Below are 240,018 nucleotides of genomic sequence, written 5' to 3' on the forward strand. Positions count from 1 at the left end.
AGCATTTGTTGTTTGTAGATTTTCTGATGATGCCCATTCTAACTGGTGTGAGGTGATACCTCATTGTAGTTTTGATTTGCATTTCTCTAATAATTAGTGATGTTCAGCAGCTTTTCATGTGCTTCGTGGCCATCTGTATGTCTTCTTTGGAGAAATGTCTATTTAGGTCTTCTGCCCATTTTTTGATTGGGTTGTTTGTTTCTTTAACATTGAGCTGCATGAGCTGTTTATATATTTTGGAGATTAATCCTTTGTCTGTTGATTCGTTTGCAAATATTTTTCCCATTCTGAGGGTTGTCTTTTCATCTTCTTATGGTTTCCTTTGCTGTACAAAAGCTTTGAAGTTTCATTAGGTCTCATTTGTTTATTTTTGTTCTTATTTCCATTACTCTAGGAGGTGGATCAAAAAAGATGTTGCTGTGATTGATGTCAAAGAGTGTTCTTCCTATGTTTTCCTCTAAGAGTTTTATAGTGTCCAGTCTTATATTTAGGTCTCAAACCCATTTTGAGATTATTTTTGTGTATGGTGTTAGGGAGTGTTCTAATTTCATTCTTTTACATGTAGCTGTCCAGTTTTCCCAGCCCCACTTATTGAACAGACTGTCTTTTCTCCATTGTATATCCTTGCCTCCTTTGTCATAGATTAGTTGACCATAGGTGCGTGGGTTTATCTCTGGGCTTTCTATCTTGTTCCATAGATCTATGTTTCTCTTTTTCTGCCAGTACCATATTGTCTTGATTACTGTAGCTTTGTAGTATAGTCTGAGGTCAGGGAGTCTGATTCCTCCAGCTCCGTTTTTCTCCCTCAAGACTGCTTTGGCTATTTGGGGTCTTTTGTGTCTCCATACAAATTTTAAGAATTTTTGTTCTAGTTCTGTAAAAAATGCCATTGGTAATTTGATAGGGATTGCATTGAATCTGTAGATTGCTTTGGGTAGTATAGTCATTTTCACAATACTGAATCTTCCAATCCAAGAACATGGTATATCTCTCTATCTGTTGGTATCATCTTTAATTTCTTTCATCAGTGTCATAGTTTTCTGCATACAGGTCTTTTGTCTCCCTAGGTAGGTTTATTCCTAGGTATTTTATTCTTTTTGTTGCAATGGTAAATGGGAGTGTTTCCTTAATTTCTCTTTCAGATTTTTCATCATTAGTGTATAGGAATGCAAGAGATTTCTGTGCATTAATTTTGTATCCTGCAACTTTACCATATTCATTAATTAGCTCTAGCAGTTTTCTGGTGGCAGTTTTAGGATTCTCTATGTATAGTATCATATCATCTGCAAACAGTGACAGTTTTACTTCTTCTTTTCCAATTTGTATTTCTTTTATTTCTTTTTCTTCTCTGATTGCTGTGGCTAGGACTTCCAAAACTATGTTGAATAATAGTGGTGAGAGTGGACATCCTTGTCTTGTTCCTGATCCTGGAGGAAATGCTTTCAGTTTTTCACCATTGAGAATGATGTTTCCTGTGGGTTTGTCATATATAGCCACTATTATGTTGAGGTAGGTTCCCTCTGTGCCAACTTTCTGGAGAGTTTTTATCATAAATGGGTGTTGAATTTTGTCTAAAGCTTTTGCTGCATCTATTGAGATGACCATATGGTTTTTATTCTTCAGTTTGTTAATATGGTGTATCATATTGATTGATTTGCGTATTTTGAAGAATCCTTGCATCCCTGGGATAAATCCCACTTGATCATGGTGTATGATCCTTTTAATGTGTTGTTGGATTCTGTTTGCTAGTATTTTGTTGAGGATTTTTGCGTCTATATTCATCAGTGATATTGGTCTGTAATTTCCTTTGTTTGTAGTATCTTTGTCTGGTTTTGGTGTCAGGGTGATGGTGGCCTCATAGAATGAGTTTGGGAGTGTTCCTTCCTCTGCAATTTTTTTGAAAGAGTTTGAGAAGGATGGGTGTTAGCTCTTCTCTAAATGTTTGATAGAATTCACCTGTGAAGCCATCTGGTCCTGGACTTTTGTTTGTTGGAAGATTTTTAATCACAGTTTCAATTTCATTACTTGTGATTGGTCTGTTCATATTTTCTATTTCTTCCTGGTTCAGCCTTGGAAGGTTATACCTTTCTAAGAATTTGTCCATTTCTTCCAGGTTGTCCATTTTGTTGGCATGGAGTTGCTTGTAGTAGTCTCTTAGGATGCTTTGTATTTCTGCAGTGTCTGTTGTAACTTCTCCTTTTTCATTTCGCATTTTATTGATTTGAGTCCTCTCCCTCTTTTTCTTGATGAGTCTGGCTAAGGGTTTAACAATTTTGTTTATCTTCTCAAAGAACCAGCTTTTAGTTTTATTGATCTTTGCTATTGTTTTCTTTGTTTCTATTTCATTCATTTCTGCTCTGATCTTTATGATTTCTTTCCTTCTGCTAACATTGGGTTTTGTTTGTTCTTCTTTCACTCGTTCCTTTAGGTGTAAGGTTAGATTGTTTATTTGAGATTTTTCTTGTTTCTTGAGGTAGGCTTGTATAGCTATAAACTTCCCTCTTAGAACTGCTTTTGCTGCATCCCATAGGTTTTGGATCATTGTGTTTTTGTTGTCATTTGTCTCTAGGTATTTTTTGATTTCCTCTTTGATTTCTTCAGTGATCTCTTGGTTATTTAGTAACGTATTGTTTAGCCTCCATGTGTTTGTGTTTTTACATTTTTTTCCCTGTAATTGATTTCTAATCTCATAGCGTTGTGGTCAGAAAAGATGCTTGATATGATTTCAATTTTCTTAAATTTACTGAGGCTTGATTTGTGACCCACGACATGATCTATCCTGGAGAATGTTCCGTGCGCACTTGAGAAGAAAGTGCAATCTGCTGTTTTTGGATGGAATGTCCTATAAATATCAATTAAATCTATCTGGTCTATTGTGTCATTTAAAGCTTCTGTTTCCTTATTTATTTTCATTTTGGATGATCTGTCCATTGGTGTAAGTGGGGTGTTAAAGTCCCCCACTATTATTGTGTTACTGTCGATTTCCTCTTTTAGGGCTGTTAGCAGTTGCCTTATGTATTGAAGTGCTCCTATGTTGGGTGCATATATATTTATAATTGTTATATCTTCTTCTTGGATTGATCCCTTGATCATTATGTAGTGTCCTTCCTTGTCTCTTGTAACATTCTTTATTTTAAAGTCTATTTTATCTGATATGAGTATGCTACTCCAGCTTTCTTTTGATTCCATTTGCATGGAATATCTTTTTCCATCCCCTCACGTTCAGTCTGTATGTGTCCCTAGGTCTGAAGTGGGTCTCTTGTAGACAGCATATAGATGGGTCTTGTTTTTGTATCCATTCAGCGAGCCTGTGTCTTTTGGTTGGCGCATTTAATCCATTCACATTTAAGGTAATTATCGATATGTATGTTCCTATGACCATTTTCTTAATTGTTTTGGGTTGGTTTTGTAGGTCCTTTTCTTCTCTTGTGTTTCCCACTTAGAGAAGTTCCTTTAGCATTTGTTGTAGAGCCGGTTCGGTGGTGCTGAATTCTCTTAGCTTTTGCTTGTCTGTAAAGCTTTTGATTTCTCCATCAAATCTAAATGAGATCCTTGCCAGGTTGAGTAATCTTGGTTGTAGCTTCCTCCCTTTCATCACTTTAAGTATATCATGCCACTCCCTTCTGGCTTGTAGAGTTTCTGCTGAGAAATCAGCTGTTAACCTATGGGAGTTCCCTTGTATGTTATTTGTCGTTTTTCCCTTGCTGCTTTCAATAATTTTTCTTTGTCTTTAATTTTTGCCAATTTGATTACTATGTGTCTCGGCGTGTTTCTCCTTGGGTTTATCCTGTATGGGACTCTCTGCGCTTCCTGGACTTGGGTGGCTATTTCCTTTCCCATGTTAGGGAAGTTTTCGACTATAATCTCTTCAAATATTTTCTCTCGCCCTTTCTCTCTCTCTTCTCCTTCTGGGACCCCTATAATGCGAATGTTGTTGCGTTTAATGTTGTCCCAGAGGTCTCTTAGGCTGTCTTCGTTTCTTTTCATTCTCTTTTCTTTATTCTGTTCCATAGCAGTGAATTCCACCATTTTGTCTTCCAGGTCACTTATCCGTTCTTCTGCCTCAGTTATTCTGCTATTGATTCCTTCTAGTGTAGTTTTCATTTAAGTTATTGTATTGTTCATCTCTGTTTGTTTGTTCTTTCATTCTTCTAGGTCTTTGTTAAACATTTCTTACATCTTCTCGATCTTTGCCTCCATTCTTTTTCTGAGGTCCTGAATCATCTTCATTATCATTATTCTGAATTCTTTTTCTGGAAGGTTGCCTATCTCCACTTCATTTAGTTGTTTTTCTGGGGTTTTATCTTGTTCCTTCATCTGGTACATAGCCCTCTCCCTTTTCATCTTGTCTATCGTTCTGTGAATGTGGTTTTTGTTCCACAGGCTGCAGGATTGTAGTTCTTACTTCTGCTGTCTGCCCTCTGGTGGATGAGGCTATCTAATCTAGTGCTGTTTATTGTCTTTTAAGACTTTTTCTTTTTTCCTACCTCTAAACTGGACTGGATCCTGAATTCTTCTAGCTTCCTCCACTATCTAGCTACAACTCTCGGAGCTAACATTTCTTAAATTTTCTCTCAACCTTCTGACGTGGAATCATAAAGGACTAAATCTGCCCTTTTTCTGAAGTCATGCAAGCTAAAGTTGGACAACTTGATATAAATTTCAGAGAAATCACAACAGCTCAAGTATAGACAATCTTCATGCCTGTTACTACATGGGCCACTCAAAAAGATCACCAGAGACATTCAAACTGCAAACTAGAAAAATCTATCAGATTGTCATTGCCTGCCCTCATTCCAAGTAAAATTACTTTGAGCTGGACATCTAAAAATCTTCTTGACTGGTTGCCTTTAGAACTCAGAAACTGGGATTATGGTCTGCTCCAATCATTAACCATTGTTTTTATTTTGTTTCTATAGAAATGCCTCTTTTTAAATACCTGATTACTTACACCATAGGCTTAACTTTGAGAAGCCCACCTGCATCACTGCCTTCTGAAATGAGTTTAACTGAACTGCCTTATTGTCAGGACTAAGACACTGGTTCAATGGGATGGAACAGTCTACCAACTCAACTTCTAGACTATGGAACTTCTTGGGGAAGTTTCAAAGTCAGGACTGTAGGGGAACAAACACTGCCACCCCAAAATGTGTCTCTTTAACTTGAGGATTATTTGGGGCTGATTATTTTTAAGAAACAGAAGACTCAGGATGTCTTTCTTTTTACTTCCCTCTTAACTGCCTAAAAGAATTTAGATAAAGCCTTGGTCCAGGAAAAGCACTATCACCAGAGATGTTTACAAAGAATATGGGCTAGGTGTGGTAGGGAAAAATCCTTGGCAGGGCCTAGAAATCAAAGTCTCTGTGTCCCATTGTCTCTGCATGGTATAACAAACAACTGTTTACCAAACATTTGTTTTTCTATCTCCCTGTGAATTGTGTTCCTCCCCTTTGAAGTCCCAAACCACTACCTACCCTCTCCTCTTTCTCTCAGATGGCATATAAGCCTCAATTGTCTATCTTGTCCTGGGGTCTCATTTTTCTCATGGGGCCCCCGTACATATGTAATTACATTTGATTTTCCCCTGTTAATCTGTCTCATTTCAATTTACTTGTTAGACCAGCCAGAAGAACCTAGAAAGGGTAGAGGGAAATTTTTTCCTCCCCCAACAGAATCAACAATACAGCATGTTCGATTTATCAGCACACTATTTTTTTTCTTTTTTTTCTTTTTTTTGATATCAGTTTCACGCCCCTGGCATTTTAAACTTCTTGTCATCTGATTGAGAAAGAGCTGTGCAGCTTTAAACATGCACTATATCCTTATGTGTATTTATTGGCATTAGTTGGTTTTTATATATTTTTATAAGCTTTTCCTTTCTTCTTCTTCAGGAATTTTGGAAAACTTTCATAGGAATGAAAAAGAGAACAGGATGTTTCTATTATCTGTACTTCTTCATGTAAGTCGGAGACAATACATGATGAAATTGATAAATGGAACTGATAAGACTAAAGGACTTTCCCTAGTCACTCTTGTACTATACCTATGGAAAAAATCAATTTAATTTAATGAATGCTTAACATTGTGTTAGATGCTGAGATATAAAGATGATTCAGATAATATATCAGTTCAGTCCCTGTCCTCAGGGAGTTCAGTAGGTTAGGTAGATGGGTATCAAACAACTATGATAAAAAGCCAGAACATAACTGCCAAATGGGTAAAAGCAAAATGCTTTGGCAAGAGGAGAGAAACTCTGACAAGAACAGGCAGGCTGTCAGAGGGAAAGTGGCATGTGATTGGGCCCTTAAGGGATCTTACTTCAACTGACTGAGAATCAGTAGACTTGTCACCCAAAACTGTTGGTGGTTTCAGTATGTAAAGGAAATGGGAAAGGACAGCATGTGTTCTGAAAACACTGGTGTGGCTGCAACTGCCAGCTGCAATTCTACCTGAGAGTTCCTTTTCACCTTTTGGAAATAAAATGTAAAAGCACAGAGGACAAAAATAAGCAAGCCAAATCAAAGTTAAAAGAATAATAGAACAGAGGATACAATAAGAACAGGATGGTTTCCCTATACTGCAGAATCAGTGTGTCAGGGGAAGGGGCTGTGTGCAACTCTAGAATGCAATTGTTGCCACTTGACAAATATTTAACACCCCCCCCCCCCCACCCTCCGGCCCCCTCCACTTGTGCTGGGCACGGTGATAGATGCTGGGGATAAAACAGTGAACAAGACAGCCATGGTCTCTGACTTCACTAAGCTTATATTCTGACTTGGGAGACAGTCATTAAACAACAACTAATTATATAATTGCAACTGAAATAAGCATTGTGAAAGAGAAGTGTGAGATGCTAGGGGAACTTCTGATGGGGGACCTGGCTTAGTCTGGCATATTAGGTAAGTTGGCCTTAAGTGATATTTGAGCTGAGTTCTGAAGGAAAAGTAGGGGTGCAGGGGCTGGGGTTAGGGTTGAAGGCAGAAGAAACAAGGCTGGTGGTAGCACCAGTGTGGGTGGCCTGCATAGAGTGAGAAGGCTAAGGATGAGTGAAAGCCTCTTTGTGCACGGCCTTGTAGGCCTCATTGGTGATTTGAGTCTGTACCCTTGCACACAGGGAAGCAACATATTTTTTGTTGTTGTTGTTGTTTTAACATCTTTATTGGAGTATAATTGCTTTACAATGTTGTGTTGGTTTCTGCTGTGCAACAAAGTGAATCAGCTATATGTATACATATATCTCTATATCCTCTCCGTCTTGCATCTCCCTCCCACCGTCCCTATCCCACCCCTCGAGGTGGTCACAAAGCACCCAGCTGATCTCCCTGTGCTATATAGCTGCTTCCCACTAGTTATCTATTTTACATTTGGTAGTGTAGATATGTCAATGTTATTCTCTCACTTCATCCCAGCTTACCCTTCCCACTCCCCATGTCAAGTCCATTCTCTACATCTGCATCTTTATTCCTGCCCTGTCTCTAGGTTCATCAGAACCATTTGTTTTTAGATTCCATATATATGTGTTAGCATACGGTATTTGTTTTTCTCTTTCTGACTTACATCACTCTGTATGACAGTCTCTAGGTCCAGCCACATCGCTACAAGTGACCCAATTTCATTACTTTTTATGGCTGAGTAATATTGCATTGTATATATGTACCACATCTTCTTTATCCATTCATCTGTCGATGGGCATTTAGATTGCTTCCATGACCTGCTTATTGTAAATAGTGCTGCAATGAACATTGGGGTGTATGTGTCTTTTTGAATTATGGTTTTCTCTGGGTATATGCCCAGTAGTGGGATTGCTGGGTCATATGGTAATTCTAGTTTTAGTTTTCTAAGGAACCTCCATATTGTTCTCCATAGTGGCTGTATCAACTTACATTCCCACCAACAGTGCAAGAGGGTTCCCTTTTCTCCACACCCTCTCCAGCATTTGTTGTTTGTAGATTTTCTGATGATGCCCATTCTAACTGGTGTGAGGTGATAACTCATTGTAGTTTTGATTTGCATTTCTCTAATGATTAGTGATATTAAGCAGCTTTTCATGTACATCTTGGCCATCTGTATGTCTTCTTTGGAGAAATGTCTATTTAGGTCTTCTGCCCATTTTTTGATTGGGTTGTTTGTTTTTTTAATTGAGCTGCATGAGCTGTTTATATATTTTGGAGATTAATCCTTTGTCCATTGATTCGTTTGCAAATTCTGAGGGTTGTCTTTTCATCTTGTTTGTACTTTCCTTTGCTTTGCAAAAACTTGTAAGTTTCATTAGGTCCCATTTGTTTATTTTTGTTTTTATTTCCATTACTCTAGGAGGTGGGTCAAAAAAGATCTTGCTGTGATTTATGTCAAAGAGTGTTCTTCCTATGTTTTCCTCTAAGAGTTTTATAGTGTCCAGTCTTACATTTAGGTCTCTAATCCATTTTGAGTTTATTTTTGTGTATCATGTTAGGGAGTGTTCTAATTTCATTCTTTTACATGTAGCTGTCCAGTTTTCCCAGACCATTATTGAAGAGACTGTCTTTTCTCCATTGTATATCCTTGTCTCCTTTGTCATAGATTAGTTGACCATGGGTGCGTGGGTGGGAAGCAACATATTTTTGAAGGGTCATTCTGAGGGCGGAATGGAGAAAGGATCAAAGTGAGACAAATATAGGTGTGGAAAGGCCAGTCAGCAGGTTATAGGCCTGCCTAGAGTTTGGGCAAAGAAATGAGGGTGACTTGCACTAGGGTAGAGACAGTGGGGCTGGAGAGAGTCCAGAAGAAAGGTTGGGAGGAGGAGGGCACAATCTGAAGAGAGAGCATGGGTTGACAAGATCACATGTGCGCCTGCATGCATGTGTTCCATAGCAGTGAGAGGGATCAGATTATTTCTGTAAGCAGGAACTAGACATTATCTTAACAATTCTGCACCGTTTTTAGTTATACTCTCTTTTCCTTCATGCCATAATCCCCACACTCCCAAGCCAGGCCCAAAGTCAGACCAGAACTTCAAGAATCATTCTTTTCCTTATCCCCATTTACAGAAACTGTGCAAGATTTGGCTTGTGGGGTCACACCCTCGGCTTTCTCACTCCCTTCCTAGAACCTTGTGCTCAACCTTAAACAGGGATAACAGTCAAGGATGCTAGGAAACTGTAAGGGGAAAGAGTAAACCTGTAATCAGCTAGAAAGAAAAGGAAGATGAGTAAATATGTGTTAATTGTACTGAGTCAGAAATATGTTTTGAAACAAGTCCCCCAGGCCTTCCTGTTTTGGGTGGAGATAAAGTCACTCTTTAGTTTGAGGCTCTTATCTGCTGGAAGAACACCTAGTACTAGGGTTTGGGCCTTGCAATCACTCAGTAAATATTTGTTGAATTGAATCATAATGAAGGGTAAGACAGGCTGTTCTAAGATCTGGAGGGCTCTATATTCTCAGCACAATTTAGTCTCCAACTTCTACCGTTTCGTTATGGAAAGGAGAAGGAAATAGGGAACAGATAGGGGCTTGGTTACTGCTGGAGAAACAGGAACTTTGTGGCATATGAAGTAAGTTCTGGGCCACGAGTTCTAGTAATAACTAGTTGACCCTTGACAAGTCTCTGTCTCTGTTTTCTGTTTTAAAATAGGGGGATTATTTAACATGGGCCCCAAGTGTAATTTTTAGTCTAGGGAAAGTAAAGTCTATGGAAAGTAAAGCCCAAAATCTTATATAGATTCAGGTGGAGAAAGAAAAGAAAGCAAGTCAATTACTGAAGGCAATTAGGGAGGCTTCTCTACTTCGTTTCAATCTTAAACTGAGACAGGATCCAAATGTGTATTCTTCTCTCTGGGCTTCTGACTAGGAAGTGATTCCTATCATGTTTTTATTCATACCAGCAGCTATTATTGTCTGAAACAAGTATTCTCCATTCACTAAAGTCCTCAGTTTCCCAGCAACTTTCTTCACAACATAGGAAGCCCAGCAGCCTTGCCAAGGACTTGGTTTCATCTAAGATTCTTCAACCCCAGCCTCCTAGGGTCCTTACCCAGGGTGGCCTCCTTTACAGGCCCCTTAATTTTTCATAGCTAAGGAAAAAGTTATTTTTTAAACCCTAGAAATAAATAAAATTTTATAACTTCTAATGAATTATATTCTCTGCATGTGGCAATGAGGGTAGGTATGGCGAGGCTAGCTGGGATCTCCATGCATATCTGCTCTTGCAAACAGTGATCTCTGAAGCTTGTCGAGCTCACTGGGCTTTGGGCTACAAGTCACAGGTAACTGAGACCCTGGCAAGCTTAACCATTCCAAAAGGGGTAGGGGCAATGGTTGGAATCCCTTAATGTTTTAATCAGGATAGAAATTAAAGACCAGTGGTAACATCTTATCATCTTAATTTACTTGAAACACTGATGCGCAAGCTTTTCCTTTATCTTTTCTTTTTTAAATAGAAACTCATATCAGAGGAGGGAGCAAGCATATTCTCAAAGAGGAATTTTTGACAAAGAGCCTTTAGATAAAAACATAATTATCAATAGACAAAATTTCAACAAAGGGCCTTTAGACACTGTATAAGTCTCCTTCCTTATAACAGATATTCAAGCTACTTCTTCAAATGGCCTCAAAGGTCTTGCTTATGAACAACAGACAATAGTCATAGTCTCCTAATTCCATTAGTTAAAAAAAATTGTGATTTGAGGGAATCTTCGGTCATAGGAGATCTTTTCAAGGTATCCTGTAACAAGGCTTAACATAGAAACATGAAAAACTTCCAGTAGACACAAATTTAAGGGAAAAAAAAGCATTGAGTTGGCATTATTTGGATCACTCTGAGGGACAGGCTCAGTTAAACTGCAATATGCTAGCTTGTCCTATGTTTCTCCAGTAGGGTTTCCATGGCAGTTCTGTAGATTTTCTGGTTTGTCAATAACAACTGTCTTTGCCTGGGCAACTAATATAATTACAATAGACCTGAAATTCTAAAGACATTCACCTTACTTGGATGAAGTTCCCTTGTCAGGTTCAGAATGGGGTATCTGGCACCCAACCAGCTTCCATAAAGAATCATCTAGAGCTGTTCTGCCTAAAATGATATCCGTTAGCCACATAAGGCTATTTAAATTTAAATTAATAAAAATTAAAAATTCAGTTTCTTAATCTCAAGTGCCATATTTCAAGCACTCAATAACCACATGGGGCTAGTGGCTACCTATTGGACAGTGCGATTATAGAGCATTTCCATCATCATAGAAGTTCTGTTGGAAAGCACTGATTTAGAAGAGTCATTTATTTATAAATATATCAATTACTAATTCAATTTCTAATTCATTTAAATTGAGACACCTCCCTAAATTCTTTCAGCCTCACTACAAAAAGCAGAAAAAAAGCAAGCAATCTTCTTTCTATTTCTTGAAATGATTCTTTGATATTACATTTCTTTTAAGGCTTGTCGTAATTGGGGTGGTCTTTCTGTAAGTTGTTAAAAAGTTAAAACTATGTTTAAATGTAGCTCCAAGTGGGGGGTGGGGGAAGAAAAGGTCCTTACTAGTGAATTTTGGGGACTGACCATATTAAAGACATAACCAACATTGTTCCTGAATTTGAAAGACTCTTGGACAAAGGCTCCCCATATCTGGTATGAATTTAGGGAACTGAAGAAAGTTCTTTTGTCTTACCTCTACATATACCTTCTCCACCTACTCAATGATATATGAAATTCCTTCAACAGGGAAAAAAACCCTTTTACTAAGCAATTACATACAAAAATTTAGTACAAATATCCCTGGAAGAAACACACTAAGCTGTAAATGACTCATATTTACCACTTTCCAATAAGTTTTCATAGGAAATGGAAGAGAAAATTCAAAGTTGCTGAATTCCTAGATTAAGGTGGAACTGGTTGAGGAGAGGATCAGAGGAAAAAGGTTTGGAGTAAGGGTAGATTTTTACTACCCTATTTTGTGAAAGCCTGGCCTTTGGTAATATTTAGGGAATATATAATAACAATTGAATTGACAGAATATTCACCTCTGGTTTCTGTTTGCTTTGAAAGTAGGGTTCTTCTAGACTCTCAATAAATTTACTGATTGTTCTTAGTGTGAGAATGGTCAGTATTGGTTCAGGGTGGTATCTTAAAGATGCACTTGACTTTTGGTGACACTATATTACAGAATTTTGGAGCTTGAGGAACTTTGAGTAGCATCTGGTCCATTCCACTAAACAAAGAATTAGAAAATTATCTTCCTTTAAATTTCAGGGGGCATCTCAGGGACATAACAAAATTTTACCTGAATTTCATTTTAAAGTTGCAAAACACACTAGATTACATTAGAAGCTTCCTGCCTGCCATCTCTGGCTTGCAGCACAGGGCAAAATACATTATAAAGTTTGCAGAACTGCTGAGCTGCAGGCCCCTATTTTAAAGATGAAGAAAATGAAGGCTAGAGAAGGAAAATGGTTTTCCCAAGGTCATGGAGTGAGGTAACAGTCAGACAGTACTAGGACAGAATCTTCTGTGCATTCTTTCCACTGCACTCTGCTGATTTCTCACAACAGCCTTCTTTCTTGGAATACTTAGTTCTGGAGGCTGGTACAGCTTCCCACAGTTCAACTGGATGCAATTATTGTTTCTCTTTTATTTTTGTGTTTTTTATTCATTTCTTGTCCACCTGTGCTGAAAGCATCAAATGACAGTATTTTTCTTGTACTAAGCAAAGACAGTCTAGCATTAAAGAAAAAAAAATACTAGGAAGAAATACAAGAAAATACTCTCAGCACATCTTTCTTGGTGTGGAATTAGAAACTATTTTTAATTTTTTTCCTTATCTTTTTTGGTACATTCCAACTTTTCTACAATGAACATTAATTTAATTTTTTTAATTAAATTTTTTCTCATGAATTACTTTATAATCAGGAAAGAACATTTTATACCCTTTTAAAAAATGAACTTATTTATAAAACAGAAGTAGAGTCACAGATGTAGAAAACAAACTTACGGTTGCCAGGGCATAAGAGGGGGGAGGGATAAATTGGGAGATTGGGATTGACATATATACACTACTATATATAAAATAGATAACTAACAAGAACCTGCTGTATAGCACAGGGAACTCTACTCAGTACCCTGTAATGGCCTATATGGGAAAAGAACCTAAAAGAAGAGTATATGTATATACGTATATGTATAACTGATTTACTTTGCTGTACACCTGAAACTAACACAACACTGTAAATCAACTATTCTCCAATAAAAATTAAAAAAAGAAAAGAACATTATATATATATATAAAACGTCCTTCTCCCCCTATTTCTAATGGTTGAAAGGATCCTGCCTTCATTTAAATAGAATGGAGCAGTGGGCTCCTGTGAATCAAGGTGAGGGGCACATTAATTATCCTGCAGATATTTGGGACAATCAAGGAGGACACTCACTTGTGCCACTCCATTTTCCACATTTTCAGCTGAAAGGGAAGACTGTTATCTGAAATGACTGCTGGTCTTTCAGCTGAAACAGCTCAGTCCCCTTTTTAATTTTTGGAAGGTGTCTTAGTTCTCTGTAAAGGGTAGCCTTGCTTCATTCTCACCCATCTATTTATTTTCATATATATATAATATATGGATAGTTTTTTTTTTTAAGGAAAAAACTCCCTCACTTACCCACATAATTCAAGCCAACAAGAAAGCGTAAACTATTAATCCTAGGGGTAGACTTTTTACTTCACTTGGCAGGTAAAAGGTTATTAATTTAAATTCCTTAATATTGCACCTAAACCTTCTTTCATAACACATAAGGAGGAGGAGTTATAATCCTAAGTTTCTGTACATGAGAAACAAAATAAATTAAAAACAAGGTTCAGAAACTATTGAATATTAATGATGTGAGTGTATGTGTGTGTGTGTGTGTGTGAGAGAGAGAGGGAGAGAGAGAGAGAGAGAGAGAGAGAAAAGGAATGGGTCTTGTTCCTCTATGAGTCAGCCTGGGTATATATGTTTTAAGGTGTTTTTCTGGATCCACCAACCGCCAACCAAAAAACAAAAAATCGATGAAATCTCACAAAAGTTAAACTCTGAGGTTCTTCCAAACAGAGGAAATATGGAAAAATTAAATCTTTCAATACCTATTTGATGCATTTGTCTCCTTCCCTCTTTTCCTTTTCTGAACCCCAGCCACCCTCACCATACCAGTTCACCTACGCTGCTAACCAGAATAAGAAATCCGACAATGGCATCTGCTTTGCTACTTTTCATTAGCAATTCAAGTCCCAAGAAGCTGTGCCAATTTGCTAATTGACATTTTAAAATTTAATAGATAGGGAATATATATTGTAAAATACACATTTTCCCTAAGTGACTTAATAAAACAAAGATATTTCATTTAGTTTGAAAAAAATGCAACCATAAATATTTTCCCCCAAGTTGGATCTCATTGAAAATAATGGCTCACCCTGAGTCAGATTATTTCCTTGCTCATTTAAATATTTTTTTATTTTTTGCCATCAAAACTGCCCTCTTTGGTATCTTTCTCCAGGGGCCATGTAGAAGACCAGAACCTATCCAAAACACAATGGATTAGTAGGTCATGATTTCGATGACCTCTTATGGAAAAAATCCCTTCTGAAAACCACCTCTTAGTAACTCTGATAAAGGGGGTTTCAGGAGGCCAAAGGAAGGCCTTCCTTCTCATCCTCCTTATTTCTCTGGATTCCCTTTGCCCCTTTCTCTCCATCTGCTCTGTCACCCTTCTTCCTTCTCTCTCTTCTTCCTCCTCATCTTTTCCCTACCCCCCTCCCTTTTTCTTTTTACTACATTTTTTTTCTCCTTGTCTCTCTCCCTGCCCTTTACTGAACTTAATGATGTACCAGATGGATGGGCCTTTTAATGCTCGCTAAGATCCTAGTACATAACCCTTGGGAATTATGCCATGAGACTGTGTGAAAATAAATTCCTCATATTTCCTACTGTTATTAATAATAATAACAATTATTACTATGACTAATAAAATTATTATAACTATAATGATACCTTATTTTTGTATCATGATAGTCACCTTATAAAATAATGTTCCCATCTAGTATCAATCTGGTTTGATTCAGTGCCACCATGTGAAGAAGGGCAGAAGGTATATTACTTCTATTTTTTAGATGAAGAAATAAGGCTCCAAGAGATTGACCTGTTTATGATAGCATAGGTAGCTAACAATGAGTTTGAGACTAGAATTTAAGAGTTCTGGTGGCTGTGTTCTCTTAGATGGAGTTGAAACTGGATTATGGTAGCTAATTTTAAGTTACAGCAAGTAGTGTCCAATAAAAAAGGTTTGTGCTCAGGGATAAGTGCAAATGTAGATAAAGTAAGTGGTGTCTAACCAGCAATTTGTTACGCACTTGGCAGATGTGATTGAGGTGGCTTTTGCCTAATCTGACTTCCAGGGGCTATTCCTAAAGCGTTCTTCTGTTGCTGCTGCACTTCTGAATTTTAAGATTCAAGCTCAGGATTTAACCAGACAGAAACATACACAGGGTTTGGAACTTATTACAAAACAGTAAAATAATTTTCTTTTACAAATTTGTTACTTTTGGGTTTCTTTACATTTAAAATAGATTTTAGGGTCAAGAGGGATATGTGAGACGACGTGAGTGAGACTGGGAGAGCATTGTACGCGAAGTTCAATGACGATAGCAGAGGACATCATGAAAAAAGTTAGAAGACAGCATTGGTGCCTTGGGGCCTTACCCAATCATCTTGGCCTAGCTATCGAACCCAGAATATTTTTGCTATAATTTCCTGTACGGCTGGATTCAGGCAAGCTTGTGAAAGAAGTTAACTTTGTTTTTGCGATTGCTCCAGGTGCCACTTCCCTCTGCATAATATTAAATCTTTCATATACCCCTTATGCAATCTCTCATTCACTTTAAAGGGCCATATCAGTGACTCTACCCACTCCATGCCCCACAAGTTACCAAGGTTTTTTTCTCCTCTTCCATCTTGGTCTCATTGCCGGAGAACTCTGCTCTGGTGCTTGGCAGTACCGTTATATTACTCTGATCATAGTCAGGTGGCCATAGTATCTTTCTGCCCTTTGTGATACTTTTTCACTCTCTCTGTGAGCCAGCAACTTGGTGTGTGAAATCTTGAACTATTATCTTTAGGTGATAACTTCCAAGTCCAAACATTTCCATGTGGTGAAACTGTAGGCATTTCAAAATCAACACATCTGAAAACTGAACTTACAGTTTTCCCCCAAGCTTGCTCTTCTTTTTGTGCTACGTCAGTTCATTTCTCAGGAAACCAGGCTTGAAATTTGCTCCGTTTTATACGGCAAGACCTAGTTTAAATTTCCCCCACACCCTCAGATTTCTCCAGTTCCCTCAATCAGAGCAAATCGCTCTGTACCCTGGCAGCCCTTTCTTATATCTATAGCAGAGAAAGCACCTTCAGTCTACGGGTGGTCACTTCTGAGGATGTGTGCGTCTCTTCTCAAAGAGCCTCCAAGTCTCAGCCTATCTTTTCCCTGTCTTCTTATCCAGGCTCCGGCATAGCAGGTGGGGGTGGGGTGGAGGTCACAAACCATAGGAACTGAAGCCTCTAATAGAGCACGCCCCTCAGCTTCGGCTATGCTCACTCACGTGCCCCTAGCTGGCTCTCTCCCATTCTTCTCCACAGCTACTCCAGTCGAGAGCGCCCCGTTCCTCAGCTCCCTTACCTTGCCACCACCCTGGCTCACTCTCAGGAAACAGCCGTACTGTCCACTTAATCCTGAACAATTGAGGACACTTAAAGAAGAACTTCCTCCCTAGAAAGTATTCATTAGGCAAGAGATCTTTTTTTTTTTTTTTTTACCTGACTCTGCATCCTGACTCCACTATGTGACAGGGTACTTACTCACTCCATACTGCAATTTCTTCCTCTGCAAAACTGGGATAATATTAGTGTGATGCTAAAGGGTTACTGTAAGGATTAAATGAGGCAACTTATATGTAAGCCACTTATGCCTGGCACAGAGTAGGTCCTCAATGAATATTCATGTTATTAATAACTTTCTCTCTCACCGCTTACAACTTTCTCTCTCCCTCAGCCTGTTTTGTCTTTTCTTTTTTTGCCCAGCAGAAAAGGTCACCCTTTTCCTGTCAGTGGCGAATTTCACCTCACCTGTGATTCGTCCCCTCCTCCCTGTTTCTCAGCTATCTAGCCTTAGGCTATCTAGCCTTATCTAGCCTCTATCAAGCACCTCTCACCCCTGATTCCCCATATCTTAACCTTTCCTACTTGGCTCTTTTCCCTTAGCATACGAAGAGGTTCATATCTTCTCATTGTAAAATAACACTCCTTCAACACTCTTACTCTCTTCTTATATTAATCCCAACCTTTCACAGCCAAATTTCTCAAAAGGCTAGTCTATACTTACTGTCTCTACTTCCTCACAGCCTCAGTCCACTGCAATCTCCCTTCCTTCCAATGTTCCCTTGATAACACTCTTGCCAATGTCCCTAATAACCACTTGATTGCTAAGTCTAGGGGACACTCTAATGTCTTCATGTGGGCTTTGACGTTTCTGGCCAACCCTTCCTTGAAATTCTCTCCTCTCCCTCTGCTCCTGGTATTCCACTGTGTTTTGGGATGTTTCCACATCCCTGGCCAGTTCATCTTAATCTCCCTGTGGGCTACTCTGTGCTTAAATGTTGGTATTCTCCTTGACCTTGGCCCCAGCCCACTGTTCTTTTCTGTCAGTCCCTCAGTGACCTTATTCAGAAGGTTTCAACCACCACTTTTCTCTCGATAACTGGGAAATCTCTATCTCACACCTGGGGTTTCCCACAGGTTTCTTTACAGAGTTAGTGTGCTAATGGGCTTTGTGATTGACTCTTTGGGAAAGGAAGTGAGAGTGTCCAGGGTTTCCCACATTTACTTGACCATAGTCTTGTATTTTCTTTTTCATGGAGAATTTTTCAGGACAAGTGCTCTGGGAAACACACTTTGGACAATAATGTTCCCTTCCTTACTACTCCCAGTCTGATTTAGTTGTGTTCCCTCCGGATGCCCATAAGCACCCACACATACTTCGATTCTAGTCCTCACCAAACTGGACTTGTCTGATTCTCCCACAAGCTCCTTCAAGACAAGGCTTACATCTCTTGTATCCATTGCACTGTGATTGGCATACAGAGTTTGCTTGAAAATGTCTGATGAGTGAATTAATACAGTAAGGTATGGTAACCTACCTCTTCCAAGCATAGCACAGAATATTCTATGGCACATTTAAAGTATTAATAACTGGGGACTTCCCTGGTGGTGCAGTGGTTAAGAATCCACCTGCCAATGCAGGGGACACGGGTTCGAGCCCTGGTCTGGGAAGATCCCACATGCCACGGAGCAACTAAGCCCGGGCACCACAACTACTGAGCCTGCGCTCTAGAGCCTGTGAGCCACAACTACTGAGACCGTGTGCCACAACTACTGAAGCCCTGTGCCTAGAGCCCGTGTTCTGCAACAAGAGAAGCCACCGCAATGAGAAGCCCGCGCACCGCAAGGAAGAGTAGTCCCTGCTCGCTGCAACTAGAGAAAGCCTGCACACAGCAACCAAGACCCAATGCAGCCAAAAATAAATAAAATAAAATAAATTAATTAAAAAAATAAAGGATTAATAATTGGGTAGGATTTGACCCTGAGGATTGATCTTGAATAAGTCTTATGTTACAGCTATAGTAGCTGAAAAGAAACATGAGACACACTCTCCTCAAGGAAGACAAAATGAATTCAAATGAAACCACCTGGGAATACTTAAGTGTTAAGATGTATGGGCCTGACTATAAGTACTATGGGTACTCTGAGGTTACCAAGGTGTGGAGTAGTCAGATTTACTACAGGGTTTTATAAATGGTACTTTACTAAGATTATTCTGGCAGGAATGTATATAAGAGTAATTCAAAAGTGGGAACCTGGAGAAAGTTAGATTGGCCAGGAGTGAGGAGATTTGGCCTGGCATAGGCTATGGTAGTGGGAATAGTCAGGAAAAGGTGATTCCTTTTCGGGTGTAACTTGGTGATGGTTGAAATAGAAGTGGAAGGTCAGGAGACAAGTCAGGGAGAGCTTTCGGGTTTCTTTAGAGACTGGGAGAACAGTGGCAGCACCAGCAAATTTGAAGAAATTTGTTACTAGAGGTGCCACCAATACAAGCTCTTGGAAGTTACAACTCTAGAATATATTGGGAAGACTGTAAAACTAATTACTATGTAAGTTATAGACTATACAGACACTTTGATTGGAAATTTAAAGAATATATCTAACAAGTGAGCTGACATCACTGACTTGAGGAGCCTTGTAGATAATAATGACTAAATAACTTGCATAAATTTCAGGCCAGGCTTGGTAAAAATGTTATGCCTGACAGACCATGAAAACAGTAATGAGAAGTTCGTGATTTCGCATGAGTGAGTAGTAATTCATTTTGTGATCCACTAATCCTGCTATGCTGTAGCAAGTCTTCTTTCTCCCCAGCCAAGGGAAAGGTAATAGAGCAAAACTTGGCTTTGACTGTACATGTCTTCAAAATATTTGGTCTTTCCACAATAATTCAGCACAATGAAACTTGCTGGCATTTCAAGTCAACACTTAACAGAGCTACTTGAGTAAATTACCTTAAGGAAACAAAATCAATATGCTTTAAAACCCAGTTTAAGAGTGATGTGAGAGCTGGTTTTGCAGGAATCTCAGGCATTAAGAATCCTGAATTGGACCTTATTAACTTTCTGACTTTGTGCTCTTCATCTAAGCTTCTTTATCATTATTTGCTGAACACCCCCAGGATGCTTACACCCACCCAGAACATGCCAAAGATGCAGTCCTAGAAGGTCACTTTCTAAACAAATGGACAAATGCACAAAGATGATTTTCTTCTTTTTCTGGACAAAAAAAGCTGAAAGAGGATAATGAGGATTATTCATGGAATTTAGGGTAGGAGATAATCTCTCCATTTTATACAAACATGACACTTTATCTGAACCCCATTCTGTCTATAATACTGTTGCTAATTCAAGTGGAATATCAAAGACAGAGCTGCTAATCTCATCCCCCACCATATACAACTGTCCTATCACAGCAAACATTATCCTCTCAAATAAGAACACAGGAATACATTTGGAAGTATCATGATACTTTCTGTGTGCTGAGATATTGTTAAATCCCTTCCTTTTCTTTTTACAACATTTTTCTAAATCTGCACCTCTTCCTTCATTGTAACTAAGAAATACTAGACTCTTTGTTTCTTCTACACCACTGTTTGTTGAATGTTTCAATATCGCTTGAATCCTTTTTCTTTCACCCAGGAAATTAGCAAACTCACAGACATTGGTCAACCATCTTGATTATGGCTTTAATGTATAAAAACATTGAATTTATATGTGTACATGTGAGGGTTTGTGTGTGCAATAAGCTTTCTAGGTTTGTCTAAAAGGCTCAATTCTGCACAATTGGCTGAACTTAACCTTATAGCTACGAAAAAAAGTTTTCATTACATAGATTTAGTCTTAGTATCATCTTCAAATGTTAAGAATATGCTCCCATGACCGTCATCCAGGATGTTAATAATTTAAATTTTGGACCGACAACTTTGGCCCACCATTCACAGAATGATTCATCAATGATCATAGTGCTTTGGGTGCTGGCTTTGGTTATTCATATCTTGAGCACTTGCTCTGTAGGACCTTATAATTTAAGCCAACGCATCCCAAAGGGATATAAATAGGTGTTAGGGGAAAAGCATTCTGTGGCTTTCTCTGTAAAGTGCACTGTTACAAAGAATTTTCAGAACCCTTAATACGCTAATAGGTACTGTGACTTCAAGGGGGCAGAGTTATAGTGAGAAGTGTTTTCCAAATTTATGACAGCAGAACCGCAGAAACATGCCCGGCCCCCAGAAGAACTAGCATCTTACAGAATTTATATTGGGGACTCTCGAACTAGCTAAATTTCCAAAGTGGCAGATTTCTGCAATCCATATTCTTCTTTTCTCTTCTCCTCAAGGGAAAACTGCAGAATATTCCATAGGTCTCTGGAAAGTGCCCAATTGAATTTTGGGGTTAGAACAACTCTTGGTAGAACATCAGAACCAGATGTGCAGCTACCAGACTAACGTGTGGTCACTTAATGAGTCCTAGGGTAGAATGTAAGAATCCTGATCCTTAATGTAAACAGTTCTTCCTATTACATTACATTTGTTTTTTTGGTGGGTGTGTGTGTGTGTGTGTGTGTTTGTATGTGTTTGTGTACATACTTTACAATTGTACTGAAACTTCAATTTTAAAAAATATTTTATATTTAATTTCCCATTTATCACCCTAGATACCCCAACACTCCAGCTCAAGGCTAAAGTCAAGTTTTGCCTACACTGATAAGCGATTATTAGTCATAGAGTAAGAAATAGAATGTGAAACAGAGTGAAAGCTTTATTAGTTTGTCTCCAATCATATTAAATATTTGTGAGCATTTGAACTGTGGCTTGAAGCAGACTTACCTGTTATTTTTTCCTTATGTGGATGGTCTGTTATTATGTTATAAAATAAACTTATTTAGCATCATTACTCTTTAAAAAACCATATTAATTGCTATCTGAGCTGGGGATTGGTACTTTCCTAAAGAATTAATAATATTACTTTATTGATTTGTTTTAGTATTTTTATGTATATGAAAACTAAAGTAAATTGGGGTTGTCCTCTCCCTTCTTTTTAGCATTAGGTATTCCATTTAGGCTTTTGCTATCTTTTAAGAGGTTTTATTTCTCTTCCAAGGTGTAAAATAGAATGACAGGGAATTCCCTGGCAGTCCAGTGGTTAGAACTCAGTGCTTCCACTGCCAGGGCCTAGGCTCAATCCCTGATCAGGGAACTAAGATCCCACAAGCCACACAGTGCGGCCAAAAAAAAAAAAAAAAAAAAAATTGAATGACAAATGACAACATGTATTTAGGAATACTGGTATTTTTACAGGACTCAACTTTGAAAAGTACATTTATATGCATTATTTCATTTGACCCTAACAATATCTCAATAGGTGAACCAGGAATGAGACCTCTCCAAAGGTAAATAGGTATTAAGACCTCTACCCAAAGGGTAAACTAGGTGAACAAAGTTAAGGAAATGAAGAAATAGAACAAAAGTTTGCCTAAGGTCATATACTTTTTAAGCAGCACAACCAGAACTTCAATCCAGGTCTTCTGACTCACGATTTTGAGTTATTTCTATAAGAGCAGGAGGTTTTTCTCTCTCTCTCTAGTACAGGGAGGTATATCCCATTCAGGTCCTCTTACTAAATATATTCAATAACTAAAAATATTTACCAGCCATTTCCATCCCTGACCCAATGTTTGGCTTTCTACTTTACTTCACCAAGACCAACTGTTTTGTTTTTTTTTTTTATTCTACAGGACTTTGTTTTTTTTAATTTTTTATTTTATTTTTGGCTGTGTTGGGTCTTCGTTTCTGTGTGAGGGCTTTCTCTAGTTGTGGCAAGTGGGGGCCACTCTTCATTGCGGTGTGCGGGCCTCTCACTATCGCGGCCTCTCTTGTTGCGGAGCACAGGCTCCAGACGCACAGGCTCAGTAGTTGTGGCTCACGAGCCCAGCTGCTCCATGGCATGTGGGATCTTCCCAGACCAGGGCTCGAACCCATGTCCCCTGCATTGGCAGGCAGACTCTCAAGCACTGCGCCACCAGGGAAGTCCCAAGACCAACTGTTTTACCAAATAAATTATCTTATAAAATATGGGGATAAAACAACCACAACCTAGAAGCCATTAAAAAAAAAAGGAAAACAAGAGAGGAACCAAGATGGCGGAGTAGAAGGACGTGCTCTCACTTCCTCTTGCGAGAACACCAGAATCACAACTAGCTGCTGGACAATCATTGACAGGAAGACACTGGAAGTCACCAAAAAAGATACCCCACATCCAAAGACAAAGGAGAAGCCACAATGAGACGGTAGGAGGGGCACAATCACAGTAAAATCAAATCCCATAACTGGTGGGTGGGTGACTCACAGACTGGCGAACACTTATACCACAGAAGTCCACCCACTGGAGTGAAGGTTCTGAGCCTCACGTCAGGCTTCCTAACCTGGGGGTCCGGCAACGGGAGGAAGAATTCAGAGAATCAGACTTTGAAGCCTAGTGGGAATTGATTGCAGGACTTTGACAGGACTGGGGGAAACAGAGACCCCACTCTTCGAGGGCGCACACAAAATAGTGTGTGCATCAGGACCCAGGGGAAGGAGCAGTGACCCCGGGGGAGACTGAACCAGACCTACCTGCTAGTGTTGGAAGGTCTCCTGCAGAGGCGGGGGTGGCTCTGTTTCACCGTGGGGACAAGGACACTGGCAGCAGAAGTTCTGGGAAGTACCCCCTGGCGTGAGCTCTCCCAGAGTCTGTCATTAGCCCCACCAAAGAACCCAGGTAGGCTCCAGTGTTGGGTTGCCTCAGGCAAAACTACCAACGGGGAGGGAACGCAGCCCCACCCATCAACAGTCAAGTGGATTAAAGTTTTACTGAGCTCTGACCACCACAGCAACAGTCAGTTCTACCCACCACCAGAGCCTCCCATCAAGCCTCTTAGATAGCCTCCACCACCAGAGGGCAGAGAGCAGAAGCAAGAAAAACTACAATGCTGCAGCCTGTGGAACAAAAACCACATTCACAGAAAGATAGACAAGATGAAACGGCAGAGGGCTATATACCAGATGAAGGAACCAGATAAAACCCCAGAAAAACAACTAAATGAAGTGGAGATAGGCAACCTTCCAGAAAAAGAATTCAGAATAATGATAGTGAAGATGATCCAGGACCTCGGAATAAGAATGGAGGCAAAGATCGAGAAGATGCAAGAAATGTTTAACAGAGACCTAGAAGAATTAAAGAACAAACAAACAGAGTTGAACAATACAATAACTTAAATGAAAACTACACTAGAAGGAATCAATAGCAGAATAACTGAGGCAGAAGAACGGATAAGTGACCTGGAAGACAGAATGGTGGAATTCACTGCTATGGAACAGAATAAAGAAAAAAGAAATGAAGACAGCCTAAGAGACCTCTGGGACAACATTAAACGCAACAACATTCACATTATAGGGGTCCCAGAAGGAGAAGAGAGAGAGAAAGGGCGAGAGAAAATATTTGAAGAGATTATAGTCGAAAACTTCCCTAACATGGGAAAGGAAATAGCCACCCAAGTCCAGGAAGCGCAGAGAGTCCCATACAGGATAAACCCAAGGAGAAACACGCCAAGACAAATAGTAATCAAATTGGCAAAAATTAAAGACAAAGAAAAATTATTGAAAGCAGCAAGGGAAAAATGACAAATAACGTACAAGGGAACTCCCATAAGGTTAACAGCTGATTTCTCAGCAGAAACTCTACAAGCCAGAAGGGAGTGGCATGATATACTTAAAGTGATGAAAGGGAAGAACCTACAACCAAGATTACTCTACCCAGCAAGGATCTCATTTAGATTTGATGGAGAAATCAAAAGCTTTACAGACAAGCAAAAGCTAAGAGAATTCAGCACCACCAAACCAGCTCTACAACAAATGCTAAAGGAACTTCTCTAAGTGGGAAACACAAGAGAAGAAAAGGACCTACAAAACCAACCCAAAACAATTAAGAAAATGGTCATAGGAACATACATATTGATAATTACCTTAAATGTGAATGGATTAAATGCGCCAACCAAAAGACACAGGCTCGCTGAATGGATACAAAAACAAGACCCATCTATATGCTGTCTACAAGAGACCCAGTTTAGACCTAGGGACACCTACAGACTGAAAGTGAGGGGATGGAAAAAGATATTCCATGCAAATGGAAATCAAAAGAAAGCTGGAGTAGCTATACTCATATCAGATAAAATAGACTTTAAAATATAGAATGTTACAAGAGACAAGGAAGGACACTACATAATGATCAAGGGATCAATCCAAGAAGAAGATATAACAATTATAAATATATATGCACCCAACATAGGAGCACCTCAATACATAAGGCAACTGCTAACAGCTATAAAAGAGGAAATCGACAGTAACACAATAATAGTGGGGGACTATAACAACACCTCACTTACACCAATGGACAGATCATCCAAAATGAAAATAAATAAGGAAACAGAAGCTTTAAATGACACAATAGACCAGGTAGATTTAATTGATATTTATAAGACATTCCATCCACAAACAGCAGATCACACTTTCTTCTCAAGTGCGCACGGAACATTCTCCAGGATAGATCACGTCGTGGGTCAAAAATCAAGCCTCAGTAAATTTAAGAAAATTGAAATCATATCAAGCATCTTTTCTGACCACAACGCTATGAGATTAGAAATCAATTACAGGGAAAAAAACGTAAAAAACACAAACACATGGAGGCTAAACAATACGTTACTAAATAACCAAGAGATCACTGAAGAAATCAAAGAGGAACTCAAAAAATACCTAGAGACAAATCACAGTGAAAACACGACGATCCAAAACCTATGGGATGCAGCAAAAGCAGTTCTAAGAGGGAAGTTTATAGCTATACAAGCCTACCTAAAGAAACAAGAAAAATCTCAAGCAAACAATCTAACCTTACACCTAAAGCAACTAGAGAAAGAAGAATAAACAAAACCCAAAGTTAGCAGAAGGAAAGAAATCATAAATATCAGAGCAGAAATAAATGAAATAGAAACAAAGAAAACAATAGCAAAGATCAATAAAACTAAAAGCTGGTTCTTTGAGAAGATAATCAAAATTGATAAGCCATTAGTCAGACTCATCAAGAAAAAGAGGGAGAGGACTCAAATCAATAAAATCAGAAATGAAAAGGGAGAAGCTACAACAGACACCACAGAAATACAAAGCATCCTAAGAGACAACTACAAGCAACTCTATGCCAATAAAATGGACAACCTGGAAGAAATGGAGAAATTCGTAGAGAGGTATAACCTTCCAAGACTGAACCAGGAAGAAACAGAAAATTTGAACACACCAATCACAAGTAATGAAATTGAAACTGTGATTAAAAATCTTCCAACAAACAAAAGTCCAGGACCAGATGGCTTCACAGGTGAATTCTATCCAACATTTAGAGAAGAGCTAACACTCATCCTTCTCAAACTGTTCCAAAAAATTGCAGAGGAAGGAACACTCCCAAACGCATTCTATGAGGCCACCATCACCCTAATACCGATACCAGACAAAGATACTACAAAAAAAGAAAATTACAGACCAATATCACTGATGAATATAGATGCAAAAATCCTCAACAAAATACTAGCAAACAGAATCCAACAACACATTAAAAGGATCATACACCACGATCAAGTGGGATTTATCCCAGGGATGCAAGGATTCTTCAATATACGCAAATCAATGAATGTGATACACCATATTAACAAATTGAAGAATAAAAACCATATGATCATCTCAATAGATGCAGAAAAAGCTTTTGACAAAATTCAACACCCATTTCTGATAAAAACTCTCCAGAAAGTGGGCATAGAGGAAACTTACCTCAACATAATAAAGGCCACATATGACAAACCCACAGCAAACATCATTCTCAACGGTGAAAAACTGAAAGCATTTCCTTTAAGATCAGGAACGAGACAAGGATGTCCACTCTCACCACTATTATTCAGCATAGTTTTGGAAGTCCTAGCCACGGCAATCAGAGAAGAAAAAGAAATAAAAGGAATCCAAATTGGAAAAGAAGAAGTAAAACCGTCACTGTTTGCAGATGATATGATACTATACATAGAGAATCCTAAAACTGCCACCAGAAAACTACTAGAGCTAATTAATGAATTTGGTAAAGTTGCAGGATACAAAATTAATGCACAGAAATCTCTTGCATTCCTATACACTAATGATGAAAAATCTGAAAGAGAAATTATGGAAACACTCCCATTTACCATTGCAACAAAAAGAATAAAATACCTAGGAATAAACCTACCTAGGGAGACAAAAGATCTGTATGCAGAAAACTATAAGACACTGATGAAAGAAATTAAAGATGATACCAACAGATGGAGAGATATACCATGTTCTTGGAGCAATCTACAAGCAATCTACAGATTCAATGCAATCCTTATCAAATTACTAATGGCATTTTTTACGGAACAAATCATCTTAAAATTTGTATGAAGACACAAAAGACCCCAAATAGCCAAAGCAGTCTTGAGGGAAAAAAACGGAGCTGGAGGAATCAGACTCCCTGACTTCAGACTATACTACAAAGCTACAGCAATCAAGACAACATGGTACTGGCACAAAAACAGAAACATAGATCAATGGAATAAGATAGAAAGCCCAGAGATAAACCCACGCACCTATGGTCAACTAATCTATGACAAAGGAGGAAAAGATATACAATGGAGAAAAGACAGTCTGTTCAATAAGTGGTGCTGGGAAAACTGGACAGCTACATGTAAAAGAATGAAATTAGAATACTCCCTAACACCATACACAAAAATAAACTCAAAATGGATTCGAGACCTAAATGTAAGACTGGACACTATAAAACTCTTAGAGGAAAACATAGGAAGAACACTCTTTGACATCAATCACAGCAAGATCTTTTTTGATCCACCTCCTAGAGTAATGGAAATGAAAACAAAAATAAACAAATGGGACCTAATGAAACTTCAAAGCTTTTGCACAGCAAAGGAAACCATAAACAAGACGAGAAGACAACCCTTAGAATGGGAGAAAATATTTGCAAACGAATCAACGGACAAAGGATTAATCTCCAAAATATATAAACAGCTCATGCAGCTCAATATTAAAAAAACAAACAACCCAATCCAAAAATGGGCAGAAGACCTAAATAGACATTTCTCCAAAGAAGACACACAGACGGCCACGAAGCACATGAAAAGCTGCTCAACATCACTAATCATTAGAGAAATACAAATCAAAACTACAATGAGGTATCACCTCACACCACTTAGAATGGGCATCATCAGAAAATCTACAAACAACAAATGCTGGAGAGGGTGTGGAGAAAAGGGAACCCTCTTGCACTGTTGGTGGGAATGTAAGTTGATACAGCCACTATGGAGAACAATATGGAGTTTCCTTAAAAAACTAAAAATAGAATTACCATATGATCCAGCAATCCCACTACTGGGCATATACCCAGAGAAAACCATTATTCAAAAAGACACATTCATCCCAATGTTCATTGCAGCACTATTTACAATAGCCAGGTCATGGAAGCAACCTAAATGCCCATCGACAGACGAATGGATAAAGAAGTTGTGGTACATATATACAATGGAATATTACTCAGCCATGAAAAGGAACGAAATTGAGTCATTTGTTGAGACGTGGATGGATCTAGAGACTGTCATACAGAGTGAAGTAAGTCAGAAAGAGAAAAACAAATATCGTATATTAACGTATGTATGTGGAACCTAGAAAAATGGTACAGATGAACTGGTTTGCAGAAGTTGAGAGACAGATGTAGAGAACAAACGTATGGACACCAAGGGGGGAAAACCATGGTGGGGTGGGGATGGTGGTGTGCTGAATTGGGCGATTGGGATTGACATGTATACACTGATGTGTATAAAATTGATGACTGATAAGAACCTGCAATACAAACAAACAAAAAAACAAACAAACAACTAATACTAAAAAAAAAAGGAATGAAATACTGACACACACTACAGCATGGCTGAACCTTGAAAGCATGGTCTCACTGAAAGAAGGCAGACATGACAGGCCACATATTGAATGATTCCATTTCTATGAAATGACTCAAAGAGGTAAATCCATGGAGACAGAAAGCAGAGCAGCGGTGACCAGGGACTGGGATGACAGGAATGAAGAATGACTGCTTATGGGGGGGTGGGATTATCTCTTGTGTTGATGAAAATGTTCTAAAATTAGTTCTGGTGTTGGTTGCACAAGTCTATGAATATACTAAAAACCATTGAATTGTGTACTTTAAATGGGAGAATTGTGTGATATATTATCTCAGTAAAGTGGTTTATAAAAATAAATAAATAAAAATAAAATGGCAAAAAAAAAAAAAAGGAAAACAATTATCTTTACATGGTCAATTGTAAGCACCTTCCTTTCCTGTTTGGGAGTATGTATAATATTTTCCTCTTTCTTTAACATGTATAATTGAAGAATGCTTTTCTGTTAAACTTTATATCCATTTTAGATTGCATCTCATTTCTTATTTATCTTTCTCTCATCTTTCCCTATAAAATGAAGACCATCCTTCATGTTACTCTTATGTAATTTAGCCTCAAGGAGTCTTGTCTGGATATCAGGGACAATTCCCTGAAACATGAGAGTAATTGTGAAATTAGTTTTTTTTAATGAAAAAATAAGGAAAAGAGTTTTACTGAGTAGACAATAGTTTTGAAGTCATAAGGTGAAGGAATATTTGCATATATTCATTTTAATTTCGAAGGAAAATTTTAAAAATTCCAAATATTTGGAAGTCATTGGGGAGGTGTGGCCAGAGGCAGAACTTGGAGAGAAGGACAGATGACTAATCTTGGCTGTAGCTCTGTTCTGCCTGACCTCTCCTAACCCTCTTTCAGGTGCCTGTTTTCTTGTGGTGTCTCTATTCTTGGACTATCAAAACTTGCTCTTAGGAAAGAATCTGACATTAATCATTTATTCTTTGGTGAGAAATTATCTAGAGTATTTGAGGGTTCTATTACATGTTTGCATAAAACAAGATTTGTTTCCTACACTACCCTTGTTGCCCCTTACTTCACACACACAGGCAAAGCCTACAGAATAAACGTCTATCTGTGGCTGAGGCCAAGTCAGTCTGTGGGAGTTCTTCAAAAATAAACATATGAGAAAGGAATTAGACCTACTGCTGTGATCAACAACACTGTTTTTCCTGAGGAGAAAGTGTCTGTTAAAGCAAACCTAAAAAGAAAACCTACATAATTTGGCTGTATAAATATAATAACTCATAGAGAATGAACCAGAGAGGAGAGCCTCTTCATCCTAAACTATTTTATTCTCTGTTAAAGAATAAAATATTTTATTTTAATTTTGGTGGGGGAGGGGATGTAGTATAGATGCTTTATGCTTTAGACTGGAACCCAAAAAAATCTCCTTTGAAAAGGTAGCAATGAATTATCTTGACAAGGAGAAAATACCTGACAACAATATAGTTCGACATGTTCTGATAACAAGAGAGGGCTCAAAAAGCAATCTGCACCTCAGAATTGCAGGGTATTGAGAGTACTATTGGGTTGGAAGGAGATAATGATTAATAGTGACTATTAGACTCAGAATGGATGGTCATTGCATCAAACTCTTTTCACTGAAGAGAGTTAATTTATTATTCAACTAATTGTAAAAATGATTAAATCTCATTTTTACCAAAGAGTAAAATTATTATAAAGCCTATTTCTTCCATGATAGCTATTATGAAAGTGAAAAGATATCACTCATCTTTCCCTTTCCCTTCTACTATATCTGTATAACACTCTTTAGTTTCCACAGTTTACCAAGTATAGAGCTACTTTGGAGTATGTTGTTAGTCTCTATTTTTGATGAGAAGATATCTGCTTGCCAGTAGATCACATGCCTTATTATAATCTGGTCAATATCACAGTTGGAAAAATATGATTCTCTGGATGGACTGCGGAATTTACTACTTCAATTGTTTACCCATATCGATTATTAAGTTATTGGGTCAAGTTATTTGCAATGCTGATTTGCATTCTGAAAGTACAGTAGGAAACCCTGAAATTACTATTTTTTAAAACTACTGGTGCTAGAAATCAATACATAGGTGTGGATTTAGAGAGGAATACAGAGAATGAGACTGAAGTATAACTTTTAATTTGGTATATATAAACTGAGGCCTAAGGATAGCTAGGGACTATCAGTTTATAAAGTTTCTCACGTTTTTTTCAAGGCCTCTAGTTGTGGGTATAGTGATTATTTTCTTCTTCTGTTGAGATTTTAAGTTGAAGGCAAAAATCATATGCTGCGTTTTCTTTCTCTTCTAACATGATTCTTTGGTTGGGATGGTTAAGACTAAGAATCAACAAGCAGCCAGGCTAGAACACTTATGCCAAGTCAGACTGAAGTCTGTCAGGAATGCAACCAGAAACTAGGGATTGAACTGTGGCAGAGGCATATGCATAACTGCATTTGGGAATAGTGGGGATAAAACAGACTTCAGCAGAAATTGCCACTGCTATTCTCTTCAGCTCTGAAGGCAGATAAAATTAGCACTCCTCTAGATTGTTTGATAGGGTACTCCGCTTTTGTACATGGAGATTTACAGCCTTAAGGTATTTTGAAAGTTTTAAATAACTGGAAGTTATTGTTTGGCTCCCTCTTTACTTCAGTAATATAACCATCCCAGATGGATTGGGGTCCAACTATACATCACTTCAAGACAACCCCTGCAAATCCATTTTTATATATCTTATCTCTAATATTTAAGGGTTATTTCTCTTCTTCTATCTTCCATGTAGTAGCCAACCTCCAAAATGGCCCCCAATGACTCCTGCCTCCTGGTACTCACATCCTTGTGTTTCCCCTCCCACGATATACTAGGGTTGGTCTGTATGACCAACAGAATAAGGCAGAAATGATGGTGTGTTACTTCTAGGACTAGATTATAAAAGACTGTGGCTTCTATCTTGGGCACTCTCACTTGGTGCTCTTTTCTTTCTCTTTCTTACTTTCTCTGATAACTTACTCTCTGGGAAACCAGTTGCCATGTCATGAGGACACTCAGGCAGCCTATGGAGAGACCCTTGTGGTGAGGAACTGAGGCTGGCTAATCTTGTGAGTAAACTTGGAAGTGGCTCTGAAGCTCTAGTTAAACCTTACGATGACTGCAGCTCTGGCCAACAACTTGATCGAAACTTGTTACAAGATCCTAAGCTAGAGCCACCTATGTAAGCCACTCCTGGATTCCTGACCCTCAGAAAAGGTGTGAGATGATAAATGTTTATTGTTTTAAGCTGCTAAATTTTGGCATGGTTTGTTAGCCAGCAAGAGATAACCAGTATATAACTGTATTGGAATATGAAATACTGGTTTTATGTTAGGTTGAAGAAATAACCTCTCTTGCTGTTTCTGCAGGTGGCAGTTAACTGCTCACCAGTGCGTTTTTCAAGGTACTTTGCAAAGCTATTGCAGACAGTAGTTGACCTGATGATGTCTTGGTTCCCTGGAAGAGTTCCTTCAAATCGTGGAGGATAAACACATTACTCTAAGATATTTGTTCACTCACATTGGTTCACCAGTGGTCCTGACCTTGTAATTATCACAACTGCTGTGTGGTTAAGTAACACAATGTATTTTACAGCTGCTTTTATCATCTCTCACTTTCAGAAATGTGGGAAATACCAATTTCAGTCAATACTGGAAAAATCACGGCATTAAAGTTAAGGACTAGTTGAGGCTACTAGGATCAGTGATCAGCTTACATTTATGGAATGATATTATTATCATATTTGATTTTTGAATGTTGGGAAAGGTCATGCACGCTAAAATTTTTTTCTCCTTCTTTACACTTTACTATTCCATCTAGATGTTTTGCAATCGGCATTGTTTTTGAAAGAGTAATAAAAAAGATAAAGTTAAAAAATTTCAATATAATTCTTAAAGTTTTTATTGTGGAAAATTTGAAACATATACAAAAGCAGAGAGTATATGAATCCCTGTGTAGCCTTTAACACGGCCAATTTTGTTTGATCTGTTCTCCAGACCTCTTACTGCCTCCCCTGCTTGCCACCTGCATTGGATTATTCGGATGCAAATCCAAAACATCATATTCCTCCATAAGACAAGGTAATTTTAATAATCTTATTTCAAATCTGCGAAGCAGAAGTTTACCTGTTGCTCTCACGGATTGGTTCTAAGGAAAATGTTATTTAGCAGAAATATGTTTTTATTCTAGGCAAGTTGCATAACTGGTCATCATCCTCTAGTGCATGATTTCTTCTAAGGTAAAACTGAATTTTCACACATTTTTGGGGTGATTTTATGTATTCATATGCTGAATTCTGAGTTTCTGCAATTTTTTCTTTGACATTTTAAGATCTGCTGGAGAGCTGGAAGATCTGTATATTAGTTATAATAAACAAGCTCTCTCAGTGATGGATTCTTAGAAAATTGTAGTTAGAACTTGGGATGGTGCTTCCCATGACTGCAAATGTACTTGTAGCTAAGGCACAAAAAAGGGCAGGTCGGTGCATAGCCACTGAAGGCTGATTTTCTTGACTCCTAGTGCTTTATAAGTAACACCCAGAACGAGCATGAAAAGTGGCTCATTCACTCAAATATCTTCCCCTCCCTTTTGTAGAACCCCTGGCTGCAGTAGGGCCTAGATCTCTTCATGATTATTATTGCATCTGGTGTCATGTTTTTCCAGCTGGTGCACTGCTTCCCTGTAGGAGGCTTCTTGATGTTCACCCCTCTACCAGCCTCCTGCCTGCTCTATGGGGGCTCATCCTATGACCCTACGCTACACAGACAACCTCTGCTTCTAACCTGAACTGTGATTAAATGGATGGGTTTAAAAGCTGCTTATGGATCATATGGCTCATCACAAAAATAGCGTTAGAACTGACTATAATTAAAATTCCAGTTATATGAATTTCAACTCTGTCCTCCTCCTACCACATACAAGCAAATCAGAATATTATCAATACTTTTGATCCAATAGCTTTGGCATTTTTTTTAAGAAATAAGCAATGAATGTGCTGATAGTACCTGATATTTGAATGCCTTCAAAACAGAAATGAAAAATTATCTAATACTTCAGACACATCATTATTTTGCATACAAGCTTAAAGTAAGCTGGATCAAGGATCTATTCTGAGGTCTATATTCAGAGGGTCAGACAATGTCCTTGAAGAGCATATTTCAAAAAGGACCCCCTTTAGCAGAATTAGTCAGCTTCCTAATGACCATCTTCACACTCCTGCTTTGTGGTCTGGCTATCAGTGGTTCTATGCAGGGGCTCTACTTTGAGGTGTTTCCTGCTTTGTCTTCTCCTAGGGGGACCTCTTGGTATTAGCCTTGGCTGTCTTCCTAAGATTTTGTCTCTTGGCTCATGGATCGATTTTATTGCTCATTTTACTGACCCTGAATACTTACTTTTCTCACCTTTCTCTAGTCTTGCACTATATTGATCCAAGTGGAAAAAAACAGAAGAGAAATAGATAGGTTTGAAAGAAAGAAAAAATAGGAAGGGGAGGGGCTGTTAAAAAAATAAGGAAAAAAAAGTAAGAAGAGCATGAAGTAGCTACCACATATCTTGCCTGAAAAATAGTCATTTAAGATGTCAACATTTAAAAAAGTAGATTGCAAAAGAAAAAATAATCAAGTGTATCACTTTTATCATTTCTCAAATAAAAACAGTATTTTGCAACACTTTGATTCCATTTATCCCTCTGCCTTTTGCATTGTTGTTGTCATGTGTTTTAATTATACAAATACTGTTTAACTCAAAAAAAATAAATAAAAAAGTAGATTGCAAAACCAGATATTGCTACTCTAAATGGTAGATGTAGGGCTGCAGTGGAAACACTGCATGGGTGGTTAATAGGTCATGCTAAACACCTAATTCAGGGACTTCCCTGGTGGTCCAGTGGTTAAGACTCCGTGCTTCCACTGCAGGGGATCCCGGGTTCAATCCCTGGTCTGGGAACTAAGATCCTGCATGCCGCATGGTGCAGCCAAAAAAAAACAACCCAAAACCCCCCACCTAATTCAAAGTAGCTTATATACCTCCTCAGGTTTCACGGAGATGTGATTGTTGGAGTAGTGGGAGGTAGTGCCATGGTTCAGTTAGACTGGAGAGAAAACTTCACTTTCTGTAAAAGCATAAGGATGGGATGACCATTAGAGGTGTGTATATACCCCAAATATACTCACAGTAGCTTCTTACACTATAACCCTCTAACCCAAATTAGTGGAGTCCCCTTTCAGAAATCAGTTTCTTATTTCAAAGAAAATAATGGGAAAGGTAGAGTAGAGATAATGCTGAGGGCCACTTGGTAGGGTTAAGCAGGTAAATTACTTCCTTAGTAAGTTCTCCTGAATATGGAGTAGGGATTTCTAAAAGAGTCTACCGTCCTGAAGCAGATTTAGCCAGATTTAGCATTTGGTATAGGCCCCTGGAGATCCCTGACTTATGCCACAATATCCTCAAACCTGGCTCTCTCTGGTGCTCTGGAGAAGTCCTAGTGCACTCAAAGATACTTCCTCTTCTTACCCCCAAAGCAAACTTCTGATCGATGGGAAGAAAACAATTCTGCTGGGAGATGTCCTGCATTAGCACAGAAGAGACTTGCCTCTGAGAATATCACTTGCTACTAGGAGCTCCACTGCTGCTGGCCCCACACATAAAGGGAATGACGAGTGGGGCTAAGGAACCTAGACGTATGAAAAGTCCAAATGCTAGGATTTGTGAATGAATAATTTCCAAACTCCCATCTCCAAAGCATTAAAAAAAATGACCTTGGGAACAACTGGCCCAGGACATCCTTCTAACTAATTTACCACTAATCTAAATGCAGTGATAAAAATAACATTGTAAGACTAACACTGGAGTGAGCCTGATTTTACAAAATAGCTTAAATCATGTTATGGCACAAAAGTCACAATAAATTCAGCTACCCCGTTTATAAGAATTAAGTTTCTGTTCATATATGAATTGGATTTGGAAATTTGATTTTTAAAGTGCAGGAATCAGGACTTCTCTGGTGGCGCAGTGGTTAAGAATCTGGCTGCCAATGCAGGGGACAAGGGTTCGAGCCCTGGTCTGGGAAGATCCCACATGCTGCGGAGCAACTAAGCCCGTGCGCCACAACTACTGAGCCTGCAGTCCGGAGCCCGCGAGCCACAACTACTGAGCCCACGTGCCACAACTACTGAAGCCCGTGCACCTAGAACCCATGCTTCGCAATAAGAGAAGCCACCGCAATAAGAAGCCCATGCACCACAATGAAGAGTAGCCCCCGCTCACCACAACTAGAGAAAGCCCGCATCATGCAGCAACAAAGACCCAGCAAGGCCAAAAACAAATAAATTAATTAATTTAAAAAAGTGCAGGAGTCACTTTCAAAATGTGATTGTACAAAATTTAAAAATATGTATTTCATATAGAATGTATCAAAATATGAAATTACACCTTAAATGTTTTTGACAACTTTGTTTTATCAATAGTGGCATTTCATACTACTTTGTGGCAAGAGCATTAGCTACTTTTAGCATTCAGTTGTCTAGAGCTTACCCAGCAAACGTTTTAGCAGACTTCTATAGAAATACTTTAGAGTAGCAGTTCTCAAGTTGTAGTATGGAAACCTTTGTTGAGTCCTCCAAACCCTTTCAGGGGGTCAGCAAGGTCAAAACTATTTTCATAATAAGACTAAGACATTATTTGTCTTTTTCACTCTGATTCTCTCATGAGCGTAACAGAGTTTTTCAGTAGTTACATGGCATGTAGTATCTCAACAGATTGAATTCAGAAGCAGATATGAGAATCCAACTGTCTTTTATTAAGCAAGACATTAAAGACTTTGCAAAAATGTAAATGAATGCCATTTTTCCCGTGTTTTCTTCCCCCCCCGGAAAATATAGTCATTTTTAGTAAAATATTTTATTTCTATAAATATGTATGTTTCTCATTATTATTTTAAAATAAATTGATAAAGAAATACCTTAAATATTTTTAAATTTTAATTTCTAATATGGTATATTTAGGCAGGTAGGTAGATAAAAACATAAACAAAAGCTCTGGGGCGGAGTCAAGATGGCAGAGTAGGAGGACAGGGAGTTCACATGTCCTCAAAACTAGGGCACTTCCAGGCACTGGTGGGGGACCTCGGACACCTAAGGGGATGGAAGGAACCCCCGAGCAACTGGGTAGGACGTGGGGGGTAGCAAGGGGGGAGGAGAAGTGGAGGTGGGGCAGGACCAGTGACTTTGAGGGGCGGCTGGGGGAGGGGAGGGGTTCCCACACTTGGGAGGGGCCCACCCACAGTGACGGGATCAGTGGGGATGGGGAGAGGCCCTCAGAGGACTGGAGGAGCAGAAGGGAACGCGGCCAGCATTTCCCCTGCCCTCTTGGGTCCCGGCAAGCCTACTGGGGTTCCAGGCCTAAACCTCCACACTCTGAGGCCCCCTCTGGCTGTGCTGAGCCTAAGCCCCACCCCCCACAGGGTCTTTTCCAGCTACACAGGTCCTGAGCCTAGGCCCCGCCCCTGCCTAAACCCCACCCTGCCTAAACCCCGCCCTGCCTAAGCCCCACTCCCACCTAAGCTCTGCCACCACAGCCAAGGCCTTTTATTTATTTATTTATTTTTGCTATTGTGGCTCTGTATTACCTTGCTGTTGTTTCATTTATATTTTTACTAATATATCTTTTATTTTTCTAATTTTATTTTATTTTGTATTCTTTGTTATTGTTCTGCTCTTTTTTTTTTTTTTGCCATGCTGTGCAGCTTGTGAGATCTTGGTTTACAGGCTGAGGGTCGGGCCTGAGCTCCTGTGGTGGAAGCACTGAGTCCGAACAACTGGACTAACAGAGAACCTCAGATCACAGGGAATATTAATCGGAGTGAGGTCTCCCAGAGGTCCTCATCTCAGCGCCAACACCTGGCTCTACCCAACTGCCTCCAAACTCCAGTGTTGGAAGCCTCAGGCCAAACAACCAGTAAGACAGGAACACAGCCCCACCCATCAAAAAAAATGAGACGACAAAAAAATATGTTACAAAGGAGCAAGGTAAAAACCTACAAGATCAAATAAATGAAGAGGAAATAGGCAACCTACCTGAGAAAGAATTCAGAGTAATGATAGTAAAGATGATCCAAAATCTCAGAAATAGGATGGAGGCATGGATCGAGAAAACACAAGAAATGTTTAACAAAGACCTAGAAGAACTAAAGAACAAACAAGCAGTGGTGAACAACACAATAACTGAAATGAAAAATACACTAGAAGGAGTCTATAGCAGAATAACTGAGGCAGAAGAATGAATAAGTGAGCCAGAAGATAGAATGGTGGAAATAACTGCCGAGGAGCAGAATAAAGAAAAAAGAGTGAAAAGAATTGAGGACAGTCTCAGAGACCTCTGGGACAACATCAAACACACCAACATTCGAATTATAGGGGTCCCAGAAGAAGAAGAGAAAAAGAAAGATTCTGAGAAAATACTTGAAGAGATTATACTCAAAAACTTCCTTAACATGGGAAAGGAAATAGCCACCCAAGTCCAGGAAGTGCAGAGAGTCCCATACAGGATAAACACTAGGAGAAACACACCAAGACACATATTAATCAAACTAACAAAAATTAAATTCAAAGAAAAAATATTAAAAGCAGCAAGGGACAAGCAACAAATAACATACAAGGGAATCCCCATAAGGTTATCAGCTGATTTTTCAGCAGAAACTCTGCAGGCCAGGAGGGAGTGGTAGGATAAACTTAAAGAGAGGAAAGGGAAAATCTTACAACCAAGATTACTCTACCCAGCAAGGATCTCATTCAAACTTGACAGAAATCAAAAGCTTTACAGACAAGCAAGAGCTAAGAGAATTCAGCACCACCAAAACAGCTTTACATCAAATGCTAAAGGAACTTCTCTAGGTGGGAAACAAAGAGAAGAAAAAGACCCACAAAAACAAACCCAAAACAATTAAGAAAATAGTAATAGGAACATACATATTGATAATTACCTTGAATGTAAATGGATTAAATGCTCCAACCAAAAGACACAGACTGGCTGAATGCATACAAAAACAAAACCCATATATATGTTGTCTACAAGAGACCCACTTCAGACCTAGGGACACATACAGAATGAAAGTGAGGGGATGGAAGAAGCTATTCCACGCAAATGGAAACCAAAAGAAAGCTGGAGTAGCAACACTCATATCAGACAAAATAGACTTTAAAATAAAGACTGTTATAAGAGATAAGGAAGGACCTACATAATAATCAAGGGAACAATCCAAGAAGAAGATATAACAATTATATATATTTATGCACCCAACATAGGAGCACCTCAATACATAAGGCAAATGCTAACAGCCATAAAAAGGGAAATTGACAGTAACACAATAATAGTGGGGGACTTTAACACCCCACTTACACCAATGGACAGATCATCCAGACAGAAAATAAATAAGGAAACACAAGCTTTAAATGACACAACAGACCAGATAGATTTAATTGGTATTTATAGGACATTCCACCCAAAAGTGGCAGAATACACTTTCTTCTCAAGTGCACACGGAACATTCTCCAGGATAGATAACATCTTGAGTCACAAATCAAGCCCCGGAAAACTTAAGAAAATTGAAATCATATCAAGCATCTTTTCCTATCACAATGCTATGAGATTAGAAATCAATTACAGGAAAAAAAACTATAAAAAACACAAACACATGGAGGCTAAACAGTGCACTGCTAAATAACCAAGAGATCACTGCAGAAATCAAAGAGGAAATTAAAAAAAATACATAGAAACAAATGACAACGAAAACATGACAACCCAAAACCTATGGGATGCAGCAAAAGCAGTTCTAAGATGGAAGTATACAGCAATTCAATCTAACCTCAAGAAACAAGGAAAATCTCAAATAAACAATCTAACCTTACAGCTAAAGCAACTAGAGAAAGAAGAACAAAGAGAACCCAAAGTTAGTAGAAGGAAAGAAATCATAAAGATCAGAGCAGAAATAAATGAAATAGAAACAAAGAAAATAATAGCAAAGATCAATATAACTAAAAGTTGGTTCTTTGAGAAGATAAAATTGATAAACCTTTAGCCAGACTCATCAAGAAAAAGAGGGAGAGGACTCAAATCAATAAAATTAGAAATGAAAAAAGGGAAATTATAACTGACACTGCAGAAATACAAAGGATCGTAAGAGACTACTACAAGCAACTTTATGCCAATAAAATGGACAACCTGGAAGAAATATACAAATTCTTGGAAAGGTACAACTTTCCAAGACTGAACCAGGAGGAATGAGAAAATATAAACAGACCAATCACAAGTAATGAAATTGAAACTGTAATTTAAAATTTTCGAAAAAACAAAAGCCCAGGACCAGATGGTTTCACAGGTGAATTCTATCAAACATTTAGAGAACAGCTAACACCTATCCTTTTTAAGCCCTTCCAAAAAATTGCAGAGGGAGGAACCCTCCCAAACTCATTCTATGAGGCCACCATCACCCTGATACCAAAACCAGACAAAGATATCACAGAAAAAGAAAATCACAGACCAATATCACTGATGAGGATAACAAAATACTAGCAAACAGAATCCAACAGCACATTAAAAGGATCATATTCCATGATCAAGTGGAATTTATCCCGGGAATGCAAGGATTCTTCCGTATACACAAATCAATCAATATGATACACAATATTAACAAATTAAAAAATAAAAACCATATGATCATCCTAATAGATGTAGAAAAAGCTTCTGACAAAATTCAACACCCATTTATGATAAAAAACTCTCCAGAAAGTGGGCATAGAGAGAACCTTCCTCAACATAATAAAGGCTATATATGACAAACCCACAGCAAACATCATTCTCAATGGTGAAAAACTGAAAGCATTTCCTCTAAGAACAGGAATAAGACAAAGATGTCTACTCTTGCCACTCTTATTCAACATAGTTTTGGAAGTCCTAGCCACGGCAATCAGAGAAGAAAAAGAAATAAAAGGAATCCAAACTGGAAAAGAAGAAGTAAACCTGTCACTGTTTGCAGATGACATGACACTATACATAGAAAATCCTAAAGATGCCACCAGAAAACTACTAGAGCTAATCAATGAATCTGTTAAAGTTGCAGGATACAAAATTAATGCACAGAAATCTCTTGCATTCCTATACACTAACAACAAAAGATCAGAAAGAGAGATTAAGGAAACAATCCCATTTACCATCACAACAAAAAGAATAAAATACCTAGGAATAAACCTACCTAAGGAGACAAAAGACCTGTACTCAGAAAACTATAAAACACTGATGAAAGAAATCAAAGATGACACAAACAGGTGGAGAAGTATACCATGTTCCTGGATTGGAAGAATCAATATTATGAAAATGACTATACTACCCAAAGTAATCTACAGATTCAATGCAATTCCTAACAAATTACCAATGGCATTCTTCACAGAATTAGAACAAGAAATTTTACAATTTGTATGGAAACACAAAAGACCCCGAATAGCCAAAACAATCTTGAGAAAGAAAAAACAGAGCTGGAGGAATCAGGCTCCCCAACTTCAGACTATACTTCAAAGCTCCAGTAATCAAGACAGTATGGTACTGGCACAAAAACAGAAATATAGATCAATAGTACAGGATAGAAACCCAGAGATAAACCAATGCACCTATGGTCACCTAATCTATGACAAAGGGGACAAGAATAAACAATGGAGGAAAAACAGCCTCTTCAATAAGTGGTGCTGGCAGGGAGATCAGCTCGGTGCTTTGTGACCACCTAGGGGGGGGATAGGGAGGGTGGGAGGGAGAAACAAGAGGGAGGAGATATGTGGATATATGTATATGTATAGCTGATTCACTTTGTTATAAAGCAGAAACTAACACACCATTGTAAAGCAATTATACTCCAATAAAGATGTTAAAAAAAAAAAAAGTGGTGCTGGGAAAACTGAACAGCTACATGTAAAAGGATGAAATTAGAACAGTCCCTAACACCATACACAAAAATAAACTCCAAATGGATTAAAGACCTAAATTAAGACCAGACACTATAAAACTCTTAGAGGAAAACATAGGAAAAACACTCTTTGATAAACCACAGCACGATCTTTTTTGACCCACTTCCTAGAGTAATGAAAAAAAAAACCAAAAATAAACAAATGGGACCTAATGAAACTTGAAAGTTTTGCACAGCAAAGGAAACCATAAACAAGATGAAAAGACAACCCTCAGAATGGGAGAAAATATTTGCAAACAAAGCAACGGACAAAGGATTAATCTCCAAAATATATAAACAGCTCATGGAGCTCAATATCAAAAAAACAGCCCAATCAAAAAATGGGCAGAAGACCTAAATAGACATTTCTCCAAAGAAGACATACAGATGGCCAGGAGGCACATGAAAATATGCTCAACATCACTAATTATTAGAGAAATGCAAATCGAAACTACAATGAGGTATCACCTCACACTGGTCAGAATGGTCACCATCAAAAAATCTACAAACAGTAAATGCTGGAGAGGGTGCGGAGAAAAGGGAACCCTCTTGTACTGTTGGTGGGAATGTAAATTGATATAGCCACTATGGAGAACAGTATGGAGGTTCCTTAAAAAACTAAACATAGAACTACCGTATGACCCAGCAATCCCACTACTGGGCATATACCCTGAGAAAACCATAATTCAAAATGACACATGTACCCCAATGTTCATTGCAACACTATTTACAATAGCTAGGACGTGGAAACAACCTAAATGTCCAATGACAGATGAATGGATAAAGAAGATGTGGTACATATATACAATGGAGTATTACTCAGGCATAAAAAGGAACGAAATTGGGTCATTTATAGAGATGTGGCTGGACCTAGAGTTTGTCACACAGAGTGAAGTAAGTCAGAAAGAGAAAAATATCATATATTAATGCACATATGTGGAATCTAGAAAAATGGTACAGATGAACCTATTTTCAGGGCAGGAATAGAGACACAGATGTAGAGAAAGGACATGTGGACATAGCGGGGGCAGGGGGGTGGCGGGGAAGGGGAGGGTGGGACGAATTGGGAGATTAGGATTGACATATATACACTACCATGTGTGAAACAGATAGCTAGTGGGAACCTGCTGTATAGCACAGGGAGCTCATCTTGGTGCTCTGTGGTGACCTACATGGGTGGGATGGGGGTGGGGGTGGAAGGGAGGTCCAAGAGGGAGGGGATATATGTATACATATAGCTGATTCCCTTCATTGTATAGCAGAAACTAACAGAACATTGTAAAGCAATTATACTCCAATTAAAAAAAAAAAGACACATGGGGGGAAAAAATAACTGAAAGCTCTTTAGGGGTTCTCAGTTTTTAAGATTATAAAGAAGTCCTAGAGATGAAAGAGTTTAAGTTTACCTAAAAGCAAAAGTTTAAAAGTTTACTGGTTTAGAGTATTAATTGATAAATAGCAAATCTTGATTTTATATGTTCTAAAGAAAATAATTATTTTAAAGTAACTTTTGACTTTGGTTTCCAAAGTCCTTGCACATTTATCATTTTGCAATAAATCTGAGAGGTAGGCAGGCCAGAAATTATTCTTACCTAAAGTACAAAGAAATGAAGAAACAGAGTTTTAGATTGCATAGCAAGTTAGTAGCAGAGCAGCAAAAAAACATAAAGTACTTTCAACTCCAGCCCAATAATTTTGCTAATTAATGCAGTTCCTCCTTACCCTACATAGGGTGATTGTGACATCCTGAAATAGAACGGTATTGCAATAGAATGCGTAACCACCTGTAGCCACTTTCACATTAAACATCTTCATTTCTTGAGCTAACTCAGTGCCCTTTACTGGAGCAGAGAGCCAAGCACAGTTCAATGCTTTCCGTTCATTCGAAAACATTACTAACTTCTTTCGTAGGAGTTCTTTTTTTTCCTGGCTGCACTGGGTCTTCGTTGCTGCGCGCAGGCTTTCTTTAGTTGCGGGTAGTGGGGGCTACTCTTTGTTGTGGTGCGCGGGCTTCTCATTGCCGTGGCTTCTCTTGTTGTGGCTTCTCTTGTTGTGGAGCATGGGCCCTAGAGCAAAGGCTCAGTAGTTGTGGCGCACAGGCTTAGTTGCTCCGTGGCATGTGGGATCTTCCTGGACCAGGGATCGAACCCCTGTCCCCTGCATTGGCAGGCAGATTCTTAACCACCGCGCCACCAGGGAAGTCCCCGTAGTTCTTTATGTCGTCATCATTTGCTGGTAGAGCTTCTTTTTACAACTGTGGACAGCTTCTCAGGTACACCTGATAGGCTGACTTCCACTTGAGAATGAATTCCAAAGTAGTGGTCTTTCCAGGATTGTCATGATAATTCCCTGCTCAAGAACTTAAAATAACTTCCACCAGATCAAGTGTTTACTCTTCTGCTAAGTTTTCAATGCTCCCCAGATTTGGTCTCACATTTCTTGTTCAACCTTACTTCTTTTCCCTCCAGCATGCATTATCTTATGCAGGAGGGCTGTCATCCTTATACTAGCCTCATTCCCACTTCCATAAGAGCAGTTAGAATTTACTATATTTTTGCTCATTAATCCTTTAATACCCCTGGGAATTAGCTATTGCTATCCTAATTTTACAGACAAGGAGCTGAGCCCAAAGATACTAATGCGACAACCTTAAGACAACACATCTGATCAATGGTGGAGCCAATATTCAAACCCAAGTCTGTCTGGCAATGAGGCTAGTGCTCTTAGCCATTACACCAAATATATTGGTAAGTGAATTAAATTTAAATAGGCTAAATGATCCAAGATTTTGTGCTAATACTTCCTAAAAGAAAACAACTAAATGCTGTTTACAAGAGACACATCTAAAATATATGAATACAAAAAGATTAAAAGTCATAGGCTAAGACCACCACTGCCCTGCACACACACATACAAGTTGGTGTAGCTAAATTTTAAGACAAAAATCAGTATTAGAAAAAAGAGAGGGATATCTGATAATTATAAAATGTTCAATTCATCAGGAAAATATAATAATTTTGACATATCTGATATATAGCTTCAAAGTACAGAAAACAAAGATTAGCTGTACAAGGAAAAAGATATAAATCCATAATGATAGTGGGAGATCTTAACATACTTCAATAATTGATAAAATAATTAAATATCAGTTAGGATATAAAAGACTTGAACAATACAGTCATTAGGTCAAATTTGTATTTGGGGAACACTGTACCCCTAAACAAGAAAGAATACAAATTATTCTTTTCAAATACAAATGGAAACTATTTGGAACTGAACAATAATGAAAATAATGTTGTCGAAACTTGAAGTTAATTGCTTATAGAGAAATTTATAGTCCTAAATGTATATATCAGAAAAGAAACACAACAAAAGGCTGAGAAACCAATGAGCTAAGCATTCCTTTCCAAAAATTAGAAAAAAAAGTGGAAGACAGGAAATGATAAGCAATATTAGCAGAAATTAATAAAAAATAAAGCATACATATAATAGGATCAACGAAGTCAAAGGTTGGTCCTTTAAAAAAGTAATAATATTGCTAAATGCCTGGCAAACTGATTAAAAAAAAAAAGCGAGAGATAGCAAAATAACCAATGTTGGGAATAAAAAAGTGGGACATTACCAAAGATCCTATAGACATTAAATGATAATAGAAGATACTATGAAAAACTCTGTCCATAAATTTGAAAATGTAAATGAAGTAGACAATGTGCTAGAAAAACACTGTTAAAAACTGAAACAAGCAGAAATACAAAATCTGAATAGCATTAAACTACTTAATCTTTTAATAAAAAACTTCCCATAAAGAAAACTTTAGGTTCAGATTGTTTCTTTGGTGAATTCTAGCAAACACTTAAGGAAGAAATAATGATCAATCTTACACAAACTCTTCCTGAGCCTAGAAAACAAAGAAGTACTCACTAGCGTGTTTCATGAGGCCAGCAAAACCTGACATGTTTCTATTAGAAGAAGGAAAATAATAGACCAACCTTACTTGTAAACATAGACACAAAATATTAAACAAAATTTTAATACTACTCTATATTCAGTAATACATAAAAAGGCCAATATGTCATGATTAGGTTGGGTTTATGCCAGCATTGCAAGATTGGCTGAACAGTGGAAAACCAATCCATGTAATTTACCATACTAACAGAATAAAAGAGAAAAATCCTATGATCATCTCAACCGGTGCAGAAAAAACATCTGATAAAACTCAATATCCAATCATGATAAAAACTCTCAGCAAACTAGGATTAGAAGGGGAATTCCTTAACCTGCTAAAACGTTTGTTAAAAAACAAAACAAAACAAAAACTCAGCAACCCACTTCAAACAATAGTGAAGTGTTGAGAGATTTCCCTTTGAAATCAGGAACAACATAAAGGTGCCACTACTACTTCTCTTCAACACTGTACTGGAGGTCCTAGCCAATTGGCTAAAGCAAGAAAAAGAAGTAACAAGGTATAAGGATGGAAAGGAAGAAATCAACTGTTATTATTCACAAATGATATAATTGTATGTAGAAGATCTAAAAGAATATACAGTAGCTAAGCCAGTGTGATACTGGCATAAGGTAGATAAATAGACCAATGGAATAGAATACAGAGCCCAGAAACAGACTAATGCTATATGGACACTTGATTTATGACAAAGGTGGCAATGTATTATAGAACAACATATTTTCAACAAGTGGTGCTGAAACAACTGGATACTCATATTGGAAAAAAAAAAAGAAACCTGATCTCTACACCATAAATAAAAATCAATTCCAGGTAAATTGTAGGTGTAAATATGAAAGGACAAACTGTAAGGCTTCTAGAAGGTAATACAGGAGATCTACCTTTATTACACATTCACAAACGATGATATCCAAATGGCCAATAAACACACACAAAAAGGCACTTGATCTCATTAGTAATTAGGGAAACACAAATTAAAACCATAACAAGATAATAGTATATAATAGCTAAAACTAAATAGACTGACAATAACATGTCAGAACTCTCATATGGGAACTCTCCCATGCTGCTGGAATCGATTTTGTACAACCCCTTTGGAAAAGTTTGGCATTTCATTATCTATTAAATATATGCATACTTGATGACCTAGAAATTCCACTCTTAGATGGGTATGTTACAGAAATTCATCTACATGTCCACCTAGAGACATATTCAAGAACGTTTATAGCAACCTTATTCACAGTAGTCCCAAACTGGAAACAACTCCATTAATTGTAAGTAATGAAAGTAGTAAGATAAGTAATGAAAGTCAGTGCAATAAAGAAATTTGGTGCATGTTTCAGGAGTTAATTTCACTTTTTTGTGTGCCTTATATTAGAAGAGATGTTGTAAATGCAAATAAAAGCCACTCCATTTAAATTCCACATGTTATGGGTTCACACTTTGAATCTGTACTTATGGTCTCCTCTCCATGGGGATCTAGGTTATTAAGGGCCAAGTGTTCCAGGACTCAGAAGGAATAAGTTTGCAGAGATGGCCCTCCTGAATGTGATATCACTGAGGTTTTGCCTTTGGTGGGAATCTCAATGGACCACGCTTCATGTGAAACATTTGTTTCTCTTAGGTAGCATGAAACAAGTATCAGGGCACTCTGCTTGGGCTTTGTTCTTGTAAGGAGAGGGGTTAGGAAATCCTTCACCACGGTCACCTACATCACACTTATTCCACCTGATAGTATCACACAGTTTGTTCCCCATATATATTCTAACTCCTAACTAGCTAATTCTACCATGTAGATGAAGCATAGGCTTAAATACTTTTGCATCTCATACCACATGAGTTAGTTACGTAATAGGCTCTCAACAAGTGTTTTTACTGCCTACATGTGTTTCATTACCGTACACATATTTGAAATATATATAATCAGCCGTTTTTCCACAGCTATAATGGTTTATACCAAAACTGTAATTTTGGTTTACATCAAGTTTTTCATCACGCAGGAGAAAAGGCTTTTTGTTATTCTGTTGATATCGGCAAAATTTATAAATTTTGTCTCCTGAGAGTTGGCAAGAAGCATGTTCAACCTCAATATGGAAAAGACGGTGGAAGTCAGTTAACTACATTTACATTTAAGGCATGCCAATAGTATTAGACTGAGCTCTCTGGGAGTCAGGCAAAAATGAATAGCTCTGTCTTATTCCAAAAAGATTCTGAGGAAGTTGTTGCTTATACAGCATTTTGGCTAGAAATCTATGAATTTTACATGATTGCAAGCAAATGTGCTAGCTGGTGTTTCAATGTTGTTCTAGAAACATCTAGATACGGTGTGAGAAGCTCAAAGACTAGAGTTGCTTAACTCTCAGACTTGTTTTTTTCCTTAGACACTCAGCAATTTACTGCCCCCTTTTTTTCACTCCTAGTCTATCTGAAATAGCCAATGGTTTGAAGCAGCAGCTAAATAGGAGTGGGGCTCAGTGATTCTGTAGTTAGACTGGACGTTTAACATTGAACTCTCTCTTAAGATCTGGAGATCAGGCATACAAACCAAGTCCTCTTCACTATTGCCTGAACTGTCTCAGAACTATTAAATAGTTCTTTTCTATCAGTCAAATAACTCCTGGAATATTTTAACTCTTTCACAGAGACTGTGTTAGCAAGAAGGTGGCTCTTCAGAAAGGAGGTGACTTCAATGGGCTTAGAATGCTTATGGCAACCCTTTCTCTTGCCATTCCCAAGACTTATCTTTTGCACATTATGCAAAAAGGAACTCTACTTCTGATGGCTGAGGTCTGCAAGGTGGCTTATAAAAGTGTATCTAGTCAACTGGCTGAAAACGATTGTGGAGCACTGTCCTATTGATATGCCCCTAATTTCACCAGGTGCCACTCTCCAAAAATGAAGTCAATTTGTAGATAAATGAGAAGTCTTAAGAGCACCTGTAGGGTAATTCTATCTCTAGCAACACAAAACTTTGGCGCCATTAGGGAAAGGAAGGGCGCAGCACCCAGTAACCACGGAAAGAGAACCTAGGTTGAAACTCAGCATTAGCATGTACTAGCTGCACGCCCTCGGGCAACTTAGTGTCTCGAAGTCTCAGTTTTTTCATCTGTAAAATGGAGATTACTTACTTGAGATCTAGCATTAAGCACAGTGCCAGGCACGAAGTAGGCGACGAGAAAATGATAGCTATTTGCTCTAATGGTTATAGGCACGAATCAGTTTTGAGTTAGTTTAGTGACTCCGCAGGAAGGGGGAGCAGAGGTGGAGCAGCAGGAAAGGATGGCGTTGGTTCGCTCGTCAGGTCCCCTGCACCGCCCATGTCTCCTGCTCCGAGGCGTTTACTCCCGAAAGCTACTCCAGAGGCTCAGGCCACACTCGAGGAGGCCACCCAGGGCACTAGGACACCTCGGGGGCGCTTGCGGTTTGGCTCCCGGTCTAGCCCATACCGGGCCGAACCAACCCCGGGACTGCTCGAACTCACCTGCTTGACAGGTGTCGGCGGTCTGGGGCGTGACCGAGGAGGCGGGCGGGTGCGGTGGGCGGGAGCTGAGTCTATGAAGCTCCAGGCGCATGGCACCCGCCGCCCAGTCGCCGCGGTGGCTGCCGGGATGCGCCGCAGCGAATGGTCGCGCCGGGCGCAGCTCTGAGTGACCTTTCACCCGCGCCCAGCGGTCCTGGGCGGCGGCACAAGGCGGAAGCCATGGCGGAGGCGGCGGCTGCGGCTGCGGCGGGCGGGACGGGCGCGGGCGCGGGCTCCGGCTCCGGTTCTGCAGCGGACAGGGAGCGGGACCGCGCCGGGCGGAGGCTGCGGGTTCTTTCGGGCCATCTGCTGGGCCGGCCCCAGGAGGCTTTGAGTACCAATGAGTGCAAAGCGCGGAGAGCGGCGGCGGCGGCCGCCACGGCGGCGCCCACTGCCACTCCCGCCGCGCAGGAGTCGGGCACCATCCCCAAGAAGCGGTGAGTAGCGGCTCTGTGGAGCCGGTGAGGGACCAGTCCGGGCCTGTGCTGCGGGTGGGCACCGGCGAGATGGGAAGGGAGGTGACACGGGTGGGCGGAAGGCATTCGGGTCCCTGAAAGTGCGGACCATCTCGCTTTTAAGAGAGCGTGGTTGAGACCTTGGATTCTGTCAGGAAGGGGGAAGGATGAAATGGTGGATTTTCGTCACTATTTGAGAGTAGTAGACCTGAAGAACTGTTATTGGGGAAGGCTTTCAGGGGACCCTTTTTCTTGGATTCATAATGCGAGAAATTCATTCTCTGTATTGAATTAATAGTTGGGAAGCCAAGGTCTTGGAATAAATAGAAGGGGTTTTATTGTGATCCTCTAAAGAAATTTAGGTTCGTACCAAATGATGGATCTCTTCTAATTCGCTCAAGCTTGGGTGCGGGGAGAAGTGGTTCCTGGAAGAAGGTGCTGCTGACTGGTTTCTGTGGGGTAGATTTCTGCTTGCTTAGGGACATTGTCTTTGACTTTGAGGGAGGAAATCGAGGGGTGGGTTAGAAGCAATAAACAGCAGACACTGGTTAGTGATTTAGGGTGTGGTGGTAGCTACTGAGCTCTGCTGTAACCAGAAGGTGAAAGATCCTTGTCTGTGGTTGAGGTTGTTTGTAAGACATCTTGACTACGACTTTTTGGCGAAATGTTAAGCTCTGATGGAAGCCACAAGGAAAAGCTAGTTTTTGAGATGTGGTTTTGTCAGCATGGATAAACTTTTAAAGTGGAAAAAAAAGTTGCTAATGTTTAATGTGTACTTTCAATGTGCCAGAGATTGTGCTAAATCTGTGATTTCTTTTACTCCTCTCCAAACTATGAGGTAGGTGCAGTTATCTCTCATTTTACAGATGAAGAAATAAACAAGATTTAGAAGCCTGCTGCAGGATTGGCTGGTACACTGTGTGGCCGGTTAGATTTCGAAAGTGCGTCAAGTTGACTTTAGGTCCAAATTCTTAAGCTGTACTGCTTCCAATGAATTCATTCATTAATTCAACATTCATGAGTCCTTCTTTCACTACATGCTCACTGTACTAAGAATAGAGAGATTTAAAAATGCAGTATTTACTCATAAGGAACTGATAGCCTAGTAAAGTAATGTTATAACACAGTGAGATAAGAAACTTAGCTGATAACCATAGCAAATAGTCACTTAACCCGGATTTGGGTATTTATTTGTTAGGGCAAAGGCTTTCCAGAGTAAGGATTGCCTGAGTAAATCTTGAAGGTTGTATTGGAAGGAGCCTGCCAAAGGAGAAAAGCTTTTTTTTTTTTGGCTGCGTTGGGTCTTTGTTGCTGCATGTGGGCTTTTCTCTAGTGGCGAGAGGGCTACTCTTCTTGCAGCGCCCGGGCTTCTCATTGCGGTGGCTTCCCTTGTTGCGGAGCATGGGCTCTAGGCACGCGGGCTCAGTAGTTGTGGTGCGCGGGCTTAGTTGCTCCGCGATATGTGGGATCTTCCTGTACCAGGGATTGAACCTGTGTCCTCTGCATTGGCAGGTGGATTCTTAACCACTGCACCACCAGGAAAGTCCAGAGAAAAGCATTCTTGGTGGAAAAACTGTGTTCACAGGTAAAGCAGTGAGAGGTTGAATTGCTAAGAGTTAAGTGTTGCAGGAGGAGGTGAGAATGACTTGGGATGAGGGTTGGAGATGTGGTCTTGTTTGAAGGATTTTATGTGGGGTAAAACATGATTACATTTACCTTTTAGAAAAGTCACATTGAGGATTGAGTTGAAGCTTTAAGCAGCTGAACATATAGTTTCTGGAAACATAGATCTGAGTTTGAATTTCTCCTTCACAATTCCAGCTGCATGACTTGGGCAAGTCACTTAACCTCTCTCAGAGCTTTAGACCCCTCATCTTTGAAAATGAGGACAATAATTCCTGCTTTGCATTGTTGCTGTGAGAATTGGAAAATATAAAGTGATCAAGCGCTTAGTGCAATGCCTGTTTCATAACCCCTCAACAAATGGGAGATGCAGTTTTGATTGAGTCCAGAAACAGGGAGACCGTTTAGAAGACTATTATCCTAGTGAGAAATGCTGTGATTCTGAACTAGGGCATAATGTTTGAAAAAGTATTAGGAGGTAAATTTTCCATAACTTGGTTACTGAGTGGTGGGGGAGGAAGGAATCAACGATTACATCTTGGCCTCTGGCTTCATTTGAAGTTATATTAGCTGTGACTGGATTTAAAACTTTTAATTTTTCTAATGGCTTAATGTACATTTATGTCCATTCATTTGTGTGCATCTGTGTGATTGTACATTTATATGCAGGTTCACACTCTCAGAACTAAGTAGGTAGGACAGGTGTTCCTTAAGGCTGGATTTAGGGGCCTTTGTCTACAGCATTTGGAGAAAAATAGTAATGTTTGGAAGGCACATTGGGGTAATGGATGAGGCTTCTCATGGCTGAAGGTGACTGGTCTGGGAGGCCTTCTGTGGCTGTTCCATGGACTGAAGGCCCAACTGTATGTAATCTATGCTATCAGTGGCTCTGGTCTTTAATTCAGGATTAGGTGTGGCTAGTGGTAAAATTTAATCCTGTACAACTGTTTTAAAGTTTGAATCAAAATATGAGGGAACACAAAAACTTGTATTCGATGGAACATCAAAAGCTTCTTCACAGAGTGATCTACTGCTTAGCTGGGGCTCAGTTTGCCAGCACCAGAGCTGAGCCTAAAGGGAAGGCAAGTGATGGAGCAGGAAGGAGCCAGTGTGTATATCTAGTAAAGAGTGAGTGTGACTGTATGTCATTATTTTGGAAGCATTTGGTGATGTGTGTTATTCATATAATTCCTTCTCTTTTATTACCTTGGATGATGTCATTGGTTGTAATTCTTTTATCTCATGGCTGATTATCATCATGGAATTGGAGGAGTAACTTCTTGAAACTCCATGCTTTCATTCCCCTTACAGAGTAGTCATGCATGTTAATTTACTCAACATTTATAGAGTAGTTGCTTTATGACGGATACTGTCTTAGGTTCTTAGGTATTGGAGGTAAAGAGATGATAATAGTCCTTGGCTTCAAAGAATTCAGTATAGCAAGGGAGATGCAAATGCCAGTACATTTTGAGTAGAGTCAATGTAGATACAGGTATAGATGCAGCACAAAGGAACGAAAGAGTAATATACTTTATCTAGGGGGTCAGGGGAAGCTTTCTGAAGATGGTTTAAAAATATGGATGATAGTGTGGTAGGTTGATTGGAAGGTGAGGGGAGTTTGTATTCCAGACAGAAGTTATAGCATATGGCAAAGCAGGGGGCCATGAAAGTGCATCTTGTATTTAGGTAACTAAATAATTCAGTGTTGGTAGAGGTGGGAGTAAAGTGAAAAGAGGAGGGCACAAGCAGGTCATGGAGGCCTTTGGCCTGTAGGTCATCAGTCCATTCATTCTTTCACTCGTTTATGTGTGAATGTTTGCTTACTATGCAACACGTAACTGAACAAAGACTGCCGTTATGGACTTACATTCTAATTGGAGTGGAGATAGTGAACAGACAAGTAACACAGTATGTCAGGTGATGGTAAGTATGATGAAGAAAAATGAAGCAATGTAGGAGGATAGATGATGGAGAGCCCTTGAAGGAATTAAGCCGGGAAGGGACATGATCAGATTGGGTTTGGGTTTGAGAGCAATCACTTTGGCTACAGTGTTCAGAATGGATTGGAGAAGGATGAGGATGGATATAGGAAGATCCATTCGGGGAAGCTGTTGTAGCAGAACAGGTGAGAAATAATGAAGGATTAAACCAAGATGATGGCAGTGAGAATAGAGAGGAAAGGATGGATTTGCATTTTGGAAGTTAGTGCATTAGGTGATATTTAAAACCTGTTACACTTGTCACATGGTCTCCTATGAGTTGGTTCTAATTACTTCTGTCCAGGAACATATATTCTCATTATTTGAAGTTGCAGAGTAGAGTTTTGAGGATGATGGTTTACCTTTGGACCTCTGTTTTCCTTTAAGTGCATGTTACTCCATGAACAATTTCTTTTTGCTCTTGCTTCTGAATGGAGTTTTAGATTCCTAAAAATCATAGTAAATGTCAACAATATATGTGACATTTTTATGCCTTGGTTTTAGATTTTTTCAGTTTTTTTTTTAAGTTACTGTAATGTTATGAAAAAGAGAAGGAAAAAAGCCCTTGTTCACATCTGTCCCTCTATACTGATAACCACTTCTCCAGTTGTAATTTTGGCTGCAAACTCTTTGTGGTTTGCGTTAGTCAAAACTGTTCTATGGCAGTTTTAACAGAGGTTATAAACTCTTATGGTTCAGATCAAAAGAATATCTGATTAAGGAAGCTATTAATTACTTAATTTACTTGCCCATACTGTTACTTATACACACCATTCTTTAAAAAATAATGTATTATTTAACACCTACCAGAAACCTTGGTAGATATTTTCCAGAAGGAAAAACCTGAGTTAACCTCTTGTAAATGTTTCCCAGGAGGACATCTGAAGCCTGTAAGAGCTGATGCATTTCTGCAACAAGGTTATTTGCACAAGTGACCTGACTTACGATTTAACGTCATTTGGCAAAATTAGAGCTTATTTTAGTAGTTATGCTGAATGAAATACTTAGCCTGCATTGAGTTCCTAGCTAGGAATTCTAGTAATAGTAGTAATAGGAGTTTTAATTTGATTAAGTCCTAATATACCAGGTACCCTGCTGAGGCTTTATGTACATTATCTCATTGAATTTTCAGAGTAGCTCTGAAAAGGAGATGACACTATATATATGTTATGGGTGAGGAAGTAGAGGCTTAGAGTAGTTAATTTGTCTAAAGTCATGCAGTTACGAAATAAAAGAGATAGCATTTCAACTTTGATCTGTCTTCCTCCAGAGGCTGCGTTTCTTCCCCTATGCAATATTACTGCACTTGATGTTGTTCTCTAGGGGAAATTACCTACTTGGTTGTCATCAAGCTATTTTCTTTGTCATCCAAGTTGCAAATCTTTTGTTATTGAATAGATCATGATCATATACAGTGTCATAATTAAGAGAACATTAGTTTATATTGTACTTATTATATGAATTATAAAATATATGATCCTGTCAAAATGAAATTCATAATATATACAATGGAATATTACTCAGCCATAAAAAGAAACAAAATTGAGTTATTTGTAATGAGGTGGATGGACCTAGAGTCTGTCATACAGAGTGAAGTAAGTCAGAAAGAGAAAAACAAATACCGGGTGCTAACACATATATATGGAATCTAAAAAAAAAAAATAGTTCTGAAGAACCTAGGGGCAGGACAGGAATAAAGACGCAGACATAGAGAATGGACTTGAGGACACAGGGCAGGGGAAGGGTAAGCTGGGATGAAGTGAGAGAGTGGCACGGACATATATACACTACCAAATGTAAAATAGATAGCTAGTGGGAAGCAGCCACATAGCACAAGGAGATCAGCTCAGTGCTTTGTGACCACCTAGAGGGGTGGGATCGGGAGGGTGGGAGGGAGGCTCAAGAGGGAGGAGTTATGGGGATATATGTATATGTATAGCTGATTCACTTTGTTATAAAGCAGAAACTAACACACCATTATAAAGCAATTATACTTCAATAAAGATGTTTAAAAAAGAAAGAAAATATAATGCATTGTTTAAAAAGATAGACCAACCTGTTTCCTTTTGTGAGTGAATTTTGCTGCTTGACTTGTGAGAGGAAATGGTGTTGAGAATAAAAGGGAAAGAGGAGGAGGAGGACTGTGGAAGACGCCAGATCAGAGGAGAAAGGAAGAGAGGAGAAGAAGTAATGGGGGATTTACTGCCTGGGTGTAAATTAACTATCTTTGGACTGTAAATGAATAAGAAACCCTAAAGACTTAATCTCCATGGTTATTTGGTATCATACTTCTCTTAGATTGGAAGTATCATTTTGAGATGGACCACATCTTCTGTAAATAGACTTCATTATGTCAGGAAGTTTCTACTATAGAGCCATCTACCTTCTGGTCACTTAATAAAAATATCTAGTAATAAATTAAGTGATCTTTTTTTAGGATGCAGAGAAATGGAGTGCTGTTGTAGTCAGATGAGATACTTTATGGAACCGTTTAAAAGCGAGTGCTGGGGCTTCCCTGGTGGTGCAGTGGTTAAGAATTCACCTGCTAATGCAGGGGACTCAGTTTCGATCCCTGGTCCAGGAAGATCCCACATGCCGCGGAGCAACTAAGCCCGTGCGCCACAGCTACTGAGCCTGTGCTCTAGAGCCCGTGAGCCACAACTACTGAAGCCCGTGCGCCTAGAGCCTGTGCTCCGCAACAACAGAAGCCACCACAATGAGAAGCCCGCGCGGTGCAATGAAGAGTAGCCCCTGCTCGCCCCAACTAGAGAAAGCCTGCGTGCAGCAAGGAAGACCCAACGCAGCCAAAAATAAAAAATAAAAAATAAATAAACAAATAAATAAAAAGCAAGTGCTAAGCAAGTATTACTCCTTTTGGTTTTATTTTCTTATTACTGAAATAAGATACTACTAATAAACTGATCTTCAACAGCTTATGTTAATTTCAAATCCAAACCAAATCAAGGGATTCTGAGTAGAGTTTACTCTCTTTATTTGTTGGGCTTTAGGGGTAATATTTAGTTATACCTCTGTCCCACATCTGAGTTCAGAATCGACTGGGAAGTAAGTGTCAGAATATAGACAGATGGAGTAAAAATGTCAGCTTTATTACCAATAAAGCTGGTTGGAGTATATGGCTTGGATCTGGGCTACCTAATATTTACCCTGAATTAGCTATGCTCAGTCACAGGTAGTGCTGGACCACAGATTTCCTCTGCAAGGGCAGAGTCAGCTCTGGGAAGCCTCATACATGGCACTGAGAGACTAGAGTATAACCTCTCCATAGCCGATAGATTGGAGAGAGAGAAAAACAGCTGACCGCAGGTGCTTAATGCCTCCTCTCAGAAGCCACTAACCAGGTAAGTCACTCTTCCCATGAGAAAGAGTGAATGTGTGAGGGCTGGGGAGAGGCCAGGACTGTTACCTTTCTGAAGTCCCTCCACATTGGAAACTGGAGGTTGGAGAATGGAGGTTTTGCTGGAATGTTTTTGGAGAAATTAAGGGAAAGGGCTGAAAACTTTTTGGTAAATAAACAGTCTTCCATCTATATCATTTGCATGTATTATCCCTGTTGCCTACTGAATATATTATAGTTTCCTTGGTAGGGCAGTTAGCGTCCTCCAGGAGGATCTGTCTAAATCAGCCTTTCCAGGCTGTCTCTTATTTCCTTGATACCTACTGTGTACTCTAGCTACATACCAGAATTATTGCTGTTCCCAGAACATGGTCTTCCCTTCCCCTTTTCTTTTTTTGATACGTTAGTGTGTCTCAAAGTATAGTACACATAGCACTGATGGTCCTGAGATAATTTGGGATGGTACAAACCTTATTTGGATAGTTATAAATGTTTGTATATATACTTATTTTTGTTAAACTTTATTGAATTCTTACAAATTTATTATAAAAGTAAATGCACAAATCTTAAGTTTACAGCTTACTTTTTAAAAAAAATTTATTTTTGGCTGCATTGGGTCTTCGTTGCTGCGCGTGGGCTTTCCCTAGTTGCGGCGAGCGGGGTCTACTCTTTGTTGCGGTGCGTGGGCTTTGCATTGCAGTGGCTTCTCTTGCCGCGGATCATGGGCTCTAGGTGCGCGGGCTTCAGTAGTTGCAGCACGTGGGCTCAGTAGTTGTGGCACGTGGGCCCTAGAGCACGCAGGCTTCAGTAGTTGTGTTATGTGGGCTCTAGGGTGCACAGGCTTCAGTAGTTGTGGCATGCGGGCTCAGTGGTTGTGGCTTGCAGGCTCTAGAGTGCAGGCTCAGTAGTTGTGGTGCATGGGCTTAGTTGCTCCGTGGCATGTGGAATCTTCTCGGACCAGGGATTGAACCTGTGTCCCCTGCGTTGGCAGGAGGATTCTTAACCACTGTGCCACCAGGGAAGTCCCTTTGCTTAGCTTTCTTAAAAGAAAAACATTAACGTCTGACTTTGATTCTCTTCTCTTAAGCAGTCATATGTTTAATTCTAGGTCTTTCTGTAGTTGAAATATGCTTACTCATTAAGGAAGGCTGTTACCATTCTAGGTAACTGCAGTTACTTTTGACAAGGGAGTTTTGCCTCTTGAGTGAGATCATCTTAACACTCACTAAGAAAAATACTGTGTTGTAAATAATATTTGGCCTTGCCAGCATATCTCAAGTTACTAACCAGAGATTTGGGCCAGGATGCTGACCAGATTCTTGTCAGTAACTTTACTGGGACTCTCCAAACTCTATTTATAGTTGCCATGTCAGCCACCTCATACCACCAAGTGGGGAGCGTTCATGTATCTCAGGACCTTGTAATCAAATAATACGAATTATTTAATTTTTATATTCACAGTTTGCAACTCCCACTCAGATTGATTATGTGGTTGGATTTTGCATTTCTTCTAAAGACGTTTGAACTTTATAGGAATCCAGCATCAGGGATATTAAAATGACACCCACTTGAATTCTATTCTGCTGTCAACTCATATTTTATAAATTACTGTCCACTAGAGCTTTCTGTGGTGATGGAAATGTTCTGTGGTCTGCACTGTCCAATACGGTAGCCACTAAGCACATGTGGCCATTAAGCACTTGAAATTAAGGGGCCATTAAGCGGCTAGTGTGACTGAGGAGCTGAGTTTTAAATTTTGCATACTTTTAATTAATTTAAATTTAAGTAGGCACATATGGCTAGTGACACTATGTTAGCACAGCTATAGTTTGAAACTTAACTCATTATCTATCTTTTCTTGTTCCCAAATGAAGTTACTGTTCTGAGTTTTCTTATTTCTCTAAGTATTAGCACCAATTCTATAGTCACATCCTTCAGCTCTTACTCTTGAACTTCTTTCCATTCTTTTTTTTTCTTTTTTCCAACTTTTAAAAATAGAAGGATAATTGACTTAACAATGCTATATTAGTTTCAGGTGTACAACGTAATGATTTGATATTTTTATGCATTACAAAATTATCACCACGTTAAGTCTACTTACCATCTGTTACCATACAAAATTATTACAATATTACTGACTTATAATCCTTAATTGTACATTACATCTCCATAACTTAATTTTTTTTAATAACTGGAAGTTTGTATTTCTTAATCTCCCTCACCTATTTCACTCATCCCCCGCAACCCCCTTCCCTCTGGCAACCACTATCAATTTGTTCTCTGTATTAATGAGTCTCATTTTTAAAATTTTATGTTTGTTGTTTGTTTTGTTTTTTAGATTCTACATATAAATGAAATCATACAGTATTTGTCTTTCTCAGTCTGACTTATTTCATTTAGCATAATACCCTTTAGGTCCATCCATGTCATCACAAATGGCAAGATTTCATTCTTTTTTTATGGCCAAGTAATATTCCATTGTGTGTGTGCCATATATTTTCTTTATCTGTTCACTTATTGATAGACACTTAGGTTGCTTCCATATCTTGGCTTTTGTAAATAATGCTGCAGTGAACATAGGGGTGCATATATCTTGGATCATATGGTGGTTCAATTTTTAGTGTTTTGAGGAACCTCCATACTGCTTTCCATAGTGCTGCCCAATTTACATTCCCACCAACAATGCACAAGGGTTCCCTTTTCTCTGCATCCTCACCAGTGCTTGTTCATTGTCCTTTTTTTTTTTAGGGAGCATTTTCATCTTTTTTTTTTTTTTTTTATGGCTGCATTGGGTCTTCGTTTCTGTGCGAGGGCTTTCTCTTGTTGCGGCAAGTGGGGGCCACTCTTCATCGCGGTGCGCGGGCCTCTCACTATCGTGGCCTCTCTTGTTGTGGAGCACAGGCTCCAGACGCGCAGGCTCAGTAATTGTGGCTCACGGGCCCAGTTGCTCCGCGGCACGTGGGATCTTCCCAGACCAGGGCTCGAACCCGTGTCCCCTGCATTGGCAGGCAGATTCTCAACCACTGCGCCACCAGGGAAGCCCTCATTGTCCTTTTGATAATAACCATTCTGACAGTTGTGATGTGATAACTCATTGTAGTTTTGATTTGCATTTCCCTCATGATTTGTGATGTTGAGCATCTTTTTATGTGTCTGTTGGACATCTGTATGTTTTCTTTGGAAAAATGTCTATTCAGGTTCTCTGCCAATTTTTAAATTGGGTTGTTTGGGGCTTTTTGATGTTGAATTGTGAATTCTTTGTGTAGTTTGGATGTTGACCCCTTATTGGATATATTGTTTGCAGATATTTTCTACCATTCAGTAGGCAGCTGTTGATAGTTTCCTTCACTGTGCAAAAGCTTTTTAGTTTGATGTAGTCTCATTTGTTTATTTTTGCTTGTTTCTCTTGCCTGAGGACATATCCAAAAAAGTATTAAGACTGATGTCAAAGAGTGTACTGCCTATGTTTTTTTCTAGGAGTTTCATGGTTTGAGGTCTTAAATTTAAGTCTTTAACCCTTTTTGAGTTTATTTTTGTATGTGGTGTGAGAATATAGTCCAGGCAGATTCTTTTGCAAGTTGCTATTCAGTTTTCCCAGCACTGTTTATTGAAGGGACTGTCTTTTCTCGCCTCCTCTGTCATGGATTAATTGAACATATAAGTGTGGGTTCATTTCTGGGCTCTCTGTTCTGTTCCATTGATCCATGTGTATGTTTTTGTACCAGTACCGTACTGTTTTGATTACTGCAGTTTGAAATCAAGGAGTGTAATATCTCTGGCTGTGTTCTTTCTCAAGTAGAGAAAGGTGCTTTTGGCTATTTGGGGTCTTTTGTGTTTCCATACAAATTTTAGAATTATTTGTTTTAGTGTGAAAAATGCAATTGGTATTTTGATAGGGATTGCATTGAATCTGTATATTGCATTGGGTAGTGTGATTGTTTTAACAGTATTACTTCTTTCAATCCATGAGCACAGTGTATCTTTCCATTTGTTTGAATCGTCTTCAATTTTTTTCATCATTGTCTTATAGTTTTAAAGTACAAGTCTATTACCTCTTTTGTTAGGTTTATTCCTAGGTATTTATTCTTTTTGATGTATTTTTAAATGGGATTGTTTTCTTAATTTCTCTGATAGTTCATTATTAGTGTTTAGAAATGCAGCATATTTCTGTATATTAATTTTGTATCTTGCAACTTTTCTGAATTTATTGATGATTTCTAGTAGTTTTTTGGTGGCATCTGTAGGATTTTCTATATGTAGTATCATGTTATCTGTAAACAGTGACAGTTTTACTTCTTCCTTTCCAATTTGGATTCTTTTTCTTGTCTGATTGCTGTGGCTAATACTTCCAATACTGTGTTGAATAAAAGTGGTGAGAGTGGGCATCCTTGTCCTGTTCCTGATCTTAGAGGATTGCTTTCAGCTTTTCACGGTTGAGTATGATGTTGGCTGTGGATTTGTCATTTGTGGCCTTTATTATGTTGAGGTATGTTCCCTCTATACCCACTTTTTGAGAATTTTTAATCATAAAAGGATATTGAATTTTGTCAGTAGCTTTTTATGAATCTACTGAGATGATTGTGTGATTTTTATTCTTCAGTTTGTTAGTGTGGTGTATGTGGATAATCAACCATCCTTGCATCCCTGGGATAAATCCTTCTTGATCATGCTGTGTGATCCTTTTAATGTATTCATGTATTTGGTTTGCTAATATTTTGTTGAGGATTTTTGCATCTATGTTCATCAGTGATATTGGCCTGTAATTTTTGTTTGTTTGTTTGTGGTGTCTTTGTTTGGTTTTCGTGTCAGGGTGATTTTTTTTTTTTTTTTAATTGTCAGGGTGATTTTGACCTTGTAGAATGAGTTCAAAAGTGTTCCTTCGGGCTTCCCTGGTGGCGCAGTGGTTGAGAATCTACCTGCCAATGCAGGGGGTACGGGTTCGAGCCCTGGTCTGGGAAGATCCCACATGCCGCGGAGCGACTAAGCCCGTGAGCCACAATTACTGAGCCTGCGCATCTGGAGCCTGTGCTCCACAACAAGAGAGGCCGCGATAAAGAGGGGCCCGTGCACCGCAATGAAGAGTGGCCCCCACTTGCTGCAACTAGAGAAAGCCCTCGCACAGAAACGAAGACCCAACACAGCCATAAATAAATAAATAAATAAATACATAAAAATTAAAAAAAAAAAAGTGTTCCTTCCTCTTCAATTTTTTGGAATAGCTTCAGAAGGATAGGTATTACTATTCTTTAAATGTTGGGTAGAATTCACCTGTGAAGCTGTCTGGTCTTGGACTTTTGTTTGTTGGGAGGTTTTGTTTTGTTTTAATTACTGGTTCAATTTCATTACTAGTAACCAGTCTGTTCATATTTTCTATTTCTTCCTTATTCAGTCCTGGGAGATTGTGTTTCTAGAAGTTCATCTGTTTCTTCTAGGTTGGTCAATTTGTTGGTGAATAGTTGTTTGTAGTAAACTCTTTTTATCCTTTGTACTTCTGTGGTATTGGTTGTACCCTCTTCTTTTTCATTTCTCATTTTATTTAATTGGGCCCTCTCTCTTTTTTTTTCTTGAGTCTGGCTAAAGGTTTATCAATTTTATCTTTTCAGAGAACCGGCTCTTAGTTTTATTGTTCTTTTCTATTGCTTTTTACTCTCTATTTCATTTACTTCCACTCTGATCTTTATTATTTCTTTTGTTCTACTAACTTTGGGTTTTGTTCTTTTTCTAGTTCCTTTAGGTGTAAGGTTAGATTGTTTATTTGAGATTTTTCTTGTTTCCTGAGGTAAGCATGTATTGCTATAAATTTCCCTTTTAGAAATGTTTTTGCTGCATTCCATAGATTTTGGATCATTGTGTTTCCATTTTCACTTATCTCCAGGTATTTTTTGATTTCCTCTTTGAGTTCTTCAGTGACTCATTGATTGTTTGGTAGCATGTTGTTTATACTCCACATGTTTGTGTTTTTTGCAGTTACTTTCTTGTAGCTGCTTTCTAGTCTCATAACATTGTGGTTGGAAAAGATGCTTCATATGATTTCAGTATTCTTAAATTTATTGAGACCTGTTTTGTGGCCTGGCATGTGATCTATCCTGGAAAATGTTCTGTGTGCACTTGAAAAGAATCTGTATTCTGCTGTTTTGGATGGAATGTTCTGTATAGGTATTAATTCAGTCTGGTCTAATGTGTTGTTTAAGGCCAGTGTTTCCTTATTGATTGTTGGATGATCTGTCCATTGATGTAAGTGAGGTGTTAAAGTCACCTACTGTTATTGTGTTGCTGTCAATTTCTCTTTTTATGTCTATTAATATTTGCTTTATGTATTTAGGTGCTCCTATGTTGGGTGTATATATATTTACAACTGTTATTTTTTTGGTTGGATTGATCCCTTTATCATTATGTAATATCCTTCTTTGTCTCTTGTTAGTTTTTGTTTTAAAGTCTATTTTGTCTGTTATAAGTATTGCTACCCTGGCTTTCTTTTCATATGCATTTTCATGGAATGCCTTTTTCATACCCTCACTTTCAGTCTGTGTGTGTCTTTAGATCTGAAGTGAGCCTCTTGTAGACAGCATATATATGGGTCTTGGCTTTTTTTCCACTCAGACATTCTACATCTTTTGAACGGAGTATTTAAAGTAATTATTGATAGGTATGTACTTATTGCCATTTTGTTCATTGTTTTGGGGGTGTTTTTGGTGGTTCTTTTTTTGTTTTTTTGTTTCTTCTTTTGCTCTTCTCCCTTGTGATCTGATGATTATCTTTAGTGTAATTTTGGATTCCTTTCTCTTTTTTGTGTGTGTATTTATTAAAGAGTTTTGGTTTGTGGTAACCATGAGGTTTATATATAGCAATCGTATATACTTGGTTATTTTAAGTTGTTGATCCCTGAAGTTCAAATGCATTTTAACAATCCTGCGTTTTTACAGCCTCCCCCATGTTCACTATTTGTGACATCATATATTACATTCTTTTGTGGATGCACGCTTATTGTGGATATAGATGATTTTTACTACTTTTGTTTTTTAACCTTCCTACTAGCTTTATAAGCGGTTGATCCATTACCTTTACTGTGTATTTTGCCTTTGCCAATGAGATTTTTCCTTTTGTACTTTTCTTTTTAAAAATGTATTTATTTATTTTTGGCTGTGTTGGGTTTTTGTTGCTGCTTGCTGGCTTTCTCTAGTTGCGGAGAGTGGGGGCTACTCTTTGTTGTGGTGCGCAGGCTTCTCATTGCAGTGGCTTCTCCTGTCTCAGAGCACGGGCATTAGGCGCACGGGCTTCAGTAGTTGCATCACGCGGGCTCAGTAGTTGTGGCTTGTGGGCTGTAGTGCACAGGCTTAGTAGTTGTGGCAAACAGGCTTAGTTGCTCTGCGGCATGTGGGATTTTCTCGGACCAGGGCTTGAACCCGTGTCCCCTGCATTGGCAGTTGGATTCTTAACCACTGCGCCACTAGGAAAGCCCCTCCTTTTGTACTTTTCATATTTTTTTTCGTTTTTTCTTTCCTTTTTTTTTTTCTGGCTATGCTGCATGGCATGCGGGATCTTAGTTCCCCAACCAGGGATTGAACCCATGCCCCCTGCAGTGGAAGCACAGAGTCTTAATCACTGCACCACCAGGGAAGTCCCAGTACTTTTCATATTTCTAGTTGTGGCCTTTTATTTTCTGCTTAGAGAAGTCCCTTTAATATTTCTTATAAAGGGGTTTCATGGTGCTGAACTCCTTTAGCTTTTGCTTGTTTGTGAAGTTTTTAGTCTCTCCTTCAAATCTGAATGAAATCCTTCCCAGGGAGGGTATTCTTGGTCTAGGTTTTTCCCTTTTATCTCTTTAAATATATCATGCCACTTCCTTCTGGCCTGCAGAGTTTCTGCTGAAAAGTCAGCTGATAGCTTTATGGGAGTTCCTTTGTCAGTAATTTGTTGCTTTCCCCTAGCTGTTTTTAATATTCTCTCTTAATCTTTAATTTTTGCCATTTTAATTACAGTGTGTCTTGGTGTGGTCCTCTTTGGGTTGATCCTGTTTGGGACTATCTGTGCTTCCTGAACCTGAATGTTTGTTTCCTTTCCCAGGTTAGGGAAGTTTTCAGCTATTATGTCTTCACCTATGTTCTCTGCCCCTTTCTCTCTTCTGGGACACCTATAATGAGATGTTAGCACACTTGATGTTATTCTAGAGGTCTCTTAAACTATACTCATTTTTTAAAAAATTATTTTTTCTTTTTTCTGTTAAGCTTGGGTGATTTCCACTGCTCTGTTTTCCAGTTTGCTGATCTGTTCCTCTGTATCATGTAATCTGCTGTGGATTTGAGTGTATTTTAAAATCTTGGTGATTGTGTTCTTCACCTCTGGTTCTTTATGTTTTCTATCTCTTTGTTAAACTTTTCACTGTGTTCATCCATTCAGATGGATGAGTGTTCATCCACTCAGAACTTCTCCTGAGTTCTTTGAGCATATATATGATCATTACCTTGGACTCTACTGGGGAGATTGCTTATTTCCACTTTGCTTAGTCCTTCTTCTGGGGTTTTGACTTGTTCCTTTGTTTGGAACATATTCCCTGTTTCCTTTTTCTGCCTCATTCCTGGTGTGGCTGGCTCTGTGGCCTGGGGAATCCTGGGGCTGGCGCCTGTCCACTGTGGGCGGGTCTGGGCCTGGTCTGGTGGTGGTAGTGGCCAGTTCCCTGGGCAGCTGACTGTGGGGCTGGGGGGGTCTTGGGTGCCTGCCCACTGGTGGGCGAATAATCCCCAAGTGCTAGTATGCTAGAGGGAGGACTCCAGAATGGCACTTTCCCATACCGTTGTTTTCATACTGTAGAATGAGCTCCCCAAAATGTCTGCACCAGTATCTGTCCCCCGGGGGAGTCCCAGTTGCCTCCTGCCTCTCCCAGGAGGCTTGCCAAGATCAACAAGCAGGTCTGACCCAGGCTCTTTTCAAATTACTGCCTGTGTGCTGGGACTAAGAGTGTGTGAGATTTTGCATGCACCCTTTGAGAGTGGAGTCTCTGTTTCCTCCAGCTCTCCCATATACAGGCCCCACTGGCTTTCAATGCCAGCCATTCTGGGGCGTCATCTTCCCAGTGCAGGACCCCAGGCTAGGAAGTCTGGTGTGGGCCTCAAACCCCTCACTCCTTGGGGAGAACTTCTCCATGGATTCTGTTATCGTTCTGTTTGTGGGTTGCCTATCTGAGGATGTGGGTTTTGAGTGTACCATGTCTCTGCCTCTTCTACCAATCATGTGGTTCCTTCTTTATATGTTTAGTTGTGGAAAACCTTTTCTGCATCTTCAGGTGATTCTCATAGATCGTCGCTCTGTAAATAGTTATAATCTTGGTGTGCCTGTGGGAGGAGGTGAGCTCAGGGTCTTCCTACTCTGCCATCTTGGCCATGCCCCTCTTTTCATTCTTTTAACATTGAACTCTCTTTTGAATTATTCAAATTAATAATTAATTCTATGGTCCCTCTGCTGCTTTTGTACATGTTTGTCTTCTGTGTCTTGTTTGTCTTGTGTGTCTTGTCTTGTGTGATCCTCACAATCACCCATTTTATAGATCAGTAACTGAAGTTCATAGACACTTGCCAGGTAATAGTCACTTGTTACCTAGTAAGAGTTGAGCTTAGATTTGAGTCCAGACCTTTTCTCTCAAGTCTAGAGCTTTTTCCTTTATACTATACTGATATAACCAAGTCGTATTCATTTTTTCTTCACAATCTTTCTCACATTCATTTTGTGCACTAAACAGGTATTTATCAGTCATTTGTGTTCTAGGTGCTTAGGCTGTATCAGTGAACAAAATGGACAAAGATTTTGCCCTCATGGAGCTTATGTTCTAATGAGTGAAATGGGTAATTACTTATTTATTATGTTCAGTTAAATTGTTAAGTCTCTTAGAAGGTGGTAAGTGCTGTGGAAAAAAGAAAAACTGGAGCAGAGTAAGGAGGTAGGTTCAGATTTTAAACAGGATGTTATTGGAGAAATGGCATTTGAACAAATATATGAAGATGACAGAATTTAGCTGTATTCATATCTAGTTAAAGTGAGTATTCCAGGCAGAAGAATAGTGTGTGCAGACCCCCTAAGGGGAGGCGTACATGTGTCATATTAGGAGAGTAACAATGAGACTAGTGTAGCTGGAGTGAAGTCATAACCTCCTACCCCCAACCACTGTTTAAAGTCTGTACCTTTAAAATCTCAGCTTCTAATTTACCTGTCTCTTCTGTTCTAGTCAAGGTCTCTTATTTACATCACATTTTCTAACTTTCTCACCTTTTCTTGTGCCATTCTCTAAAAATCCTTTGCTTATTTGACACCAGGCTTCAGGGTTTATTGTTTTGGGGATCTTTTCTTTTTGTTCTTGAGAATTGAGGGGAGGGCACTCTGGGTCTGTTACCTCTTCCCTGTAATTTCTCATATTATGAACAGTAACTCTTAAAAGAAAAATACTGTTAAGTATCATGCAATGTAACATCTAGACCTGGAGCCTTACTTCATTTAAATCAGTTGGATATTCTTTAGCCATCTCCTGACCCCTTTGAAACTTCACCTACCCAAGTTTGTTGGTGATTGATACAGTGTTTTCTATGTGCTAAGCACTGAGGAGGATTAGAACATAGTTTTTGCCTTCTGGGACTTGCAGTTCGACTAAGGAAGAGTGATGTGTATTTTATTACTGCAAGGTGCTAAGTGCTATAACAGATGTATGAGAGGGAAATGGTGACTGGTACAGCAATGGAAGGGCAGCTTCATTTCAAAGAAACATAGATTTGAAGAGTTGGAAGAGTATTATTCTATGTCACGATGGAAAAATTCTTATGTCTGAGGGTGAAAACATTGATGAGAAGATTTGGATGATCGTAGAATATATTCCCAGTTTTGCCCAATTTTAAAGAATGCTATGATAACCTTTTTACAGTTAAATCCTTAAGAATTTTTTTAAGGCACATTTTTAAAAAGGGCTTAGCATTGGAATACATGATTCATTTACTTTGTTGGCAGAGCCAGAGATAAAGGACAACTGCTTGTTTAGACTTAATTTTGACTAAAAATAAAGAATTGGACATGATTGGAATCCTAGGAGAAATACTGCTGTTGTATTTGAGCTGATTTCTATCGTATAATTTAAGAAAGCAGCTTTCTAGAAATTCAGATAAAAGGAAATTATATGTTTTGGCCTGAGTTGCTAATGGGAAACCAAATAATGACCATAGGAAGCCTAGGAAACTGTTCTTTACCCTGCCTGGGCCTCTGAGGTGATGAGAAGGAGAGAGAGCTGAGGCAACTGGCTTAGATACGCCAATTTAAACTGCTTATTGTTATCAGTAAATAATGTATACTCCACACTTACTCAGTTGGCTCATACTCACCGTTTGAACAAATCCCTCTATATGAGGTGATACACTTTAAGGATTATAGTCTTAGCAGTTTCCTTTTTCTCCCAACATATTATTTTGAAAACATTTAAGCATATTGCAAAATTGAAATCATAGCTTGATAGTTAAGGAGTGTTGGAGCCAGAAGACCAAGATTTAAATCCTAGTTGTATCGTGTGCCTGGACAAGTTACTGACTCTCAACCTGTTTTCTCATGATTTAATTAGAGATAATAACACATATATCACTGGATTGATGTGAGAAGTAAATGAGATAATGATTGGAAAATGCTTAGCTTTACAGCATTATGCAACACTGTTACTATTGCAGTAAACTGTGTAGAAAGGAGTAATAAGAATCCTGTGCTGAAATAGTTTCTGAAGGTGGAAGCACGGCAAGAAGTGAGAAGTCGTCAGTGGAAACCATGGCATTTTAATAGCAAGAACAAATTTCTAATAAATATCACCTTATGCATTAGAGAGGAAAGGAAGAACCGGAAGAGTAAAGAGCATCAGCAGTTTCATATGCTACATAGTAGGCTGCTGGTCAGTATCGTGCACATGTTGGTCACCCTTATGTTATTTCTCATTTTGCAACTCTTCTCAGTTGCTCTTAGGAGTCACGGCCCACTGCTGCCTCTACTTGGTATGTGGCCTTGGTGACCACATATATTGGAATGTGAATAAACATATTATTGTCCGAAAGACAAATTATTTGATAAGTCGTTCTCTTAATTTTTATGCTTTGTAAATGTATTAACTAGGAAATTTCCATAACAGGTCAACTTTCCAAAATTTGGATCAGAAAATATTGTCTCCGTGTAGCTCTTGTTCCCCCCTTCCAGGATAATCCTTTGTAAAATTTGGTTATAGATCTGTCCACCTCCTCTGTCATGTAACCAAATCTTCATTTCCTGTTATCCCTTTCCTCTGTCTTCCACAAGGTGAGTGCCCCCACTTTTTCTTCTTGCTGCCCTGTCCTGTTACAAAACTCTACTCAGGTCAGTCCTCTCCTATAGTGCAGTGAGTTTAAAATTTTAATTTTTTTCCCCTTCCTTCATTTCCAGTCCCTCCTGATTTTGATAGAGTTTGGGTGAGAGCAACTTGATTTTAAATCATTTACATTATTGTTGACTATATTCCCCACACTGTACGGTTCATACCTGTGACTCATTTATTTTGTAACTAGAAGTTTGTACCTCTTAATCTCCCTCATCTTTTTCTCTCATCCCTCCATCCACCTCCCCTCTGACAACCACCTGTTTGTTCTCTGTACCTGTGACTCTGTTGCTATGACTTTGTTCATTTGTTTTGTCTTTTAGATTCCCGCATGTAAGTGAAATCATACAGTATTTGTCTTTCTCTGTCTCACTTATTTCACTTAGTATAATACCCTCTAGGTCCGTACATGTTGTCGCAAATGACAAGATTTCATTCTTCTTTGTGGCTGAGTTATATTCCGTTATACATGTGTCAGTCACATCTTTGTAGGTTGCTTCCATATCTTGGCTATTGTAAATAATGGTGCAATAAACATAGGGGTGCATCTCTCTTTTCAAATTAGTGTTTTCATTTTCTTTGGATAAATACCCAGGAGTGGAATAGCTGGAGCATATGGTAGTTCTATTTTTAATTTTTTGAGGAACTTCCACACTGTTTTCCACCAACACTGCATGAGGGTTCCCTTTTCTCCACATCAGGACTCTGCTTTTAAAGTGAGCACCCAGGGCTTCCCTGGTGGCACATTGGTTAAGGATCCGCCTGCCAATGCAGGGGACACAGGTTTGAGCCCTGGTCCGGGAAGATCCCACATGCCACGGAGCAGCTAAGCCCTTGCACCACAACTACTGAGCCTGTGCTCTAGAGCCCATGAGCCACAACTATTGAGCCTGCATACCACAACTACTGAAGCCCATGCTCCGCAACAAGAGAAGCTACTGCGATGAGAAGCCTGCGCACCTCAACAAAGAGTAGACCCTGCTCGCCACAACTAGAGAAAGCTCGCCCGCAGCGATGAAGACCCAACATGACCAAAAATAAATTTTAAAAAATAAATTAAAGTGAGCACCCAAGGTGATATTTATACTCCCAAGAAGTTTGAGAACCTCTGTGGTTGTGATTGGGTCCTGATTTTAATATTTCCTTTTCTCTCCCCCCAAACTTTGTGGGGTTCATTTTTTTCTGTGAGTTTTCCAGGAGCAAAGGTAATAATCCCAACTACCTGTCATTTAAAGTAGAAGTGGCTGCTGCTTATTATTATTGTTATTATTTTAAGTAAAAAAACATTTGTTACAGCTGGAATGCTATGTATATCAAACAGACGTGGACTTCAGTCTTAGCCTTTTTAGGGTCTTGTCAAGAGTATTGAGTTGTCCCCTGGAGGACAACTCGTTCCCTAAGAAAGGGAACTCAGAGGCTTGGTTTTCATTGTAAAATGACATACAGATTTTTAGAGACATTCACATTCTCTTGTTCAGTTTTATAGTTTTTACAAAAATGGAAGACTGTATCAGAAATGGCCTTTGGTCGCTTACAGGTTGGTCAGTAGCTTGTGATAAAGTTCCTCTGCCAATTACTAGCAAGTAGGAGGGAGCAATGAAAGTTAAGTAACATTTTCACGGTTGTAGAGAAATTCTGGAATTGATTACCTAAATTGCCACATTGATTAGTTTACAGGTGGACAGTGGAGAAAACAAATTATGAAATTTAAAGTATAGTTCAGGGAGCACACATGGTCAAGGGAAGTATACATTCTTGTTCTTTGTCTTTTGCTAAGACAACTCCCTGATACTGATTTGGGCTGTTTTCCTTATTACATAGACCAACACATGAGGGTGAACAATAGAATGGTTGTGCCTTTCCAGGTCTTCAGAATGGCAGATACCAAGTTTGTGTGAGTGTGTGCGTGCGTACATGCCTACCGTAGCACAAAATACTTGGAATATGTATGACTATAAGTATGAATGACCAATAGTCTGTATTTCCATTTTCAAAGAGATTATTCAAACAATAATGAATTTCCAATTGGTAGAATTTGGTAGGGTGTAAGGCAAATTTGGGGGTCAGGGAACGTCCCCGAGGAGCCTGCAGTGAGTAGTGAGTGCCAGATTATTCTGCCAAGGGGTAAGGCTGGCCTTGCTTTATTTACCCCAGTCCTCCCTTCTTTTCCAACTCTTTGTGCCTCTGTCTATAAGATGTTTTCCCCCATACCTGTATATTTCTTTTTTTTCCATTCATTAATTCATTGTGAGTATAATAGGAATTGGACCTTGGGGGACGCAACTTTTGACCCTTGAATTCAGGTTTTAAAAAGTTTCTTCACAGTACTAGATTCTTGTAAACTATAAAGAGTTGACTGTAGGAAATTAAGTATGTGTTTGATTTGCTGTATGTTTGAAGCTGACTCATTTGTAATGGACTTCTATCATTTTAAAAAAACCCAACAACTTGTGGAGATTGCTAAGTAACCCAACAATGGGTTTTATAACGAACCATCGTGGAATTTCTGTATGTATGTGAAAGAAACAATTGTCCTCTTGGAACAGAGAGAAACTGCCCTGAGACTTAAGGTCTGAGCAGCGTATTTGCTTCAAGTTCAGAGTTGTGTTAATCACAGCCCTTTAGTTCATGGCATTTGCCTATGAACAGATGTGAGGCCTCTTTTATTTTTATTTCCTCAATCTCTGATTTCTAATCCCATCTCCCCCCCCCCCACCATGGGCACCCATGAATGTTCTTAAATATATGTGTATGTGTTTTATAAAATATGCAGTATTATTTAGTGTGTGTATTTTTATTTGCTTAAATTGTATTATGGCATATAGATCATGTTGTTTCTCCTTTTGTGTTCACTACTATTTAAAGAAGTCTCTTCATGTTTCTGTATATATATCTATCTCCCTCTCTGCTTCTGATTGCTGCATAGTATGTCAGGGAATTTACTTACCACTCATTCAATCCTTTAGTGATGCCTCCAGCTACTCTTACAAATAATTCTCCAGAGAATATATCACACATGTTTCCTTATGGAACTGTGTGTGAATTCCTCCCAAATGTATACCCAGGAGCTGTATAGTTGGGCCATAGAAATGCCATTACTTATGAAAAGTTAGCATACCATTGCTCTGTGGAGTGGTTTACCAGTAATGCTTTTCTGTTCCTCTTTTCCATGTTCTTGCTGACAACTTTCTGTGTCTAAAGTCTTATATTTTATCCATTTTACACTATCACATTGGATAAAATTAGAAAATTGATTGACTTATTACATGGAAGGGCCAAATTTTTATTATGGCAACTAGAGTTTTAATTTAGGGGATATTGAGGGAAGATTGAAATTCCTGTTGAAGTTCACAGGGTTGCATGATAATGTCCAGGTTTTGCAAGGAGAAGCACACTGTTGTCCTGTTGGGCACGGATGTTATCTTGTTGACCTGTCCAGAAACCTGATCTTGTTAGGGTCCCGGAATCAATCGTAGTTAAGTAGTTTGACTTGTGTTAGCTACCTTCACTAGTGACCAAAGTTAGAGTGCCAATAGACAAACTCATAATGAAAAAATAAAATTGTCAAGCCCCCTGGACATTTCAGTTGGCCAGTTTTTCTCTGTAGGAAATAAAGTATAGTTAGAAGAGTTAGTGAGTTTTATATCAGGGCAAGAGGAAATATTCTGATTCAGATGTTTGATAGTGTCAAGCTTTCAGAGCCTGATGGCATTTATCTTTTTTCTAAGTCAAATTTTTTAACAGTCTTAGAACTGCAAGATTTGTTGTAGCAGTGTAAATTAAGTGGTGATTATCTATCCATGTCTTCTGTTTGAGTTTTTATATTCTTTTTTTTGTAAAGGGGCTTTCTTTTATAGTATGCATAAATTATTACACTTATAACTAAGCTACTTGGATTAACTAACTATTTGAAAGGGGATTAGTTGCACTGTTAGATTGAGACAATAAGCATTGTAAATAGTTGTATGGGAGTTTTGCTATTTAGTTTTTAGAAATAATTTTGTAGGACCTGTAGACTAGATGTGACCATGGTTTTAAATGTATTTTAAAGCATATACATTTTAAATTAAATTTAGAATTAAACAGTATTCTGCAGATTTCTCTCCTCATTAGGCCTTTATATTGCTAATGGGAACTCAGCTTCAATTTATTTATTTATTTATTTATTTATTTATTTATTTATTTATTTGGCTGTGTTGGATCTTCGTTTCTATGGGAGGGCTTTCTCTAGTTGTGGCAAGTGGGGGCCACTCTTCATCGCACTGTGTGGGCCTTTCACTGTCGCGGCCTCTCTTATTGCGGGGCACAGGCTCCAGATGCGCAGGCTCAGTAGTTGTGGCTCACGGGCCTAGTTGCTCCACGGCATGTGGGATCTTCCCAGACCAGGGCTTGAACCCATGTACCCTGCATTGGCAGGCAGATTCTCAACCACTGCGCCACCAGGGAAGCCCCTCAATTTTTTAAAATAAAAGAAGCTAGTAGGAAGATTGTTTCATTTATAGGTATTTTTTGGTAGCATATCTTCTCAGGGAAATATTTATTTTATTTATCAGATCTTGGTGTCTTTCTCATCACTTTTATTTTTTACTTCACTTTTGTGATTTCCTTTGGATTATTTGGGTCTTAAAGTAATTAAACACATTACCAGATAATGAGGATTTTAATTAGCACCAAAAACTCTTTGAAAGATCAAAAAAAATTTTTTTTAACTTCTACAGATTATAATACATATGGAATTAATTTGAATTTAACTGATACTGAGCTTTGTTAGTAGAAATCCAGCATTGGGGCTTAAGTTTCATACTTCAGTTTTTATTTTTCAAAAGCTCTGAGATCATATGATCTCTTTCTCATTGTTTAAATTAGAAAATGTAGATAACAATTTGGTTTTTTATCTGAACTGAGCAGTGAAGTATCTTGTATTAGAATTTTGATTTTTGGAATTATATTGGAAAAATATATTTTTTTTAGTTATCAGCTAGCTGAACTTTTTTAATTGCTAACCTCAAATAAAAGTAGCTCAAAGCATATTTTCCTTTTCTTTATTTTCCAGTGAAAACTATCATGATTAGAAATAGTAATGATAGGAACTATGCATTTATATTGGGATGCTTGCAACCTGTAATAGTGCTTAGAAAAATATTGATGTGATGAAGAAGAGGTTCCTTTAAATCACTAGTAGAGGAATAGTAATCTGACTTAATCTATGTTTTAGTAATCTGACTTAATCTATGTTTGTACAGAGACATAAAAATGAAAATTTCCCATTTTAAGAATAAAGAAAGGAACGCTATGGTTTTGATAAAGATAATGTTAAATCTAAAATTTCAGTTAAAAATTGTGCAAAAATCAGCACTGGGAAATGCAGAATAGTGAGTATGTATAGCATGGGAGAATACTGCCACCTTGTGTACGTGTGGTGCTATTTTAATGTCTCCTTTTTCTTTTGTTATGCCAGCTAATACAATGTGCTTTTTCACTATTTGATACTGTGGTCAGATGTGTAAATGTGTAAAACATGGACTTGTGTGTGTGTGTGTGTAGTAAAATCAATCCAGCTTTTCTTGTTTCTTGGCGGGGGGGGAGGGGAGTCTTATATCTTGAAGACATTAAATTTGTAGTTAGCTCTAAGAAGTGGAAAGTGTGAGAGATCAGTCTGGTTAGTTGAGTTCTATGGTTAGTTGAGAATTGAATTCTTTTATTCGAATCTTATGGAAAGTTGGTGATTCTTTGATCATTCTTCATTTCGGGAGTGCTTTGGAATCATTATGCTGAATGGCAGAATTCATTATCCTATAGATAAAGGGAGTACAAGTCATTGGGTATCCTAATACAACCAGATTCCTTGATTCTTAAATGTTTTCCTTTAGGTCAAGTGCAGAATAATGATTATAATAATAACATGTAATAGTGCTTAGAAAAATACTAATGCGATGAAGAAGAGGTTCCTTTAAATCATTTTAGTTACCTGAGAGCATGACTTAGTGGGTTTCGAATATTACCTCTCTGAAGAGAAAGAATGACAAGATTGGGAGTTCACTTTCTGACGCTCACAACTAACTTAACTGTGTAATCATGAGTACATGAGTTCTCTGGGCACACATTTCTTCATCTGAAAAATGAGCAGTTGAACTGGATGGTTTCTAAGGACCTTTTTAGTTTTAGAATTCTATGACCGTGTAAAGTTTTACTCCTATTTTTAAAATGTTAATGCTATAAAATGTCCTTCAGTGTACTCATTACATTCTTCTATATAAGAAGTTATTTTAAAGTTTATAAAGTAATCACATAGTTAAGTTTAACTGTCATAGAAAATATTAGTAATTTGAAGGGATACGTGTATATAAAAGTTTAAAACCAGAAGCCTAGGAAATTTGCCTATGTTTTATTTAATGTGTGGGGTACTTTGAAAATAACAGAAAATTGGTTTGGGGGTAATCTAGATTTTAATTACATACTACTTAAGCAACATAACATTGTTTTTTTAAGGCACAAATGCATTACAAATGCCTGTATTTCAACTTCCGGGAAGCTTCCAAAAGTTGGTATAAGTATGGTAAGGCCTATATCATAGGCAGAATTTTCTGATTGAGATGACAAGAAAGAAAAAGGTACCTTAGCCTACAGTTAAAAACTTGGAGGTTCTTTAAGATAACTGAAAATTTAAGTTCCAGAGTCTTGAGTATGTAAATCTCTTCATTTTTCAGTGTACAGCAGCAGATATTTCCTGCTTATTTCCTTGATTCATTTTTCTCATGAAGTGTTAAGAGTGAGCACATGTAATCACGTTTACTTTGAGGCCATCTGGGAATAATTTTTTAAAATTCTAAGCATAATTTTAAGGAAAATGATTCTCATTGTTAAGCTATGTAAACCTGCCAAATTCAACATCTGTACTGAAATAATTTCCCGTGCTTAGTGATTGTAATACCAAGGCAAAATGACTATATTGGTATTTTTGCATTTATTTTGTATAATATGAAACTATTCTTTTATAGAGTACAGACTTCATGACAAATATTTAAATTCACTAATAAAATTCATTGCATATACAAAAATGTATGCACATATTATAAAATATTAAGTAAAGATGTTAACTAGAATGTACATATTCTCATGTAAATTATTATGGAAACATAATAAAAATAAAATATTAAGTAAATTATATTCAGAAAAGTTAAGAGAATATAATCATGAAAAAAGCAAAGTGGACAATAACCTAATCTGTTCTTACAAAGTGTAAACTTAAGAAAACAAGTGCAGGCCTCTATAAAAACCCAAAAGGACGGGGTTTGGAGAACTCCCAGGTCAGTGAACACGTGGAGATTTGGTCAGAGTTTTGGGCCTGGAGAGAGCACGGATGCTCCGTGCCCCTCCCCCCATGCCTTGCCTTATGCATCTCTTCCATTGGATGTTCACCTGTATCCTTTATCATAACTTGTAATAAACTGCTAAAAGAAAAAGAGGACAGCAATAATAACAACAACAGAGAAACATTCTGCATGATAAAAAGCCATCTCTTGGCTGGCAAAGACCCAAATAGTCTACCCCTGGGAAGCCTGTTTTGCATTTGCAGCAAGGGGGCATTGAGGTAAGAATACTATACAGGCCAGAGGGAGGGGGGGAAAGTTTAGGAGTTGAGCAAAGAAGATTAAAGAGCATGAGGAGATCTCAGAGACCAGTGGAATAAAGGCCTTTTGCATATGAAGATCAGGTGACAAGTTAACTGGCTACCAGCCTCCAAATCAATATGCTCTTTCATGCCGTGTGGCTCACAGGGTCTTGGTGCTCCGGCCGGGTGTCAGGCCTGAGCCTCTACGGTGGGAGAGCCAAGTTCAGGACAGTGGTCCACCAGAGACCTCCCAGCCCCCTGTAATATCAAACAGTGAAAACTCTCCCAGAGATCTCCATCTCAACACTAAGACCCAGCTCCACTCAACGACCAGCAAGCTACAGTGCTGGACACCCTATGCCAAACAACTAGCAAGACAGGAACACAACCCTACCCATTAGCAGAAAGGCTGCCTAAAACCATAATAAGTTTAGAGACACCCCAAAACACACCACCGGATGTGGTGCTGGCCACTAGAAGGACAAGATCCAGCCTCATCCACCAGAACACAGGCACCAGTCCCCTCCACCAGGAAGCCTACACAACCCACTGGACCAACCTTACCCACTGGGGACAGACACCAAAAACAACGGGAACTACGAACCTGCAGCCTGCGAAAAGGAGACCCCAAACACAGTAAGTTAAGCAAAATGAGAAGACAGAGAAATACACAGCAGATGAAGGAGCAAGCCCACCAGACCAAACAAATGAAGAGGAAATAGGCAGTCTACATGAAAAAGAATTCAGAGAAATGATAGTAAAGATGATCCAAGATCTTGGAAATAGAATGGAGAAAATACAAAAAACGTTTAACAAGGACCTCAAAGAACTAAAGAGCAAACAAACAATGATGAACAACACAATAAATGAAATTAAAAATTCTCTAGAAGGGATCAATAGCAGAATAACTGAGGCAGAAGAACGGAGAAGTGACCTGGAAGATAAAGTAGTGGAAATAACTACCACAGGGCAGCATAAAGAAAAAAGAATGAAAAGAATTGAGGACAGTCTCAGAGACCTCTGGGACAACATTAAATGCACCAACATTCGAATTATAGAGGTCCCAGAAGAAGAAGAGGAAAAAAAAGGGACTGAGAAAATATTTGAAAAGATTATAGTTGAAAACTTTCCTAATATGGGAAAGGAAATAGTCCATCAAGTCCAGGAAGTGCAGAGTCCCATACAGGATAAATTCAAGGAGAAACACGCCAAGACACATATTAATCAAACTATCAAAAATTAAACACAATGGAAAAATATTAAAAGCAGCAAGGGAAAAGCAGCAAATAACATACAAGGGAATCCCCAAGGTTAACAGCTGATCTTTCAGCAGAAACTCTGCAAGCCAGAAGGGAGTGGCAGGACATATTTAAAGTGATGAAAGGGAAAAACCTACAACCAAGATTACTCTACCCAGCAAGGATCTCATTCAGATTTGATGGAGAAATTAAAACCTTTACAGACAAGCAAAAGCTAAGAGAATTCAGCAGCACCAAACCAGCTTTACAACAAATGCTAAAGGAACTTCTCTAGGCAGGAAGCACAAGAGAAGGAAAAGACCTTCAATAACAAACTCAAAACAATTAAGAAAATGGTAATAGGAACATACATATGGATAATTACCTTAAATGTAAATGGATTAAATGCTCCAACCAAAAGACATAGACTGGCTGAATGGATACAAAAACAAGACCCGTATATATGCTGTCTACAAGAGACCCACTTCAGACCTAGGGACACATACAGACTGAAAGTGAGGGGACGGAAAAAGATATTCCATGCAAATGGAAATCAAAAGAAAGCTGGAGTAGCAATTCTCATATCAGACAAAATAGACTTTAAAATAAAGATTATTACAAGAGACAAAGAAGGACACTACATAATGATCAAGGGATCAATCCAAGAAGAAGATATAACAATTGTAAATATTTATGCACCCAACACAGGAGCACCTCAATACATAAGGCAAATACTAACAGCCATAAAAGGGGAAATTGACAGTAACACAATCATAGTGGGGGATTTTAACACCCCACTTTCACCAATGGACTGATCATCCAAAATGAAAATAAGGAAACACAAGCTTTAAATGACACATTAAACAAGATGGACTTAATTGATACTTACAGGACATTGCATCCAAAAACAACAGAATACACTTCCTTCTTGAGAGCTCATGGAACATTCTCCAGGATAGATCATATGTGGGTCACAAATCAAGCCTTGGTAAATTTAAGAAAATTGAAATCGTATCAAGTATCTTTTCTGACCACAATGCTATGAGACTAGATACCAATTACAGGAAAAAAATCTGTAAAAAATACAAACACATGGAGGCTAAACAGTACACTACTAAATAATCAAAAGATCACTGAAGAAACAAAAAAATACCTAGTAACAAATGACAATGAAAACACGACGACCCAAAACCTATGGGATGCAGCAAAAGCAGTTCTAAGAGGGAAGTTTACAGCAGTACAATCCTACCTCAAGAAACAAGAAACATCTAAAATAAACAACCTAACCTTACACCTAAAGCAATTAGAGAAAGAAGAACAAAAAAACCCCAAAGTTAGCAGAAGTAAAGAAATCATAAAGATCAGAGCAGAAACAAATGAAATAGAAATGAAGGCAATGATAGCAAAGATCAATAAAACTAAAGTCTGGTTCTTTGAGAAGATAAACAAAATTGATAAACCATTAGCCAGACTCATAAAGAAAAAAAGGGAAAAGACTCAAATCAATAGAATTAGAAATGAAAAAGGAGAAGTAACAACAGATACTGCAGAAATACAAAGGATCATGAGAGATTACTACAAGCAACCATGTGCCAATAAAATGGAGAATGTGGAAGAAATGGACAGATCTTTAGAAAAGCACAACCTTCTGAGACTGAACCAGGAAAAAATAGAAAAGATAAACAGACCAATCAGAAGCACTGAAATTGATACTGTGATTAAAAATCTTCCAAAAAATAAAGCCCCAGGACCAGATGGCTTCACAGGTGAATTCTATCAAACATTTAAACAAGAGCTAACACCTATCCTTCTTAAGCTCTTCTGAAATATAGCAGAGGGCGGAACATTCCGAAACTCATTCTATGAGGTCACCATCAACCTGATGCCAAAACCAGACAAAGATGTCACAAAAAAAAGAAAACTACAGGCCAGTATCACTGATGAACATAGATGCAAAAATCCTCAACAAAATACTAGCAAACAGAATCCAACAGCATATTAAAAGGATCATACATCATGATCAAGTGGGGTTTATCCCAGGAATGCAGGGATTGTTCAGTATATGCAAATCAGTCAATGTGATACACCATATTAACAAATTAAAGGAGAAAAACCATATGATCATCTCAATAGATGCAGAAAAAGCTTTTGACAAAATTCAACACCCATTTATGATAAAGACCCTCCAGAAAGTAGGCAGAGAGGGAACTTACCTCAACATAATAAAGGCCATATATGACAAACCAACAGCCAACGTCCTTCTCAGTGGTGAAAAACTGAAATCATTTCCACTAAGATCAGGAACAAGACAAAGTTGCCCACTCTCACCACTATTATTCAAAAACTATTATAGTTTTGGAAGTTTTAGCCACAGCAATCAGAGGAGAAAAAGATATAAAAGGAATCCAAATTGGAAAAGAAGAAGTAAAGTTGTCACTGTTTGCAGATGACATGATACTATACATAGAGAATCCCAAAGATGCTACCAGAAAACTACTAGAGCTAATCGTGAACTTGGTAAAGTAGCAGGATACAAAATTAATGCACAGAAATCTCTTGCATTCCTATGCACTAATGATGAAAAATCTGAAAGAGAAATTAAGGAAACACTCCCATTTACCACTGCAACAAAAAGAATAAAATACCTAGGAATAAACCTACCTAGGGAGACAAAAGACCTGTATGCAGAAAACTATAAAACATGGATGAAAGAAATTAATGACGATACCAACAGATGGAGAGATATACCATGTTCGTGTATTGGAAGAATCAACATTGTGAAAATGACTATACTACCCAAAACAATCTACAGATTCAGTGCAATCCCTATCAAACTACCAATGGCATTTTTCACAGAACTAGAACAAAACCTTTCACAGTTTGTATGAAAACACAAAAGACCCTGAGAAAGAAACACAAAGCTGGAGGAATCAGGCTCCCTGACTTCAGACTATACTGCAAAGCTACAGTAATCAAGGCAGTATGGTACTGGCACAAAAACAGAAATATAGATCAATGGAACAGGAGAGAAAGCCCAGAGATAAACCCACGCACATACAGTCACCTTATTTTTGATAAAGGAGGCAAGAGTATACAATGGGCACAGTGTATACTTTTTTTTGTTTTTTTAATTAATTGATTTATTTATGGCTGTGTTGGGTCTTTGTTGCTGTGCGTGGGCTTTTTCTAGTTGTGGCAAGTGGGGGCTACTCTTTGTTGTGGTGCACGGGCTTCTCATTGTGTTGGCTTCTCTTTGTTGTGGAGCATGGGCTCGAGGTGTGCGGGCTTAGTAGTTGTGGCTTGCAGGCTCTAGAGCACAGGCTCAGTAGTTGTGGCGCAGGGCTTAGTTGCTCCACGGCATGTGGGATCTTCCCGGACCAGGGCTCGAACCCATATCCCCTGCATTGGCAGGCGGATTCTTAACCACTGCGTCTCCAGTATACAATGGAGAAAAGACAGCCTCTTCAATAAGTGGTGCTGGGGAAACTGGACAGCTGCATGTAAAAGAATGAAATTAGAACACTGCCTAACACCACACACAAAAATAAACTCAAAATGGATTAAAGACCTAAATGTAAGGCCAGAGACTATAAAACTCTTAGAGGAAAACATAGGCAGAACGCTCTATGACATAAATCACAGCAAGATCCTTTTTGACCCACCTCCTCGAGAAATGGAAATAAAAACAAAAATAAACAAATGGGACTTAATGAAGCTTAAAAGCTTTTGCACAGCAAAGGAGACCATAAACAAGACCAAAAGAAAACCCTCAGAATGGGAGAAAATATTTGCAAATGAAGCAACTGACAAAGGATTAATCTCCAAAATACACAAGCAGCTCATGCAGCTCAATATCAAAAAAGCAAACAACTCAATCCAAAAATGGGCAGAAGACCTAAATAGACATTTTTCCAAAGAAGATATACAGATTGCCAATAAACACATGAAAGGATGCTCAACATCACTAATAATTAGAGAAATGGAAATCAAGAGTACAATGAGGTATCACCTCACACCAGTCATAATGGCCATCATCAAAAAATCTACAAACAGTAAATGCTGGAGAGGGTGTGGAGAAAAGGGAACCCTCTTGCGCTGTTGGTGGGAATGTAAATTGATACAACCACTATGGAGAGCTGTATGGAGGTTCCTTAAAAAACTAAAAATAGAGCTACCATACGACCCAGCAATCTCACTACTGGGCATATACCTTGAGAAAACCATAATTCAAAGAGTCATGTGCCACAATGTTCATTGCAGCTCCATTTACAGTAGCCAGGACATGGAAGCAACCTAAGTGTCCATCTACAGATGAATGGATAAAGAAGATGTGGCACATATATACAATGGAATATTACTCAGCTATGTAAAGAAGCGAAATTGAGTTATTTGTAGTGAGGTGGATGGACCTAGAGTTTGTCATACAGAGTGAAGTAAGTCAGAAAGAGAAAAGCATACCATATGCTAACACATATATATGGAATCTAAAAAAAAAAAAAGGTTCTGATGAACCTAGGGGCAGGACAGGAATAAAGACACAGACGTAGAGAGTGGACTTTAGGACATGGAGAGGGGGAAGGGTAAGCTGGGATGAAGTGAGAGAGTAGCATTGACATATATACACTACCAAATGTAAAATAGATAGCTAGTGGGAAGCAGCTGCATAGCAAAGGGAGATCAGCTTGGTGCTTTGTGTCCACCTAAAGGGGTGGGATAGGGAGTAGGGAGGGTGGGAAGGAGACACAAGAGGGAGGAGATATGGGGATATATGTATACATATAGCTGATTCACTTTGTTATGCAGCAGCAAGTAACACAGCATTGTAATGCAATTATACTCCAATAAAGATGTGGGAAAAAAAATAAAACAAGTGGATTAGTGACATGTCATTAGTCATGAGATTTTTCTGTAGAGAGTTTTTCCAGAAGCTCTCTTTTGAAACCTCCCTCTACAGTGAGGTAGAATTGTGAAATAAGAAAATATTAAATGATAGTTTATAACAGACTCATCTACAAATCTAATCTCTGGATTTGTTACTCTTTAAGATGTTTTTGAGGGCTTCCCTGGTGGCTCAGTTGTGAACAATCTGCCTGCCAATGCAGGGGATACAAGTTCAATCCCTGGTCCGGGAAGATCCTACATGTGGCAGAGCAACTAAGCCCGTGTGCCACATCTACTCAGCCCGTGCGTCACAAGTACTGAAGCCTGCACGCCCTAGAGCACGTGCTCCACAACAAGAGAAGCCACTGCAATGAGAAGCCCACGCACCGCAACGAAAAGTAGCCCCCGCTCACCGCAACTAGAGAGAGCCCGCATGCAGCAACAAAGACCCAGTGTGGCAATAAATAAATAAATAGATAGATAGTTGGATCGTGATGTTTTTGAACAGTATGTGTTTGTATAGGAAATTTAGTTTTTATTGTTAGTAAAGTCTCATTTTAAAGAGAGCATTCCTAGTTTCTTTTTTCTTAATTTTATGTATAGATGGGGATTTCATTACATAATTAATGACTGTATTTGGTTCATTTGTATCGTGTTAGTGTTCTACTTGTTTGAAAAGCCCTTGAACCGGAAGAAGAATTATGGTTGTAATAAAAAATTTGCTTGCTTGTCAGTAGTCATTTTCTTCCTGTTTTCTTCCTTGAGAATTATGGAGAATTAGAACACTTTTTATTTTTTATTTATTCAGTTGTTTTTTTGGCTGTGTTGGGTCTTCGTTGCTGCATGTGGGCTTTCTCTGGTTGAGGTGAGCAGGGGCTACTCTTCATTGTGGTGCACGGGCTTCTCACTGCGGTGGCTTCTCTTGTTGCCGAGCTCTGGCTCTAGGCATGCGGGCTTCAGTAGTTGTGGCACGTGGGCTCAGTAGTTGTGGCTCGCAGGCTCTAGAGCACAGGCTCAGTAGTTTTGGCGCACAGACTTAGTTGCTCTGCGGCATGTGGGATCTTCCCGGACCAGGGCTCCAACCTGTGTCCTCTGCATTGGCAGGCGGATTTTTAACCACTGTGCCACCAGGGAATCCCTAGAACACTTTTTAATAGTACGTCTTTGTTTATTTTGAAATTTCATTAAAAAATTGAGGTAAAATTGACGTGTAACATTATACTAGTTTTAGGTGTACAGCTTAGTGATTCGATATTTGTGTATATTGTGAATTTATCACTGTAATAAGTCTAGTTAACATTCATCACCACACATAGTTACAGAGTTCTTTCTTACGATGTATTTTCAAGTATTTTCATCATAAACTACATCATTGAATTTGCAGTAAGAAGATTCACCATCAGTTTATTTCAGTGGCCCAAGTGTACTAGGGCACCATGCTAAAATATGTATTAAATGCTGACACAGTAGTTCAGTGTGGTTGCTTTTTGTGTTCTGCATGGGTCCAAACCAATCTAATTCTTTTGTAATGTGTAAAATTGAATGAGTGAGTGATTGATTTTGATGAAAACAATTTTTTTTTTTTTGGCTGTGTTGGGTGTTCGTTTCTGTGCGAGGGCTTTCTCCAGTTGTGGCAAGCGGGGGCCACTCTTCATCGCAGTGCACGGGCCTCTCACTATCGTGGACTCTCTTGTTGCGGAGCACAGGCTCCAGACGTGCAGGCTCAGTAGTTGTGGCTCACAGGCCTAGTTGCTCCGCGGCATGTGGGATCTTCCCAGACCAGGGCTCGAACCCGTGTCCCCTGCATCGGCAGGCAGATTCTCAACCACTGCGCCACCAGGGAAGCCCCGAAAACGATTTTTAAAACTATGAAATACTGGCATTTTGGAAATTAAAGATAACATTGTTTTGGAACATTGAAAACTGGTATGGTCATTAACTGTTATGTTAATGTTAATATGTAGATTAAGGTAGATGTTGGCATTTACATAGAAGTTGAAGGATTTAGAATGTTTGTAAACCCAGTGTTCAGATTTTTAAGCTACTTTATTGAAAGTGCCTGCTACTGGTAGTGTCAGTGCTAGTGAACCTACTTTGTAAATTGGTCTTTTTCATTCTAGCAGAAGATTAATAATTGCAATTTTTCTAATATATGAAAAAACTTGTTTCCTGTTAAGTAAATTTTATTTTAGTTGCAAAATATTTTAGGCCGTTGTATAATATAAACTCAATAATGTGCAAAATGAAGCATATTTATACTCTAAGAATATTTTTCTCCTTCTCCTTCCTTTTTCCTTTGAATGCGTTAAATTTAGTGGTTGTAGCCCTTTGTGAAGCAGGTGCTGCTCATCAGAGTGATTCTATATTTAGAAATATTAATGTATAGACATTTTAATATATATTCATTTTATTTAAAGCAACATAATATTAGTGGAATAAGGTCTTTTGTTAAATGATTGTGAAAGTTAATAGTCAATGATGCAGTGTTCAGTTTTGAGATGTTTAGTATAGATCTCATTTATGTATATTTTTCTGATTATTAGGCAAGAAGTTATGAAATGGAATGGATGGGGATATAATGATTCCAGGTTCTTCTTCAATAAGAAAGGACAAGTTGAGTTGACTGGGAAAAGGTAACTGGTTTTTTCTTTGTTTTATTCCTTTTATTTCTCTTTCTCTGAAAAATTTTAAACATAAATAACAAATATAATGTGAAATAATAGACATACATAAAAAATAGGATAATAGAATGACTCCCCCCTTGTTTTAAAAGTTATTAACATTTTACCATAATTGCTTTTCTTTTTCTGTTATGTATCAAATTCTGACATTGTCATGTCACTTCTAAATATTTATATATGTATCCCTTTAAAAAATAAGGACCTGATATAACCAATCATATAATACTATTATCATACTCCCCCAAATAACAGAAATTTTTTAATATCTGGTTATTCACATTCACATTTCTCTGTCTAAAAAATATCATTCTGTAGGTAGTTTGAATCAGGATCCAAAAAGGTTTGCAGTTACCCACCATCTAATCTGCACGACATCAGCTTGTTCAAAGTAACTCTTTGTTTAAGACTGGAAATATAATTTTGGTTGGGTTATTATGGAAGGTGAACATTATGGAAGGTCCTTGTGAATATAGTATTTTTAAAATTAGTTTTCTGAGGTATATTAGGGAAGAAGTGATGAAGAAAGATCAGTCATTTGTGTGGTAACTTTCACATTCTGAAATATTTTTGGTAATAATGTTGATAAGAATTCTAAAGAATATTTGTATTGTTACTGTTACAGATGTAGACAGAATTGTAAAATGAGTTCTTAATTGATTTTAAGCAACATTGACCCTGCCGAAGCTGGTGTTTTGGGTTTGTCTATTGAATTTTGATATAACTTGGAAGGACAGTGAGTACAAATACAAAATATTTAAATGTGGCTCTGAAAATAATTAAAAATTGAGACTAGGTAAAAAATTGGATTAGGTATATCATGAATCTGTTCCAGTATTGCACTTTTACTTCATATCTATTGGGCATTAGTATACTTGTTTTTAGAACAATTATATGGTATATCAGTATATTGAAATATCAGCAAGAAAAGTTTTCTTTGGAGAAATTCTTTTTCTTTACAACATAACCATTCCATTTTTGTTTTTAACTTAAACGTACTTCGTACCTGAAACAAAACCTCAAGAATGGTAATTAGTAACTAATTTTAATGAAGGTGTGACGATGTACACTTTACATTTGCTTTTTAATAGGAAAAATAATTATCTGCGTTCTCATTCCCATTCTTTAGTGTGACTGGACAGCATGTTGGTGGAGGCTTAGTTGAGAAATTGTGTAATTCAGGTAGAAGGAATTTCTGGTTAAAATTAAATTTACCAGTGTTCTAAACATTGAGTGTTTTATGTTTTAAATAGAATAATGTCTAATACAGTAGAAACTTGTCATGTAGAGATTGGCTTTACAGAATCTTCAGGGGGGAAAAAGTGAATCTTCTGAACTTAGAAAACCAACTTCCTCTCTTCTTAGATACTGTCTTCATTTCTCTCTTTCTCTCTCTCTGGACCTTGAAGTTATAGCATCTTTGTTTTATGTGAGGGGGCAAATAGGCACTTGTGCACTGTGCCATTGAAAGCATAAGATACCTACTGTCTTCTGTAGTGTACTGTAGGCTATGCATTGGTTTATGTTAGCAGTGTATGTGTGTGAAGTGAATGATTAGTCATAGGAAGTGTCACAATTATTTATACCTTAGTGTATGAACGCTTATACCCATGGGTTTTGAATCTGGCTCTTATTTTGGGTGTTCTGGCACTTGGCTTGCCAGTTTTCCCAGAGAGGATCAGATTGTAGGTGGCTGATACATGTGCGACACTCATAAGATACTAAAAAAAAAAATTAGAACCCCAGTGTGTTCACTTATGATTAGATTATTTCTTTTTCAGGATGTAGAATACTTGTTAATGCCCTTCCTGATATTAAGATATGTAGAAAACAAAATTTGTAATTTATATATTGTTTGGAGAGCATAAATTCAGAGCAAAGGGAATTCAGTGGTCTTGAGAGAGATTTTTATCCAGGTTGTAGTAGAATTAGAGAATTTTTCCGTTGACTTCAGAAGATTACTGCTGCTGCCCCTCCAACCAGAATGGACTTCTTAAAGGCCTCATTTCTTTGCACTGTTGACTCCTGAGTCCAAGTCCAGTGGGGGAGAGGGGAAGAGAACAAGGGTACATCTGACTGGCAGAGCCTGCAAGGGTAACCTTTGCTTCCTACTGAATTATCCATTATCCAGAGGGTAATTCTGCCAACACAGAAATGGAATTTAAATGTTCTAGGATTAAATATGTTATACATAAACTATTTAATAACTGAAACCAAATAACTAAATAATATTCAGTTCTCATTTTGGTGCTTCCAGAAGCACCATTATCTTGCCACAGACAAGATAATAAACTGGATTGAATTGGATCATAGCTTTCTCTGTATCTAGTCTAGTTTCCTAGAGCTAATGATTGAACTAGTAGATTTCTCTGATTTTTTTTTATCAGAAAACATTTAGAAACATTATTTAAGATAATAATAGCTATTACTTATTGAGTGCCTACTGAGTTAACTTAAAATAACCCTAAGTGGGTAGTGATATGTTCTTAGAAATAATTAGGAGATTGAGTATGAGAGAGGTTAAATAGCTTACTTGAGGTCAGCTGCACAGTGGGAAATTGTGATTAAAAAACAAGTGTTTTAAGCTTCATTTTTGTGCTCGTTCTATTATACTGTGCTAATGAGGTACCATACTCATCCACTGTATTGATTTTATTCTCTTTCCAGTTTCTGGAAGCACTTTACAGGAGCCTCCTACACTCTATACACCAGTACAGTAGAGTTAGTCATATTGTAAAAAGTTATCCTATGACAAAAGTTCCTGTTGCTCCACAGGAGCGTGACGGACAGAAGCGTAAGAAGGTTGTGATATTCCTAAAAGAGAAAATGGAATTTGTGACTAGAAAGGATGAGTACAAGAAAACAATATCAATTCAACATTTTGTATTAATAATATTAGGTTTTAAGGCCAATTTTTGAAATTCTTTGTAAAGACTTTCTATTCCGGCATTGTAGTTGACTGAACAAATATAGACCCTTTGCCCTCTATAACCAGGTAGAAAACATGGATAAAATACCACAAGAAAGAAATAATAACAGAGCTGGAAAGAAAGAAAGGGAAATCCTTAGGTGCCAGAAACTAAGAATGACTCTCAGTGAAAATTTATGGGGGGTTGCCCTATTTCTGATCCACAGAACATTGAAAAGGTAGAAAATTTTTATGAGTATATGTGGTTGGTTGTCTGTATATATTTTGGGGAGGGTAACTTTGACATTTCAAACCCAACCATTAAATTAGAAGCAACTTTAAGCTATTACAGATGTCAGGGAAAAATCATAAGTTTTTCCCTGAGCACAGTCTGTTTTCTGAACAGACTTGTAATTTGTCAGTTTATAAATCCCTAGGTTTATAATCTTGCGATGCTTATTCCTCCTAGATATAGATGAATTGAGTCCTCCTAGGTTTAAGCAGCAGAAGGCAGTACTTCAGAGCTAATGCTATATAGATTTCTATAAACTAAAAATTTTGAAAAGTGTCATTATTCTTTGACTTTAAAAGCGTTACACATTAATTGGTGCTTTCAAGGCACAAGTTAATGATTAAGTAGAGAGAATTTGTTTGGGTTTGTTGTACTTTGTATTTTCAGTGGCATAATTTTTAAAGTTTTACCTCCTATAAAAAGCTATTAAATTGGTTAGCAGTTGTGGAACTCACTGAGAATAGATGGTTGCGTCTACTAATATTTTGCTGCCTCTGTGCACTACCCCAGAGTGAGAGTCACCTTATCTTCAGTCACCTTAAGTCCTGATGTGCACTTGCTTCTTGGATATTTATGTCCATAGAGTTTTCTTTCCATTATACAGTGATTTCATTGGTTTTGAAAGTTTGCTCTGGTTCTGTATCTTCTACGATGTAGTCTACTTTGATCTTAAGGAAAGGTGGTAAATTGACCTCACCTTATATTTTACAACAAAAACCATTTCTTAAAGTTCTTAAACCAGTCTTCAGTTGTGGTAAAGATCTATTCAGTGGTCACCTTGTTTCAACAGTTGGTATGGGCATTTGGCTTTCTGGTAGAAGTTGCATGTTTCCTGCCCATATGTTCACCATACAAATTAAATGTCTTTGCAGCTTTGACTAAACGAGGTTGTAAGTTTCTTAAGAACAGGAGTCATATTGTAATACCAATTCTGTGTGTCCTGCAATGCTTAGTACAGTCTTATGAGTGTTAAATAAATGCTTATTTATAGTTCTGGATGTAAATCCAAATTATTTTGCTGTAAGAATCAAGTCATTCCAAAGCTGTTTCTTATGTTAAATACCTCTAATTCCTTTAACTTTTCTTATGTTTCTTTTCCATTCATTTACTTTTTTGATTTCAGAGTTTTCTCCTTTACCTCATGATATTTTATGAGATTTTTGGGGCCCTTGGCAGTATGCTAGGCTTTATGATTATTAAGTCAAGCTTCTTTTACTGTTTTTCAAATTCCAGGGCATTAGGTGCAAGAAAAAGTACAATTGAAAAGCTTTCATTCTTACATGGAACTCTTTTTGAACTGTGTTAAGTTTTATGCGGGAATTATAGATAATGGAGCAAAGTCTTAAATCCAAGTTTCTGCCAAATAAGATATTTCTTCAGAGTCTGAAATATTGTGCATTCAGCTGTAGAAGTATATTCTGGTTATCTTAATAGTAGAATGTAGTTTTTTTGCACATGACAGTAATACCAACCTTGTATCTTTTGGTTCAAGTGTCTTGAAGGGGGTTACCTTTTTATTTTATGGGTAATGTTACTTGTGAATTAAGGGATTCACAAAGGTCCAAATATTATCCTGCCGTGAAGATCAAGAGTCTCCTATATATTACAGAGACCCAAAGTAATTGTATGGTTAAAATATAAGGGCCCAGGATTAAAACCTAATATTTCCAAATTGGCCTTTTTGTAGGACATTATAACACATAGTAGCATATGTGTTATAACCAATTTCCCAGAATTTATACTTTTACTCTCAGGTAAGATGAAGAAAATTTTATATGCTGAATGTCTTAAGTTGTTTTAGCTGTGAGTCTTATACTTTCTTTCATTCCAATTTCTTTAAATTTATGAAAAAGGTATTATTATATAATACTTTAAATATCCCATTTTAGTTTGAATGTTAGCACTTGTGATTTTTTAATATAAAAAAGGAACTTGTTGATTAAAACATATTTGTTTATTTTTTTCATTCTACTATTATTTTTGTTTTGCTAACCTTTATGTAAAGATTTATTTGAGAATTTTAGATGGTGTTTTTGTTATATAATATGAAGTCATCATAAGAGGTGACGTCCTCTCAGCCAATGCCGTGTAACTGTTAAAATTACATGACAAAATGAGTGCTTTTTGTCACTTCCAATTAAAAATTCCTTTGGATAGGGCCCACCACTGGCTCCTTTAATATTGAATTCTGTATTATAAACATATATTTCATTTCAGTACAGCATTTATATATTACACACCGATTCCCCACCCCCCCCACCCCTCCCCCTTTGGCTGTCTTTGTGAAGTCAAAGTAAACTTCTGAGGCTAGTTGCTAAAAGCTTTTGCAGTTATTCAAGCTCTGATGAAATGAGTGAGAAATAATCTTGAGCAAAAGTGTTACACTTTGAACATTTAATTTAATTTAATTTAATTTAATTTTGGCTGTGTTGGGTCTTTGTTACTGTGTGCGGGCTTTCTCTAGTTGTGGCGAGTGGGGACTACTCTTTGATGCAGTGCGCGGGCTTCTCATTGCAGTGGCTTCTCTTGTTATGGAGCATGGGCTCTAGGTGCGCAGGCTTCAGTACCTGTGGCACGTGGGCTCAGTAGTTGTGGCTCACGGGCTCCAGAGCACAGGCTCAATAGTTGTGGCGCACAGGCTTAGTTGCTCCGCAGCACGTGGGATCTTCCCGGACCAGGGCTCGAACCTGTGTCCCCTGCATTGGCAGGCAGATTCTTAACCACTGCGCTGCCAGGGAAGTCCCTTGAACATTTTAAATAGCTTGTACAACATAGATGTTAAGACCAATATATAGTCTATTCTGGTTTGTTTTCAGTATTGGTTTAATTGTTCTTTGATCTGGAATAGATAGTGACTACTAGAGTATCTCTTCTTTTCTTCATTTAAACACACACTTTTCTCCATTAAACACAAAAATAAAAATAGCTTTGAGGACTTAAATGGCCATCTTGGAAAAAAATAACTTCTGACCTTACTTCATACCAAATACAGAGATCAATTCCAGATAGGTTATAGACCTAAATACATAAGCTAAAACTATAAAATTGCTAAAAGAATATACAGAATGTCTTTCTGAATTTGAGGTAGGCAAAAAGCAGAGAACTAAAAGCATTAACATAAGGAAAAAATGAATCAGACAGCATTAAAATACAGAACTTCTTTTCATCAAAAGACTCCTTTAAGAGAGTGAAAAGACAAATCACAGAGTGAGAGAAAATATTTAATACATACATCCTTGATTTCAGAATATATAGAGAATTCTTATACATCAATAAAAACATAATAATAAATGAGTAAAAGATGAACTGGCATTGAAAACAGGATATCCAGATGGACAATAGATATATGAAAAGAAGTTCAGTTTCTTGAGTAATCAGTGAAATTCAAATTAATATTGTCAAGAGATTACCAATAGAATGTCTTATAATGAAAATAACTACAATACCAGGTGTGGAGAGGATGTGGAACAAGTAGAACTCTTTATACATTGCTGGCTGTTAACATCTTGGAAAGCTATCTGCCAGCACCTCCTAAAGCTAAACATATGCATAGACTGTGGCCTAGGAACTCCACCCTAGTTATATAGCTTTCTGAAACATGTGATATGTGATCTTAAGAAAACAAGTTTAAGAACGTCCCTGCACATACCAAAAACTGTAAACAACTCTATTTTCTGTCACCAATACAATGGATAAAGTAATTATGCTATACTCACACAGCGGAATTAAGCCATGGAAATGAATGGACTGCAACTACGTACACAAACATAGATGACTCTCACAAATATAATATTGAACAAAAGAAAGCAGATACAAAAAGTACATTTTATATGATTTCATTTATATAATGTTAACAAGATAGTTGTTCCTTTGGTGTGGGGAAAGGGGCAAGGAGAGGGATATTTCTGGGGTGCTGGTAATGTTCTATTTCTGGATCTGCATGCTGATTACATGGGAGGTTTACTTTGTAAAAATTCATTCAGCTGTACACTTACTTTTTGTATGCATGTTATACTTCAATATTTTGTAAATAAAATATTTATAAAATTAAACAAAGCTAAAACAGCCATAATATAGTATAGTTTTATTTGGCTGTTCTGTCATCATGGTGGGGAGAGGGAAGTAGAGAAGTTGCAAGAACATTATAGTGAAAAAAATTACCGAATATAGCTACTGTGATTTTATAAATATTCATTAATAAAGAATTTTAGAATAATGATCTCACTTGGAATGATGGTAAGGGAAGAATCAGACTAGAGGCAGCATCATATAGTATTTAAGAGCACAGACTTATTTATTACTTATTTTACCTTATTTATTACCTGGTTCATATCCTGGTTTTGTAACTTACTAGCTGTGTGACCTTGAGTAAGTTACTTAACATACCTAACATCTTAAGTTGTTTAACTTCTCTGTGCCTTAGCTTCCTCATTCATAAAATGGGGTAATAGTATCAACCTCATAACATTATTATAAGTTAATATACATAACAAACTTAGAACAATGCCTGACACATAATAACGCTTTATGTTTACTTAAATAAAAATTTGAGTACCATTTTAAAATATACATTTTGAAATTTGTTTTGGTCTTTTCTGAAAGTTATTTTATTACTGCTACAGTAACACATTGGAATATTATTGTTTGCATATCAGCCTTCACTACACTGATCTAGGGTAGGATATTTATTTTATCTCTTTATTTCTAGCACTTATTGCTATTTAATATCTTGCCATCTCTGACAAGTATTTCCAAAACTGAAAAGTTGCCTCTCTAAGCACTTGAGTTTTCTGCACCAATATTCTCATATATATACAATTTAGGATTTCTTGTATATATGAAATAATGTTTATGTTTCATATAAGCTCATTTAAATAGAGTTTGGGATAGAAGATATAGGAAACGAAATTTGAGTAGCAAATCTAGTTTTTTCATAGTATTCCTGCTCTATAGAGCTCTTTAGTGTGTTTTAAATTTATTGTAGCACTTCGTGTAAAATATAAGCACCTTGCAAATCTGGTTTATTTACCATTCCCTGTTCTTTTTCTAGTTGTCACATCATAAACTCCATGATACAGTATTATAATTTTTAAGTCATATATACTTTAAAGAAATTAAGAAAAATAGTCAATTATATTTACTCACATATTTACTCTTTCTGTCATTATTTATTCCGTTGTGAAGATTTCACTGTACATTTAGTGTTATATTTCCCTTCAGCTTATAGAAGTTCCTGTGGAATTTCTTGTAGTGTAGGTGTGCTGGCTCCAAGTTCTCTTAGTTTTCATCTGAAAATGTCTTTATTTTACTTTTGTTCTTGAAGGATATTTTCACCAGATACAAAATTCTAGGTTGGCATTCTTTTCCTTTCAGCACTTTAAAAATGTTGTTCTGTTGTTTTCTGGACTTCATTGTTTCTGATGAGAAGTCAGTCATAATTTTTGTTGTTATTACATTATAGGTAATGTGTCATTTTTCTCTAGATGCTTTTAAGATTTCTTTCTCTTCTTTCTCTCTTTCTTTTTTAAGTTGCAATTTGACTATGATGTGCCTAGTGTGAGTTTCTTTGCATTTATCTTCTTAGAGTTCTCTGACCTTCTTTAATTTGCGAACTTATGTCTTTCATCAAATTTGGAAACTTTCTGTTATTATTTCTTCAAATACTTTTTTTATTCCTTTCCCTCTTTCCTCTTCTTCTTAGGTCTCCATTTATATGTATGTTAGTATTTTTCTGTTGTTCCATAGGTCTCTGTAGCTCTTTATTTTTTCAATCTTCTTCTCTGTTCTTCAGATTAAAAATGATTTATTGCTCTATCTGTAAGTTACACTGATGTCTCCAGTCTGCTCTTGAGTTCCTCCAATGAATTTTTATTTCAATTTTAATTATAGAATTTCTATTTTGTTCTTTTTATAATTTCTATTTCTCTGCTGAGATTTATTTTCTGTTATTCACTGGGAACATATTTCCCCTTTTGTCCTTTAGTGTAGTTATAGCTGTTTTAAAATCCTTGTGTGCTATTTCCAGTATCTTGGATCATCTTGGGGTTCTTATTAATTGCCTTTTATCTTGATTATGGATCACACTTTCTTGTTTGTTTATGTCTGGTAATTTTGAAGTGTATCTTGGACATTGTTAATGATATGTTGTAGAAACTCTGGGTTCTGTTACATTCTTCTGAAGAGGCTTTTTGTTGTTGTTGTTGTTGTTTTTAAACCAAGCAATTAACTTGACTCATCTCAAGTTTCCTTCTTTGGTGGTGAGCAGCTGAATTATCTGTTCTGTTCTTTTAAGCTTAGCTGGGCTGCTTAGTGTCTGCTCCATACATGTATAATTCAAGATCAGCCAGACATTTGGACAGAGTTTATACATAGGTCCCTCTGACTGACTCCTGGATTTGTGTGATTTTTCTGTACTCTTCCCAGATGCTGTGTTCACTGTGAGCACTGTCCTCTCATTCTTTCAGCCAGGAAGACTGTAGGTTTTCTGCATTCTTCTTTCTTTCTGTGGTACTAGCTGGGGCTTTCCCTCAGGCTAAAGCCTGTTTAAAAAATAAAACAAAACTGGAAACTCATGTAGTGCTGTTTTCTTCTTACTCCCTTACCACCTATTTTTCCCTGGTTTGGGGCTATCTATACTGCCCTCAAATAGTTGGGTTTTGTTTGTTTTGTTTTTGTCCAGAGCTTATCATTATATGTGGGAGGGTTGGTTCAATAGGAACTACCTGACCATTACTAGAAACAGAATCTAAGATTTGAACTTAAATGAAGATACTTTACTCTAATGTTTTACCTTCTTTGTACCTTAGGTACCCTCTTAGTGGCATGATTTTGCCAACTTTTAAAGAGTGGATCCAAAATACACTTGGAGTAAGTCTGGAGCATAAAACTACCTCTAAAGTAAGCAAATAAGAATGATTAATAATATTGTTAACTGAGTGTGTGTGTGTTTAATCCCAAATTAATTAGACTTATCTTAGTAATTTGTTATAGTTATTTAATATATTTGTTATTTTTTTGTTAAGAAGTTTACTAGTCATATTGGCCTTGTTAGGCTTTCTAGGGGTGATTTTTTTTAAAAATTTTTTTTAGCATCACAGATATAGAGCCTAATCTCAGCATTTATCTGAGATTTATCTGGCAAATCTGTAATCCTCTCTGAGCCTCAGAGTTGTAACTGTCTGTCCTGTGTGTCACAAGTAGTAGTGAAGTTCAAATGAATGAATTCTGTGAGAGAACTTTGTTACAAAAATATAAGGTGCTGTTATTTTTAGGTTTTGTAATGAACTGACAGTAATCTAGGATTAATATAGAATAATTTAAAATAAAAATATAATGTTACATTTACTAACAAAACATTTAGAATATTTGAAGATTGAAAAAAGTAAAGTAAAAGTTTGATTAAGATATGAGTGATAGAGAATTTTAGTTTGCTCATGTGGTATCACTTTTCTGACGGGGGTGGTTAGAATCCTTTAAACTATATACGTATTAAGCTAATGAAATAGTTAACATTTCTTTGTATAATTATAATCTTTATTATTTATTAGTATTATTCGCTATGACATGGTATTCTGCGTCCCTCTAACTGAGTATAACTTCGATAAGTGCAGGGGCTATGGCTTACACTATATTATCCACTATATCCAACATATTATTAAGGACTGTAGGTATTCAGTGAGTGCTTGTTTGGTTTATTTATAAATCCACAGTTACATTTTATTCTAGTATTAAATTAGGCTAAACAGCTAATTCCTATCCCTCTCAAACCAAATTCTTTTAACTTTTCTTTAAAGATCTCTTCTATTTCCTTTTTTGACTATTTGTGATTACTTTTTTGACACTGATGCAATCTATATACCATATTCAGAAATTTCACCAGTTTTACATGCACTTCTTTTTTCTGTTTTGAGCCCTTTCAGTTTTCAATAACTTAACAAAATAGTAATCTGTATGATGGTATCTGTATGATGGTGATAATCTCATTTAACAGATGAAGAAGCCAAGGCTTGCAGAAGTTGGGTGACTTGCCCAATGTCACATAGCTTTAAAGTTGAAGATTTACTTTTCAAGTTACCTGTTAGTTGAAATTAAGTATCAAGTTTATGATTATGTTGTGAGTTTTAAAGCAGTCCTGTAAAAATGGGTTTATTACTTATTGGGAGGCTTTTTGCTGATCATTTAAAAGTAATAAAAGGAAATGATAAATTTTATCTACAGGTGAAAATGTAGTTAATGCAAAAGTTAACTATCTTTCCCCCAGTGTCCCTAGTCTAAAATCAAAGATTTGAGACTTTGCTATCTTCCTTGTTCTTAATTGTAATCTTTATTTTTATTTTAGTTTATTTATTTATTTTTTGACCACGCCACACAGCATGCGGGATCTTAGTTCCCTGACCAGGGATGGAACCCTGGCCGCCTGCGGTGGAAGCAGGGAGTCTTAACCACTGGACCGAAGTCCCCTTAACTGTAATCTTTAGAAATAATGAAAAGGTGGGCCATAGAAGCAAAAGAGAAAACATAGGCTTTTACAACTTATGTTACAGAATGTGATTAACCAGAGCATTTGTAATTGGTTACTGTCACAGAGTTGGTTTCCATATGTATTATTTGTTATTTTCCTATGCTTCTGTCTTAGTTTGGATGTAAAAAAATTTACATTTTGTAGTCACTCTCTGTAACATAGGTATTCAAATTTTATTTTCTAGAAATAAGTCAAAGAAAACCAATTTTATTTTCTAGGCATCCTTAAATCCTAGTGATACACCTCCTTCTATTGTAAATGAAGATTTTCTTCATGACCTTAAAGAAACTAATATTTCATATTCACAAGAAGCAGATGATCGAGTATTTAGAGCTCATGGTAAGCAACTTTATGTAAGTGCTATTTATTTTTAATTTGTAAATTTCCTATAATTTAAGATGTTTTTGCATTTTCTTTTTTAAACCTCAAAACAGGTCATTGTCTTCATGAGATATTTTTGCTCAGGGAAGGAATGTTTCAGCGAATTCCTGATATAGTTTTATGGCCAAGTAAGTTCTTGTTTTTCTTTGTATTATTAATTTAGTATTGTTAAATTTTAAGTAAATTTAGTATTGGAAATACGTACTTTTAAACATGAGCTATAAAAAATATAGATTGCTATATTTTTAGAGTTTACTAAAGGTCATATTCTTAATATGATCATCCTGAATGGTTGTTTTTAATGATTAATTTTGTTGATGATTAAATCTTCATTTAGTATGTACATATCCTTTTGTGAGGTCAGTAGAAAAATGTATTTTGGACTAATTTGACAGCTTAATGAAATTATTATCAATCAATGATATATTCAGATGTATAGAAACTCTTAACATAACTGATTACTGCAACTAATAATAGTAGTTTGTTGATGTTAACTTGTGGGCTAAAAAATATGGTATTCAAATGATGAAACAAGTTGTTTAATATGGATATTGTCTTTGATATAAATAATTAAATTTTGAGAAATTAATTTCATTTAGGGATTTGGCTTGAGGTGGAGGATGGATGAGCTTTCTGTTATTATTTTGCTCTTGCTGATGCTTAGGCACTATATTTATATATATGTTTTTTTTTTTTAAACATCTTTATTGAAGTATAATTGCTTCACAATGGTGTGTTAGTTTCTGCTTTATAACAAAGTGAATCAACTACACATATACACACGTTCCCATATCTCCTCCCTCCTGCATCTCCCTCCCTCCCACCCTCCCCATCCCACCCCCCAGGCGGTCACAAAGCACTGAGCTGATCTCCCTGTGCTATGCGGCTGCTTCCCACTAGCTATCTATTTTACATTTGGTAGTGTATATATATATGGTTTTTATATCCACGTCTTGTAGCAGAAACTTTAAGCAGAATAGGTATACTGCTCCTTACTGTCCATACTTACCTTTTAAGAAGTTCTGCTGATCTTCTGATCCTTTTTTCTCTTCAGACTCCATAAAAGGACTATATAGAATGTTTTATTTTTCAAAAAATTGCCTCATTCATGGACTCTCGGTTCTTAGATGTGATCCTTTTCCTTTTCAGGGAGTATCTGAGGGAAAAATCCTACTTTAATTTGGGGATAGGAAGGAGGGTGACATATATAGGGAGAAAAGAATCTATTTGAATAGTGTGTTGGTGCCCAAACCAAGTCTAAAATTTTGTTCTGTTGAATCTTCCAGTGTAAGAACTTCTTGGAAATAGTTTGTTTCCCAACAGGTTGTCAGTTAACTGTGGCCTTTATTTAACTTTAATGTAAATTTCCTTTTGGTAATAAAGTTCATGTTTTTCTTTGCATGAGGGTAAGTTTTGAGACAATATGGCAATTTGAGACAATGTGGTATTCCATAGAGTGGAGGTGGCTTTCTCATCTTGCAGTTTAAATATCTACACACCATATCTGTATATATACATATGTACACATACCTAGGAAGTCTGTCGTTGTGGATGTCTTTAAGTCTGTCTGTAATTGGAGTCTGAATTCTACATGTTGCTTTAATAGGATGTCTAGGGCTTATCTAAGAGTAAGAACTTGTAATATATGGAACTTTCCTGATTTGGAGTCATACTTAAACCAGGATTTGTCACCATTGTGACCTGTACACAGTGTAGCTATTTCTACCTTTCATTTAGTTTGGACAAGTAGTTAGTTACTTATACATTGTATGTTGTCTGTGGTAAGTATACTTATAAAAATAAAGTTTCCTTTAGCAATATTTATTCAATTTATGCATTATTTTCAGCAGTCTAAATATCGAAACTTTAGGCCTGTGAAAATATGTGCTAGGTACTGTTCTAGGTATTGAAGATAAGACACTGAACAAAACACAAATTCCTATTCTCAGGTGCTATACAATTAAGTGGGGGTGGGAGGAGACAGAACAATAAACAAATATTTAATGTAGTGAAGGGTGGTAAATGTTATAAAGAAAAACAAGGCACAGTAAAAAGATAGAGAATAAATCGGGTGGGCAGTGGGATGAGGGAGTGTTGTGTCAAATAACATTGTAAAGGAAAGCTTCCGATTTGGTGACAATCCTTGAAATCGTTTTGCCTTATTAAAGGTTTTTTAACAGACATCTTTGGGTATTTTATTAATTATTGATGAACTAGTATTCCATTTATTAAAAATTTTTACCACAGATAGTGAGCTTTATAGGCTTAATCTGAAAGCTTGAAAATAGATTTTTATTAAATTTGGAATGATGCAAATGACATATTCCTAGCTTTAAGAAAACCTGGGAAATGATAATCATAACTTTTATAGAACAGTATTTTTACTTTCATAAATGGATATTAATTTGTATATTTTCATTTGTATCCTTATTTCCCTTTCAGGTCCTAAGCAAGTGATACTCAATTTTTGCATGGTTTCCTTGCTTCAAATCTCTTTTTCCTCCATGCCATTACATAATTTATCAGGAGATTGATCTTTCTAAAACACTCTCTTTGCCATGTTGTTCCCCTCCTTAATTCCCTTTTGCTAGTCAAATTGAGTCTTAGCACCTCTTGTTTGGTGTTTAAAGTCTTCTGCCTTCAGGATTTTAATACTTAACTTTTACACTGAAAAGTACCCTTTGGTGTGTACAGTAGAAAGGAGTTCGTATGCAGTATATCATGTATAATGTTTAAAGTTTTGTTTAAAGAACAATAAAGAATCATCAATGGATGCAAAAATTAGTGGGCAAAAGTATGAAACATCTATGTAATCAAAGTATTTCCTCACGAGATATTTATTAATTATAATTTTTTAAAATAAATTTACTTATTTGTTTTTATTTTTGGCTGTATTGGGTCTTTGTTGCTGTGCGCGCGCTTCCTCTAGTTGCGGCACGCAGGGGCTACTCTTCGTTGTGGTGCACGGGCTTCTCATTGTCATGGCTTCTCTTGTTGCGGAGCACGGGCTCTAGGCGCGCGGGCTTCAGTAGTTGTGGCACGTGGGCTCAGTAGTTGTGACTTATGGTTTCTAGAGCGCAGGCTCAGTAGTTGTGGCAGGGGGGCTCAGTTGCTCTGCGGCATGTGGGATATTCCCAGACCAGGGCTCGAACCCCTGTCCCCTGCATTGGCAGGTGGATTCTTAACCACTGCGCCACCAGGGAAGCCCTATAGTGTTTTTATATGGAGAAACCTAACAGTTGGCCCTTCTGATCCAAGGGTTCCGCATCTGTAGGTTCAACCAATGCTGTTCAAAAGTATTTGGAAAAAAAATTACATAAAGGCAACATGCCAGCAACTATTTATATAGCGTTTACATTGTATTTACAACTATTTGCATAGCATTTACATTGTATTAGGTATTATAAGTAATCTAGAGATGATTTAAAGTATACAGAAGGATGTGCTGTAGGTTATGTGCAAATACTATGTCATTTTCTTTTTTTTTTAACATCTTTATTGGAGTATAATTGCTTACAATGGTGTGTTAATTTCTGCTTTATAACAAAGTGAATCAGTTATACATATACATATGTTCCCATATCTCTTCCCTCTTGCGTCTCCCTCCCTCCCACCCTCCCTATCCCACCCCTGTAGATGGTCACAGGGCACTGAGCTGATCTCCCTGTGCTATGCGGCTGCTTCCCACTAGCTAGCTATTTAACGTTTGGTAGTGTATATATGTCCATGCCACTCTCTCACTTTGTCCCAGCTTACCCTTCCCCCTCCCCATATCATCAAGTCCATTCTCTAGTAGGTCTGTGTCTTTATTCCCGTCTTGCCCCTAGGTTCTTCATGACCACTTTTTTTTTTTCTTAGATTCCATATATATGTGTTAGCGTACGGTATTGTTTTTCTCTTTCTGACTTACTTCACTCTGTATGTATGTCATTTTCTTTAAGGGACCTGAGCTTCCCAGATTTTGGTGTCTGTAGGGGTCCTGGAACCTATCCCCTATGGATACTGAGGGACTACTGTACTGTGTTACTAAATGATGAAAGTTAACATTACCAGCAATGAGACTTATCTACATCATGCGCCTCCAGTTATAATGCACTGAGAAAGGCACAGCATCACTTCTGTGGAATTCCTGCCAAAATGTATAAACTGAATTTAATCCTAAGGAAATAAGCAACCGAAATTGAGGGACATTCTATGAAATAACTGACCAGTGCTCTTCAAAACTGTCAAGGTCAAAGTAGATTGAGGAACTATTTCAGAGTAAAGAAGACTAAGATAGTCTTGGTTGCAACAGAGGCAGAGAATGAGGACTCGCGGGTGGAAGTTAGAGGGGCAAATGGGAAGAACTTTCTAACAGTCTGAGCTGTCCATCAATGGAACAGGCTTGAGAAATTTTGAGCTTCTGGTGCCTGGAAGTTTGGAGTCAGGGAGCTCAAAGGTCTTTAAAAAAAAAAAAAAAAGACTAAGGAGATGTGACAACTAAAATGCAGTATGTGATCCTGGTCCAGAAAAGAGGACATTAGTGGAACAGCTGGCAAATTTTGAATAAGGTCTCTTGATTAATTAATAGTATTGTATCAGTGTCAATTGCTTGGTTTTTATAGTTTTTATAGTTATATAAGATGTTAGTATTTGCAGCTACTGGGTGAAGGAAATCTTTGTACCATTTTTGCAACTTTTTTGTAAGTATAAAATTATTTAAAATGAAAAGTTAAAAAAGAAAAAACAGTTTTTTTTTAATGTAGTGATTTAATGTGTTAATGAGTGAATAAATGAAGGAAAAGTTTAGACACTGAAGAACTCTACAGACCCTTGTTTTGTAGGGTTACCCAGATTTTGTTCATGCCCTTGTGATTAATTTATTTTCCCTTTTTTCAACAGCGTGTCATGATGATGTAGTTAAGATTGTGAATCTAGCGTGCAAATATAACCTTTGTATCATACCAATTGGTGGTAGGTATTGTGTGTTTTGAATTTTAATGTGATGTAAATTTGTTCTATTTTAAATATTTGTGCCATCCCACTGAAAACATTCTTATAATTATGAAATGGTTATTTTGAAAAATTGGTTTATGGTGTTTATTGGTTATGCTGGTTTATTTCTGTTCTGAGTAAATCTACCTGAACTCTTTGAGACATGATTTACCCTTAGTTCATGGCTTCTTTCCCATATGGATCCTAATTGAAGCTGTGGCTTACTGCCTAAATAAGAAAATGTTCCTGCTTTAGTAGTTACTTCCTAACCTTTATCTTAATAGAGAGAATATTATTTTTCAAAGGCTAACTATACCCAACATAAATCTTTGAGAAGAAGGGATATGCAACCAGGACAGTGATAACCAAATCAGTAATATCTTTTAATACTGAAAACTAACATTATTTTACATTTTAAGACAAATTTAATCTCTCTTGATCATTCACCAACCACATCATTTTAACAGCTTACACAAGCCAAAGGAAATTGCCTTCACTGACTGAATTGTCATTGATGGAATGGAAATGGGACCTCTGCAAATCAGAAGTTCCAGATACCTTCTTCAGCTGATACTTTGCGTTGAATTCATGCAAAAAAGGCATTACACTGCCACTCTTAATGAAATATTTTTCTGATTTCAAATGACTTTGACAAGAAATAGTGGTTACTAATCACAGACATGTTCTTAACATTGTTTCACTGTGTAGATCAATACCCCCTGTACTTGCATCAATGTGACTTCCACTTATATTCTGTCCAAAAGATATGAAAGTACCAATTCAAACTTTATTCTGCTATATGATGGTACAGATCTGGTTAAGAACTGAGAACACCGTATTGTTCCGTATTGTTATCAAGAAAGCATTTTTCCTTTGACAACAAATGTTAAGTAGGAGTACATTGTTTAAATTCTTCTATGTATTAATTATTCTATATTAAAATCACTTTTTCACCAAAGAACATATAAATTTGTTTTTGAATATCATATAATCTGGGCAGTTTTAACTTTATATTCTAATTTATTAAGCCTTTTGCCTGGGTGTATAAGATAATATTTTAAGTGATAAGTGAATCTCATAAATATGGCAGAAAGGAGATAATGGTGTCTCTAGTTGTATAGGATGGTTATTTTTTCTTCTACGCTATCTCTCCACAGTAATCATTAGCTTAGAACTTTTCTAATCATGTTTTTGGAGTTCCACAAATTGCTAGGGGCTTCACTTGAGTGTGCCCAGGGGATGGAGCCATATCCCATTACTTTCAGCTCCATAATATTTCTTCATTTTGGCATGCACCATAAAATTAAGGTGAGTTTGCTTATAGTGTGTTAGCATTTGCAAATTACATTTTGCAAAGTAGAAATAGGTATTATTTCCTAGAGGGCCTATCTGTATACTTTGTCTTAGGGATTTACCCTAGAAATGTAGCTAAAAGTAAAATATTTAAGCATAGCTGTTGTTTCCTATTTTGGCAGGAGGAACAAGTGTTTCATATGGCCTGATGTGTCCTGCAGATGAGACAAGAACAATAATTTCTTTGGACACTTCACAAATGGTATATGATAATTCAAGATGTATTTGAAGATAGTGTTTGGTTTTAAAGTTGTCTTTATGGCTCAGTCTTAGTTATTTTTAGAAAGGTATATTGTCCATTTTGTTTAAAATTTTTTTCATCATTATATTTTACCTTTGTCTTCAGACCTCTAAAAGCTAAGTTCACTCTTACTCTAAGTCATATATCTTGATGGAGTCTACCAAATTGACATGTGAAATTGACAATTTGAGAAGCATGGATTGGAATAGTGATACAATAGATGACCTGATTTGTATTGTTAAAAAACAAATAATATTTGTTAATGTTAATTTGAATCATCAAAACTTAGTTGTTCCCCAAAGTTTTACTAATGCTATTGCATTTTTGCTTTTGGAAGAATAGAAGAGCTAATTAATTTTAAAATTAACTTAAAATTAATAAAGGTGCTAATAAACTTTAGGATTATTTTGTGAAATTTTGGTTCATTATGGTCCAAGAGTTGGCCATTGTGCTCTGTTAAAGTTTTAGTTTGCGTATGAACTTAATCTTTGTATAGTCAACAATATTCCTGTTTATATAATCTTTTATTATAATTAAAAATTTAATATTATTTTATTGAAGTTTTTCAAGCATCCAAGTAGAGAGAATAGTATTTCTAGTCTCTAGATTAAATAAGTATTTACATATATTGGCTTTATCTTTTTTCCTCTACTATTTTTAAAGCAAATCCTGATAATATGCTACTTTATACCAAATATTTCTGTGTATTTCTTTTAAAAAGGACATTTTCTCACTATATTATTATCACTTCTGGCAAAATTAAAAGTAATTCCTTATATCATTTAATATCCAGTCCACATTCATTTTCCAGTTGTCTCAAAATTGTCTTTATTTTATAGTTCATTTCATTGTTCGAATGGGGATTCAGACAAGGCCCGCATTAGCTTTTGGTGGTTTCTTTTAGTCTCATTTTATCTGAAACCCTCTTCCTCACTTTCTGAATGTCTATGTTTTAAACCAACTCCTGTGCAATATACTGCCTGTGTTACTATGTCTGTCATGTTGTATAGTCAGGAACAAGTGGAGCTTTCTAGTGTGGATAACCCTACTTGCTTAATTTCTATCTTGTCACTTGCTGCTTTCAGTTAGGAAGTTATATTTCCTGAGAAAAAGTGTCTGTTCCTGGAGATGAAACTTCTTTCTTCTTTTGCAACAGAATCGAATCCTCTGGGTTGATGAGAACAATCTGACAGCTCATGTAGAGGCTGGCATAACGGACAAGGAGTTGGAAAGACAGGTATGTTTTATTTAAAATTTCAAAACTGCTGTGTATCCCCTCTGAATAAAGTTACCTTTCACAATATATTCACTGAACAAGCTTTCTCTGTTTCTGTGTGGCTCAGATATTGAGCTAGATGCTATGAACACAGTAGTGAATAAGACACCCATCCCCTACCCTACGAAAGCTTACGTTATATTATGACAAGAAAGTTAGGTAAATAGACAATATGACTCAGTGAGAATTGCTAGGTGAAGGCTAAATGTGGGGTGTTAAGGCTTATCAAATGGGTTCGAAGAGAAGTTGACAAAGATGGTATCATCAGAGGACCTCGGCATTTAAATGAGGTTAAATTAGGATGAGTGAGAGTGAAAAGGAAATGGGGTTGGGGAGAACAATCCAGTCAGGGGAAGCAGCATGTGCGGAAGATTTACAGGCAGCTGTTGCTTTGGGGGATCTGCAGATAGCTGAATATGGCTGAGATCTAGCCTGTGTATATGGGAGAACACATATTCTTGGTGTTTGTATTTTGGGTGAGTGTACGTATAGTAGTGGTAAAGGGTGAAGCCAGGAAAACATGAAGAGGTCAGATCATAAAGCCGCAAAAGTTTGGACTTTACCTTTGTACTTAGTTTTCGTGAGCTACTGTGTGGAGGATGGATGGGCATGTAAAGGTGGATTAAGTGGCTGCTGCAATAATTTGGACAAGAGCTGATAGTGACTTGAGACAGAGTAGCAAGAATGGAGCGAAACAGAACAAGTTGGACACAGAAGTCTCAGAAATTAATGATAAATTTGATCAATTTGGGTAGATGTTGATATTTGCTATTCATTGAAATTTTCAAAGCATAATTTTATTGAAAACTGCTCATCTCATGAATAAGTGGAACTCCTGGAGTCCTTATAGCACTTTTTTGGGATCCTAATGAATTTTAGGAAACTTGAGGTTCTCTTCATGGATTCTAAGCCATTAATTATTAAAATTGATTGGTTTCTTCAGCCCTTTCAAATATGGTCAAGATGACTGTAACTCAGCTTTTGTAAACAAAAGTTAGAAAGTCCAGTTCGCTGGTGATGAACTGACCATTTTGTTCAATTTGGGTTACAGAGACCCCTCTTTCCTACCTTTTTTTTTTTTTTTTTTCTTCCTACCTTTTAACAACACAGAAATGTGACATGCTTGTTGATCTTTTTTTTATTATCTTTTTCCATATTTCATGGTAAAGAGTTGAATGAAGTTGGTATGCTGGTGACCAATTCTGGATGAAAGGCTTTGAAAAACATTATTAAACTTTTATCTTTATTTTTGAGTTAATGCACTAAGATACAGAGAACTAGAATAAAATTGAACATATTCATTGAGGCATTAAAGATCTTCAGTAAGTCAAGGTTTTATATAATTCAAGGTAATTAGGTTTGTTAATTATTATAGTTTATAATGAACTTTGTGGGTTGAATAATAGTATTTAATGAAAAAAACCTGTAAAAAGGCCTGTATTAGTCTTCTGTTATGCTGAGAGGCATTATCAACACAGTGATTTTTTTTTTTTTATAACAAAGGATGGCCTTTCATGTCTATAATTTTATATCCTTTATTATAGCATTTGATGTAGTATTTTAACCTTTCCAAGTTTTTTTTTTTTTTAAAGGTTAGAATTAAAATTCAAGGAACATATTTCCTTGAAATTTAAATGACATTTTCCTAGACTAGGAACTTGTGATATTTTAACTACTAGTTTATTTCCCTAAATGCCAATATAGAACATTTCTTTTTGCCTCTAGTAGACTCTAATATAGTTTCTACAGCTGTATTGATCCCAGTTCAAGTTCTTCCTCATTATGCTTCTGTATTCTTCAGTTTCTTCTTCAGCTGAGGTAACCAACTTAAAACTTCCTGCTTTTTCATTCTAGAAGTTTTAAAATGACACAAATATATTAGTTGGGTAGCACAAATTTTCATCTTTTTAACTTGTAGATTACATTTTTTAATATGTATGAAATTTAAGGGAGGTCATTAAATGTTAACTTTGGATTTTGGGAATCTGTTTCTAGGTGTATTAAATATTTGGCTACTTAATTTCATTAGTTAATAGTCTGGGGATATGTGACTTATGATTTCCCCCCACTAGGAATGCATTTCTCAATGCCTCAGTTTCTTTATCTATAAAATGGAGATAATACCTACTTCATAAAGTTTTTGTTAGGAGGAAATAAGTTAATAATGTAAAGTACTTAGAACTTTTATTCATTCCACTGATTTTTATTGAGTACTATCTGCTTCATTCAAACACAGCTGACTTTAAATATTTCTTCTATATGCCAAAGACTCCTAAATTTGTATCACCTCAGACTTCTTTCTTGAACTCTAAACTTGCATATCCACTTGCCTAGTTGACGTCTCCACTTGTATATCTAATACACATTTCAAACTTAACATTTAAAAAAATTGAATTTCAATTTTCCCTCCACAATTTGCTTATTCTGCAGCCTTCTCATTCCCAGTTGGTGGAAATTCAGTTCTTTGGGAAGCTTGAGCCAAAATCCTGAGTCTTTTTTTTTCTTTTTAGTATTTCTAAAAGGTCTTTTTATTTTTAAAAATATTTATTTATTTGACTGCATTGGGTCTTAGTTGCGGCATGTAGGCTGTTTGTTGCAGTGCATGGGCTTCTCTCCAGTTGTGATGCTCAGGCTCTAGAGCATGCGGGCTCAGTAGTTGTGGCATGCAAGCTCTCTAGTTGTGGGACGTGGGCTTCAGAGCACATGGGCTCAGTAGTTGTGGTGTGCAGGCTCTCTAGTTGTGGTGCATGGGCTCAGTAGTTGCAGCGCACGGGCTCAGTAGTTGCAGTGCAGGGGCTTAGTTGACCTGCAGCATGTGGGATCTTAGTTCCTCGACCAGGGATCAAATCCGCGTACCCTGCATTGGAAGGCGGATTCTTAACCACTGGACCACCAGGGAAGTCCCTGCTTTTGTTGCGTTTATAATAGTTTCATTGAGATATAATTGTCATACAATACTGTAAACTGCAGTCATTTAAAGTGCACAACTTGATACGGTTTGGTATATGAATACAACCATGAAACCATCACCACAATCAAGATATAGAACACATGCACCAATCCCAAAAGTTTCCTTTGGCCTCTTTATAGTTCTCTCCATCCCACCTTTTCCATGTCCCTGGCAATCACTGATATGCTTTCTGTCACTGTAGATTTGTTTGAATGTCCTACAGTTTTATTAAAATGAAATCACATACTCTTTTTTTACAAGGGTGGGGCGAGGGTTGGCTTCTTTCACTAGGCATAATTATTTTGAGATTCATCACTAGGCATAATTATTTTGAGATTCATGCATATTGTTGCATGTATCATTATTTTATTCCTTTTTGTTGCTCAGTAGTATTCAGTTGTATAGATATACCACTGTTTGTTTATCCATTCACTTGTTGAATGCTTGGATTACTTCCAATTTTGGGCTATTACAAATAAAGCTGCTTTGAACATTCATGTGTAAGTCTTTGTTTGGACATATACCTTCCTTTCTCTTGGGTAAGTATCTAGAAATGAAATGGCTAAATCATTTGGTAGATATATATTTACCTTTTTGAAAAACCACCAAACGTTTTCCCAGAGTGATTGCATCATTTGATATTCACACTAGCACTGTATGAGTTTCTCTACACCCTTGCCAATATTTGTTATTGTTAGTCTTTTAAAGTTTAGTTGTTCTAGTAGGTTTGTTATGGTATCTTATTGTGGTTTTAATTTGCATTTCTCTAATGACTAATGATGTTGGAGATCTTTTCAAGCGCTGTTTGCCATCCATATATCTTCTTTGGTGAAGTGTCTCTTCAAGTTGCTTGCCCAATTTTAAAATTGGATTGTTTTCTTTTTATTGGGTTTTGAGAATTTTTTTTAACATATTCTGGACATAAGTTCTTTTCTAGATATATACTTTGCAAATATTGTTCTCCCAGTCCTGCGGCTTGTCTTTTCATTCTCTTAACAGAGTCTGTTGAAGAGTAGATGGTTTTAATTTTGATGAAGTACAGCATACTTAATTTTTTACTTTATATATCATGCTTCTACTGTCATATCTAGAAACTTTTGCTTCACCTGAAGTGACAAAGATTTTCTCCCATTTAAGTTTCATAGTTTTAGTTTCTATTCAGTCTGATGAGTTTTGAAGATTTTGAGTTAATGTTTCATGTATGGCGTGAGGGATAGGTTGAAGTTTCATTTTTTTTGCATATGGATAATCAGTTGTTTCCAGCACCATTTGTTGAAAATACTATCCTTTTCTTCACTGAATTGACTTTGCACCATCATAAAAAATGTCTGTTGTCATTTTTATATAATATGTAATATATAATAATGTGCATCTAGTCTGGACTCTATTTTGTTCCATTGATCTATTGTATATCTTTATGCCAGTACCACACTATTTGGATTCTTGTGGCTTTATCATAAATCTTTTTCAAAGTTGTTTTGGTGATTCTGGGTTCTTTGTATTTCTATATGATATTTATAATCACCTTGTCAATTTCTATTAAAAAAAGTAGCCTGTTGGGGTTTTGATTGGGATTACATCAACTCTATACATCAATTTGGGGAGAACTGACATCTTAATGTTGAATCTTCTGACCCATGAACATGGTATAACTTTAGTTTTTTTAAGGTCTGTTAATTTCTCTCAGCTGTGTCTTGTGGTTTTTAGTGTACAAATATTTCATATTTTTAATAGATTTGTCCTTAAGTATTATATATTTTTATAAATGGTATTTTTAAAAGTTTTCAGTTTCTGAGTGTTCTTTATTAGTATATAGAAATAAAATTGATTTTTGTGTATAGCTCTTATATCTAGCAATCTTACTAAATTCACTAATTAGTTTTAAAAGTTTTAGCTCCCATTAGATCTACTACATTTATGATCAGGTCCTTTGTGAATAAAGACAATTTTACTTCTTCCTTTCCAATCAGTATGCCTTTATTTCTTTTTCTCACCTGATTGCACTGCCTAGAACCTCCAATGCACTGTTGAAAAGAAGTGAAAGTAGACACCCTTATCTTGTTCCTGATTTAAGAGAGATGCATTCAGTTCTTCACCATTAAGTATGATGTTAATACTTAATGTATAGGGGTTTTTTTTGTAGATGCCCTTAATCAAGTTGAGGAAGTTCCTTCTACCTTAGTTTGTAGAGTGTTTTTATTAGGAGTGGATTTTGGATTTTGTCAAATGCTTTGTGTCTTAAGGTGGAAGATGAGGTGATTTATTTGAGGCCTTTCTTCTTTTTTAATATAGGTTTTCAGTACTATAAATTTCCTCCAACTATTGCTTTAGTGGTATCCTACAAATTTTGATATGTCTGCTCAATTTCATTCATTTCAAAATATTTTCTACTTCCCTTTTGATTCTTTCTTTGACCTATAGGTACTTACAAGTTGTTATTTCATTTCCACTTACTGGGGGATTTTTCTAAACATCTTTCTGTTACTGATTTCTATGTTAATTCCGTTGTGTTCAGAAAACATTCTTTATATGACTTAAATCCTATCAAATTAATTGATACTTGTTTTATGGCCTACAGTATGGTCTGTCTTGTAAATGTTCCATGTACACTTGAAAAGAATTTGTCCTCTGCTGCTGTTGGTTGGAGTGGTCTATACATGTCTGTTAGGTCAAATTGATTTATAGTGTTGTTCAGGTCTTCTGTATTTAAAAAAAATTTCTATCTACTTGTTCTATCAATTATTGATGGAAGGGAATTACAGTCTCCAACTATTATAGATCTATTTTTTCTTGCAGTTCTATCAGTTTTCACTTCATATATTTAAAGCTCTGTTATTCGGGGAATAAATACTGAGGATTGTTATTGCTTCTTGACTAATGAACAGTTTTGTTACTGTGAAATGACCTTCCTTCTTCCTGATAGTATTTTTTGCTCTGAGATCTACTTCATCTGATGTTAAAACAGCCATTCCAGTTTATTTTGACTGTTTGTTAGCATGGTATATCTTTTTCTTTTTTCCATTTTAAATTTTTTCCTAATTTATATTTTTATATTTCAAGTGTTTTTTCTTATAGACAGCATACAATTGGGTCTTTCCTTTTTATCTAACATGACAGTCTCTACCTTTTTAATGGGGTGGTGGTTAGAACCTTTTACCTTCAATGTGGTTTATTGATGTGGTTCAGTTTTAAGTCTGTCATCTTGCAATTGTTTTCTATCTTTCCTATCTGTGTTTTTCCTTTTCCACTTTTACTGCCTTTTCTTAGATTGAATATTTTTTTAATGATACCATTTTATCTTTTTCTTTCTTCATTAGCTATAACTTTTTGTTTTGTTCTTTAAGGGTTTCAGAGTTCTATAGGGTATATCTTTAACTTAAATAGTCTGCTTTAAGGTGATAATGTATATAACACTTAGAGTTTAGCATAAGACCATAAAATATTATACTTCCCTTTCCCCTTGTCTCTCCTTTGTGCTGTTGTCAGTAAGCATTCTACTTTTACATATATTGGTAAAAACTAATAGTATATTGTTTATAATTTTTGTTGAAATAGTAAGTTATCTTTTAAAAGATATTTAAACAGTAAGAAAACATCTTTTATATTTACCCATCTAGTTACCCTTATGGTGCCTTTTAATTCAGTCTGATGAAATTTTCACTCTGCTTGAAGTACTTGTTTTAAATATCTTCTTTAGTGTGATGAGCTGCTGTTGATGGAATTTTTTTGCTTTTGTTTGTCTGGGAAAATATCTTTGTTTCATATTTTTTTTACACTTTATTTTTAGAGCAATGTTAGGTTTAAAACAAAATTGAGAGGGGGCTAGGGGTACAGAGATTTCCCACATGCCCCTGCCCCCATGCATGCAAGCCTCCCCCATTATCAACATCACTGGAAGTTTGTACCCCTTGACCACTATCTTCCCATTTCCCCCACCCCCTCATCCTCTGATAACCACCAATCTATGCTTCTATGAGTTCAACTTTTTTAGATTCCACATAAAGTGATATAATGACATTGAGATTTCTTTTACCAAGGGTGAACCTACATTGGCACATCATAATTACAAAAAGTCCATAGTTTATTTTAGGGTTCACTTGTGGTGGTGTATATTCTGTGGGTTTGGACAGATGTATAAATAATCACTGAGTAGCCTTCATTATAATATTAGAGTATTTTCACTGCTCTACATTCTCTGTGCTCTCCCTGTTCATTTTCTCACCCCCCAACCCCTGGCAACCACTGATCTTTTTATTGTTTCCATAGTTTTGTCTTTTCCAGAATGTCATATAGTTGGGATCACAGAATATGTGGCCTTTTCAGATTGGCTACTTTCATTTAGTAATATACGTTTAAGTTTCCTCCATGTCTTTTCATGGCTTGATAGCTTATTTCTTTTCAGCACTGAATAATATTCGATTGTCTGGATGTACCACAGTTTATTTATCCATTCACCAATCTTGGTTGCTTCCGAGTTTTGGCAATTATGAATAAAGCTGCTTTAAACATTTATGTGCAGGTTTTTATGTGGACATAAGTTTTCAACTCCTTTGAGTAAATACAAGGAGTATGATTACTGAATTGTATGGTAAGAGTATGTTTAGTTTTGTAAGAAATTGCCAGATAGTCTTCCAAATTACCATTTTGCATTCCCACCAGCACTGAGAGTTTCTGTTGCTGCACATCCTCTCTAGCATTTGGTGTTGTCAGTGTTCTGGATTTGGGCCATTCATATAGATGTGTAGTAGTATCTCATTGTTATTTTAATTTGTGTTTCCCTGATGACATATGATGTGGAACATCTTTTCATATGATCATTTGCTATCTTCAGTGAGGTATCTGTTAAGGTCTTTGGTCCATTTTTTAATTGGTTTTTTTCTTATTGTTGAGTTTTAAAAGTTTTAAGAGTTCTTTGTGTGTGTGTGTGCGTGCGCGCATGTGTGTGTATTACTTTCAGAAAAATTGAAAGGTATTAGTCTTTTGAGAGTAAATAATATGAATATAGATTGTTTGGGAATTAAGGAAGGAATATCATGGTCTGATAATCTTCATTTTAGCTTTCAGTCTTGTATTTAAGCTACTTATTTGTGAGTGGTTATTAACCTCTTAAAATTAAATAAATGTATTGAATGTTTAGTGAAAAAATTCTATTATGTAATAATTGATGTCTTTTAAAATCTTGTTTTCCTAGCAGCAAAATTAGACATGATAAATAATTTGCATTGCTTGTGTGCAAAAGCTAACAAATTGTATTCAACCTATAGGTTCTCAAGTTCTGGATTACAGCTTTCATACCGTACTTAAATACACAGATATAAACATAGCTGACATACTCTATATCTCTGCATGGCTTACTTGAAAAACAGAAACAGTTGCTTAAATGGATGACTATCAAAATGGTCAACACAGATTGATGGGCTTGAGTGCAGTAGACAGTGGGTATGCAGATGGTAGTGTCTGTACCATTTGACATGAGATGGCTGAGTCTTTAAAATTATTTTAGTGGAATGGCTTTGGTGTTGTTGCAGTAAAGGGCATCCATCCAACCTCAGGTGCTGTGCAGATGGCAAAGCCATGCTAATATAGAAAAATGAGAAACAAGTGACTATTTAATGTACAGGAATGCATGATCTGCGTCACAAATACATGATGGTATTACATGCAGGAAACCTAGCCAGATGGCTGTACATTAAAACACATGACTCCTTGAGAGAATTAAGTACAGGCAATTTGCTCAGATTTTCTGCAGGCCTGCTGCAGATTATATTAGGGTAGGGAGCATAAGAGATTAAGTGCTTTATTTATTGAAAGTGTTTAGATGAAGTTGGCAATTATTTAAGCATAATCTGATCTCCATAAGTAGTTAAATTGTCTCTGTGGAAAAAAAAAAAGAAGGGAGGGTAGTTGGCTTTAACATAAAAGAATGTAAGGAGTAAGATTGGCTGGTGAACCTGTGGAAAATACAACTGTCTTTTGGCCCATATTTTTCCACTAGGCAAAAGCTTGAAAATATTTTTAGACAAGTATGATAAACGTATTTCTTTTTCTATATAGGTTTTAATGAGTCCAAATAGCAATGACATGGAAATTTTAATGTGGAAAGAGTTAATGTGTTGAGTGCTGTGTTAAACAGGGCCACTTTCACTGGTAAAATATTACATTTTTGTTTTTCAGCTTAAAGAAAGTGGTTATTGTACAGGTCATGAACCAGATTCCCTGGAATTCAGCACTGTGGGAGGATGGGTATCTACTCGGGCATCAGGCATGAAGAAGAATATCTATGGCAATATTGAGGACTTGGTAAATTTTTTCCTATTTATTATACAATAATTAATTAGTCTATAGAGATTATTATAAAGTTGTTAAGCCTTTAAAAATTGAGTTGGAGAGTCCCCCACAAAAGTATACCCTTTTTAATTATAGTAACGTTGATTATGTGTAACACAAATGGTTAAAAGACACAACTGTGGTCATTATTTAAGAGTGCTTCTTTTCGAGTAACTGATATTTAAGTTTTGTAGATGTCTCATAGTATCTGACTTATAAATGTATCTAAATATTATTTTGCAAGCCTTGGAGTCTTGGTCTTCAACTCTACCAAGATTTTAGTCTTTATTTAGGTGATCTTGTCATTACTACTGTTTTGCCTTAGGAGATTTTATATTTATTTTTCTGAAAAAAATTTTCTGTATAGAATTAAAGAGCCCAATTAAAAATGTTCTAGTTAATGTAATGTTTTATGTGCACATCATTTTGTTTTAGCTGATCTGGTGTCATTGCTCTTAAGAGTTAGTGCAATAGTGTAACTATAGGCATCCTGGCTAGGAATTAGGTATCATTTGTTCCATTTGTAGCTTTTCCAGTGATTAATTGTGTGACCTTGTGCAAATTGGTTTACCTTTCTAAACTTCAATTTCCTACTGTATAAAATAGAATAGTGTTATTTGTTACATAGAATTATTATAAGGAATAAAGGACATAAAATGAAAACTCTTAGAGGAATCACTGGTATGTAATAGGTACTTCATACATGTTAGTTCCCTTTATCATCAATATTTTGATAACAATTTAAAAGAATAGTTTATGAGACTATTAAAGTGGTGTTCCTAACATTATTCCTAGAGCTATTTAGGTTTGTTTTTCAGATCTAGCGTTTCAACATTTTCATCAATGTCTTCGTTGATAAAAATATCAAATTGTTGATGAAATATATTGGTTTTTTATAGTTAACACCCAACAGTTTAAGACTTTAAGTGTCTATATTATGAACACTTTTTAAATGTTTGCATTATCTTTTTTTTTAATTGAAGATATTTTAGAAATCACATTTTTCTTTTTGCAATTAAGATAACATAAATTCAGTTTCAGAAAAGAGAATTTGATCCTTTTGCTATTGGATTATTAAAATATTTATCAGAGTTAAGCATATTTGATAGACTACCATATTTAGTACTGCTAAAGCATGTAATTTATTTTAATCCTTTTTGGGGTTACTTAAGGGCCACAAATTGTAAGTATACATTTTAATGTACTTATTTGCATGTGTATATCTAGTTTTTAATCTAAAAAAGCATCATACTGTGTTTAATCTGCTCTTTAAACTGTTACCAATATATTAACATGTCAATGAGCATAGGTTTGCACCATTATTTTTTAAAAGTGCATATAATTCTCTTTTATTGATAATTTGTGATTTAGTAATTCCCTATTAAAGAATATTTAAATTATTTTTATTTCAAAATTATAGAAGTAAATAAAGGGAAAAATATCCTCTGTAGTAATTTTTTAGCATACCTCTTTGATCATTTTCTTTGGGTAAGTTCCTAGAGCTTGGATTGTTGGGTCAAGCATGTTTTTAGGTCCTTGGACCCTTACAGCCAAATTGCTCTATAAAAATTTTGTGCCAGTTGACATTCTTACTAGCACTATGAGAATCTTTATTTTACTGGACCTTTTATTTATATTATGTTCCTAAAATTTTATATTTCTTTATTTGTTAGTGAATGTAAACTTTTAAAATGTCCTCATTAGCAATTTTTATCTTTTTATTTTGCGAATTCTTTATTTATGTCCTCTGCTCATTTCCTTCAACAATAGACTATTTTTATTTATCTGTCAAAAAATTATTCTGAAAATGTGTTGGGTTTTTACCTAACCATTTCTGAGTCAGATCTGAGGAATTTTTTTGATTGACCCTCTCCCTACAACGTACTTAATTTCTTACATGTGTGAGACATACCTCACACATATCTTTCTTCATCTTTTTAACTCAATCACCACATCTCCCTCTTCATCCCAATTTTGATGTGATCAAAATAAATACTTCATTCTTTTCACTCTTTTCTACTGAGTGGGCAAAGTAGATAAGTTGAAGGTGGGGATAAGGCAAGAATAATTTTTTTCTTAGAATTCTAAGCATCTAGAATAGTGCCTAACATGAATAATAGTGCTTCATAAATATTGTTAAATAAATGAAAGAATGAACCTATTAAAATGTGATCATTGCATATTTTTTCCATCCTTTAGTTCTTTACCACATGGACAACCCTAGACTAGCTTTGGTTTAAAGAAATGTGTTTTTCAGTTTTTAAAATGATGAATATACCTAGGCCAATAACAATCTTAGAATAATTTTTCCCTCTTTTATTTAAAGTTACATACAATTTATTTTTAGTCTAAGAACTACTAAAAGATATTAGAATTCTGAAGGGAATCACCATTTATCACTTAAACCAATATTTTAAAAATAGTGTTTTATATAAATATATATGGGTGTGTATATCTACACACACAACATTCACTGACAGATATCTAGAATTTACATCATGCATTGTATTAAACAGGTGGTTCATATAAAAATGGTAACACCTAGAGGTATAATAGAAAAAAGCTGTCAAGGACCTCGAATGTCAACAGGCCCTGATATCCATCACTTCATCATGGGATCTGAAGGTAAATATAACTGCAAATTTATTATGAAAAAATACAGGTTAGTGATTCAGTTTTGTGAAAATCTATGATATTGTGATACCAGATTTTTGAAAGAAAGACGTGTTTTATATATTTAAATAATTTTTTTTTAAGTTTTATGACTTTAGTACTTCATAAAGTTTTTATTATAAGAACATCTTATTAAACTTTCTCTTGAATTTTGCTTTTTTATGTTTTCAGAGCCAGCTTAGTCCTTTTGGTGTTATTTTATTTTTCTTTTAGAGTTTTTAATCAATTTCAGGAAGAGTAGCTGTTAGGGTTTAAAATGGTTTGCTTTTACATTTATTGGTGTGGTATTTTCTAATCTCTGAATTATCAGGAGGAAAGGACTAATAACGTATTATCTTATTGCCTTGTGTTTCTATAATTATATCTTTTGTTATTTGCTACTTGGCTTTTGAAGAAGTGGAATTTAAAATTCTATTGATTCACATATCTTTTAAAACTTATGTTGGTCTTTTATTTTTTCACTACTTGAGTCATCTCCTTTGCTTGGTTACTTAATGCTGGGTAGATTAGAATGTAGTTCTTCATCTTATGCAAAACATTTGATTTCTGTACCTATGAGGGGGAAAAAACCACTAACCTTCCTTCTAGTTTGCAAACTAACTGTTATGTAGGCACTGTGAATTTTATGGATAAGGTGAAGGTGGGCATATTTTTCAATTCTTAGCATGGTAGAGAGGGATAGTTATCCTTTAAATTCAGAGAAATGAAAGTGTTTCCAAGTTACCAGAGGAACTCATTACTAAGTCAGAAGGTGGTGCAAGCTGTGAAAAGATTTTCAAAACATCTAGCTATATTCATGGATAAAAGTGCACTTATGATAAACTAGGATGTTAGGGCATAAATTCTAACTTTTGATGGTAACATCAAGGAAAAAATAAATTATGTGTCTTAGTGATGTACTAGAGGTCAACTCTTAAATTGATGACCAGTGGTATAGCTTAGATATTTTTCATGATAATTAGTGACAAACCTCTGTCAAGGTGTTTCACCAATTTACTCTCTTATTCCTTTTCTGATCAGTGTACTCTTCTGTGGACAAACAGAACTATACTTTTAATGAGAAAAATAAAATGTTAAATTCCTTTAAAATAATATAGTTCTCTAAAAAATATTATTTTGGAACTTCTTGTATTAATGCATCATCCAAGAGTTAACTGAAAGAATACAACTTTTTCCAGTCAAATGTCAAATTGAATAACAAATAGGTATTAAAACTGATAATTATTGATTTTACTATTGGTATATACATAGTTGGAGTCGACTCTGTAAATTATCTTTTCAAGTAGCTACATCAGACATTTTTTTCTCCCATCAATTAGTGTTTAAAAAATTCTGGTTGCTAGGTACTGTGCTGGCCCACTCAAGGACACAGGTAATTATTGACCATTAAGATTGAATAAGATAAAGTCTATGATAGAAGTAAATGAAGGAGAAATACAGACAAAGGTCATGTTGATGGGTGCTTAGGAAGACTTCCGCAGAGGGGTTGTGCCTAAAGTGGTCCTTCAAGGATGATAATGAGAAAATAATTCTAGGCAGAGTTGAGGGAATAAGGTGGGGAGGGAGTTGCCCTACAGAGAGAACTAACTGCATATGAACAGACTTAGAAGTGAGAAAGAGCTGTGACTGCCTCGTGAAGGTGCCAGTTTTTCAGTGTGACTGAAACTTAAGATTTAATTGTAGAGTGGAATTGACAGCAGGTCAGGGTGTGGAGTAGTAAGGGTTACAGGATGGCTGGAGAGATAATTTGGTCTTTTATCCCTTTTATAATAGTTTGAACTTTATCCAAAAGACTGGAGTACCTCCTTCAATAGTAAATTATTGTACGAATTTAAGGAAGGCAAACTCATTATTACAATAAAGTAAGCAAAGAAATACAGGTTATTAGAAACATATGTACAAGGGTAAGTTACTATATTTAAATGAGATTTTATTATAAATATCCATGCAAAATGCCATACTGATTTAAGAGCATGAACCTTGAAATCTTTCAGATCTGGATTTCAATCCTGGTTTTACCACTTATATTTCTGTGACTGTGTAAATCAGGTAGTTCTCTATGCCCAATGTCCTCAGCTGTAAAATGGGGATAATAAAAGTATCTATATTCAAAAGCTTTTTGAGAGGGTCAAACGAAATTATGCTAAACAGTTTATAAGCACGTAGTAAGTACTCAACAAATGTTAAACTGTTGTGGCTGTGTATTATTTTGGCATCAGTGATCTTTATAAGTATATTTATGGTCCCTAATCCCCATTTCTGTATGTATGTGGATATAGAGTAATCTTAATATAGGCCAGGAGACAGCATGACTGAGAGAGTAAATTTATGTGAAATCATATTCTTTTATAATATGTATTTTCTCTTCTGTTTTGAACTATCTAAATAATAACCTCCTGCCTTAAATATGAATCATAAACTTTTCCTTGAGCTTTAGAACATACTTTCTTTTGTTATAGTTAAATCATTTGATGACAACCTTGAAAGCATCACCATTATTAAAAAACCTATTTTCCCCCATCCTGCTAAGTTCCACATGTGATTAACCAAGTTAAGTTTAATGTTTTTATCTTGTTTTGTGTTATGAATTTTTCATAATGGTTATTTTGACAAGCAGGTTCCTCCCATTTTAGATGTTATATAGTATCATGATCAATTAATGAAAACCGTAATAAATAAAGCATTTGAAATGTTTTATAACTTATTTGCTCTTTTATTTGAAAAATAGCTAAAAGTACATTTTTTTTTTAACTCGTTACCCACCCTTGTTTTAGCCTTTGCTCTAAAATGAAATAGATGAAAAGCTTACTATCAGTCCTTCTGTGTAGTTTTACTTCATCTTTTGGTTAAATAAAGCTCATCCTTTAGTAGATTCCTCAGGAAAGGCACATTCGTATATTCCATGAGTTCTGGAATGTTCTAAACTATTTTTCTATGACCTTGATACCTGCAGGACAGCTTGAGTGGCTGGCTTTAATATTCATGGGTCACACTTTTTTTCCTTGTTTTTTGAAAATACTATTCCACTGTTGCTTTGGTTTTGTATGTTGTTTTAAAGAAATCTAATGCCAATTCTCTTGACTTTTTGCCTGGAGGCAGTGAGGATTTTTTTTTCTTTATCATTAAAGTTTACTTTTACAACTCAGAGTTGATTGTTGTGGGTCATTTTGCTCTGGTACCCAGTGGACCCTTTCTCTGTGTATATGCTGGTCTTCTTTTATTTCTGTAAAGCTTTTCTTTGGATTGTAGTGTTAAATATTAGGGTTTTGGATTCCCTTCTCCCTGCTGTTTTGATTTTTCTTCTTCAGGGACACCAATTATACATTTGTCTGACTTTCTTTGCTTATTTTCCATTTCAACCATGATTTCTCTTTTTTTCTCAACTTCTTTATTTTATTTTCATTCTCTTGGTTATTTTCTTGCTTTTCTTCAATGCCCTGTATTAAATTTTCATTTGAATCTATTCTCTCTTCTCCTTTGGATACTTGTAACCCAGCCTTCATTTTTTTTATGTTCTGTTGTTCTATTTCTTCCCTGAGTTTGGTCATCTTTTATTTAATTTTATCTTGTTTTTTGTCCATTTATGTTTTTAGTGTTTCTATTTCTAATTCAGCTATTTTTTCATATCCCCAAATGCTTGTTTGACAGTATTTAATTGAGTTTGAAATGTTGTTTTTACAGTTTACTTCAGGATCATGGTTGGTTTTGTGGGGGATACTTTTCATCAGCAGAAAAGCTATTATTTCCATTTTCTGATGTTTTGCAGTAGTTTTATATGGATTTGGTCTGCTTTTTTCTGTTCCTGTTTATTACTTGGAAAGGGTTCCTAGTTTGAGAGTGTTCTTTTCTGTCACTTCTACCCTCTTTTGTGCTATTTGCTTTATAGATGGTGGTGTTTTTGGTGGGAGAAGCCATGGCATGTCCTGTTTCTCTTTCATTTCTATCAGATCTTTAATTTTCCTCCTAATTTTATTCTTCCCCTCCACTGCCTTGTCTCCAAGGAGTACCACACTCCTCTAATTTGATGCTTCTTTGAAGATACTTCCCTTACTTCTCCAAGGGTGTCATTTCTGGTTCCTTCCATTTTCAAACCCCTCCTCATAGCCAGGGTTATGGATTACCAAGTCTTACACAGTATTTGGAGTTTATTGTTGCACTTTTGCTTTCTGGGGTTGATTTTGTCTTTGCTTACTTTTAGTCCTCTGCTACCCTCTACTCTTTCCTAGGGAGTCTTTTAAACCCCGCCTTACTCACTTTCTGCCCTTATAAACTTGTAGCAGCTGGAAGGCTGTAGAAGGTCTGTTGGAGTTTTTTCTTTTTATCTGTACTTATGGGTAATTAGAAAGTCATAGTGTTTTCTTATCTCCTTTTAATACTAAAGTGTATGTCCTGTGTGGTTTTATTTGTTTTCCTTGTTGATTTTCATGTTTGGGGGGAGGGGGGTAGAGGGAGAGGGAGGATTCAGAATCAAATGATTACCTTTCTTCTCAGTCCTGAGGTCACCTGAACATATATTTTCAAATTATGAAAGATTTTATGTATGTCAAGGAAATACTTGCATTTTGTATTAGCTAGTAGTTGAAGCTTTCAGTTTTCTTAAGAACACTATATTTGAAATTATAAAACAGAAAATTCTAAAATTTACAGCAACATATTTTTAATGAAACGGAAAGAAAAGTGAATGACATATAAGCCTCTATGATGTCACATTGCCATGGAGTTGTTTACAAACAATTATATAAACTGGATATAAAATATTGGTATAATGTGCATATAATCAAGTGATAAGTAGTCTAAGTAGTTTTATATCACTCCACTGACAAAGTTCCCAGAGCAAAAGAATCAATAAATATAATAAAGCCCAACGGAAGTGAGCCTTTCAATGAAGTGAATTTAGATGTAAACATTTATGATTGGATGAATTTGAATATAAGTCTGGATGGAAGAACTGCCTTGTGCCAGACTGCATTTGGGACTTGGATGGAGTTTCCTTTTACAGTGCAGACACCCCCAACCCCTAACCCCTGCTGCAGAACTCATAGCTGGATAGTTGCACAGACTTGCCTTGGTCATTTCATTAACCTTGCAACAATGCAAAGTCTCATTTTACTAATTTTTATTTTTTAACCTTACTTATAGTGTTATGGTGGGTTTTACCACTTTAGAATGCCTGCTATATGTATGAGGCAATATGGGTGTACAGAAATTTAAGGCATGGTCACTTCTTACTAGTACCTTAGAATTTGGGTGTAGAATTAGAATTTTAAGGAAAGTTTGCCAATGTTTTATACACATATATTTTAAAATAAACTTTTTGAGTAAGTAATTACATGTACAAAGTTAAAATAGGTATATAAATGTACAAAATTCAAAAGGTACAAAAGATATATAGGGAAAAATCTGCCTTCTATCCCTGTCTTTTAGGCATCTCCCTTGCCCAGAGTAAACACTTTTGCTGGTTTATAAGCATATATGTATGTGTTTTTAAAAACACAAATGGGAGTTTACTACTCTTTGATTTATACTTAATTTTATAACACTCACTTCAAATCATCACATTTAGAACCACTTCATTCTTTTTTGGCAGCTACCTGATATTCCATTGGTATGTACTCTGTTCTATTTAAGCAGACCCTCATTGACTGGCTTTTAAATGGTTCTAATTTTTTCTTTGGATTATATTTAGGTTATATTATATGCGGTAATTTATAGAAATATTTTCAAATGGCTTTATTTCTGAGATGTAAAGAAATATTTCAGAAAAAGTCAGGAACTTGGAGTTTAATTTTATTTATTTTTTATTTTATTTTGTTTAAAGATTCATTTTTTTTTTTAATTTTTTCAAAATTTACTTATTTATTTTTGGCTGCATTGGTTCTTCCTTGCTGCGCGTGGGCTTTCTCTAGTTGCGATGAGTGGGGGCTACTCTTCGTTGTGGTGGGCGGGCTTCTCCTTGTGGTGGCTTCTCTTGTTGTGGAGCATGGGCTCTAGGCACACAGGCTTCAGTAGTTGTGGCACACGGGCTCAGTAGTTGTGGCTTGTGGGCTCTAGAGCACAGGCTCAGTATTTGGGGCGCACGGGCTTAGTTGCTCCGCGGCATGTGGGATCTTCCTGGACCAGGGCTCGAATCCTTGTCCCCTGCCTTGGCAGGCAGATTCTTAACCACTGCGCCACCAGGGAAGTCCCTGGAGTTTAATTTTAAATCGAGAAATTTTCCTGTCTAAAATCAAGGCTTATACTAACCTTCTTTTCTTTTCACAGTTTTCCCACTTGAGTTTATTTATTTATTTACTTTTTTATTGGAGAAAAATTGCTTTACAGTGTTGTGTTAGTTTCTGCTCTACAATGAAGTGAATCAGCTATATGTATACATGTATCCCCTCCCTCTTGGACCTCCCTCCCACCCCCACCCCCCAACTTTCTTTTCCTTAATGAATTTCAACCTGGTGACTTGAGTTTAAACAAGTATTTATTAAAGTTTTCTGTAATCTGCGGAGAGATTAGAATAAATAGAAAAGATGATTCATGCCTTTAGGAGCTTATGCCTGACAAATTTCAGTTTGTTTGTAGAAACAACTTTCAGCATGAGGTGTTAACTCTAAGACTACGAGGAGCTTCGAAAAATGTTGAAAAGAGAAGAAAAAAATTACAAATAAGCTTAGGGATGGTGTCAGTATAGTGGCAGAAGAATTAGCAACTTTAAAAATTAAAGTGATACTACTTGTCTTGGTAAGAAAGAATAGGTGCAATAGATAATTCTGTGTTGGTGGATGAGAAGGCAGCATAGTCTGTCAGCCTTATGCCTCTTTCTGGCAAAGGTTTAGAGTTCTTTTAGACTCTTTCTGTAGCCTAAGATACCTGTTTCTAACAATACCCCTATTTCTAAAATGTATGGCTCATAGCTCCTTGTTTAAGAAGATAACTCTGAAGTTTCCTTTGTTTTATTGAGATATAATTTACATATCCTAAAATTCACCTGTTTAAAATGTATCCCTTAGAAAGGATAGTTCCTAGGGTTATTGTTTGAGATTTTTTGTGAGCTTAAGAGGGGTCCTCCCCACTGTTCCCCCCTACCCTAGTTTTATTGAGCAATAATTGACATACATCCCTGTATAAGTTTAAGGTGTACAGCATGATGGTTTGATTTACATATATTGTGAAATGATTACCACAATGTGTTTAGTTAACATCCATCATCTCATATAGATACAATAAAAAAAAAAATGAAAAAAAATTTCTTCTTGTGATGAGAACTCTGAGGATCTACTCTCTTAACAACTTTCTTGTATATCATACAGCAGTGTTAACAGTAGTCATCATGTTGTACATCACATCCCTGATACTTATTTATCTTATCACTGAAAGTTTGTACCTTTTGACCACCTTCCTCCCCCTACCCTCTGCCTTTGGTAACCACAAATCTGATGTCTTTTTCTGTGAGTTTGGTGTATTTTTATTGCTTGTTTATTTTTATTAGATTCCACATAAAAGTGAAATCATGTAATACTTGTCTTCCTCTATCTGACTTATTTAACTTACATAATGCCTTCAAGGTCTATCCATCTTGTCACAAATGGTGGGTGACATTTTTTCCTCATTTTTTTTTATGCCTGAATAATACTCCATTGTATATATATACCACAACTTCTTTATCCATTCATTCATCGATGAACACTTAAGTTGTTTCTGTAGTTGGCTATTGTAAATAATGCTGCTATGAACATGGAGGGTGCAAATATCTTTTTGAGTTAGTGTTTTTGTTTCTTTCAGATGTATTCCCAGAAGTGGAATTGCTGGATCATATGGTAGTTCCATGTTTAATTTTTAGGAACCTTCATACTGTTTTCCATAGTGGCTGCACCGATTTATAATCCTACCAACAGTGCACAAGGGTTCCCTTTTCTCCATATCCATGCCAGCGTTTGTTATTTCTTATCTTTTTGATAAGGGCCATTCTGGAAGGTGTGAGGTGATATCTCTTTGTGGTTTCAATTTGCCTTCCCCGAATGACTAGTGATGTTGAACATCTTTCCATGTACCTGTTGGCCATTTGTATATCTTCTTTGGAAAAATGTCTATTCAGGTCCTTTGCCTGTTTTTTTAATTGAATTATTTGTTTTTTGCTATTGAGTTGTATGAGTTCTTTATATATTTTAGATATTAACTTCTTATCAGATAAATAGTTTGCATATATTTTTTCCAATTCTGTAGGTTGTCTTTTCACTTTGTTTATGGTTTCTTTTGCTGTGCAGAAAGAATCTTTTTAGTTTGATGTAGTCCCACTTATTTGTTTTTTATTTTGTTGCTTGTGCTTTAGGTGTGATTTCCAAAAAATCATTACCAATACATATGTCAGAGAACTTTTCCCCTATGTTTTCTTCGGGGAGCTTCATGGTTTCAGATATTACATACAAGCCTTTAAACATTTGAGTTAATTTTTTTGAGTGGTGTAAGATAGGGGTCAGGTTTCATTCTTTTGCATGTCAATGTCCAGTTTTCCCAGCACCATTTATTAAAGAGACTGTGTTTTCTCCTTTGAGTACTATCAGCTCCTTTGTCAAATATTATATGACTGTATATGCTTGGGTTTATTTCTGGGCTCTTGATTCTGTTCCATTGATCTGTTTGTTTTTATTCCAGTACCATACTCTTTTAACTACTATAGCTTTAGAGTATAGCTTGAAATCAGTAAGTGTGATGCCTCCTGCTTTGTTTTTCTTTCTCAGGATTTCTTTGGCTATTTGGAGTCTTTTGTGGTTCCATATAAGTTTTAGGAGTGTTTTTTTTTTTTTTCCTGTAAAATATGCCATTGGAATCTTGATGGGAATTGCATTGAGTCTATAGATGTCTTTTGGTAGTACTGACATTTTAACAATACTAAGTTTTTCAACCCATGAATGAACACAGGATACCTTTCCATTTACTTGTGCCTTCAATTTTTTTTTTTTTTTTTCATCAGTGTCTTAGTTTTCAGAGTAGAGATCTTTTACCTCCCTGGCTAAACTTATTCCTAAGTATTTTATTGCTTTTGATGTTCTTGTAAATGGGATCAGTTTCTTTATCTCTCTTTCAGAAAATTCACTGTTAATGTGTAGAAACGCTTCTGATTTTTGTATGTTAATTTTGTGTCCTGCAACTATACTGAATTTGCTGATTAGTTTGAATAGTTTTTTGGTTGACTCTAGGGTTTTCTCTATAGTTGTTCCTCAGTATCTGCAGGGGATTGCTTCCAGAAACCCCTACAGATACCAGAATTTGCAGATGTTTATCTCTTATATAAAATGGCATAGTATAGCCAACCGTATATAAAATCATGTCGTCTACAAATAGAGACAGTTTTACTTCTTCCTTTCCAGTTTTTATGCCTTTTATTTTTTTCTCTTGCCTGATCGCTGTACCTAGGACTTCCAGTATCCCCAGGTTTCTACCACGCAAACAGCTGGCCTGCAATTTTGCCTATATCTCCAGTAAATTTACCTGTGTCTTCCCAATTACCTTTTACCACATCCTCCACTGTTTTCAAGAGTATTCTTGAAACTTCTTGAACTTCTTGAACTTCTTCATGCTCTGTTGCAAATAATCTTCGAAAAAAAAGATTGGGAGCTGTTTGATGGCTTATTTCTTCCTCTGGCAAAATCTCTGAGCTAAGGCTGTGGAGGTGGGTGTGGGGGCAGTGGCATGTTTTTCTCTGAGGACACCCTTACTTTAGAAACTAAGTGCTGGGGAGAAGGAGGAAGGAAAGTAGATCTTGGTTTGCTTCTCCTGGCAAGATACCAGCCCTTTACAAGCCAGGGCAAAGGGTTGGGACCATAGACTTAGTGCATCACTCAAAGTAGAGCCTCTGTCTCACCAATTTAGGCTGGGTGCAAGAAGTGAGCCCCTCCTCAGCTCTTAGCTGCACTTGCCTAGAACTTAGTCTCAGGAAAGGTAGCTGAGGTAGAGTGTTACATAGAATAGGGTCAAAGGTTTTTCTGAAATTAAGAAAGTCTTCATGTATCTATCCAAGAGAAAGGAAAACATATATACAAACTTGTACACCTATATTTGTAGTAGCATTATTCATAGTAGCCAAAATATGGAAACCTGTGGAACTTTCAGCCTCACCCCCTGACCTCTAGGGAGGGGAGGGGAGAGGAAAGGAGAGGAGAGGAGCAGCTGGAAGTGGAATTAGTCGCCCATGATCAGTGGTTTAGTCATCATGGCTGTGTAATGAAGCCTACATAAAAATCCCTAAATTATGAGTTTCAGAGGACTACTGGGTTGGTAAACACATGGAGGTGCTGGGAGGGTGGTGTATCTGGAGAGGGCATGGGAACTCTGAACCATTTCCCCCGTACTTTGTTCTGTGCATCTCTTCTGTTTGATTGTTCCTGAGTTGTTTCCTTTTATAACAAACTGGTAATCGAGTTTAAAAAAAAAAAAAAAGTAGAAACCCAAATGTCCATACCATACAATAGAATAATATTCAGCAATTAAAAGGAATGAAGTACTTAGTACATGCTACAACATGGATGAACCTTGAAAACATTTAAGTGAAAGTAGTCAGTCACAAAAGGCCACATATTGTAAGATTCTATTTATACGAAATGCTCAATAGGCAAATTCCTAGAGACAAAGTATACTGGTGTTTGTCTAGGGCTGAGGTGTGTGTGGGGAAAATGGGTATGGGATTTATTTTTGGGGGGTGATGAAAATGTTGTAAACTTAGATTGTAGTGATAGTTGCATATATCTGTAAATAGTTTAAAACCATTGAATTTTACATTTTAAATGGGTGAATTTTATGGTCTGCAAATTGTATCTCAATAAAGATGCTAAAATAAAAGAGAAAGTCTAGTCACTCTTACTATCTTTTAAAATGTACAAGACATGTCTATCTTTTTATTCAAATATTAGTCAGGCCAACTTTGCAGAGCTTTTGTGATTTTACAAATCATAATAGGGTTGTATTTGCTATCTAAGTAGGAAATCATTTGTATATGTGACAAACATTGTGATATAATGTAGTTTACTCTTTGTGGACTCGTAGTTTTTAATCTTCTACAGTATTATGTATTAACATTTTATTTTAGGTATATTATAAATTTATTAGAAGCATTGATTTTTGTGATACTTTTAACTTATTTCTAGTGTTGTAATTAAGTTCTATAATTTCGGATTTCCCTTTTGTTCTTTTTTTCATGATTCTCAGAAAATTTACTTAATAGTATTAATAATAATTCATATCATTTGTACATTAGAAAGCACTGATTTTGAAAGCTTGGCTTTTTGAATACAATTATTTTTAACCATGTCTCTTCAAATATTTTAGCATAGCTATTTAGATCATGTAGTTATATTTAACTTGCATTTTTCCTCTGTGATTTGTCCTCCACTGCTCCTCCATGTAATAAAGAAAAGGATATTTGTTTCATTGATGGTCCTCTTCTGCTAGCTATTTGTAACTATTTTGTCTCTGAAATATCTGTTTTCTTTTTTCTTCTAAGGGCATCTTAATATTGCCTTTGTCTTTTCTTCATGTGAATTCTTAGGAAAAAAGACAAAGTGTAATAGTCTCTCTAATTTCTTCTGTCAACTTAAATTCTCAGAGAAAATTAGATTCTTTTTGCCCCAATAAATTGTTGTCATAGTAAAAATAGGTTCAACTATCAAAATATACTTTTGTTTGAATGCATATGAGATATAAAAACCTGTTGTTTTTCAGATTTAAATTTTAATAAGTTGTAATACTTTAAAAACTATTTAAAATTAACCTCTTTGGAGAAAGGTTACCTTAAAAATGTTTTAAAATATTTATACATAACTAAGAAAAATGTATTCCAAAAACTTTTTTTAGAAATTATAAAATTTGCTTAGATGTTTTTCTAGAAGGACTTGAGTAGCCATTATTCCCCACATAGAATAGATTAAATAGATTTAAATATGATTAATAGAATAAATTAGTAGAATAAAAAGATAAAGTAGATTTAAATATGATTTAGAAAATTGGCATGTGATATATTGGATTATTCCCCCTTCTTTTTCAGGAACTCTTGGTGTGATAACAGAAGCTACAATAAAAATCAGACCAATCCCTGAATACCAAAAGTATGGCTCAGTAGCTTTCCCTAATTTTGAACGAGGAGTAGCCTGTTTAAGAGAAATTGCAAAACAGGTAAAAACAAAAACAAAAACCCACCCATATATATTTTTAAAATTCTGCTGCATAATTGATTTTGATATGTCACATATAGTCTTCATATTTAGTTGTGTTATATTTGTGATTTTTACCCAGTTCTATATGAAAAGGTAATGTTGTAAAATCATCCCTTTAAGTTCAGTTGCTATTTCTTTGAGTAATTATACACCTATTTCTTGGTTTAAAGAATGCTGTACAATTTTAAGACAAGGTAAGGTATGTACCTGAGTTGATGGCTTCAAATGTCTCTGCCTTTTATTGAATGTTTTCTTAAGTTATTTTTGGGTAAGATATTTTGTGATTAATTGCAGTAATATTGCATTTTTCTTAAGATATTTATTGAAATTAAAATAATTGGCTGAATATCAGTGGCCCCAAAATACAGAAATTAAATATAAGTAATCAAACTTTATCAATTCTTAGAATGTGCTGCTACTAGGCCTTACTTGTTTTTTAATATTTCCTAAGCTATATGTTAAATTAAGTAATATAATATGGTATAACATAATACAAGATATTTAGATATAAGCTAAGAAGAATTCCTACTTTCCCCTTCTTTAAAAAAAGGGATATATTGTCAAGGGTTTTAAAAAGACTAAATAATGCCAAGTAATTTTATTTCTGCGTTAGTTATGTGTATCAGTGTGGGAATTCTTGGGTTTCTTTAGACATTTGGTTCATTGTTCGAATTATAATGGTTTGTGAAAAAATTCTTATTTCAACATTTCCCAGCAGGGAGGAAGTCAAGGGAATATACTCCAGTCTCTCTCTTCTTGCTTTCTCCAAACTCAGAGTTCTTTAATACTTCCCATCAGCTATACCCAATTTGAATCTTGAGTGCAAGGGAGCTTTCTGATGTGACCCATATAGATCAGCTTCTGGGTATTCAGAATAGGGTGGAGGGAGGATCTGATAAGGAAAAAGAGTGGTATCTAGCAAGTACTCCGTGTTCATTGTGGACTTTGTAAGGTACTGATGAGTCTTATCTTCATACCATTCCAAGAGAACCAAACCACTATTAATGTTTTAAAAAAATATAAAATGAGTAAAAAAAAATGTTATATTTACCCACATATTTACCACTTCCAGTGCCCTTTATTCCATACACTCAGTTTTGCCTTCTGAGACACTCATTCTTTCTTACAGTTTCTCACTTTTAAAAAGTCCAACTATATGATCACCTAATCTAACAGTTGAGGAGGGTAACTTTTATAATTTCCAAGTAGCTTCAGTTACTTATCATTAGATTGATTCTTCCCCCATCAAGGTTTAGCCATAGGCTCCTTAATCTTGGTTGTCTTACTCCTAGGTAAAGGGAGAGTTTTAAAAGACGTATAGTCCTGGAATGAACATTCTTGAACTTGTGGCAGGTTACTTTGGTGGTGTTAACGCAGAAGTGAATGTTGTTGAAATCCTTAAGAGCTCCTAATTCACTTGAACTTTGAGGATATTATGTTACGGTTAAGGAGCTAGTATTATGCTATGTTTGCTAATATAACGAGATGGCAGTAATATTTAAAAGTAGAATTATTGAGTAAAGGAGTGGAGATAAGTTTTAGATGTAAATATTTGAGCACCGAGCGGTAAAGTTCACGTGTGTTCTGATAACTTGTTGCTAAACCCTTCCATCACTTAAAGGCCAAGGAAGTAACTTCGAATTTAAGATACCTCAGGTATTAAAAAACAAAAGAAGTACTTGAAGAGCCTTATGGTTTTGCCTGTGAATTCATTCCTAGAAGAATGGGAAACTAGGTTTTTTTGTTCTTTTTAAGAAAATAACTGTAAATTCATCAATTAAAAATCAAAATAAAACCAAATATTTTCCATAAATAGATTATATTTTCTGATTAATTTCAAATCTTCCTTAATGATATTTTTTTTATTCTAGTGTTTTCACTTTGTATTGTAGTTCATTCTTTGTGTTAAGTATTTTATTTTTATTTACTTTTCATCTTTGTCAAGCTTGACTATATCCCCTCCAAGAAAAGCTTTATTATTAAAGATACAGTTTATATTGTCCCTCTTGTTCAAGTTTTGAATGACATGTTTTTAGTTGACCATGACTGCCTCCATTTTTTTATGGCAAAATAAACTTGAATGCCAAATTAGATTTTTTTTTAAAATTTATTTATTTATTTACTTTTGGCTGTGTTGGGTCTTCATTTCTGTGCAAGGGCTTTCTCTAGTTGCAGCAAGTGGGGGCCACTCTTCATTGCGGTGCGCAGGCCTCTCACTATCGCGGCCTCTCTTGTTGTGGAGCACAGGCTCCAGGCGCGCAGGCTCAGTAGTTGTGGCTCACGGGCCCAGTTGCTCCGCGGCATGTGGGATCTTCCCAAACCAGGGCTTGAACCCGTGTCCCCTGCATTGGCAGGCAGATTCTCAACCACTGCGCCACCAGGGAAGCCCCCAAATTAGATTTTTAAAATAATTATAGAATTTATAAAACTAGTCTGATTTGTATGTATTTTTAACAAAAGATCTCAATGAGTACACACTCAGTCTATGTTGGCCAAATCTGCCCCTTCACAATACCTCCACTCTGTTGAACACAGATTTAGTAGACTTGTTAAAAAGTGTTGTTATATGATCTTTGGAACAGAAGTAGACATATTTTATTCTTTTCTGAGTGCTCCATCTGCTTTTCCGCATTAAAAATACTCACATGTAAATCTCTTAGGTTTCATTAATGAGAAATGGTGTACAAATATGTCAAAATCCTAAATTTATAATTTCACTAAAATTGGAAATATTGAATTTAAACATAAATAGTTGGTGCAATTTGATGCAGTTTTTGTTACAATTTAATATGCTCCTGATAGAAAGTAACAGATAAGAGCTAATTGTATAATGAAAGGCAGGTGGTAACATTTTTCTTCATCTTTGCATAAGTCAATAAAAGTTTGTTTTTTTAAAATTATTTGGATATTTACAATATGACCATAATCTAAATTCACTACACAAAACTATATTGAATATATATATCTTGGGATAAATAAAGGTGATGATTGATAGAAAGTGCCACCCTGTGGTTAAAAACCAGGTCAAAAAGAAAGCTCCTTTCTAATCTATAGCTTTAATAATTTGGTTCTCTGTAATTAGTAATAGATAATTTTTAGAGACATAAATACCATGTAACTGGAAAGCTTGCCTTACTTGAAACTGATTGAAAAGTCTAGATAGATAATATTTCATTCTCAAATTTTGCTCTTACGAATGCAACAGTTGCTAAGAATAGTTACTGGGATTTGGAAATATTCCACTGTTTGGGGAACCTGCATTTTTTACTCTTGTTATACTTCACATATAGAGGGGCATTCCCTTTCCTGGAAATGGGTAAATGTATTATGTTTAGGGACATTTATATATTAGTTTATAGAGTATACAAATCTCATGTGTCAAGAATGGTACTGTATATGCTGCCCTGCTTTATAACAGTATTCTCAAGCAGAAAAATTGAGAAAATTATCAGGTTTTGGCACCAGTCATTGTTCAATTTGTGATTTGGAATTTCATTTGATAGCAAGAAAATTAAGATCCATTAAAATAGATGGTACATGGTTTACGATTATGCCAAATTCTTGATTGAGTAATGAGTTGGCTGCTTGTAATTCCTCACTGTCATTTCATAGCACTTCCATTTTTGCACTATTTTCAGACTCAAGTTGCTTTTGGATGAGTATCTTTTGGAAAGGAGCGGACATGATTGTTCACAGATAGCTAAGTGGGCTCTGTGTATATTTTTATCACTATTCTTACTGAAGGAAATAAATAAAGCAACTTATACTGGCAGCAGAAGGATTCTACTAAGGTCACTCATCTGATCTTTGTCCATGTGAGGAATTGTCCTCTTTCAGTACTTCACTGCCTTGTGAGGAGCTAGAAAGGAAGATTTAGTGGAAGATTAATGTGATTCTATCTCATAAGTGGCAGTCCAGTAGAATCTCCAGCTTTACTCAGTAGATGGGTAAGTGGCTTTTAAGATTTTCTCAGAGACTAGATTTCCTACTGTAGCCTCTCAAGAGGGGGGAAAATAGTGTTTTTTAATCAGAATATCAGTGTCAGATATAATATTTTATTTTTCTCTTTTATTGTTTGTTTTAAAATGGCAAGTATGTTTTTACAAGGGTTGAAGGGAACATGGAGTGTTGAAACAAGTTCAAAAGCAATTTTTAAAGTTTGGGATCTTCCCCCACCATTTGCCAATAAAAACTTAGGAGTTATGCCTTGTGGTATTGAGAGAGGACCAATTTGTTCCATTATGAGGAAACATTGACTGTCTGTATGTGTACTACAGACTGTCTGTATGTCTGTAGTACAAATTCCTCTGAAAACTGTATTTCTCAGTATCAGAACTAGGTTTTTAGAATTACAGATTAAAAGGCAGCTTTTTCTTTTGACAAGGGATGGCCCTTTCTACCTACCATCACTTTTATTTTAAACAATTTTAAACTGATAGGGTATTTTTTTCTTGTGAGTTTAGACCGTAATTTCGGAAGATATACATAGTTCATGTCTGACAATTCAGATTGTTATATCTCAATTCTGAATTGTTCTGTTTTCAACTTGATTTATCCTGTAGGGGTTCAAATAAATTGAAAGGAGTTAGGTATAGCACTTATATTGTAAAACATTTAAAGCTTATTTATATTAAGTGATAATTCTTGGAGATAATTTGTTATATATAGAAAATGGAATTGTTATTTTACATCATTTTTTGATGTCATGTTTTTCACACTCTGAAGCAGAGAGAATAACCTAGCCAAATGTTTGGTTAATTGGAATCTTTACTGTGTGATCCAGCAAAATGTATCAAGCTTGAGGACAGTTATGAGACATGCTCTAGTCATTACACCTTTACTAAACTGAAAATGTACAATTTTGACCAGGAAACTGTTTGGCATTAACTTTTGCCCCTTCCCTTAACATAAGCGGAGGGAAATATCTACCCTGTATTATGTATTTGTTTCATTCTTTAAAACCACGAGATAATTCTCTTGCTAAAAAAGTTCTTGTTTACAACATAGATTCCTGGCTGTAAGCCAGTATATCCTTTCTAATAGGATTAACCAGTTTACCAGTAGCCTTAAATATTGCATGATTTCATCTGTGGTGTCAATTCTGATTTATTATTAGAGGAAAAACTAATTCTGTCTACATTTTAAGCTTTTATACCTAGAAATTTGTATTTAACAGAATTCTCTTCTTTTACATATCCTTTTTTGAACTTTTAAAATTAATTTATTAATTAAATTAATATCAATTATTTTATTGTGCTTTTTATGTGGGAGAGTATGCTTTTAACTTTATATCCAACAAAGTGCAGTTGATATTATGTAAATTAAATAGACATGGTTTCTGTCTTCTAACAGTCACCAAAGATACTGCATATCATGATAAAATTTTCTGTGCTTAAATTTTTGTATAGCCGTGTACAAGGGGTTTGGTATTGAAGCATTAGCTTCTGATACAGTATGTTAGTAGACTATCTCCAGAATAGTTTTAAGGCTCAGGAACTAGGGCCATTCCAGAGTCTATACTGAAAGTTTGATTTACTCCTTGAAGAAACAAACCTTTTCAATTCAAAGGTTATTCATTTTTTAACCAAGATACCAGAGATATAAGACTGCCACTCAGTGCTTATATTTTATAGTTTATCCTTATGAAGCTAGAAGAAATCATGCAGACGTATGAAACATGTTAATATTGAATTTCTTTCGCCAGTAGCTAGTAAACTTAGATACCTCCCCGAACAAAGTGTCTCATCTGAAGTGCGAGTTCTGGTTTTCCCTGTGACAAGAAAGCAATATGACTTAGTTCTATAAAAACAAATTTTGCAGAAATCTTTTGATGTGTTTCGTATAGGGACTATTTTTTTTTGGAGAAAATGGTTAGATTGGGAAAGAGGTTGCTTTTTAAGTTAGTGCCGAGAATTCTACTAAGTAAATAAGACTAATTAGATTGGTGGTTTTTTATTTTTCAGGTTATGTATTCAAGTAAATTCCTGGTTGTAGCGTCATTAAAGGGAAGAAATTGGCAGCAATTTGACTTAGTCAATCTTATACCCATGCTTTGAGGTCACTGGTTTATTTATTTCTTCTTTGCTCAGATAAAACAAAGATACTGATATTTATTTATTAGTCCATAATGAGTTTCTCATATGATATTTTTAGACTATTTACTAAAGTATAAAGTACAAGCAGGTGACCTGAGCGATTTTAGTCAGAGTGCATTTATCATAATAAAAACAAAATCAGTTATTTCATTAACTCCACTTCAAGTAAGCAATTTTTGTTTGAGTGTTCCTTAAATACCCTGAATGTATCATTAACCCATTAAAATTTCTAGGTAAAAATATCCCCTCTCAGGTTAGTTCTGATCACCTACCACCAGGGGTCACTTTAACTCAAGGACCCTTTTCCCCCTTCCTCATCTATGGAATACTCTAGCAGAGCATAATTGTATAGCATGGGATTGAATTCAGTGCTCAAATTCTCAGAATTTGTGATGTCTTTAACTTTTAAAGGAGTTATTTTGAATTTTTTTAACTTACCAAGGTAGTTTTATAGCATTAAAATATAACCTAATCTTAACTGTAAGTATAGTAACCTAGTTTGAATGTTGTTTTTTAAGAATAGTAATATTATTTTGGTTTTTTGATTATAAGGACTCCTATTTAATTAAGTGTCATGACTTCTGATTTAAAATTCTAAGAAACTTTTCCTCCTTTGTATTTTTAGAATGATGCATAGTGATTTACAGATTATTTGCTGTAGAATCTAAAGCAATCTTGATGCTGTGCTTTGCTTATGAGAATTTACTTGTGACAATAACTGAAAAACTCCATTCACTGACTTTTTAAAAAATGTGGCACTATTAAAACATGAGACTTACTAAAGCTGTTGGTTTTATTTTGATAATTTTTAAAAGTCAGTGTTGAAAATGAATTTAATATTTATAATCTAGATACAAAAAGGTTTCTATAGCTTTTAACTCTTTTTCGATATATTAGTATGTAATCATCACCTCTGCCTCAGTATAAATAGGAACAGTGGATGACTGACTAGTTCATGTAACTCAGCTGTCAAGTTAAAATCATGTTCAATATAATTGAATATCAGTTGCTGTATGTAGCAAGTGCCCTGAAGCAAGTTTCTCACTTATTTTTTCAACTTTTATTTGAAAATTCTAAGCATACAGAAACTTTGAAAGAATAGTACAGTGGTCACCTGTATATTCATCTTGTATATGCAAAAATTACTAACTTTTTGCTGTTTGTTTTACATATTTGTGTATTTTTTCCTTGACCATTTGAAATTAAGTTGCATTATAACATTTGACTTCCAAATACTTCAGTATACATCCTCTGAAAATTAAGGTGTTCTTTTTTATAGCCACAATATCATTATCATGTCTAAGAAAATCAGTACTTTTTCCCCTGTATTTCTTTTTTTTATTAATTTTCAAATTTTTATACAATTTTTAAAGATTACTTTCCAATTATAATTACAAAATATTGGCTGTATTCCCTGTGTTGTACAATACATCCTTGAGCCTGTCTTACACCCAATAGTTTGTACCTCCCACTCCTCCATCCCTATATCCCCCCCCACTCCAGCTGATAACCACTAGTTTGTTCTCTATATCTGTCAGTCCAGCAGTAATTTCTTAATGCCATCTAGTATTCATTCTATAATCAATTATTCCAGTTGTCCCCAAAATGTATTTTGTGGATAGTCTTTCAAAATAAGATCTTATCAAGGCCTACATATTGTATTTTAGTTGTTTCAGAGATTGAATTCCACTAGAAATTAACTATAAATGTAATATACTTTTTTTCCATTTTCTGTTATATGTGTGCCTATGTAGGTTTTCATTAATAACACCTGCTATAGATACAGGTGAAGTAGAATCTGAGTGGCAGTAAGAGATGGAATTTACAAGTTGTTGGTAGGAATTTAAAAGTTTTTTTTCTAATAATGACAGAATGGCTCTGAATTCTTTCTCATATTTTACTGGTGTGCTTAAGCCCAAACATATAAATACATATGTTATATGATATTCTGTTTATTTTATGAAGAAAAGAAACTTGGTCTACTCAGGCTTTATTTGTTTTATTTGAAGTTGATGTGCCTGTTTTAATAAAAATGTTTCAGGAAAATTGATTTTCGTTTAGTATTTTGGAAACTGGTAATGTTTTTAGAAGCGTTAACCCAACTACAAAGATACCTTTATACCAAGATTTGAAAGTACTCAGGTTGTAGATTTTTTATTTTGTTTTATAAATATACTTTTAATAACACTGCAAAATAGCAAGTAAGAGGGTTTTCATGTAATTTTTGTTTCAAATGTGACTTGAAAGCTCTGTGTGTGTAAGTATGTGTGTGTCTTTTGTGATTTTTAATTTTTTAATTTTTTTTGAGGCTGTGTGGCGTATTTGAAATATCGTTCATCTAGCTGTCAGGATATCTTGGTCCTAGTTCTGTCTTTACTGTTTTACAGTCATCTGACCTCAGGCATGTCTTTTAGTCTCTCTGGTTCTTACATCCTCATCTGTAAAATGGGGATAATACCAGTTCTGCTACCCCGACAAAGTTGTTTCTTATATTAAATAAAGACATATGAAAACAGCTTGTACACAATAGGATTCTATAAAATGTAAGGCAATAGGTTATTGTTAAGTATATAAATTACCTAATATTGTTCTTCAGATTTGGCAATGGCTTTTTAAAAATATAGATTGTATTATCTCACCTTTAGTATCAAAGATGAGGAAATAAATTATACAGTGTTCAAAATAAGAATCTAACCAGTCATTTTGTTGGGTAAAATAAAGTATGTATTATGAGTGGTTTTATAAAATTAAGTATTTGTTCAATTAAAAGCACATAATAGCAAAAATGTTATAACACACAGTTAAGGTATATATTTATAAGTTTTGTTCTTTTGAGTGATTCTATTTTCATAAATCTCAACATTGTGTTGATAAAGATTTTATTGATAAATGTTATTCAGAAGATAAATGTTTAAAAAGTTTATGACAGTCAAAATTCTGTGGTCTGAAAGCAGCTTCTTGGTGGAAGTTTAACCATGTTAAAAAGTTGCATAGAATATAAAAATCCCATTTAGGGTAAAGCTCACTTAAATTCTTTGGAAAAACTGTAGCTAACTTAAACCTTGCTAGTGTTTGTATGGTAGTGTTGTAGCATCACAAAGTTAATTTGAATATTTGCTTTCTTCATTTTTCTTTCCTTGCAGCTTTTAGTGTGTGCCTAGATAAATATAACACAGGTGCAGTTTTAGATGTTTTAGATACATAATGTTATGCTTCAAGTTTTGTTGCTGTTTTCATACAAGTAACCTTGAAAGATCTTAGAATTCTGCACATCGTCTGATAGTTTTTCTATTTAAAATGGATTATGAGAAGGAATGAAAAGAAAGAACAAGTCCTTATCTATGAAGACATCTCAGTTAAATTTTTAAAGTGTTTTGGCCCACAAAAATGCCACCATCATCTTCCTCATTTTAAAAGAGTATGAGCCCAGTGACACATTATAGTTCATCAGTGGCATAATGCTCTAGGCATTGATTTTAGTTTATAAGTTTTCTACTTTGTTTTAAAATAATCTACTTTGAGGCCTAATATTTCCTTTAGGTATTTCCACAGGTCTTTGCTAGGCATTAAGCAGATCTTGTTGCAGATAAATTAAAGATCTGGCAACATGTGTATGTATATATGTATTATGTACATAGATTTCTCCTCTCCAGATACTTTATAGAAGCCACTGATGTTTTATTTGTTGTCATAAAACTGTATAAAAAGTTAAGATTTTTTTTTCCTGTATGTATCCTTAGGAACTAAGCTCTTAATCTCAAATACAGAAAGATGACATTCATTTTCTACCTGTCTAGCTTCTTTACCGTATTAAATTTGTATCACTTTTTTTTTTTTTCTTTTTAAAACAGAGATGTGCTCCTGCATCTATTCGCCTCATGGACAACCAGCAATTTCAGTTTGGTAAGTAAGGAATGGTACTTTAAAAATCTGCTCACTAAGCCACAAAAACTTATGAAACACCAGTTATCTGCCAGGAAGAGTACTGAGTACAGAGCTACAAAGATAAATGTCAGCTCCTGTCCTTCAGGAAGTTCTCAGTCTAATGAGGACAGACAATTGTATAAATGAATGAGTGCTGGAGTATTAGAGGTGATGTGAAAGAAGACTGCACTGGATACCCTCGTGCAGATGAAGGAGGGGTTGATCCTACTTGATTTTGCCTGAGATTGAGGCAGAGCGTGGGGAAAGGCTTCTTGAAGGAGTGATGCTTAGACAAAATCTTAAAAGGTGAATAGAAGTTTGCCTGAGACAGTCTCTTCTTTCCTACCAAATTTTTGTTCGCTTATCAGCAAAAAATATGAAATTGTAAAACCTTAATGGCGTGTTTGATCTTCTTCAGATAGTTCTGTGTGGCTCAAATAGACTGTAGGGTGAAAGTGGTAACAAGAGATAAAGCTGGATGGGTGGACTAGGGCTTTGCAGGATAGATTTGGGTTTTATCTTGTCAGCAGAGGGATATCTTTGTAGAGGGAATACAGTAAATCAGCTTTATAGAAAGCTCATTCTGCTAGCATTATGCAGGATGGATTAGGATGGTGCAAGCATGGAGGAGGAGTTGAAATGGTTAAAGAGGCAAATACTGGGGGCCTTGTTCAAGGCAGCAGCAGTGGAGATAGAGAGTAAAGAATAGATTTTCCAAAGAACAGTTTGCCAACTGGATGTGTAAGGTTAAATAAAGGGAAGAGTTTAGGGCAACTCCTGATGTCTGATTGATTGACTGGTGGATTGAATAACAGTCTAGAAGAAGAGATGATTTTGGGGAAAAGACATTACAAATGGGTTGTGTTTAAGTTGACCATGGAATATTCAGGTGGAGAATTCAGTAACAGTTAACCATGTTTCTTTTTCTTCCTATTTTGCTTAAAGTATTAAACTTTCTGACACGATTTATCATCTTATCAATTCTAGTTTTATTGCTTCTGAATTTTTCCATATGCTGAAATTTAGTTTGGGATTTAAGTTTATAGACTTTAAGTACCCTCAAAATAGTCCCAGAATGATTGCTCAATAATAAATACTGAAGGCCAAGTTAGGCAGGCTTTTCTTTGGTGTACGAGTAGCTTAGATTTTAATTTAGGGAAGAATGATTATCATAATTATATAGAAATTGAACTAAGGAACTCAGGTTGATAACATATCAAGGGTTCGTTTTAAAATTAGATTCTTCTAAGTCACAGCTTTTATTTCTTTAAGTAAATTACTTTCAGAATACTATACTACTGATAAAAGTTTAAGATAAATGTGTCCTATAAATGATGAAATAGTTAAATCAAATGAAAACCAAGCCTCCTGTGTGTTTTGGCCTGCATTCAGAGATCTAGGTCTGAAGAGAGCCATGTATCTATCTGATTAATAAGACTGTGTTATCCATTTATATGCTATAATGTAGTAAACTATGTTGGACATAGACACCTATGTAAAACTAATTATGATATGGCCAGATTTTATTTATAACTGGGATCTATAACAATTTAAATGGAGGTTCAAAGAAAGATCCTTTTGCTTATCTGTCATCCTTGTTCCACATTCTCATTACTGTACCTAGGAACATGCTCTAATGTTGGTTCTACTCTCGCTAGTCTTTAGTGTGTCTCCTCTCCTTCTGCCCTTTACTTGGCCACCAAAGTGATCCTTTAGGCGTACAGATCTGATCATGCTTCTTGGCTGTCTGTAACCTTTTTGATTTCTCAGTATTCACTGAAGCTTTCCCACGTATATATCCTGCCATGACTTCATGATCAACCAACTAAATAACTCTTAGCACAGCAAGTGGTGCCCGGGACCTTGTACCAACTGTATGGCTGATTGGTCAATGTTTGTACTGTATCGGTTGTTAACAAAGCACAAGCCTTATTATTAGTTGTTAATATTTTTATTATCACCCCTCCCCTTGACACAACTCTTAATATATTATATTGAAATGATACATTTTCAGTATATTGAAAAGTTATATATCATTGAGTACATTGAAATGATCTACATATTTTCCCTGTGAACTAACGTTTATCAGATTTGGGAGATGTTTCTTATTCATTTTTATGTGTCCTGCACCTGTCACATAACAGACACTTACATGTTGATTGACTTAATCGTCAAATTAGCAAAAGAGGGTAAACAAATCTTGAATAGCATATAGGGTAGTGCTAAGCACATTATCAGTAGCACACAACCATTCCTCAAGGTTGTATTTCCAATTTATAAACAATTCAAAGGTTAAATATTTTGGCCAAAGTCCACAAGTTATATGTGGAGCTGGGGTTGAACCCAAATCTGTCTGACCCCAAAACTCGACTTTTTCCAGTGCTTTGGAGCACTTCCTTGAAACATAAGAATTTATGGAATCCTTTAAAATTATTTAATTAACACTGTAACAATAACAAAATTCACTAATCAAACTGTCCAGCTAGTAAATTTAGGAACTAGTTCCTTTGTTTTCTATATAAAATAAAACACAATAGCTGGAATATATTTACAATGTAATTAGTTCAGTAGGCAACATTAATTTAAGAATAAGTAAAAGATAATAATATCCTCTTAATTAATACTAATACTTGACCCACTTAAAAGTTAGTATCACTTTTGCAGTAATTATGCTTGAAGCATATTCCATCAAGCTATCACGTCAACTCAGTATTAGGGATATATGTGACTAACTCACAGTAGTGTTAATAGAAGTTGTGCATTTAAATTTCAGTGTGATAAGATGAACATATACCCTTAAGGATTATTCCATATCAGAGTAGTAACGTTTGGAATCTTCATACATTGTGTAAAACTATGTGGACCAGAAGTCTTTTATGAGGATCAGATACACACACTCACACATTTATGTTTATATATTTGTTTCCAGTTGCTGTTAAAGTAGGATGAATTCCATTTGGGACAGCGAGTGAATATTTTGATGATGTGTTACCTTTAACTTTATACATGCTAGAAATGGAATCTTTTAAAAACACTGGTTATGCTAGAGAACATCTCTGACAGGTTACAATGAAAGAAAAAAAAAATCCCCAAACAAACCTCTTGTGATCCAGGATCTCAAAAAGATTGCTAGGTTCATCTCTATGTAATCTGCTCTTTATTTTTTGTTTGTTTTTTGCTTTGTTTGGTTATAGCATGGTTACCTAACTCTTAACTTCTGGTTAAGATTTATGTTACTTGGTCTTTTATGTAATATAGTTTCTTATTATAATCTGTAAGAATGTAATAAATATTACAGATTCAGATTCTCACTTTAAAAAAATAAATGAATGGGAAAAAAAGACTGCAAATGATCATTTTTCCTCCAGAAATATTTCTCTCCACCCCACCTTTTTTCCTTCACAAAAGCTAGTTTGAACCTATTTTAAAAGAAGGGATCTACACTTTAAAAATAAACAAAATCCCAAAACCTGAAAGCCTTTTTTAAAAATAAATGTTTTATTTGGAGATAATTTTAGATTTACTAGCGGCTTTAAAAGTCTTTATAAAAATTCTATATAAATGGTATGCCAGATTTTTCTGAATTGGACTCAGAGTACTAAGGCCAGATGCATGACTCTTAAATGTTGTAGTCATGGGAGTTAAGAAGTTGCTACTCTGAAAACAATGAGAAAACAGTAAGACTTTTACTCAATTAAACTTAATCTGCAGGCAACGATGTTAATTTAACAGACTCTGAGACACCATTTATGTTTTTTTGGCAATTTTAACTCTCTGGGTATAATTAAGGAAGCAATTACTAGTTTTATGCCAAGAATTCTGGGTGAATTAAGAATTAATTAAGAAACAATCTTAAACTTGGCATTGACTCCATATTTGGTTATAGTTCTCAATGGTTTCTGCATAATTAAAAAAAATAAAAGTAGAACTAGCCACCATTGGGTGTTCCTAATGAAATAAAAATTAATGAAGTGATTTTACTATGTATAAACTATACCATTGAAAGATAACCTAAACTATGTGTAGTAGTAATTACATATAGTAATTCGAGTTAAAAAAAAAACCCAAGAAGGAGTTTGGTAAACAAAAAGTTGTTTGTGACTTTTTAAAAGATGTAGATCTTAATACCAATATGTTATATATATATAACATAAGGAGATTTTAAAAACTAAAGTCATGGAAATATTCACTTTCTTTTAGGATACTAAATTAAAGTAGCCTCTTGCTCTTATGAAAAACATAGATAAATTAATTTGCTATTAACTTAAAATATGAACTTTTTTTTCTTCTTAGGTCATGCTCTTAAACCTCAGGTTTCCTCTATTTTTACATCATTTTTGGATGGGTTAAAAAAGTTTTATATTACAAAGGTAAGAATTTTTTTTAATGCTTAGGATATTAATTTTGTTTCCTGCCTTCTCTTCCTCACACACACCTATGTTCTTCCATGTTGCTGTGTACATTTCATAATTGTTATTTTTTATGTTGGAGTAAATATTTAATCAAGTAAATCAATTATACATTCAATTTCAGAAAATATAAAAGCTTTCCTGAATTTGAAGTTCCTAAAAATAACACTATATTGAACAGTTTTATGCATGTAACATTTTTTATAGTTTGAATTTTTTCCTTCGTAGTAGATATCTAGAAGTGGAATAAAAGTATTAGTTTTTTAAAACTTTTGACACATGACAATGCATATGTACCATTTTTGGATTTCATCCTTGCTATTACATATGGGATTTTTTGTTTTGTTTTGTCTTGTTTTAAATTTAGTAAATCCAGGGGGGAAATAGTATTTTATTTTAGTTGATATTTCTTGAAATTCTAATGAGACTGACCATTTCCCTGTATTTCCTAGATGTAATTTTTTGTGAATTAGTTGAATGTGGTCATTTTGCTAGGGGTAGCAACTTCATGGGTTTTTCTTTTTGTTTTTTTTTGGGGGGGGGCGGGGGGAATGGTTTAATGCCTTGCTGTGTGCCTTTTGAAAAGTGGAATTATTAGATGCCTTTTTCATAAATGTTGTAAATAATTTTTCCAGTCAGTTGACTCCTTTTTAATAAGGTTTTTTTTTTTTTTTTTTTTTTTTTTTTTTTTGGTGCAAAGGTTCTAATTTTTATATCTTTCCTGTGATTATTTAATTACTTTTAAGCTTAGAAAAGCCTATCTTCCTCCAGAACTATGATTAGGACCTTTTTCTTCTCTCTCTCACTTATTTGTTAGAAAGGAATTTTAAAACTTTTTGTCTTTATTACTGTTTGACTTTATTTCAATTTTATGATGTGAGATAAAAAACTAAGTTAATCTTCACCTCTTGCTCTCCTGATTGCTAACTAGTTGTGACAGCACCATTAACTAACCTGTCCTTGCTTTTCTTATATTGATTTGCCATGTCTAAGACATTTTCTCATATACTTATATAAGAAAAAGACATTTTTATGTAATAGCTTTTGTTCTTGAAAAGAGCTTTTGTTCTTGAAAAATTAAATGGATTTAATTGCTGTAGATCTAGTTCTTCCTCTTATTTTTCAGAATTTTCCTTGTTATCACCATTATCTACCTGTTCATTATCCTGGAAAATTTTTAGAAACTCTTCATCATTTTAGGAAGCTCATTGAGGTTTTTATTAAAATTGGAATAAACTAGTATATTAATTTGGGCAAAAGTCGACCGATTTATAATACTTAGTTTATGCATTTGGGAACATACGTTTCTCTCATCTTTTTTTAAGACATGTTTTCCTAATGAAGTTATATATTTCCTTTTAAGATTATTCTTAGATGTTTTATATTGTTTTATACATAAGGTCTCCTTTGAAAATATTACTTAATAAGAAGTTATTGGTGGTATGTAAGGGTGCTGCTGGTTTTTACTCCCCCCCAACATCCTGCTACTTTATTATGTTCTATCATTTTGGTAGTTTTATTTGATTGTTTGGTACAGTTATAATTCTTACTAGTTAATTTGTTGTATTTCCATACCAGTATGTCATTATAATTGATACCTTGACATACTTTAAAATGAAGTGTTTTTCCTGAGTGCTGTTCTATTGTAATGACCTAAATAGGTACATTAAGCATTCTTTTTGATTGACGTGTGAAGTTCCAAAGCTCAAATTTTGAAGAGCTGGTATGTTTGAGCTCAGATCAGAAGAAAAAAAGAGCAAAATGTATTTTGATTTACTATTTTGTAGGCTAAGACTTATCTGTAATAATAATATTCTTTTGTAGTTTAAAGGATTTGATCCAAATCAGCTAAGTGTCGCTACATTACTGTTTGAGGGGGACCGTGAGAAGGTTCTTCAACATGAAAAACAAGTGTATGACATTGCTGCAAAATTTGGGTATGGCTTTCAGTTCATAATGCCAAGAGAAAGTTAAGCTAAAATTCTGATATCTCCCAGCAGTTGTTAATGTACACTTTTCAGTATTAAATTTATGGTAATATATGGTAGTCAACTTGAAATATTATGTTGGTTTACTTCTAAAGTTTGTAGAAGGCTAGACTGGTATGTTGCTCTTACTTGTCTAATCGTATATGTGACATAGTGAATCTTTTTATTGTATTTTTTCATTAATGATAATTTTATAATATTTTGTTTGTTGTGCTAAGTGAAATGGAAAAAAATTCATAGTCATGTTGCTATTTAGTGGTAATAGTATATATAAAACATGCTATAAGTATGTTTTTAAAAGGAAATTGTGTTTAATCAAAAGTATTTGATAAATTATCTATACTCCACTTCCTGTCACTTACTGTTTTGTGCTGGTATAAAGAAACTGAAAACATTTCACATCTGTAACCAACTGAATAATGATTGGGTGGTTTCTGTCTGTCCACTTGATGGATTATAAGATTGATCGATGAGAAGAACTATAGTGAAAGCGCCATTTATCAGGACTACATTTTTTTCCTTTCCTTTTTAAGTACGTAATAAACAGTTTTCTGGATACCAGTCTTTTTTTTTTTTTAATTTCAGAGCTTAAAATATATCATACACATTATCCTTAATCTGGGTTCTTTGTAAATATTTACTTTTATTTCTTTTTTTCCCCTTTCTTGCTGTTCTTTATGAGAACAAATGCACGCTTAATTTGGAGCCATATGTCTTAGAATGCTCCACTTTTATGTGTTTTCCTCATATATAATGTTCAGCCCTTTGTTTTTAGGATTTTCTGAACTTAGTATTAAAGTGCAGTATTCTTAGAAAAAGATCTAATCTTGGGCTTAATTTTTACTTTACCTTTGTACTGTTTTTGAGCACTGCAAAATAATCTCTCAGTTTTATTTTTACCCTATTCTGAAATTGGCAAGTGGAATTATAATTTTTTTAGTAAAAGGTGAAATTCATTAATCTTTCACTTTTTCTTCTCCACAGTACGTTTTTGGGAATTATTGATGTTTTAGCTAAATTAGTTAAGAGTGCTGTAAGGATTCATTTAATGAGTGGATGGGTTGGATATAAGGTTATCTCTGAAATTTTTTGAAATGTTCATGTACATATTTTTTAGTTTCTAAGTTATGTGGAGTACATATATAATTTGATTTAAAAACTTTTTAAACCCATGATATTAGTGAGAAACAAACAGTAAAGGAGTTTTAAATGAAAACCTTTTACATCTAAATTAAGTCTTTTATATCTACTTAGCCTTAAATATTAGAGACTGAAACTTTTAAAAGTTATTTCTTTATATATTTAAATATTTATTTGGGATTTCAAAAATTTCCAGAGTCATTTGTAGGGAAATGGATGCTATAATATTTTAATCACTGTATGTAAGGTTAAATTTGCTTAATTTCACCTCACTACTCCCCACCCCCACCTCCAACACACACACACACATACACACACCCAGAGATTGCACTTTGTGGGATCTATAATTATAATTCCAATTCAGAGTAGCCAGCAAATCATTACTAGTTAGTAATGTGCCGCATTTCCTGTTAGACTGGGATAGGATGATGACAAAAGGCCTTTTTGTCCTAACGCACACATACTTTTTATAGGGCATGATCTGTCTCTTTTGGGGCATCACCATTGATGCCTGGTATATACTAGATGCTTGATTAAATATTTATTGAAAGGATTTATGAAACTGAATACTTTATTTTTCCCTGACATCTTTTATTCTACTTTATTTATGCCTAATTACTGTGCCACCCTTGAAACAGTATATTTTAATCTTTAGGTATTTATCGGAACCATGTTGTCAGTTTTATTTAATTTGAGCCACCAACTGTCGAGAACTGGCTTTTCATGTAATGCCAGTTTTGTTTTTCTCATGTAACACCAGCCATTTACAACTTGAAAGTAATAGTGAATCTTTCTTAAGGTGAATCCAGATCTCTTTGGATACTGATAACAAGGCCCCAGAATTATTGATTTAATTCCAGCAATTTGCTTAAACTAAACAACAAACTTATATCAAATTCATCCATTAAAAATAGGTTATATTAAATGAGGTATCTATTTAAAGCAAGGGTAAAGCATTAAAAACTTAGACCCTGATTGGAGTGTCATTTTTTTTGCTATTATTATTTGCTACTTCTTAGTTATGTTTATAATAAATTTCTTAATATACTTTCATCTGGCGCCCTTCATTTAGATGCAGAAATCTGTGTTGAACAACCCTAGGCTATCACTAGGCAGGTGACTTAGGGCTCTTTTGATTTTTTGATACTTGGAAGTATATCTTTGCGTGGTTTTCCAGCAGTAGTCCTGGTTTTTCCCCAGTTCTCTCTAGGCACTAGTTCTTTGTTCTAACCACTGAAAGATTCAAGGATATTTTTCATAAGATGCTACCCTGCCAACCCTCATTCCTCAATAATTTCTCCTGCATAACTAGCTGGAGGAAAGCATCACTAAGTTTCTTTCTAATAAAGTTTTCATAAGTTAATTTAGCTCATGTATTTTATTTCGAATTAGGGCATTGTTAATCTATTCTTTATTTTCTGTTCTTTTGTTTTATCCTGTTTCCACCACCTCACTGGCTTTATTTATTTATTTATTTATTTATTTTTTAGAATTTATTATTTATTTATTGGCTGCGTTGGGTCTTTGTTGCGGAGCACGGGCTTTCTCTAGTTGCGGCGAGCGGGGGCTACTCTTCATTGCGGTGCACGGGCTTCTCATTGCGGTGGCTTCTCTTGTTGCGGAGCACGGGCTCTAGGCGCAGGGGCTTCAGTAGCTGTGGCTCGCGGGGTCTAGAGCGCAGGCTCAGTAGTTGTGGCACATGGGCTTAGTTGCTCCATGGCATGTGGGATCTTCCCAGCCCAGGGCTCGAACCCGTGTCCCCTGCATTGGCAGGAGGATTCTTAACCACTGCACCACCAGGGAAGCCCACCTCATTGGCTTTAAATTGATTGTTTTTAATGAAGTACTCCCAACAGTTGAGAACATTTTTGTGAGTTATCTTAGCCATTTTTCCTTTTTGCCTTCCACTCCCACGCAAACACTGTTAAATACCTTTGAACACATATGATCCAATAGAATATAATAGCCAAATGTTGAATAATCATACTTTGGTTGTTTATCTGTGGTTGCTAGTAATGTACTTTAACTTCTCTAAGAGCTAAGCAGAGTAAACATTACCCGTCACCAATCATGACAGATGTGTTGACATTTACCATAGAGCTTAAGGTAATATGCTATTGTTATTTTTAAAGGGTTATATTTAAAGTATTAAAGTGCTTAAATTGTTTAATGTAATTCAACATGAGGGTGATTAGGTTCACCAGATGGTTCTTTTATATAAAAAGATTATCTCTCATTCCTCTTTCAGTAGTCTTCCCAGTCCTTCCTCATGTAACACCTTTAAGTTTCTTTAAGAACCTTGTTAATTGATATTTTAAGGAAGTAGGGGATGGATGTTGCTACTTTAACATAAGGCAGTTGAATTTAAGTATAGTTTTTTGGAGTGGCTGCAAAAGTGGCAAGTTAGAAGCATTTAATTTCTAAGCCCTACTATTGTTTACATATTGTATCTTAAAGTAATTTTGGCTAGAAGACTAGATAGTTCTGAAAGCTAAAAAAAGAGAGGTTCCAAGAAGCTAAATTTTCAGGGAAACCTGTGATTCAGAAAAGCGAACCCAGAATGACTTTTATTCTTTTGGGGGGTTTATGAATTTAGAATGGACATCCAGTTTCTTCCTGCTTTGGGTAAGAAAATGCATATTTCTGTGTGGTTTGTCACACTAGATTCCAAGTGGAACAGATCTTTTTTTTTCCCTTGGCCAGATATTAGAAGAGGGTCTAAAGAAAAATGGCTTGACCTGGGACTTCAGAGTTGGACTTTTTCTCATCCTGATATATTAGGATGCTATATCTTATATCAGTAGGCCTGATATAGGAGAGACAGGCCTACTTAACGTTCATACCTGTTACTTCTCACCAAGTACATACTCAGAATGCACCTGAGTGTGATTCCCAGCAATGGTCTCTTGCACCCTTTCCTAGTCTTCATGCTCCTTTCCTTTCCTTCTACCTGTAGGCCTAGCATGAACTGTGTCTTTCCTAGATCAGTAGGGTTTTTTCTCTCTTGGAGTTAGTGTCTGACTCAGATTCATATCTACCTGAGGTTTGGGTTCATCTATTTTCCTCCAGGCACCTGCCACAGCAATTTTCTGACTAGTTTACTTTTTGTTTTGGAACTTTGACTCCCTACCCCAACGTCACATCCATACACATCTAACCCAGAATTGTCTTCTGTTTCTTCTTACTTTTCAATCTTAGCTGCTTGACCTAAGTTGTTTTCTTTGCTCATTAACATTCTAGTAACAAATGCCCCCCTTCATTTCATTATACCCTTTCCCCATGTAGTTCTAGACTAGAGCTGCTCCTGTCAAGTCTTTGCCACTCCTTCTGGATGACACTAATTCGTGTATATCCAACTATAATACAAAGTCAGGAAATCTGATTTAGCCCATACGTCCTAGCTGAAAATTGCCTTACAGTATTTGTGTAGAGCAAGGGTACATCTACATTGTATTACTTACTGCCAAATTCAGGCAAAACATCGGGGAAAGAAAGGATTTAACTGTAAGGCGTTAACTGAATTCATAAGAGAAATGAGAAGAGGCTCAAATCACAGAGATTCAAAACCTGAGTCTTAAGCAACACCATGGTTAAGGGCTCAGCATCCTGAGACCAAGAAGGTGCAGTTAGGGTATTACGAAGAGAGACATAAAAATTAGCCATCAATCATGACTCAAGGAAGCCACAAGAAAAGATATTTTTCCTTTTATTTGTTTTTATTGAGGGATTTTTAGTGGGTACTTTGAGAATTTGGGATAAGTTTTATTTAGTTGACTAAGACTACTTAAAATTTAATTTCTGCCCAATGATGGAAAAAAGCAAAATTAAAAACTCTCTACTGAAGGTAGTGGAAATCAGTAATCATTCATAGTCTTTTAAAATTAGAATGACTTTAACAAAGCAGAGTACTTGGACTGAAATATATGTTATATGGGATTGATTCTAACTAGATCATCAAATACAGCTTCTGTACAAAGCTACTTTCCAATTGAAATGGATGTGTTCATGCTGTTGCTCTTGTACTTGCCTGTATGTTGCTTCATAAATTTTAATGTATCTGTGTAAGTATGTTTTGTCTGTCTTTTAAATCATAAATCCCATAAAGTAAACACCATGTCTAATACTCCAAATACTATGTGCTCAAGTATTCAAGAAACTTCTCGGTGTTTGGAAGATCCTAGTCAGTCATTGCAAATCTTTATATATGAATAAGACTATAATACATGAATATACAGGTAAAAATATAGTATGAGTATAAAATAAGAGTATTTTAAGTATCTTGTTATGCTTGTGACGATTATTTAAGCTTGTTTCTCGTGGCTAATTCTCTGTTCTTTTGACAGTATGAGTAGAAGTAGTTGAGTTCATATCAGTCAGTTTTACTAGTTTGGCAGATATAAAATTAATTACCAAACTGAATATTAAAAATATTTTTGTTATCCAAGACTAATCTCTTGACAGCTCATTGATACATTTATGATAAATGAGATTGAAATAAAAATGAGATGTAAAGTAACATATGTTAATCTGTTAAGCAGTTATCTTGAGGTATTGTATCAGTTTGGTTAGTTTTATATATTTTTAATAGTTCATTTGAAATGTATTGACAGTTTGTTCTTTAATTACAGTGGATTGGCAGCTGGAGAAGATAATGGACAGAGAGGTTATTTGCTGACCTATGTCATTGCATACATTCGAGTAAGTTATCTCACATTTCCTTTATCAGTTTATGTTGCAAACAATACTTTTTCTATAAGTGAATAAAATTATTTTCTTTATTTTCTTAAATTTTAACCTACTGTAATTTAGCACATCATTGTACTCATATGAGTCCAGGATTTTTCTACCTTATAAAATTGTCTTTCATACCTTTATACTTCTTTGGTGGCTTATGAATTGCTCTTTCCAGTTTTGATACTAAAACAGAATTGTACTGAGTAAAAAATTTAGTATTATAAGTTACTTATCATATAAGCATTATATCTTGTACGCTATAAAATATATTTTCCTAGCTGAAGTGGTTCCAGATAGTCTATCTATTTAGTCACTACAAAGAGAGACACTCTATTTTCTAATTTATTTTTAAAGAAAAGTTGACTTTAAAGGGTATCTTTTCCTTTCTCTAGTCCCTCCTCCCCCAACTTCCCTATCTCCCTGCTCCTTTGATCCTGATGATCACTTTTTGGTATTGGTTAATTTGCTCTTTAGGCCACTAAAAATCTGTCCTGCTAGTATTCTCTGCATGTACATAGACAGTTTCTGGATAGAGACTCCATTCATTAGAGAAATATTTGAGTTCCTTCTGTGTGTCAGACACTCTGCCTGGTGCCAAGGGCACAGAGGAAAACAAGACAAAGTTTCTGTCCTTCTGGAGATTATATCTCACACTTGGGGCCACTTTCCCATGCTCTTTTGAGGAAGATAGTAAAGAGCCCAGGAGGTTGAATTAGAAACATGAAATACTAATAATGAACATGAAATACTACTAATATTATGGACTCTTCTGCATCTGTTGTAATTTCTTAATTTTGTGTATATGTCTTAACAGGATTTGGGTTTGGAATACTATGTATTAGGGGAATCTTTTGAGACTTCTGCTCCTTGGGACAGGTAAAATGAAATAAAATGCCTGATATTATTAAAATATGCTATACAATTGCTGAAATAATTTATTGTGTGTGAATATGTAAACTTTTAAAATTTTGTAAGGAAACGTTGAAACAAGGTAATCACTTTTATTTAACTTAATATCTTCATCAGAATGTCATATTTGCAAACCATTTTTAAAATTTTAGACAGATTTGTCCATGTCCCATAGAAGGAAGTTATTACCGCAGTTTACATTTTAAAGAATTTTACTGAACACTAAATGTCACTATGTGGTTTTACTTAGCTTTGATTTAAATTCTTAAATGGTTAATATGCTTAAATGTTCTCTAAAAAGTCCCCCCAAAATATAACCTTCTTTTGTAGTATTTCATTTAGCTTTTGATATTTGTATGTACACTGTTAAGCAAGATCTTCACTTGAAATTAAGTGATTTCTGAAAGAAACCCAATTTAAGAAATTATGTATAATTTCTGTTTTTAAATTATACACATATATACATACAAATATTGGTTAGGGAATTAATAATAAAAACTGATTAGGAAATGTGAAGTGGTTTTATTAAAGATAGACTTGTGAGTTAACTCAGTAATAAAAAATTCTTGAGGTTGTTAGTACGTTTTTATTCTAGTATACCTTACATTTTACTTTTTCTTCATAAAATTTACTATTTTAAATCTATAATAAAGTATATAGGATATAACAAATCCCCCTGAATATACCTGTTAGATGTTACTTATCTTAACATTTTTGTTCTACCCTAACCTCTTTTTTTCCTCCCCCAGAAAACTTTTTACTTTTCTACATTGTCTTCATCTACTGTGGGTTTTGACTTTTGCTGTATTGATGCTCACAGTCCGTGCCTTGTAAGACAGCAATCAAATTTATAGTATCAATATTTTATTCACAGCATTCAATTTTTGATGCTAAATTTTAATAAGGGGAATAAATCTTATAAATAAAAAAAATTATCACTTCATCAACATCTGACATGTTTGAACAGCAGATATAGTTTGGGAGCTGTTCATAGATGTCTCAGAGACCATTTTAGTCTTTAATACCTTTTCTTGCTGGGGAAAGTGGGTTAGTGTAGTGTTACTTCTTCAGTAGTATGAATTTCCTTGTCATCAATTACTACTTACCTATGATCGCCATTTTGTCTTTAAATTCTTCCAACTGTGGAAGCTAGTCATGCACTATCTTTTCATTTTTCTTTATACTTTCCTTGTATATTCTTAAATACTTTTTTGACCCACTGACTATATCTGTTTTATACAGGGTTACGTACTTGGTTTTCATTTAAAACAACGTCTTCAACTGAAGTTTTAATAAATAAAATTAAGGGAAAGCAGCTGTATTCCTGACATAAAATTTACTTGTTACCATTTAGTAACTTGCTTTCTCTTACAAACCTTTAGCTAGGTAGAGACCTTGTTTAGCAGCAACCCATGGGATCAGGGTCTTCAACCCTCACACATTATTAGGTTGCTTGGCCTTTTCATGCATAAGTTTCTTAAGGGATTATTGGTCTTACTTATTTTTATGTATTCCTCTCTGGCCCTAGCACAATGACTGCACCTATTAGGTGCTCAGTGAATATTCTGCATAGAGTCCTGTGAATGAACTATGGAATAGTGTAAGAATGTAGCCTATAAAAATAGCTGCCTAAGAGGTCCGAGTTGGAGATTTGAAGATTTTAGAGACATCAGCTTGAGATTTGTGATTAAAACCAAAGGAGATATACAAACACTTAACAGGTAAATAGATGAAGAGAAAAGAAAGAAGGCCTGAGAAAGAAGTCCAAGGAGCCCCAACATTTAAGGGATACAAACAAAGGATTCATTTAAGTTGTACAAATAAGCGCTAGCAAAGGAGATTGGGGAATAAAATCTAGAATATTTGGAGGAAAACCAGTGCTGTGAGAGGAGCTGAGGGAAATTTTTTTCAAGGGGGAAATGGTCAATAGTGTTAAATTTGCTAATAGGTCAGGTAAGAATTTAAAAGTATACACAATATGGGACTTCCCTGGTGGTCCAGTGGTTAAGACTCCTTGCTTCCAGCGCGAGAGGCTCGGGTTCGAGCCCTGGTCAGGGAACTAAGATCCTGCATGCCACACGGCCAAAAGAAAAAAAGGTATACACAGTTTTGTTTACTTCCTATGTAGTGACTGGTCCAAATGGACTGCATTGACCTTTGCATGAGTTCTGTGAGAAAATACTTTCAGAACTCCATACAAATAATTTCTAGAAAGTACCTCATTCAAGTAGCACTTGAATTCTGTTTTCTAGAGTCATGATAAAGAACTTGTTACTTTTATAAATTTGTGATATTCATGAACTCCTGTAGATATTAAAGTTTAGTAGATTTTATTTATATTTAAAATTTTATTTATTTATCTGGTTGCGCCGGGTCCCAATTGCGGCATGCGGGCTCCTTAGTTGCAGCATGCGAACTCCCAGCTGCAGCATGCATGTGGGATCCAGTTCCCCGACCAGGGATCAAACCCCAGGCCCCCTGCACTGGGAGCACAGAGTCCCATCCACTGCACCACCAGGGAAGTCCCTTTATTTATATTTAAAGTATCTGTTTTGTAAGTTGGATTTTCAAATTAAAGACATTAAATTTCAATAATCTAAATACTTTATGAAAGATTTTTAAGAAACACATATCCTTACCATTCTATAAATAAGGCATAGATAACATTGATAAATTGTATCTGCCTGCAACTCTCGCAGAATAAAGCAGAACTTAACTTGAGTGCTGTTTTGTAAAGTCAGATTTTATAAAACTTTCAGACACTATAAAAGTAAAAATTGACGTGCTAATAAAACACTAAAACCTTTTTCAAATTTATATTTTAATCATTTATTCTTTGTTCTTATTGGAAATATAGATAACTTTAATGTGTTCAATAAAGCATAATCCATTTAAATGTTATTGTTTTTATCTAATTGGGCCAACCTTTTAAGTTTCTTTGGTATCTTTTCCTTTCTCATGATTCTAAACAGACCAAGGTTTAAAACGCAGAATCAGTGTCAATATGTAGCCAGGATATTTATTGGAGAATAAAATGGCTGATATATACTTTAAGAGTTTTATTTTCCAGATGAAACAGAATATATGGTTGTAACAATGTGTTACAGCTCACATTAAAAAACAGATTAATATTGTTAAATATTATCAATCTTCCCTCCCCTTTAAGAACTATGCCTCACTTGTCTGTTTTCATTGTTCATATTGAACATTTTAAACAGTCTAGCATAACTTTACACATAGTTCATGTCCAGTAAGTCTTTGTTGAGCTGGATTTTAGCTTAGTGCTTGAAAATAGGCTGTTGAACATTTGGTATAGCACTATGATTATTAATTAAATTATTTTTAAATTAAGGAAAACTTCTTAGATGGGATATAGATTGGTATTCCTATAACCCAGAATTGAATTTTCATTAACATTTTCTTTAGAGCTTTTTAAAAAGCTTTTTTTTTTTTTTAAAAGAAGCTTTTAGAATCTTGTAATTAAATTTATTTTGAAATTGGATTTTCCTTAGCTTAGGAAACTGCCTTCAGGAGACTTGAGTATGCTCCTCTGCCTTCTTTCTTTCCTGTGACAAAAAGGGAAAGGACTTTGCTCCCTTGAAGTTATGAATGGAAGGCCAGTTTGAATGATCAAAGCTCTTGTTCATTCTTGAAGGAATGAGTATGAAAGTTTTAGTTAAGAGAATTTCTGACTTGAATATGCTGATAAACCAGCAATAATTAGATTTTTTATAATTATGTGAAAACTTAATATTGTATTCAATTACTTTTTTCTAGGGTTGTAGATCTCTGTAGAAATGTAAAAGAAAGAATAACAAAGGAATGCAAAGAGAAAGGTGTTCAATTTGCTCCTCTTGCTACATGCAGGTGAGTTTTTTTTTGGTTGTTGTTCTTATACTACTTCTGAAAAAAAAAAAAAAAACAACTGTTTTTTTTAAATTAATGGAGAAGTGTAATTTGTGAGCTGAGGAAAAGCTTCAGTCTGTTCCACTTAGCAAGCTTTCCTAAACTTCACTTGCCACCTTGTTAGGACTGTGCCACTAGGATTTTTACAGTAGTCCTGAGCCTGATAGGAGTATAACACCCTTTCCTAGGAGTAGAACACCCTTCCATGAGTGAGCCTTCTACCCTGTCTGGACAGCATGATGGTAAAGAGCCAAATGTCTGAGCTGCTGGAGTAAGAGAAGGACTCCTTCATTCACTGAAACTATAAATTACATATGTGGTCAAGAAACTATAAATTACACACACATTCAATGTAGCTCTTTCTTTAACAGAGAAAAGGCACTTTAACCATTTTGTCAGTTGTTGATTAAATCAGTGGGTATGCAATATAGTAATGCGTGGAGCCAGAAGATCCAAATGAAGATTAACTTGTTGCTTTCTAATAGATCTTTCTGTGAAAATAGAAATGTTCTGTATCTGCCCTATCCAGTATGATAGCCACAGCCACACGTGGCTGTTTAGCTGTTGAAATGTGGCTAGTATGACTGTGGAACTGAATTTTAAATTGTATTAATTTCAAATGATTTAGATTTAAAATGCCACATGTGGCTAGTATCTTCCATATGGGACAGTCATGATCCATACTGGAGCACAGTTAACTGATGATCTTGTCGTCTCTTAGTTAAATAGCAGAAGCTCCAAAGGAGGTTTTCTTAAGAAGGGGCACTTTGTGTTCAATCTTTTGATATTAATTTTCTGTGTGAACACCGGAAGATTAAATGTATAAATATTGAATTGAGCATTTGACTTCTCTACAAAAGTTGACAAATTAATTAGAATAGAGAATAAAGGGAAATTAGGACAGATCATGAGAAGGGGAACCTTATAGTAAATGATACAGTACTAATCTAGCACTTTAAAATTTATTGAACATTCTGTATTATATAACTGCTTCTCTTTTTTTCACTGTGTGTGTGTGGTTTTCAGGAATATAACTCCAATATTTAGAAACAAACAAAAAACTTACAATATAAGCATGAATAAAAGTTAGGTAATTTTGGAATTAATGTAGTATCTTTATTGTTAAGTGCTGGACCCTGAAACAGCAGTTGTGCTTCAGCACAACAGCATTTCTGTATATTTCTATTCATGATGATTGTTCTTTTGATTAGCCTGGAACCACTTGATATCAGCCTAGGAAGGCAGACCTGGGCCTTCCTGCCTACTGCATCACCATGGCAACTTCTTAGTTTTTAAATTTCTTTGTTTTGTAACATTGCATGTGTCTAAAGAGTGAAAGCACTGTTCTGCTATTTATTAGGAATTTAATCTCTTGGAGCTCTAAGTTTATCATTAGTAAAGTAGTGGTAGTATATCTCCTTGAAAGGGACTGTTGTAAGAATGAAATGAGAAAGCATATAAAGGGCTATATAAATGCCATTGTATATATTATTGTGACATAGTTACATGAAGGTTGAGGTAGACAATCCATACTAGTATTAGTATGGAAAATTTGGATATTTGTTTTTCTTCCTTAATGACAAATTCTCATGAAGGCATCCAATTGTTAGGCCCTCTTGATATGTTGACAGAGCATGAAAATTTCTGTATATTTGCTTTGCAAGACTAGAAATACTTCTGTGCTCTTTAAACTGGAATCTCTTCTGTGATTTTTTTTTCCTTTTTTTACATTCTCCCATCTTCTACTTTCCTATTACCATATTATGTTTCTTAATTCTACTTGTTGCCCCATAGGGACAGATATCTTTTACAATTGGCTAGATGGTACTTTTTTTTTTTTTAATACTGAATTTTTTTTTTTAATTTTTAAATTTTATTTTATTTATTTTTTTATACAGCAGGTTCTTATTAGTCATCAGTTTTATACACATCAGTGTATGCATGTCAATCCCAATCGCCCATTTCATCACACCACCACCCCCACCCCCTGCCACTTTCCCCCCTTGGTGTCCATACGTTTGTTCTCTACATCTGTGTCTCAATTTCTGCCCTGCAAACTGGTTCATCTGTACCATTTTTCTAGGTTCCACATACATGCGTTAATATACGATATTTGTTTTTCTCTTTCTGACTTACTTCACTCTGTATGACAGTCTCTAGATCCATCCGCGTCTCAACAAATGACCCAATTTCGTTCCTTTTTATGGCTGAGTAATATTCCATTGTGTATATGTACCACATCTTCTTTATCCATTCGTCTGTCGATGGGCATTTAGGTTGCTTCCATGACCTAGCTATTGTAAATAGTGCTGCAGTGAACATTGGGGTGCATGTGTCTTTTTGAATTATGATTTTCTCTGGGTATATGCCCAGTATTAAGATTGCTGGATCATATGGTAATTTTATTTTTAGTTTTGGAAGGAACCTCCATACTGTTCTCCATAGTGGCTGTATCAATTTACATTCCCACCAACAGTGCAAGAGGGTTCCCTTTTCTCCACACCCTCTCCAGCATTTGTTGTTTGCAGATTTTGTGATGACGCCCATTCTAACTGGTGTGAGGTGGTACCTCATTGTAGTTTTGATTTGCATTTCTCTAATAATTAATGATGTTGAGCAGCTTCTCATGTGCTTCTTGGCCATCTGTATGTCTTCTTTGGAGAAATGTCTATTTAGGTCTTCTGCCCATTTTTGGATTGGGTTGTTTGTTTTTTTAATATTGAGCTGCATGAGCTGTTTATATATTTTGGAGATTAATCCTTTGTCCATTGATTCGTTTGCAAATATTTTCTCCCATTCTGAGGGTTGTCTTTTCGTCTTTATGGTTTCCTTTGCTGTGCAAAAGCCTTTACGTTTCATTAGGTCCCATTTGTTTATTTTTGTTTTTATTTCCATTACTCTAGGGGTGGATCAAGAAAGATCTTGCTGTGATTTATGTCAAAGAGTGTTCTTCCTATGTTTTCCTCTAAGAGTTTTATAGTGTCTGGTCTTACATTTAGGTCTCTAATCCATTTTGAGTTTATTTTTGTGTATGGTGTTAGGGAGTGTTCTAATTTCATTCTTTCACATGTAGCTGTCCAGTTTTCCCAGCCCCACTTATTGAAGAGACTGTCTTTTCTCCATTGTATATCCTTGCCTCCTTTGTCATAGATTAGTTGACCGTAGGTGCATAGGTTTATCTCTGGGCTTTCTATCTTGTTCCATTGATCTATGTTTCTGTTTTTCTGCCAGTACCATATTGTCTTGATGACTGTAGCTTTGTAGTATAGTCTGAAGTCAGGGAGTCTGATTCCTCCAGCTCCGTTTTTTTCCCTTAAGACTGCTTTGGCTATTCGGGGTCTTTTGTGTCTCCATACAGATTTTAAGATTTTTTTTTCTAGTTCCGTAAAAAATGCCATTCGTAATTTGATAGGGATTGCATTGAATCTGTAGATTGCTTTGGGTAGTGTAGTCATTTTCACAATATTGATTCTTCCAATCCAAGAACATGGTATATCTCTCCATCTGTTGGTATCATCTTTAATTTCTTTCATCAGTGTCTTATAGTTTTCTGCATACAGGTCTTTTGTCTCCCTAGGTAGGTTTATTCCTAGGTATTTTATTCTTTTTGTTGCAGTGGTAAATGGGAGTGTTTCCTTAATTTCTCTTTCAGATTTTTCATCATTGGTGTATAGGAATGCAAGAGATTTCTGTGCATTAATTTTGTATCCTGCAACTTAACCAAATTCATTGATTAGCTCTAGTAGTTTTCTGGTGGCATCTTTAGGATTCTCTATGTATAGTATCATGTCATCTGCAAACAGTGACAGTTTTACTTCTTCTTTTCCAATTTGTATTCCTTTTATTTCTTTTTCTTCTCTGATTGCCGTGGCTAGGACTTCCAAAACTTTGTTGAATAATAGTGGTGAGAGTGGACAACCTTGTCCTGTTCCTGATCTTAGAGGAAATGCTTTCAGTTTTTCACCATTGAGAATGATGTTTGCTGTGGCTTTGTCGTATATGGCCTTTATTATGTTGAGGTAGGTTCCCTCTATGCCCACTTTCTGGAGAGTTTTTATCATAAATGGGTGTTGAATTTTGTCAAAAGCTTTTTCTGCATCTACTGAGATGATCATATGGTTTTTATTCTTCAGTTTGTTAATATGGTGTATCATATTGATTGATTTGCATATATTGAAGAATCCTTGCATCCCTGGGATAAATCCCACTTAATCATGGTGTGTGATCCCTTTAATGTGTTGTTGGATTCTGTTTGCTAGTATTTTGTTGAGGATTTTTGCATCTGTATTCATCAGTGATATTGGTCTGTAATTTTCTTTTTTTGTAGTATCTTTGTCTTGTTTTGGTATCAGGGTGATGGTGGCCTCATAGAATGAGTTTGGGAGTGTTCCTTCCTCTGCAATTTTTTGGAAGAGTTTGAGAAGGATGGGTGTTAGCTCTTCTCTAAATGTTTGATAGAATTCACCTGTGAAGCCATCTGGTCCTGGACTTTTGTTTGTTGGAAGATTTTTAATCACAGTTTCAATTTCATTACTTGTGATTGGTCTGTTCATATTTTCTGTTTCTTCCTGGTTCAGCCTTGGAAGGTTATACCTTTCTAAGAATTTGTCCATTTCTTCCAGGTTGTCCATTTTGTTGGCATGGAGTTGCTTGTAGTAGTCTCTTAGGATGCTTTGTATTTCTGCAGTGTCTGTTTTAACTTCTCCTTTTTCATTTCTAATTTTATTGATTTGAGTCCTCTCCCTCTTTTTCTTGATGAGTCTGGCTAATGGTTTATCAATTTTGTTTATCTTCTCAAAGAACCAGCTTTTAGTTTTATTGATCTTTGCTATTGTTTTCTTTGTTTCTATTTCATTTATTTCCGCTCTGATCTTTATGATTTCTTTCCTTCTACTAACTTTGGGTTTTGTTTGTTCTTGTTTCTCTAGTTGCTTTAGGTGTAAGGTTAGATTGTTTATTTGAGATTTTTCTTTTTTCTTGAGGTAGGCTTGTATAGGTATAAATTGCCCTCTTAGAACTGCTTTTGCTGCATCCCATAGGTTTTGGATCGTCGTGTTTTCATTGTCATTTGTTTCTAGGTATTTTTTTATTTCCTCTTTGATTTCTTCAGTGATCTCTTGGTTATTTAGTAACGTATAGTTTAGCCTCCATGTGTTTGTGTTTTTTACATTTTTTTCCCTGTAATTCGTCTCTAATCTCACTGCGTTGTGGTCAGAAAAGATGCTTGATATGATTTCAATTTTCTTAAATTTACTGAGACTTGATTTGTGACCCAAGATTTGATCTATCCTGGAGAATGTTCCGTGCGCACTTGAGAAGAAAGTGTAATCTGCTGTTTTTGGATGGAATGTCCTATAAATATCAATTAAATCTATCTGGTCTATTGTGTCATTTAAAGCTTCTGTTTCCTTATTTATTTTCATTTTGGATGATCTGTCCATTGGTGTAAGTGGGGTGTTAAAGTCCCCCACTATTATTGTGTTACTGTCAACTTCCTCTTTTATAGCTGTTAGCAGTTGCCTTATGTATTGATGTGCTCCTATGGTGGGTGCATATATATTTATAATTGTTATATCTTCTTCTTGGATTGATCCCTTGATCATTATATAGTGTCCTTCCTTGTCCCTTGTAACATTCTATATTTTAAAGTCTATTTTATCTGATATGAGTATTGCTACTCCAGCTTTCTTTTAATTTCCATTTGCTTGGAATATATTTTTCCATCCCCTCACTTTCAGTCTGTATGTGTCCCTAGGTCTGAAGTGGGTCTCTTGTAGACAGTATATATATGGGTCTTGTTTTTGTATCCGTTCAGCAAGCCTGTGTCTTTTGGTTGGAGCATTTAATCCATTTACGTTTAAGGTAGTTATCGATATGTACGTTCCTGTGACCATATTCTTAATTGTTTTGGGTTTGTTTTTGTAGGTCTTTTTCTTCTCTTTTGTTTCCCACTTAGAGAAGTTCCTTTAGCATTTGTTGTAGAGCTGGTTTGGTGGTGCTGAATTCTCTTAGCTTTTGCTTGTCTGTAAAGCTTTGATTTCTCCATTGAATCTGAATGAGATCCTTGCCGGGTAAAGTAATATTGGTTGTAGGTTCTTCCCTTTCATCGCTTTAAGTATATCATGCTACCCTTCTGGCTTGTAGAGTTTCTGCTGAGAAATCAGCTGTTAACCTTACGGGAGTTCCCTTGTATGTTATTTGTCATTTTTCCCTTGCTGCTTTCAATAATTTTTCTTTGTCTTTAATTTTTGCCACTTTGATTACTATGTGTCTCGGCGTGTTTCTCCTTGGGTTTATCCTGTATGGGACTCTCTGCGCTTCCTGGACCTGGGTGGCTATTTCCTTTCCCATGTTAGGGATGTTTTCCACTATAATCTCTTCAAGTATTTTCTCTGGTCCTTTCTCTATTTCTTCTCCTTCTGGGACCCGTATAATGCAAATGTTGTTGTGTTTAATGTTGTCGCAGAGGTCTCTTAGGCTGTCTTCATTTCTTTTCATTCTTTTTTTTTTTTAATTTTTGTTTATTTATTTATTTATTTTTGGCTGCATTGGGTCTTCGTTGCTGCACGTGGGCTTTTCTCTAGTTGCGGCAAGTGGGGGCCACTCCTCGCTGCGGTGCACGGGCCTCTCATCGCGGCGGCTCCTGTTGTTGCGGAGCACAGGCTCCAGGCACACGGGCTTCAGCAGTTGTGGCACGTGGGCTCAGTAGTTGTGGCTCGAGGGCTCTAGAGTGCAGGCTTAGTAGTTGTGGCACGCGGGCCCAGTTGCTCCGCAGCATGTGGGATCCTCCTGGACCAGGGCCTGAACTCGCGTCCCCTGCATTGGCAGGCAGACTCCCAACCACTGTGCCACCAGGGAAGCCCCTCTTTTCATTCTTTTATCTTTATTCTGTTCCTCAGCAGTGAATTCCACCATTCTGTCTTCCAGGTCACTTATCCGTTCTTCTGCCTCAGTTATTCTGCTATTGATTCCTTCTAGTGTAGTTTTTTTTTTTTTTTTAATTTTATTTATTTATTTATGGCTGTGTTGGGTCTTCGTTTCTGTGCGAGGGCTTTCTCTAGTTGAGGCAAGTGGGGACCACTCTTCATCGCGGTGCACGGGCTTCTCACTATCGCGGCCTCTCTTGTTGCGGAGCACAGGCTCCAGACGCACAGGCTCAGCAATTGTGGCTCACGGGCCTAGTCGCTCCATGGCATGTGGGATCTTCCCAGACCAGGGCTCGAACCTGTGTCCCCTGCATTGCCAGGCAGATTCTCAACCACTGCGCCACCAGGGAAGCCCCCCTTCTAGTGTAGTTTTCATTTCACTTATTGTATTGTTCATCTCTGTTTGTTCTTTAATTCTTCTTGGTCTTTGTTAAACATTTCTTGCATCTTCTCTATCTTTGTCTCCATTCTTTTTCCGAGGTCCTGGTTCATCTTCACTATCATTATTTTGAAGTCTTTTTCTGGAAAGTTGCCTATCTCCACTTCATTTAGTTGTTTTTCTGGGGTTTTATCTTGTTCCTTCATCTGGTACATAGCCCTCTGCCTTTTCTTCTTGTCTATCTTTCTGTGAATGTTAGATTGTGCTTTTGCTGGGTACGACAATAAAATTCTTACATGAGATGTGAGTAAAACATCTTTCTTATACCGTAACTGTTCACGTCAGTCAGAAGAGTATCCTTGAAATAGTCTTTTATGCTTCTTTGTGGGAGAGACACGGTTTGAAGAACATTTCAGGAAGTACTAAGTCAAGTGTGTGTATTAACATCTGTTAGAACAAGTATATTTGGGGTGGAATGTAAAGGCTTAAAATGTGGATTTTAGAGATGTTTGGCTGGGCATTCGATATATCTGAGGGAGGGGAGAAAGGGGCCTTGTTCTGTTTAATAAAAAACTTATAACATGGTAACGCTACTGGTAGCTTAGTGACTGATCTTGGTGAGAACCTTTCCAAATTAAAGGAGTAAAAATGTACCTGTTCTTTTTTTTTTTTTTTTAATTTGGACGTATCTTTAAAAACCACGGTGGGGTGGGGATGGTGGTGTGCTGAATTGGGCGATTGGGATGGACATATATACACTGATGTGTATAAAATTGATGACTGATTAAAAAAAAAAATGAACCTTTTATCTTAAAGTTCTTAAACCGCAAGAAAAAAATGTGTATTTATTTATATTATCAACCTAAGTTGATACTTAGTTCTTCTCTTGACAATCTAGTCTGTCAAGCCTCTTATTATTATAAAACTGAAAACAAACAGGCCCAATAATCCGAAAGTCATTTGTTAACAGTAAAATCTGAAACATTTAAAATAATAGAATCTATTTCTGTGTAGTTGAGGATTTTTTATTCTTTTGCTTTGTCAGGTGGCAGCTTAACAGATACTCTCCTCTCTTCCTTCTTCTGCCTTACCTCTCTCTTCAGCATCCCTTGAGACTTCTCCCCCTTCATTATGAAAATACCATTGTGATATACCACTACTTACTGAAAATTATTGGGAAGTAAAATATTCTGCCTTAGGACACCTTCTGTAACAATACTTAAGTCTTGGTTCTTTAGAAGGTACTTACTTATAAGGCCTAAGGATCTTCATTATGTATTGTATTGCAGGTAGATAGAATTGGTATACATATTCTGAATTGATATGTCATTTATTACATAGCTGTTTTTTTTAAGAAGGATTTTCTGGTAAAAGCTGAACGCTCAGCTTCTGTGATCATCTTATAAAACCAAAGTTTCGAATGTGCAAAGTCTAAGTTAATTGAATGATTTTGCTAAATAGGAGTTTTAAATATAGTTTTTATAGCACATACTTGATTAACGCTTAACTATAGTTTGATTTTACTTTAGTTTGATTTGAGCTGATTAACAGTGGCTAAGGAGATTATTCTGTGTTGAGTGTAAATGTTGAATGTGTGAGATGTAATTTTTAAACCAGTTTTTTAAAAAGCTATTCTGAAATTAATTTAAAATAGTTATAGATCTCATTGAAATCAAAGATCCCAAGGAAAAGAATTCAGCTGTAGGATGCATTTATTAAGTTCATTTATTTCATTTCTGTCTTTTAAAAGGTACTTTGTATATTGGAATAGGAATTCTAACCCTAAATTTTCTGAGGAAGTTTTGTGGGAAGGACTTCCTAACCAGTGAGTCTAACACAAGTACAGTACTCCAAAAAGTATATAGCACAAAAATTTTTTAGAAATTAAAGAATAATATAATGACTTTGGCAGCCACACTTTCTCTTGTCCAGATGATTTTGGAAGACATTAGTGCTTACGTGTCTTAAATGATAGAATTGATCTATTAAAAGGTATTAGTTCTGTCACTTTCTGAAATGGCCCCAGATTAAGGTTTTCCCAAAAATGTTATTTTTACTTTGTTTGAGATACTGATCACTCAAGCTTTGTTGTAATTTTAGAAGCCTCCTTATCTACTGAAAACTGAATTGTGTAATATAGCTCTTGGATTTGTTGGAAGGTGGCAATGTTCTATTAATATTTAGTTATATTTTCTATTTATTGATATTAATGATTCTCATATGAGTGATGTATATTTTACTAATTGCTGTAAACTCATTTCATTCGTGTATCCTTTAAATTTATTTAGATTTGGTTATTCGTAGTGATAGTGCCCTTGCAGTTAACATGGTTTTCCAATTTTTCTTCAACTTTGTAAATCTGGTAGTTAAAATGTAAACATTCAAGGGATCTTTTTTATGGGTGAATTAACACTAGAAGAAAAACACAGCTGGCAAATTGACAGTAGCATTGTTAAACAGTTCATTTCTTCTGTTCTGAGGCACCTAACATTTGGCCTAAAAGGCCATTAAAATTTTAGATTAGATTCTGTTCGTATTGTGTAGTAAAAAAAGTATTTCCTCTGTATTTGCTCTTTCTGTTAAGTTAAATTCTTTGTGGGAACCTTTGTAAATTGCATTCAGAGATTTGGCTGTGATTACCTTAGCTCCCTTTTAAATGCTTCACCTAATTACATTTTGAAAGCCCAGATATATATCATGTATATGATTTATTAATCTAACATTCTTGATATCTTTTGCAAATACATATACAACATGCACACATATGGGACCTAGGGTGTAAAACCTTCAGAGATACTATCTTAAGGCCATGTCATTCAATTTGTTTTCAAAGTTGTTACTAATAATGTGAACTTGGTGAAGGTGCTGTGTTTTACCCAGTCTGATCATTTTTAGTATTTGAACATTTTTCTTGTTTTCTAGTTTTAAGTTCTCATATGTATTTCTGTTAACTTTGAGGAAGCTTAGAAGACTTATAATGGATTACCAAGTTCCATGTAGTCTGTTTTGGGGCTGTCTATAACTGCAGTATACTTTGTTAAAAAAGAAAAAAAACCCTTCTGAGGAATTGGAATTTTGTTTATTTCAGGCCAGTTGGAGAAATATTTACATTATCTTAAAATTAAAAAAATTTTTTGGGGTAATAGTCCAGACTTACCAAAAAAGTTATAAAAATAGTACAAGTAGTTCTTAGATATCCTTTATCCAGCAAATCTATTTTCCGTCCACGGAGTAAGAGGGTGGGTAGAGAATGAGATTATGGCTTAAGCAAATCATTCAGACAATCTTGTCTTTAAGTTTCTAGATGTTAAATCTGATTTCACTTAACTTAAAGCCTTGTGGGGGATTTTGTCTGTTTGTTTTTTAGGGTGACTCAGACTTATGATGCAGGTGCATGTATCTATTTCTACTTTGCCTTTAACTACAGGGGAATCAGTGACCCACTGACTGTGTTTGAACAAACTGAGGTAATTTTGCATACCTGAATATAGCTCTTACATTCTTTTATTAATTTAAGTAAACTTTACTATCAGTTTATGAATTTTAGTTTGACTGTCTTTAATAACTTGTGGTTTACCTGGTTGATAGCCCATAGAAATGAGAAACATAATTTTTACACTGGATTGAATATTGAATTAGAAGTCTAAAATTCATATTCCCTATACATATTACAATTAATATTCTAAAATTAATATTCTGTAGCCTGTGATTCTTTGGATGTTACTTATAGTATATAATACCTGATTAAATTAAATAACAGAAGACTATAGGGATCCTTGATATCACTTTGGCAGCCCGCGCAGCTCCATATGGTGACTGCTTCTGAGGTCAGCGGCTCTAAAGCTCTTGGTCTATGTTGCTGTAATTTCCTCATTCTAGGTTTATAATTTTTTTGTTTGCTTAAGTTATATGTAGGCCTTTGAGGTTCATTTGCCAGCAGTTTCTATTACATTTCTTAAATGACCTTAAGTGTCTAATTTTTATAACGTCTTCTGTTTGATAGTCAATATTTCTGATGACAAGTATGCCTAGAGTTGAAGAAACAGACTAGACTGTGGAGGAAGCAGGAGGAGACTGGGGTTTGTTAAAGCCTCAGGTGTCCTAGTGTTAACTCTGTTGCCTGCCAAAGGTAGTACCACAAGATGATTTTCACTGGCACAGTTTTAGACCCAAACCACAGGGTATGGTTGGCTCCCTCTTATGCCTCTTTTTTTTTTTTTTCTTTTTTAAAAAAAAAAACAGCTTTTCTGAAGTATAATTAAGATATAGTAAACTGCACATAATATGTACAGTTTCATGGGTTTTGACATATGTATGCACCTGTGAAATTGTAACCCCAATCAAAATAATGAACATATCCATCATCCTCAAAAGTTTGAGTCCTTTCCTGTCACCTTAGCCTTTTAGTGTTTTGGTATTGCCCTCTGGCTACCCAAAGGCCCCTTCCCCATAGTGCTACAAAAATGAAAGTGTTCCTTCTTTCCCTAGCCAAACTGCCATTCTCTAAGTGCTGCTGGTTTCAAGTAGTTATTGCTTTACTTAAAATAATTTGTTAGAAGACATAATCTCTTAGAGTAGAGCTAGCATATGTATGATTCATTTGAAAAACCCTAAATCCTCAGTGATGAGGGTTCTTATAAATTACTTTGCAATGAGATGTGGTCCATCTGTCCCTCCTGAAGGGAGGGCCTCTTCTACTGTGGCCTACCTCTGATGGTTTATACACACCCAAGTAATTCTGGGAGGTTCAGGCACTGTAGGGATTTTACCTCATATCTGTTATATACTCATGAATTGAATGTCATTCCAGTTTCTCTAACCCTTCTTTCACCCTGTACTTCAGTCATTCTATATATTGCTTTAAGTGTTTATCTTTCTAACCTTATTGCTCTATAAGGAGCCTAGTTGGAGCCTAACATGTTAAGAGGGTAAAACAAGGTTTTTTTTTTCACACTTAGATACCCAATAAGCCTGAGAAGTAATTTGTCCCAAGGCATTGACCTAAGAAATGTTCTCCATAAGGGTTTTTATCATTAATCCCTGATAGCTTTGTAAGTGATCTTGAGTCTTAATGCCCACTGTATGATATTAGGCGAGTAATTTAACCATCTAAGTAAGCCTCATTTTCTTTATCTGTGAAATAGGAGTAATTGAAATTATTCCATAAGGCTTTAGTGAAAATAACTGAGTTATTCCAGGTAAATTGCTTAGTACTTTTCTGGAATACCATATACAGTCAATTAATGTTTGTTGGTATAGTGAGATATTTACTACAGAGTAGGACCTGACTCCTCACAAAACTATTTTTTTATTGTTATTAATCATTTAGTGCTGATGAATTGATCATTTTTCCTTCTTTTTCTTTTCTAGAATCTTGATGTAACAATTGTAGACACTGTGACTATTCACTAGAAAAAAACTTATAAAGCTAGGCTGCATATTTTAATTGTTCTTTAAATACAGTTAACCTAAGAGAAAGGAAAATTAGGCTTCTCGTTTATTATTTAGCCCAGAAAGTATGTATCTCCTTTGGGAGTTGGGTCTTACTCTTTCACCTCAAAGTGATCTATTTGTTGTTTTGTTTCCAAATACAGGCAGCTGCTAGAGAAGAAATCCTCGCTAATGGAGGGAGCCTGTCGCATCACCACGGAGGTATTCTTTTTTGGGGGTAGAATTTCTAATATTCCTACTGTTTAAAATATTTGGTTTGATACAGTGCTGGGGGGGGGTCATAATATGAGTAATTTGAGAGCTCTAGGGCTTTCTTTGAAGTTGTTATGTCTGTCACTGAGGTTACCTGTGCTGTGGTAGTAACTGACAGAAGCTTGATTTGACAAGCCTGCCTAGATAACAGAAGCTAGACAGCCTTCTGAGTTCTCAGGAACTTCATGTCACCCAAGATAGCCCTGCAAGCCTGGGAGGTATTTGACCATTAGAGCAAAAATTTTTAAAGGGGGAAAAAGAACCTACTTAAATGTTTTTTGGTTTTTTAATAAATTTATTTATTTTATTTATTTTTATTTTTGGCTGCGCTGGGTCTTCGTTGCTGTGCGCGGGCTCTCTCCGGTTGCGGCGAGCAGGGGCCACTCTTCTTTGCGGTGCGCAGGCCTCCCATTGCAGCGGCCTCTCCTATTGCGGAGCACAGGCCCCAGGGGCGCAGGCTTCAGTAGTTGTGGCTCGCGGACTCCAGAGCGCAGGCTCAGCAGTTGTGGCGCACAGGCTTAGCTGCTCCGCAGCATGTGGGATCCTCCGAGGCCAGGGCCCGAACCCACGTCCCCTGCACTGGCAGGCAGACTCCCAACCACTGTGCCACCAGGGAAGCCCTACCTAGATGTTTTTCAGCCACTATTGGAATGTAGCTAAAGTCAGTTGTACTGTATATTGAATAGCTGTTTGTTCCGCCCACCCAAAATTCAGCAAATTAATCAAGGCGGGATATGACAAAATCTTTTTTCAAGATTTTAATGCTGTTTTAGTATTCCTTTTTGATCATTGTAGTATTTTTATTGGAGAGTTGATCACATCAGTAATAAAAATTATGATATATCTACCTATGTTATATCTACCTAGACATATCTACCAGTGTTTTTAATATATCCCTCAATATAAATTGGTGCCTAGAAGATAGATGTGTGTAGATTTTTTTAATTAAAAAAATTTTTTTAGGGAAGTGCGTGAAGATAAATGACCACTGAATTTAAAAATTTCAGCTTATACTCCTACTCTGGATTCTCTGTATCCCTGTTTCCCTGTTTGATTTTCCATCATAGCATTTAGCATTATCTAACATGCTATATATTTATACTTCTTGAGATTAGCTATCTCCTCCTACTGGTAAGTAGGATCCATAAGGACAGGGACTTCTGTTTCATTTCTGTGTACCAGCACCTAGAACAGTGCTTGGCCCCAGTCAGCCCTCCATACGTTTTGTAGGATGATTGAAAGAATTTTGGTAGAAAACAGAGTGGGCTGTGGAGGATCTGTGTTCATATGACATTATTGCAGCCAGGCCTGAAGAAGATTGCTAATGTGGATGAATGAAATAGAAAGACAATTCCCAGCATCATTGTATCAATTTAATCTTTTGCATTCCCTCTACTTTTTCTTAACCTCCACAAATAAATTTCTAACTTAGCTGACTGATCAGCATTAAAGTGAATGAATTTGTTCTTTTCCTCCTTTTCCTGTTTATTACCTTTTGATAGAGATTCTAATGAATGTTAGAACAACAGAAGTGAAGGGAAGAAACTGGATATTAGAAACCTCTCAAATGAAATTAAAAACTTTTGATTAATCTAAAAGTCTAAACCTAATTTTGGAACTATAAACATGAGGTATTTCATAAAGGTGCTTAGAATTTTAGCACCTTCCTTTAAAATGTTCAGAAAGCTATATACTTTATTTTAAATGTTTTTTGTATATTTTATTTTAGGATGCCACTATATTACTATGTTTTACATAGTAATTACATAATATCATTAAGTAATATGTCCTTCATTCTAAATTGATTGCATGGAGGGAGGAAACAGAATAATTTAGCTATAATTACTTATTTGAAGAAAAAAAGAATTTTCCTTTCCATAGCCAACAATTTTGCGTTTTGGTACATGTCAGGAGCCAACAAGTGCACTTTTTCCTTTAAGGTCAGGAACTATAGGAGCCATGTTTGTGATAGTAAATATGAGAGAGATGTGATTCTGCAAGAGGGTGAGAATAGCCAAATCTTGTACTAAATAGAAAGAAATAGAGGCTTAATTGTTATTTAGATAACTGGGTTAGGTGAACTTATTTCCTTAATTGTGAGAGGATGTTCTTCGTTTACTTAAGCTTTACAGTGCGATAAATTCTACAGAAGTTATGGAAGTGACCAAATGACCTGCAACATTGTGGAGGAAAGCCAAACCAACGCTTTTTTTTCTTGCCAATGACACTTTACTCCTTTAGGATCTATGAGGATATTCAGGTCCCGCCAATAGTGTCTATATGTGAGATGCTGAAAGTCTAGTATGGCAGAAGTGTTGACAATACTTATTCAGGTACACCCCAGACACTGAGAGCTTCTTAGCAGGCTCTAACAGAACCTACATAAACATACTTGAAATAATGTATGTGTGAAGCTGTCATTACAGGAAAAAAAAAAAATACACACAAATTTAAAATAATAAAGAGTTAAGTAATTCTAGGACAAATTTATTTGAGACTTAGACTTTATTTGTGAAAGCTATGGTTAATAATCTGTTTTATTATTCAATAAACACAAATAGAAATTAATTAAAAGAATAGTTGAAAAGATATAAACCTTAATTAACCAAAAGATCATGATTATTCAATTCTTGATTCCAAAGCAAAAAATATAAATAGCTCCTGGGATATTTTTGATACCAAGTATGCCTAATGCTTTTTAATATTGTTGTATAATATGTTTTCCACATTATAAATATTACTGGTCCACTAGGCAATAGGATTTCAAAGAATGGTAGTCCTTCCATTGAAGGATCTTACAGTCCAGTAAAGTAAAATATTATAGCATTTCAAAAGGCTGCTGATCAAAACTGGTAAGATTATGATATCATCATATTTTAACCAAGATAAGAGTCTCCCATTTTCTTTGAAAAGCACTCAAAAGGTGACTTTAATAAACATGTAAATGCTATAGATGTTAAAACATCAAAGAGAAGGAAGATAAAATAGGGAAAGGAATTAACATTTATAAAGCTGTAAATATTTGCTAGGTGCTCTGCATGACAGTCTCCTTTAATCCTGATCAAAATGCTGTGGAGTAGATATTGTTCCTGTCTTTCAGATGAAGATATATTAAGCCTCTGAGTGTACAGTAACTTACTCCAAAGTATCAGCAATAATTGTTAGTGCCAGAATTTGAGTTTGAACTCAGGTCATCCTGCTTCAGGGTCCTTGTCCTCTGACTTAAGAACATAAAATAGTGAAAATAGGCCAAAAGCTAAAAAGATTGAAACTGAAAGCCTTTGAAAAGAGGCACATGCATTTAAAAGTATATGAGAAGAAATACTAAACATTAGTCTTTCCCCTTTAAAATATAAAACCTCTGTTTCTTTAATTTTGACACTAAGTTAGTTGCTTTTCCTGCTTTAGATGTTAAAACAGAAATGAATGAACATTTTAATTTCCTCCTCATAGCTATTGCATTGTTTTCTCAGTTCTTGCATGTAAGTCAGTTTGACTTTCTGGTTGTTTTTATACTTCCTGATTATAGGTTTCTAACATGTCAGCAGTATCAGGTAATAAAACAAATGCAGGTCAGATCATGTTACAATAAAACTCCTTGTATAATTTATGTGCATTTTCAGGTTCTAGGCTTATAAGCCTTTTTTTGTTGAAGACTCCAAGGTTGATGAAATAATTTAATTTTAGAAATTATTAACTTGAACTTGAATGTAGCAAGGTTTGATTGCATATTAATTTATTGAGAGGTTCTGCCTCATTTAAATAGGAATCTTTTATTTCTATCACATTTCTCATATTTTTTATTTTCATGCAGTCAAAAATATGACTGTGGAAACAAATTCTAAACCACTTGGATTCCTCTATGGCTTAGAAAAAGAAACTAGGTAAGCCTGAACACAAAATATATTTCATATGTGCTGGTAAAATGAAGATGCTTTCCCTTTGCTAGGTTGTCTTCTAAACCGCTTTATAAACACTGGCGTGCTCCAGGGCTCAGCCCAGAGCCAGTTCGTTCCTCCGTGTTTCCTCACTCCCTCAATGATTACTTTAGTCCCAGGACTTAAAACACCATCCTTTTGCTCATGACTCCCAAATACCAGAAGGCATCACCACCACCACCCTAGTTCAAATCACTGATTTTTCCTGCTGAGACGATTGCAGCCTCTTAATTGGTCTGTCCACCTTCACTCCTGTTCCCCTGCTGTCATTTCTCTTGCTGCCCAAGTAATCTTTTTAAAACTCAGTATTTTCTCCTCACATTCAGAATAAAATCCAAAGTCCTTATCAGGTTCTTCAAGGATATACATTGTATGTATTTATCTCTCTGTCTTCATCTCTTACTACTTTTCCCCTCCAGCAATAGTGTCCTTCTTGCTATTTCTCAGGCATATCAACCCTCTTCCCCCTTCAAGGAGTTTGCTATTTATTCCATCTCTTCCTGATGTTCTTTCTCTTGTTTTTTTCCCCCCAGATATTTGCATGGCTCACTTTCCCATCATGAAGATCTCTGATAAAAATGTCACCTTCTTAGAGGCGTCTTCCCTATTCTCTTGTGTAGTTTATGGGTCCTCATTCGAATAAGTTCAGTGAGGTTACTGACTGTATCTTGTCCGTCACTGTGTTCCCCAGTCCCTAGAACAGTGACTGGCTGTTCCACATAGAAGTAGATGCTCAATGAATATGTTACGTGTGTAGTTAAGTGCCCAAGCGCTCACAGAACTTTGTGCAATTTTGCAAATTCTCAGACATCTCTGAATTTTTCATGTTAGAATGGCATTAGTCTCCTTGCTAATTTAGCTTCAAATGTTTAATAATCAGGCCTTGTTTGAATATAGGGTCATGTTTAATCATGAAAAGGCTCAGTTTATTCCATAATATTTCTGAGAATGTGTATCAGCTGAGTCAGTTATTCAGTGGAAAAGTAGGGTAAAATAATGTGCCTTTCTCTACAACTGCCCAACACCAGCCATTTTAGTGTTCTTCCGTAGATGCATTATATATGTAAGATTCCATTTAAGCTTTATCTTAAAACAAATGCAAGTTTGAGAGGCTTACAAACAGAGGGGAAAAAAACATAGGCTTTCGAATCAAATCTGTGTTTGACTCTTGGCTCTGTACTTAACTACCTGTGTGACCTTAGGGAAATAACTTTTCTGAGCTGCAGGTTTCTCATCTGCAAAATGGGAATAGTACCTACCTCAGATTATTGTAAGACTTAAGTGTGATAATGTATGTAAAGCATCAGAAGTGTCCGGCATATAGTAGGTGCTTAAGAAACAGTAGTCTTCTAAAAAAATAAAAGCAGTAGACAGCACCAAGTGAAACTCTGGTTTGTATTCTTAACCCCCTACTCTAACCATTGAAGAAAGGGTTATAGTTTATTTGAAAAAGACCCATATATTCAAGGAATATAATTCAACAATTGTCTTAACATTTTCATCTATAACCTGCAGTTAGTCTCACCCTATAGGAGGTTCTGTTACAATCTGTATGAAAGAGCAGCACAATTGGCAACAAAATTTGCTATAAAAAATGTCTATTTTCATACATGCTTCTCTGCTTAAAGTTAATCATCTAATTTGTAAATTTCAAATATCCTGTGCTATTTAGTACAGTTTCATAAAGCAGAAATCTTTCCATATAAATTTTAAATAGAATGGGTTTAATTATCCTTCTAAAGTTAATAATAGAGCTCTCAAAAGATTGCTTTTTATATGTGTAGAAAAGATTTTCCTTAATTTGCATCCTGAACTTAAAACTCAAGGCAACCTCACAGGAGCATCTTTAGTTACTGACCTTCAGGCAGTATCATGACGTTCTCAGTACCATTTTTGAGTTCAGATGTAGAAGGGCTGGGGGTTGGGAGAGTATTGATGCAGTTTCTCTTAGAGGGTTTGGCCTGTAATTGTGATTAATAACAGTTGCTTTCACTATCTGGAAACAGACAGGCTGGTTTGTCTGCCTACAATCATGCTGTGATAAATGAAGCTATTTTAACTCTGGTTTTGTGTATCAAAGAAAACAGATGTAGTCTGGAACTGGAGGCTATAGGAAATATAAAGCCTGCTTAACTTAATCTTCATAGTGCTTGTTTTTGTAACTGACGAGCTGGTCAGTTTAAACAGCAGTGTTTATGTCAGCCATATATTTAATTTCAATTTATGACTTAAGTTTTTAAGTTGTTCATTTGCTAAAATTATACCTAAGGCCTTGTCAGGAAGTAAAAAACCTTGATTAAATATAACCAGTCTTAGTTTAAATATTGATGTCTTTACCTAACCGAAATTATTTCCTATTGTTCAGAGAATAATTATGGGGTAGCTGCTCTTAACAGTTTTTGTGGTCTTAACATAATCCAATAGTATCAGGAACTTTAAAAGTAAAAAGAGACTACTCAAAATAATGAGCAAAAGATCAGCTTTGTTAAAAACCTATAGTGTGAAATAAAAGACACACAGATTGGAAAGGATGAATGAAACTATCACTGTTTATAGATGACATGATTGTCTTTGTAGAAAATCCCCCCCCCCCAAAAAATCTACTAGAACAAGATCAGCAAGATTGCAGAATACAAGAGCACACACCAAGATCAATTGCATTTCTGTATATTAACAACAAGCATATAGAAACTGAAATTTAAAATGCAAGTACCATTTACATATGCTCCAAATAAGACATTTAAATTAACAAAATATGTACATGCCTATGCATAAATCTAATAAGATATATACAGGATCTGTGTTCTGAAAATAACAAAATGCTGATGAAAAAAATCAAAGACCTAAATAAATGGAGAGATGTGTTCATGGATTGGTAGAAAACTGGACATGGTATAAAGATGTCAATTCTCCCTAGATTGATCTACCTATTTAATACAATTCCTTTCAAAATTTCAGAAAGATTTTTAGTAGATATAGAAAAGATTATTCTCAAATTTATACGGTAAGGCAAAGGAACTAGATGGCTAAAACAATTCTGAAAACAGAAGAAAAGAGTCATAGGAATCAATTTACCTGATTTCAAGACTTATACAGTCATCAAGACTGTGTGGTATTGGAGGAGTGACATATTGATCAATGGAACAGAATAGAGAGCTCAGAAATAGACCCACACGAATATGTCCAACCAATTTTGACAAAGGTATAAAGCAGTCCAGTGGAGGAAGTATATAGCTTTTTCACCAAATGGTGCTGGAACAATTGGACATTGATAGGTTAAAAAAAAAAAAAAAGAATCTTGATCTGAACCTCACACCTTACGCCAAAATTAACTCAACACAGATAATATACTTAAATGTAAAACATAAAATAATAAAACTTTCAGAACAAAAACAAGAGAAAAAATATTCAAGATCTAGAGTTGGGCAAAGAATTCTCAGACTGTTCCCCAAAAGTACAATCCATTACAGGAAAAACTGATAAATTGGATCTCATCAAAATTAAAAATGTTTGCTCTATGAAAGACTCTGTTAAGAGGATGAAAAGTTAGGCTACAGAGTAAGAGAAAATATGTGCAAACCACATATCCAATAAAAGACTTATATCTATAATATATAAAGAACTCTCAAAACTCAATAGTAAAATACAAACAATTCAATTAGAAAATGGGCAAAAGACATGAAGAATCATTTCACTGAAGAGGATATACAAATGACAAATAATTACATGAAAAGATGTTCAGCATCAATAACCATTAGGGAAATGCAAATTAAAACCGCAAGAGAAACCACTATACACCTATCAGAAAGCTAAAATAAAAAAATAGTGGCAGTGTCAAATGCTGGCAAGGATGTAGAGAAATTAGATCAATCATACATTACTGGTTGGAACATAACATGGTACAGTCATTCTGTAAAAACAGTTGGCAGTTTCTTATAAAATCAAACATGTAACTACCATTCAACCCAACAATTATACTCTTGGGCATTTATACCAGAGAATTGAAAACATGAACCTGTATATGTATATTCAGAGCAGATTTACTCATAGTAGTCCCAAACTGGAGTCAGCTCAGATGTCCTTCAACCATTAAATGGCTAAACAAACTGTGGTACGTCTATACCATGGAATACGACTCAGCAGTAAGGGGAAACGAACCATTAATGCATGTAACAACTTGGATGAATCTCCAGGAAATTATGCTGAGTGAAAAAAAACCAATTCTGAAAGGTTGCATTCTGTGTGATAGTATTTCTATAACATTTTTGAAATGACAAAATTAGAGAAACAGAGAACAGATTGGTGGTTTCCAGGAGTTGGGTGTGGGGTGGGGATGACTATAAATAGGCAACACAAGGATCCTTGGGGGATGGAAATGTTCTGTATCTTGACTATATCAGTGTCAATATGCTGGTTGTGATTTTGGTCTTTTGATAGCTACCAGATGAGTATAGCCTTTCCAATATTGAATCTTTATCAGATTACCATAAGATAGCAGAAAGTTTGTTTTACTCTTAACTTTTTTTCCTTCAGTTTCTTCTTTGTGATTGGCTTTTTCTCACAAAACTTAAAGTTGATTATGATATTTTTCCACTGAAGCAATGTTGTAAATAGTGAGATTCTAAGACCAGACTGTAAAATCCAATTTAATCCATGATGTAATTGAACATTTAACTATTTCAGCTATGTCATAGGATGAACAGACTTGAGAGCTGACAGAAAATCTGTTGTAAGAATGTATTGATCCCTGCGCCTTCCTACCCTTGCAATTACAGATGCCCAGTCCCAGACAAAGGGCAGGGACAACGTTGTGTTTGCCATCTCTTACCTTGTGCTATATATTCCTGTAGTAACTTCCAGCTTCAGGTGTATTTTCTCAGCCACTAGGAGAGAATAGGTGGCTTGGATAATACCACTTCTCTTTGGACCTCTAAAGAGAACTTTTTCTCCCTAGCAATTTTATGACCAAGATTCTTCTAAGTACTAGATGTTAGTCTCAGAATACCTCTATTACATTATTATATTGTTACAGAATAATTAACTTTTTATAGTCAGTTTCAGGTGATTAGCAGACAGTTAATCCTAATAGATATTTTCAAGTGTAAGATCTGTTAAAAGTAACTTTAGGTAAAGTTAATTTTTAATGTTCTGTCTTTGTTGTCTAACACAGAAACCACTAGGGTACTTGTGGCTATTTAAGTTTAAATTAATTAAAATGAAATAAAAATTTATTTCCTCATTTGCAGTAGCCACCTTTCAAGTGCTTGATATCCACATGTGGCTAGGGGCTACTGTGTTAAATACTGCAGATACAGAACATTTCTGTCGACACAGGAAGTTCTACCAGACAGTGCTGTGAAGCTTTATTTCATATATATTTTCACACATTGGCTGGGAAAATGGCCCAAAAATATGGCTTAAAAGTTTTTTTCAGTAGACATTAGATTCAAGTCTTTAGGAGTTACGTTCTGAAATAAACTAGCATTTGTCATTAATAGTACGTTTTCTCAGAGTATAACTTCTGTCTACCACTTTTTCCAGAATTTCTTTCAGTTTGGTCAGTAGCCTCAAATTTAGAACAAGGTCACCTTGCTATAGTAAAAGCCATTCACTGCTAATCTAGTTGGTTGTAGCAGTGAAGATATGTTGCTTTTATGGAAATTGTTTGGGCTCCTAGGAGACAGACCTTTGGAAGCATATAGCCCGAGATTTCTTGGTCTTGTCACTGTTGACATTTTTGACTAGATTCTTTGTGTGGGGGCCGTCCTGTGCATTCTAGTATGTTTAGCAGCATCCCTGGTCTCTGCCCACTAGATGCTGGTAACATAGCCCCAGTTATGACAACCAAAAACTTCTCTAGACATTGCTTAGTGTCCCTTAGGGTGCAGAATTGCCTCTGTTGAGAGCTATTGATATAGTCCAAAGACTCCTAGAGATTTGAAGGAAAAGAGAGTTAGGTTCTGTGACGTACCTTCTCCTATCTTAGCTAATATAGAATAGCTCTGAGTATATCCAAGAAATAATGTCAGAATATAGGGAATGCAAGGCAGATAAAACCAAAGGAAATTAAGGAAACCCAGATTGCCTTTCCCTGGATATTTGCATCCCTACATCTTATCTAAAATGGCTTATAGATAACTGGTTCAACATTTATTTTTTAACTAACATTTTTTGAATTCTTACTCTGTGGCATACACTATATTATGCAACAGGACTACAAAAATGAATAAAACATGGCCCTAGTCTTCAGGAGCATATGATGTTTACTGTCCTTTTCTGTCCTTATCTATTTCATGTTATTTGGCCTGTTTACTTGCTTTCAGCTCTGTCGTATAGGCATTAATTGCCACTTGGTTTAAACTTTGAGCGTGTCAAGCCATCTTTTGGGGATGTATAGCAGAATTAGCACTTGATTGTGTTCTGAAGACAGATTGAATCCAGCTCTTGCGATCTGTTATTATCTTGATAATTCAGGCTTTTTTTTCTGTTTCATAATCTCTAAAGACCTATTCAAGGATCTGTAAGATCTTAGAGCTGCTATATAAACTGCACAGATAAAACCTTAACATAAAGAAAACTGACATTTAAAAATGTTTAATAAGAGAAAAATCTTATAATACCAGATTTTAATTATCTATGAATCTTTCATCTTGATGTCAGAAGTTTCATTAGTAGTGGAAAATACATCAGATGACTTAATAAATCAAACGTGACTTTAAGTATCCACTAAGCATTAAATTAGACTCCGCGATAGTCATAGTCCCATCTCATGTGTCTTTAAAAGCTGGATATTCACATCCCTCAGCTGGAAACCTGTTGGCTTCAGCATGTACCTCCACTAAAGCCAGACACACACACACAGATGCCTTATAGCACAAACCGACGGACAAGTAAATCCTCTTTGCAGGTTGAATGCTCTACCCCACACACAAGTGCCTTATAGCACAAACAGATGGACAACTAAATCCTCTTTTCAGGTTGAACGCTCTACCCCACGCCACTCCCTCCCAAAGAAACATCATCATAGTCAGATCACCAGATACCAGAAAGAGTGGAAATTGTCCATTGTCCTTCTCTGTTCTCTTCAGTTCAGATCAAGTTGCATGGGGCCAGAACCTCATCTGACAAGAGGTTGGTGTCCCTGTAGCGCTAGTTCCTTAGATAATCCACCAGTAGTTTAGTTGGATTAATTAAATCTTGAAATACAAAGTCAGTGCTCAGATCACTCATACAAGAAGCTAAATCTAGATTTTCTTTTTTAAATCTGACCTGTAGAATAGTGTTAAAAAGGTATTCAGGAGGCCCAAAGTAGAACTTTCAAAATACTGTTATTTTAATAATGGTTAGGTGCTTTTAACTTTGGCTAAATTCTCCTTCTGAGCTTCAGCTTCAGTAATCTTCTAAACGTACAGCCCATTTCATAATTTGTTTTTAATTTTTTTTATAAATTCATTTTATTTATTTTTATTTGTGGCTGAGTTGGGTCTTCGTTGTTGCGTGCGGGCTTTCTCTAGTCGCAGTGAGCAGGGGCTACTCTTCGTTGCGGTGTGCAGGCTTCTCATTGCAGTGGCTTCTCTTGTTGCAGAGCATGGGCTCTAGAGCGCAGCCTCAGTAGTTGTGGTGCACAGGCTTAGCTGCTCCATGGCATGTGGGATCTTCCCGGACCAGGGCTCGAATCCATGTCCCCTGCATTGGCAGGCGGATGCTTAACCACTGCGCCACCAGGGAAGCCCATGATTTGTTTTTTAAATAAGTATATAATAAGTCTTTTCAGCCTTGTAATCAAATTCATAATTCAGAGAGTTTTTAATTTAGCTAAAAAGAACTCTGGCTAGCAGACCCTAGATGTGTCCCTTTTAAGATGAGATTATTAGGTAGTTTCTGCTAAGTCTTCAGTCCCTTAGACCACAAAGATTAGTTCCAGATAATTTTTGGTGGCTAGGCTGGCCAACATGTTCACATTTTCCACACACAAGACTCCCATTACCCATCCCTCTTATATACATGTCTGTTCATTCTTTGCTGTTGATCTTCCCACAAAATGTATTCTTTCTTGGAGCTGTTAGCACCCAAAGGGGACTGTTGAGCCTGTGATTTCAAAAAGCTTCTATTTTCTCTGTTCTGAAGTATATTTTTTTTTTAAGATTTTTTTTTTGATATGGACCATTTTTAAAGTCTTTATTGAATTCGTTACACTATTGCTTCTGTTTTATGTTTTGGCTTTTGGCCCGCAAGGCACGTGGGATCTTAGTTGCCCAACCAGGGATCAAACCACACACCCCCTGCGTTGGAAGGCAAAGTCTTAACCACTGGACCACCAGGGAAGTCCCCAAAGTATAATTTTTAAATGTACTGTATATTATGTAAAAAACACAAAATACTTATTTTATTCTGTCTGTATATACAGTATAAGAAATTAAATTGTAAAAAAGCGAGCTCCACTTTTAATTTAAGCAGACAAAGAATTTCCTCCATTAGTTTTCTGTAATGTTTAGTATTTGGCTGGCCTATGATTTTTGTACCTTTAAAAATACATCTAAGACTCTTAAATACCTGGCTTAAGTATTTTGAGCATTGAATATGTAGAAAAAATGAGAATTATGGAATACGGGGTCTCTTTCTTATTTTCAGAAATGGTGGATTTGGCTTTTTGTAGCTCTAGTGTTGGTTCTCAAGCTAAGTTTACACTTCTAGAGGATCAGAAGTCACAGGAGTGTAGTTGAGTCAGTAGTCATGAATATCCCACATCAGATAATCCAGGTCTGGAAAGAGGAGTAAGCTTCATGTGGTATGAAGGCACACATGACTTTTCATGGATAACTGTACATACAAGGAATGTTGAAGTAGTCTTTGACCACCTGTTATTTGCTGTTTTCATTCATCCATTCTCCCCTTTAGGATGGCATGCTTCCTTTTCTGAAAATGAGTCTACAGATATGTAAGCAGCTACTATATAGTTGTGCACACACATGTGTTACACATGTCCAGATCAGTATAATCAGCTAATTTCTAAAATGCCTAGCAGTGCAAATAAAGATTGTACACATGGCATTATTATTGTTGTTGTTTAACTCTGGAATAAAAGTCTTCTACTTTGAAATATGATCCCATCTTTGGGATTAGGGCCTTTGATGTTTCATTGTTGTTTTTTTAATTTATCAATTCATCTGATGCAGCCAGAGAAGGTTCTCTAGAATTTTATGAAGACTATTTCCAATAATCTCATATTATAAACGCTTATTAAGCATTTTTGCTTAAACTCTCTTTTCTATGTGTACATTTATCCTGTAATGTAGTTGACTTAAATTGTTAAGCAAATCCAAAAAGATTTCTAGTCCCTTTAATTGCATAAACTGTGATTTCTGACGTCAGTTCAAATTCTGTTATCACTAACAGAAGAAGCTTACAGACCTCTGCCATCAGGCCATCCAGGGGTTAAATTATTTTATCAGATATGTTTTTGAGGGGCCACAGCTATGCTGCCTGTACTGCCTTTTATTTTTTTAACTTTCTAGTTCACTAATCAAATGTATGTTAGATTGATTATTGTAAAAGTATAAACCATAGAAAATTTGACAAGATAGATGTGTAAATTATCCTTCTGACAGAACTAATGATGCACTTCAAGCACCTTCTGTTTTCCAGCGCTTGGTGAGCGACTTCATTAAATATGCAGTGGCTGTTGGGTGGCTTCTCAGAGGATGGTTCAGCTCCTTGTGGAATTGGATTATTACTAGAGGTGTAAAACCAGGCAGACGAGCTAGCTGTTGGGCATCCTGCTGAGGTTCTAATGTGCTCCATCTTGTCAGAGCAGTTGTTTGCAGTCTTTTCAGGACAATTACATCCATAACCACAGGACACATTCAGTGAAACTATATTACAGATAACAGTGGAGACTGGCATTGGCTGCTTTTCATCCCACTCTCTTGAGTTGCCTCTGTCGGTAGCTTATAATATTGCCACTTCTACCATTCAGAGAGTAGGTTTTTTTTTTCTTTTAATACCTTGGAGTAAATCTGGAAACAACTGATTTGTAACTTTTTCTAAGTGCAAAAATCGTAGGATATTTGGAGTGAAAAGATTCTGTAGCTTCTAATCCCTTTGCATATGAGAAAACTAAGGCTGAGGCATTGTGGTGAGTTGTCCCTTAGGGAGATAGTATGAGGACCTGGTAGAACATCTTTTAGGTGGTAGAGATTGCATGAATAGCAGTTTGTACTGTTTGGCTTCTGGTTTTAGAGCTCTTTTAAACAGAATTTTTCTTTTGAATTTAAGATTTTTTTTTCCTGCTGTAGAGCATTTTCCCTCTTCTTAATACCAGTAATGCTTTTTTATTTCTAGAAGCCAAGCAGAAATATTTTGCTTTCTGAGAATGTCATGCTATTTATTATTTTAATGACAACTGGTGGTTTCCTGGCGTACTGGACACAAAAGACGGTTTGAGTTGAGCTTAAAATGGTATTTAAGTTTTCCAAAAGGCAGATGCTATGGTGGATCACTGAAGCCTGATAAATGAGAGTGCATTTTAGAATGACAGGCTGAATACTTTAATGAAAGAAGGCTTCCCATTTTAGTTGGCCAATTAAATCGCTGCTGATGACTTTGGATCATTAATGAACATTTGTGGAAAATGACCATTTGAATTCAATTATTACAATAATACATTTGAAAAGTACTAACCACAAATAATCCTACCCGTAAATAAGATTTATCCATTTTCCCATAGATGAATCAGCATCCTGCTTTGCTTTTTAATGCCAAAGCAAATTGACATTTCAGAATTCTTTTATAGATTAAGTGCATATCCTTTCTTATAAAAGTTCTGCTTAGAAAAGGTTACATTTTCATTGAATGCCTTTTAAAATATAATTTATGCTGCTAACGATTATATTCGTTATTCTCAGAATAAATTAGCAAGACTTAGAAACAAAGAAGGGGAACATGATACAGTGTATAAAAGCAGATAATTAAATTTAAGATGGTTTAGGTATTTGATTTATTTAGTGCCTAAAAAAACTCTAATTCTGGAAAAATAATAGGAAGAAAATAATTATTTGAACATGCAAATTTATTTTAAAATCATATGAAAAGAAAATGCAAATGGAAAGCTCATAACCAAATTTTTTTCTTAAGCCCGAAGTGCAGATTTTCTCAATTTTTTAAAAGCTTTTGTTCTCAAAATATTTTATGGATATATATAGCTTGTCAATTTTTGCTGTAGTATACCCAGCAAATTCATCTGGATATGTTTTCTTTAGTTAACTTTATTTTCTCTGAAACTTTGGCATGTTCTGGTAAAGACAGGAGGCGGGTTCTTTTGAAATGCATGTTTTTCTCATTTTGTTATTTGTAAAATGGGCCATAATCTCAGTGCAGGCTCCCTTCATCTCCATTTTACAGTTTACAGAGAAAGGAGACACTGTGGAGCACAGGCTCCCCCCTGGGAGTACACTGAGCTTAATGAGCTTGATAGTCTGGTGGGCTCAATAAATCAAATACAGCAAAACATTTCTCATTTTTGAATAAAAGCATTTATCACACAGTGTTTGTTCATTCATGTTCATAAGATTGATTGGTTCCCAGCATCATAGTGTATATTGAAGCATTTTTGATTTTGTTTTTCCAGTGGGCAAGTTACGGAAGCAGTGGCTAAAGGAAAGTATCTCTGATGTCGGCTTTGGGATGCTGAAGTCTGTCAAGGAATATGTGGACCCCAATAACATCTTTGGAAACAGAAACCTTTTATAAATCCATTACTGTTGTTAAGAAAAATGTCACTTTTTTTTTAAAGTCTTTAACTATGGTTATACCAGTAATCAAATACATCATGGACTTTATTTCAGCTACCTTTGTTTGTCGGTTTAAAATAAGTTTGTTTCATTCTGTAGTTTGTTTTGTTTCTACATCTATGAATTGACAGATGGTATTCCTAAATCTCTCTCATTGTAGGTGTATCAGTTTACAGTCAACTGGTTGTCATTTCAAATTTCAGTCAGGCAGCACAAGGCTGCCAATGGTTAATTTCAGAAGAAGATGCTGCCAGCTGTTTTGTATTGATGCTTCTTCTTAGGAACAAAGCCAGATTTTGGTGTCATCTATTGTTTCTCTAGCCTCTTTTTTAAAAGAACGTTTCTGGGAAGCAGCTATCTAGGGAAGGATTCCACTGAGGAGTGATATACATGTATGTTTTTTTAAGAGTGCATTCTAGTGTGAATAGGTCATTAAGGGAGAATACCCATGAAAGAATATAGGCAACCTCTTATTTAGGATGCCTTCAGTTCTGTAAGGTGCTTGGCCTACATTTTTCTTTGAAATTAGTATACAGTTATAAAACCTTAAATCATTAGTATGCTTTATTCTGTCAGGGGACATGTTTTTGTTCTCCATGTTTCTGTTTCTGCTGAGGTATGAGTTGTATTTGTATCACTGAGATAACATATTGTTATATCCTAATTCATTCATAATATGTTTTATAAGAAAAGCTGACTTATCACTCATTGTACGTGAAGAACAGGTTTACCATGAAAGGAATGTCTTTATTCAACTTAGAGTTCTAATGTTTCTCATTTCACGTTCTTGTTGCTGAGATGCAGAAGAAGCTACAACAGGAGCAGAAGAGGGAAGACTTCTTACACGGAATGTCTCCAGTTCAAAGAACTGTTTTGGCTAAAGAAACAGTCATCATTCAGCTACTGAATTTGAAAACCTCAACAGTTTGAATGACAAAAAACCTTTTTAAAAAAAATTAACCCAAACAACGTGATAAATTTCCATATAAAAGTAAAGTTTCTTTTCCTAAAGTAAAATTTAGTTTTTAATAATGGTTTTAATGCCTTTTTTGAATTACTGGTTTAACCTAAATTTAAAAAATAATAATGTATTAATACACATCCCATAATCAAAAGTTTGAAATATCATATTTCTTAAACAATAGGGAGAACATTAACCACATTTAGCAAACATTTTTACATTCAAACCTGGATATTAAAATAAATGAAATGATTACTTTGAATCACTGTCTGTCAAGGTTCATGGTTCACATTTTGAGACAGATTCTTTTCTTAATGCAATACCTAACTTTTGATAATTTTTTTAGAATTAATATTTGATCAGCTAATATGAGTCAAAATGCAGACTATCCTTTAAAAGGACACACTGTCTGTCTGTGTAGCAACAGCTCCAAAGTATTTTTGGGCAGTTTGATACCTTTTATATCTGAAGTAGCCTTAACCAGAAAATCTAAAATTGATTCACAAAATGATATTTTTAAGACTTCAAAATGATAAATAATTTTTAACAAATAAAATTGGCCTCAAACTAATAAACTTAAAATCTGTAAGCAAATCAAAATGAAACATTAGTTTAACAACAAAAACTAAATATTTATTTATTAGAAGCTGCCTCTCTTCATTGGTGATTTATTTTTAATTATAAAATTTCCAGCAGATCTTTGCTTCAAGCCCTTGATATATGAAATAGTTGGATACTTGATGAGGAAATTACACTTGCTTCTAGAATTATAAAAATCTCAGCTTTATGAAATGCATCTATTCATGAAAGTAATTAATTGGTGATCAAAATGTAAAATTTAATACGATACTAATATCTCACTGGAGTGTATACATGTTTCTGAGTAATTTTTTAAAAATAAAACTTACAGATTCATAAGCAGATCCATTCCTTTGCACGTGATTGTTATAACGTTCTTTCCTAGGGAGTTCAGATTTCAATAACCTCAGAATTAGGAAATGTAACACCTGAAATTGTTCACTATTCTACATGAACCTTATGGAAATTAGTGATTTATGCTTTTGTTTTCTTCCATGCACGCATGACTCTCCAACCTTGATTTTGTAGTGATGACTACATTTTGTAGTTAGAATCATTTCTACAGGGATCATTTTGAAACACATAAACACTCATCAGAACTGTTTCACTCTGATTTAGTACATCAGAAAGGCTTTCCCTGCTTCCACGTGCCCACCTCTGAGAGGTGCCTCAGCATATACTTAGTGTCTGTGGAGAGCTGAGTTCCTGAATATACACAGAAGCACTTAAAACCTTGCCTCCTGTTTCTGAAATATCTGAAAATGACTTCATAAAAATTAAAGCCAGGGGAATTTATGTGAGACTTGAATAAGTTTATTTATGTAGCCTATTTGGTTTTCAGTACTGCATAACACCGACTTGTCTTTCTTAAATTAGTCATATTTCTCATATTTTATTTGATGATGTCACATTTGGGTTGACATTTTAGTGGGAATGGGAACTTGCTGCTAGTGAGAAATGGCATTGAATACTAGAGTCAGTATGAACAGGCTTTACTGACCCCTAGAGAAACAGCTGCCTTAATGTTTGGTGCACTTTACAGTGTATAAGTGAGTTTATTAGTCTTATGCTAAGTAACGTGAGCTTTTTTAGTTTAGTAAGAATTGCAGAAGCCACATGTTGATTGTGCCCAGCATTTTACCACAAAGAAAGAGGATTAAATTCTTTCCTCTCTTGAGGAATTGGGAGTTTTCTTCCTAAATGCTTACATACTACAGTACTATTACTTAAAAGCTGTTTATGAAGCTGGAAGCATTCTAGTATACATAGCTGTGTTGATGTATTTTGGAAAACAAAAATGCAGTGAAGGATGAACTTCCATCAGTGTGTGTATTAAACCAGATACAGATGGTTGCAAGAAAACCTCTTTTTCAGAATATTCTCTTAGTGACTGCTGAGTCCTAGCTTGCAGTTTTGAAAATGACTTTTGCATGTTGGCTTCAGAGGTTTTCCATTGTCATATTTTTTTATAGCTGCAACTTCTTAACTATAGCTGATCAGAGAAGCCCTGTGGTCCCAAGCTGAAGTCTGTAACCTTGGCTGTTCAAATGGGCTGAGTTTGGTTGAACATCTATTCTATGTAAACGTAGAACACAAACATTTATTATGCATTGATGCACAAACTGCACATGCTGGTGCCTGAAGCAGCCAAGGTGGAATTCTGTGGAAAGCATATCTACATTTTAAGAAGCACTGAGACAGGAGTTAAGGACAGCTTTAATAGCTTTTTGTTACCAGTTAATCTCTGGCGATTTCGATTTTAATTAGGGTTTAGCTCGTGGTGGGAGAAAAGCCGAAAATAGCAAGTGCCAGGATAGGATTGAAGAATCCAGAATCACCTTTGGCTTTATGAAAGCTTGCCTTTGCTCAAGGCTTCACGTTCCCAAATGAGCCACCTGTCAATATATACATTTAATCCTCATTAATTTCATATAGTACATTGATGTGGAAATCCAGAAGGTGTAAAAGATTGTTTTAAACTATTGAAATACAGTGTGTAACATGAAGGATGTAAGTTACTCAGCTTTCTGCTCCCTAAAGCAAACAGTGTTTGTCTTTAGTGTGAAATTTAACTGTAAAAACTACCTGTAATGTCAACAGATCATAGAAACTTATATTATTAATAAAATGGACCTGGGTTTAAGAGACTTTTTCCTTCAGAGGGGGTGTGAAGCTGTTCATTCTTCTGTTTGCGTCTGGGTTTGTCTTTCGGTTTTAGTTCTTCATCTTCATATTTCCTCTGATTTGAAAACAAAATTAATTTTTATCATTTTATTGATGAAGCATGATCAAGTGCAACCTAAATATCACTAAATCCTTTTGGATTTATAGATGAGTATATTGTTAGCTAGGTTTTATTACTCTCTAATTATTTTAAATCAATGTTATATTCCTAGGAGGTGTGTAGTCTCCTGTGAACCTGAAGCATTCCCATTTGAACCTTGGAAGATCCTCAAAGAATGAGTGCTCTTGTGCTCTCCTAACCACAAGAATTCCTTAACAAACGTGAGTAAGGGCCACGGAAGCCAAAGAACCATCACAGAATTAAGTAACTTTAGTTCTGTGAACATAAAAAAGGTTTCTTTTTTGGTTCCCAAAGGAGATTATTTTATACTTTTTTTTTTCCACAAGGAACAAAAATAACACATTAAGTATCATTAAGAGCATTTTTCCAAGACTCTGAACTTCCAAATCAGTGAGAAGGAGAGAGAAGGAAAAAAAGTATTTTAGTGTGGATTTCTAAGCAGCATATATACATGTTTTTCAGGCATCTTATTGTTGGCAGTGTTTTTTGTAAGCACCCTATGAAACATGTTGTTTAACCCCTAAAGCAATCTTGTTCACATATCCAAAAAGGGCATGAAACGCTTGTGCTGGTATAAAGTTTCTCTAAATAATTATTTTTTGAGCTATTTAAAGAATGTCCCCAAAAGCTCACAGTGCCTTGTTGGGATTTTTTTTTTTCAATGAAATAGCCATTATTTAAAATGAGTGGGAGAGGATAAGTCTTTAAGGCCAGAGCTTGTGTAGCAGTTCAAGGCTATTCCTCTTCAAGAACACGTCAGGAATGAAGTAGTTGTGTGTGGAAACACAGAAGATCCTTTCCACAGTGTTGGTTTCAATCACCTATTCTAGCATATTTAACTAATTGTGTGGTGGACCTGTACTCTCACATATACCTATTCAGTCAGTGGGATTTACATGTACTTTCTTTGTTGCATTTTCATTCCTTCTGTCCCAACTTAGTAGCCCTAAGGTGTGGCTTGGTGGATGTGGCATACTCAGTCCTGGAGACACCCACTACATGTTTTGGGTGTTTGCTCACACAGCTCCCTGAGGAGCAGAGCCTGGAGGAGGGGAGGGGGGTGGGTTCCTGTTCCTTATGTTAGGTGTCAGTCCTTTTTGTGTGTGATGGTGCCTTCAGAATAATGAATGTTTCTGTTTCTGAACAATGATAAATCTTCTGAGAAATATGTGTAGGTTATATTTCTTAATTTTTGTCCCTTTTTGCTAAGCCTGTGAAATACTTTGGCTCTGATACAACTTGACTTGAATAATATCTTATCCTGAGTCTTCCTCTAAGGCAGTGCATATTCCTGCCAGTACTGTAGTCATCTTCTGGGAACTACATGTGGGTAAGCACTTGTATGTAAGCCATTATACTGCTGTAACTAATGCATACAAACAATTCTTCTCTTTACATTAATAGTCTTAAAAGTGGATATGTAGTGGGAAGGAAAATTCTTAAGGGAGTCCAGCATAGCTTTGTCAATTCAGACTGAGCCATACTGTTTTCCAAAGGGCTCAACACGTAGTCTATATACTGTGCTTTCAGTGTATGTTTGGATCTCCTTTTACTGCTTTTCCTAGAATGTACTGTTCTATAAGCAAATGCCCATGTGTGATTTTTAAGATGTGCTGGGAAAAAAATAAAACAATACCAAAACCACTCATTGTTACAGAAATTGTTGCTTTTTTTCATGTTGATTCCATCTAATCTTTACAGTCTGTTCCCATAAGTAGCCTCTCTAGTAGTGAATGACAAGTGCACAGATACTGATTTTGTCCCTGCCTGTGGCTCCCACACTGGAGGGAAGGTTATAGTTGTCTGGGCTCTGAAATAACTGAAGATTGGACCTGTCGAACACAGTCTTACTTGATACATTTAAATAATAACTTGCCATACTAAGAGTTTAGCTCTTATATAATAAGTTAGTTATAGTTAGTTAAAGAAAGCAGTTTTCTACCGGGCTCATATAAGGCTCAGACTGAATCAACCTTAGAAATCACCTCATCTTTTTCCCAAACACAATTGGTATTTGACCTCCCCACCCCTCAGGCCACAAATAGATCACCAGTTTTTCTGAACATGTGCTGTGACCGCATGGGAATTTACTCTTTTTCCAGCAAGGCTTTTCTGAAATCTTCCAGTATTAAGAGGTTTTTACTTATAAGACTGAAATCTGTCTCCCTCTTCTATCCATTAACGTAACTTCTGTCTTGTGTAGTCATGAAGAATTGCCCAGTTGCTCTGTTGAAGGGCAGCTCTGCAGGTATTTAAAGACAGCTCACATTCCCCCAGATCTTCTCCAGTCAGCTGTTGCTCCTGTCAGTTCTAGACCCTTCGTCATCCTAATCTCTCTCCATATGTGCCCTTTTGATGTTCTTAAAGTGAGGTGTCGAGTTCTGAATGTTCCAGAATAGGACCAATGATTCCCTTATTCCAATATTCTTTAGTCACTCTTGCATTTTTGGTGGACGGTGGATATTGCACTGTCATCTCACACTGAACTTGAATTTAACAGTTTGTCTTTTCTGCATGTGCCATTTTGGCCACATCTCCATGGAGGCTGAGTTTTTATTTTATATTCATTTTTATTGGAGTATAGTTGCTTTACAATGTTATATTAGTTTCTGTTGTACAGCAAGGTGAATCAGTTATACATATAAATATATCCCCTGTTTTTTAGATTTCCTTCCCATTTAGGTCACCACAAAGCATTGAGTAGAGATCCCTGTGCTAAACAGTAGGTTCTCATTAGTTATCTATTTTATACATAGTAGGTATATATGTCAATCCCAGTCTCCCAATTCATCCCACCCCCGGCTTCCCCCATTGCCTCGGTATTCATAAATTTGTTCTCTACGTCTGTGTCTCTATTTCTGCTTTGCAAATAAGTTCATCTGTACCATTTTTCTAGATTCCACATATAAGCGATATTATACGATATTTTTTCTCTTTCTTACTTCACTCTGTATGACAGTTTCTGGGTCTATCCACGTCTCTGCAAATGGCACTGTTTTGTTCCTTTTTATGGCTGAGTAATATTCCATTGTATATATGTACCACATCTTCTTTATCCATTCCTCTGTGGATGGACATTTAGGTTGCTTCCATGTCCTGGCTATTGTAAATAGTGCTGCAATGAACATAGGGTTGCATGTATCTTTTTGAATTATGGTTTTCTCTGGGTATATGCCCAGGAGTGGGATTGCTGGGTCGTATGGTAGTTCTATTTTTAGTTTTTTAAGGAACCTCCATACTGTTCTCCATAGTGGCTGTACCAATTTACATTCCCACCAACAGTGCAAGAGGGTTCCCTTTTCTCCACACCCTCTCCAGCATTTATTGTTTGTAGATTTTTGATGATAGCCATTCTGACCAGTGTGAGGTGATACCTCATTGTAGTTTTGATTTTCATTTCTCTGGTAATTAGTGATGTTGAGCATCTTTTAATGTGTTTGTTGGCCATCTGTAGGTCTTCTTTGGAGAAATGTCTATTTAGGTCTTCCCCCCCATTTTTTGATTGGGTTATTTGTTTTTTTGATATTGAGCTGCATGAGCTGTTTGTATATTTTGGAGATTAATCCCTGAGGCTGATTTTTTAAAGCCTCATTACTTATATTTATTCTTACTAAAATTTGTATCTTACTGTATTTAGTTCCAGATTTTCAAAATTTTAGAATCTTGACTCTTACCCAGAGTATTTTTTGTCCCATCCAGCTTTGGGACATCAATAGAATTGAGACATGTACTGTCTGGATTCTCAACCAAGTAATGGCAGGCATCTGCAACACACAACAAGGGCCTGCCCAGTAACACATCCAGGAAAGAGCATTCAGGGTTCAGCTAGCGCACATTTCCACTTGACGTGCTCTTGTTCACCTCATATTTTTACATTTTGTCAACAAATAGGCCTTTTTTCAATGAATCAACGTTTATGCCAGACAAACATTAAACATGCAAATGACGTCTACTTGGATTTAACATCGCCAGCTGCCAGACTGAAATCCTTTGCTAAAGCTTGCTGCTCCGATTTCCTGTGCTACCCTATCAGAAAAACAAATGAAGTCTTTAACTGCCAGCACATTTACTTTTGCCTGTGTTTGCCTTCAGGGGCATGTCTCTTTCTTTTTCAATATACTCGTAAACTCATCTTGTGCTGCATTTTCTGATGTGATCTGTTGATTGGGCGTAGTATTGACTGATGGACAACATCTAAATCCATTCTTGCATAGTTCTGTCACATCCTTTGTACCTCATTGTGTCCACATTAGATCTGGAAAGATAATTTTTTTAAATGACTGAAATTTGCCACTGTAAAGCTGTAAAATAACTTAGGAGAAGGTGGAGTTCTGAGTCTTAAGAACACAGTGAAAAGGGTTCTATTCTGGAAATTTTGCGGATGCTCCATTTTTCTCTACCAAACTACTAGTCACTTTTCCTATTTGGGCCTACTATCTTTTGTAAAATGAAAAACTCTGAGGTCCCTTCTAAGTCAGTCTCAGTGATTCTGATGAGTCTCTGTATTTTTGCCAAACACTGCCCTAGAATTGATTATTGCATTAATAATTTATTTTTTAATTTAACCGTTATTAGCCAGACACTGCTGGGCACTTAACCCTAGACAAGAGGTTCTGATTGTTATCACAACAACCCTGTGAAATGTATGGTATCGTCCCCTTTTTTTCCGGTGAAATAACTGAGATTTAGCGATGCTGAATAACACACACTGTTAGTAGCTGGGAAGTGGCATTGCCAGGAGATGGAGCCAGGTCTGACAAAATCCAGCCTCTGTGCTGGCTGCTTCACTGCTCTAGGCTGCTTGTGCTGGGTAGTAAGTCTGATGTATACAGAATTTCTGCTTTTTAAAGTAGGTTGTTAGTCCTTGCCCTCCACAGAAGGGCACAAGTACAGAGGGGAAACAGCTGTCTTCGTGACTACATGCCATAGAAATACCAGGAAGCCTTTTGTCCCAGATGCTGTCATGCTCTGTAAGTGTTTAATCCCTGCAAAGATGCCTTTATAGAAACTCATGAAAGGAAGTGCTGTGTTTGATGGACTTAATAAATTTGCATTTTTATAACTTTAATATTGTATTCCTTTGAGCTGTACTTAAAAATGTAAGAGTAACCTGTTACTATAAGTTATACATATTCCTGTAGAGAGACTAGAAATTGAAAACTATTTAAGATTAAAGCAATGTTTTATTATAATCTAAGACCAATCTAGGTTCTTTGGAAAGTCACAGTTCCTTAAAACTGCTAATTTAAGAATTAAGGTTGCTACTGAAGGATTAGGGTACTCAAAAAGTTGCATATATTTTATAATTAGGATGAAGGTATAAGTATAGCGCTTGATGGTTACAGTCATGGTGATTATGTGGTTGGACAACCAAGAACCCAGAGTTACTGGCACATCACAAAATGTGCTGTTTAACTAATACTAAGGGTATATAGCCCAATAAGTGGAAACGAAAGCCCCAAATGCCACATTAGTCCCAGTGGTAGGTCAGCAGGGGATAAGAGGCAGTTAGTGAATGGTGGATAGTGAGCTGCAAGTCACACCATTGGTAGGAAGCTGCTCAGTGTGGCAGAGAATACCCTCAGGAAAGCACAACCTCCCAGATGTTTCCAGATCACCAATAGTCATTAAAAAAAAAAAAAAAAAGACAGAGGAACATAAGAGCAAAGATTGTATTTAAAAATGCTGATGTTCACCAGAAATGAAAGGTTTGTCTTTGGTGATGTTATCCTTTTAAAATCAGTTAGTGTAGATAGCCATATTCTGCTTACCTGAACAGACTTCCAGCACTGCTAACCCTCCGAATGCCAGTGTGGAAATGAGCCCAAGCAAGGATTATAGGATAGAAGGGTCGGAAAGTTACTCTCTTAACGCTTCCCCTCCAAGCCATTTGCCCTTTCTTTAAAAAAAAAATTTTTTTTTTCTCATTTGCCCTTCCTTATCTCACTAGAAGCTTATTTACTTGGGCATCTACCCCATAGCCCTCAACAAACACACAAATTGTTCTAACCTCAAGCCAAACCTATCACTGACAATTCTGTTTGGATTCCACCTGAGGTGCTCCTCTGAGGTCTGAGAGGCCATACCTCTGTGTTCCTATATCACCCCTTTGGGAGGGAGTGTCATCTTCTATGATTACAGCTGTCTCATTGCTCGATGATCTCTGCCATCCCCGCAGTTTTCCCAATTCCCAGTTGTCTGCTTCTCATGAATGGGTCAGAGTTAGCCACTGTACACCTGACCTTCACAGATGACATTAGTGTCAATATCCATGCCACAGCTGAGGGCAAATTCAAAGAGGGGCTGTCATGAGAAATACGAATCCTTTTGTAGGCATGTCATGTCACTGATCAAACGAGTCTGCTTGGTGGTTCTGCACAGAACAAGTTTTTGTTTATGTCTGAGAAAATGGAAATAACTACTTGGGTACAACAAACACATGCGTATATTCTGAACATTTGTGTGGAGATGGGTTGACTAAGGTTATGAAATAATGGATTTAATATTTGATCTTTTAAAAATACACTGTGCAGATATTATGAAGAAATCTTAAAGGAGCAAAGGCTTGAGAAATATAGGGAAATCTTTTTTTGTCAAGAAAAGTGCTTTTAGCACTGAGTACATGAAGTTCTAGGAGCATAGAACAAAGCTTTTCATCAGAGCTTTAGGGATGAAAGCCTTCATTCAAATGGCAGTGTGGAGTCATCATAAAGTCACTTGCCTATTAGTATCAGTGAGCAGAGGTGAGTACTTTGAAGGTGAGTTTAAAAGAAGTATATCCTAAAAATAAAGGACAATAAGTGCCTGCGGAGTTAGACCCTTCCCCAGTCTCCTCCAGGGCTCTGACGGCTGGCCAGTTTTGTAGGCTTGGTTCATGAGTCTTTGCTGTCGCCAGGCAGCAATCTGTCAATCCTGGTGGGTGCCTCTCTGGAGAGTCAGTGTAAGGAAGGGGACAAATGCCACCATGATTGACCTTTATTCCTTTACTCAGTGGTAAGAGCAGTCAGGATTTCCTGATGCATTACTAACCAGGAAATCCCAACTGCCCAGCAGCGAGGGGTTAAAAACTGTTCTGAAAAGCTTTTTATGTTCTGAAAAGCTAAATTACACATACATGCAAACCACAAACACATAGCACCTGGGTAAATAAAGTGTGGTTGAATAAAGGCTGGGCTATTTGCAAAAGGGAATCTGGAAAACATTTGCTTTTGGGTGGTTAACATTACTTACATTTTATGTTTTTTTTTTTTTTTAAGAAAAAAAGTTAGAGGAAATGTGCAAAAAAAAAATTTTTTTTAACATGGCTTAAAAAATAAGATTTCAGTTCATTTACTTTCCAAAATCTTAAGGGGCTATGAAGATTGAGAGTGCACAGAGCTACTGCACAAAGAAGCAGCAACACTTTTAGTACAAAAGTTGTTAAAGAACATTTCCCAGTGATGGAATCGTGCTAAGGGATGCACTGAAGAGGTCATTAAACACTGATTGTCCTCCCAGTGTGGGCTCAAACATCAATGGTAAATGGTATCAGCTTACATAATTAAGATGAAAAGTGCTATAAATTCAAAACCATTGAACTTCATAATAAGCCACATTTTCTGATAGATCTAATAGAATTTGAGCACCCAGGAGGTCATGCTACAGAGGATTTATGCTGAGTACCTATGTGAGTCCCTGTCTGGGTACCTATGTGGCTAAGTGATTTCTCCTTGAAGGAAAGAAATCATCATCTCATCATGGCAGGGGTTCACTATCTTTCAGTAGAATGCTATTAGGTTGAACCATAAAAAAATGCTAGTTTTGTAGTTCAAACACTTCCAAAATCAGCAATTTCATATAATTCAAGCTACTTTGTTTTTCTCTAAGTCAGGTCGAGTTGGGGTTGATTTATGGAGAGAAAAGGGGTGGGGAAACAAATAGTAAAGCTCTTGTATGCTTCAGAAAATAAAAATGCCTAAGCAGAATGAGTGGGGTTTTCATTGGAAGGGTTGTGGGCATGCCCTAGCGTTATGAATCTACCAGATGAGGTTTCAGAATCGACCTTTTCATCTGTGATGGAGGTGGGAGAGAAGTTTGGTGGGGTCATGGGAATAGTCTAGATTTTTCCTTACCTGAGAGGCCACCACACAGAAACAACTCCAGCATTAGCATATCCTAAATTGCAAACACAAAGGTAGGAATTAAGAAAAGAGTTCTCACAATACCTCTGCTATTCTTCATTGTTAAATGAGAGCACAGTTATGAAAAAACAGTAAATATATCTTGTTCATGTATTCAAATTATTAACAAATGGAACAAAAGAAAACCATGTAAAATTCTTGCTTTGACAATTGTTTATTGTCTCTAAACCACAGCACCATAATTTTGTTAAGGGCAAAGATCTCCCAGTGACTCTTGCATGTTTGAAAAAAAAAACACCAAACATTTATAATGTATTTTGGTTACATAAAGCATTACATTTATATTGAAAAACCCTGACAAAACACCCTAAATGCTATATAATATGTATTCATTAAAATTAATATAATAATGAGGGTAGGCTGTGAGAATAGGACACACAATCCCTGAGGTTATTACTAAAAGCCTAGAAATCCTATACCTTAACTACTGAGTTCTGGGCCTGATAGTGCCAAGTCCCTGGATAACATAATCCTTGTGTAGGGGACTTTCAAAATGCACAAAGTACAAATGATAACAAAGGAGACGGAACATAGGTGCTAACAATTTCTAATAGAAATAGTGTCCCCATGCAGTTTTGAATTCTTCATAAGTCTTTCTAGGTGTCAAAGTTCTTATATTTCACTTTGTGAAGATTTTAAAAACAAAATATTGGTTATTTTTATAATTTTAAAGTGTACAAAGTTCAACATGTAATAAATATAAAGAGGCCAATAGCTAACTACAGATAAAACAGAGTGAAAAACAGATGTAAAGCCATTATGATAAGGCCACTGTCAGACATTACTACATATTCCATCCTATAATCTCATAAATCAAAGCTTTTAATTGTCTGGATTCATAAGTGACTGTATTCTTTCCAATATGCATTCTTTCTTCTTCCAGGGGTTGTTCAATAACAGCAGGTATGTTCCTGCCATAAAGTTCACAGTGTTCTAGAAACTGGACACATTCTTGAATAACACTGTCACGAAGCATGATGGTGTGTTTTGACATGTTTTCTAGTAATGACAGGAAGCACCTTTTAGCATAATACCAGGTATCAGTTCCCAGTTTTTTATTATAAGGTTCCAAGCTTTTGATAACCCGAGAAATACCAAAGTCATAATTTCCTTTGGCACAATAAAGCGTCCCTATCACCAAATTCACAATGCAGAGATGGTAGATTTTCTTCTCTGGGTCCTCATAGGAGAGCTGCTCTTCCTCCTTTTCAATCTTCCTCATCAACTCCTCGGCTTCTTCGTTTTGACTTGTCACAATATATGAAACACACAGGTTAGCCAGCACAATAGCACTGACATTCAGGATGTTGTCATAATGCTTCTTGACTATGGGCTCATAAAAACCTATGGCTTCTGTGTATTTGTTTTCCTGCATGAACAGAACATGAGCCACATTCAGCTTCCACACATCATGGTCATTACAGAATTCCACAGATTGGCGGAAGATCTTTTCCACCATTGGATAATTGTCAAGGTTCCAGTAGATTTTGGCCTGGGCCATCAGCACGGGAATATACTTCTCAAGGGTGTCATCATATTCATTCACTGCCTTTTTGACAGCTTCATCATCTCTGTTGTGTCTTGCTTCCTGCACTTGTTTGGTGAGTTTCCGGAGCTGTTCAGTCAGCATCCCTGCTAGCCCATCAAGCTTAATGAAAGCCTCTTCAGGAGCTGTCTGGCAAGTGATCATGGCATCCAAGAAGTCATAGAGATAGGGTGTGAGGAACTTGTAAGTCAAATGGGCATTCTCTGCCAGGACATCTGCTGCCAGGTCAAAATACTCATATTTACAGTAGAGCAGCAACAGGTTGCCAAAGGTCTCTGGGGGAAAGGGATTCTGTTGGAGCAAAAACTGTAGCTTCTCAAACCCTTCTGTAGGCCTGGCATCCATGTTCATTAGCGCCTGGTTGTGCAGGGTCACAGGGTCTAACTCTTCCTCTGCCCTCGGAGGCATATCTGTGAGGGCTTCCTGGGCCGCCTCAGAGTTTCTCAGTTGGTATTCTATGGCGGCCTTGAGGTTGAAGGCTTCCACCAGAGCGGTCTGGTGAAGGACTAAGGTGTTGCCAACACTTCGAACATCAATGCCCTCAGTGGTCATGCCCACACCCAGCTCTGGGTGCTGGCGGATGCCACGCTCAATAATGTCGGCGATATGCTTCAGCGCCGGGGCATAGTGCCGGCTGCTGTAATAGGCCAAAGCCAGGTTGTAGGAAAGGTCAGGCCGGTAGCCCGAAGCCTGCAAGGCAGCAGAGAACTTGGAACATGCGGCTTCATAATGTCCCTCCTTGTAGAGCAAACAGCCCAGGTTGACCTGGCCATCGAGCTCGTTCTCGCCCCCGCTGTCTTCTCCTCCTTCCCCACTCAGTAGCTGCTCCACCAGGCTCCTGGCCCCGGGCAGATCGCCCTCGCTGTACTTGATCGCGGCTTGGAGACGGAGGACCCGGTTGTGGTAGGCGGGGTTGTCCAGGAGGAGGAAGGCGACGCGGGTGGCCTCTGGGTAAAGGCAGGCCTTGTACAGGGCCTGGGCCTGGTACAGGCGGTACTGCTCCAGCTCCGGGTGCAGCTGGCCCAGCTGCTCATAGCACTCGGCGGCCAGCGCGAACTCCTGCAGGCGATAGTAGCAGTAGCCCAGCAGCGACAGGCCGGCGCGGCTCCTCGGGCTCCGCTGGAGCTCTCCGCCCAGCAGCTGCACGGCCTCGGCGTAGCGGGCATCCCGGATGAGCCGGTACACGACCGCGGTGAACTCCCCGTCGGGGATCTGCGCACCGCCCAGCCCTGCCATAACCGCTGCGGTGGTTGTGTGTGCTCGTTACCACGGCAACAAGCCAACCGGAAAAGAACTGCAAAGAATGTTGGCGGTTTTGTGGGTTTTTTTTTTTTTTTTTGCGTGCTCCCAAAGTTACTTTGCAGCGGAACGACCAACCTGGGATTTAAAACTGTCACGAATATGAGCGTGCCTGTTACTGGCCTGGTCTCTGAAGACTGCAGAGTGTGAGCGGCGTTAGAGGAGAGAGGAAACGTCAACGAGCCGTTCAGAAACGGAAAAACTCTACTTCCCGGCATGCACCGGTCCGATGGGGCCGGCGTCGGGACGTGGCCGTGCTGCATGCTGGGAGGCGTAGTCTCTGCCGCATGGACCCTCGGGTGAGGTCGCGCGGTCGCCTTCCCTTCTTATGGTAAATGAGGGTTGTTGTGTCACCTCGGTCCCTGGCGCTGGGGAGGAAGGTTTATGGTCCGAAGTCCCTTCCTTTTTTGAGCCTTATGCACTGTGCAATGCATACAAATATTGTCGTTCCACGTTATTTTAGTGAAAGAAACGGGAATGGGTAAAGAGGAATGAATGTCAGCTTCGTATTCTCCCAGAATTAGAGTAGAGCTTCTGTCTTTGAGCCGCTCCGAGGGCACACTTTCTAAGAACAAAATAGTCCAGCGACCAGGAGTTCTTATTTTGTCGTTTCCAGAGGTTGACAGCAGGAAAGAATGCTTTGGATTTTATCTGGTATTTGGAGACGTTTGGCTTTCGTTCCAAGCACCTCTGCACCTCACCTCACCGCCCTTTTCCAAAACTGCAAATATTACTGAGTTCATATTAGCGTTTAAACTTGGCCCTACATACTGCCTTGATTCTCCAAATTTCACTACGAGGTAGAAACATTAGAGAAATCCATGACCTCGTGTTTTCCAAGAAGGGTGGAGGGGAGGAGGAAGCACGACCCAAAGTGTTCCTTTTTCTATGTACTGTTACTCTTTTACTTCTCCAACTACTTAGTCTCTGGTGTGTGTGTGTGTGTGAGAGAGACAGACATCCAGCCTGTACTTGTCAGGCTTTAATAATGTTTTTGGATATCGTTATCCTGATAAACAGTGGCTTTTCCTTCAGTTAAAAAGAAAATTTTCCTACACTTTAATTTTTTTTCCCCTCAGATTCTTAGTTTGAAGATCTCTGTGGAAATTTGCTGGACTGTACAAGAAACCATTCTGGATTTTCTTTTGTTCCTTTGTCATGTGTTTGGAATAGATGCTCTAGATTCCGTGGTACTACCTTGGGGGCTATTTTTGTATAAATTCTTTTGAATTTAATAGTGCCCATTATGGGGCAGTGAAAAACTAGGGACTTAATTATCCTATAAAATTATATTGGATCACTAATTAGAAATAATACCCATTGTTTAGACTGATCTGGAGACTACAGAATTTGGGGGAAATGAATACAATTTTTCAGCCAAGAATTAGAGAGGCAGACAAGATAGCAAAAGACAAAACTGGCTTATCCCAGTGAGGTAGTAGTATGTGTGCAGTTTTCAAGATAATAAAATTAGCTGTAATTTATGAATATTTGTCATATGCAGTTCCTCCGCTGGTGGCCTGAGGTGAGGCGGTTGTCTTTCATAGTCTTCTGTGATTTCCATTGGCCTTGCTACCACCCAGGATAAACATAGTTCAACTAAAAGCATGTCTTTGCTATATAATTAAAGACTTCAATGCAAATCCATTATCTGCCTCCTTAATAGTATTGCTACCTATAAATCTTTTCTGTATATACATTTTGGAGCCAACATCAACTATATTTATTGCATGACACTCTATTAGACTATTCACAGATATTCTCTCTAATCTTAATAATCAGCCTGTATTCTACATATCACAGATGGAGAAAAGAAGCAGCTAAACTATGATATCCAAAAGCTAAGTTCATTAGGAGATAGTGACTGATGAATTAATTCAATCTATGTATCACATAAGGGCCCAGCTTTGAGGGAACACTAGTGTCTTGCTTTCTTGGTTGTTATTTTCCCATTAAAACAATCAAGCAACTTGGTTAGGGTAGCAGAATTTGAACTTCCTTCCCTGAGTTGCAACTGTGAGCAGATGTTAGGAAGTGATAAGTGGGAGGTGGTGAAATTCTTAGCCACCTGTTGGAGCTAAAAAGAGACTTCAGTAGGGCATCTGAATGCTACACTGTCACGCAATTGACTTCATGTCCTCATACATTCTTCTCCCTTGCTGCGAAGGTTGCCAAAGCTGTGTTTTTCTGAAGTCTGAGACTGGACAAGGAAACTTCCACTGCATGAATACCAAGAAAGGGACAAACTGCACCCATCCCAAAGGGGTTGAGTTGGCCACCCAAGATTCCCAGAGAAAGCAGGTGAGGAAGGACCACTGTAATCTGACTCCGAGGCTTCTTATTCTCTGGCTGCGGCTCTTTCTGGTCCTCAACCTAAAGAGGTACATGGTTTGAGGGATGCACCTAGTGCTGCTGAATGATCAAGGAATAGGGTGTCTTCTCCTTTATGCTTGCCTGATTGACACTTAGCTCTAGGGGAAAAAATTATCTAAAAGTCTCAATCTTTTAAAATCCTTATGTATTTTAAGTCTTTATATATTGAGATGTTACTTTGGGTAAGTTGTTATTAAATCAAGACAAGAAGACAGAACATGAAAACTGGAAATTGCCTTTTATATGTTTAGTCTATCAGTCTGATTTTCAGAGTTGTATTTGCGTCATGAAAGCATTCACCTTCAAATGGCTTCTTGGGAATGTAAGCAATATAGAAGGACTCCGCTCTCCCCCAGATTTCTCTGATTTTGTGTGGCTGCTGAAGCGGGCAGGAGGGGGACGTTCTGTGTCTTCCTCTTTATTTCATGTGCTGCTGCTCCTGAGGCCTGCCTTGGAAAAAGCAGGACATTCGGCTTAGACAGATGGAGGGCAGGGTCATTTGCAAAATAAAATGAGTGCACAAATCACGCTGTGAAATTGGCATGACCGTCCCTGCTGCTATGATAGACCGACTTTTATTTAGTCTATGGCAGGCAGTTGGGGAATAGATTAGCTTTGGGGGGGAGGGTGGGGGAGCAGTAAATGAAGGTCCTTCAATTAATGATGGTAATTCAGGAAAGTAATAAATGAGGTGGAATATTTTAAAATGTCATAAAGGATCATTTTGTTTCCAACAGAATCTTGAAAAGCTAGAGTATATATCAAAAAGTTAGTGTATTGTACCATTTCTAGCAATAAGAAAGCATCTGGTGGTTGCAATAAAAAGATTTAGTGCCTATTGAAAGAAATTAGACTTTAGGAAAATGGTGTTGGGCTCAGGTGGATTTTGCTGCATAACGGGAGACATGTTTGCCATGTAGGGGAATTCCATTTAGGCAAAATGTATAGGGGCTAAAAGCATGATGTTTGGTTCTTAACATGCTTATGTTTCTGCCTGCCAACGTGTGAGATGATCAGATCCCATGTATATTCTATTTGGCATTCTCTTTTAAAACTAATTGGAAATGATTGTTTTATTTATCTTGTAAAAATAGCCACATCTTTTTGACAAACATTGTTTTTCTATGAGTGTTTCAACCACAGCTGTGGTTAAACATCTTCTGTGATAAAAGAAGACCTTCTGCAAAATCATTTTCCAAGTTGTTATTTCTGTCTCCTATTCATTTCAGGCCATTCTATGCAGGATGGCAGATTGAGAGGCTCAGCTTCCTTGCTTCCTCTGGAGTCCAACTTTATTTTTTGTCCCCGTGTGTCCATTGATGATGATAAAACTGACCCTTCTTCCACCACCTCTCACCTCTCACCACCCCCCCACCCTATAAACAGGGAAGAAAAGAGTAAATTAGTACCAAATTTGTAATGTAGTTCACTGACCTTCAGGAGCATCTGTTCAATCTTTTAAGACTTTTGGAAAAGACTGTATGCTGAATCAACACTTGGGAACGTTTATGGTCAGATGGTGAGAAATGTAACCTCATTGAGAGCTTAATCTTTTTTCTCTGATAGTTCCAGCTCTATTAATATTTTAGATGGTAATATATTTCCTTCTTGATTTATCTTGCTTTTGATCAAATGGGTTTCTGTTTCAAGGCTTATGGTGTTATTATCCAAACTAATTTATTAGGCAGAACACAATAACATTATGATTTATAAAAAGGAATTAGCAGAGAACACACAATTTTGGGTACTGCCATTGAAAAATTCATTCCCTGCAGTTGGAGTGTGCTGTGGAATGCACTGTTACCTAAATCAGATCATTTGAGCATTTTTCATTGCTCTCATTTCCAAGAGGCAAGAAATGATTCGTAATATCATTTCTTTCTTCCAAGACTGGTACCTTTCATAGTCAGATATATTCTGTCTATGCTTGTTTTCGTTTCTGCAGTACAGCTATGAAAATAATAAATTGGATGGGGAAGGTCTTTGAATCTATGGTCAGAAGATGATATTCCTAAAAGAAGAATGTCATCAGCCTCTGAACACATTTTCTGGCTTGCAAAGCCTCCAAAATGTTTTTCCATCAGAGAGCCATCCATGATGGTGTTGATGACCAGCTATCCAATTGTCTGAAAAGTAGTGTACTCGTTTTTAAGGCTTTCTCTGTGGAGAGTTATGGAACACACACCCAGGGCCTTTGCTGGTGGACTAAGAGACCAACTCAGAAACCAAACCTGTCCTTCAAGCCTCCTGCTCCCACATTCCCCTGGTCCAAAGAATCAAGTTCTGACAATTCTGCTTCTGAAATATCTCAGCTCTCTATACTTCTCTCCAGTTTCTACTACCATTGCTCTGGCTTCTGCCACCTCCATCTCTCTCCTGGATCTGCAACACTTCTCCTAAATGGCTTCCCGTAATCTCTTCCTAGAACTCTTCCAAAGATTTCAAGGCGTTTTATCTCCCTTCTTATTTCAGAGTTTTACTGTGGGGACCTCATTAAGCCTTTAACTTTTAGGTTTTGTCCTTCTCTGGCCTTGGCAAATGGAACCCTGCAACCTTGCCGTCTATATGTAAAGGACCTATAAAAACAAAAAACAAAGAAATAAACAAAAAATTGATCAAGACATGAAAATGTCCCCAGGTGGCGTGACATATTTGAAAGAGGCTAATTTGGTGTAAAACCACCTGAAGTCAGATCACTGTTCTGCCATCACCAACAATGTAGACATGGAAAAGGTTCTTAACCTCACTGAATCATGGTTCCCTTATGGGTAAAAGAGACCAAAATAATTTCTTTGTTCAAGATAATACAAAGCATCTGGCCCATAGTAAATACTTAATACACTTTATCTATTATTATTACATAAATGAAGCTATTGAGATTCCTTGGGAATCTTTAGAGTATTTTAGGCTTAAACAAGTATGGACCAAAATTACTGAGTTAAACATCTGCCATCCAGGAGTAGACGTTCTCTTGATACTTCAGATGTTGTATTCCTGAGTGCCTGATAAACTCCAGAATGTGGAGGGCAGTTATCTGGCATAAATTAGTGTCTTCATTAAACCTGATTCTTCAAGAAATTAAAGTACCAAGTTAAATAATATATTTTGTTATTTCGACAAATTAATGAGTGCTTACTCTACCCAAGGCACTGTACATTGTGGAGAATTCAGAACCTTCAAGAAACATACATACAGTCCAGGGGAGATACTACAAATACATTAAAAAAAATCACAACCCAGACGATATATGCAGTGCCTTAAGAGTGATATAACATGACATGGAGGTTCAGAATTTATAATAAAAATGAACCCTCATTTGGCTAGAGCAGTGTTTTGCAACCCTGTCAGGTACCTTGCTCCTCCCTTTTATAACAGATATCTTCCAAAGCCCTCTTTACTATTTTGAAATGAAGTTTATATATAATGTATAACATCCTGCACACATAATTTGTTTTCTCTTTTGTCCTCATTTTTCTTTACTTCCTTCTTTCCTTTCATCTTTCTTTTTAACTGTAGGTGCATGAACTGACTAATCATAATCCTTGATCGTTGACACACTCTCCATTATTGATCTATGTATGGTCCCCTTCTAGTCTTCTATTTGTTTAGCTAGTTATTTTAAATAATGTAATAATTACCAGTGAAACTGCCCCCCAACAGAAAAGATAGGACCTTTACCATAACCTACATCTGACTCTGGAGATGCAGATGGCTCCTGAACCATCCTTCTGTGTCCCTTGTCCTGGGTAACCATTACCCTGAATTCCATACTGGTCATTGTATTGCTTCCCTTTTTGCATAATTTCATTGAATCTGCGTTCAATGCAGATTGAATATGCGTTTGAATATGCGTTTTTTAAACATATTTTAATTTTAATTGTTTTAGCCTTATGAAAAAAGTTCACGTAGCATATACTCTTTTCAGTTAACGTTGTAATTCTGAGATTAATCCATATCGTTACATGTGGCAGTGTGGTTCAGTGGTTTTAACTGCTCTACTGTATAACATTGTGTGAATATTCCAGATTTACTCACTCTTCTGTTGATGGGCATTTGGGTTGTTTCTAAATAGTTACTGTTTGAAAAGTGCTGCTGTGGACATTTCTGTACATGCCTCTTGGTATATATGTCAGGAGTTTTCCTGTATATAAACCTAGAGGTGGAATTATTGTGTCATTAGGGTATTGGCATGTTTAACTTTAGTAGATAAAACTTTAGTAGTTTTCTGCAATAGTTGCTCTAATTTAATTCCCATTAGCAGTGTATAAAAGATTCTATAAATTCACATTATCTCTAATACTTCCTATTGTTAGAATTCATGTTTATTGGCCATATGTAGTTTCTCTTTTGTGAAAAGCCTGGTCTTCTCTTTTGCTCATTTTTCTACTAGGTTGTTAGTGTGTGTTTTTTAAAATTGATATTTAGGAGCTCTTTATATACTCATGATACTAATCCTTTATCAGTTATGTGAATTGCAAACATCTTCCAGTTTGTAATGTTTCACTTTCTTTAAGATAAAGTACTTAAGTTTAATGTAGTCAAATTTATTAATTTTTCCTTTTACAGTCAATGCTTTTTATTTTTGTTTTAAAAACTTTTCCTTACTCCATGGCTAAATTATATTCACATATTTTTTTTTTTTTTTATAAGGGAGGCAGGGATTGGGCTGAGTTTTTAAAATTTATTTATTTATTTATTTTTATTTATTTCTTTGGCTATGTTGGGTCTTCGTTTCCGTGCGAGGGCTTTCTCTAGTTGTGGCAAGTGGGGGCCACTCTTCATCACGGTGCACGGGCCTCTCATTATCGCGGCCTCTCTTGTTGCGGAGCACAGGCTCCAGACACGCAGGCTCAGTAGTTGTGGCTCATGGGCCTAGTTGCTCCGCGGCATGTGGGATCTTCCCAGACCAGGGCTCGAACCCGTGTGCCCTGCATTGGCACGTGGATTCTCAACCACTGCACCACCAGGGAAGCCCCCACATATTTTTTTAAGTTTTGTTTCTACACTTAAATTTTTAATACATCTGGAGTTGGTTTTTGTATATGATGTGAGGAAGAGATTCAATTTGATTTTTTTCCAAAATGGATAACCCTTTTTTCTCAGGTCCATTTATTTTTATTTATTTATTTATTTATTTATTTATTTATGGCTGTGTTGGGTCTTCGTTTCTGTGCGAGGTCTTTCTCTAGTTGTGGCAAGCGGGGACCACTCTTCATCGCGGTGCGCGGGCCTCTCACTATCACGGCCTCTCCTTGCGGAGCACAGGCTCCAGACGCGCAGGCTCAGTAATTTTGGCTCACGGGCCCAGCTGCTCCGCAGCATGTGGGATCTTCCCAGACCAGGGCTCAAACCCGTGTCCCCTGCATTGGCAGGCAGACTCTCAACCACTGCGCCACCAGGGAAGCCCTCAGGTCCATTTATTGAACAGTCTCTCAGTCCACCTCAATTTGACATGCCTCTTCTATAATATACAAAGTTACATATACGCGTAGGCCTGTTTCTGGGCTCTCTGTTCTATTCTGTTGTCAGTTAATCAAGTTTTGGACCAACATAACATTTTCTTAATTTCTATAGCTCCATTAAAAGTCCAAATATGGTTGGGGAAATACCCCCTCTATACTTTCCTTTTTCAGAAGTATAGTGTCATGGCTATTCTTGGTCCTTTATCTTTCCTTACACACTTAATTTTTAAAAATCAACATAATATCCCTACTATAATATAAAGAAATAAAAGAAAAATGACTTATAGTAAAATAGTATGCAGTTTAATATGTTTAAGTGCTTGGTCAGGCTGACACCAGAAGAACATCCCCACAAATATTCAAAATACCCCATTAGAGTAGTGCAGCCCCATTGAGAGCTGACAGGCTAGAGAAGTGGGGTGATACTGTAGAGAAGCCTTAAAGGATGGGTAGGATTTAAGCTAGCAAATCTGAGAGAGAGAGAGAGGTAGAATTTCAGTGCAAAGCTGAAAAAAAAGCACATGGTATGTTTGTAGAAAGTTCATCCTGCTGAAATTAGGAGTAAGTTAGAAAGGTATTTTTTTGAATGTTTTCTGTATGTTTGGGGGATGCTGGCACAGGCCAAGATTAGTTAATACCTATATTACAACCCCTTGGCTTGTATAGTCCAACACACAGCTGACCCAGCTGCTTTCCTTTGGGCAAATCATCTAGAGTCTAACTTGAGTTCTGAGAACATAAACCAATAAACCAAAGCAATAAATCCAGCTTTAATAAAAATGAAACAGGTTCCCCACATTTCACGTTAAGCTGTAACTTTATGAAGTACATTTACCTTGTATTTTATAAAGCACATTTGTAATAAACTTTTTTTTTTAAATTGAAAAGTATTTCCTATTGTTTCACATTGCCTCTGTGGATGGCTTAGATCTTTTGTAAAACAAAATTTGGACATTTTAAGAGCATGATTGTTATTGCCTGATAAAGCCAGGTAGTAAGGGCCTCACTTGATTATATGGTGACTCAGCTGGCCTAGTTTTGTTAGGTAAGAGTCCCCAGGCTACATTTCATTCTGTTGACCCTATAAGTAGGGAGCTGAGGGACAAGCTATTCACTTACCTCTCTAGTGATTGGTTTCTCTGTAAGTTTAAGGGTCTAAATGACAATTCCCTTTAGAGATAGAATAGCTGGTTTTTTTAGACAATTAGTAAGACGGTGGTGTTAGAACCTCCTCGAAGTTTTTATGGCTAGTGTTGATGTTGAGAGAGAATATTCACATCATGTGTTTCGTAGTCTGAAAAACCATGTAACTGATACAAGTTTGTGAAGGGCTTTGAGCCTGACTCTAAATACAGCGCTTCTGAAAATGTACAATATTATTTAACCCAGACGTTCACTGTACCCAAGCCATACTCTTCTGTGATATTTAAAATGTTTTTTACTTCTAACGTAGTCCAGCATTCCCTTACTCTAGGTCTGCCAGCTTTTGCAAATAAAACTACAGGACATCTATAAGGAGAAATATATCTGGGACATAACCTAAAAAGTCATTTGTTTATCTGAAATTCAGATTTAACTGGGCATTCTGTATTTTATCTGGCAACTCCACCCCACCCCAATATTTTATAGATTTTTCACTTTCCCTGAATTCTTGATTTCTCTTACATATTACTTCTTGCTGCATATCCCCTCTTTAGGTCTTATAGCTATACAAATATGGAATACACTCATTTTCCTTACCCTCTCCCAAATACCATTCCCACCAGGTACAATTAGGAGGGGGGTGTATGTGAGAATAATTGTGTTAAAGGGAAGCTGTGAAACCCTGTCTCGTACCCTAGGTACAGTGTGTAGCTGTGTGTGAAAAAGAACTACAGTTTATTTGGGTGCCTATATATGTAACATATTTTGATATGTTGAACTAATTTAAATGATCTTTATTAATAATGATCGTTATTTTTAAACCTATAGCTTGTTTCGTTGAGTGAATTTAATCGAGCTCCTTTTAATATAAGACTGATGTCCATGGCAGAATAAACAACTTTATATTGAAAACATTAATCATTCCTATTCTAAAAAGTCCATTTGTCATATTCTTCACTGTGAGTTTCTCACTCACTTTCTCTTTTCCTTGAGTCATAGACTCCCCTCTCTTGCTGGGCCATCCCTTCTCATCTCTCCTAGTTTACCCCCTTTCCCAGGCCCCCTCTTCCTCCAGCACTGCTCCTGTAAACTCAAAAATTCTTCTCACTTTATAAACCTTCTTGTCTCCATCCCACCTATGTCCTAAGGACCATTTTGCTTCAACCAAAGTGGCTTATCAAAATGTTTTGGTAAACAAAAGACAAGTCTCCACCTGGTGAGTTCTGCTACTAACTTCTAAAACAATGTTTCCCTCCCCCTTGCTGTTGTTAAAGGGGAGAGAGATGGGGATCAAAAATGCCAGTTGGGCCAAGAGGATGACAAATGGAGGGACCCTCCATGGTCCTTTGGATTAATTTAAAGCCACTACGGGAAGAGGGATAAAGATCAGAAGCTGATGGAGCTTCCCACGAGAAATTTTATTGGGCCCAAATGGAGATTCCCAAGCCAGGTGACAAGACAAGGCTCTGAGGGGACAGGAGGAGGCCTTCCACCTTCCCTGACCTTCCTCAGCTTCCTTCTGGTGCCTGCAGTATGGGAAATCTTGCTGGCACCCAGGGACAGATAATGGTGTTCTTCTGACGAGCAGTATCCTCTTCAGGCTGGGTTGTACAGCAGAAGGGAGAAGCACTACTGAAGAAAGATGGGGGACTGCTGTTAACAGGCTGGTTCTCAGACCCCTATGAGGCTGCCTTTTGGGTCCCCCAGGAATAGCTAGGGGACATTATGACAAGCGACAAAAGAGAGGTCAAGAGAGAAATCACACCTGATTATTGGGTCTATGGAGGAGGCATTAATTAACTGGATCTTGAAGGATTTCTCAATAGGCTGTCTCGCTTTGAGAAGTAGCATCTGTCATGTAAAGAGAAGTGCATCCATGTATATGATTTTTTTTTTAGTATTGTTACTAGCTAATGGATGTATAGACAATGACTTCCTGCTAAGGAAACAACTGCATTGCTTCTAGTAAATCACGATAAATCTCTCTCCCTGTGTTTTTAACAGATAGGCTAGTAATGTTGGTAGCTTATAAATGAGAACACTTGGGAGAGTGTGAGGATTGGTATAGGCCACTGAGGTAGTGGCTGTGGGCCATGTTGGTTCATTCTACCTTCATAGAATCTAGGAATACAAGTATTTTATGACCTACAGAGAAATGTTTTTAAAAACTCACCTCCCAAAGAAGAAAAGCAAGCAAAGAAAACACCCACCAGTACAGAAGAAGAAAAATGGCAACCAAAATGTGTCTCTGAGGGTTGTAGAAGCAGAGTCTGTCACCTCTCTCCTGGGAGCCACATTCATTACAGCTCATCAGAGTGCCTCTACCCACTCGCTTAGAACCTTCTTGAGGTGTGTGGAGGAAAAGCTGCCCGCTCCGGGTGGTGACATTAGAAGCAAATCCATTTGGCGGATGGACATTTTTAAAACCTGCCACATGTGGTAGCCATTTTTATGGCAAGTAAATTGTTGGGGGATCTGTGAGGTGAATGCGCAATAAAACCTTTCACAATAAACCATGGGGAAAATCATCTAATCCAACCCCTGGAGGTCAAAAGCCACAGTACCATGTTGCTTTCTTCCATGAAGAAGAATTAAGACTCTTTAGACAGCTTGCTCTTTCCTTTGTTTTTTATAGACTGGTGCTGCGTATTTGGGGTGGAAGGTAAATTGTGTGGAATGGCAGTGGTGGGCTGGAGGCGACGGGGGCGGGGGCCTCTCGCCAGGTGGAACCAGGGAGTGCTTTGCCAGTAATTTTTAAAGCGGCGTTGTTTCTGTGCCACTCTTTTGCCATCCTCAGGCAGTCGACATTCTTCCCAAGGGATACAGAGCAGGGAAAGGGAAATAGGACATGGAAGTAAGACACATAAGTCAGAACAGGATTTCACAGTGAAAGGACTTGAAGTTTGGGAGGTATAAAGAGATACTATGATTATGTTTATTGAGATATATATGCATGGGAACATACAGCCTTCAGGACACTCGGGATCCCTTTCATTTTCTCTTGAGGAAATACAATGGTTGAACTGAAAATAGAAACTTATAATAAGAGTTCGAGGACACAGTCTTACTGATTTGTACTTTGAGGACTACAGCCTCAGTCATTTATCTATAAGAGAGTCTAAAAAGTTATTACAGTTAGAAGAAAGTCTTGGGGCCAAAAAACATTTGAAGTTTCTCAGTAACTTCTGAAAGATGACTAGTAAGTTTGTCTCCATTTGAAGTTCATTTGAAAACCTCTATCATTGAAGTTTTTTTTTATTTCCTAAAATAGGCTTCTAATGAAGTCAGCATGCTATTCAGTCCTCTTTTATCTTTTGTACTCAGTTGTTTTAAAATTTGAGATTTAGAGCATATCTGAATAGCATGAAATGTATGGTTAGAACTGTTTAAAAAGAAAGAACAGGGTTGGTATTAACAATCAGAATACTATCAGTCGTCCTCCAAAAACTAAAAATAGAACTACCATATGACCCAGAAATCCCACTCCTGGGCATATACCTGGAGGAAACCATAATTCAAAAATATACATGCACCCCAGTGTTCACTGCAGCACCGTTTACAATAGCCAGGTCATGGAAGCAGCCTAAATGTCCATCAACAGAGGAATGAATAAAGAAGATATGGTACATATATACAATGGAATATTACTCAGCCATAAAAAGGAATGAAATAATGCCATTTGCAGAGATATGGATAGACCTAGAGACTGTCATACAGAGTGAAGTAAGAAAGAGAAAAACAAATATCGTATAATACCGCTTATATGTGGAATCTAGAAAAATGGTACGGATGAACTTATTTGCAAAGCAGAAATAGAGACACAGATGTAGAGAACAAACTTATGGATACCAAGGGGAAGGGGGGGTGGGGTGAATTAGGAGATTGGGGTTGACATATATACACTACTATGTATAAAAAAGATAACTAATGAGAACCTACTGTATAGCATAAGGAACTCTACTCAGTGCTCTGTGGTGACCTAAATGGGAAGGAAATCTAAAAAAACAGAGGATATATGTATATGTATAACTGATTCACCTTGCTGTACAGCAGAAACTAACACAACATTGTAAAGCAACTATACTCCAATAAAAATTAATTAAAAAAAAAAAGAATACCATCAGACGTCAAATTCCTATCTCAAATAACTGAGAAACAGTCTCACTCTCAGTCTCACTTTGTGATGGTCTGAGGTCTGCCTGAGGAATGACACAGGCGTTCAGGCCATGCTCACGGACCTCAGGTGCAAACCCAGACCACATCTGGATGAATAAAGATATGTAAACAGTGTTCCATCTGCCTGATTCTAAACACCTTCACAATGTGGTTCATTTCTTTGAAGGATGATTTCTGATCAACAGAGGATGTGCAGATAAAACAGCTGATTGATGGATCAAAATTTCACTTCTAAGTTGGTTGTGAAGTGTGATTCCAGGGATCTGAACTGTACCATTTTCAGAACAAACCTCTAAGATCTTAGTTGCGGCCCCTTTGCTGGGCTGGATCTTAGGGAGCATTTGGTACAAAACTTTCATTTTACAGATGACAAAACAGGTTCAGAGAAGTATGGGGAGGGGTGAGTTTTCCATTCAACAAACTAGGGCAAGAACCAAGGTCACCTGAGTTTAAACCCCAGGTCTTCTACTAAATAGTTGTGTGATCAGGGGTCAGTCAGTTATCTACTTTGGACCTCTTGCTTTTATAAAATCAGAGTGTTTGGAGATTTAACATGGTTTCCCTCTTGGTCCCAACATTCCTGCATTCTTTCCACTCTACTGTATCTTTGATTTCATTCACTCATTCATCCCATAGTAAGGGGCAGTTGTTTGGAAGCAGCTGCCCATTAGGGATCATATTTCTCAGCCTGGTCCCCCCGCCCTCTCATCCCTTGCACCTAGCTGACGCCAGTTCATACCAATGGGATATGATTGGAAGAGAAGCATGTCGCTTCCAGGCAGAAGTGATTAGGCAACAGGTGTATCATTTCCATCCTTTCTTTCTCATCTGCTGACTGGAATAGTATTCTAAAGCCCTCGGGGATGGCAGAGCCACAAGATGGAAGGAATCTGAGCCCCTGAATCACCCTGTTTAAGGCTGCCTGCTGAACAACTGCACTGGACTGTGCACTGAGAAATAAACTTCTTTGTCTTAAATTTTGTTTTTGTTGAAACAACTAGCATTACCCTGACTAACGCAGTAAGGCAACAGGCATTTAAGTACTTACTATATGCGTTATGTTGGGTAGTAGGGACCCATCTGTGAATAACACAGTTTCTGCCCTCAAAGTGTTCAGCCCAGTAGGAGAAGACATATATACCAACAGTTGCCAAACAGTGTGGTAAGTACCATGATAAACATGGGATATTGTGAGAGGACATAGCCTTGGACATTTTAGGAAACACTCCCAGCAGAAGTAGCATTTAAGTCAAGTCCTAAAGCAAAGCCTATTTGATGGTTAGGAACTGAATGTTTGTATCCCCCCAAAATTTATAAGTTGAAGTCTTAACCTTAAATGCGATGATATTTGGAGATGGGACCTTTGGGAGGTCGAGTTGGATGAGGTCATGAGGATGGGACCCTCATGATGGGATTAGTGTCGTTATAAGAAGAGGAAGAGAGATTTCTCTCTGTTCACCTTGTGAGGACACAGCAAGAAGGCAGCCATCTGCAAGCCAAGAAGAGAGTCCTCAGCAGAATCCAACCACGCTGGCACCCTGATCTTGGACTTCCAGCCTCCAGACGGTGAGAAATGAATTTCTGCTGTTTAAGCCACCCAGTCTATGGTGTTTTGTTATGAGTCTTACTGACTGAGACAGATGGGTTTTTCTTTCCAAGAACCAGCCTTTATTTCTATCCCAGAAATAAGAGAGAACATGACTAAATTCAAGGAGCTTGGTGCCTCCCAATGAGGATGGAGAGGAAGGCTGAGGATGGAGCTGCAGGAGAGTCGCTCATTGCACTAAAGCCCCTGAATAAGGTTCCTGGGAGGAAGGCTTCTGTCGGGCGTGCCTTGCAGAGGCACCTGAGGACACTGGGATGAGCAGAGAGGGACCTATGGGCATGGTGTAAAGGTTAGGCAGGTAGGGCATTGGCCTAAAAATGGTACTAGTGGTAGCCATAGCTTCCTTAGCAAAGATATCCAAATACTATCAGCTTGCAGATCAATTGGATTTGATGCAATTTAGCAGCAAAGAGAAAAGCAGCTCCAAAAAATATAGTTCACTTACTAATAACATTGTTAAGCAGACATGGGCTTCAACTCAAATTCATGAAAATAGAATGCGATGTGGGCCTTAAGGTTGGCAGTGAAAGCAAGTGCTTCAGGGCCCCAGCAGGACTTTGGGTCTAACACTAATGAATTCCTCACTCTAGAGAGAGAAGTCATTATTCGCATCGTGATTTCTGACTTGGCAAGTAACCAGAGGAAGTAAATCAGAAATCTCCCACCCCATTTTCCAATGAGCATCATCTGGTGGACTTTTTAAATTGTCTTTTTTCTAGGCTTTTCCTCACCTTCAAATCTTTACAGAAGAGGGAAGAAGAACGGCAGAGGCTCCCTTCTCTCAAACCTGTCTAATCCTTTCATAATTCAAGATCACAGAGCTGCTGTAAACCTCCCCCTCACTGCTGTGCTTATTCCCTGTGTGCTTGGTAGAGCAAGCAATTCCATTTACCAGCACTCCAGTGAGCGTGTGGTGATAAATAAAGCTGCCACCCTCCGCTTGCCCACCACGTTTAAAATGACACATTGGACAAGTGGGTCTCTATTGCCTCCACTTTTTTCATAAAAAGGCTAAAAATGGCCTGCAAAGGCAGTAAATCTTAATTTCTAATATAAACTCCAAACACAGAAAAAAAAAAATCCTAGGCCAGTTTAGACTGGAGTGATTTTGATGATCAGATGGCGAGGGTTTGAATACTAAAGAGATAAACAATACAAAAACTAATTCCAGGAGCTGCCTGGATGTGTGGGGCTTTTCCTTCTCTCTCCTTGAAGCAAGCTTGCCTTCTCCCCATGCGACTTTATTGGAAACTAAAACCACAAAGCAGGCAGAACAAAGTCAACATGAAAGAAGCTAAGTTTCTAACTTCATAATCTCAGAATTTAAAAATGACCTCTTGTTATGATTGTTCAGCCTGAGTTAGCTTTTATTAAACACTTAACTGTGTGACAAGTCCATGCCAAGTTCTTTGATGCATATCTCACTGAACTTTTGGGTCTGTGAATTTTCTTTTAAATCTTCCAGTCTAGAATCAAGGGCATTCTTTTTCCATCACAACCATTAACAGGAGAATTGACTTTGAGTTACCTATTGAGTACTGACGCTTGGATGGATGATCTCTAAGAGGATGAACATGAAACTGTCTTGTTGATCTGTTGTACAATAATAGATCCCTTTGACTGATGATCAAAGCCCTCCTCAGTTCTGTCCAGCCCACTTGGGAATCTGATTTCCAGCCCCTCTGCTTCATCCACTCTGTGCTCTAATCTCATTACACAGTGTTCTCTTTCCCTATGGGCACCTCATGCTTTCCTGCCTCTGTACCTTTGCTCTTGGTAAGCCGTCTGCTTGGACTGACTTTTTCCTTATTATCATCTCATAGTCTCTATACCTTACGATCAGGTCCAGCTCACATTTCATGTGTGCCATGAAGCCTGCCCCAATTCTCCTCCCTAAGCTGAAAGACACCGTTTTTCTTCTGACCAGCCAATCCTCTTTATTAAGTTCAGAAATTGTCTTTGCAGGGATGTTCACAGCAGCATGGTTATCACAGCAAAAAAAAAAAAAAAAAGGAAGCAATATAAATGACCCTCAATAGGGTGTCAGTTAAATAGATTATTGTATTCTTGTATATTGTGAAGAACAATACAGCTGTTAACCATGGTGATAGAGAAGTGTATGTTTGCTGATTTAGAAAGATGCCCGCTGTAGATTGATAAGTTCAAAGCCAGGTATGATCCTATCTTTAAACACAAAAGTAATTTAAATATCACCTGCTTCAATCTTCAGTGGCTCAAGTCCTCCTCCTCCCTCTCTACCTGCTCAAGCAGGACCCCATGCCCTGACCTTAGAAGTGGCCCAAGGTGGTTTCTGAGAGTCCCCAAAAGTGAGGAGGGAGGTTAACATATGCCCACAGGTGCAGTCACTGTGCCGCATTTGCTCTTGTAGATGCTCTAAGAAGTTTTATTGCTTTACCTCCTGACAGAGCCCATGGTGGGAATGATGCTGATTGGCCAAAACCCAGTAGTCTGTGATCTGGCACTGACTCCCACTGGGTGCCTCAAGTTTTCCTGCCCCTCTTCCTCCTTCATTCACTATTCATGATGAGTCTTCCACACACCAGCCCTGAGACAAAGGAAAACAGGACATGATCCCCGTCCTGAAAAGGCTCCCAGACTGTCCAGGCTCGCATTGCAAGCCCTGCTTGGGAGTTCCTGCTTGGAAGTAGCTATAGGATCTTAGTACTCTGACAGCTACCCTAAGGCAGGCAGTGCGGACAGAATGCTGAGCGAGAAGATCTGGGTTCCTATCCCAGCTCTGTCACTTACTAGCTCGCCGTCTTGTGGAAGTCAGTTTCCCTGAGGCTCAGGTTCTTCACATAAAATGGAAGTGACACTATTACTTCCCATACAGCTTTGTTGTGAAGGATAAAGGATACGTGAATATCAATGTTATTCATACATCATAAAAATCGAAAAGGCCATTATTAAACACATACTTAACCCTATTCCTACTTGTCCAACCCCTGATGAAATATCTTGCCAATTCATATGACTTCTGAGAATTTTTAAGCTCTAGTTATTTTTTAAAAAGTAGGCTCAGGATGGGAATGACACCTGCTTGACCTCACAGATCTGGCCTTCAACTGAGAGCTCCGACCTCAGCAGTGACCTTGACTCAGTATGTTTCTCGCCATGTTAGAAGGACTCAGGGTGGCAGCACCTCAGTGGACCCAGTAGCTAGCCCTTGATAGGAAATCACAGCCCATCCTCGACTTCTCATCCAGCCCCCTAGACAGTATCTGGAGACCCACTACCTCAAACAGGAGCCCTTTCACTGAAATACAAAAATGTGCATTCCCAGGAAACTGAGGATTTGAAAGGACAAACCACATTCGGGAATATTGAGGGACATTAAAAAATATCGCCATTTTCTCTTACTTCTTCACTGCTGAGCCCTTCTGGAAGAATTCTCTGTTCTGCTCCAGAGACTGTGATCACTTTTGGGTGTGTGGATTGTTGTATGTTTCCCTTGTGGGTGTCAGCTAAGTTATGAGGTGTTAACAGGCTCCTGGAAGAGCCATCTCATCAAGTAGAAGGTGTTAGGTTTTGATCCCTGGCTGTGGTTCAGGATTATTTAATTTCTATCTCTTCCCTCACCTCCCTACTCTCAATCTGTTAAGATTTAAACCCTCAGGCCCATAACTCTGGTTGTCTGATTTGTATCTGTTTTGGGGCTACAGACATTACAGACATTCTTGCCTTTTATAGCTTTAGAGTGAGACTTTTCTTTCCATGCATGAAGAGGTTGGGCATTGATGGGGAAACCTGTCACGTTCAAATACTTCGTGCTCTTTTGATTCTCTTCTCCTGGGTGTGGATAAGAACTGGGAAGATCCTTACTGCTGTGGCCCAAGTAATTGACTTAAAAACAACACATATGGGTTTATGTTCTCATGTGTACAGTTTTCATTTTAACACACGTACCCCAGTCCTTCTTCAGAATCTTGCTCTGAGTCAGATGTATGAGGGGTTTCCTACTGGTTATTTTTCATCTTGATAAACCCAAACCCTCAATGACTCTGTTGATGGACGATCATTCTCTCTCATATTTTCTCTCTTTTGCCCTTGATTAAAAAATAATACATATCTATTGTAAAAAATTTAGAACATAGAGGTACACAAAGCAGAACACAAAAGTCACACATTAGCCTGTTATCCTGAGACAACTGCTGTTAACAATTGGTATGTCTTTCATCTAAGATCAAACAGAATTGGTACCATCCCATTTAGGCTCTGTTGCAAAGTACTTTTTTTCACTTAATATATCACAGCCATGTTACCATGCCTGGTCAAGCATTCTCACCCTTCAATACAGTTCTTTCTGGCCACAGAGCACTGAGAGCTCCTGTCTGCACTGGCTTCTTTGAGTAGACCTTGTCTGGCTCCTGGGTTGGAAGCAATGACCCAATTCCTGGGGCTGGGTACAGGCTCATTGGAATCACTATCCCACTTCTGAACATGGCTATATGCTCTCAGAAGGAATAATTTCAGCATAAAAATGTAAAATATTTCCATGTCAAAAAGAACCCAAGAAATCTGCTGAGGGCCCTAGATGAGAAATTTACCCATCAGATCCACTCTTCAAGTGTTCACAGCTTGGAACACCTTATTTATTTATTTGTTTGTTTATTTTTTAGCTGTGTTGGGTCTTCGTTGCTGCGCGCGGGCTTTCTCTCTAGTTGCGGTGAGCGGGGGCTACTCTTTGTTGCGGTGTGCAGGCTTCTCATTGCGGTGGCTTCTCTCGTTGCAGAGCACAGGCTCTAGGTGCGCAGGCTTCAGTAGTTGCAGCACGCGGCTCAGTAGTTGTGGCTTGCGGGCTTGGTAGTTGTGGCTCGTGGGCTCTAGGGTGCATGGGCTTCAGTAGTTGTGGCACGCAGGCTCAGTAGTTGTGGCGCATGGGCTCAGTTGTTCCGCGGCATGTGGGATCTTCCTGGACCAGGGATCGAACCTGTGCCGCCTGCATTGGCAGGCAGATTCTTAACCACTGTGCCACCAAGGAAGTCTCTCTTCCATGTCTTTTTATGGCTTGATAGCTCATTTCTTTTTAGCGCTGTATAACATTCTATTGTTTGGATGTACCACAGTTTATTTTTACTTTCAAGTTTTGGCAATTATGCATAAAGCTGCCTTAAATCTGTGCGCAGGTTTTTTTTGTGTGTGTGTGGACATCAGTTTTTAACTCCTTTGTGTAAATACCAAGGAGCATGATTGCTGGAACATATGGTATGAGTATGTTTATTTTTGTGAGAAACGGCCAAGCTGTCTTCCAAAGTGGCTGTTCCATTTTGTATTCCTACCAGCAATGTATGAAAGTTCCTGCTGCTCCACATCCTTATCAGCACTTGGTGGTGTCAGTGTTTTGAATTTTAGCCACTCTAGTGGGTAGTGATAACCTTTTTTTCCCTTTTCTTTTTTGGTAAAGATAAGAGCCTTTCCTGGTTGGAATTGCCTGCAGATGAGTGTGTGAATCTGAATCTAAATATGTTATTTCCTCTCTGTTCTTAAGCAGATGAACATTAACTTCAGAGAGTAACATAGTTTGCCCGTTAGCCCCTCTGTTTCAGCAGCATGCTTGGCACCCTGGAGGTGTTTAGTAAATATTTGCTAGTTGCATGGCTCTCAATGACCTGTCTGTCTCTGCTTTTGAGAACCGTAAGGGGTCTATTTGGAGAGATTCAGACCAGCACATGGGCCTTTTCACACACATGCACGTGTATGTGCACACACAAAGGAACAACAGGTACTCTTCTGCACAGCTGGGAACCATATTGTCCAGGCTTTCGAACCCCAGACTCTAAGTACTTCCAAATGCTGGCCTTGCTCTATAAGTGATAATAAATGAAAAATATTTTCAGTGATGTTTTATCTTGGTTAATAATCAGGTCTAGTACTATCTCTGGGTCTCAGACAATGAAAAGTCACTCTTCCTATTTCAGCCCACACAAACAAGTCCCACACCTGCACCTATGGACAGTCACATCTTGAGGTGATAGGAGCAAAGGCTGATGTAGCTGTGTTCACCATTCTTCTCCTTTGTGTTTGTTTTTCTTCCATCATTGTTCTTCCAAGAGGGTTCTTGGAAGCCATGAGACCTAACATTTATTGAGTCCCCTGGAGGTAAACTTACCCCCCATTTCTTGGTGCTCCCATGATGCTGATTCTGCACTATGTGCCTGGCATATGATAGGTGGTAATCAATGTTTATTGAATGAATAATGTACCTTTGGTCTGTTATAGAAGTCTAGAGTTTGCTAGTAAAGAACTGCTTAACATTCTAGGGCTCATTGTTTGGAACCACTATTGCAGTTGCTTTGCAGAAGCAGAAATCACTACAGGTTTGCCCTCAGGAGCCCAAGTCCATGGGCAAATCTGGAGCCAATACTCCCCAACCCCCACCTCCTGATTATTGTCAAAAACACACCACACATTGTAGCAATCATTTTGCCAAACTTTACAGCATCTATAAATCGAAAACTACTGCCTTTGACAATTATGGGCCTGTGTCAACACCAGATCATGTTGACCCTCCTGGAATGTGTTTGCAAATGCACCATGCCAGCCTTGGAAGCTGTTGACATCAGAGGCTGTAAGTTAATTAGACGTGGCCCCAGAGCATTGTGGGTCTTGGTGTCTGGGAAGATTTTCTTTTTTTCTTATATTCTTCTTTGATTTTGTCCCAGGGCAGGAGCTGTCTTGGCTGCCATGTTTGGCAGACAAGAAAGCCAGTTTAGAGGAGTCCACATTGCTGCGCAAGTGATAATATCTGTGAACCGCTTCCCTTTCTTCCCTCTTGGCAGATTGCGGTAGGAATTGCTGGAGACACTAGGAAATGGTGGTGGCTGTGGCTTCTGCTGTGAAGGAGAGACTAAGCACATCCTGTGTGGTTTGAGCAGGTTCTATCCAATCTGCCAGGGCAGCCACCTGGGCGTGGTGCTGCTGAGACCTATGTTGTGACTTTATTCTAGCGGCAGTACCTGCTGTGAGCTCCCTGGCCTGTGAGTCTCTGTGCGTGTGTGTGCACACGTGTGTGTAACGGACTCCCTGAGAGCACTGTACATGCCTTTGTGCATGGACATACACACGTGTGTAACTGAGTTCCCGAGAGGATACCCCAGCTCTTGCTGCCTTATTTTTCCTCTCTGCTCTAACATCTTTGTCCCTCACAAAAATAAAAAGAGAATCTCCACTAGCTAGAATACATCTCAGAGTATATATAACAGCTTCTATTCTGGAGAGATCAAGAAAGGAGGAAGGACCTGGCCAGTTCTATCACTCTTTAAGGAAAATGTCTGCCTTGGGACACCTTCAAGACTTGGGTCCCTCTCCCATTACCGGTGCCCTGATGCAGGGCATCACCCTAAACTCACAGATGTCTGCAAGTGCCTCAGCTGACAAGAGCCAGGCAGAGTGACAGAAGTGGGCATCCTGGGAAGTGGGAAATGAAGCCAACGAGGTCAGAGCTATTCTCTGCCAACTCACTTCCCTGCTTCCACCAGTATTTATTGAGTTCCATGTGCAGAGCACTGAGCAAGACCCAGAAGGAGACAGATAGAAACCCATTTCTGCCTTCAGGTATACAGTTAACATTGTAGTGATAGAAGGATGCACACATATGTATATCCACACAAAGCCATGTACGTATGTGCCCAGAGACAAGGGTAGCATAACATAAATAGTAGCAAGTGGGTGGTGACTGAGTGAGGGCCTCAGAAGTTCAGAGGAAGGTGAAAAACATGGCTGTCCTCAGAGACAGGAGACACTGAACTGAGATTCGGTTAAGTGCGGCTCCGGCAGAGAGGACGTTCTAGGCCGGGGAAGAGCAGGGACGGAAGCCAGGTAGTGGGAATAAGGATGTGTTTTCAGGTAGTGGGGAGCGGGTGGGAAAGACGGTGAAGCGTGGTGGGGCAGATGAGGCTGCAAGGCTAGAAGGTGAGGTCCCCAAGGGCTGGGAGTTTTGTCCATTGAATTCACTGCTGTGAATAACTAGAGCTGGTGTTGCCAGTTCACTTTGCTGACTATTGTTGAGAAGTAAGTTGAGGCTAGAAACTGGAAGAGCTGCAATTCCGTAGACCAAGTTCTCCAGATATGTGGAAGATGGGGGTGGGATTTTGTGTGGGGTGAATGCTTCCGGCAGGTGATATGTAGAGTGATTGAAGAGGGAGGTTGCTTTTAGACCAGTGTCCTAATTAAGAAATAAATGTGACAATGCAAGCATGAGATACTAAGGGGCTCAACTACCTTAGATAGAGCTGGCAAGGTGGGTCAGTGTGAGAGGCAGTGAGCATTTAGGGAGCAGGCCCACTAATACAAGTTGCAGAAATCTCAGGAGACCCTCTAACTCATCCCCCTACTTCTCCGAGAGCTGAGTGGCTGTGCCTTCTGGGGCAGACCTCTCCTTGCCCTGCTGCTGCTCTTCAGCTGTGGAGATTTCACTGTCAGTCTTTGTGGAACATTTTGTGTTTTATCACCATCCCCAAGTATATCCCACTGAAATGACTCCTGCTGTAATTTAAGCTGATTTACTCATTCATTCATTTACTCATTCATTCTTCAACAGTTATGGAGCATGTACTTTGTGCTTGGCCCCCTGCTAGGGCCTCAGAATTTGCAGATAAATCAGACCTTGTGCCTGCCCTCAAGGAGCTTACAATTCAGTAGGGGTCAGGCATATAAACATACGTGTGAGTAATAAGGGGCTGTATATCTGCCAAGGGCATAGTGAGTGCATGAAGGAGGATGTCAGCTCCACATTGAGGTGTGAGGCCGGGAGCATCTTAAAAGAGGAATTGACAACTGAGTTTTTGCTTTAAAGGGTTCACCAAGTGGACAAAAGACGGTCAGGGAGATGATGTTCCAGCAGAGAACAAAGGGTGCAAAAGCCTTGAAGGGGAGACAGCTGATGTGGCCTTTGAACTGGGTTCTAAACCCTCCTTACTGTGGTGAGGAGGGGTGTATAGGGCTGGGAGGACTCGAAGTCAGCAGAAAACTATGGCCTGATTCACTATGTATGTGATTTTAAACAATACATGTATATCCAAGCCAATGAGACTAGTATGAGGCAGAATGCAAGAATATCAAAATTTATTCTACAGCAAAAGACTTCAAAGGGATGTCAAGGTCTATGCAGACTATTTTACAGTATGCCCCTGTCTTAGTCAGCCTGGGCTGTCGTAACAAAATACCATAGACCGGGTGGCTTAAATAACAGAAATTTATTTCTCACAATTCTAGAGGCTAGAAGTCCCGGATCAAGGTCATCTGGCAGGGCTGATTTCTGCTTGCAGATGGCTGCCTTCTCATTGTCCTCACATGACACAGAGAGAGTTCTGGTCCTTCTTCCTCATCTTATAAGAACACCAATCCCATTGTATTAAGGTCCTACCCTTATGATCTCGCTTAAGCTTTATTACCTCCTTATAGGTCCTTTTTCCAAATACAATCACACAGAGATTAGGGCTTCAACATATGAATTTTGAGGGACACAATCCAGTCCACAGCACCCTGTATTCAGGCAGTGGGAGAAGACAGTTCTTTTACCTACCTCTTCAGTGCAAACGGTTAGCAGGCACTAATTTCATGTGAAATTTCAAGTGGTGAAAATAGTGAAGAAAGGAGAAACTTGCAAGAGATCTGGAGAAGTAAGCCAGAGAGTAAGCATAAGGGTCCTTTTGTGGTGCTAAGGCTTTCCTGAGCGCAATGGAAGCCCCTTAGAGGGAGAGACACGATCAGATGTGGGTTTCTAAGCGATCCCCCTGGCTGCAGTGGGAAAGTATTGGAAGGAGAAGCCTGAAGGCAAGGAGACTGGTTAGGAGGCTCTGGCCCTGGGCGGGTGAAAAGTTGGAGGCCTGAAGGGTTGTGTAGAGATGAGAAATGTTCAGGGGACAAAGTGAAAGAAATTGGTACCCGATCTGATTTGGGGGAAAGAGGAAAGAAAATGGAGGCATCTAGGTGTCTCCCAGGTTTCTGATTTGGATGAATGCTATTCCTCTATTCAGGTTTTCAAGGAAGTGGAAACAGCTTCAGGACTCCCCTCTCAAGGTCTATTGTCAGATAGTGGCCAACAGTAACTGGGTTCCCTCCTGTCCTTGATTCCCTTAACTTTTCCACCATTTTCCTCATAGTAAAATCTAGTTATTAGCAAGGTAGAGCAGACACGGGAGTGAAGAGCAAGGGATTCTGTAGTTTGAGGTGGTGAACGCCTGTTCCTTTTGGCCACCCAGCTGTTGTCCCACTGTCTCTTGGTAGAACCCTCATTTCCCTTTGGGAACAAGCCCTCCCCTCTGCTCTGTGAAGTCTTGGTTAAGCCAATCTGATTCACCAGGAAGCTTGAACAGCTGGATACTGGGACAAAAAAATGTTTCGAAGGGATTAATAAGTGCTCATGCCTCATAACCTGGGTCTCAAGACCTTCCCTTCTTCCTGCCCTTTCTAAGACTTTGTTTTGATTTTGTGATCTACCGTGTATCTTTTCAGCAAACTCTTTTTTCTTAAACTTATCATATTTGGTTTCTGTTGCTTGCAACAAAGGAACCCCAGCTAATGCCCAGAGGGTAGCAGGAAAGGCCCTATAGCCCACAACCAGCTCTGTTTGGCCTGCCCTGGGTTACAGAAGGAGACCTGAGACCACTCCTGCTGCCTCATTATGGCCACTCCTTGCTCTGCAGTCCCCTGTGCCCATCTGCAGTGGGGAGTTAGGTGTGTATGCTGCATGTCTAAACCATTTCCCCTCTACCCCAGTCTTTGCCAACAACCCATATGGGAATTGCTTCAGCTGTCTTGCCCAGCTGTCAAACTGTAGGGAGGAAGGAGTAATAAACCAGTGGACAGTGGAAGACCATCCACAGGCCTTCCCCCAGTGAGGGCATGGAAAGGACAACATAGGCTCTGATCACTAAAGAGAGAGTAAAAATGGTGAGCCACAAAGGGGATGACAGATGGAGGTGGCCCCAGGTGAGCTTTGCCAATGTGACATTAGCTTTCTGCACATTTTTTTAAAGGTACTATTTCCCAGGTTCTGCTGCCAGAACTTTCTGAAATGCCAGGCCTGAGTGCCAGGGCAAGCTGCAAAACCAGCCAGCCTGGGCTGCAGGTGCCAGAAGATCACAAACACAGCCACTAATAGCTCGCCCAATATCTCAGTGCCTTTTCATTTCTGCCAAATTGCTGTGGCCATCAAGGTAATCTTCCCGGCCTCACGGCCCAGGTAGCATGCCTGGAGAGGCAGGCCCAGCCCGGAACCCTGAATCTGGCCTCTGGAAATGGTTTGAGGGCTTTAACGAATGGCCCTCCTTGTCACTTTCAGGCAGGTCTGCGGCCACCTGGGAACTGCAGCTCTCAGTGTCTCTGAAGCCAGGAGCGATCACAGAACATCTGTAGGTAGTTGGATCAGGACTCACTTCTGTCTCTCTCTCTCTACTCCTTTGTGCTTCCTTTAAACAAAGAGGCCTCCCACTTCCTTCCCCACCCCCATCCCCCCTCCAAAAGTCAGCTGTCAAAGAGCATTTATATGCCACAACTACTGAGCCTGCGCTCTAGAGCTCGTGTGCCACAACTGCTGAGCCCACGTGCCACAGCTACTGACGCCCGAGCACCTAGAGCCCGTGCTCCGCAACAAGAGAAGCCACCGCAATGAGAAGCCCGCGCACTGTGACGAAGCGTAGCTCCCCACTTGCCGCAACTAGAGAAAGCCCGCGCGCAGCAACAAAGACCCAACGCAGCCAATAAATAAATTAATTAAATTTAAAAAAAAAGAAAAAGAGCATTTATACACAGATGTTTGCGTCTTATATTTCTACAAAGAAATATCAAAGACAGCAATAGCAATAACCTTAGAATTGCCCTGAGCCAGCAGCCACTATCTATCCCATGTGCAAGTCGGGTCTCAAATATCAGGCAACTGATGGCCTTAAGTGTGAATTTACTTTATCATTTATTGAGCACCTACTATGTTCCAAACACTGTGCTAGGTGCCATCGGGGAAGCCCTTGAGGAACTTGGTTGTCCTTCTAGTGGGGGACAAAGACAAGGTCATAAATAGCTGACCTCAAGGTCTAAAGCTCAGCTCAGGTTCAGCTCAGAACACAGTTGTTCTGAGGGCTGATTCTAAATTCCCTGTGCTCTATAGCAAGATGTTCTGTACCATCCGGGTATCGCCTGTGCCACTCTTTGGCACTTATCACACACCTCCTCGGCTGCTCAGCTCTCCTTGTAGATATGTGGGTGTCTCTCCATTTACAAGGGAGGGCAGGGAGAGACTCACCTTTGATCTCCTGCCTCAAAAAGTGCACGATGATTGATGGACTGGTTGGCTCAGGCAAACTTAGGGGTCACTTTAAGGCTCCTTATGCGTTTCTAAGTTCAAGGCATGGCTCAGTCAACTGTCACATCATTTAGATGTGGGCTTACCCAATCCCTGCTGTTTCAGCCAGCACTGCTTTTGCATGTTTGCACAAGACAAAAACCACAACTAGTCTCATCTTGTATTTTATACAAAGAGAAACCAAACCTGCCCTCATTAGAGACCACACAGTATGTCTTCTCCTTACTCAATACATGTACATTATAAGAGTGATTATTATCAGTGGTGAGAGACTTTGTTAACCTAGGTTAGAGGTCCCAATTTAAAGATGAAAGCAAAAATATGGAAACTAATATTAGTATTACTGTCTGTCATGGGGAACAACTATGCTGTTTAGTTTCATTCTCACAACAGTCCTGTAAAGGAGGTATTGTTCTTCCCAATTTTGTTGATTGTGAAAGTGAGGTTCAGAGAAGCCAAGTAACCTCGACAGCTGTGAGTCTATTGAGTGAAGGAGTCGGGATATAGACCCCCGTGTCTGATTTCTTCCTGGAGGAAAAGTGAGCTGTTCTGAAATCAGCATTCCCACGGATCTCAGCTGAGGAGGGAGAGCCTTCCACATACCAGTTCCCCTGGCCTCTCAGGGCCTTTGGATTGGTTAAAGTCCTCTTCCTTGTGTGGCACGGGGTGCTGGAGATGGGCGTCTTGGGGAAGTCTGTGGAATGGGCATAGAGAGGGCCACTGCTGCTGGGAACAACTCTGCATGTGCAGCAGCTTGGCCAGCCAGATGTCATCGTAGGGACTGTGGAGGGAGCCAGTGAGGAGTCAGGAGCTCACCTGCGGGAAGAGCGAGGGTGTGAGACCATGAAGTCAGCCCTGGTTGGGCTTCTCACTCCAAGGTCCCAGAGGAAGGTTGAGATTCTAGAGAGTTCCATGGCTCCGTGCATCCTGTAAGGGACCAGCTGCAGGTCAGTACCTTAGTAGTGCTGGTTAGGTTAGGTTAGCAGTCCCTTCAGTGCCCCCTCCCACCCCACCCCTAGGGAATCCCACATGGAAGGACGGGAGTGGAGCAGCCGCTTGGGGGTTCAAGCCCTGGGAGCTCCTGAGCTCTGCCAGGAATGTGGTCAAATTTCATTCCTTCACACTGATGGATTTGGAAGGAAGTTGATCTTTGTTCCAGCTGCCCAGAAGGTGTTTGCTAAGGTGATTAATAGGAATCTGATGTAAGGGCTTTAGAATACCTATAGCTGTTAAGCAAGGGACAGAATAAGCAGCCTATGAATCTTGCTTTTTCTTGAATTAAGGCAGGCTTGGCCTGTTGAAAAGAAAAATGTTTTTAGTCTCAGTGAGAATCTATGTACTGAATTATCCTGTAACTCAGGCTCATTTCAAATAAATTAGTGAGATTTTACAGGTGGGTGCTTAGGCTGTCAAAGAAAAACCCAAACTGCTTCTCCTTTTGTTTGGGGTTCCTGGATGAGAAGGTGGGGTGGAGGTCAGTGCTCACAAGTGCTCCTACTTGACTGACGAGGGGAGGGCGCCTTTCAAAAACAAGAAGGTGGGACTGACTGGGAAATAAGAGCAGGGTCCGTGGATAGTTTACAGCTAAATGATCATTTCAGGGCTATTTCAAGGCAGATAGTATATCTCATTCCTTTACTCATTCACAACTCATTTATGATTTCATTCAAAACTGTTTAATAATAAATGGTTTATATTATTTATCGCATGTTGTTTGTGGATATACTGAAGTACAAAAGAGCATCTGTAATGTGAACTCCTTATTGTTTTTTTGAAAAAGGATATACATGTTCTATATATGTTTATACAGACATGGAAACATTTCTGGAAGGATACATAAGAAACTGTCAACCGTGGTTCTCTCTGGGAGGGAGTAAGATGGATGGCGGTTCAGGAAGAAGACACATCTTATACATTTTACATTTTGTACCCTTTTGTACATTTACATTTTATACCTTTCTCTACTCTCTGAGTTTAAATATCATTAAATCTCTAGTGCCTGGTACCTTGTCTCTTAATAAGGTTGTCATGTGTTTTCATAGTGAAATTCAACGTAGCAATTTTTAATGGTGGTCTACAAAGAGCACAGTGAATTCTGGTTTCTCTATTAGAGGAACATGTTTGAGCATCAGTGCATTACCTGGTCGGATGTGCTCATGATATGTGAAAAAAACCAAAATAACACAACACAGGGACATAGCAAGCATAGAATAGCAGTTTGGTTTTCCTTATCAATGACATGCAGCCTTAAAAAACCCATACATTCTGGATTACTAGTGGTGCTAGAAACCTCCTTTCCTACCTGGACAATTGATGCCAGCTGCCTTCCTAGCTAGACAGATGTGGAGTCCCTTTCTCCCCTCTCCATTGCTGTCCTTGTCTTGAAATGATCAAGACCCCATAGGACAAGCTGTTACATGCCAGGTTTCCTCAAGCTGAGGACAGTGTGCAATTCCTTTAGTTTTGTTTAAAAGTTTGTATCAGACATTATCCCCGAGGATTGGTCCAGAAGAAGACGATCATTTTCAGAGGAGGTCTTATATACTCAGTCCTCCCCGTGGTCTTCACAGTAGTGCCTTACTCCCAAAAGCCCTTTCACTTCTCCCAAAAGTGAAATGTGTGTCCAACCAAAACAAGCTCCAGATTGCACAGGAGTTTGGTAACTTGGAGACAAACGCAAAATCACAAGGACACAGCCCTCCAGGGCTGTTACTAATAGCTGGGCCCTGAGGAAACAGGCAGAGGCAACGTGGACTCTGGAACAGCCCACTTGAATCCAGACTCTACCAGCTATGGGACCTTAGGTAACTTATTTTCTTAACCTCTCTGAGTCGTAGTTTCTTCATCTTTAAAATGGGAATTAAAATACCTGCCTTGCAAGCCTATTGTGAAGATTTGCAGTAATAAATAAATCCATAGTGATATGATTAATCTTTCATTTGTGGATCACACGCTACGTGTTTATTATGCATTAAGCAGTGTGCTAGGCACCAAGAGAGATGTCAATATTAATAAAATACGGCCCTTGCCCTGCAGGGATTTGAATCTAGAAGAGGAGATGAAAAATTTAACAAATACATTGAATCAAGATGATAAATACAATAATAAAATATATACCAAGTTCACTGGTGTTACAAAAATAGGAGTGAAATTCAGAATTTCGGAAATTACTGTAACAGGTAATGTTGTTTTTTTTTTTTAACAGGTAATGTTTTGATAAGATGATTTCTTTGTAACAAATTGAGATTACACTTCATTCATTTATTTAAAAACTTAGATGCCTCATATGGGCCAGAAAATTGAGAGGGTTCTCGTCCCTTTCTTCCATTCCCACTGCTTCTGCCTGGGTTCAGGTTAGCATTGCCTGTAGCTGGTGACCAGCAGCGTCCTCACTGACCTCGTTACCTGCGGATTGCCCTACCTCCAGTCCAGCTGCTTGTTAACTGCGTGCTCATGCTAGGAAGAATCTCTCACATCTGGGCAGCGTTTTACCCACTTACAAACGCTTTCCCCAAGTGTTGTCTAAATTGGTCTTTACTATAACCAAATGAGGTGTGGGGAGGACAGACGTAATTTTCCTACCTTTAAAGGAAAGTGAGGGCCTTAGGGGCCAAGTTCAAGGTCAAACTCAAACTCAAATTCACCCCTTTTGGGTCCAAGCCCAATACTTTCCCTTCCATGTCTCTCAAGCAAGGGCACTGGACTCAGCTAGTATTTTGGCTTCTTGTTCTGTAACATAGTTGACAGCTTTGTTAGTTGTGAGAGCTCATGAGAAGCATCTGTTGGACTAAAGATTTTTTGACACTCCTGGTCACTCTTGCCAAACCTGAGATTGATTAGGGAGTGCAGATAAAGTCCTCTCTCACTCCAGATGCCTCTTGGGTCAAACTCCTGTTGTTGGCAGGGGGCAATTTTCAGGGCCAGAGGGAGGTTCTGGGTGAAACATCTGGCAGACAGGGTTTTTCCTTGCTCACTCTCTGAGAGGGCAGCCTGTGAAGGGCAGGTCTGGGGTTTGGGAACTTAACAGCGTGCCAGGAACAGCTCTAGTTCAGGAGGGCTGCTGAGCAGTGTCCTGATTCCTTTTTGTCCTGGTGTTAGAGTAATTGTCTTCCAAGTAGCACTTGCTTCTGCTCCATTAATTTCATTTATGAAATATGTTCTTTCATTCATTTATCCATTCATTGAATGCATATGAAAGCATTATATGGGCATTTGGGATGCTAGAAAGAATAAAGTGTGGTCCTTGCTTCTTCTTTCTTTCTCTCTTCAGACCTGTACTGGATGTATCAGTTCTGTGCCTGCTTCACTGACTCACCCCACCCCCATGCCCTAAGGAAATACCATGATCAGAGCCCTCCTGCCAAGGTAGCCCAATGTGGTACCATGTGACCTTGCCCTGCAGCCCAGGCTGATTGGACCTGGGCTGGGCACCTCACCCAGAGCAGCCATCCAATTGACTGACCCAATGTGGCCTGGTAGTAAAATATGGGCTGTACCAATCTGATCTATGCTCCTGGAATTTTGAATTGGAAAATATGGAGAGATGCAGGCAGTCCAGAAGCATAAGCTATAAGGCCGGCCTAAGGATGAGCTGGAACCATGGCTGGCTGAAATGATGTGTAAGCTGAAATCATGGGAAAGAAGGGATTAAAGAGCAAGGGATACAGTGGTGAGCAAATAGACAAAATCTCTTTCCTCATAGTGTGAAAATCTTTTGGATGAGCCATCCTCAAGTGGAGACCTAGATCACTGATCTAAGAGGCAAGTTATTTAAAAATCTCAAGGAAAGATTTTGTTTAGTCTTGGCTGGATTAGAAACAAGTGTATGAAGTACTATGATTGGGCCAAACTGTGTTACATGCTTCCACTCCTGTGGCCAGTGGAGTGGAATGCCTTCCAGAAGACCAGGTGTGTTTTGGGAAAGGGTACTGAGCAGAAAGATATTTTAAAAATAACAATGGTGGACCCCTGTGGCTTTCCACTGCATTGGGGTAGCTGGCATAGCTGCATGTCTACCACTGACCAGTGAGCCTTAGGGACATTTTCACCTTGGAACCATTCTCCTGGTCTGGTGTGTGATCCAGTAATTTCAAATCCATCCATATCAGTGAGCTTCATCTTTGCTTCGGGCAGCTCTAGACCTCCTCCTCAAAACCAGTTACCCCAGTTACATAAAGGATCTGGGGTACACAGAGGTGGAATTAATGCATGCAGAAGAATAGTCAAGCACTGCATAATGGTGGGTTTCTAACAAGGATGTTTCCAATTAACCATCCTCACGTCTCAGCTGGGGAGAGGGCAAAGAGCCACCGAGGGCGTGTCAGCACAGGCGCGCTACATGGCTTCTAGTTAACGGCAGGTGCCGTATGTGAGCGGCTGCAACCAGATCCCACCCCCTTGTGAGGGAGCGTGCAACTGAGTCAAGTGTTTCTGGGTGTGAGAGTCCAGAGGGTCATAACTGAGAACTACTATGCTCTGTGCCCCTCACTCCAGGGGCCAGCGTGTCCGTGGGCACGCTGCAGTTGGGCCTCAGTAGGGTTGTACCAGAGCACAAAGTCATGTCTAGGCAATGCCAAAACCTTAGGGGAAGAGGCTCACAATTCAGGCTGGCTCCTGGATTGCCTGCACTAACTATAAGCCAGGCAGATGTGGAAGCAGATATGGAAACTTCTGCCTTACGATCTGGCAGAGGGGCAGGGGTGGTGGTGGACAGAGGAGATGCAGCCCGCTCAGAGCCGTTAGCTGGCTGTGTGAGGCTCAAGCAAATAGGCAGGAACCTTTCCGCCCTTTCCACTGGATTTTGGAAGGGGATTCCTGTGCCAGGCCACCGGCCGAGAAGTGAGGTCAACAATGCCTATTACGTAACCAACAGAATGTCAGGATCAAAGACATCCTAGCTCACAGAGCTGCCCACCCCTTGGGACTGGCCCCATTACAACTGTCATGTTTCTTGCTTTTTCCAGGCGGCACTCTCCTTTCTGGGCCGCACTGCATTCACCACCAAACCACTGAGCACCATCCTGTGGCCCTAGACGTCTTTCGTTAGAGACATCACCACACTGATGAATTGTGTTTGTCAAGAAATGTCAAGCTTTTCCCCCAATATTAACAAATGATTGTAACTTTTCTTATTGTGCAACCATATTGCCAGAAGTATTTCAGAGCACGACAGCACTAAGTTCTAGGTGGCCAGTAAGAGGGAGAGGAAATGGCTATCCAAATGGCCAAGATTAGGTATCTTGGGATAAACAAGCAACGTAATTCCTTGTTTCAGGGAATCCAAGATTCTCAATTCTCTTTCTGGGCATTGTCAGTTGAAATGGAAACTTTGGAAAGAGAAATTGATAACAGGAGAGAAATGGCTTGAAGGCACCCTGTTGGGCTCTGTGGTTTAATCGTAATCATGCAGATCAGTTATGTAAGCACTATCTCTGATGTAGAAAGTCTTGGTCCTGGGGCAAGGGGAGGAGGTCTCCCTAAAATAATCACAATTCTGAAGCAAAACACCACCACCAGAATTGGGGATGGAGTATTTATTTTGTGCAAGTAGCTTCTTGGAAGTTATTTTATTCAAAAGTGTTCGGAATTAATTTTAAAAATGTTTAAGTTCAGTGAAAGCAAACATTTACTATATTTCATATACAAAAATTTATTAACTTACTGAAAAATATCAAGTAAAAATATTAATTCATACAAATATAAATGATAAGCATACGCTGTCATTCTGATATAAATACCATCTGCTCCTGGCTTGGCAGTTTCCTTTCAGTCCCCATCCACACTGCACCCTGCAGTTCCCTTGGAGCTGCCACCTTTGAGTTCACTGGCCCCGCAGGTCTCATCCTTCCGCCATGTTTGGCTTTCTTGAGTGGAGGTCTCAGGAACCCCGTCTCTGCACCATGCTTCAATTGTGGCCAGTAATTTCCAGTTGTGGAAGTATGATTTTCCTCCCGCTGACCAGGAGGGATGAACCCACTTAGGATTTACCCTGCCCCTTCCCTTGTGGGGAGATCTGGCTCCTGCCACCAAGTCCAGTTGAGGTGAACAGTAGAGTTTAAAATGCTGCATGGTAAGGAGGGGCTAGGAGGATGTGTGGTGAGGGTATCAGTGATAGGGGTGGGAGATAGGTAGGGGGCAGGTGGGGTTGGAATTGGAGACAGCCCAGTTAACTGATGACCAAAATAACATTATTATACCAATAAAAATGTCAGTATTTCTAAACATAAAATAGCATGTTATACCAAACATCAGAAAACTGAAAACCAGTATTGCAATCACTGGATAGATCCCTCATGATTATTATTTTAAAATGGCCTCTACAGTATTTTATACAGAGGGGTAAGCTCTCAAATCTAGTCCAGTCATGGTTCCCATTTTCTCCCCTTCCAGTCCCCAAGGCTCCTGATCCAGACTCCAGCTAATTCTGGGAAGGGGAGGGAGAGAGGCGCGGAGGAGGCGCGGAGGGAGGTGTTGGTAAAGATGTGGCTCCAGAGAACCAGGCCAGAAGTGAGAGCAGCTGAGCTGGCCATTACAGTACGCAGGTTTTCCTAAGCGCTGTGTCTGGCAGCCTTCTTGTGCCAGCACAGAAGTAAAATCTGGCTGAAGGCGGAGCAGGGAACTTTTATGATGCCCAAAGATTTCCTCAGAACAGATGCTTTTGCTTCATGGCAGCCTATTCCTGAAGGAGACAGCAGAGAGATGGACTTGCTGTCATTTAGAATGACACTGTCCCCGTAGTGAAATTGGCCAGCCAGAACTGGTAATGTGTTGAGGTGGTCTCCTAGTTTGGTTAGCTTCCTGGAAATGAAAAGCCTTATTTCTCTGAGCAGGTTTCCCTTTAATTATTGTGCTTTCCAGGGCCCCAGGCTTCAGCTTTACCCAGCCCAAAATAATTTGGGTCCAGGCTCCAAAGAGGACTCCAACAGGGAGTGTAAAGACTCCAGCTCCTGAAATGGACATGTTTCTTTTCCCATCACCTCTATTCCCACACATGCCTACGACATGAATTTGAAATGCTCTGTTCATATGACGACTGCATGCTGTTTCAAGCCATCGCAACAATGGGTGACACACAGTTAAGTTGTCCCTTTTAGTGCAAAAGATGGAGCTACGCTAAGCCATGCTGTAATTAGCTTTGTATGTTTTTTGTCACTACCAGAGTCTGCCATACGTGGAACCAAGATGAAATGCCATTCCAGCTACTCTGACTCTGTGTGAGAATGTGTGTTTAGGCACTTATTTCAAACATAACCACAGGCCAGTGTGCCTTTATTGAAGCACATGGATATCATTACTGCACTTGCATTTGGGTTGGAAGGAAATACAGCAGTTAACCACCTGAAATCTCAGTAGACAAAAGGAGAACACCATAAAGTTTTACCACTGCGAGACTAAAGATTGCAAAATGTAAGTTCCATTGAAGAAGTTAGGAAATTATGTTATGTTACATACTTGAATAGTTTTGTCACAGAGTGATTAGTAGAGCTTAGTTATTACCTGTGACTAAAAGATTCCATTTCCACAAAGAAATGGAGTTAAGAATTGGAAAAACGTCAGTTGTTACGTCTTTGATCCCAATCCCATTGTATTCAGACAATGCAAACAGAATTTCTCGCAAGCTTTCGGTATGTGAAAACAACGAACTAGTATTACTATTTTGAATTTGTGTTGCTAGTTTTTTGCCTGCAGGGACAATGACCACCATTAAGATTTCTGTCCAACAGTTTTCCTCTTGATTAGGTGCTCCACCAGACTCATCTGCATGGAGAAAACCCCATTCAAGCCCTGAAAGATTAAAACATCTTAACCTTTAGTTGAAAATTTAGTTTCTCTGGGAAGCGAGTTGAGATCCAGAAGTCTTGAATGAAACCGAATGCTTTGGGAGACAGCTTGGGTTGGCTTAAATTAAAGCTTGTCTCCTGAGGGCTGTAGACACCACAAATAAAGCTTTCTCTACTGTGTTCTGCTACTGTATTCAGTGCACTGAGTAACTCTTAATGTTCCTAGGGTTTCCTAAATGGCCTAGAAATAAAGCTAACAGAAGAGAGCAATATATTTCACTTAACTAACTTTAACAGCATACCCAAAGTTATTTCTTTTCAAAAAGCTCATGAAAGGCCTTGGTCAGAATTTTGGTGGCAATAGAAATATTTGAACAAGAATCTATCAGCTGCCTTTTAAGTCTCCAGACTTTAAGTACATTAAGAAAGAAAGACCACTCTGGATGCTATAACCTTTATAGGTCTTTATTTCTTTTCAAAACAACAACAACAAACCCAAAAAAACACAGTCTCCACTCTCACAACAACTGGAGGAAAACTCAGTAGAAACTCAACATTTTGTCAATGAGAAATACCTGATGTCATATATTTTGTTTAATAAAGACTGAGCTGGCTGTACAGTAAGCCAATTTAAGAATGTGATCTGTAACTCACAGTCTTAATTACATGGAGAAAAAGTGAATGGGTTCATTAATGCTGTGAAAAGGAACAATGACCTACCTGCCAAGTGGCAAGGTGGAAATAATTAATCTGGTCAATTAAAAAGTAACAGATAATTTAAAATGCAAAGGCTTCCAGGTGGTGCACTGGAATTGCACATTCTTACTGCCAATTCTGGTCTTCTCAATAAATTTTCTTCATCCTTTCCTTTTCTTTTTGTTTTTTCTTTTTGCCATAGCTCAAATCTAATAGAAAAAAAATCTTCCTGAGCTATAAATCACCACTTGTTTCTTTTTTTTTTTTTTTTTTTTTAAAGCACTTTTCTTTTTTTATAGCTACTTTATTTATTTATTTTATTTTATTTTTGGCTGTGTTGGGTCTTCGGTTAATGCGAGGGCTTTCTCTAGTTGAGGCAAGTGGGGGCCACTCTTCATCGTGGTGCGGGGACCGCTCTTCATCACCACTTGTTTCTTTATGTCTTATGTTCTGAAATATTTATTTATTCTAACATGTACTCTAGAAATCCTTCAGGGGGTTACCAGGTCCTTACTACCATCTCCAGAATTCCTTTTCTCTCTTTATTGGGGGTCTGTTATATCTTACTTTCCCTTCAAAATTGTTTGCCTTTTTTTCTGGAGTTTTAATAATATTTTTAAAGTGCTGGAGTCTGAGCCACACTCTCTGGGTTATCTAATCCCATTTATGATTCTATAACCTTGAAGCTTGCCACGGCCTAGTTGTCAGCGCCAGGTTCTAAATACATAGGGTAGTGTATTTGCTCCACGGGACCGGAAATTAGTCAAACAGTTACTTTTCTACAAATGTTCATAATTCCTCTTGACATTTACAAGCAAGTAGTAGTTCTTAGTCATAGAGTGATCTCAAAACAACCCAGGTTGCGCCGCGGATGCAGGATGCTGAGGGCGCTCTGCCCATCGCGGTCTTGTCCTCGCGCCCCGCCTCTCCGTGGGCTGCCGAGATGCGGAAAAAGGAACCTGTGGGTAGCTTAATCCTTTCCAGCTGGTCCAGACTTATTCCCAGGACAAATATTACTATCATGTTCATTTTCACCACGGCAAAGCTTTATAAAAGCTGCATTCGAGTTTTAAAAAAAAAAAAAATGCTCCAGGGAAGGCAGTTTTTATGGTGAGTGGCTGTAAGTTTCTGGTTGCTAAGGAGGAAAAAAAAAAAAAAATCTCAGAAAACCAAATGCTGCTGCCGTGGTGAAGTGCGACTTAAAAGTCTCTGTTGCCTAGGTGTTAGACTTGGCAAGTTAGAAATAGCTGGGGAGGCGAAAGACGCTTTTACTTATGTGCTCCAACAAAGTAGTACATATTGTCGGCTCCGCGGGAGGCGCGCGGCGGCCGTATGTGCGTCGCCCAGCGAAATGGAGTAAACAGCTGCTGCCAGGAATCCAGTTCCTGGCAAAGAAGCAAACCCAAGTCCGCCTGTTTCCAAAATAAAAATCACCAGAGGGATTCCCCTTCCTGCAGTTCCAGCCAGTAGTTTTATAAAAGCATAAAGCATCGCTGTATTGTGGTTTATAATAATCCCTTACATTTGTAAAGCATTTTACAGTTTACAAAGCTCTTTGCATACACTATCTCATTTGAGCCTCATAACAGCCCTGGAGAGGACAAAGCACAGATTCTGTGATACGCTTTTCACAGTTGAAAAAAGGAAGGTTCAGAGGATGATGGTGAGCCTGTGCCTTGCCCAGCGCTGGCTACGCAGAGGCCTCCCAGGGCTATGGCAGGGGGTCCCGGTGAAGGGATCGGTTTTTGGGTAGTCGAAGTCCGAGCTGCACTTTTTCCCTTTGTGCTAACGTCAGCTCCCTCTGCCAAAGGTCTTCGCCTGCGCTTTTCGAAGCAGGAAGGGAGGCAAGTAGGTTGGAGGGGAGCAAGGGGCAAGGAGGCAAAGTCCTCTGCGCTTCTACTGGATGTGGAATCTGGCTTGCCCTTGATGGTAGTCAGAGCCGCCATTTCATTTTCAGTATATGCTGCAGAGGTCAGCCAAGGTCACTCTGAGCTTCAAGACTGCAGGGAAGAAAGAACTTGGATATTGTTCAATTCATCTCGGACACCGCTGCCTCTGCACAACCCTTTGCAGAAAAACAGGCCTTTCTCCGGAAACTGCCCTGCTTGTGCTCATTGCAAAAGCAGATTTACAGAAGGAATCTACCAGAGACTCTTATCCAGAAATCCCCTCTGACTTTAGGAGATGGTGAAACCCTGGTACAGCAGAGCCCTGCCCCGTGGGATAGAGGAATCATGGGCAGATGCAGTGGTGGCCCATGACAGGCTGCTTTAGTTTTGAAATCGGGACTCACTTTCTGGCAGACACTTGGACGCTTCACTAACATGTGCCTGGTTTCCTGGTCACGTCTCGCTGGGCCTTCTACAGTGCCTTGGGATTTTGTGCTCTTTGGTTCTAGCTGCAGAATCTGGCGATACAATTTAGTGGTTAAAACACAGGTGCTAGGACCAAATGCCAGGGCTCTATGCTTCCCAGTGGTGGGTGTGAGCTTGAGCAAGTTTACTTCAGCTTTCTGTGGTGCCAGAGGTGTGCCTTACCCAAACAGATGAGGCTATTAATAAAATCTCCTTCATGGATTATTGGAAGAATTAAATGATTATTATTTGTAAAGTGCTTAGGGCAGTGCCTGGTGCAAAGTGAGTGATCCATCAGGCTTTGTCAAATCCAGTAAGGCTGTACATCAGGCAGCAGCAGCTCAGCTCCAGCCAGCCCTTTCCTGTTCCCTGGTGGTGTCCCAGTTTTGGAGAGTGGTGACATCAACTCCTTCCTGTGTCAGCTTTGACCCAGATGTGCCTTCTCAGGATCCCCCAGGGAGATGCACAAACCAAGAGGCAACTTGGCTTCTCACAATTTGGTCCCTGATCTTTTCACCCTGCAAAGCGATCAGGGTTTACAGGAACACAATACATTTTACTTGACTGTATTTACGTGGTTGGAGTCAAAGCAAAAATTGCACCAGACAAAGTTAAACGTACGAGGAAGACTATTCAAGGATGTTGCAATAGGGGAGCGAGGCCAGAACTCAGTCTGAAATCAACTCTGTTGAAACAAAGCATTGGGGGTGAGAGGAAGATCATGGGCCAAGGGAAAGTCACTTCTCATATCTTTACAATGAGAAGTAGTCTTGTATCTTGGAGTGAGGTGCCCGCAGACGTTAGGCTCTTACTCTCCCACTGAACTGAATGAAAGATGGCGGTGCTATCTGCTGTAATGATTACTTTTTAAAGAGATAGCTCCCAGGTCCTTGAGAAATATATTCCTGGGTTGTCAAACTGTCAAGAGACTTTTAAAAAGATCTACATACATATATCTCAAAGA

General features: G+C 37.4%; 2 protein-coding genes across 2 annotated transcripts; one reads left to right on the forward strand and one right to left on the reverse strand.

Annotated features, from left to right (window-relative positions):
* The first annotated feature begins 49,311 nt into the window (after positions 1-49,311).
* On the forward strand, positions 49,312-188,959 carry AGPS (alkylglycerone phosphate synthase). Its single transcript, XM_036857223.1, has 20 exons — positions 49,312-49,600; positions 85,208-85,297; positions 95,349-95,439; positions 97,282-97,402; positions 97,498-97,572; positions 102,326-102,397; positions 103,894-103,973; positions 105,169-105,249; positions 114,413-114,538; positions 117,082-117,190; positions 129,264-129,391; positions 139,379-139,430; positions 143,745-143,821; positions 145,685-145,797; positions 151,617-151,686; positions 152,537-152,598; positions 156,409-156,498; positions 167,210-167,309; positions 169,437-169,494; positions 185,110-188,959. Exons 1-20 carry the CDS (start codon positions 49,344-49,346, stop codon positions 185,229-185,231), a joined length of 1,974 nt encoding a protein of 657 aa, XP_036713118.1. The 5' UTR covers positions 49,312-49,343; the 3' UTR covers positions 185,232-188,959.
* Positions 188,960-197,438: 8,479 nt separating this feature from the next.
* LOC118897718 (tetratricopeptide repeat protein 30B) lies at positions 197,439-200,256 on the reverse strand. The gene has a single exon (XM_036856981.1). It carries the CDS (start codon positions 200,077-200,079, stop codon positions 198,082-198,084), a length of 1,998 nt encoding a protein of 665 aa, XP_036712876.1. The 5' UTR covers positions 200,080-200,256; the 3' UTR covers positions 197,439-198,081.
* Positions 200,257-240,018: the final 39,762 nt, after the last annotated feature.

This window comes from Balaenoptera musculus, chromosome 7 (assembly GCF_009873245.2).
Source record: "Balaenoptera musculus isolate JJ_BM4_2016_0621 chromosome 7, mBalMus1.pri.v3, whole genome shotgun sequence".
Classification (NCBI taxonomy): Eukaryota; Metazoa; Chordata; class Mammalia; order Artiodactyla; family Balaenopteridae; genus Balaenoptera; species Balaenoptera musculus.

What these genes read in the sequence shown, in the direction of transcription:
- LOC118897718 (XM_036856981.1), bottom strand. Translation starts at nt 200,079, where the DNA reads ATGGCAGGGCTGGGCGGTGCGCAGATCCCCGACGGGGAGTTCACCGCG.
- AGPS (XM_036857223.1), top strand. Translation starts at nt 49,344, where the DNA reads ATGGCGGAGGCGGCGGCTGCGGCTGCGGCGGGCGGGACGGGCGCGGGC. An exon ending in TTGTATCATACCAATTGGTG is followed by an intron (nt 102,398 to 103,893) that starts GTAGGTATTGTG and finishes CTATTTTGGCAG; the next exon opens with GAGGAACAAGTGTTTCATAT. An exon ending in ATGGCAATATTGAGGACTTG is followed by an intron (nt 114,539 to 117,081) that starts GTAAATTTTTTC and finishes TGTATTAAACAG; the next exon opens with GTGGTTCATATAAAAATGGT.